Source organism: Dendropsophus ebraccatus, chromosome 5, assembly GCF_027789765.1.
Source record: "Dendropsophus ebraccatus isolate aDenEbr1 chromosome 5, aDenEbr1.pat, whole genome shotgun sequence".
Lineage (NCBI taxonomy): Eukaryota > Metazoa > Chordata > Amphibia > Anura > Hylidae > Dendropsophus > Dendropsophus ebraccatus.
In genome coordinates, this window is record NC_091458.1 from 48,149,777 (window position 1) to 48,436,877 (window position 287,101).

At 43.1% G+C, this 287,101-nt stretch overlaps 5 protein-coding genes across 10 annotated transcripts; all 5 read left to right on the forward strand.

Annotated features, from left to right (window-relative positions):
* The first annotated feature begins 36,651 nt into the window (after positions 1-36,651).
* RHEBL1 (RHEB like 1) lies at positions 36,652-42,360 on the forward strand. Its single transcript, XM_069972139.1, has 8 exons — positions 36,652-36,886; positions 38,763-38,834; positions 39,469-39,536; positions 39,684-39,766; positions 39,968-40,024; positions 40,525-40,572; positions 40,659-40,743; positions 41,427-42,360. The coding sequence occupies exons 1-8, from the start codon at positions 36,835-36,837 to the stop codon at positions 41,514-41,516; spliced, it is 555 nt and encodes a 184-aa protein (XP_069828240.1). The 5' UTR covers positions 36,652-36,834; the 3' UTR covers positions 41,517-42,360.
* A 45,531-nt stretch (positions 42,361-87,891) lies between these two features.
* Positions 87,892-181,303, forward strand: KMT2D (lysine methyltransferase 2D). Of its 5 annotated transcripts, XM_069970095.1 has the most exons (54): positions 87,892-88,387; positions 112,006-112,092; positions 112,406-112,520; positions 113,657-113,853; positions 117,237-117,346; positions 117,427-117,589; positions 117,829-117,994; positions 119,516-119,630; positions 120,243-120,424; positions 122,673-122,836; positions 123,710-124,584; positions 134,262-134,378; positions 135,118-135,228; positions 135,319-135,423; positions 135,513-135,694; positions 137,390-137,554; positions 137,641-137,750; positions 137,859-137,903; positions 138,004-138,213; positions 138,334-138,480; positions 138,567-138,683; positions 139,031-139,152; positions 140,424-140,574; positions 140,972-141,037; positions 142,297-142,419; positions 145,022-145,186; positions 146,589-146,652; positions 146,894-147,120; positions 147,873-147,946; positions 148,352-148,402; positions 148,764-150,530; positions 150,619-150,792; positions 151,686-151,834; positions 151,995-153,901; positions 155,727-155,850; positions 156,104-156,191; positions 157,215-157,281; positions 158,030-158,262; positions 158,614-164,232; positions 166,076-166,213; positions 166,773-166,940; positions 167,035-167,191; positions 167,285-167,357; positions 167,441-167,616; positions 170,282-170,424; positions 170,514-170,649; positions 171,111-171,244; positions 172,389-173,577; positions 174,040-174,176; positions 174,944-175,074; positions 175,556-175,841; positions 175,939-176,012; positions 176,209-176,317; positions 178,487-181,303. In XM_069970095.1, the coding sequence occupies exons 2-54, from the start codon at positions 112,044-112,046 to the stop codon at positions 178,577-178,579; spliced, it is 17,760 nt and encodes a 5,919-aa protein (XP_069826196.1). In that variant the 5' UTR covers positions 87,892-88,387; positions 112,006-112,043; the 3' UTR covers positions 178,580-181,303. The 5 variants fall into 5 exon arrangements, with proteins under 5 accessions (XP_069826196.1, XP_069826192.1, XP_069826195.1 ...); XM_069970091.1 differs by having other exon boundaries at positions 167,035-167,357; XM_069970094.1 differs by having other exon boundaries at positions 148,352-148,393; positions 167,035-167,357.
* A 163-nt stretch (positions 181,304-181,466) lies between these two features.
* On the forward strand, positions 181,467-194,666 carry PRKAG1 (protein kinase AMP-activated non-catalytic subunit gamma 1). 2 transcript variants are annotated; one of them, XM_069970098.1, is made up of 13 exons: positions 181,467-181,539; positions 185,314-185,368; positions 185,456-185,556; positions 185,635-185,716; positions 185,794-185,852; positions 186,789-186,834; positions 186,961-187,015; positions 188,354-188,480; positions 188,561-188,726; positions 190,857-190,894; positions 190,976-191,122; positions 192,940-193,033; positions 193,920-194,666. In XM_069970098.1, exons 1-13 carry the CDS (start codon positions 181,531-181,533, stop codon positions 193,934-193,936), a joined length of 996 nt encoding a protein of 331 aa, XP_069826199.1. In that variant the 5' UTR covers positions 181,467-181,530; the 3' UTR covers positions 193,937-194,666. The 2 variants fall into 2 exon arrangements, with proteins under 2 accessions (XP_069826199.1, XP_069826198.1); XM_069970097.1 differs by lacking the exon at positions 181,467-181,539 and adding an exon at positions 181,575-181,651.
* Positions 194,667-197,958: 3,292 nt separating this feature from the next.
* DDN (dendrin) lies at positions 197,959-213,797 on the forward strand. The gene is made up of 4 exons (XM_069972140.1): positions 197,959-197,993; positions 201,228-201,416; positions 206,326-209,861; positions 211,678-213,797. Exons 2-4 carry the CDS (start codon positions 201,229-201,231, stop codon positions 211,716-211,718), a joined length of 3,765 nt encoding a protein of 1,254 aa, XP_069828241.1. The 5' UTR covers positions 197,959-197,993; position 201,228; the 3' UTR covers positions 211,719-213,797.
* Positions 213,798-255,686: 41,889 nt separating this feature from the next.
* ARF3 (ARF GTPase 3) lies at positions 255,687-268,894 on the forward strand. Its single transcript, XM_069970099.1, has 5 exons — positions 255,687-255,793; positions 262,344-262,553; positions 264,215-264,325; positions 267,253-267,377; positions 267,478-268,894. The coding sequence occupies exons 2-5, from the start codon at positions 262,406-262,408 to the stop codon at positions 267,637-267,639; spliced, it is 546 nt and encodes a 181-aa protein (XP_069826200.1). The 5' UTR covers positions 255,687-255,793; positions 262,344-262,405; the 3' UTR covers positions 267,640-268,894.
* Positions 268,895-287,101: the final 18,207 nt, after the last annotated feature.

Sequence of the window (287,101 nt, forward strand, 5' to 3'; positions counted from 1 at the left end):
AATAGTGGTGCGCGGCGGGTTTTTCTTCCCCGGGTTGCGCGCACTCTAGCTTCAGAATGGCCTGTCAGCTGACGGAGTGCTCAGCCAATCACAGGCCGGGACAGCTGACAGGCCATTCTGAAGCTAGAGCGCGCAGGACCCGGCGAGGAAGACAGATCGGAGGAGAAGACCTGACAGGTAATGTATGATGCTGCAAGGGCTGCAAGGACATCGGTAACGATGTCCCTGCAGCCCTCGCTCAACGATCATTGGGCCGTGGAATAGGCCCAGTAAACGAGTGGCGATCTAGCAGATCGGCGCTCATTTACATCGTTGATCGGGCCCTGCTTGGCCCGTGGAATAGGACCCTAAGCTGAGACTTCCTGTCTGTGGTGATAAGAGGAGGCTACTGTAAAGTGATCAAAATTACAGCATCAGGTGACACCAGTAGGTAGATACAGTGTTTCCCCGAAAATAAGACAGTGCCTTATATTAATTTTCGTTCCCAAAGAGGCACTCTTTCTTATTTTCAAGGGATGTTTTATTTCTCGGGAGTGGCACTACACAAGCATATTGAGGGAGAGGGGTGAGTGGCACAGGAGGGAGAGGGGTGAGTGGCACAGGAGGGAGAGGACTGAGCAGCATGCAAGGGAGACTGGTGAGCAGCACGGGACAGTTACGGGGAGGGAGTGGCAGCGAGTGGTGGATGGCCTTACTTTCAGGGGGGAGCCTTACTTTCGGGGTGGGGTACCTTATTTTTGGGGTTTGTCTTACTTTGGGCTACTTGGTAGATTAGTTGGGGTGTCTTATTTAAGGAGGATGCCTTATTTTCGGGGAAACACAGTAGCATTAGTATAAAACAATAGCAGCTCCCTGTGGAATGACCTCTTCAAAGGTCACAGAGCACACTCAGAAATGTTTCACATTCATCTCAAGGGGACAGACTGTCTATTGTTGTCTATGTCCATGAGTCTTGCTGTAAAGCATGTCACTAAATGCTGTTAAAAACAGCTTCGGTAAGATGGCCGCCCCCATAACAATGTTCAAAAAGTGAAATAAAAGAAATTACATAAAAAAAAATAGAAACAGATTCAAATAAAAGAACGTTTTAGAAAGTTTTAGTATCTGACTCTAGGCGACACATTCCCTTTAGGATCCCCATACACCTTATACTTTCATTGGCCTTACCTGCCGTTTGTCGGTATAAGGTGTATAGAGCTCTACTGAATGCCTAGAGATGATGTTGGAGAAAATAGGGGTTGGGCGTTGGGGGGAAATCACCGGCCGACCCCTTTGTTCTGGGAGAGATAAGCCACAGCCAGAGCTGTCTTACCAACTGTATACAGTGGCACTTATTGAAAGTAGGTAGCTAGAATTGTAAATTGTAAAGTAAGGGATTTGTAGCTTTATAATAAGATGTTCTATTATATTAAATACTGTAGTACCGGCATATTATGTTTTATGGGAATCTCTTTCACTAACAGGAGCTCACTCCATAAAGATTACAGGGTCACAATTGTAGGATTAGTGAGGGTCTTCCAGCAGTATGCCCACACTTTATGACTTTATTAGCTGTATAAATGTGTATCATCAAGCAGACATCAGCAGTACATCACATACATCTCCATAACACTATGCTGGGTATCAAGTTTCTGGACCCTAATGCAAAAGTTGTAACAGGGCCTTCCCTTAGACATCAGGGTTGATTTATGATACATCTACCACTTCACCCTGGCCGGTCAAAGCTTCTGAACAAATGTAAAAGGAAAAGAGATGCGTCATTTTTACTCTGTCAAAGTTTCAGTTGTGGCATTTTTTTTAAATAAATGACCTTTAATTTTATTGTTACTTTTTATTGCTGGACGTTATTGTATTGCTAGGTAATGTCTTTGCACCACCTACTGGTCACTAACACAAATGTCACTCGCAGACAGGCTACATTAGTTTGTGTTCATACTGTACATCCCCAGCTCTATCCACCTTTTTTTCTTGAGGAAGTTAGAAACCAAAAGCGGCATCCTGCCTCAGTAACTGATTGGCCAAAGCCAAGACGTGTCTTTAGAAGAAAGAAGAAGAATGACAAGCGGGGGGACCAGAAGATGTCAGAGGGGGAGCTGCGAGGGGACCAGAAGATGTCACAGGAGGAGCTGTGGGGGACCAGAAGATGTCACAGGGGGAGCTGTGGGGGGACCAGAAGATGTCACAGGGGGAGCTGTGGGGGACCAGAAGATGTCACAGGAGGAGCTGTGGGGGACCAGAAGATGTCACAGGAGGAGCTGTGGGGGACCAGAAGATGTCACAGGGGAGCGGCGGGGGGACCAGAAGATGTCACAGGAGGAGCTGTGGGGGGACCAGAAGATGTCACAGGAGGAGCTGTGGGGGACCAGAAGATGTCACAGGGGAGCGGCGGGGGGACCAGAAGATGTCACAGGAGGAGCTGTGGGGGACCAGAAGATGTCACAGGGGGAGCGGCGGGGGGACCAGAAGATGTCACAGGAGGAGCTGTGGGGGACCAGAAGATGTCACAGGGGGAGCTGTGGGGGGCCAGAAGATGTCACAGGGGGAGCTGTAGGGGACCAGAAGATGTCACAGGGGGAGCGGCGGGGGGACCAGAAGATGTCACAGGAGGAGCTGTGGGGGACCAGAAGATGTCACAGGGGGAGCAGCGGGGGGACCAGAAGATGTCACAGGAGGAGCTGTGGGGGACCAGAAGATGTCACAGGGGGAGCTGTGGGGGACCAGAAGATGTCACAGGGGGAGCTGTGGGGGACCAGAAGATGTCACAGGGGGAATAATAAATAATAATAATTTATTTATTTTTTCTATGCATACAGTACAGAGGTACATAATACACAGTTAAATTAGAATAAATAAAAACATCATAATAGATAAAAATAACATAAAATACAAAGTATAAACGAGACCTACTCGGAGCTTACAGACTATAATTTGGGTTGGCACCAGGCATAAGTGCTTTGTTTGTCCATGGTCCAGCCATTGTACATAGTTAGAAATACAGGATGAGCCAGTAACAACGCCAAAATCTGATTGCAAGTGAACATATAAAGTGCAGGAACCGTCAGATATAGAGCAAGGGAAACAACAGAAGGAGGAAACAAGTTTAGGGAACATTATAGGCGAGCCTGAAGAGATGAGTCTTCAGGGCACGCTTGAAACTGTGAGTATTGGATATGAGTCTGATGTGTTTGGGTAGGGAGATCCAGAGAACTGGTGCAGCACGAGAGAAGTCTTGGAGGCAAAAATGAGAGGTTCTGATAATGGAAGATGTTAAGGTTAGATCATTTGCAGAGCGCAGAGCACGGGAAGGATGATAGGTGGAGATGAGGGAGGAGATGTATGGAGGGGCAGAGTTGTGGAGAGCTTTATGGGTGAGGGTGAGGAGCTTGAAGTGGATTCTGGATTTAATGGGTAACCAGTGCAGTGACTGGCACAGAGGGGAGACGTCAGTATAGCGGCTGGAGAGGAAGATGAGTCTGGCTGCTGCGTTCAGGATAGACTGGAGAGGGGAGAGCTTAGAGAAGGGAAGACTGATTAGTAGGGAGTTACAGTAGTCAAGACGGGAATGGATCAGGGTGACAGTCAGAGTCTGAGTGGTGTCAGTGGTGAGAAATGGGCGGATTCTGGAGATGTTTTTGAGATGAAAATGACAGGAGCGTGTAAGAGCTTGGATATAGGGAGTGAAGGATAGGTCAGAGTCTAGCATAACCCCCAGACATCGAGCCCGATGCACAGGAGTTATGCTAGTACCACAGACTGAGAGGGAGATGTCGGGTTTGGGTTTGTTAGAGGGAGGAAATACCAGAAGTTTAGTTTTAGAGAGATTGAGTTTGAGAAACAGAGAGGTCATAGTGTTAGAGAGAGCGGATAGGCAGTCACTAGTATTTTGCAGGAAGGCAGGGGAGATGTTTTAGTTTATTTTATTTTTTGTTTAGATTATTTTAGTTGCCCGTCTTTGTACCCTCTCCAGCTCTAGAACATCCTTTTTATGAATCGGGTTCCAAAACTGGGGCTGGGAGGTGATATCGGAGCAGAGAGTGTCTATTTTTTTATTTTGAAGAAGGGGGCCAGGTGTTCAGCGCAGAGGTCAGTGATGGGTGTCTGAACTTTGGGCTTAAGAAGAAAGTTAAAGGTGTTGAAGAGGCGTTTTGGATTGTTTGACAGTGAAGAGATGAGGGAGGTGAAATAATATTGTTTGACAAGGTGAAGGGCAGAGTAATAAGATTTGAGAGAGAATTTGTAGTGAATGAAATCTGCTGAGGTTCTAGATTTCCTCCACAGACGTTCAGCCATCCTAGAGCACCGCCGAAGAAAGTGAGTTTCCGGGGTGTGCCAGGGCTGCTGGCATCTGTGGTGGGGACGTGCGGAGAGTAGGGGGGGGGGGGCTACAGAGTCTAGGGTAGTTTTCAGGGTGTTGTGGTAGTGTTATGTGGCCATGTTTGGGCAGGTGAGGGATGAGATTGGGGACAGTGAGGATTGTAGGGAGTCTATGAGTTGAGGAGTGTTAATATCACACAGATTTCTGTATATGTATGGGGTAGGAGTGTCAGGAGGGGGGGCAGATGTTAGTAATTGGGGAATGCGGGGGACATGAAGATGTCACAGGGGGAATGCGGGGGACCAGAAGATGTCACAGGGGGAGCTGTGGGGGAACCAGAAGATGTCACAGGGGGAGCTGTGGGGGACCAGAAGATGTCACAGGGGGAGCTGTGGGGGACCAGAAGATGTCACAGGGGGAATGCGGGGGACCAGAAGATGTCACAGGGGGAATGCGGGGGACCAGAAGATGTCACAGGGGGAATGCGGGGGACCAGAAGATGTCACAGGAAGAGCTGTGGGGGAACCAGAAGATGTCACAGGGGGAGCTGTGGGGGACCAGAAGATGTCACAGGGGGAGCTGTGGGGGACCAGAAGATGTCACAGGGGGAGCTGTGGGGGGACCAGAAGATGTCACAGGGGGAGCTGTGGGGGGACCAGAAGATGTCACAGGGGGAGCTGTAGGGGACCAGAAGATGTCACAGGGGGAGCTGTGGGGGGACCAGAAGATGTCACAGGGGGAGCTGTGGGGGGACCAGAAGATGTCACAGGGGGAGCTGCGGGGGACCTCAAGATGTCACAAGGGGAGCTGCGGGGGGGGGGCAGAAGATGTCACAGGGGGAGCTGTGGGGGGGACCAGAAGATGTCACAGAGGGAGCTGCGGGGGACCAGAGGATGTCACAGGGGGAGCTGCGGGGGGACTCCAGCAGGTGAGTATTTCTCTGTATGTAAAAGCTTTAGGCCACTACCTTCCAATAAACCGCATCTTTTTTAAAAACTTTTGGCACACGGGTTCTGACAAAAACTGCCAGAAATACATTGATAAATTCTTTCTTGAATTACCTCAGACAGATGTACTCAAGGTTCCATATTACTTTTAGGATGCATCACTGTCTTACAAGGACTGTGCGCTTGAATCTACCCCCATACTAGTAACCTCAGTACATGATGGAGCTGTACACTGATGTATCATCACTTACTGGTAATTGTCCATAAATCCATTCAACAACTTGAATAAACTCAATAAAGAAGTCGTCTCAGAATATCGGTGAAAGGTGATGTCCTACTTTACTGTGAATTTCCACTTGTACCATGGTTAAATCACCAGCGAATGCAATACAATACATTAGTATAGCCAAGCTTTTGTATTACCGAGCTCAATAAAATATCTGAAATAACTAAAGAGATTATACTTAACTAAATCAGTCCTGTCCAGCTTGTTGTGTGCTGCAGGACGCCTGGTGTGATGAGTGCAATGTTACGTGCAGCCATTCTGAAGAATGTGAACAGTTCCAGTGACAGAGATGGCGTTCTGCTAAGAGCCTAACCAGAGATGCAATAAACAGGACTGAAATGATGGCGTATGGGCCAGGTGAAAGTAGATGAATCAGCCAGTAGGCTTATGAGCTAGAGCGCCCCCTCTTGTGTCTAGTTATAACGGAGTACTCTGAGACTTCTTATCAACTGGTTTCAGAAAGTTATATAGATTTGTAATTTACTTCTATTTAAAAATCTCAAGGCCTCCCATACTTATTCGCTGCTGTATGCCCTGTAGAAAATGGTGTTTTCTTTCCAGTCTGACATGGTGCTCTCCGCTGCCACCTCTGTCCATATCAGGAACTGTAGCAAATCCCCATAGAAAACCTTTCCTGCTCTGGACAGTTCCCGACATGGACAGAGGTGGCAGCAGAAAGCACTGTATCAGACTGGAAAGAAGACACCACTTCCTGCAGGACATACGGCAGCTAATAAGTTCTGGAAGAATTGAGACTGTTAAATAAAAGTAAATTACAAATCTATATAACTTTCTGAAACCAGTTCATGTGAAAGAAGAAGATTCTCGCTGGAGTACCCATTTAAGTCATTGTATCCTTGAGGCTGACCGGCTGTGCAAATGGCAAGATGATAAGATGTCAAGTCACCTTGTCAGCCCCACTCCTGAATTCATAGTGATAAGAGACCTACTCTCCTTACCTATATAGCCCGCCGCTAAATGCATTTGGGTGCATTTCTTATTGAGACCCAAGGGCGGTGTTAGCCGGTTTTGAAACACGCTGTCTGTATTTAATGCTGTTTAATCCCATTGGTTGAGGCTACGATCCTCTATGTATTCTGCATCCAGGTGACTACTAGGTTGGATTTTATCTCCTTTGAATTGTTGGGCAAAAACCAAGCCCCCTCTTTTTTTCTGTCACTGAATCAAGAAACCCTACAGTCGACCTTTTCCAATCTAAGTTGTCAGACATTCCATTCAGCTGTACAATGAAGGTAGGATACACTGCAGACAACATATGGGTGCTGCCACATCGGAGAATTAGATGATTTCATAATCAGGATTACCTGTTCCCACACCGTAGACGTTTAGGATGTTTGACTGATGTTTTTTAGGACGGCTGTCATTTTGAGTCCAAATGGCAGCCATATTTTATACAAATAACTACTGTCCTAAAAGACGGCCATTAAACAGCCAACAAAAGACGGTTTGAACATAGCCTGCATGATAAAACTGGTGCTAGAAAATCTAAAATCTATTTTTTTTTTTAATGAGAAGCCACATCACTCACCACTATCTGTCTAGTATTTCACAGATTCAGCTACATATAACATACTCTTATTCACTGCTGCCACCTAGTGGAAAAAGAAGGGAAATACACTGCTCTGAAAGAAAAAAAAAAACACAGAAAATGAACATCTATTTGCATTCAAGACAGACTCTGCCTCAAGATATTGAGCCCTATTTTAACGTAATGCAACCCCTATATATTTATTTTATTTTTAAGACAATTTCATTTGTTTGTAATCTATTTTCTATAATCTTAAAGGGATACTCTGGAGAGAAAAAATGTCATGTCAACTAGTGGCACAACATTATACAGATTTGTAAATGATATATAAAACTCAAGCCTTCCTGTACTTTTCAGCTGCTGTATTCCCTGCAATGCTCTCTGCTGCCACCTCTGTTTATGTCAGGAACTGTCCATAGCATGAGAGGTTTTCTATGGGGATTGGCTACTGCTCTGGACAGTTCCTGTCATGGGCAGAGGTGGCAGCAGAGAGCACTGTGTCATATTGAAAAAACACAAAACTTCCTGCAGGACATACATCAGCTGATAAGTACTGGTAAACTCGAGTTGTTTTAAAAAATAGAAGTAGATTAAAGACCTGTGTACATTTCTGACACCAGGTGATTTATTTTAGTTTATCCATAGTTCCCCTTTAGGGGCAGTTGTCTGTATACGAAGAGATGCAATCTGTTTTCTTGTTGTTTTATAATGTAAATAAAGTGTCGTGTGCACATAGCAAAACCAAACTGCTGCACCACATCTGTATGTTATATATCACTCACCCTAAATACCCCCCACAACAACAGAATCAATGGTGTTTTTCTCCTGTAGACATTCTTTTATGGGGGGTGAAATCAAGAAAAAACATCATGTCTATATTGCTTTGTTCTTAAAGGAGTGCTCCAGCATGGGGGCACTTTTTGGGGGGGTCACTCATTGTGGCGCTCCGGTACCCGGGTCCCGGACGCTTCCTGGTGTCTGACGCTCAGCCACTCAGTGAAGGAGGCGGGATCCGAGCAGATTTCAAACTTTTTAATATTAGCACTTTTTTATTTGCTTAAAAATGTTGTGGTCAGATGTAAGCTGAGAGTCCACAGGATGTTTTTTTTTTTTTACCAGGGCATTTTGCCGTTTTTCTACTTTTAGGCAGTTTTGAAAAAATCGCAGCACGCTCAGCATTTGACTTTATTTCTTTTAAGAAATAGTGGTGTTTCTTCTCCCATAGACTACTATAGGGTAGAGAAACTTTTTCTTTTTTTAAATTAATTTTAAACTTAACAAAAAAATCTCACCCTAATAAATGTATAAAATTCATTTCCGCATTATTGGGTCAAGTCTTAAGTAGTCTGAGGGTCTGTCATTGCTGCTAATTTTGTTTCCTCGAAGGAATGGACATAACTAATGCAGCCAGCAGGTGGCAGCACCACTAGCAGACAGTTCAGCTAATGTTGAGCTGTCTCCAGCTGCAAAAGAAAAAAGTCTCCAGACTCAAATGTCCTACCCTTACAGGAACCATATGTGGTGGGGTGACAATATAGCAAATTAAAAAATACATAGACTTTCATATTATTGGTCACATCAGGCCAGAAAAAATTAACTTAAAAGTGATTAAGAAGTCATATGTACCCAAACTAGTGCAGATAAAAACTGCAGATCATGGTGCTAATATTGCAATATTTGATTTTAATGTATTTATTGTATAATTTAATATAAATATAACCTGTATTGTACTTATATATTTGCAAAAAAGCGCTGCAGAATCTGTTGGCACTATACAAATAAATATTATTGGTATTATTAGCTCCATAGGCATAAAAATCAAATAGTTATAGGGGTCAGAATAGGGCAAATCATTGCATGTTTTATATTAAAAAAAAAAAGTAAAAACACTAAAGCATAATAAAAACTCTATAACTTTGATATCGTAATTGACCTGAATAATCAATATAACATGTTAGTTTTAACACACAGTGAATGGCCTATGAACAAGCGCTCCCTCCCCAAATAGAAAAAGAGCAATTTTTTTTTAATTTCACTAATTATTTTCATGGTTTTGCCCCCATATTGTCCCCTAAAAATAGGTCACTAGTGGATTAAAGCAGCTTGGTCACCTTAAATTCACCCTCTAAACGTTTTTGGCAGTACTCTGAAACAATTTGTAAATGCTTAAAATAATTTGTGTGACTTGCTGTTATTCAACTTTATTATAGTTGCAACTTTTCTGTTTACAATGCAGCCGAAACTCAGGGAAGTCGCAAGCAAGTCGCAGATGCATATTGTGATGATAAAGTCATGTGACGATAAAATCACATCACTGTCGCACCACAGTCGCATTATGTGGCATGTCACAATGCGACACTTTTACTAGCATTACATATAAGGCTGGGTTTACACTACATTTTTGCAATCTGCCTTTTGCAAAAACGGATGGAAAAAGGGATGCATTTGTGTGCATCCGTTTTGATTCATTTTTCCATTGACATCCATTATAAGGCTATGTTAACACAGCGTAAAAGTATGGCCGTTGTTGCAATCGGCAACAACAGACGTACTTTGTACGCATAGCTACGCTGCATGTTCTTCTATGGGATCTCAGCCGGAGCGTATACACATAGGGGGACATTTAGCAATGAAAAAAAGCGCATTTTTCGGCGGAAAATGACCAGATGCAAATAAATTTATTTGTGAATGACTGTTCCGTAAATAAATATTCGCATCTGCCCATTTTCCGTCCGGTACGCCAGGGGGGCGGGGAGGGTGTGCGGATTCTACATTTTTTCCGCCAGAAAATAGACAGCAAACCTACTCGAGCTCTGAGCGGCCGTAGGAAACCATGTCAATGCACATTGTGGAGCGAGCAGCTGCGGGCCGCTTGCTTCACTGTGGGCTATGGGAAGTTCTGATGCGGGCGGGCGCGCGATGCGCCCGCATCAGGACTCTGTGGCCATAAAGATCATCTTTAAAAATGATCTTTGCAGAGATCGGCCGTTTCGTGACCCGTGGTACGACCGATACAATACGCCATGTAAACATGGCCTAAAATAAACAGATCAAAACGCTCCTGTTTCTTTTTTAACATACACAAAAATGAGGTTGGGTACGTTATGTGTGTGCATTAAAAAAACAGAGGCGTTTTGAGCTGCTTTTTTTTTTTTATGGAAGGCAATGGAAAAACTGAGCAAAACGGATGAACACAAATGCATCCATTTTTGCAAAAACAGATAAAATAAATTGGTTGCAAAAACATAGTGTGAACCCAGCCTAACAGGGGTAGGGAACCTTCGTTCTCCAGCTGTTGCAAAACTACAACTTCTATCATGCCTGGACAGCCAAAGCTTTAGCTGTAGTTTTGCAATATCTGGAGAGCCAAGGTTCCCTACCCCTGACATATAACATCACGTGATCTTCGTGTTGTGTCGTCTCGTGTCATGTGTAGCCCTAATCTTTGTCAGCATGCCATGAAATCTGCACTTTATTTCCTGCAGTGTTTTAGAGGGTCGAGAATGAAAATGTAGTCTTTTGTTACGTCTACCTGTCCACCTTTGGGTCAGTTAAACTGGTAGAACTGCATTTCTATGAAATTAACCCCTGGGCTGGTCAAATGTTGTGGCTATCACTAAGGACAAAGCTAACAGGTAATTTGACATATACAGTATATCTTATTTCATTCCACAAATTACCAATACATGCAAACCATTTTTCTACTACATGATCAATAGACTAATGCCAAATATCATTCTAACTATCTGGTGTCATGGCGGGGCTGTAGTGACCCGCTGGGGGGGAGTTACATAACTATGGCTAAAACATCATTGTGTGGCCTACAGCCATTGATGACATTGTAATAGTACAGTATGTTGCTATGGACAAAAGGTGACTGCAACCTACGGCCATTTAGTAACGTGTCACTTGGCTTTGTTGACACGTACCTGGGTCAGCTCATTAGTAGAAAACTAAACCACTAATTTTAGGGGAAAAATGCATCACAAATACCAAAACTATCCAAAAAGGGAAAAGGCTGCACACGAATGGTAAAACCACACAATTCTGTTAAATGGACACCAAGGGACAGATTTTTTATGACTGCCCTAAAATTAGGCAATAAAACTAAACTGGAGAGGCAGGAAGTTCAGCACGAGTGACACACTAGAAAATAGGAAAAAACTTACCCACAGAGGCAGAGATGGCGAATCTTAGGCACCCCAGCTGTTCCAAAACTACGATTCCCATCATACCTATATCATAATTGTAGTTTTGCAAAAGCTGAAGTGCCAAAGCTTTACCATCACATATAGGGTATAGTGTAACCAAAACTCACAAAGGCCTTATAAGGGACCGAAAATACCCTTGTTAGTACCTCACTAAAACATACTTGAGTGTACTAACAAGGGTAGTTTGGAGCCCTTAGGGGCCTTTGTGTGAGTTTTTATTTATTACAATGGAGCTCGAATGAAACATTGATTAAATTTACAACACCAGGTCACAACGACAAGGACTGCATAGGTACCTTACTCTTCAGTAGATCTTCAAATGGGAGACCTGTCAGCTCAGCCCATGACCAGTGCCTTTTCATGTATTGCCTTTATTCTTAAACCCCGCTGTCCACTTCCTAGAACTGAATAGGTGTCTACTACAGATGAGCGAATCTCAAGTGTGAGTGAATCTCGAGTTGATTACCGATGGCTGAAGAAGTTGGATACAGCCCTAGGAAGTCCTGGAAAATATGTACAGTTTTGCTCAAAAGTTTACATACCCCGGCAGAATTTTTGCTTTCTTGTCCTTTTTTCAGAGAATATGAACAATAACACAAAACATTTTTTCCACTCTTGGTTATTGGTTGGGTGAAGCCATTTATTGTCAAACTACTGTGTTTTCTCTTTTCTTTATTTTCTCAAATGGTGAAGCTGTCAATTCTTCTACGCAAAAAGCCTCCAGTTCCTATATATTCTTGGGCTGTCTTGCATAAAGTGCTCGCTCAATGATATTGAGGTGAGGAGATGGCCACTCCAGAACCTTCACTTTGTTCTGCTGTAGCCAATGACGTTTTTTGTTTGGTTTTTTTTTTTTATCATTGTCATGTTGGAACATCCAAGTACGTCCTGTGTGCAGCCTCCAGGCTGATGAGTGCAAATTTGCCTTCAGCTTTTGCTGATAACCTGCTGCATTGATCTTTCCTTCAACTTTGACCAAGTTTCCTGTGCCTTTATAGTTCACACATCCCCAAAACTTTAGCGATCCACCTCCATGCTTTACTGTAGGAATGGTGTTGCTTTTATCATAGGCCCTGTTGACACCTCTCCAAATGTAACATTTATGGTTGTGGCCAAAAAGTTCGATTTTGGTCTCTTCACTCCAAATGACCTTGTTCCAGAAGTTTTGAGGCTTCTCTCTGTGCTGTTTGGCATATTGTTGTCAGATGCTTTGTCTCATTTGTGCAGTAATCGCTTTCTTCTGTGAACTCGACCATGCATTTTTCTTCAAGGACCTCCTTATTGTGCATCTTGAAACAGCCACACCACTATTTTTCAGAGAGTCCTGTTTTTCAGCTGATGTTATTTGTGGATTTTTCTTTGCATCCCGAAAATTTTTCCTGGCAGCTGCGGCTGAAAATTTTTGTCATTCTACCTGACTGTGGTTTGTTTTTTACAGAGCCCCTGATTTTCAGTTTGTCAATCACAGTGTGAACACTTCTGACTGGCATCCCTGGATATCAGAACAAACTGAAGGTTCTGGAGTGGCCATCTCAGTCTCCTGACCTCAATATCATTGAACCACCCTAGGGAGATCTCAAGCATGAAGTGCAAGACAGCCCAGGTATTTACAGGAAATTGAGGCTTTATGCCAAGAAGAGCTGGCAGCTTCACCATCTGAGAAAATAAAGAGCCTCATCCAAAACTACCACAAAAGACTTCAAGCTGTAATGGATGTTAGAGGGAGCAATACACGATATTAGGGTCAATTTGATGTTTTTAGTTGTCATTTCAATTTAGAAAGAAAAAAACACAGTAGTTTGACAAAAAATGGCTTCACCCAACCACTAACTATGAGTGGGAAAAAAAAATGTGTTATCATTCATATTCTCTGAAAAGGGGACAAGAAAGCAAAAATTCGGCCAGTGTATGTAAACTTTTGAGCACAACTGTATTCCGTTATAGGCCATAGATTGTATAAAGGTTTTCCAGGACTCCCTAAGGTAACATCCAACTTTTTCAGCCACCAGTAATCAAAGGCTGAAAGCTCGGGTTTGGACAGACCAGAGCATGCATGAGATTAGCTCATCTCTAGTTTCTTTGTTGGTGATATTCTTCTCTTTGTTCTTCATTTTCTGTTTAACTCCATTAAAATAAATAAAGAGAAAAAACAATCCGTATGACAAATTTGGCACACTATTCTAGATGCTCCCATCTTGTTCCATGTAAGTTCAAGGGTGCCCAACCACAGAGGCTTATAGTGTACTAACCAGCAGCCCACTAGGATCAAGAGAAATTATAGCTTCATTGTAGTATACTTTGCATAAAATGCAATTTCAATAATCCATATAACACTTTTTGCCCTTTCAAACGGTTAGCTAGGTTTTTATAGTAGATATATATGTTTTCAGGGAATTTTTGGTACTTTTTCAAATTTTCCATTTTACAATCTACATTATAAAATAATTCATTTTGAACACTAAACCTATTATTAAAGGGAATTTGTCCACTCCAGAGCAAGCCCAGAGCTGAAGTGTCAAAGAAGTAGTGCATGACTCCTTCCTGTACATCAATCGGTGATGTTAGAGAGGAATGGGGGAGTGGGGAGATATGCATGCTGCAGCTCGGTACTACCTTATTGATACAGCTCATGATAAAGAAATGACTGATTCCTTTTAAGCTGATACTTTCTGTTTTGCAGTTAAAACTTTTAAGAGGTCTCCTTACTTTCATGACACAGAGAAACAAAAAGGTGACACCAGCACGGTGGCTTAGTTGTTAGCTCTGTAGCCTTGCAGCGCTGGGTCCTGGGTTCAAATCCCACCAAGGGCAACAAATGCAAAGAGTTTGTATGTTCTCTCCGTGTTTACGTGGGTTTCCTCCCACACCCAAAACATACAGATAGGTGAATTTAGATTGTGAGCCCTAATGGGTACAGGGAGCAATAATTGGCAAGACTATGTAAAGTGCTGTGGAATCTGTGTGCGCTATACAAATAAAAGCATTATTATTATTATTATAATAAAAAGGGTATTCACAATAAGGTGATGGTCAGAGCTTAGCCTTCCCCTCTCCTTGCACAATTACCTCTGCACAGGTCATAAAGCCTGCCTAGAAAACTCTCCCACAGAATTTAATAGAATCTGCACCAGACTATTGTTCCTATGTCCATGGGGCCTACCGTAAAGCATATCCCTAAATACTGTTGGCTTCAAAATAATGTACAAAACAATAACATTACAGTAAAAAAATAGACACAGATTAGAACAGAGAGCTTTTCATTATATGGCTACAATCTAGATGATACGTTCACTTTAAATAAGCTTGACTTGACAACACCGGCCATAGACATCAGAGTCTTGTTGATAGATACCACTGATAATGATGTCTATAGCTACTAACAGACCATCCCTCTGACTGAATGGATTGGTTTTCAACCCATTGTATACCATTGTTTCCCCCAACAAAAGCATCAGTGCTCGGCTACCATACAGTCTACTCTCTCCGTAGTGCCCAGTACCGTTCGTGTTTGGCCAACCCAAATGGAGAAAGAATTGCTGTATAAGATAGCTGGTAGACAGTTGTTTAGGTCCATCTTCAGCTTAATTGTAGAGTTCATTCCATGGTTTCTGACATGAAAAAAAGAATCAGTTTTACATTTGGTCAAATGCTTTTAGAGCGAATTAAATAACCTTTTGCCTATAGTTTGCAGGGGGTCTTTTACTTGTCTCTGAAAGATAGCACTTATCACCCGATGGCACCCATAATAGGTGGGCAGTACTTGAGTTTACAGATATTCTCTGTTTAGTTTAGTTCAGTTCAACTGAGTTCGCATAGGGGGGATGGGGGGCAGGTGTAAACAAAAGGAATGTATAGGTCAGCTCCCTGCCAGTTAGCTCCCAAAGCAAAAGGTGCAGCCTGGTTATCTAAACAACAATAAGGTAAATAATTAAAAGGGGTTTTCTGATTACAATAAAAAATTGCCAGAGGTCAGGGATTGGGAATGGAGAAAAAAAACAAAAACTCCTGATGTGCCCAGTCCAGAGCTGCACTTCTATGGAGCAAGATGAAGTAGACCTAACCACTGAGGCCAGTGATTGGCTGCAGCATCCTGTGCAGAGTGTGCAGAGATGTCATTGGAACCCTCCCCCCAGTGACTCCAGAACAGCAACGCTGCGGGATCAGGAGCAACAGGCAGGGTGAGTATGGGTTTCTTTTTTTTTTTTTTTTTCATCACCCAATCCCTGCCCCTTGGCAATTTTTTGTAATTAATAAACCCCTTAAAGTAAATGATTATGGTTTCTTTATTTAGCATGTTGAGCATGTACTTAGCAGTTTCTGTATGCTATACAGGAAGTGGAGTTTTATTTCCACTCTGACACAGTGCCCTCTGCTGCCATCTCTGTCTGTGTCAGGAACTACCCAGGACAGAAGAGGTTTTCTATGGGAATTTACTACTGCTCTGGACAGTTCCTTACAAAGACTGAGGTGGCAGCAGAGAGCACTGTGTCACACCGAAAAATAACACATGATTTTCTGCAGGGCATACAGATTAGTACTTGAAGGCTAATTTAAAAATCTGTATAACTGTTTGGCACCAGTTGATTTAAAAAAACATTTTTTCTTCTCTGGAGTACCCTTTTAACCCCTAGGCTTTCCATGACTTATCTGGTACGTCATGGTCCCGCTAGAAGGGGTTCAGAGAGGGTTGCATTAGCCCCCACCCTGAAGGGAGCTTCTACCGGCTGCTATCAGCAGCCAGGGAAGAAAGCCTCTATTAGCCGACACTGTCCGATCGCTGTGGCGGCTAATTATAGTGCTTAAAAAGCACTATATTGTAATCTGTACTCTTCCTCTGCTTCTTCCTCCAGCTATTTTCCTGCGATTAATACAGCCCAAACCGCTTTGCGCACAGACTCCATTCAAACTGCGTTTTGTTGCCCTCAGTGGTGACATCTATCTTTTGTTTCGATCGGATTTGTCGTTTTAAAGAAATTTACGTTTAAAGACCCCTAATTTACCATAGGAAATAATGGCCCATAGGAAATAATGGCCACACTGTAAATGCTAACAGCCAATCACAGCACATATGCAAAAAGCTGAAATATAGCAGCCAATAGAAATTCTAAGGTCTTGTCAGTCAATGCCTGACAACATCCACATAGTCACATGTCCACTATTGGCCGATAGAAGATGTAGAAGAGGGAAGGTCCTTAAAGATTTTGTCTCACTGACATGAGAAAGATTGCTGCAAAAAAGAAAAGGAACAGCGCACGGTGCACATAGCGTGATACTGCAGAGCTGGATTTGTGCGTATCTATGAATAGGTGTTGCTCACCTTGGGGGGTCGCGCTACGAGCCCGACACCGCCTGATGCTTTGTAGAAGTTTTGTTCTTTCCGCTCGCTGCCCATCCGAGTATCCCAAGAAATCAGTCAGGAAAACAAAGAGAAGATTCACTCATCGGAGGCAGGATGTGTGGAGTACTCGGACGCCTGGCGCAGAGCGGCTTGTTCACAGAGTTCAAGATGAAGGATAGGAGTTATAGTACAAGATTCTCCCACTTCTTTATTGTAATGACGTAAAAAACAGTAATGTTATAAAGGGACAGTACCAAAGTCGCTCTTAAAGGGAAGGTACCAAAGTCACTTTTAAAAAGGCGGTACCAAAGTCGCTCTTAAAGGGACATTACATAACTCGCTCTTAAAAACACGGTACCAAAGTAGCTTTTAAAAGGCAGAACCAAAGTCACTCTTAAAGGGATGGTACATAAGTCACTCTTAAGGGGACAGTACTAAAGACACTTTTAAAGGGACAGTATTAAAGTTGTTCTTAAAAGGACAGCACTTCATTTGCTCTTCAAAGGGTGGCACCTAAGTCGCTTTTAAAAGGAACAGTACATAAGCTGGTCTTAAAGGGACGGTATATAGGTTACTCTTAAAGGGTTGGCACCAAAGTTGCTCCTTAAGGGACTTTAAATTTTTCTTAAAGGGAAGTCACTGTTAAAGGGGTGCTCTTTTTAAGCACTATGTATTTCCCTGGAAATGCAAATCTAGTTAAGCATTTAGATGCAGCTGTCAAACCTAACAGCTGCATTTAAATTCTCTAAAGAGCATGTACTTGGTGTCTAATGGGGGGATCTCCCCTCCGTGATCATATCTTCCCTTTATCTTATCTGGCCAGGCTTCAGCATCTCACTGTTGCTGATCCCGGCTCGGCAATGCATAGCTCTGGGCTTCAGTAGCCCAGTATATACAGCACTGATCTCTATGGGAGATCAATGCTGTGTAAATACAAGTCCCCCAGGGGGACTTCTAGTTAATGGGGAAAAAAAATGTTTTTAAAAATCCACTCCCCTAATAAAAGTTCAAATCACCCCCCTTTTCCCATTTTATAATTTTATGCCTGCATTTTATGCGTGCGTGATCACCCGATCTATTAAATTATCACATTCCTGATCTCGATTGCAGAATTATGCAATGCAATTATGCAATTTTCAAATCCAGAAAAAAATGTAATAAAAAGTGATCAAAAAGTCGCATATATGCAAGCAAGGTACCAATAGAAAGTACAGATCATGGTGCAACAAATGACACCTCACTCAGCCCCATAAACTAACAAATAAAAGAGTTATAAGGATGGTAATAGAGCAATCTTGAACATTTACTTTTTTTAAGAGGTTTTAATTTTTTAAAAGTTGTTAAATAAAATAAAAGTTAAGCAAGTTGCCTATCATAGTAATCGTTTACGACTTGAGGAACATATATAACATGTCAGTTTTACCATAAACACGGCATAAACACGAAACTCCCTGAAATGGAAACAAATTCCTTTTCAATTTGACAGAGCAAATAATTTTTTTTTCCACTTTTGCTGCACTTTTTATAGGAAAAGCTAGTCTATTGTTGCAAAGTACAAATAGTGGTGCAAACAATAAGGGCTCATGTGAGTCTGTAGGAGAACAAATGCTAGCACTATGGCCTCTTAAACATAAAGAGGAAAAAGCAAAACTGCTAAAACGAAAATTTGCTTTGTCCTTAAGGGGTTAAATAATCTCCATAATAAAAACGAAAATCACTTGTGCACTGCTCTGTTCAACCCACCATAGGTTTTTAATAGTTTTTTTTTTTAGCGGTTATGATACCAATGTAAGGGTATGACCTATGCATGCTCTGGTTTGAATGATACTACTGTATATTTATCTTTGTATTACTCGATACATGTCCAATAGAAAATTCATTCCCCTGGAGTTTTAATTTCATCCATAATGATGGAATTTGATGTGCTTAACCTAATATTTGTAAAAGAAATGTTTAGTGCCAACAATGGAATTCCTAGAGATAGAAGAATAATAAAAGAGAGACATTTCCTGAAGTGTCTTTGACTATATTTGAAGGGTACCTGTAAAGTGGAACTCCCACCCAATCTGAAGAACTGGCGTAACTTTACCTTTGCAAGTAAACTTTACAATATTCTATAGAGGGGGGCATAATGTAGACTCATATAAGTTCAAGCACTTTTTATTAAATAAAACAACACCCAGCTCCATCAGATGAGGTTTTCAAGGGCCCCTACATGTAATTGTATCTCAGGCATATGTAAATGAGTCCTTTTGTTACTGCACAAGGAAGATGACTTTCTAACAACAACAAAAAAAAACCTACTCCACTGGCATTTCCAATTAGGATTAGTTCATTGTCACTCATTTACTTTGAAATCAGCTATTTACCAACACCAAAGCTCCGGCCAGAATACAATTTACATGATAAACACACAAAGTTACTAACAACAGAAGGTACTATTCCAGCTATGCACACGGTGGGGTGGGGGGAGTGTTCAGGATACAGAGGAGCAAGGAACATTGCTTTCTTTAGTGCCCTATTACACGGGACGATTATTGTGCGAAAAATCATATCGAATTTAAACGATAATCGCTCTGTGTAATTGCAGGCAACGATTGGAAAATCGTTCATGTGTCGTTTATCGTTGATTTAGATCTGAACCTAAAATCATTGTTAATTGTTCGCTGTAATTCCACGTTCATTTGCTCAAGTTCTGCATTTTTTTTTACTAATTGTTCAGTGTAATTGCACATCGTTCATTGTTTTGCCGAAATCAGATGGAGTAAACGATCGTAGTAATGATCGCATTAACAATTGTTGTAACGATCGTAGCTAATGGCTATCGTTCTGTGTAATATGGTGAACGATTTCAGGTTAACGATAAACAATCTTGTTTGCGATCATTCGTCTTTAGTCGTTAATCGTTAAAAATCGCTTCGTCTAATAGGACCCTAAATGTAGTAGTCCTAATACCCTACACTGAGGGTCCATTTACACGGAAAGATTATCTGACAAAGATTTGAAGCCAAAGCCAGGAACAGACTATAAATAGAGATCAGGTCATAAAGGAAAGCCTGAGATTTTTCCTCTTTTCAAATCCATTTCTGGCGTTGGCTTCAAATCTTTAGCAGATAATCTGTCAGATAATCTTTCTGTGTAAATGGATCCTTAGAAATATGGATTTAGTTGGGTGTGATTAAAGGGGATATCTGGGCTTGAGGCCACCAATAAATTGCCATTACTCAGTAGTATTTTTTTAAAGCACCATTGGTTCTAGGGCACTGTACTGTACATGTGAGGGGTTGTCCAGGGTAAGAAAACACGGCTGTTTTCTACCAAAACAATGCCACACCTGTCTATGGGTTGTGTCTGCTATTACACTCAGTCTCCTTAAAGGGTTTATTCTGGGACCAAAAAAAAAAAGTTTATATGTTGATGGCATACTCACCTACCTTTTATTTGGAAAAGATCTATTGTCCACCAATGATCTTTCAGGAAAAAACGATCTCAGAATGTTCGCAGAAAGATTTTAAACTTCCATTAAAATTTGCAACTAATAAATTTCTGCGGACCCTTCATCTCAATGCAAGCGACAATTCTGTAGCCAAACAAGACCACCCACATCCAGTGCCGTCATCCAACGGCCATGTTGATTGCTACTAAACACCTGCCAGAAAATATTTGTTTTAGAACTTACTTAAAAGAGGGGTTTTTTTTTTTTTTTTGCAAGATGGAATCCTATCACCTATACACAGAAAAGAGGATATGTGTGTGATCACTGGGACCCCCACTGATGGCAAGAATAGATTTCCCATGTCCCCAGTTTGACTAGGGAGGTGGTTGAGCATGTACATCGCCACTTTCTTGAATCTCTCTGCAACAGATGGAGATATCTGAGTACAGCAGTCTGACCCCACTGATCCTGGGGATAGGTGATAAGTGTCTATGTTGGGAAGGTTCCCATACACATAAGACCACCATACATATAAGATAAAAGTCAACCAAACCATCCAATTTCAGTAGGACTGGCAAACAATCTTAGGTGTATGGGGACCTCTAGTTTATATCTCAGTGGCAGATGTGGGGGGAGAAGAGGATCAGGCAGCTGGATTTAAAGATGCACAATCCATTTAGGATCCTTTATGAGATAAAGGAATCTGGCAGCAGCTTACCACCCCCTCCCTCCAAAGACATTCATGCTCAGCCAAGCGAGCAAGTATATGGGGGAGTGGGGGAGAGGCAGCAGTCAGCTGACTGAACATTTAGAGAACAGCTATATAGTGTATATGGTCAGTCTTAAATAGGTTGTCCAGATTATTATTATTATTTTTTTTTTGTATTTAATATTGTTCAAGGCGGGGTAAAAATATTTTAAGGCTATGTTCTCACACAGTAGTTTTGCTTAGTATTTTGGTCAGTATTTTGCAACCAAACCCATTTAGTTGTTTGCAAGGGTATGTTCACATACTGTTGAAATTTAGTGGATGGACGTGGATAATTTAACAGCAAATAACAGCCATTATTTCAAAACAATGGCCTTTTTTAAAATAACGGTAATTGTAATTAAATGGCGGCCATCCACTACATTTCAACAGTGTTTGAACATAGCCTTTCTGTGTGCTCAATCCACTCCTGGTTTTGGTTGAAAAATACTGAAAAAAATACTGAGCAAAAATACTGTGTGTGAACCTAGCCTAAAAAAATACTCAACCACTGCCAATCCCCTGCTTCTGCCATTCAGGTTATGCTGTTTCTCACTGCTGTGAAGTGCCCGCTCAGTCAACGTAAGGCACCGTCAGCTTGACAGCAGCAAATGATGGGTAGCAGTTAGCGTAGAATTTTTTATGTTTTTATCCCACTTTGAGCACAATTTAATAAAAAAAAATATTCAAACAACCCCTTATGGAGCCCATACACATTAAGGTGACTGATTTCAACTAAATAAATTGTTTGCACCATTCACAATGGTTGCAGAATTTTTCAAATTTTTGTCCAATAGTCGCCAGTCCACAGAGGAAAGTCTTTTAGGGTGCGTTCACACCTACAGGATCTGCAGCAGATCTGCAGCAGATTTGATGCTGTGTTCAGTTATTTAAATGAAATCTGCTGCAGAAAATCAGCTGCAGATCCTGTAGGTGTGAACGCACCATTAAGGAGGAATGTCGTCAGAATGTTCCTGGAATGTTTCCAGAAGGTTCTCAGAAACATGTTTGTCCTTTGCCTGAGGTGGTCGATCATGTATGGCTAGTTCAGACGACTGTATAGAAAAATGTGGCTGCGTCTCTAAAAAGTATCTCACCAGATGACTGTTCATTCAACAGTTGTTCAACCACCAACCTTAATTTATCTAAAGTATCAAGCCACCCTTATGAAACATCTTATAGAGATATTATTACTAGTGAACCATTTAGACTGTATGAGGGAGATTAATCAAACATAGGGGGAGATTTATCAAACATGGTGTAAAGGGAAACTGGCTCAATTCCCCCTAGCAACCAATCAGATTCCACCTTTCATTTTCCAAAGAGTCTGTGAGGAATGAAAGGTGGAATCTGATTTGATAAATCTCCCCCATGGTGTAAAGTGAAACTGTCTCAGTTGCCCCTAGCAACCAATCAGATTCCTCACAGACTCTTTGAAAAATGAAAAGTGGAATCTGATTGGTTGCTAGGGGCAACTGAGACAGTTTCACTTTACACCATGTTTAATAAATCTCCTCCTATATACATACATATATATATATATATATATATATATATATATATATATATATAGGCTGTTATTAGCGGCTGCCTTCCACTGATATTACTTAGTGGCAACATAGCCTATATATATATATATACATATATATATATATATATATATATATATATATATATATATATATATATATATATATTATTTTAACACAAGACAAAACATTAATGATGCAGTCTGTCCTTCCCTATGTCAATATATTTTCTACCAGTAAAGAGCAATGTTTAAAAGATTAGCAATACAAATGGCATTCGTTGTCTGAACTCCTATCACCCTGACCACATGACCTAGGATCTCAAGGACCCATGAAGCAAGCAAGTGAAAGATTATTGATCATCTTATCAGTTGACTAGTGCTGAGTAAATGATGCTTCCTTATTTTGCAAGGCTCTTCCTCTGTCCTCAAATTCTTGGCATTACATCATAAATACTCTAAGTTCCTCTCAGATCGCCCTACCCCCCAGACCTCCAACAGACTCTTCTCTAGACACTTTGGCCATCTCTAAACCAATACAATGAGTCCACCCTCAGCTTGGACACAACATCCCCATCCCCCGAGGCATACACACCCATGGAGATCATTCCAGACAAAGACAACACTCTTGGGTCACACACTCCCAACCCCCATTAGCGAGGAAGTGATCTGACTCTATAGATGGAAGGAAGACAATTGTTTACTAACAGCTCATATACTGAGTTGTAGCACTGAAGTACCTTCTATATCTAAACCGTATCACCATAACATAAGGTAGTCCCATAATAAATGCATACTCAGGCCATGTATGTAAGTTTATTGCCATTGGGAAAGGGGGGGACAGATGTATCTGATACCATATACCTCCCTGGGAAAAAAATGATCGGGCATGTTGAAAACCAACATTCCTGATCATTGTTTGTCTCCATAGAAGACACCCAGCGACCATCTGCTTTTTCACATGTACATTTGATTTCTAACAAATCCTACTGGTAAATCCACATGCGTGTATAAGTAGTTAAAGCTAACCAATATCTGCCTTTTTTACAGAAAAAATAGTCAACTGCCTCGCTCTATAGGATATCCATGGGTGCCTTATTGCAGCTGGTCTCCATGCTTAGGTCTTGGAAAAGGTTGTTGTAACCTGAGATATATTTGTATAAAGATTAAAGGAGAAGTCCAACGAAAATTTCTATTAAAGTATTGTATTGCCCCCCAAAAGTTATACAAATCACCAATATATACTTATTACAGAAATGCTTATAAAGTGCTTTTTTCCCTGCACTTACTACTGCATCAAGACTTCACTTCCTGGATAACATGGTGATGTCACGACCCGACTCCCAGAGCTGTGCAGGCTGCGGCTGCTGGAGAGGATGATGGCTGAGGGATGCTCTGTGTCCCTCCCTGTCCCCCTGCATGGAAAAAAGCAGTTTATGTACATTTCCTGTAACATGTGTATATTGGTGATTTGTATAACTTTTGAGGAACAATACAATATTTTCATTTTACAAATTTGCCGGACTTCTCCTTTAACTCACTCCATATGCATAGTTAAAGGGGTATTCCCATGTCCAACACCTATGTAATATCAGCAAGCTATGACTAATATGTCTGACCGATGTCCAACCTCTGGGACCCGCTCCTATATGGAGAACAAAGCCCCCCTCCCCCAGCCCAGTGCAGTCAGGCTGCAGTGTTGGAGGTAGCTAGGTATCTATAAACAGAAAAGCAGGATGTTTTACTAGTTTTACGTAAGACCCATAGACATTAATTGAGGTTGCATAAATGGTCTAACACTGTGACCTACACTGTTTCCTTAAATCTAAAGTTAAGAAAATGATGATCCCCTCTTACCACAACTGATATTACTATGGGAATTGCCTAAACTGAATAAAACAGCCGGCTTGGTTGTTCTCAGAATCTGGATCACCTCCGGCCACCACAACCAAGCCAGAAAGGGCCTTAGAGGTGCAGGTCACAGAGGTGGATATGCTATAAATATTTGACATGAAAATACCCCTTTAACTATAAGTTTTACATTAGTTTTCTGTAGAGTCACAACAACTGGAGAAGTCTTGAGGCCCAGCTTACATGTCACTGATATAGTTGATGTCACCACTGCAGCCAGTATTGATGGACACTATACTATGTATAAAATATAGTATATATAACCATCCGCATAGAAGCTCTGAAAGATGTGTGAATGGTGATAGCGTATCTGAAAAAAAATTCCTTCAAGTGCTGCGGAACACTCTGTGCACTACAGGAATAAATATAACTTCTTATTCACCCAAGGTTCCGTTGTATCCTTAGCCACTCTCCCACAGAATCATACTGCACACATGGCAATTCTCTTCTCAGCATTGACAAACTTTGACCATTTCTGCCTAGTGGCACTTACTGACCCTTGACATAGGGTTAGCTGATTTCTAAAAATACTTTGCCACTCAGGACCCGTTATTTTTAGGAAACGACTCTAGTTTGCTTTAGCTTTTTCGTTTACTTGTTTTTTTCTTTATAACAATGTTAGGAATTTACGTTTACTCGGAGTGAAAATGCTCTGGCCTCCATTAGTATAGATTAAGTGGATTAGATACAAATTGCATATGTCACCAAGCCTAGATGCACAGATTAAGCCCTTATGTGTCTACAGTTGTGGGATAGTTTCACCACTCAGGCAATTTGTCTATGGCCGGAATGAGTTCTGCATCTTGTATACATTCTTGTATCACCAGAGTAACAAGATTATTAGCATTTAATAAAACCAACTAGACTGGTAAGTAACTTCTGGTAAGGATTGTAATGGGGCACTTGTTCACACCCCTCCCCCTAGACAACAAATGGAATAAACTGTGTGGCAAGTCCTTCTGTCCATAAAGGAATTACCTGGACTTTCTTGGCAATCCCAACCCCCTCAATTTACATTCCAAACCCTGAGAATTCCTGTCTTTCTGCCTTGCATAACGTAATTAGCATCCTGCCAATGCAACCAGGCAGCCTGGAGTCAACTGAGAGCTGACTGACACTTGTAAATAAATGTAGCCCCTTTCTTCTAGAATGTTCTTTTACTGTAACCTTTGTGAAGCCTATGTCTCCAGGCAGCACATGCCATCCATTCATGTGCAAATGAAATAGGGGGATCATATCTTGTCCAAAGTTTGCATTTTAATTAAGGTTGTCTCTCTGATCTCTACATTCATTCACTTCATGGAATGGCCACACTGGAGTTGTGTAAGGGTCCTATTACGTAAAGCTAATTTTTTTGTTTTCTCCGATAAATGATAGCAAACGAGCACTTTAGTGAACGATCTCAAATTGTTCACCATAATACATGGAGCGATAGTCGTTAATTCCTATTGTAAATACGATCGTTAGAATGATCATTGTGCACTCTATACTATAGAAACGAATGAACGATGTGTAGATACTCCGAACAATTAGCAAACGATTAACAGTGATTTTATGGTCAGCTTGAAAGGTGCGATCAATGACATACTAACAAGTTAGTCGTCTGTATACACACAGAAGATTATCGCTTAAATTCAAATGATATAGAAAAAATTTTTTGCGCGATAATCTTTCTATGTAATAGACTCTTATGCAGCCACACAGGGAGAGATTTGCTTAACTGGGCACTTCTCCCTGCTCAATCTTATGACTGTCTGAACACTCAGACCCTCGACCGGTCAAGACTTTTGACATGTTACAACTTTTTGTAACAGTGCTATTTTAAACCATGTTAACAGTAAAAGACATGGTAGAGTATAAATGTGTACATATATAAGAATATTACATGGATAGCTCACAAGCTGTAGAAAGCCGTAGGTTTAGGAGTTCAATAGCAAATAATAAAAGCCTTAATTTTTGCAGTCATTGCTTTAGAAGTATCAGACCAAGAGTAGGGCATGGACTATTATTGGCTGCGTGACAGCGTTTCTAGCAAAGTGGTTACTGATCTGTAAAGATTCCAATAAACTGCTAAAGAGGTTCTGCAGAGCTAGACGGTTTATCTGCCCATTTTTACAGAAAGGATACAGAACTTCCGTGTGTATGCAGGCAACGATCAAACAACTAACGAAAATTTGTTCGTATGTCATTGATCGCTAAGCTTGTTTACAGAGCATTTATAATGCCGGGCTGCACGTATGATCACTGGATCATTTGGATGGCCCATTCATTTCATCATAGTCAGACGCTCATTCCCGTTTAAACAGGAAGATGAGCGGCGGATGATTTTATTGGCTGCAGAAAAGATGTGGTCAGCAGACAAATGAGCATTTTCTCAGTCATTGCTTGATCGCTAGCCCTTTCACATGCACTGATTATCAGCAATGAGCGTTCCTGACAATCGATAAATGGCCCATGTTATGCTGCGTTTACACGGAACGATTATCGTGCGAATTTGCACGATAACAATAGAATTCAAACAATAGTCGTACGTGTAAACGCAGCGAACGATCGAACGACGAGCGAGAAATCGTTCATTTTTCCTATGTGCGAGATAGGCTTAAGAGATCGCAAATCGATTGGAAAAAGAATTTTCCATACGATATATCGTTCCGTCTAAACGCTGATCGTTATAAAAAAATCGTTACTTCGAAATTGTTCATCGTACAATCGGGCGGATTATCGTTCCGTGTAAATGCAGCATTAAGTCCTTCAATCAATCACAAATTGCTGAAAAAGTTACTGCTGACTATGATAGAAAGGTTTCAGGAAACACAGTGCATCTCAGCCTTCTGCGTATAGGGTGGCGTGCCCAGAAACAGGGCAAAGTAACTATGCTGATCTCTGTCTACAGGCCCATAATCGTTTTGTGTAATAAAAGGCAACAATCAGCTGACATGCACAATGTCAGCTGATCGTTGTCTTTTAACGTAGTTCAACATGTTAAACTTTTTGTAACAGTACTATTTTAAAGTATGTTAACAGTAATACCTTAAGTGAAGGTGCCGCCATGCTTGTTATCAGGTTCGTGTTAATGCCTTGCCTGCTGTTTTTTACTTTATTAATTTTGTTTTGTTTTACCTTATATCACTATGCCATTGCATGGACTCTATATATCATGGACTTCCACCGTCCCTTGCTACCTCCAATGCACATGCCACACCAGCACCCTGATGTGGTAGCCTCACATTGAACACCATATGAAGAGATGCTGTTAATAGCTATCTGTTTAATCCTACACTTCAGCAACCTTTGTATTGGTCGTATTCGTGCATTGGAACTGCTTCTTCATTTGACATTGTTTGTTGTCCTTGAAAAAAAAAATTCTGAATAAACTTTTCAATAAAACACTTTGAAACGTAAAAGACACAGTAAAGTATAAATTTGTACATATCTAAACATATTACATGGATAGCTCACAACCTGCAGAAAGCCCTGGATTTAGGAGTTCATTTAAAGACTAATGACTAGGAGAGCAATGATCTGCTGCCGTCGCACTGTGTAATAGGAGCAGTGGCAGTAGACTGCCCCTATGTCCTATGGGCTCCCCGGACGTTCTATGGGCTCCGATCTGAAGATCCGCGTGTAATAGCCCCGGCAGCGAGCGAGGAACGAGGAGCTAGCGAGCACTGACCTGAAAGGTGGACGCTCGCTTGCTCCTACTTGCCCCGTGTAATAGAGGCTTTATGCTGGAGGCGAGCATCAGAATTGTACCATAGAGAAATAAACAAAGGTGGTGTGGACTCTGTGTGTAGCTAACCTCGGGAAGAGATAGCACAAGGGTGCACCATGGGATGGAGGCAAGCTAATGGTTGGCCAGTTCTGTCAAAATTGGCAAACTGGCCAAACATTAAATCTGATGTTTATGGGCAATTTAAGATCACTTCAAAATATTCCAAGCTTATAAATAAAACTAAGTGTTTCTTGTATAGACTCCAATACACATACCATTGTTTGGCAGACCCTGCTGGACTTTACTATTGGCTGAACTAATATTCAAAATTGCTTGAACTTATCAAGAAATGAAATCATCTGCTGAAAAATGTTCTTATCTCAACGTAATGTCCTTCTGTTTATAGAACAAGTCGCAGTCCTCATGGTCTGTATTTACTCTCCCTCCCTCCGGTGATAGCTCCCTGTTGAGCTTGGTAGAAACACAACAAACCCATGCAGTAGGCACATTCTTCCAGCAAACTGCTCGCACCGGAAACAAGGACTCTCCACTAAACTGAGCATGTCACTAAACTTTATAAAATATTAATTCTATTCAGGTATGATTGTGTACATTCTATACAATATCTGTCCAATGTAAAAGAGCAAAACAATCAGAAGCGCTTTATGAAATTGTCAATCCATGGATATTTAAATGAACTTCCAGGCCTTTGACGGAAATTTACCTTTGACAATCTTTAGGAAAGACTTCCTGATTTTACAGGATGGGAACAGATCCTGTCGCTGGGGCTAAAAATACAACATGCAGCACATTGTGATTGGGCTGTGTGCAAGAGCCCTAAGTGCTGCACAGAAGTCTACCATTTCTTATCAATGATTGATGTGTTTTATTGATTTTTCCATAATGCATACTAAATAAAACAATACAGTAATACCTCGGTTTTCGAACGCTTTGGAACTCGAACTGCTTGGTATTCAAACCAAAATTTACCCAGAAGTAGTGTTTGGAATTCGAACTTTGCTCAGTTTTCGAACGTTTTTCGAACGTTTTTGCGAGCGTGGATGGTGGGTTGTACCTGGCGAGTTAAGCAGTGGTGAGGCTTCACATACAGTACAGTGCTGTATAAGACTGCTGGAGTGCATATACAGTGCAGTAGTAGTACAGGCAGTGCACCACCATCTCCCATACATTACAGTGCTTGGATGGGGGGGACACTATACAGTAAAGGATGGGTGAGGAGTTGGTGACTACTGTACTATAATTGCTGGTTCTGATGCTGATGAACATTTCTTATGTTTAATGTCCTGTACAATATAGTGCTGTTCTGTACTGTACTGTAGTGATTATACTGAGCACTTATCAGTGTAATAAATGAGTATTGTAGGTAATTATTGGTGGCTGCTGGAACCAATTAATCCCATTTACATTATTTCCTATGGGAAGACACTGCTCGGTTTTCAAACTGCCTTCCGGAACCAATTAAGTTCGAGAACCGAGGTACCACTGTATATCTAAAAGAAGAATAATATCCGTATCTCCTCATTATGCTCCAACTAATTCTGATATTTCTGGCCTGTTGTGCTTTTATTGTGCTATGATGAATGTGAACACAGGAGCACTTCCTAAGTCCCCATACACTTTATATCTTGCTGGCCATACTCGCCAGTATAGGATGTATGGGTCCCAGAAGATGTTAATGGAAATAAGGGTCGGGTATGATGCAAAATCCCTCCCTATAGTGAACGCAGGAAGGCTCGTGCGGCACGTGCTGAACGCTCTTGTGTACGGAGAGAACAGTTTATCTCCACTTTTATAGGATGGTAATAAAAGGAAAGAAACATGGCACAGAACAGGACACTGTTCTGGACTGATTTTTTTCTCCATATTATATTTCTTTCTCTTTATTCTCTTTGAGAAACAATGTGGCCATCTAAAATATACTATTATATTGTGTAGATTTTTTTTGAAAAACATAACACTGGCTTTTTTGGTTCTACCCATCTCATTTAGAAGAGGTAGATAATGAGGTAGATAATTTTTGGATTTTGTGCCCTATACTGCATTTAATCTAGCCATCTAAAGACTCCCCATTTTGGGTGAAAAGGTTCAAAGGCTCCAATGTTTTGTGTGTTTCTTTTCTGTGCACCATCATTTCGGAATCTGTTAAGATGGCCACAAAGAATGGTAAATGTAACCTTCTGGGAATAGGTCAAAGGGCTATTTGTAGAGATGAGCGCAACTCAAGCACGCACAAGTGCACCCAAGCCCAGAAGTCTCGGGATTTGATTAAGAAGTTGGGTGCAGCCCTAGGGAGTCCTGGAAAACACGGATACAGCCTATGGCCTATGGCTCTATCCATGTTTTCCATGTTATTATTTTGTTGTTAATCTTAAAATCTTAAAAATCGTACAATTTCTAAGCCAGCCATAGGATTTTGAGTCCTCCAGTAGTGAAATTAATACCGAAACACTTGTCAGATTGTGTCAAATAGACAAATGTCTGGGTGTGTTGTGCATGGTTGATATTTACACCTTCTTACATAACTGTTTGACCCCTGGGTTTTCACTGCCTGCCGTCTTCTGTTACAAAGAATGCTTCTCATCCACACGTCAGCCCTTACCTGCCAGCAGCATGGGAACTGATAGCCATCACATACAGTCCATTACAGGAGAAGGCTTCTTTCTACACACAGTCTTCCTCTTTATGTACACATCTGGTATTCCATTCCCTTCCATCAATCCTTTCCAGGAAACTCCTGTTGCAAATATCAGAGAAGCAACTTCCTTCTTTGAATGATCAGGAAGACAAGCACTCTGCAAGATGTATGCATGTCTTCAAGAAGGGAAATTAGGAAATTAGGAAAGTGCTTTTACCGATAGCTGCTCAGACAGTATGGACGTAGTCTCCTCCACAGCCAGAAGCTTAACGTAATATAACAATAAGCCTACAAGAGGTTAGATTGGGATACCATTATTATTTATAAAGGTAGCCATTAGAGTGGAGATAATTTTGAGCCTGCGAGGGTTAGTCTGAAAACGAGCGTGCGACTTTTGAATTGTGGTGGCTGCTGAAATTGGATACAACCCTGGGGAGTCCTGGTAAATATGAATATAGCCATAGGATCCTGTTTGTGCACCATTACTTCCTATTTAAACCATTAAAGGAGAAGTCCAGCAAAAAATTTTTAATTAAAGTTTTGTATTGCCCCGCAAATGTTATACAAATCACCAATATAGACTTATTACGGAAAATGCTTATAGGGTACAAACCCACTTGACGTATTTGCTGCGTGAATCAGTCTTAAAAATAAGCAGGCAAAACGCAGATTGGCTTTATACAATTGTTCTGCGTTAAAATACGCAATTGCGTATTTTTGAAGCGTGAAGCTACATGCGTTTTTCGCACAGGTTGTTAACAACTGATGCTTTGCTAACAACAAGCTTCACGCTTCAAAAATACGCAATTGCGTATTTTAACGCAGAACAATTGTATAAAGCCAACCTGCGTTTTGCCTGCTTATTTTTAAGACTGATTCACGCAGCAAATACGTCAAGTGGGTTTGTACCCATAAAGTGCTTCTTTCCCTGCACTTACTACTGCATCAAGGCTTCACTTCCTGGATAACATGGTGAGGTCACAACCCTACTCCAAGAGCTGTACGGGCTGCGGCTGCTGGAGAGGATGATGGTAGAGGGGACACTGAGGGACACAGGACACTATAGGGACACTGAGCATCCCCCTGCCATCATCATCTCCAGCAGCCACAGCCCGCACAGCTCTGGGAGTCGGGTCGTGACATCACCATTTTATCCAGGAAGTGAAGCCTTGATGCAGTAGTAAGTGCAGGGAAAAAAGCACTTTTGGGGAGATTTATTAAACCTGGTGTAAAGTGAAACTGGCTCAGTTGCCCCTAGCAACCAATCAGATTTTACATTTTATTCCTCACAGACTCTTTGGAAAATGAAAGGTGGAATCTGATTGGTTGCTAGGGGCAACTGAGCCAGTTTCATTTTACACCATGTTTGATAAATCTCCCCCTATATGTGCATTTCCTATAACAAGTGTATATTGGTGATTTGTATAACTTTTGGGGAGCAATACTATAATAACTTTAAGAAATTATAGAAAATGTTGTTTGAAAGCATATTTTCATATAGGATAAGTGGCTACTGGCTACCAGATACATATCCATGAGGGATTCAAAGATGAATTAAAATGTATCCTTTCCAATCTTTGTTTTCCTTGGTGGAAGACATCAGGGTATAGTTGCGCTGCTCCTATATAAAATACAACAGGTTGTCCACCTATATCTCATTGTAGGGCCAGGTTTAGGGACCATCAGAATATTTGGCATTTATAAGGAAGCACTATATCTAAAATTCCAATTTCTGCAAATGTACAACTACCAAACATTGTCACTAGGTTGGAGATCATGGGTGTCGACTTTTGTTATCTTCTCACACGCTTTAATGACGTGTCAAAATACAGGGGAAGACCTTTATAGAATGGGTTTCTGTGGGAAGAAATCCTGTTTACCCAGGAAATGGTGTAATTGTGTCGATCACTTACAGGAGATGTCCTGACCATTGTATGCAAGACCTTATCCAACTAAGAGCTGTATTACACGGCTCGACCCAGCACTGTAAGCGAGCGATGTTCTACTAGAGCGGCGCTAGCTTACTGAGCCTATTTCTGGGCTCGAGAACCATCCAGCATGACTACCCTTACTGTAATCAGCTGATATTTAAAGACAGCAATCAGCCGATAATCGTCTCCTTGCCTGTTTGCTGTCTCTATTACACAGGGCGATATCTGCCTGATTTAGCAGATAATCACTCCATGTAAATGTTACCATCAAAAATGCAAGGACCCTATTACACAGGCTGATTATCACTCTGCTTAATAGAGACAAAGATCAACTGACGAAATGATCATCGGCTGATAGTTTCTTTAGGTCCAGACCTAAAATCATCGGGCATCAAGTGCACATCGCTACATGTAATAGGCTGGTGACTGACGTCTGGTGACAAGCCATTCAGCCAATCACCGGGACAGCGCCTTGGTACTGTCCCAGTGATTGGCTGAGCGGCCTGTGGCTTCAGACAGTGCCAGGAAAGGGTCAAAGCTAGCAGGACGTGCAGAGGTATGTAGATGTTTTTTTTGTTTTTTTTTACAAGGGCTGCACGGACATCACTAAGAATGTCCATGAAGTCTTTGCTGCCTGATTATCAGACAGTGTGTGGGCTCAGTAAGGCCATGTAATAGGGCTCTAACTATGATTTGAAGGTGACAGGATACGCTGTTAAAATCTTGCCACTGCACTCCCTGTTCAGGCATGCGTTCGAGACAGGATCCTTCTGGTAGCACCATTGTATACAATGCAGTCAATGGCGCTGCCGGAGGAATTCCAAATGATTTTTACAATGTATCCTGCCACCCGTTAAGAATAATAGTTACACTTTTAAGAGTTAAAGGGGTCATGTTGAGATAAAATGCTACCTAAATCCACAGCATAAGGAAAAATTAGCTCATCTATTGGGGTCCAACAGTTGGGACCCTCACTAATTGAGAGATTATATTGACAAACTATGTAGTGCTGTGGAATCAGTTGGCGCTATACAAATAAAAGCATTAGAGCAATAGTCTGACCACCGTTCTCCTGATTTGTGGGATTCCCACACTTCAGACCCCTAGTTATCAGCAAATATCTCCTACCCTGAGGATAGGGAATACTTATAGTTGGCCATTTATGAAGCTTACAGCCGGGGCGTACACCAGGGAGAAGGCGCAAATTCATCCCTTCTCCCTGGCGTACGCCTACCATATCCTCCTGCGCCTCATCTATCATGATTTACGCCCGCTCACAGACATAAATCATGATTCAAATCCACATCTGCTGTAGTGTTGAGTGCAGGGTTGGGCACATGGCCGGCCGGATTCTCTAAGAGGCGTGCGCCTTTTCATGAATTCAGCTGGGGAAAGAGGACCCCCATAATAAATGTCCCCCATAATCTTGATGTGATACAAAAAAAGGAAAGGCGTGGCCACTGTCGGTCACAGCATGACCCTATTCACTTGTATGAGTAAAGAGGTTGCGTGACAAAGTAGAGTAATACAGTGATTCCTGATCACACAACCGGGAATCAGGCCTTATTTTCTTCACAGCGACTGTATGACGGTTTCAACACCCCCAAAGGACGTTTTGCATTGGCCAATGATTAGGCAAACCAACTTTCCAATGAGTGGTCTTTGTTAATCATTGTCCAGTTCTAGCTTCCCAGCAAGGTATTAAAGTTTTTTTTCGGGCAAATATGATCAATGGTGCTGAGGTTACAGCAAAGGCCTTTGATCGCTGATCAGCTGTTTGGATTGAAGAGTGCAGGGCATGTTACTGCACCTCAACTACCAATCAATTGAAAATATAAGCGATTGGGCCTCCAATATTTTCGACTGGTGCTTATTCTGTAGTTTTGTTTTTTTTTGTCATATGTTCACATAGCATGAGGTAGACATGAGCTTTCTAAATAAACCTCTATCTTCAAGAAAAAGTCGGGGGTTTCCCACCACAATGTTTCAAGACCTATTGATAAGATAGGAAGGTTAACTGCTGGAACCCCTGCTGATCCAGAGAAAGACAGGCTGCCCATGCACCTTTACATATGAATACATGGCTGAGACGGAGTAAGACCCCACCCAGCTCAGAAGTTTTACTTTTAAATTGCATTTATAGTACAGCCTGCAAACTGCGATATGACACCTGAACAATGATCTCTATTATAATGGATCCCCTTGACTTATTGAGATTGCATTATTAATTGTGTGAATTAGGAAAGTTCACAGTCCATTAAAATTTCTTGTATTTATCTCATATCCTTAAAAATGGTATAAAACTGAATAAAAAAAAAAAACACCAGCGCATTTCGGGACACAGTCATGGCAATAGTATCATACAACATCAATCATTAATATATACAAGAGATGTGACGCCCGCCATACAAGCACACCCCAGACAGGGCAGAACAATGTGAACACATGGGGGTAGAATGAAGGTCATGTGACCATGGGTACAGAAAATTGTAACAAAATCATTGTTAGTAAATAAAAAAAATTACTCCTGTCATTTACTAAGGTAATAATTTTGCTATAATGTTCTGTATTCATGATCACATGACCTTCATTCTACCCTTATGCTTATGGTGCGTTTACACAGAGAGATTTATCTGACAGATTTCTGAAGCCAAAGCCAGGAATGGGTTTGAGAGGAGGAGAAATCACAGTCTTTCCTTTATGACCTGTTCTCTGTTTATAGTCTGTTCCTGGCTTTGGCTTCAAAAATCTGTCAGATAAATCTGTCTGTGTAAACGCACCCTTACACATCTACACACAAGTTGTGAACCTTTCTTATTGTCTATATGCAGAGTGGCTGGAGCTCTTTAATATGCTGGGGGGCTGCTACCTCCTGGTACATTACCAGTCATTTGCCCGGTGCCCTGGCACTCATAATTATTATCTATGTCTCCATGTTTACCAGCGCCCTAAGGATAAACCCTGTCTTTGGACAAGGATTCCACGCTGATTTTCTCGTCTATCATGGCTGGGTTCACTCCTGCTTTTGTCTTGTTCCTCTGCTTTCCCTTTATGATTCCAATCAGTAGTGGATTATAACAGGTCCTTTTCGGGCGGTAGCCCGGGCCCTGAGCTCCTGGGGGGCCCATGGCCACCCAAAAAGACTTATACTTTTAGTGGTGTACTGTCTCTGGGCTACAGTTCTGCCATGATTTTCAACAAATTAATGTTTTTTAACAGCAATTTTTCACAAATCAGGGCACTATGACATTATCTATACTGTACTATGAACACCGCGCCTGGTGCTGCCATAGTTACAGTGGGGTTGGGGAGGCCCAGGCTTGGCGAACAGCCGGGGCCTATGGTAATGTTAATCCGCCCCTGATTCCAATTGGTCACTTTTTGGTTCAGATTATTTCAGTAACATAATTCACATTTTTTGAACACACAAAAACATTTTTTTAAAAGTCAAGCAGAAATGAAACACCCCTTTTAAATTTTTAACATTGATGTCTATGGTGAGAGAAACAGAAGTCCCTTTAAGCCCTGCATTTTATAGGATCCATTCAAACCGATGACACAAAGCAGATATGAACACAACCTAAATCTGCACATTTCTACCTGAAAATCTATCTCCTATTGACCTTAATTGGAATCGCCACAAAACAATAAGAAATTCACAAGGTTTATTAAAACAACTTGAAAAAAAAAGAACATTGCTTTTTTGTGTGTTTTCCATGGAATCTCTTATCATAGCAGCTTGGAATATCCTATATCATGGAATATCTTATCCTATATATATATATATATATATATATATATATATATATATATAACAATACAATACTGGAGCACATCGTAGCGCTATACGGAGGGATAAACAAATAAGCGTGGTCAGGACGTGATCAGTACACGCCCCGCCCACACCGCTCCGTCTCGTAGAAACACATGGGTTTGTTGCCATCCTTTTCCCGGCGGCCCCGCCCATCCACAAACACACAGCCAATCAGCGCGAGCGCTATGTTATTTCTTAACACGAGCCTAAACAATGAATAAATTGAGCGGGGGCTTCTACCAGCCAATCAGCGCTCGGTGCCACTTTTGGGCGATTCGTGATTGGGTAGCGCAAACAGGGTGGGCGGTGCCAGGTGATAGGACCCGTCTATTTGACCCGAAGACCGCGGGTCCTGGCTATAATTACGGATTGTTTGGGTCATTGGGCAGTAGTGTCCACTCGCCGCTTCGGTTTTTTACGTCTTCGCCTGTTCGGGTCGCGTCTAGTCCAATATGCCTCCAGTCAAGCACCGCAAAGTCGTGATGCTTGGATACCCATCTGTCGGTAAGTCCGTGCAGCCTGTGATAGCGTTATAGACTGCGGATCGTATACTAAGGGTTGTTACACGTGTATCTATAGGGTGAAGGTGAGAGCGCGTCCTGCTTGTGATGCGTTTATTGCGCAGCGTGCAACACTGTAATCCGCAGCCGCGGTTATTACAATGTACATCGCGGATCGCAACAGTGTTACCATCCTTCCCCCTAAACTACACACAGATTCTAGTGCGGATTTTCTAATATTTTTTTTTTTTTTACTATGGTGGAACTAAAGCTGTTACCCCGGGGACCTTATGTGGTGCCTCCCCGGGACTGCGGGCTATAGTCCGGTCATGGCTCACATAGGACATCTCACTGCCCATAAAGCTGCTTTTTAGGTTGTTCATTCATACTATATATATATATATATATATATATATATATATATATATATATATATATATATATATATATATATATATATATATATATATATATATATATATATATATATATATAATGTGTTTTTACTTATGGAAGGGAAATTTTGCCCAGAAAAATGTATACATTTCTATAGGAAGAGGTGTAAAAATCTAATTAAAAAATATATATAATGTAAATTTTCTACAAAGTTAGGGCAATTTTCTGCGAGCTTATTTGAGGTGGGGGACACGGGAAGGCGCTGAGTGGCCGCCAGTAGCGCTGCTTCCTGTGAGATAAGTGGCCGGCTTGGGTGTTGATGTAATTTATTAGGTGGGGTGCCATGATGTGCTGCTGTGTAAGCGGATGGGACAATGGTTGGTCACCTCTGTGGGGGAGGATTGCTCCTCTGTGTACTGCAGGGGGAGGGGTGGGCTTCTGGGTGAGCACTCTAGAAATAAACCAAGAATGCGGTGGGTTTGTGTTGTGGGAGGTGCGTCTTCATTTGTTACACACATGGTAAATGTAACGCACTGAGGATCTAAGGCCGGGTTCACACACTGCAGTGGAGGTTGAGGGTTTTTTTTTTAATTGCCTGAATTATAAACGGGCTGCAGCTGTGAACAATTATACTAATCTGTGTTCTGAAACCATCACCTTCCGATACTAGTAAGATACATCTAGATTTAATTTTTTTTTTTTCCTTTAAACTACACTTTTTTTTTTTTTTTTTTTTAAGCCACGAACTTTTCTTTTCTTTATACTCCATCCGTCTTTGTCTTCCAAAACCGCATCAATAGGCCTGAATGGGTGAATTTACCCTCTTAGCTTGGCCATGAAAGAAAACCAAAAATTGGCTTTAATCCCCACCCTGTAATTAACAATTACCCCTCCCCCCACACTCAGCTGCCCTGTTACACAACTCCCCTGCCTAGGGGCTAATGCATGTAGTGGCTGCAGAGCAGTAATCTGCATGCAGTCTTCTAGTGTGGATTTGGCTGTAGGATTTTGCACAGGTGAAGCTCATAGTAAATTTATACGCTTCACCTATACAAGCTGCTTGGCCAGAAACCGAGGCAGTGGCGCAGCAGTGCCTCACACTAATACCTTTTCCACATGCTCTATTGGAGACTGTAAATAGATCCATCCCTTTTATTGCCGAACTCCTACTATCTGCCTGACTTCCGCTACAAGGTCAGCTGGCATGTAGTACCGCCTACTGCCTGTAGTGGCCGCTGCAGGGAATATATCTATGGCCAGGAGCCTTAGTGCTGCAAGCTTACTATAGACACAGCTGGCAGCAAAATCAGTTTACCTGTGATTTAAGGGGGAGCTTTCTTTTTGAAGAAATTTCTCAAAAGCTTAGTAGTGCTTTCACTATATGCACAAACCTTATGCAACTGTAATATACATTGGTTGCCTGTGCTGCCTCCCCTACCTCTTAAATATTTTTTTTTTTTAACCTCTTATTTTGTATATTACAGGTAAATCCTCACTGGCACTACAATTTGTTAAAGGAGACTTCCCTAAAGAATATGAGCCCACTATTGAAAACAGTAAGTATCTCTAATACAATGATGTGAGCTGCTGAGTAAGCAGATGCTGATCTTGGGCTGTGTTCACACTCAATGCAGTACTGCATTGTGTTCACACTGCCCTAGGTGCTTATTTTCAGAACCTATTACTCTGCTTTGTAACTATGCAGCCTTCTGGGTATTAAATGGGTTATTCAGCAAAAAAAAAATCTTTCAAATCAACTGGGGTAAGAAAGTTATATAGATTGTCATTTATTTCTATATATAAAAAAAAAAAAAAAATCTCCTATTCTCATACTTATCAGCTACTGTATGTCCTGCAGGAAATGTTTTCTTTTCAGTCAGACACAGTGCTCTCTGGCCAAGACAGGAACTGTCCAGAGCAGGAGAGGTTTTCTATGTCAGCAGAGAGCACTGTGTCGGACTGAAAAGAAAACCTTTCATGCAGGGCATACAGCAGCTGATAAGTATGGAAAGACTCAAGATATATTTATTTTAATAGAAGTAAGTTACAAGTCCTATATAACTTTCTAACACCAGTTGATTTAAAAGATATTTGCTGGACAACCCCTTTAACATTACATGCTGGGGGTGGTGTACTAGTTTTGGATTCTCCTTCATAGTCTCTTTAAAAATCTCCTTTGTATCTTTATAGCTTGGAGTAAAACCTTTGTTTTGGGCAATGATGAATTTGAGTTGGATGTGGTGGACACAGCAGGACAAGTAAGTTGACCTCATAGTTTGCCTTTTCTTTGGTGGGTGTGTTTTTTTTTGTTTTTTTTTTTTTTTTTTTTTTTTTTTTTTTTTTTTTTTTTTTCCCTTCCCCCTTCCCCTGAGATGCATTTTGATATCTTGTTTCTTTCCTCCTAGGATGAATACTCTCTGATCCCTCAATCATTCTTTTTTGGAATACATGGATACATTGTAGTTTACTCTGTTGCTTGCTCAAGAAGGTGAGCGAATTTTCCCTGGGGAAAGCTGATGTATTGTGCAGCTAGTTCTTTAGTGCAGTTCCTCCCCCTGCTGATGGATTTGTTGAAGTGCCACTTAACAGATGTTAATGTGTTCTAAAATGACTTGTAGCAAATGTGTAATTTCATACTGGCTAAATACAATTGTATATTAAAAACTTACATTTTATTTCTTATTTACAGCTTCCAAATTGCAACTGGATTGCACAGAACCCTTGTGGACCGCAAAGGAAAATGCCTGTAGGTTTACCTCTTTATTCTGTGTGTGAAATGTATAGATATATAGGGGACACTTAACGCTCTGCCCGAGGCGTACACCAGGGAGAAGGTGCAAATTAACCCCTTCTCCCTGGCGTACACCCTGCTTGCTTGGGGTGGGGGGGGAAGTGATGCTCGCAGCCATAAATCATGATCCAAATCTACACCTGGAAGCAGGTGTAGATTTAGTACGTCATGCGCTTGCCCGGATTCACTAAGAGGGAGAAGCACTTTAAAGTCCAGGCCGCCCCCCTGTGTGCTGAGAAGCTGGATCTGGTCATGGGGAAACTTCTCCTAGCTTTCCAGGTCTGGATCCAGTTTTTCCTGGCCCCTGGGGAGGAGCGGCATGGACTTCAAAGCTCGCAGTTCTTGCTGTAAATTCGCTCATCCCTAGTCATGACCAGGGAAAATGCAAAATCTGAGTGATACAGTAGGCTGAATCATAACATTAAGCTTAACTGATCTTTAATCTTACCTTTCAGGATGCCAATTGTATTGGTGGGGAACAAGACTGACCTACCACCCCATAAGTATGTATTAATCCCTTACCTATTCACCCCCCCCCCTTTCCCTGCTAGAAGATTCCCAACTGCAACTTTCCTATTTATCTTTATAGTCGTCAAGTAAAAACAGAAGAAGGGAAAAAGCTGGCTGACTCTTGGGGTGCAGCATTTCTGGAGGTTTCTGCCAAAGATCCTGAGGTAAATGGTCTACCGTCTGCACACTGGTTAAGTATAGTGATGAGTGAACCTTGAGCATGCTCTGGTCCATCCAAACCTGAACTCTGCGTTTGATTACCAATGGATGGAGTCCTGAAAGATTAATTCGGACTGACTGTATCCATGTTTTCCAGGCAGCCTTAGGGCTGCATCTAACTTCATCCACTGGTAATCAAATGCTGAGAGTTCAGGTTTGGATGAACCAGAGCATGATCGAGTGTCGCTCCTCTCTAGTTAAAAATGATCCTTGGTAGGGGATGACCTCTGTCAGTTTAACAAAAATTCCAATAAAATCTAGGTGCATGTTAATCTATCCATACACTGTCTATAGGTCACAGCATACCCAGACGTCAGGATAATCAAAATGCTCCAATTGTTAGACAGTGGTAACAGTCAGAGAGTTCTGACAATCTGGGGCCTTTTAGACTGTCCCTCAGTTTAGTTACCATCTTAGTTTTGTGCCAAAAAGTAGCACTTCTCCACTGCAAGCATGCGACAGTATCCCGGAGAGCGTATGACGAGCCTTAAATACCTGGGAAGACCACTAAAACTTACTAAATTGCTGCCATCACTTGTTTGCTGGTTAATATGGGCCAATATGCTACCCCATTATGGTGGTGAGTTTCTTTGCTCTCTCATTAGACCTTTTTCTCTATTTCTTACAGAGAAGCAAACTGATTTTTACCAAAATAATTGAGGAAATTGACCGCGTGGAAAGATCTTTCTGTGAAGAGAAAAAATGCTCCATGATGTGAACTGGTGGCTTGGCCACCCATGCAGCCTCTGTCTCCAGGATGTGAGCAGCGGGCTGTATTCACTTCACTCTGTGCCATATATCGATTGCTGCAGTCCCACCAAGATGAAGGGCAGCTTCACAATATGGCTGCTTCCATACATCCAAACTTTCTTGTATTTTTGATTAAGACTTGTCACATGCCACTCTACGGGCCAATGATTCAGTCCTGGCTGTGTGTTTTGTCTTGTGGCTTTTTTTTCTTCTTTTTTTGAATACAGTGTATTTTGAAATTGTCAGTTTGCACATACCTGCAGCTCCACTGTTGCAGTTTTTTTTGTTTGGTGTGTGTGTTTTTTGTTTTTTTTTAACCTTGAATTGCATAATCTGTTACAAACCTATTTATGTTTACACTATACGGATTTTTTGGGGGGGCAAAGCTGAACACTATCTATGTACTTTTCAATATGACCCTTTCTATAATTGTAGAATAGGGGGCGAGGGTATAAGCTCCCCTCGCGTAGTAGTGTTTGCTGTATTGACCCCGAAGATGCTGCAGTTTCTCTAACACCTTCATAAAGAAGGGGACAGAGGATGGAATACCTTGTTTACACACTCAGCGCTGGGCTATAGGTTTGTTCAGATAGCCGAGTGCTGAACACACATTCATTTGTATTAATGAAGAGCCTTGGATAATACTTGACTACTTTATAAATGTGCCTTTATAACCAGTGATTGTATGGTCTCTGAGACCAACCCAAGCAGGGTAAAATGTATATGTATATAAAATTATATATTTTCCTGTGAGAAATGTAGACACAGCCATATACGGGTTTCTTTGTTTTTGTTTTTTTTTTATCTTGTGTTCTGCCTGTCTCTGGAAAATAAAATAAAACTTTGTTTTGTTGCATAGAAAAATCTAATTTCTTGTTGTGTTTGAAGACTACATTCACCATAATTACAAACCACTAAAAGCCACCAAAATACTTCAGTAGGTATTAAGTTAGATATAATTTATTACATGAGGTGGTGTGTGTTTCTTCCCTCCTCCCGCCCCCCCCCCCCCTTCATTTCCAGTGAATTCTGATAAGATCAGCATGTTAAAAGCGTTCAGCTAAGTCCCTTCCATTTGCCAGGAAAATGCATGACAGGGAACTTCTGAGGTGAGGCACTGGTAGTAGTGGATCAAGTTGGCGACCCTTTTGTATGTTTGCACCCCTAGACTTGGACTTTCTGCTATTTGCAGATTCCCCCCCCCCCCCCCCCCCAACTGCCAGGTTGGATGGAGACCATCGGACAGGCCCATTTTTAAAGTAAGGGCTCTGGCTAGGTTACTCAAGATGTTCAGTTGTCAGAGTCTGTATACCTTTAGTGTATACCTTTAGTGCCACTTCAATAGGCCTCTCAATAGCTTGCAGTTCATTGGTGAGGGGCAATAATCCTGGAAAGGCTCTTCCGCTGGGTAGTTTTACCTTGGCGTATATCACTTGTTAATCTTCTAAAACTCCTAGTTAAGAGTTGAAGGGAAAGCTGCCACCTTAAAGTGCTGTGGGTAACTTTGCATATCCTTTCTTCCCAGAATTTAGAAATGGCCTTTAAGTCTCCATACGTCTCTAATGATGGTTTCCTCAAATAGAATTAGGGTGGTATTACACGGACCGATGGGGGCCTGATAATGCCTGTAAACGAGCAGCGATCTGCTAGATCGTTGCTCGTTTACTTGGCCTATTACACGGCCCGATAATCATTAAACAAGGGCTGCAGGGACATTGTTACCGATGTCCTTGCAGCCTTTGTTTAAACTGTGTACATACCTAATCCATGGTCCAGGGTTCCTCTTAACTTCTCCCCAGGTCCGCGCACTTAAGCTTCACAGCGGCTTGTCTCTGCTGACAGGCCGCGCGGCCAATCACTGGCTGCGGCGGTTCCGGCCTGTGATTGGCCGAGGGGCCTGTCAGCTGACACAGGCCGCTGAGAAGCCGGAGCGCACGGGACTCGGTAAGAAGCTCTGAGGAAGAGGAACCCTGGACCATGGATTAGGTATGTATTCTTTGCTAATCGTCAGCGTCGGCCGCGCACAGCTATTAAACGTAGCTGTGCACGGTCGGCGCCCAACGATTATAGGTCTGAACTTGTATCAACGGCTGATCGTTGTCTTTAGTACACGGAACGATAAATCGGCCGATTATCGTTCCGTGTAATAGTACCCTTAGTATTCCCGTGGTCAAGTGTTCTTGTATGAAAGCGAAGAAAAATTAAACATGTTTAAGTTGAATAAAAATAATGGGTTTTATTTAAAAAAATATAGATATTTTGACTCCTTAAATTAGCCACTTCTAGCAGATCTAATTGCTTTACCCAACCAATGGCTTACCAATGTAGATGCAGAAGTTCCAAGGAAGGTGCATATGTTGGTCGCTTTGCTTTTACCCTTCTCTCCGGTTCATCCCAAACAATCTCAATAGGGTGTAAGTTTGGAGACTGCATGCTTCTCCATTCTTTGAATCCTGCCTACTTGTTTTTGTAGTTCTGACATTACCCAGATGTAGGTTTTGGATCTGGATCCTTGTCTTGCTATAATATTTAATCCTTGACTAGGTGTACACCAAAATGATGTGGTGGCTTTTTTTTTGGTCCTGTGTGCCAGTCACCCTGCAGGCTTTCTCCATGTTTCACAATTGTTTTCAAACACTGAGGAACCATCCCTTCACCTACTCAATCATGTACAAAAACACTAAATGATGTATAAAATTTTAATCCGTCTAAGACCCTCTTCAGTAGTCCACTGGAGGTTTTTTTTTAAAAAAAAATCTTAAAGGGAAACTGTCACCCCCCGTGCCGGGGTGCCGACAGGCTCCCGACCCAGTTAGAGCCCCCTATACTCACCTAATCCCGCCGGGTCCCGCTTCTGGAGGTGGTCGGGTGACGGAGATCTCAGCAGCTGCAGCCCGGTGCGCGCTGAGAGATGAGTCCAATGCTCATAGAGAATGACTGAGCGCTGGACTCTCCTGTCGTTCTCTATGGGTGTTGGACTCCTCTCTCAGCGTGCGCGCCGGGCTGCAGCGGCTGAGATCTTCATCACCCGACCACCTCCAGAAGCGGGACCCGGCGGGATTAGGTGAGTATAGGGGGCTCTAACGGGGGTCGGGAGCCTGTCACCCCGGCACGGGGGGTGACAGGTTCCCTTTAAGGCCCTGTTACACAGAGCGATCATCTGCCGAAGTGAGCAATTGTTTGTTTAAAAATCATTGGCTGACTGCCACACATCATTCGGTGTAATGGTGCGTTTACACAGATTCCTTACAGATCTTTGAAGCCAAAGCCAGGAACAGGCTTAAAACATAAAGGAAATACTGAGATCCATCCTCTTTACAAATTCATTCCTGGCTTTGGCTTCAAAAATCTGTCAGATAAATCTGTGTTAATGCAAACTAACGGTTGCTCGATCAATGACTGATGAAAGGAATACTCCAGAGCAGTGTATAGAATATAATAAAGAGAATGCTAACCTCTCCATGCTCCCCCAGTGTCCACCTACTGTGTCTCTACATGCCCTGCTGACTGCAGCTGATACTTCTGCAGACAAATCCATCTTTGCAGTGACAGCCCACTATGCCAACAACTGGGTGTGACCCTGTGCCATCTTGGTCAGTGATTGGCTTAGCAGGCAATCACTGCTAAGATTGGTGACAGCAGCGGCTGCATTCAGCAGAGATGCAGAGACATGGCTGGGGGATCGTGGAGAGGTGAGTATAATCTTTATTTTCAATATAGCCAAGCTGGAGTACCCTTTTTTTTTATTTATTTATCTTTTTATTTAAAGAAAAGGCTGCACAATTATGTAGCCATGCAACAAGCTATGGTATGATCAACAGATTGGTGCTTGCTTAGCTCATGGGTCGGGCCTTTAGCAGTGGCTTTCTTACTGATACTTTACAGCTGATAGAAGTCTTCTCTTCACAGCTAAAATTGAATTTTTTTTTTTGCAGCATTATTGTGCTATGAGGTGAGGATCACGCAAACTGATGACTTTTACTGGCCTTTGGTCTGCCAGACCTCTTCCTGTCAGAGTTTCCTCTAGTTGTTAAGTGACCTTTGGTATGGTATAGGAAGTTGAACTGACTTCCACATTGACTTTCTTCGCAGTTTCTCTGTAGGACAGACCTACATATCTAAGGGTTATAATTGTCTTCTTTCTTAAAGGAGGTCAGGCGAAATTTTTTTTTTAAAGTATTGTATTTCCCCCCAAAAGTTATACAAATCACCAATATACACTTATTAGGGGAAATGCACATAAAGTGCTTTTTTCCCTGCACTTACATCAAGGCTTTACTTCCTGGGTAACATGGTGATGTCACGACCAGACTCCCAGAGCTGTGTGAGCTGTGGCTGCTGGAGAGGATGATGGCAGAGGGATGCTCAGTGTCCCTCCAGTGCCCTGTGTCCCTCAGTGTCCCTCATCAGTGCCATCATCCTCTCCAGCAGCCACAGCCTGCACAGCTCTGGGAGTCGGGTTGTGACACCACCGTTTTATCCAGGAAGTGACATCACCATGTTATCTAGGAAGTAAAGCCTTGATGCAGTAGTAAGTGCAGGGAAAAAAGCACTTTATAAGCATTTCCCGTAATAGGTGTATATTGGTGATTTGTATAACTTTTGGGGGGCAATATTTTACTTTAATAAAATATTACCGGACTTCTCCTTTAATTGTCTTTTTTTGCCATTATGATAGCAATGTACTCTGCAGTGTCCTAATGCAGTCTGTTCCAACACTTGCTGGAATCAAAGGGTTAGAAAGTAATTTCCACATGACACATGTATGAATTGTTTGCATCCAAGTTCAACTCATAATTTGTTTTTTTTGTGCTGCAGAGCAGCTGTCCTTGATATCTTCTCTGACAAAAAGCCCTAGTTAAATTCAGACTATTGTTGCTCTGGAGGTTTTTAATTTACCTTTGAACCATTTTATGTTGTTTGCTGTACTAAAACTTGGTAAAAATTACCTGGAAACATGAAGGTGTTCAAAAACTACCAGCAGTATACTTTTTACATAGTATTTTTTGCGTTGGGAAAAAAAAAAAACACACACACACACACAAAAAACTGGACTTTTTTGTATTCTTCCACAATGCTGTTTACGTGGCAGATAACGTGACTGTGGTGTAAAAAAAAACAATAAAAAAACCAACTGCGTTACCCATGACACTTTGTACTATAACACATAAGAAATATCCCTCTGGGATTTTTATTTTATTGCTGATCAATGTATATTAATTGAGAAACTGACTCTGAATTCTCAAAAAAGGATTCGAATTTACTAGCACCCTGTAATTATGATTTATACACCAGTTCTTGGTGCAAAAAAAATAGCACTTTTTTTGTGCAGATGGCATTTGTTCAATAATTTGCAACTTTTTGTTGGGTATGGGAAAAGTGGGTAGGGCTTAAAATAAAAGGGGCTGAAGGGTAGTGGTGAGACGGCACTCTGCAGAGAGGTGGTGCTCATGGAAGAATTGAATCCAAGCAAATAATGAAGAAGTATCCTGGACTCACCAGCGCGCGTTCCGGGCTTCCCGCGGGGATATCTCCGTTCAGGGACCAGCCGAAGAAGCGGGACCCGACACAATCAAGTAAGTATGGGGGGGTTGGGAGCCTGTCACCCTGGCACCAGGGGTGACATGTCCTCTTTAAGAGCTGAAACGCGTCCTCCTTTAATGTATCTGCTTGATGTGACACTAAATAAATAAGCAAAAATTAACTTTGGTCAGTGCTAGGATACTTCTTCATACAAAGAAACGGGGACACCTGCAGATGTACACTGGTAACTGCAGTAAACTGTAGCGGAAATTATGCTAGCTCACAACTGATTTCTACACAGGGGGCTCGGGCACCAGCTAAAGTGCCAGATCCATTAAGAGATGTGTGCCTCTTAAAGGGGTTGTCAACACTTAGAAAAGCATAGATGTTTTGTTCCAGAAACAGCATCACTCTTGTCTCAGTTTGGGTGTGGTTTTGCAGCTCTGTTCCATCGAAGTGAATGGTGCTGAATTGTAACACCACACACAACCTGAGGGCAGGAGTAGTGCTGTGTTTGCAAGAAAGTAGCTGTGCTTTTTCTAATTCTGGATTACCCCATTTAAAGGAAATGTGTAATCAGAATGGTTTATTGGTTTATGTTAAATAGAGATGAGCGAATTTACAATATAAAAGAAGCAAATCGTTCAGTTAGCTTGGCCATCTGCTTATCAGCTGTCTGTCTTTGAAGTCCATGCTGCTCCGCCCTGGGTGGCTGGAAAATCTGGATCCAGTCCTGGCAGAAGTTTCCCCAAACTGGATTCCACTTTTCCAGCCACCCGGGGTGGAGTAACACGGAGCGGCATGGCTGCAGATAGATAATGAGATTGCCGAGCTTACAAAATGATCTGCTTTGTTTATACTGTACATTTGCTCATCTGTAATGTTATACATATTTTTTTTCTCAAATTTTCAGTTTTCCGATCTGTATTATAAAATAATCCTGAAATTTTGCAGCTTTTGTTCTCGCCACTGGGCCTAAAACTAAGCTGAGACTTCCCATTCTGTTTGGGATGATAAGAAGGTGGCTGCTGTAAAGTGATCTGTACAGCATTACAGCAACAGGTGACACCAGTAGATGAAGGAGATTCATGTGGCTCATTCTCCCCTTCCCTGTGAAATGTCCCTGTCCATGGGGCTTGCCGTAAAGCATGTCACCAAATGCTGTTAAAAAAAGGTTGGGCAAGATGGCTGCCCTCATAATAATGTAAATAATAATATAAAGAAAAAAACATGTTTTAGTACCTGGTTCTAATCAGTAAAAACTAATAACATAATATAGGTGTTAATATTACATTTCTGTTTCATTCACGTTAATGGAACTGAGCTGCAATACCACACACAAACTGAGGATAAAAGTAGCGCTGTTTCTGGAATAAAGCGGGTATGTTTTTTGAGACTTTGCATATCTGATGCAGACTTTCAGTGCGTCTGCAATAAAGATCATTGATTTCTTTGTTGAGATAACTCCTTTAAATCAGTTATAGGAACATCTGCTTTAAAAGCTTCACAAAAGAAGAAAAAAAAATATCAGGCATGTAAAAAGCCTAACCAATATTATGAAATGTGAACATGACTTTTATAATGATATTATACTATTATGCTGCTGCTATTATAATTATTATTATTATTATTCTATTATGCTGTTCCTATAATTTTGTTCCTTTGTGTGCCATGCTATTGTTATAGAGGTCAAAATCAATATAAAATTTGGTTTTGTCATTCCCTCCATAGACAATCCAAGTGTAACAGATGGTCCAGAAATAATCCCCTGTATTCCCATAATCCTCTGTTGGTGGGTTACAGTATACGCTATTACTCCAGGCTTTGCAGCACTCCTTTGTACAGCACATGACATCAGTTCTGTCTCTGGGCAAAACCATCCTCAGCAATGGTTACAGTCAGAGGTTTGTAGTAAAATGAATATGTCCATAATGCAACATTAACTGTGGATGCAGCAAATTCATTCTGTAAGTAAAACCAACGCCATCTTGGAATCTCTATAACACAAATTCAGCGGTGGATTCTGATCTTAAAAGAGTCAGTGTTATGAGGGTTGTACTTCTTCATAAATTTTTTTTTATATAATATAAAGAAGGCGTATTCTGTAGCTGTTTATTCTTAGTATAAGCAGAAACAATACATGTAAAACAAAACAACTACATGGCCATAAAAAGCTTAAAGGGGATGTATTACCTAGATTTTCTTATGCTGATTAGATTTCGATAAGGAAACATTCTTTTTTTTAATCTGTTTTTAATTTCTGATTGTAGTTGTTTGTACATTGTTATAGAGGCTTCCATCTTGCCTTAGCTGTTTTTAACAGCGTTTAGTTATATGCTTTACAGCAAGTCCCAGGACACCAGGATTGAGATGAAAACACAGTCCTATCTGCAGGCAGCATGTTATAATAAAGATTAGTTAATAATAATAATTATAATAATTTTTATTTATATAGCGCCAACAGATTCAGCAGCACTTTACAATTCTGGGGTTACATACATAGACAATAATCAGACATTACAGAGATATACATATAGTTATCCATACATGAGAAGTGAGGGCCCTGCTCGCATGCATGAGCTTACAGACTATCAGGAGGGGGTGCGAGACAAAATGGCAGAGCGGCAAAGTCCTTCCTTTTTAGCATGGTCAATTTAGTTTAAAGAATATATATATATATATATATATATATATATATATATATATACAAAACACAACAATCACTGAACTCAGGGAGATCAGTGAAAAATTCCAATGGAGTACTCTTTTACGAGTCTCCATTGATTGCCCCATACAAAATTTGAATATGCAAAAAAGGGAGAACAGAGTTCAGTGATTGTTGTGTTTTGTTGGTCTATTTAGCATTGCCCCAGTAGCCAGAATCCTGCTCCACACCGATGAGGGGCAAATACCCCAAAACTGCAGTCTGTGGATGGATGCCTAGCCTTGGTAACCCTTGTCTTATGTCGTTATACTCACCACAGAGTTAGACTTTGACTTACAGGGGCCACCCTGGTGTTTCCCTATTTAGGTCCCAAAGCTCACATCAGAGTGAGGACCTGAGGGACTACGTATCAGGGTGGTTTGGTGCTCTTCCCACTAGTAGGCAACCCTTGGCAATGGGCTTCCTTCTCTGGAGAGAGGGATATCTGGCTATTCCTGTGTTTTGAGACTCGTAACTGAGGCTCCACAGACCCCTTTTTTGCATATTCAAATATTGTATGGGACAATCAATGGAGACTCGTAAAAGAGTACTCCATTGGAATTTTTCACTGTTCTCCCTGAATTCAGTGATTGTTGTGTTTTGTTGGTCTATTTATCATTGCCCCCGGTAGCCATAATCCTGCTCAGGCTCGGACTGGGCCACCGGGGGGCCGGGGAAACCCCCGGTGGGCCCCGAGCTGGAGTGGGCCCCCCCGCTCCTAGGGGGGCCGGGGGCCGCACCTCCCTTTTTAACTGGAAGCGATCGCAACAATCGCTTCCAGTTAAATGTAAGGAAGTGTTCTGATTGACAAAGCGGGAAGCCGTAGGCTTCCCGCCCTGTCAATCACTCTTGTGACCGCAAGCAGAGATTTGCTTGTCACAAGAGTGTCGCAAGCTCTGTTGCGAAGTCCCGGCAGCGTCATCACTGACCTCAGTGTGCGCCGCGGCGGCTAGGACTTCCGGTTCATGGAGCGAATACCGGAAGTCCCAGCCACCGCGGCGCACACTGGGGTCAGTGATGGCGCTGGCGGCACTTCACAACGGAGCTGCTCACCTGTCAGGAGAAGAGAGAAGAGGAGTCCGGCGACTGACGGGGGATCGTGTGGTTAGGTGAGTAGTCTTGTGTTTTGTTTTGTTTTTTATCAGAGGGGGTAAGATAAGGGGGGGGGGCTGTATACAGGGGGAGGACAACATAGGGGGGGTATATACAGGGGGAGGACAACATAAGGGGGGCTATATACAGGGGGAGGACAACATAAGGGGGGCTGTATACAGGTTGGAGGACAACATTAGGGGGGCTGTATACAGGGGGGACAACATTAGGGGGGCTGTATACAGGGGGGACAACATAAGGGGCTATATACAGGGGGAGGACAACAGAAGGGGGGGCTGTATACAGGGTGGAGGACAACATAAGGGGGGCTGTATACAGGGTGGAGGATAACATAAGGGGGGCTGTATACAGGGGAGGACAACATAAGGGGGGCTGTATACAGGGGGAGGACAACATAGGGGGGCTATATACAGGGGGAGGACAACATAAGGGGGGCTGTATACAGGGGAGGACAACATAAGGGGGTATATACAGGGAAGGAAAACATAAGGGGGGCTGTATACAGGGGGAGGACAACATAAGGGGGGCTGTATACAGGGGGAGGACAACATAAGGGGGGCTGTATACAGGGGGGAGGACAACATAACGGGGGCTATATACAGGGGGAGGACAACATAAGGGGGCTGTATACAGGGGAGGACAACATAAGGGGGGCTGTATACAGGGGGGAGGACAACATAAGGGGGGCTATATACAGGGGGAGGACAACATAAGGGGGCTGTATACAGGGGAGGACAACATAAGGGGGGCTATATACAGGGGGAGGACAACATTAGGGGGGGCTGTATACAGGGGGAGGACAACATAAGGGGGGCTATATACAGGGGGAGGACAACAGAAGGGGGTCTGTATACAGGGGGAGGACAACAGAAGGGGGGCTATATACAGGGGGAGGACAACAGAAGGGGGGCTATATACAGGGGGAGGACAACATAAGGGGGTCTGTATACAGGGGGAGGACAACATAAGGGGGTCTGTATACAGGGGGAGGACAACATAAGGGGGGCTGTATACAGGGGGAGGACAACATAAGGGGGGCTATATACAGGGGGAGGACAACAGAAGGGGGGCTATATACAGGGGGAGGACAACATAAGGGGGGCTGTATACAGGAGAAGGACAACATAAGGGGGGTATATACAGGGGAAGGACAACATAAGGGGGCTATATACAGGGGAAGGAAAACATAAGGGGCTATATACAGGAAAGGACAATATAAGGGGGGCTGTATACAGGAAAGGACAACATAAGGGGGGCTATATGGGGCAAGGACAACCTAAGGGGGCTATACGGGGGAATAGACAACATAAGGGGCTATATGGGGGGGTAGGGATGGACAACATAAGGGGGCTATCTATATGGGGGGATGGATAACACAAGCGGGCCAGTTATAAGGGGGATAACACAGGGAGCCATCTATAAGGGACATTGGTTGGGGCAATTTATAAGGAGGACAACACTGAGGAGGCATCTATAAAGGGCACTACACAGAGGGGGACAACAATGTATAAGGGTACCTATACTGGGTGCGGTGTGTATACAATAGGGCATGCACAGAGAGGGGCATCTACTTTAGTGGACTACACAGAGGGGTCATCTATAAGGGGACTATACAGAGGGGGCTATATACTATAGGGCAGGAATAGGGAACCTTGGCTCTCCAGCTGTTGCAAAACTACAGCTTTAGCTGTGGCTGTCCAGGCATGATGGGAGTTGTAGTTTTGCAACAGCTGGAGAAGTTCCCTACCCCTGATATAGGGAATGCACAGAGGTTGTCATCTACTGTAAGGGGATTACACAGAGGCGGATCTCTACTATAGTAGAGGCACACAGGGCCATCTATATGGAGAACTGAACAAGGGGCCATCTACAAGGTGTGTACACTATATATATATATATATATATATATATATATATATATATATATATACACACACACACACACATACACACGCTACAAATAGTCAGGGCTAATCACTGAGAGAAGGTGTAAAGGGGCCAGTACAGATGTGCAGTGTGTAGAGAGATGAGGATGGTGACAGAGTGAGGAGCCTAATATATTTCTCTGGCAGATTCTGTGGATTCGTGGCTCGGAGAAGTTCTCATAAGGGCCCAGGGCAGATGGAGAAGAAGATGAAAAGGGAAGAACTCCGATCAGAGAAGACGTCCCCTGTGAGTCACTAAATCTATGTGCACTGTAACGTATATAGTGTAGAGCTGGGGCTACCTCTATATGACTGTATGAGGGGATATTGATCTTTTGTTCAGAGGATTTTATTCAGTAGCAGCGGTGGTGTTAGTCAGTATTTGGTGGTGTTAGTCAGTATGTGGGGGTATTATTTGTTACTTGTAATCTGGTGCGGTGTTCATTGGTCTTAGTATACCAGATTTGGTCAGTAACAATATGGTAGCAATGGTTGTGGTGTGGCGGTAATATTTCCCCCTTGTATACTGGTAATATTGGTCTCAGTATACAGGATTTGGTCAGTAACAGTATAGCGGTAATATGTATGGTGATACTATTTCCCTCCTGTATACTGGTTTATTGGTAATATCGGTCTTGATAGACAGGATTTGGTCAGTTACTATATAGCGGTAATATGTGGGGATATTTGCTCTTTGTATACTGGTGTTATTGGTAGCTGTATGACTTGTATCTAAGTATACAGTGCTATCATGCAAAAAAAATTGTCTTATAGCCCAATTACACCGGCCAATAATTGGTAACAAGTGCTCCTAGGAAGTCTATTCAGCCGATGATCGGCCCATGTAAAAGTGCCAGAGATCTGCTGACATGCAAGCAAATGTCCCATAGTCGACTGATTTGATCTTTTGTGCGGCTAAGATCATTGCTGTCGGCTGCACATTACCTGCCCTGCTGATTAGCAATCATTTGCAGCCCTATGCTGCCCCATATCACGCCGTGTTAATGGACCCTTATTAATGTTACCATAGATAAGTGCGGTGGCAGAAGGGTGGGCCCCAAGAATGATTTCCCCTGGTGGGCCAAGGCACTCCAGTCCGACACTGATCCTGCTCCACACTGACGAGGGGCAAATACCCTGAAACTGCAGTCTGTGGATGGATGCCTAGCCTTGGTAACCCTTGTCTTATGTCGTTATACTCGCCACAGAGTTAGACTTTGACTCACAGGGGCCACCCTGGTGTTTCCCTATTTAGGTCCCAAAGCTCGCAACAGAGTGAGGACCTGAGGGACTACGTATCAGGGTGGTTTGGTGCTCTCCCCACTAGGAGGCACCCCTTGGCAATGGGCTTCCTTCTCTGGAGAGAGGGATATCTGGCTATTCCCGTGTTTTGAGACTCGTAACTGAGGCTCCACGGACCCCTTTTTTGCATATATATATATATATATATATATATATATATATATATGCCTCAGCAGGTCCTGTGTTCGTTTGTAGTTTGTTGGATGACCTTATGACACCCTAAAGCGAATGTATTACTATGCCTAATGAAAATGTTTTTTTCCTATCACCAGAAGATGCCGGTGAAGCGGTTCATTTTTCAAACCACCGCCCAGTTCCTGCCATCTGCACTGGTTTATCGATCTTCAGTTAGGGTCGCTCGGTGCACTACAGGCAGGCTCAGCGCCCCCAGTTCAACAATATCCCCTTTCCTCAGTGACGTACCACCTGCCGAATAAAGTCTGGCCAGGGGGAGGAGATATTAGTGAACTGGGCACCAAGGGGCTCTAACTGCAGATTTAGAAACCTGTGCAGATGGAGGGAACAAGGCGGTAGGTTAAAAAATGGACCATGCCACCTGGATCTACACACTGGTGCCAGCACTGTACCAGAGTTTACAGTGTAATGTGGGTGGTATGAAACCAGCTTAGGAAGCAACATCTACTGCAACCCGATGGATTTGTTGTTTGCCAGGCATTATCCACAATGTACAGAACTGTCTGCCTCAAGCTCTGTATATGGAAGCTGCGGCTGTAATATAGAGGATTAGCAGGATTCCAGGTGACAACACCCCAGTATTCTAATATTGATGGTCTATCTTGATGATCATTTATCAATTAAAAAAAAAAGTACTAGTTAAAGGAGAAGTCCTGCGAAAATTTTTATTAAAGTATTGTATTGCCCCCCAAAAGTTATACAAATCACCAATATACACTTATTACGGGAAATGCTTATAATGTGCTTTTTTCCCTGCACTTACTACTGCATCAAGGCTTCACTTCCTAGATAACATGGTGATGTCACGACCTGACTCCCAGAACTGTGGGGGCTGTGGCTGCTGGAGAGGATGACTGCAGGGGGACAAAGAGCATCCCTCTGCCATCATCCTCTCCAGCAGCCCCAGCCCGCACAGCTCTGAAAGTTGGGTCGTGACATCACCATTTTATACAGGAAGTGAAGCCTTGATGCAGTAGTAAGTGCAGGGAAAAAAGCACTTTATAAGCATTTCCCGTAATAAGTGTATATTGGTGATTTGTATAACTTTTGGGGGGCAATAAAAACTTTAATAAAAATTTTCGCCGGACTTCTTCTTTAACCTCTTAACTAGTGATGAGCGAATACTATTCGATCAAATAGCTATTCAATTGATAAATACGCTATTCGAATATTTGAATAGACATGCATGGGGGGAGGGAAAGGCACTAGGAATAGACAGCTAGACTACGTCACCTCCTGAATATAAGAATAGTCATTTCAGATTCGTGTCACTTGCTGGTTGGTGCTAAAGAGGGACAGGCTGTTCAACAGGGAGAGAAAGCTTTTAGGTGAGTTAGGTAGGAAGGGACCCCCAAAAGCCCTTGTTAGAGCTAAAAATATAAAAACCATATATTTAGATGCTGTTGTGAGACAGGCTGTGTGTTCACACATCTACTGTATACGGCTGTATACTCTGTGTGTGGGATAATAGCTGTTATCTTGCTACTACTAATTTGCACAGTCTGTGTCCTGTAAAGGCGTTGAAGAGCCCTTTAATTTTATTGTTGTAAAAACAATTTTATATCCAGTATACGGCTGTATACTGTGAGTGTGGGATAATACCTGTTATCTTGCTACTACTTATTTGTAGTTATCGTTAATTTTCGTTATTACGTATTTTACACTGCACCTGACCTGATACATACGTAAGTGCGTACTGCTTGACCGAAATGTATGCTTCTACTTTATATTCATAATTTGTTAGTGAATCTTCGATGTACACTTGGAAAAATTGGGATGCTCGCTCATCACTAGCTTTAGATGCAGCCAGGCATGCTTCTCCTGGTGTCCCATATGCATTCCAGAGATGTTGGCATCATTTCCTGAGGTGTCATTGGGCACTTGGTCACCTCCTAGTGGTCAAATATTGATTTCCAGGTCCCAAGTATTTTTCTCCCATAGACTATAATGGCATTCGATATGCATTCGAATCAAATTTTGAATTATCAGATATTTCACTTTTTGCTCATCTCTACTCTTAACCTCTTTAAATGCAGTCTGTATTACTAGTATGGATGGCAGACATTTTCTGAAATCACTAATTGGTACTTGCCTAGGTTATCTTTTTCATTTGTAAATATGTGTAAATCGTACAATGTGCCATTTATTTTGTTGCCGAGATACCTTCAGGCTCCCCCTTGGCTGTGAAATAAGAATGTAGCTACCGTATGTTATATCAGTCAATGGATACCTTCACCTGGTTCTCTAGTCAATACATTTTAGCGAACCTGGTCTAACAGGAAATCCCAGCGATGATGCAGTTCTGTTTGCCCCAGGCATGATCAAAAAATAAAAGCAAAAAAATGCTGATTTATTTGTATTGATTGTTGATGTAACTGATACATTAATGGATACAACAAAACCTATGACATAACTATAATAGATGGTAAAACTGTTTGAGTTACATGCATTCTTTTAGTGGGCAGTATGCATTATAGCTATAGGCCAGTTTCACATATACCGAATTCCACAGTGAAAACCGCTGCAATGTTTTGTCCTCTCGTTTCTTATGAATTTACATTCTTGCAGTAGATTTCCATTCCGCTGCAAGTATGTAAATCCTCTTCCCACGTAACCCACCACTGCCGTGGTAATACATTACCTTTCAATGCTTGCTGATTGGCTGAGCGGGACGGCAGTGATGTGGGAGCTGGAGAAGCAAACCGGAAAATGCCTGCTCCTCAGCTGATTGGATCTTTTGACCATCGGTAAAATTTAGTGTTATCAGACACATGTATCTCTGTGTAAATAGGAAATGTGTGGCCGATAACAATGAAGGTTAATGGCAGCACAGACAGTAAGCAATCGATTGGGCGATTACATTTTGGGTAAAAGACACTTAGAAATATGTGATAAGTTTTGTTCGCTAGACCTAACAAGGAAAGAAGTGGGCAGCCACATGCTTCTCTCCCGCTTTGTGTCTATATGAGTGAGGCAGCCCTATAGATTTGTACAGGGAAGTCTGTCTTGGTCATGTGACACAGAGACAGACGCAAATGCCCTTGGTGCTCATTCTAGTGATCAGTTGGGGTGTGAACACTTAGGGTCCTATTACATGGGACAATTTTCGTGCAAAAAATCGTTATATCGTTCGAAATTATAATCGTTCTGTGTAATTACAGGCAACAATCGAAAAATCGTTCGTATGTCGTTGATCGCTGATTTAGATCTGAACCTAAAATTATCGTTAATCGTTCACAGTAATTCCTCAAGTTTCGCATTTTTTCACTAATGGTTTAGTGTAATAGCACATTGCCCATTGTTTTCCTCAGAAGGAATAAACCATCATAATAACGATCGCTGTAACGATCATAGTAACTAACGACCATTATTCTTTGTAATATGGTGAATGATTTCAGGTTAACGATAAACAATCTCATTTATCGTTAGTTGTTTATCGTTAAAAATTGCTCCGTGTAATAGGACCCTTGCGGCATGCTTTGTTTTTTGTAAACCAAATTTAGGAGGGGAAAAAAGTTAGAAAAACAGTTTATGTTGAATACGGATTTTTCTTTTCCTTTAACCCCTAGACGACCCAGGGCATATAGTTACGCCATGGAAGTCTGTCCCCAGACGACCTAGGGCGTAACTGTACGCCCTGGGTGTTTCTCCCGCTATGAAGCGTGCTCCGGAGCGGAGCGTGCTTCATAGCAGGTGGGGGCCGGCTGCAATCAGCAGCCGGGACCTCACCGGTAATGACACGCTGCAGCGATCGCGCTGCCGCGTGTCATTAACTCCTTAAACGCCGCGATCACGGCGCGACCGCGGCGTTTAAGTGTAAGTGACAGGGGGAGTCCCCTGTCACTTACCGATCGGGACCCCCGCAGTGTGACTGCGGGGGTCCCGATCGGTAAAACGGACTGCCGGAGGTCTCTTACCTGCCTCCGTGCGGTCCGATCGGCGATCTGCTACTCTAAGCCTGCACAGGCAGGCTCAATGAGCAGATCGCCGATAACACTGATCAATGCTATGCCTATGGCATAGCATTCATCAGTGTAGAAATCAAACTAATCTATGTAAAAGTCCCCCAAAGGGACTTCAAATGTGTAAAAAAAAAAAAGTTAAAAACACTAACACACTACCCCAAAACCCCTCCCCCAATAAAAGTTGAAATCACCCCCCTTTCCCATTATATAAATAAAACATATAAAAATAAATAAATAGATAAACATATAATATACCGTAGCGTGCGTAATTGTCCGATCTATTAAAATATAACAAGCGTCATGCCGGAAAAAATGACACCCCATACAGCCCCGTAGGTGAAAAAATAAAACCGTTATAAGCGTCACAATAGTCCCATTTTATTTATAATTAATTGCCAAAAAAAAGGATTTCATTTAAAAAAAATATATAACATTAGAGAATTTGCGTAAACCTGCATATGGTTGTGTTCGGACTGACCTATAGAATAATGGTATCATGTCGCTTTTACCATATAGTGCATTACGTAGACACAGGAACCCCCCAAACGTTACCATATTGCATTCTTTTTTGCGATTTCACCAATTTATATCTTCATAAATAATATATTTGGAATTCCATCAAACATGTTATGGTAAAATGAATGACGCCATTACAAAGTACAACTATTCCTGTAACAAATAAGCCCTTACATGGCCTTGTAGATAAAAAACTGAAAGTGCTGGAGCTCTTAGAAGGGGAGGAGGGAAAAACGGAAACACTAAGATCAAAATTTGCGCGGTCCACTGGGTCATTTTGGGCCTGGTCCTCAAAGGGTTAAAAGATTTGACAAAACGTGCTACAACCAAGATGAATATATCCAACTTGTACACTATAGCACAAGTCCATGCTGCTATTTAATCTAATTACATAATTTACTATACAGACACAGCTAGCTACGGTTATTGTGTAGCTGCAGCATTTTTCTTATGTGCTTCTTGAGGCAGTTGTTGAAAACAGGGTATAACTAACTAATCACATATATCCATGTTTGAACATGATAAATCTGATACATTAAACTTATTGCTTATGGCAACAGAAGGTAACAAGTGTGTAACCAATATAATACACACACTAAACTTTCTTTGTGCCTGTAATACCAGAACGTTGTCAAAAGAGGGAGCATAATGATGAAGAAATGTATAAGATCTGCTGCTTGCTGCTGAATACTCTCACTACCCAGTAAAGTACAGCCAGATCAGCACTATTTTGTCTATTTGGCATGGTGAGGCTCATGTATCAGTTACATCATAAGGAACATTCTGTTCACACTGTGCTTGGTAATACAATTGGCTACAATCGCACCACATTTACGTGTCAATTACATTTTTTTTCTAGATGTATCCGTTTCAATAGGTTTCACTGGGGGTTTTATTTCAACGTTACTTTCACTAAAAAAAATGGACATGTCACAGAGACATACACAATGGAGGAGTCCTGCAGCATCCCTGGTATAATCAATAAAGATTTATTCTCATGATCCAGTTCTCATGATTTATTCTCATGTTTAAACCTTAAAGGGAACCCGTCACCATGAAAATGTACCTAAGTTACCCACTGCCCACTGGACTCCTTATCACAGATCAGGGCCGGACTGGGACTTAAAAGCAGCCCTGGCACATAAACCCCTCCAGCCCACATAACATAATGTATAACAGGTGATGTTTTCTCTTGACCGAGTGATTCTCTTTCCTCACTTTTGCAGCACATCCCTTTCTCTCTATATAATACACACACTGTTTTAGAGGCACATACTGTACCCCATGTATATCATACTGCCACACACTGTATCACCAGGACAAAATACCATGACACTCTTTATCACCAGGACATAATACCACCATAATACCATAATACCACCACACTGTATCACCAGGCAGTGGCGTCGCTAGGCTTAATCATTCGGGGCCAAAGCCCCGAATGATTTTAGCCTAGCCCCGAAAGTCTTTTTGATCCCGCCAGCACAGAAATAACAGCAGCCGGGTCTGAGATAGATCACTATCAGAGGCCCCAGGCTGCTGTTACTTCAGTGCTGGCGGGCCGCGGGAGTGGGATCTCTCCTGCGCTCCCGGGACGTCAGCACAGGGCGCCGCCAGCTGTAGACCCCTCCTGCCCCAGAATCCGCGCGGACCCCGGTGCCGCAGCTACAGCCCCTTCACCCCCCGGAATCTGCGCTGACAGGGGGCGCCGTGCCGGGAGATACAGCCCACCCCCTGGAACCCGCACGGACCCCTGGCGCAGATACAGCCCCCCCACACCCCGAGTGGACCCCAGCTCCCCCACTTACAAGGACTCCCCCTCCTGAATCCTTGCCAACAGAGGGATCCAGCAGCCACAGACGCGCACCTCCAGGACCCGCGCCGCATACCCGCCACCCCCTCGGACCTCACTGCCAGGCTGACTGGCTGGAGAAGACAGGTGAGTAAAATGTTTTTTTTTGTTTGGCTAGGCTGGGGCAGTAGTAGTGTGTATGGGGGGCTCAGATGGGGGTAGTAGTGTGTGTATGGGGGGCTCAGATGGGGGTAGTAGTAGTGTGTGTATGGGGGGCTCAGATGGGGGTAGTAGTGTGTGTATGGGGGGCTCAGATGGGGGTAGTAGTGTGTGTGTATGGGGGGCTCAGATGGGGGTAGTAGTGTGTGTATGGGGGGCTCAGATGGGGGTAGTAGTGTGTGTATGGGGGGCTCAGATGGGGGTAGTAGTGTGTGTATGGGGGGCTCAGATGGGGGTAGTAGTAGTGTATGTATGGGGGGCTCAGATGGGGGTAGTAGTAGTGTGTGTATGGGGGGCTCAGATGGGGGTAGTAGTGTGTGTGTATGGGGGGCTCAGATGGGGGTAGTAGTGTGTGTATGGGGGGCTCAGATGGGGGTAGTAGTAGTAGTGTGTGTATGGGGGGCTCAGATGGGGGTAGTAGTATGTGTGTATGGGGGGCTGAGATGGGGGTAGTAGTAGTGTGTGTATGGGGGGCTCAGATGGGGGTAGTAGTGTGTGTGTATGGGGGGCTCAGATGGGGGTAGTAGTGTGTGTATGGGGGGCTCAGATGGGGGTAGTAGTGTGTGTATGGGGGGCTCAGATGGGGTAGTAGTGTGTGTGTATGGGGGGCTCAGATGGGGGTAGTAGTGTGTGTATGGGGGGCTCAGATGGGGGTAGTAGTGTGTGTATGGGGGGCTCAGATGGGGGTAATAGTGTGTGTATGGGGGGCTCAGATGGGGGTAATAGTGTGTGTATGGGGGGCTCAGATGGGGTAGTAGTGTGTGTATGGGGGGCTCAGATGGGGTAGTAGTGTGTGTATGGGGGCTCAGATGGGGTAGTAGTGTGTGTAGGGGGCAGGTTTACTGTAGGCAGAGGGGGGGACTTACTATGGTGGGTACAGTAGGTGCTATATTACTATATAGGGGGCACAGCAGTGGGGGCATTTTTACTATGGGGGACAAAGCAGGGGGCATTATTACTATATTTGGGTGCACAGCAGGGACATTATTACTATATGGGGACAGCATGGGTCATTATTACTGTATGGAGGCACAGCAGGAGACATTACTACTATATGTGGGCACAGCAGGAGACATTATTACTATATGGGAGCATAGCAGGGGACATTATTACTATATGGAGGCACAGTAGGGGCATTTAACAATGTGGGAGAGCACAGCAGGGAGCATTATTACTTTATTTGGGTGCACAGCAGGGGATACTCTATATGGGAATAATGCACAGCGGGGGTTTTTTATATGAGGATGCTGCACAGCAGGGGGGCTATTTTATATAAGGAAGGATGCTGAGCAGGGGGGCTATACTATTTCGAGGCACAGTTGAGGCCTATAATGTATGCAGACACAGAGGGAAGGGCGGGGGCTACAACTATATGGGGGTAGAGAGAAGGCCTATACTATGTGAGCACAGCTAGGGCATATAGGGCACAGAGGAGACCTAATCACTGTGTGTGCTGGAGCAAGGAGCCTAAAATGTTTTTCCTGGCAGATTCTGGAGAGAAGGGTTATGGCTGGGGCCGAATGGAAAAGAAAGAGAAAAGTGAGCGACTCTGATCAGAGAAGACGTCAACTGTGAGTCACAATTTCAAATACTAGCCTATGTGATCATCTGTTTTAAAAAAAAAAAAGTTATACACACACATGCGCGCGCGCGCACACACATACATATATATATATATATATATAGTGTGTGTGTAACGTCACTGGAGAAGTCAACTCAGGGGGCCTGTGCCCCGGATGTTTTAAGACCCTAGCAATGCCCCTGTCACCAGGACATAATACCATGACACACTATATCACCAGGACATAATACCACGACACACTGTATCACCAGGACATAATACCACGTCACACTGTATCATCAGGACATAATACCACCACACACTGTATCACCAGGACATAATACCACGACACACTGTATCACCAGGACATAATACCACCACACACTGTATCACCAGGACATAATACCACCACACACTATCACCAGGACATAATACCACCACAGACTGTATCACCAGGACATAATACCACGACACACTGTATCACCAGGACATAATACCACCACACACTGTATCACCAGGACATAATACCACCACACACTGTATAACCAGGACATAATACCACCACACACTGTATCACCAGGACATAATACCACCACACACTGTATAACCAGGACATAATACCACCACACACTGTATCACCAGGACATAATACCACCACACACTATCACCAGGACATAATACCACCACACACTGTATCACCAGGACATAATACCACCACACACTGTATCACCAGGACATAATACCACGTCACATTGTATCATCAGGACATAATACCACCACACACTGTATCACCAGGACATAATACCACCACACACTGTATCACCAGGACATAATACCACCACAGACTGTATCACCAGGACATAATACCACCACACATTGTATCACCAGGACATAATATTACCATGCAGTGAATAACCAGGACATAATACCACAACACTCTGTATCACCAGGACATAATACCACGACACACTGTATCACCAGGACATAATACCACAACGCACTGTGTCATCAGGACATAATACCACCACACTCTGTATCACCAGGACATAATACCACCACACACTGTATCACCAGGACATAATACCACCACACACTGTATCACCAGGACATAATACCACGACACACTGTATCACCAGGACATAATACCACAACGCACTGTGTCATCAGGACATAATACCACCACACTCTGTATCACCAGGACATAATACCACCACACAGTGAATAACCAGGACATAATACCACCACACAGTGAATAACCAGGACATAATACCACCACACAGTGTATCACCAGGACATAATACCACCACAGACTGTATCACCAGGACATAATACCACCACACACTGTATCATCAGGACATAATACCACCACACTCTGTATCACCAGGACATAATACCACCACACAGTGAATAACCAGGACATAATACCACCACACAGTGAATAACCAGGACATAATACCACCACACAGTGTATCACCAGGACATAATACCACCACACACTGTATCACCAGGACATAATAGTGCCACACACACTGTTCCCCCGAGCCTGCACTTTTGAGGATAGTGACCTATAGTGTGAATAAAGGTGCTCAGCATCAGAACAACCTAAAAGGGGGAGGCCATACAGATTCCACAATCACCTCTCTTCAGCTTCTCTACACTCTTATGAAGATAACATCCCTCCATTTATCAATCAGCTGTAAAGAACATCTCTCTCAATATACAATGCCAGGTATATAACCTCCCTCTGTTTAGCATACAGTCCCATGTAAATGTGTAGAAGCTAAATACTATCACTCACTCCATTCAGACCCAGATATACCCTGATATCTCTCCCTTCAGCATACAGTCCCATGTAAATACCTCCCTCCCCTCTCTTCAGCATACAGTCCCAACACCCCAGCCACACACACACCCTTCACCCTCCAGTACCCTGCTTGCACTTAGATGGTCACAGCCGAGGAATAATAAAGTTTATGCGGTTGGGAGGAGGAGGATGCAGCCAGGTCAGCCAGGAGAGACAGCAGCACTACAGCAGCTAACAGAACATGTGGGTGCGATGTGCTGCAGTGCTGTCTGCTCTCTGCAGACTGGTCCCGGGAGCTCCTGCTCACACTGTGGTGCTGTTAATATTAGGCTATGTTCACACTACGTATATGTCCGGCCGCATGTTTTTCGCGGCCGGACACATACGTGTAAAACTCCGGCCGGGATTTACGCAAGTAGCGATCTGACAGCGGTATTTTACTTGGATATCTTCGGCTAGCCCCGGACACCCCACAGAACCTTTTGGATTGGCAAATCAAAGTGTAAAAAAAAAAAGAAATCACCACTCCGTATGGGACCGCATGTTACGCTACGGGCGTAAGTTACAGCATTTCCGTCCCGAAACAATGGTCTGGTTAGCACACTGCACCCAGTCGGGTAAGTCATTGAACCCCTTCCTTGCTGGGCTGGGCACAGTGCACTCAACACAGCAGGACCTCAAAAGGGGTTAATTAGAGATGCACTGCATCCCAACTTAATCCCTTTCTAGTAACTTGCTTAGCTTGACTAAGGTCTCCCCTCCCCCATACCAGTTGGGCATGAGACGCTCCTCTTGTCTGGGTGGGCGTCCTTCCTCATCCCATTCTGGTGGGCGGAATAAAGAGATGTTCCCCTTCCTCATTGGAGGCTGCCTGCTCCACTCGTGGGGCTGGAAACTGTCAGCGTGAAGTCAGTGCAGCCTCTGAAGTCTCAGAGTGCAGGGGACCTCCGCACCTCAGCAGGGAAAGCTGCTCTGTGAGAGTGACGGATCACTGATAATCACACAGTGTCTGACAGCGGAAGGCCCCCTCAGTCCAGTGGCGGCCTTCAGCCTCTGATTATCAGCATGTCAGCGGGTGGCCGTGGCGCTGCCTGTTAGTTATTGTGTTGTGGCAGGCGGCCACTGCGCTGCCTGTTGCTTTTTATCAACACAACATTTCCTTTTGCAGCCTGGGCGGCCCCCCACGTCAGACAGTCAGGGCAGCCCACCGGGCATTTGCCAGGCCTGACAGATTGTCAGTCCGGGCCTGTCACAGATGATCCGAGATTTCAATCAACATGTTACAAGTTATACTATATATTTTCCAAAAAGATATATATATATATATATATATATATATATATATATATATATCAATCTGCTCAGCTCTTCCTGCTCTGTAACATGATGGATAGATTAGATTGCAGTGTTTTGGCGACGGGTTCCCTTTAATACAGGTCTTTATGAAGCCCAGTTCAGATCCCCACAATCGCAGGATATAGCTGGGAGAAACATGTTTCTGAGCGCATCTCTTCCTGGCTAAGGGTCCATTTACACAGACAGATTATCTGCCAAAGATTTGAAGCCGAAGCCAGGATTGGATTTGAAAAGAGGAGAAATCTCAGGCTTTCCTTTATGACCTGTTCTCAGTTTATAGTCTGTTTCTGGCTTCAGATATTTGGCAGACAATCTTTCTGTGTAAATGGACCCTTACTGCTGTACCTTTCTCATACAAGAAGTCTGACTCCATATACTACCTATAGAACAAGACAGAAAGACGGGGGTGAAGCACTGAGTAATGAGCTTCTTCCTGCTCTATCTAGCAATTGGTGCAGGTCTGAACACCCAGACCCCAAAAAACAACATTTTTGGCAGGCCAAAACTTTTTAAAGAGATAGTAATGCTCTATGGTTGAATGTGTCTATTACACTCTCTTGTTTGATGTCTGTTTGTCTTTTACATGATATACATATCATACAGGATAGTTTAGTTTATCATAAAACAGACACTACTACATGTATTTACCCTATAATACAAAACTCTGAGTTTAGGCTCTTTTAGGTATAGATCCAACACTGGCACCCAATGCCCCTTGCAATGCCCCTTAGATATAGATATGCAATAGATGTGACAGGAAAGGCAGAGTTGGCCATCTAAGGCATTTTTAATGCAGCATTGTGCATAGAAGAAAGAGGGTCCCATAGCAAAGAATGGGCCTCCTATTATGATTTCTACACTAATATGTAATCTGCATGGGTGTGATCTCATAGTTTTGTAAGGTCTTCCTTTAGGCAAAGGATGGATCAGCATGATGGGTTTTCATATTCAATATCCTTTGGTATCCTATAGTATAAGCTGTTCCCATAGGGGATCTGAAGGGCCTTTTACACAGGTCGATTATCAGCAACAAGCGTTACTAGAAGTGTTCTTTTACTCAATAATCATCCCATGTAAAAGTGTAAGCAGTCAGCCGAGGAGTGGGAAAGCGCCCGATCAGCTGATCACATTTTTTAGGCCGCTCTTTAAATTCTTGTATACCAGCTACACATGTGTAAACAGGAGAAGTGCGTCAAATAGCAATGTATTTAAAGGGGTTGGCCACTTTATAGTAAAATTGTTCCGTATACAGTATAAGTGTACTCACTGTATATACTGACAGCAGCTCCCTGTGTAACTCATAGAGCTAAAATTAGACTCCTCTCATCCAGGCTGCGCTGCCCTGCTCTGTGGTGATTCTGTCCACAAGATGGCTGACATGGAGGAGCATGTAACCATGCCCCCAGTGTCCTTTATAGAACATATACAGGCAGGGCCGGTTTTAGACAAATGTGGCCCTGGGCAAAACTAAAGTGGGGCTCCAAAAATACATATATACATCCAGCAGGTATTGTGCATAGTGTGCAGCAGCATATTGCACGTTAAATTAGGTTTGCCTGCCTTATGCAATTTTCACTCAAAAGGCGAAAGAAAAAACTAAATTTGCTCATTTCTGTGCAATTAAGTGAGTGCATGCAACTTATTAACACAATGACCCATTGCTCCCCCCCACCACCCACATGTGTATATGGATAGATAAGCCACAAGAAGACAGAGCAGGCATTACGGCTTCCTGGGCTCTGTTAACAAAGCGTGCCGTGTGCAAGGTACTCGCTCATGTGTTGCTCGTTGAGACAGCAGTAAGTCCAGCAATCATAATAATATCCAGTAGAAATACAACGGCACTCACCGGTGTCAGCGAAATCGATGCTTTATTACAGGAAGAGATATACAACAATAGCAGGTGCGTTCCACAGAAAGGAGGTGTGGAGCGCTATTGTTGTATATCTCTTCCTGTAATAAAGCATCGATTTCGCTGACACCGGTGAGTGCCATTGTATTTCTACTGGATATTATTACATATATATGGATGGACTGACAGATAGGAGATAGATAGATAGATAGATAGATAGATAGATAGATAGATAGATAGAAGATAGATATATAGGTAGATAGGAGATAGATAGATAGATAGATAGATAGATAGATAGATAGATAGATAGATAGATAATAGATAGATAGATAGATAGATAGATAGATAGATATAGATAGATAGGAGATAGATAGATAGATAAATAATAGATAGATAGATAGATAGATAATAGATAGGAGATAGATAAATAGATAGATAGATAGATAGATAGACAGATGATAAATAGATAGATAGATAGATAGATAGACAGATGATAGATAGATAGATAGATAGATAGATAGATAGGACATAGATAGATAGATAGATAGATAGATAGATAGATAGATAGGAGATAGATAGATAGATACATAGATAGATAGATAGATAGATACTGTCGATAGATAGGAGATAGATAGATACTGTAGATAGATAGATAGATAGATAGATAGGAGATAGATAGATAGATAGATAGGTAGATAGATAGATAAATAGATAAATAGATAGGAGATAGATAGATAGATAGATAGATAAATAGATAGGAGATAGATAGATAGATAGATAGATAGGAGATAGATAGATAGATAGGAGATAGATGGATAGATAGATAGATAGATAGGAGATAGATGGATAGATAGATAGATAGATAGATAGATAGATAGGAGATAGATAGATAGATAGATAGATAGGAGATAGATAGACAGATAGAATGGAGGAAACTCGGGGGGGGGGGGGGGGCATGGTCACATGTTTCTCCATGTCAGCCATCTTATGGACAGACTCGCCACAGAGCAGGACAGCATAGCCTGGAGGAGGGGAGTGTGATTTTAGTTCTATAAGGTACACAGGGAACTGCTGTGAGTAAGTACCATGAGTACACTTACTACTAATACCGTACACTGAACAATTTTACTATAAAGGGTCCAACCCCTTTAAATGGACGCATGAAGGATACAGGGATTGTTTGTGTGGTATGGATGCTCGATTGATTGTGCCAAAGATCTGCAGGTGTAAAAGGACCAGGCAGTCGGAAGAGAGGGATGTCCACTGACAGCTATGAAAAATGTTTGCATGTTTGAGATTCTTTTTAGGGCCATCTTTACACTAATATAAAATCTACAAACACATAAAAACACATTGATACACAAAGGTCTATTAAATGCATCTCTACATTGAGAGATATAGAGGAAGTGTTACATATGACCAGATTTATTATTAGGTTCATGTCTATAGAGAGGGGAGACTAAGGGCCGTAATACACATAATTATTAACATTATTATTTTCCTAACAGTGCCATCAGCCTCCAGTAGTGCATCACTATTACATGTAGCAATGAACGGTCTGTGGACCATAATTTTTGCCGACAGCTGTCTATCCTGATCTGAGCTCAGCTGAGTGGTCATGAGTTCTGAATAGGGGGAAGAGACAAAGCTTATCTCACAAAAGGGTTAGGGCCCTATTCCACCGGACGATTATCATTTGCATAATCGTTAACGATTAACGATCTCAAACGACCGCTATTGCGAAAGACCTGAAAACGTTCACTCATTTCCATGGAACGATAATCGTTACTTATGATCATAATTGCGATAGTTTTTTCTTCGCTATTGCGTTCGTATCTATTGCGAACGACCGAACGATGTTTTATACAATGCGAACGCTTTGCGAACGTTTTGCGAATGAGCAATGATAAAAATAGGTCCAGGTCTTATAAAGCGATCAACAATTTCTCGTTCGGTCGTTAATCGTTAACTGCATTTCAACCGAACGATTATCGTTTAGATTCGAACGATTTAACGATAATCTGAACGATAATCGCCTGGTGGAATAGGGCCCTAAGGCAAATGAAATCCCAAATTTCTGATCCTACTCTCCCCAGACAGCAGATGTTGCTGTATGCTGGTTGGGAGGCCACTATGTACATTAGATGGTCGGCTAGTCCCACCAAAATTGGAGGGTTTGTCCAACACCTAATGGCCATGTAATTTGTATGGCCAGCCTAAGGCAGCTCTTGTCTTTAGTATATTGCTGTTCAGTGATAGTAACAATTCTACTGACCATTCTTCATAATCAGCAGAGACTAGAGTGTGAACACGATGAACCTTACTGAAGCAATAGAGGAATGATATACGTTGGGTGGAGGTGCACAAGAAGAAAATGCACAAGAAGAACTACACTATGTTACTATGTTACACAGTGTACTAATGGAATTTCACAGGTTCATCTGCAGTGAATTTAGAACAACATTAACATGTAGGGATTTGGAACAAAGGGGTTGAAATACAGAACCGTGGTAAAATGTGTGCAACATCGGGGTTGCAAAGAAGGCAAAGTGGCTGATAAGAGTTATGGTGCTTTTAGACGGAGCGATAATTCGCACGATTAACGATTTTGAATGAACGATGTGTTTTTTATAACGATCAGCGTTTAGACGGAACGGTACATCATACGGAAAAATCGTTTTGCAATCGCAATCTCACACATAGGTTAAATCGGTGAACGACTGTTTCGACGGAACGATCTGCGAATTTTTTGTGAACGACAATTTGAGAACATGTTGAAAGATCAAAATGAACGATTTCTCGCTCGCTTGATCGTTCGCAGCGTTTACACATACAATTATCGTTCGAATCTGATTGTTATCGCGCAAATTTAAACGATAATCGTTCAAATTAAACACAGCTGTCCATCCCGCTCAGCTCATTTACTAGAGAAGGTCACAACAATTTCTAATGTAAGTCAGCCGAGTTTTATATTGGTAGTTCTGTGTTCTGTGGATGGTCTGAAGCATAAAACATAGGAGAAAAGACTGAAGGATCTAAATCTGTATAGTCTGGAGGAAATAAGAGAAAGGGAGGACGTAAGCAAAACCTTTACATTTGTAAATAACTAAATACGGTTCAGGAGAGAACATGAGAAAATATTGCTGTGTACCAAAACGTGTGGCGGAATGCATCCTGCTTGGTATTTAATTTCAGGGAGTTTTGTGAACAAAGAAATAAATTTTAGGACCTACATGCTGGAACGTTTTCTTTGTATATGAGAAAATTGTCATGGCGGTCCGCGCCGCCTCCGCTCCCGAGCGCCGCCCGGCCCCATCTCTTACACTCTGCAGGAGGTCCCCTGCATCTCCTGGGGCTCCCGTGTCCTCTCCTCCCCTGACTCCCGGCGTCTGCGCTGCACGCCGGGGAGTCTCAGTGTGTCAGAGCCGGCGCGCGCGTCCCCGCCTCCTGGGGCGCGCGCGCGCCGACTCTGCTATGTCTTAAAGGCACAGTGTCCCCACAATTGGTCTGCCCATTTTCTCTGCCCCTATTAAAGGCTGCCGCTTCCTGTTCCCTTTGCCGGATCTATAGTGCCCTTTGCCTATCAGAGAAAGCGTTCCCTACTTACTGTCATTTCTAGTGTACCAGTCCTTTGCTCACGTTTCCTGACTCCGTCCTTGTACGCCGCCTGCCCTGACCTCTCTGCCTGTCCCTGACTACGTCCTTGCCTTACGATTTTGTACTTCGTCTCTACTCGCCACCTACACAAGCAAGTCGCGCCAGGGGTAGCGACCTGGGGGTCGCCTGCCGCAGCAAGCCCATCCTGCCTTGCGGCGGGCTCTGGTGAAGACCAGCGGCCCCTTAGACTCCGCTCCCTGGTGCGGCTCAGTACCATCGCTTGTGTGGGCCACGTGGATCCACTGACCCCAGCTGTTACAAAAATATTACTTTACTGAAAAAGTAGTAGATGCTTGGAACAAACTTCCAGCTGTTGACCTGCCTGGGATAAACATATATCTCTCTTTTTTTTTTTTTTTTCTGCCAACAGTCTATACTGTTTCTTAGGGTAGCTTCATACGTACCGTATCGCTGCGTATTTATCGCTGCGTTTTTATCGCTGCGTGTTTGGTGCGATTTTTACATGCAAGTTTTGAATTTCACATGAAAATCATGTGAAAGTCAAAACTTGCATGTAAAAATCGCACCAAACATGCAGCGATAAAAACGCAGCGTTAAATACGCAGCGATACGGTACGTGTGAGGCTACCATAAAGGTCCCTATACACCATTGACTTTATACCACTGAACCCAACACAGGTTCCGCTGTCAATCTAAGGTGTATGGGGCATTCCTGAACAACCACCGCCAGATGATGTTAGTGGTAATAAGGGTCGGGTGTGATTGAAAATCAAGGCTGACCCCTTTGTTCGGAGACAGATAAGCTGCAGCAAGAAAACAGGAATGGTGTGCCGAACGTTCCTGTGTATAGTGAAGATAGGTGGCAAGCAAGAGACATAACTAACGGACAGAAAGTTGCTCATCTGCCAGCATCCTGCTCTACACTGATTAGGGGCAACACCCTGAAACAGCTGTGTGTGGATGGACACCTGGCCTTGGCTTTTTCCTTGTCATTACATTGACTTATAGGGCCACTTAATATGGTGGTTTTGGTGGTTTCCCTACTTGGCTGGGTCCTTATCTGGCTAGTCCTGTGTTTCGAGACTCTTCAATGAGGCTCCACGGGCTCTTCTTTTGCATATTCATGTTTCCCAGGGGGGCAATGCACCTAGGATTTCACTGCATTGAGCGCTTTTACTAGCAGCCGGCAGTGTTATCGTTTGGATGGTCTCCCTGAGATCAGCGATCTGTTTCATTTATTGGGTGTGTATGGCCACCTGAAAAGAGGTTACAGATTTTTGGATCCCTTACAATTCCAAGGTGCTAGGCCCAAGGTACTTGGTAAAGTACAGGAGGTTTTTTTTTTGGTCAAAACAAGACAATCTAGCACTGAGCCACAACAGCAGGGCAACCTCATTCACTTGAAGAGGGATATGTGGCAATTACTACCATAGCACCTGTGGTTAGGAATTCTTCTGTATTTTAAAACACCTAACAGCCTTTCATTATAGGTATTGTTGGAGGGGCCATTGGTCCAAGCAGTAATCATAATATTGAAGGTATAGCTACAGCGGGCCAGTGTGGAAGAGAGTAAGAGGGGATGGTGGATGATGGTGGTGGTAGTGGTTGTGGAAGTTTCGGGCCTCTCTCCAAGTGTGTAGCGATCCAGCTCCAAGATGAGGTGATGATGTTGTTGAGGCGTGGGTTAGTTAAAGAGTCACTGTCATTTCAGAAAACTTTTGACATGTCATAGAGGCATAAAAAAGGGAAAATTTGGCAGCACATATATGACTCTGTTCACACTGCAGGTTGCACGCTGCTGGTGGCTTAAGTACAGACAAAAAAAAAAAAAAAGTGCAGCAGCAACCCACAGGTGCAGGGGCCTACCGTATATAGTCCTCCCAGCGTACACACGATAAACACCTGCTATGTAGATATTAAAAAGTGAGGATCTTAGCAAACTATTTGATCAAACAGAGTGTACCATGTCGCCACGTTAAGGCGTCCTCGAGACATGGTCCCTACTCTAGTATTTTCACACTAGCAATGGCCTCTCCTGGGCTTTAATAAGCCTACAACTTATTAACGCCCAGGAGAGGCCATTACTAGTGTGAATATACTAGAGTAGGGATCATGTCTCGAGAACGCCTTAACGTGGCGACATGGTAGCCTCTGTTTGATCAAATAGTTTGCTAAGATCCTCACTTTTTAATATCTACAGAGCAGGTGTTTACCTTGTGTACGCTGGGAGGAGTATATACGGTAGGCCCCTGCGCCTGTAGGTTGTCATAGAGGCATGTCAAAAGTTTTTATCAGTCATATGTGTACCGATCTGATTGTTCAAACCCGTACCGGTCAGGAGATGGAGGCACGTCAATGGATGTTGTCAAAACACTGACATCAAATCAGAGTGTGCAGCCTGTACACCGATAGCTGCTCTGGATTGGGACTGGTACGTATACATCACTGTCATGTCCTCCATAGCCCTGGCAGCATGGCTAAGTAACATTTATCCCAGACAGCTCCTTTAACACTGAAGAGACAACTGCTCTTTAAAGGCGGATTCATGCTATCTTTGTATTACAAACCCTTAAAAAAAGTAATAAATAACTATGAACTGGTTCGCTCTCTTTTCCTGATTAACATTTAATACAATTATAATGATGCTGCTGTTATGACACATTTTACACGACCAGTACTATAATGTGCTTTTATTCAGCACACAGATAAGCTTTTACGATGGAATAGATGTTCTCAGGAAAAAAAAGGCCACAAAAAAGGCTAAAATTGTTGCATTACGTTTTTTGGATCAAAAGTGCTACGGACAGATGTTAGCTGAGAGTCAATAGGCAAAAATAAAAGGTAATACCCACAGGACTATTTTTCAATGTCCTTTTTAGGTGAGGTCTCCAGAACTGGACACAGTATTCCAGATGTGGCCTCACTAGAGCTCTATACAGTGGGATCACAATCTTCCTCTTTCTACTGGTTATACCTCTAGCTATACACCCCAGCATACAGTTAGCTTTTCCTACCACCTGGTTGCGCTGGTGACTCATTTTAAGGCGGAAATCACTACCCCTAAATCCTTCTCTTCTGAAGATAACACAGTGCTGCCGATATGATGCTTAGAGGATTCTTCCTCTCCAAGTGCATTATTTGGAAACACTGAACTGCAGTTTCCATTGTTTGCACCACTTATCACTTATCTAGTAAAGCTAAATCATTTTCGATATTACTGACACCTCCAGGAATATCAGCTCCATTGCAACATCATGTTTTAATGTATATTGGCATATTTCTCTGGTGTTTTACCCCAATTGTTAACTAGAAACCTTAGAAAAAAACTTACATGATTTTTTTTTGGGAAAAAAATGTGATAAAAAGAGATAAAAACGCATATAGTCATTTACACTAAAACGAGAAAGCACAAGAAAAACTGGGAAAAAAATGTAGTTTTTTTCCAGCCCAAACGCCATGGGATATTTGCATCTGAGGGAAGCCTCAGGCCAGCTTCACAGAGCTTGTGTTTATTGTAATTTTTTTGTGATTTTTTTAGTAATTTAAGAGCTGAAATGTGTGCCCAACTCCACGTATAATAATAATCGGAAACTTTGTTGTGAATTTTGTTTGATTTGTATTTTTATGCTGGTCCAACAATGTATTATTTATGCTTCATGTAACCCAAGCTGGGAGACCAAACTCTCTGGGCACCCCAAGCTGTGCACATGAAACCCTGACAGCATTCCCACATATGCCTCCTACAGCCGGCTTTGCTGTAACCACAAAACACATATGTAAGGGTCCTTATTGCATCAGACAGTGCTAATACCTGATATATCTTCTACACGTAAATGAAGATTATAGGTGTTACTCAACACTATGTGCAGAATACATTGAAGACTTTGAACCTCATGAACTGTCAAATAAAACCTGGTGTGCAGATATGAAGAGTTTTATTACAACTTATAAACACTGTTCCAAACAAATTCCAAGCTCAGCGGTGACACATAGAATTTATGTAGCTGTAAGGTAATATAAGGTAATCAGTCTTAAGACACCATACTATATCTTAATATTAATGACTGGTGTGACTCATGGTGAAGCTATAGGCTAAGCTATACTGGTAATATTAATAATCATCATCATCTTCATCATATAACACACCGCCAGTATATTTCATAGCACTTTATAACTGGGGAAGTGAAAAATAACTACAATTAATCATAGGAAATAAACATGGAGACAGAATGAGACAGGCCCCTGCCCATAAAAGCTTACAATCCAAATTATGCTGGCTTAAAGCAACTGTACCATTAGGTACATTGCTTTTTTCTTTTTTTTTTTACTATAGCTGCTTAGTTCCAGTATCCTGGCGGCACGGTCCCTTTTTTTTTTGAAAGGCCGATTGTAGTCCGTGCTCAGTGCTAGTCTGTTTCTGAGCCCCGGGCCAACTCGGAACACTGCGGGTGTGATGACCCCCCCCCCTCTGTGACACGGCTCCATTAGAATCACACTGGGGGGGCAGCATACCTACCACCAGTGCTCCGAACCAGGCCGGTGTTCAGGAAAATTCCGGTGCCAGGTGCAGGAATCCCGGAGGCATTTCAAAAAGAAGGACCACACCACCAGGATACCGGAGCCAAGTAAAAAAAAAAAAGACAATGTACATGATGACCTGATGGTCCATTCACGTTAAAATCCTGGACAAATAGTATAGCAGTACATATAGGGGATCATTTATACTAGACACTAGTGGTAAAATACTGTGCACTGTTATAGCTTTCACTAGAGAAACTAACTCCCCATAGTGCACAATGAAGCAAGCGGCCGGAGCCGTTTGCTTTATTATGTGAACTGACAGGGTTTCCTATGGCCGCAATTCACTGAATTGCGGCCGCATAAAACTGACATGTCAGTTCTTTGCGGCCCGGCATGGGATCCCGGCCGGATCGTATACGATGTATATACGCTCCGGCTGGGATCCCATAGAACAAGAGGCAATGTTCCACACTACATTAAGTACGGCCGTTGTTGCCGATGGAAACAACGGCCATACTTTTACGTAGTGTGAACATAGCCTTGTCCAAGACAGGAACTGTCCAAAGTATGAGAGGTATTCTACGGGGATTTGTTGCTGCTCTGGACCGTTCCAGTCTCAGCCAGAGATGTCAGCAGAGAGCACTGTGTCAGACTAAAAAAGAAAAAAAACATTTTCTGCAGGACATACAGCAGCTGAAAAGTCCCCGATCAGTTTGATCTGGACCCCTTGCTTTATACACATGGCAGTGCTGCTGTCAGTGCATTATTACCTTTAGCCTTTGTCACAAATCCCAGAAATGGGTGTAAGTACTACTTCTGTGCAGCCGCTGAGATGGTGAAAACCCAAGATATCGCTGCAGATCAAGGACATAAGTGCGCCATTGTTCCTACATCTATTGATCCCAGTGACAGTGGTCTCCTTTGTGTAAGGAAATACTCTGTTGAGCCTGCAGAGGGAGCAGTCTGCTATGCAAGTAGCAGGACAGTACCATGCTTACTATGGCAAAAGTTTTTTGAGCACTCACCTTACTGGATGGACTACTGGACCAACTGGTCTATCAAACATTAAGGCCCCTGGTAAGAAAGTTTGGGGTGCAGGCAGGATGCCTACATTTACATTAAGGTGCTCTTTATTTTTTTTTTGGCTAGCAACTAACTAAAGGAACTTTATATTTGCCATGGCAAAGAAAAGCATTAGCACTGCTTACAACATCCCACAGAGCATGACCACATTCATCCTTGTGTATATAACCTCGACTGGGTTGTTTTATAGCACCTTCCTTTTCTTACCTTAGTTTTCATTATTTGCATCATTTCTGCAGTTTCAGCTACTCGCATAACGCAGAGCCGTAACAACATCGCATTATAACCGTACTACAATAAAATATTATCTCACTCTGTTAGTTCAGGCAAAACATAAGAAGTTTACAATTGGAATCATTACAAAAAGAAAAGCTGCTGCGTGCAGCTATTGTTCTTCCATATTTGTTGTGGCACCCTGTAGCCTTTCTTTTATTTCTTCTTAGAAATTTCACCTAACGTGTTGAATATTAGTAAGGAAAAGCCGCTACTATTGTGCCAGAGCTTATTGGCTGATCAGCACAATAGCAAGATTCACTCTGCTGCCAATGTACAAGGTGGTGAGACGGAGCGACTGAGCATGTGTGACCACCAACACTGGACATGCTAGATAAAGGTTCTGAGAGAACACCAGGGGGCGCAATAACAAGTTTAATAATATCTAGACAAAGGGTTTTTTTTAATGATTACAAATAAAAACTTCAGAGAAATGTAATATTTATGTGTGAGACAACCCCCTATGACATACTGATGCATGTTAATGCTTTGTATAACTGGAACCATATTTATTGCAGTGACGTAGACAGTGACGCATCCACAGACTGAAGAAACAAAGAAAGTTTTATTTATTTTAGTATTTTATCTTTAGATTTGTTGTTTAAAATACATCATACATGGATGGGTGGCTGCATATGTATAATTTCTAAGACTGGCAACACACCGGACTGAGACCTTCTCAATTTTGGAATGCAAAATGACATATATTAAAGGGAAAAAAATTAATTTAAAGGGGTTGTCCAGCGAAAATCTTTTTCAAATCAACTGGTTTCAGAAATTATATGGATTTGTAATTTACTTCTACGTAAAAATGTCAAGTCTTCCCATACTTATCAGCTGCTGTATGTCCTGCAGGAAATTGTGTTTTCTTTTCAGTATGACACAGTGCTCTCTGCTGACATCTCTGTCCCAGACAGGAACTTTCCAGAGCAGGAGAGGTTTATTATAGGGATTTGCTGCTGCTCTGGACAGTTCCTGTCTTGGCCAGAGATGTCAGCAGAGAGCACTGTGTCAGACTGCAGGACATACAGCAGCTGACTTGAGATTTTTATATAAAAGTAAATTACAAATCTGTATAACTTTCTGAAACCAGTAGATTTGAAAGAAAAAGATTTTTGCTTGATAACCCCTTTAACGTATTCATTGTGCAGTGTCCCAGAACATGCAGACTACTACTCCTATTGTGCTAATTTCTATTGCTGTGTCAATGCCTGTTCTGGTAATTGTTTGCACTGCAACTCCTGCTAGTATTCCCCTGGTGTTCTCTGGTTATGTGTATTCTCATGCATATTCTTATATATTCCTGTGTATTATTACATTGTACAGTGGTATGCAAGGCTGCTGATCACGTGACCGCGTAACCATGGTTCCTCCAATGGCCGACTAGCTCTGGCCAGGGGCAACCATGTGACCTCCCACTTCTTTCTAACAAGTGAGTCTTCCCCCTGCTTCCAAGCAAGGAGGGTGTGTGTCGTCTCTCTCCTACCTCAGAGGAGTTGGACATGTCGCAGGTCCCACTTCACCACTAGAAGTGTGGATCAGGTGCTCTGCTGTATTCAAGTCTTCGGCTGTATCTTCCTGCTCAAGTGTCCGGAGTTCCTTCTCTCATCTGGATGTCATTCCGTTATTTCTCATCCTCGTTTCAAGTATTCACAGGAAGTATTATTCTCAAGCTAATCCACCCAGCAACGCTACTTTCTCTCATACTCCTACTCCCATCATCCGGCACGTATTCTCACAGCCTATGCAGCATCACTCCTGCCTTGTTTGTCAAAGCCTGCTATATACCCGGTTGCATCCGGACAGAACTGTTGCTACTAGTTACCTCATCTATAATAAAACCGCTGTTACTGAACCCTGGCATTGGTGTCCACTAACTGGTGCCCTGACTAGGTGCAGCAAGGAATCACATGCCCATCATCACCCGCAGATTCCACAGACCGGCCCTACAGCTGTGCCGCCCTCAGGCCTATACCGTGACAAGTATACACCCTGCAGCTGCCCCGGTTATTGCCCGCTCATAACAACAGCACTGCGGAAGTGGCCCCCAGGGGCCAGGGCATAGCATTTGCTGCACCATTTTTATGTTATTCTGTATAGTGTTCACTTATAGGGGTTTACTAGTATTTTTAAAATTTTTCCTATAGACAGGGACTGGGGTAAAAAAACTTAAAGCTCCTATTCTCACTCCTTAGTATACCGCCATTGCTCTGGTATCCTCTGCCGATAGTGCTGCAATGATGTGCTGCTGTAGACCTGTGCTTCTCAGTCTGTGAGGCGGGCCTCACCAGTGAGGCGCCCCCTAGTTGTTGGTGAGGCCCAGCTGGGGAGCCAGTTTTCACAAAAGTAACTATGATCTTCACAGTCCTTTTACTGTTTGCAAAAATCTGCATTTTAGCAACATTATTAATTTATTTTGTACTTGCTTTATTAGTATATAGAGCTTGGGAGATGGGTAAAAGGCAGCCCTAGCATTATTTTCAGCATGGACTTTCACCACAGATAGTGAGGCCCACGCACCCTCTTGGTCAGTCTGGTGAGGCCCAGGCATTGCCTTGGTCTGTTGGGTGAGGCTCCAGAAAAAGTTTGAGAATCTCTGCTGTAGACAATCACAGGCCTTATTATTATTTATTTATTTATAAAGCCCCCTTAATTCCAAAGCACTATACAATAGATAGGGGTACCAAACAGAAACAATACAAGATCAAAACACATTACATGAAGGCACATGGTAGACTAATACATGGGGGAAGAGGACCCTGCCCGCGAGGGCTTACAATCTATAAGGTACGGGGAGAGAAACAGGAGGTAAAGTGCAGCCATTCAAGTGTGATGCAGAATTATGGGTTGTAGCCTAGTTTGAAGAGATGGGTTTTCAGGTTACTTTTCAAGGACTTGATGGTGGATGAGAGGCGGATGTGTTGGGGTAGCGAGTTCCAGAGTATGGGGGAGGCTCAGGCAAAGTCTTGGAGGCGGTTGTGCGAGGTACGAACAAGGGGGGAGCGCAGACGGAGGTCACTGGAGGATCGAAGGTTGCGTGAGGGACGGTAGCGGGAAATCAGGTCAGAGATGTACGGAGGGGACAGGTTGTGGATGGCCTTGTATGTCATGGTCAGCAATTTACAGTGACTACATTGGGCAATGGAGAGCCAGTGGAGGGATTGGCAGAGGGGGGTGGCAGAGGCAAAGTGAGGGGAAAGGTGGATTAGTCTGGCGGCAGAGTTAAGGATAGACTGGAGGGGAGCAAGGGAGTTGGATGGAAGGCCAGAGAGGAGGATGTTACAGTAATCCAAGCGGGAAATAATTAGAGCATGTACCAGCAGTTTGGTGGAGTCAGGGGTGAGAGCGGATTTTGGAAATGTTTTTGAGGTGAAGGCGGCAGGAGGTGGTCAGGGCCTGAGTATGTGGTTTAAAAGGCAGTGCAGAATCAATGGTGACCCCAAGGCAGCGGACTGGAGGGACAGGGGACAAAGTGCAGCCATTGATTGACAGATTAGATGGCACGGTGGAGCGAGATGGGGGAAAGATGATTAGTTCTGTTTTGTCCATGTTGAGCTTTAGAAAGCGGAAGGAGAAAAAGGAAGATATGGCGGATAGACACTGTGGAATCCTAGAGAGCAAAGAGGTGACATCCGGACCAGAGAGGTAGATCTGTCATCTGCGTGATATGTCCCAGGCCAGAGGTATAGATGGAGAAGAGAAGAGGCCCGAGTACAGAGCCTTGGGGAACACCAACAGTGAGGGGACGAGGAGAGGTGGCGGTCTCTTCTTGCTTATATGATAAATGAAAGCCATGGTCTGGGATTGCAGCATCATGTGTGAAATTGTAGCAATTTATTCAGAAGACCCCTGAGTGTCAGCAGTGCTGGAATGACAGAGCTTTAATGGGTGAGTACACTTTTTTATTTTTTTACCCCAATCATTGCCTGAAACTAGAAAACCCCTTTATCTTTTGTTTCCATGTATATTTTTTGACTTCTTACTGACAGATGTGGCTTTTTGATGTGTGCGCAAACTGCATTTTTATGTTTTTAGGGGTAATTAGGGCAAATAAAATAAAAAAATGTCGCCTATAACTGTTACAAAAATTACCCTACAAACAGTATATGAAATTCTTTGTGGCAATTTGCAATTTGTATGGTAATAACAGATGAGCTTTATTAGTATAGTGGTTTTATTATGATTGATGGCCTATCCCATGGACAACCTGGCATCAGCAATGAATGGGGCCTAAAGCCCTGTGACGTTCATTGTGTGGCAGTGGTAACAAGCACCCTGTCAAACAGCAATTGATGTAGTATCAGTATAGGCCATCAATCATATAGTCCTAAAAAAAACCTTTAAGTATTTTGATGGATTTGGTAGAATAATAAAAATTTATGCAATTACACAGTGGGGTGTCTGTGTCTTTATTTCATCGTTTTTACTTCTGGGTTAATATTCATTTTTTGGTGCGGTGTTTAATCTTGGGTTTTTTTGCATTCTCTTGCTACAGTGTATAATGGAGCGCAATGGCAAAAAGAGGACTGTGTGTCAGGTCTGGAGATCTTCTTTTCAAATTTTACAACGGTAACACCATTCAGGATAAAATAACTCCTATATTGCAATCCCATAAAATCAAGGACAGCACCAAATACATGGAAAAATCCCCATGGCATCAAATGTGTCCTCACTGGCTCTAGGGCCAGGTTCACACTGTGTAAAAACAATGGCTGTATTTCATAACAACGTCCGTTTTTTCACAAATGACTGCCATTGTTTGCACAACTGCGGCCATTGTTATGAAATACAGCCGTTGTTTTTACATAGGGGAAGATTTATCAAACATGGTGTAAAGTGAAACTGGCTCAGTTGCCCCTAGTAACTAATCAGATTCCACCTTTCACTCCTTAATGGAAGGTGGAATCTGATTGGTTGCTAGGGGCAACTAAGCTAGTTTCACTTTACACCATGTTTGATAAATCCCCCCTACATAGTGTTAACCTGGCCTAAGACTGGTTTCACATGTGTGTAACATGGCCATGGTCATGCTCAGGTTGGGTCTTGCAGCCATGAGATGTATACAAAAATGCAACCTTATAACACCTGTGAAGACAGCGTAAATCATAGCTGAACACCAGGACAGCAAACAACTACTAAATAGCATCAAGGCCAGGGGGACTCCCATTCACAGAATGCAATACAAAGCAGTATAGTCACATAACTCATATATATATTTTTTCCCCATAAGAAATCATAGAAATGCAGACAATTGGTTCCACACCCCCAAATAATGATTTATTATTCTGAATAAAATGTAAAACTAATGAAACAAACATCAACAGCAGAATATGTGATAATATAAGTTACTGTACAGTAATAGAGAGGATGGGAAACTCAAGGGCTGACAGACTGCAGGAAGCATGAAGGAATGAGCAGGGCAGATGTGGGCACGTACATGCAGCACTCTCTGTCTGGGGAGAGAGGGGTTACAGCTATGGAGGCATTACATCCACAGTCCTGTCCCCTGATGTAAGCCCCAGCCTGAAGTGGATCTGCAATGATTTGGAAGGTGAGGGAGACTTCCTGGGTCAGAGTACAGTGCTGTAGACCCCACTATGCAGACCATGCTCCTCCCCCACTTGCCCTCCCACCCAGTAAAGGGAGCTCTTAAACCAAAGCAATGCTCTTAAACCAAGTCACAATTTTGAAAAACTGTTAGCTCTTAAACCAAAACGCTCTCAATCCAAGTTACTCTTAAACCAAGGTACCACTGTATATATATATATATATATATATATATATGTACACACACAAAATATCCCAGAGTTAAATCAATAATTCAGTGGTATCTATACTGTAGTTTAAACCTTTAGGATAAGATGTATCCAGTATTAAAATCCATTAACCCTCCCAATTAAGGAGGCTCGTCTTTGTACAGGAAATCTTACGGATGAGATCACAATAAAAAAGCAACACAAATCAGTAAAGAAACAAAGAAGAAAAATGTGTTATCTCCTTATTTTAATACACTGATACTTTGTGAATAAGGCCTAAATACATAACATAGGCTACACTATTTGAGATGATTATTACTGTCATCATAGCTTGGTAAATATTGATCACCATGGAAGCTTTATTATGTGTTTTCAATGTATTTATTTATATTACAGTTGTAGCAAAATATTTCTGCTTGAATTATAAAGATACGACCAAAGTCAGAGCACTTATATTTTGTGAATGACGTTGACAACAACAGCCACAGGAAACAATGTACCATAGCATCTCTCCCTTATTAACTTACTTGTGTCTGAAAAAATCATATATAATGGACAATAGCTGCCCCCCCCCTTTTAACTATTTCCAACCAGATACTGAAACGTGTCATTTTCCCCTAATCTGTTTCTATTTTTTATAATTTTTTTGTTGTTGAATTTTTGTACAATATTATGGGGGCAGCCTTTATGCCTGAGCTGTTTTTAACAGCATTTAAAAATATAGCCCATGGACACAGAAAGCAATAGACAGGAGCTGTCTCATTAACATAAATGGGAAAGGTTTCATGGACATGCTATGTGACCTTTATAGAGGTCATTCCACAGTAAGGGCCCTATTCCACCGAACGATTATCGTTCAGATTATCGTTAAATCGTTCGAATCTAAACGATAATCGTTCGGTTGAAATGCAGTTAACGATTAACGACCGAACGAGAAATCGTTGATCGCTTTATAAGACCTGGACCTATTTTTATCATTGCTCGTTCGCAAAACGTTCGCATTGTATAAGACATCGTTCGGTCGTTCGCAATAGATACGAACGCAATAGCGAAGAAAAAAAAGATCGCAATTATGATCATAAGTAACGATTATCGTTCCGTGGAAATGAGTGAACGTTTTCAGGTCTTTCGCAATAGCGGTCGTTTGAGATCGTTAATCGTTAACGATTATGCAAACGATAATCGTCCGGTGGAATAGGGCCCTAAGGAGAGGCTGAGCCGTTTTTAACAGCATTTAAAAATATAGCCCATGGACACAGAAAGCAATAGACAGGAGCTGTCTCATTAACATAAATGGGAAAGGTTTCATGGACATGCTATGTGACCTTTATAGAGGTCATTCCACAGTAAGGGCCCTATTCCACCGAACGATTATCGTTCAGATTATCGTTAAATCGTTCGAATCTAAACGATAATCGTTCGGTTGAAATGCAGTTAACGATTAACGACCGAACGAGAAATCGTTGATCGCTTTATAAGACCTGGACCTATTTTTATCATTGCTCGTTCGCAAAACGTTCGCATTGTATAAGACATCGTTCGGTCGTTCGCAATAGATACGAACGCAATAGCGAAGAAAAAAAGATCGCAATTATGATCATAAGTAACGATTATCGTTCCGTGGAAATGAGTGAACGTTTTCAGGTCTTTCGCAATAGCGGTCGTTTGAGATCGTTAATCGTTAACGATTATGCAAACGATAATCGTCCGGTGGAATAGGGCCCTAAGGAGAGGCTGAGCCGTAAGCATTGCCTATTGTCTGATCCAATTACTGGGGTCATCTTTCACTGTAATCCTGTCTGTGAATAGAGAGGTAGGTGATCTGGACAGAATAGGAAGTCACAGCCTAGTTTTAAGCCAAGTGGCTAGACTAAAAACTGCAAGATTTCAGCATTATTTTATAATATAATTAGTAATATGTAAAATTATAAATAAGATCACCAGAATTGCACTGAAAACTTGATCAGTTAATACACACCAGTCAACCATAAAATTAAATCCCACTACCTAATATTGTGTGGGTCATCATGCTGCCAAGACAGCTCTGACTCATTAGTATTCAGATAACATTCATGTAAAAGCTACATATGTGTCTGTAGCCTAAAACAGCAACTCATTTTTTTTGCAATTTCTAGCAAAGTTCATTGCCAATAAATGGACCCATGTAAAGGTGCCCTTACTTGCCATTTTCCCATTGCCGATCACATGAGCACTGCATACGTACCTTCCATGCTCTGTGATTCTGCATCTTCTTTAAAAAACGTTTTTTATCCTAAGGCTGACAGAGTCAAAGTGGCATGTCTGTGACAGTGTAAGCACCGGGCCTGCACAGCCTCTGCCCACCTAGCTGCCCAGCAGACGCAGTGCCCTCAAGCTGCCACCTGCCTTTTTCAGAATGATTAACAGCCAGAGGAGGCAAGTGCTGGCCAAAGGATACTACATCGCCTTGAGAGTGTGGAAGGCAGAGGCTGTGCGGGGTAGGAACTGTCAGCCCGGGGATATGCATATCCGTGCTGTCAGTTTCCCTTCACAGGCGTTGGCCACTTTATAGTAAAAATTGCTCAGTGTACAGTATTAGTAACTGTACTAACTGTATATATGGACAGCAGCCCTGTGTACCTCATAGCGCTAAAATCAGACTCCCCTCCTCCAGGCTGTACTGTCCTGCTCTGTGGTTAGTCTGTCCATAAGATGGCCGACATGGAGGAGCATGTGACCATGCCCCGCCCCCAGTGTCCTTCTCTGAGCTTGTATATGCGTATGGAGGACACAGAGGGCAGGTAATGTTCACATGCTCCTCAATGCTTGGCCATCTTAGGCCTCATTCACACGTATGTAGTGCAGCCTGTGACCACGGACTGCACTATGAATGAGCATCAGTAGAGCTCCATTCTTCTCAGAGCTCTACATTGGAATAGTAATCTGTGCCGCAAAGTCTGTCTGCACTAGGACCTGTGCTTTTTTTGTGGCACGGATCGCGGCCCTGTACACACATGCGGACGTGTGAACAGGGCATTGAAAACTATTTGCTCTATGTTCTGTCTGCAGTTGCAGGTCCACAACTACTGATAGAACCACGGTTGTGTGAATAGGGCCTTATGGACGGGAGGGCAATTCAGCATACATGGCATGGCAGCACAGCCTGGAGGAGGGGAGTCTGCTGTCAGTAAGTGTAAGTACACTTACTAATACTGTACACTGAACTATTTTACTATAAAGTGGCCAACCCCTATAACATCCTTCTTGGACTTTTACATAAGGTGTATGCTTGCACTGTGTCAGGGAATATGTGCCATCTTTGTATGTATGACTATATGTCCTACAGTTAGACAGAAAGATATACAGATATAAACCAGCCAAACATCTGTTAAAGTGTGCTCCTTTGGCTAAAGTCAGGCCAATAAACCCATAAGGACCTTTTTGGGTATGTGCACACTATGGAAATCACGTGAATAACTTGCTGCGAATTCGGTCACTCCTCCCCGTGCGCTCTTGCTTCACTCTCCATCTGCCCCATAGACTCCATTCTATGGTCAGGTGGATTCCACCGTCCAGCTGAAGAATTAACCTGTCTATTCTTTGGGCAGACGGCGGAATTCCACCGACCATAGAATGGAGTCTATGGGACTGGCGGAAATTCAAGTGGGAACGCGGGGGGTTCTCCGCGAGAATTCCGTAGTGTGGACATACCCTTTGACATCAGGAGTATTTTACAAAAACTGTGGTGTGAACCTAGCCCAAAGGGTGTGATAGAAAGAGATCCACAGTAATCCTGCAGGTATAGCCTCCATTCCTGAGATATGACATCACATTGTATGATGTCACACTATACACAGCAACCATTATTATGTGTCTTCTTGATATGTTATAACTTATGACATCATGGTGTGTATTATACCTCTGCACACCTACCATTCATCATGTGCCTAGTCTATACCAGTTCAGGCACATTTTTGGAAATTTACACCAGATTCTAGCTGATGTCCATTTTCATCTGTCTGCATGAACAGCCACAGATGCCACTAATACACCTCTATGTGCTTTGTAAGGACTTTTTTTTTTTTATCAAGAACTGCGTAAGAAATTTAAGCAATTATCTTTCCATGTGTATACAGGCAATGATCGAAGGAGCAGTCGTTCATGTGTCGGTGATCGCATCTTTCGGGCTGATCATTAATTGTTCACAATTCTTTCGGTGTATGTGCACATTGGCCGTTTGGCGTAATCACTCAGGAGCGAACGATAACCGAGTATAGGACGACCACAATAGCTAGTCATAACTAACCACTATTGTTCCATGTATTATGGGGAGCGATTTCAGGTCGTTCACAAAAGCTCTTGTTTACCGTTAATCGGAGAAAAAGAAAAATTGCTTTGTCTAATAGGCCCCTTAGGGTATGTCCACACTACGGAATTCTCACTCTGCGGATTCCGTCGCTCGCCCCCCATGCTCCCATTTGAATTTCCCCCGGTCCCATAGACTCCATTCTATGGCCGCGGGGATTCAGCAGACTACGGGATTTGCACGGAGAACATCCTGCGGATTCCACTGCTCGCCCCCGCAGAATCTGTGGGATGATCTCCGCGTAGATTCCATAGTCTGATCGCGTCCAAAGAATAGACATATTCATTCTTTGGGCCGACGGCAGAATCCACCTGACCATAGAATGGAGCCTATGGGACAGGCGGAGAGTGAAGCGGGAGCGCATGGGGCGGAATCTGCAGCAAGTTCTCCATGAGAATCCGGTAGTGTGGACATACCCTTACACTCTCCCCAGTTTTCACCTGACAGATGGGCAGGGACAGCTCTGTGTCTACAGTATGTCTGCCCTTGGTGACAACTACAACTCCAGTGACCCAGCTTTTCTAAGGTCCTGAACTGCTCCATGACTGACTACACTGCCTGTATATAGCGGCCATACATGTAGTCACTCAGCTAGTGAATGGAATAGACTACAGATAGAAGTTCCCTGAGAAGGACACTTGAAGGACTTGTCCTGGACAGGCTTCTCTGTGACAATAGCCAGCCCTCACCTGTACACAGGTACACCCCACCCTCAGAGTGCGGGCCTGCATCTCCCTCCATGTTGTTATTATTATTGTTATCCTCCCGCCCACCATTTTTGGAAGAACACCCGGCAACCCCCCTCCCTCCCTTTCTCTTTCCCACGTGCTTTCTCACACTCGAGCCCGGCAGCGAAGCAGTTAACCCCCCGGCGGAAGCATCCTGTGCGGAGCCGCGTCACTGCACAGTCACATCCCGAGCGGTCGCGCGTATCCCTCCTCCTCCTCCGCTGCCGCAGCTCTAATAAAGACCCGGTGCTGGAAAAGAGCAACGAAATCCGGCAACCGGATACACCGACAAAGGCATTGGCTCCGCCCTCGCTGCCGCCTTCCCCCTGCTTCCGGACTGTTTCCCCCCCTGTGTGTGTATGTGTGCCGGGAGGGGGGGGCCTGCTGCGGCCTGAGCGCTACGATCGGGGACATCCCGGCTCTCGACTGGACTATTTTATCTCCGGGAAAGGAAAAATGGCGACTGAATTTTGAGCTCGGCGACTGAGAATTGGGAGGCGGAGAACGACAGGGAAGCCAGCGAAGAGGAAGAGCGTGAGATCGGGACGCAGCGGGCCCGGGGCATGGAGTAAGGAAGGCCGGGGAGGCCGTAGCTGCACCCTGGGGTAACCATTGCTCCCCGCCGCCCCCCAACTCCCGGGCGTAGTATCGGGTGACGGGGTGAGATGCTGCCCCGGCCACTGTAGAGGTGAGGAGATGGGAGTGCTGGGAGGGGACCGGCCGTGTGTGTTGCGCCTCTTTGTGCGCCCCCTCCTCGGCCTGGGTGGAAATGTCGCTGCGGCCCGATCACTTCCCCACGTCAGTACAATGCCAGGAGGGCGCCGGGGCCTGCACGGGCAGCAGCAGGGGGGCACCGGGGCCTGCACGGGCAGCAGCAGGGGGGCACCGGGGCCTGCACGGGCAGCAGCAGGGGGGCACCGGGGCCTGGACGGGCAGCAGCAGGGGGGCACCGGGGCCTGCACGGGCAGCAGCAGGGGGGCACCGGGGTCTGCACGGGCAGCAGCAGGGGGGCACCGGGGCCTGCACGGGCAGCAGCAGGGGGGCACCGGGGCCTGCACGGGCAGCAGCAGGGGGGCACCGGGGCCTGCACGGGCAGCAGCAGGGGGGCACCGGGGCCTGCACGGGCAGCAGCAGGGGGGCACCGGGGGCCTGCACGGGCAGCAGCAGGGGGGCACCGGGGGCACGGGCTGCTCGGTGTGCTGCCACTCCAGACCAGGGCCGACAATGCACAGCTAAACCTACAAGACTATATATATATATATATATATATATATATATATATATATATATATATATATATATATATATACATACACACACTTTTATTTTAATTTAGCTTATTCTGAAAATTGTGAGGGATCAGGTGCAGGGAGAGCTTGTCACCGAGGATGGGTTCCTGTCACCCGCAGTGTATATATGTGTGACAATACCCTATGTGTGTATGGCCATGGCAGGTACACCTGGGCAGTGGGTGAGGGGTGGCAGCAGCCATGTGTGTGCCAGTCACCCGCTCTATTGTTGTGTGGAGGTGCCATGTGCTGAGCAGGTTCCTCTATCCCACTGTGACTCCCAACCTGCACCCTCCCAACTGTTGCAGAACTACTGCCGGACTGTCAGGGCATGATGGGAGTTGTAGTTTTGCGGAGAGGCAGGTTAGGGGTACTCTGCGTGTTGCGTATAAGAGGAAGTGCTACTTGTGATGATTAATAACTCAATAGTCTAAATCTCTGATTTGTTGTTTTCGGTTTACAACATTGTATCACGTTTGTTTACCCTTCCAGTCATCTCTGGTAGATTTAGAGGGAAGGATGAGGACTCATTCACATGTCTGCAAATGCTGTCACCGATCACGGACCCACGATGGTGGACAGCGGAGTAGTGGTCCGCAATTCATGGACCACTATGTTCTAGACAGTGACCCTTTCTGCAGCGGCTGATCCGCACTACAGCATATTCTGTTTTTTTTTTTTTTTTTTGCATAACGGATAAATGCGGATGTGTGAATGAGGCCTGAGGCTGGAGTCACAGCATTTGGGAGGTAGCCATCCGTTTTTGCTCTAAAATCGCACAGAAATGGATAATCCGGCGGGTTCCTAGGCGTCGATGCAGCCAGCTTTTGCAAAATTTGTATACTTTTACTTACTGTTTTGTTCTTATTTGGGGTGGAGGGGGGCACTTTATAAACTACAACGCTTTGTTATCCTGTTAAAACCATTTTTTATTTTCATTCTATGGAAATGTGCGTACCTAGATGTGTGCATTTTTTTTTTTAACGTTCCATTAGTGCAAAACATGGTGTGATCCTAATCGTGGAGGGGATTAGAGGCAGGCGCTATATTTGCAAGGCTTGGGCCACATGTACTAGTCACTGTTTTATTTTGGTCAGTTTTTTTCTCTTTTAGGGTGCGTTCACACGTACAGGATCCGCAGCAGATTTGACTAAATGAATGATTACAGCATTAAATCCGCGCTGTCGAATCTTCTACGGATGTGCAGCAGATTTGATGCGGTGTTCATTCGTTTAGTCAAATCTGCTGCGGTAGCTTCACACACACCGTATCGCAGCAGATTTGATCTAAGTAACTAAACACGCATCAAATCTGCTAAGGGTGCAGTCACACGTACAGGATCCACAGCAGATCTGCAGTAGATTTGATGGTGCAGATTTGTTGCTGTGTTCAGTTATTTAGATTAAATTTGCTGCAGATCCGCAGCAGAAAATCTGCTGCTATACTGTGTGTGAAGCTACCCTTAGCCAGTGCCAGGAGTGGAACGGACATAAAGAACCTAGAATGGAAAGTTTTTCACCCTTTTGTTGTTTAGTGGTAACGTATTGACTTCTAGACGTGAAAGTAGTGTTCTGTATTACAAGCACATGCTTTGTTAGGGTGTGTTCACACAGGTAGCGTATATGTTTTTAGGAAGATTTCTAACGATTTCTAAGTAATCTGTGAATCTGAATATTGCTGTATTATTTAAGGGAATGTTATCATAGGACTCATTGCAGATTTGTTGCAGATTTTTCCAATTAACCTCAAGATAAAAGTAAAAATCTGCCACATTTCAGTCCTTAAGTTGCTGGACATGGCATAAAACCCTCAGCATCATATCCACAGCATTGGGTGCAGAGAAACCAGCTGATGGCAAGCTGCAGCTTTCCTTGCATGAAATACACTGCATGTGAATCATAATACAGGGGTAGGGAACCTTGGCTCTCCAGCTGTTGCAAAACCACAACTACAATCATGCCTGGACAGCCAAAGCTTTGGCATAGCATGATGGGCATTGTAGTTTTGCAACAGCTGCAGAGCCAAGGTTCCCCATCCCTGCCCTAATATATCATTATGCGCCATTGGTGTCCATCTATGTGCCTGGGCATTATTACAGGTACGCTATATGTACACAGTTAGCTCTTACTGGGTGTACCATGTGGACCAAGCGCCACCACTGTGAACACATTTGTGCAAACTACATAGTAGGTGAAAGAAACAACTACACCTCCGGAAATGTGGTGTAGAAATCCTGACAATCTATAATGTCACGGAGAAGTCTGCTTTCGAGGAGAATCTGATTTGTGTAGTTGACATTAGGTAGTCTGGGCCTATAAAGTACTGTGACGTGTTGTTTTTTTTTTTTTTTTTTTTTTTTTAAATCAATGCAATTGTCAGTTTTCAGCCCCCACTTTGTGCTGACATTTGGGATTTGTCATTAAAAGGTGTGTGACTATAGTCTTATGCACAAGTTGTGTCACCTTTCTGCTCAGAGAAGTGACAGTGACAAACAATGTTATTGCATACATACAGCAGGTTGTGCACCTCGCTGTGGCTATAGTACATAGGTACCTAGGCAATGTCTGTGGGTGCACCCCGAACACCTTATCCAATTCTCGGGACAATTCTTGCATGGTAGTGGTGGTACCGATTAAGAAAAAAATACCAGAGCATCTTTGTGGTGTCCATATATTCTAGTGGATCCTATGTGTATTGTCTGTAGCATGGTGCATGCTCAATTGTCCTTTGCCATTGTTGCCAATAAATTTGCATACCCCATGCATGGCAGAGGGGGTGACATGAATAAGCATGCTGCCTATATAAAATCCTGATTAGACTTTTTCTGCAATATGTAGATAGTGGTTTGCATACACTTATTGGCTATGTTCACACAATGTAAACGTAATAACATTGGTAATGACGGACATAAATAATGATCATTATTGATAGATGGACGTAATTTAGCGCTAAAATCCTGTAGTGGTAACATGGCCTTAGTATGTATTGTACAGTCACTTATTGTGGATTGTACAATGTCCTGAAGTGACTCGTGGGATACCTTGCAGTCACTTTCCATTCTCCCTACCGAACATTTGTGCTTAGCTACATGTGTACTAACAGGTCAGTTTTTGATGAGTTTCTAAAGATACTATATATGTCTATTTATATCTATATTACATTTCTTTTTTTAAAGTTTTGTTGTATCAAAGGTTGCTCAAGTGTTTTAATAAGCAAAAACCACAACTAATATCCTAATAATAATAATAATGAGAGACTAAAATAATCCTAGAACCCTTCTCTTTGATTTGCTTTAGTCGCTGACAACTGATCTTAGTTGGCAGATTAGCGGTGATGCCGTACCAGCACTTGACCACTGCAGCGTTAACCATGCTTTAGAGGTCATTCCCAGTACTAAGGGCCCTTTTCCACTGGACGATTATCGTTTAGATTATTGTTAAATCATTCGAATCTAAACGATAATCGTTCGGTTGAAATGCAGTTATCGATTAACGACCGAACGAGAAATCGTTGATCGCTTTATTAGACCTGGACCTATTTTTATCGTTGCTCGTTCGCAAAACGTTCGCAAATCGTTCGCATTGAATAAGACATCGTTCGATTGTTCGCAATAGATACGAACGCAATAGCAAATAAATAGTGAAGAAAAAACGATCGCAATTACGATCATAAGTAACGATTATCGTTCCATGGAAATGAGTGAACGTTTTCAGGTCTTTCGCAATAGCGGTCGTTTGAGATCGTTAATCGTTAACAATTATGCAAACGATAATCGTCCGGTGGAATAGGGCCCTAAGGCTACATTCACGCCATGTTGTAAGCCCTGCATTGGGCTGTACGGCGTCATCCTGTCAAAAAGGGATGCTGGAATGTTGGCGACATGCTCATAGGTTTGTATTGACTAATTGTGACCAGGTTCAATCCATTTTTCTGAAACCTTCTACACTTTGGCCTAGATTTACCGATCTGTCCGAAACAAAAATTAGACATGTTTTTGTATTAGACAGATGGCAACCACTCAGTTTTTGGTTCTGAGAATGAGCTGTGATTGGTTGCTATGGTGAGTCTGATTATTGGGACTTTTCATAAATCTGGTCCTTTGTGTGCAGGACTCTGTAATATGGTTGACCGTGGTCTGGAGTCCTGCTCACAAAGGCCCAGATTTATGAAAAGTCCCAATAATCTGATGTCAGACATGCAGTCCATAAGCTGTTGCAAAACTACAATTCCCATCATGCTTTGATAGCTTTAACATCGTCTGTCCATGTTTGACATTGCACTGAGGGTCCTATTAGACAAGGCGAATTTTCGTTTTCTCCAATAACAATAGCAAACAAGCACTTTTTGCTCATCATAATACACAGAACCATAGCTGTTAGTAATTATGATCGTTCGTACACTCTAGTATACAATCAGATTTCTAAATAAGCGATGTGTACATACACCGAAAGATTTTTGAACGATTAACCCCTTCAAGACAAAGCCCTTTGATGCACAAAAGTCCGGGTCGAATTAATGCAATGTTCCTCCCCGCCTTATTTTTCTACCTACAGGGCTGGCTGGGGTGTTTTTTTTTGTGCCATGATCTCTAGTTTTTATTAATATCATATTGGTGTAAGAGAAAAATTTTGATTGCTTTTTATTTTTTTTCTGATTATATAGACTGGCAATTAGAATAAATCCCTGAATCAGCCTCCAAAAAACCCCCCATAGATATAGATATATACCTATACCTTTGTGATCTTGTCACCATGTCCTGTGTGGATTTCCAGTACCCTGCCAGTGGTGAGATTTCACAAATCTGCAGAAATTTATCAGCGCTAAAGATTTTTAAATCCATAGCATATCAATATCTGTTGATGTTTCCTTTAAAATTTTATGAGAAAGATGGAACATGTAGTTTGATCCTTGTGTTTTAGGGTTTGCTGGAAATTGCCTGTGCATCCCCAGCAATATATGCAGGTCTGTAGCATGACCCTCACTTAGTCATGTCCTTCCTAAGCATTGCTTATCAGTTTTCATGTTCCAGACACTCCTGTAATTGCTGCAGATTTTCTGTGTAGCTGTAGCATTAAGCCTCATTCACACATTTGTAATTGCGGACAGACTACGGACACTTTCAGACGCCATAGGTGTTATGAGGCAGTGATCCTAGTATGGACCATTCACCAAATAGGCATTGCTGACAATAACGGATACACATCTGTAGATCTGTCTGTAGCTGTGAGTCCATGAGATGTGTAAGTGTAGCGTCATGTGAAATGTTACTCTTTTGTGCAGTGAAAAATCAATTACCCCACTTTTGAAAGCCGCATAGACTTTTCATGATGAAGTGATATGAAATTTTCCATGTTAGTCCATCGTTGTGGATTGTTCAGCGCAAACACTACAGATCAGCAGCACAACCCACAGTTAGGGCCCTATTCCACAGTAACGATAATCGGCCGGATCGGGCCCATTTGGCCCGATTCGGACGATTATCGTTCAGTGAAATAGAGAGAACGATCAGCCGATGATCGTGTCATCGGCTGATCGTTCATTTAGGGCCAGACCTAAAATCATCGTTCCCCCACCGCGCATCGCTACGGTTGAATAGCGGTGCGCAGCGGGCGACCGACGATTTGACAAGCAGCAGCATCGTACATTACCTGTCCAGGCTTCTTCTCCGCGCTGTCTTCATCCCCAGGTCCCACGCACTCTATCTTCAGAATGGCCGGTCAGCTGACGGAGCGCTCAGCCAATCACAGGCCGGGAACGCTGCGGCCTGTGATTGGCTGAGTGTGCCCTGTCAGCTGACCGGCCATTCTGAAGATAGAGTGCGTGGGACCTGGGGATGAAGACAGCGCGGAGAAGAAGCCTGGACAGGTAATGTATGATGCTACAAGGGCTGCAAGGACATCGGTACCTCGCTCAACGATCACCGGGCCGTGGAATAGGCCCAGTAAACGAGCGGCGATCTAGCCGCTCATTTACATAGTTGATCGGGCCCTCCTCGGCCCGTGGAATAGGACCCTTAGGGTGGGTTCATACTGATGAATTCTCGCGGATAATATCCCCGGAACTCCGTCGGCTGACATTATCCGCGAGAATTACTCAGTATGAACCCACCCTAATGGAATGTTAGAATTTTTTTTTTTTGTGTGTGTAGTTTCTGTAGTAAAATCACACACTTCTCTTTATTTTTATTTTTTTATTTTTTGTCTGGATTTATTTGCAGAGTATTTTTTATTTAAAGCGTAACTATAAAATATTTTGACCTTTTCAGTTTTAGTTGGCTTAGGGCATGATAACAATTTTTGCAATATACATTAATAACCTAAAATGAACAGTTTTTTAAATACATACGGCTGATTATGCCCTTACAGCTCTGTCTGGCTCTGACTTATTTCTGCATTCCTGCTGGACACGCCCCCTCCCTGCAGATCCGTACATAAGGGCCTATTACACGGGTCGTTTAGAGGAGCAAACGAGCGCTCTCGGCGCTCGTTTGCTCCTCGTTCCCCGCTCGCTGCCGCCGCTATTCAACGCAGCTGCAGCGAGTGGGTGAGTGCGGGTGGGGAGCTGCGGGGGGGCTGCCCGGGTGATCGCTGATCGTTCGGGCAGCCCATAGGATATAACAGCGTCTGCTGCCGACGTTCCTATTCAACGGAGCGACGGCAGCAGATCGCTGCTATCAGTCGCTTGTTTTTCAAAATGTTGAAAAACAAGCGACTGCAACGATCAGCCGACATGAACGATGTCGGCTGATAGTTGCACTCTTTTCCACGGGACGATTATCGTCTGTAGCGGCCGATATCGGCCGAATACGGATGATAATCGTTCCGTGGAATAGGGCCTTTAGAGCACAGACTCTGACAGCAGCATCAGATAACAGCCCTGACACACACACAAACAAACCCCCCCCCCCCCCCCCTCCTAGCAGCACGTTCTCTCCCCTCACAGAGATCACATAGCAGAGCTGAGGGTGTTGTGTGTGAGGAGCAGCGCAGGGGAGGAGATGGATGGAGGGACAAGTACTCAGTGCTTCACCCAGGGAGGACATGCCACCATGACTCCAATGTACTGCATGAGGGTGAGTGACTGAGGGGAGGACTACTAGTCCCAGCACAACACAGCTGTAGTCCTTCCATAGTACATATAGCACTCACTGTCAGATGTCTGCAGCAGGTGCCCCCACCTCCATCGCTGAAATTGTCCTACAGGGTAATGAGAGCAGATGACTGTATTTAATCCCACTGTGTGTGATACCATCGGCTGGTGCTTTGTATCTAATCTTACATTGTGATACTGTATGTTGGGGCTGTATCTGATCCCACTGTGTGTGATACATCTGCTAAGGTGCTGCTCAGTGGATAGAGGGATGCAGCCAGGGAGATGAGGGATAGGCCACACCCACTTTCTCTCAGCCAGGAGAAAAATTCATTTATTCTTCTGAGCCAAACAACTGGTGACATCTCAGCAAACGTACACACTATCAACGCAGTTTAGGGCTCTTTTTAAAGGGTAACACATGGGGGGTTTTATTTGAGAAATTTCATTTTTTGGCTACTGAAATTATAGTTACGCTTTAAGCCAGGGGAAAACCTGCTGAGAGGAGATTGGAATACCTGTTTGGGTCTGTTTTTTTAATTGCAGAAGTAATTTAATTTAGGGACCTTTTGTGGCTGTCTGCACAAGGAAATGAGCGCCGATCAGTGAGATGCCTTTTACAGGGCGCAATTAATTGCATGAACAATCATTGAGGCCATTTAAATATATTGTAATTGGTTGCACAGCTCCATTTTCCACAGGGAGATGTGCGGCCAATAGCGATAAATTTTGATGCCGCACAAAAGATGAGACCAGCCGAGGAGCAAGCATTTTTCCGCTCCTTGGCTGATCGTTGACAATTTTACCCGGGTCTGTTGTCTAAATAGGAGTTTCTAGCATTGCTCATTGCCAGTAATCGGCTTGTGTAAAAACTGCTTTAGTGGCTTATAACCTTAAATGGAAAAATGAGGTTCTTCAGTACTTCAAGGTGTATGCAAAAATTCTCTGCAAGGAAGAAACCTAAAGTTCTATCACCTTTTTTGAGGTAAAGGCGATAAGGGCTTCTTCACATCATGTCTGTGGCATGGATACATTGGCAGAACATGTGTTGCCGACATACATTTGCACTGGTAGACGCACACACTGGTTTGATTTCAGTAGCCCAAATGTAGTCAGCTAGTTACTACATTGGGGTACATTTTTCTAAAAATGTATCAGTTTGGTTTTAGACATAAGGTGTAGTTGCTCATGGATCACTCCTCACATTTCAGGCATGAAAAGAATCCCACCTGCCTCAGTGTCTCAGTGTTATGTATAGGGGGCGCCGCTCAATTCTTTGAACAGAAAGCAGCAGAGAGCAGATGCACCCTATACATAACATTGAGACACTGAGGCAGACTTGGAATTTTCTGTTTTCTGTAGTGTGAACGACCCTTAGTCTGCTAACATGTCACGTGTGAATATAGCCTTATACTTCGCACTTGGTCTCCATTTTGTCATTTTTACACAGCTATGAGCCTGTAATGCTCTTCATACACAGCGCTTACTGGAAGTAGCTATGAGAACTGGACAGATGGGCCTTCTGAGCCATGTTGGTGATTAAAATCCTTCCATTATCGCCTCCCGTTTTATTGAGCAAAGATGACCGGGTTCTTTTTGCCTAATATCGCCATACTGCTGGTTCAGTATAGTTCACCAGCCTTTACATTGCACCAGATTTTAGCTTTAACAAATCTAAGAGGATCACAAGTGAGGAGTTTTCTCTGCTTGTGGTCTGTGAGGCTTTGGGCCAAGCAAAACTAACTATAATAAATATATAGAAGAAAAAAGCAAAGGACAGCATCTCCTCATCAAGGTGCTATTACTTTATTGTTCCATTTTGCATAGAAAAAAGTGCAACGTTTCAGCTCTATTTCATGAGCCTTTGTCATGCTTGATCCCCATAAAGAAATCAATGGGATCCGCAATTTTTTTAACTGATTGAAACCTGTTTGGCATCCATATTACCATAAAAAAAATACAGATGAGTTATAATTGACATGTTGGGGAAACAAAATAATTACAGAAATACGAATGCACTACAAATGCCCAATCGGTAAAAAATACTGAACATGTGGATAAGGCCAAAGTGGAATTGTTACATGTAGCAGCCACTTCACTGGAAAAGTGGTGTTTGGTTATTTTGGTTTGTGTGGTTTTATTTGGTATTAACCGTTGCTGTCGGACGTTGTAGTAATCAACATGATAAAAACCAAAAACAAAGAAAAGCCTTGTTTACACGCTGCATTATTCCATAATGTCTTGTCAATTTTGTGGTGGAGTTACGGCGCCTTCTCTTTTTACACATTATGCGCCCTTTTAAGTGAGCTCTTGATCTGTCTGCTTTTTAGCTTTTACTAGACCAGTTGTAGACATTCTTTAGATTTGCACAGAGGAAATCTGCAGCAGCTTATGGTAGCAGACAAGTAGATAGCATCTCATTTTCATGTTGCAGGCTTAAAGGGGTACTCCGGCCAGGACCCCTTTTTGTTTAGAATGCACAGTGAAGGGGTGTGTGATTAAAAAATCCACTTCCTGGTATTGAGATGTAACATGGCAGAGGCGATCAGGACTGCCACACACAAGTCCCATCTCAATTCCTGAAATTAGTCTGCTGCTGGAGCGGCAGAATGCGGGTGGGAGCCAGGGAGGTAAGTGGATGTTTTGGTGTGGTTTTTTTTTTTTTTTTCCCACCCATCCCCTTACCTGGGCATCCTAGGAAAAAAAAGGGTCCTGCCTCTTTTAAAACAATGCAGTTTATGTGGTTTCAGAAGCAGAAGATCAAGTCCTTCCCTTGTATTTCCTATTCCTGTAGAATCCACTTTTTGCTTGGCTCAAAAAAAAAAAAAAAAAACTGAGTAAAACTGCAGTGTTTTCCCCAAAAATGATGTGTGAAAGTGTCACATTTTCAGCAGTTTTCCATACACTAGGCCTTTGGTGACAGGTGCTTTGTGCACTGCTGTGGTTGGTATTTGTTTTGAATCTTGGGTGTTTTGCCTTTTAGTTTCTTTGTGTTCATATGTGTAGACATTTGTTTATTCACTCCAAATATGTGTTTTCAAGCTAGCTTTTATTTAAATATCATATTAAAAGTCCTATGTTTAATCTTTGGGGAATAATCCTTCATTGTTTTTATAGCTAAAAAAAATATTATTTATTCAAGTTCCATTGAACTCAACAGTAAAGTGGCCATTTGTACATACACATTTATTTTACAATAATATAATTTATGACCAAAAACCACCACAATTTTTAAACCATTTAAGACTGAGAACTGCAAAAAAAGGGTGAACGTGGCCAGACACTATATGACCTCCACCTGCAGTGTTTGTAAGCAAATAAATAATACTGAAGTAAATGACCATTCATCTCTCCACCTATCATGACTTCAGGTACTTCAACATTCATACCGTAATAACACATCTATGTAGCTGGTGTAACACATAGCATTTTCTACAGAACAACACTGTGGCCATATGTTAAAAATCCCTCCATCAGTAATGTGTCCCCCCCCTTTTGTCATGTTCTTGGGGACAGTAGAAACTTTTTTTAAAATACAGCCTGCTCAAAGTGTATTATCTTCTCCGAAAGCTTGCTTTTTCTTCCATGTACCTCATTTGTTTTTGTTTTTTTGTGTTTTTTTTTTCTACTTTAAGTAAGTGCATGTTTAGACGGGTATATAGTTTTTGGTGCAGTCTTAAATTCTTTAAGAGAAATCTTTGTCACATAATTTGTCATAGGAAAAATACCACAAGAAAACAAACGAAAAATTCTGTTGCTAATGTCTAAACTCTGATGCAAATTGTGTCAAATTTTTAGTTTTTTTTTTTGGTCACTTTTTTGCACTCTGACGAAAGGGCCATGGTCTTGGTAAAAGGAGGCATAGTCAAAATGATAAAAAATGTGCAAAAATCTTGGCATATGATTCTGGTTTTAATTAAGCCAACTAATAGCTGATCTAAACTTGTTCTGGACTGCATTCAGATACATCTGATTTATCAGTCAGCCTGAAAACTGAGATATATCTGGCACATTTGAAGACTGTCAAGGGAGAGCGTTGTGGGAACATAATAGCAAAGTGATACTTACCGGTCCCAGTCCACCACAGTGCCCCGATCCTGCAACGTCATTGCACCACTCAGAAATGCCTTTTCAGCCAGTCAGGGATTGAAACAGAACACCTCTGTAGTCCCTGTGGTGTTGTGACACCACAGGAACTCAGGAGATACAGCAGACTAGAGGGTAACAGTGAGCAGGGGTGCTGCTGCAGGGGCACCAGGATATTACTTTATTAGGTGCCCACCGCTCCCCATTTTTATTAACTCTGCTTGAAGTACCCATTTAACGCTTTTATTCGATTTTAAGTGATGATTTCGTGGTGTGAACATGGCGGCGGTCAAAGAATGAACGAGAAGTCGTCTGTTTGCTGTTGATATCATATTTTGTGCTGACATAATTTTTAATTGTTTGCAAATCTTACGTTGTAAACAAGCGTTCAGTCATTTGCAGGGATCAGTGAGAGTACACCACAATAATTCCTAATGAAAAGATAATAAAACTGTATTTACAAAGTTTTGTAGTGTTTTTAAACTTTTTGTATAAATGTTCAAAACTAAATCATGACCCTTTGGTACACTATCAACAACAATCTCTGTATAGTGCAGCCATTTAAGTACACTGGTATTATGGATGGTAGTCAGTATACAACAGCTGAGAACACTGGAAGTTTTGAAGATTAAAGTCCCCATACACTTTATACTAAAATCAGCCAAAGCCACTGCTGGTGGTGGTGGATTTGACTATCGGTATAAAGTGTATAGGGATATCCCGAGTCTCTAGCAGCAGATGTCGGTGGAGATAGAGCTCAGGCCTTTTTTTTTTTTAACTGCCCAAGCGCTTTATTCTTGGAGAAAGGGGCTGCCACCAGAGCAGTCTGGGTGGGAGATTACCTTTACCTGCAGGAAACGCTTGAACGCTTGGCTGTGCTGAACTTTCATGTGTATGGAGAGAATAGGAGAGGTAACTGCTGGCTGACCGGTATTGTCAACTTAAGTTTGCACTTAAAGGGGTAGTGCGGCGGTAAAGAATTATTCCCAGAATAACACACATTACAAAGTTATACAACTTTGTAATGTATGTTATGTCTGTGAATGGCCCCCTTCCCCGTGTCCCACCACCCCCGCACGTGTACCCCGAAGTGTGGTGCGCTATACATACCTGATCCGTGTCGCGCCCGTCCGCCATCTTGTGCCACAACGTCATCTTCGGGCAGCCGGCCGAACATCTCCGACTGTCCCGAGTGCCGGCTGCCCTCTTCAGCGTCATCAGATGCTCAGCCGCGATTGGCTGAGCACAGTTTGGCTCAGCCAATCTCGGCTGAGCAGCCGATGACGCGGCAGAGGGCGGCCGGCACCCAGGGCGGTCGGAGGGATTCGGCCCGGCCGTCCGAAGATGACATCACAGACTGAAGATCGGAGACTAGTCGGCACGTAACAGGTATGTATAGCGCACCACACTTCCGGGTACACGGGTGGGGGTGGTGGGACACGGGGAAGGGGGCCCTTCCCCGACATAACATACATTACCAAGTTGTTGAACTTTGTAATGTGTGTTATTCTGTGACTAATTCTTTACCTCCGCACTACCCCTTTAAGTTGACATGTAAAAATTAGATGTAGGGACAGTTTCACACCTACAGTATTGCAGCAGGTTTCATGCTGCAAGTTCTGCAGTGAGAGCTGCAATTCTGTGCCCTGTCATTTTATTATGGCGTTAAATACTTGTATTTTGTGATAAATACTTGGATTTATCACTCCGCTGCGAGTACATAAAGCCCCCTCCTAGTTAACCCGGCAGCCGCCAGGCTAATGCATTACCTGGCCTGATTCTCAGGCTTCCGGCTCCCTGGCCTCCTGCTCAGACAATCACTGCACTGCCCGGCCACAGCTACTGGTTGGCTGTGCGAGACGCCAGAAAGCTGGGACCCTGAGCAACAAGCAGGAGCACGGCCAGGTAAAGTAGGACGGGTCGGTAAAATATTCGCAGTGGAATAAATGATCCGCTGTAATGGTGCGTTTACACGTAACGATTATCGTGCGAATTTGCGCGATAACTATCAAATTCAAACGATAATCGTACATGTAAACGCAGCGAACAATCATACATGTAAACGCAGCGAACAATCAAACAACGAACGAGAAATCGTTCATTTCGATCTTACATCATGTTCTCGAATTGTTGTTCGCAAAAAATTCGCAAGTCGTTCGCCAATTTAACCAATATGTGAGATAGGCTTAAGCGATCGTAAAACGATTTTCCGTACGATATAATGTACCGTCTAAACGCTGATTGTTATGAAAAAAAAAGTTACTGACATCGTTAATCGTACGATTGTACGTTCCGTGTAAACGCACCATAAGTATGTAAAGTCATAGAAAATGACAGGGCACAGGATTGCAGCGGATTTCGCTGTGGAACTCTCAGCACAAGGTAGGGTTGTCCTATGTCCCCTGTGTTGGTGACAGTGCTTCTTGTTGAACGTTTGTATATGAAGATGGTTACCATGTGCTATGGGTAGGTTTTTACACGTGATTTCTGTGGAACACAAGACTGATAAAGCACCTAGTATTACACATTGAGGGTCTGGGTGTTTTACTTGCTTTTTAGTGATGCTTCTATTCTTTGTACTTGAGATAAGTATTAACACTCATCCATTTTAGAGGTAGTTTGTAGTTTTTAGACGTTAACTTGACGCAACAATGACAATTCCTAGAGCTATACAAGAAACACGGATTGTCTATACATAAAGCCCTCCTGGTCCATCTGCTCCTGTCCTTATATTTCCTGTAATATTATCTTAGGATTTGTGTGTGTGTGTGTGTGTGTGTGTGTATATAATATATGAATATGTGTGTCTATATCTATCTTTAGGTTTCCATTCACTTCCTGTGGATTTACCAATGACATCTGCTGGAAGTCTGTTCCAATCATCTACAACTCTTACAGTAAAATGTTTTCTTGCATTACTAGAATCAGGCAGGTTTTTGCTATAGTGAACAGTGTCTCAGGTTATCAATATTGGCCCAGACGTACTAATGTGCTTGTGCCACCTCACTCTATGACATCTCAAACTCTATTGTCAATGGTTTTGTTTTTATTTATTTTTGGGGGGATGTATAATCTTATGTGTGCCGTGCCATCAAGCTGCAGTAGTTGAGTGTGTGAACTTACTCTAAAGCAGTTTGCTGTCCAGCTGACAGACCTCTCTGACGTTAATGGGGTCTGTCAGGTTTCCATCATGGTTTCCCGGCATTTACCAGCCTAATTGCTTTACTTTAAATCTTTAGCGATCAGTTTCCTAACCTGGAATGTGTATGTGTTGTACTGTTGGTTCCTAACACAGTGGTATCCCTCTCAGTTGCCAGCCTGGAGAAGGAGGGGGCATTACATAGGGCAGTGGCCCCAGTTATGTTACATGCCATGGTATCAGATACTCATGTGGCGTGTTGCTTTATCACTGTGTTGGCTCCGGGTCCAGTGTATCTGGCCCCTAAAGTCTGCCATGTCCTGTACATTGTGACATGCTGTATTAAGGCTGTGGAAAAGTAGCTGTTCAAGCATTGACCTTTCCCTGGATTAATCTCTAAAGCACATGTACAGCTCTGAATGCCATTTTACATTTAACTATTGACTTAGTCAGCCCATTAACCCCTTTGTAACCACCAATAAATCTTTTGTACAGTGTTCTCCAAGGGGCATTAGTTTAGGCCTTAGGGCACTGTGTAAAGGCAGTGGTCTATGGCAGCTGGCATCCTTGGCGTGTAACATGGCCCCAAAGCAGTTGACAGAAGGCCAGAGCTCCCTTGGTAAACATGTTTATGAACCCTCAGTGGGATCTTGGGGGTACAGGTAGGTTACCATGGGGGTTTGGGGAGGAAGAGGAGGGTTAACTAAAGGAGATTTATCAAGTTGTCATATAGTAAGATTCTCCTTGTTGGCCATAGCAACCAATCACAGCTCAGCTTTCATTTTACCAGAGCAATATGAGATGTGAAAGCTGAGCTGTGATTGGTTGCATCTTACTATGACAGGAAGATAAATCTTCTACTATATGAAGTTCTAGAACTATCTGTTCCCTTTTTACCTCATATCCCTTCTACAGGGGCCATTGTCACCAGATAATTACCGTTATACGTTTCGCCTGTTGGTTAAACCTTCTCCATACAAACGCACTAGAAGCCCAAGTATATATTAATGGCGAGGAGAGGACAAGAGAACGGAATAGGTCATGTTCACACATAAAGGGAGCACTGGATCCTGCCTGTCCCTATAGGGTGCACCACACTATCCTTCCTCACTGAGGGAGTAACGAAGGGCGTCCCCTGCCCCATACTACCCCTAATGCCACTCACCCTACACTGTGTCTTCCTATACTCCCAACACTTGCGTTTTGTACAATACTTATCAGGGGAGTCTGCAATAGGTCAGGGTAGGGGAACAGTAGTACACAGTTTTATACAGTGTGGCAATGGTTAGGAATGCTAGACTCATGGGGCCCTGATAGCATCAGAAACACGAGTGTTGGGAGCATAAGAAGAGACCGTGTAGGACAAGCTTAGCTTTGGCTGTCCAGGCATGATGGGAATTGTAGTTTTGCAACAGCTGGAGGGCCAAAGGTTCACCATCCCTGGTGTAGGGTGAGTGACATTAGGGGTAGTAAAGTGCAGGGGACACCCTTCTTAGGGGGATCACTGCTACTTCCTGAGCGAGGAGGGATAGTGTGGTGCACCCTATAGGGACAGGCAGGATCCAGTGCTTCCTTTGTGTGAACATGACCTATTCTGTTCTCTTGTCCTCTCCTCGCTATTAATATATGCTCAGTGGATTATGACAAGTGTTCGGTACCTCATCACCTGTGCATGAGGTTGAGTAATTTGAGTTGAGAGAAAAATATTTGGGCTTGTAGTCCATTTTTATGGTGGAGGTTTAACGCCTAGGTGTATTTTTTAAGTTGGATATGACGATAAAAGTTACATTTTGTTACTTGGGACCCAACTGGGATTATGCGTGTTTTGGGGGTATTGCCGTTGCATGATCTGGCTTGTGTAGTTATTTTCTGTGATAATTTTAATAATCATACATCCAACAGTTATTGAAGGTGTATAGGTTCTCTTAAAAGGTCTGATAACCGGAAATGAGCGTTTTTGTCCGAAAATAAATAAATATATATATTTTCTCTCAAAAACAACCGGGGCTGTTGGAAGTGTCTCCCTTCATGCAATGTAAGACACCTATGTATAAGGAGAAGGGTTAAATTGTGACTTTAATACAAAGCATTTCATGGCCGCAACTGTGTGAACGGAGCCTTAACAGTACACAAATTGCATGAGTCTTTTAGGTGTGCCACACCGCTGTTTTGTTGGGGTATGTGGTTTCTCTGACCTCAATGGCTAGCCACTAGCTGGCATAGAGAGTCTTATAGGGATACAAGGGGATAGAGAGCGTCCCAATAACAAAGAGGCAAAACAAACCTATCCTAGTGAAAGTCATGTGAAAAAGACAGCAAAGTTGAATGATTCTGGAGAAGAATCTACCTGTATTGTGTTCATCCGTTCTAGAATAGCAGGAATTTCTTTAGATTTCTGATTATTGGGACCCTGAAGTCTTTGTACTGCTTCTTCACTAACTTCTGTTTACAGTGTTTTGTATATAAAGTATATTTTCTCCCTTATGGCTATGTTCACACTAGGTAAAACTACGGCCGTAGTTTTGCGGAGTTGAACATAGCCTTGTGTGCAATTGGATCCCGGCCGGAGCGTATACGCTCCGGCCGGGATCTGTGCAGCGCCGGAAAGACCGGCCGCAGAAAGACCTGTCAGTGCACACAGTGAAGCGAGCAGCTCCGGCCGCATGCTTCACTGTGTGCTATGGGAAGCTCTGATGCGGGCGCGCGCTGATACACCCGCATCAGAGCTCCGCTCCGCTCACGGAACGGCCGGTCTCATACATAGTGTGAACTTAGCCTATATCTGTGCGGTGGCAGTGATGCAGCAGGATACGGTGGTGGAGTCTGTAATAAAGCAGGCATGTGTCTGTAATCACTGCCGGGGCCAGGGAGCAGTGTTCAGTTTCACTTCACCTCCCCAGATATGCAGAACAGGAAGTGCTGCTCCGAAGCCTTTGTGTTCTTAGGCCATGTGGCTCCCGGAGCAGCTTAGATTGGGAAGAAACTGTGTCAAGCAAGGAGAACTAAATCTGCATCTTTTGTTACTTATAGTTGTAGCACATGGTAAAACTTAGATACAGTTGCTTCAAGAATTTAGGAAAAGTAAAAATGCAGCTCTGAAGTACGATACATCATCACCGTGTCAGATTACATATGCTGTAAAAATGCACAAACACACACATACTCATTCCTATGAACTCCTAACCTCTTTCCAGTGGGACCCTGGTATATAGACAGTAATCTATAATATATACCTGTACACATCTGCTGTTATGTTTACAGGGTTTGTATATTATTCAGTGACTGACCTCTAAAACAAGGCTGCCTGCATCAGATCTGTTCACACTGTATATCCTATATCTGGAGCTTTTCTGTCAAATGACCCTGTGCATTGAACAGTGTTGTGTGGTTTTCTTTTTTTTATTTTTATCTTTTTTTTTCCGTACTGAATTACCCCACCATAAAAAGGCTGGTTTGTTCTATGGTTTTATAGGCAGCATATGAAGCTGTATAGCGTACAGTTGTGTATATCCAGGCTCTGCATTTTTAGGAAGATTTTTAATCTGAAAAATCTTGATGTGAACATAAAGTAATAGGAAAAAAATAAAGCCTTTTGGTAGGGCTGGGCGATAATGGCCTAAATCAATATCGTGGTTTATCGCACATGTAGCCGCGGTAACGATAATTGAACGATAATTATGACACGCCCCTTTTGCAAACCACACCCACTTGCCATGCAAAACTGGCAATATTTTGATTCAAAAAAGTAAAAGAACTCACTGAGCAGCAACTCGTGGTTAGTTTATAATCATTATTATTTGTCATTATTATGGGCGCTCAGCAGAGACCTGGACATGTGCATACACAGGGGGTCACATAGGGATAGGTGTGTATGACTATAAGGGGGGGGGGGTGTTTGGATCAGGGTGTATTACTATACAGGCGGTACATAGAGATAGAAGTGTATGACTATACGGGAGGTGGATAGGGGTGTATGACTATACAGGGGTGTGTGAGTATACTGAGGGGGGGGGGGAGAGGGGTGTATGACTACAGGGGGGGCTGACAGGGGTGTATGAGTATCCAGGGGGGCGGACAGGGGTGTAGGAGTATATGGGGAGGGGGGGGGGGGGGGCGGACTGAAGTGTATGACTTAGGGGGGGGGGGGGGCGGACAGGGGTGTATGACTACAGGGGGGCGGACAGGGGTGTATTGCTATATAGGGGGGTGGGCAGGGGTGTATTACTATACAGGGAGCTGCATGCTGGGACCTGTAGTTCCCTCTGTAACAGTACAGGGCTGTAACATAGGAGGAATGGATGGGCTACAGCAGGCAGGATACCACACACAGCAATAACTTATCCTGCTTGCTGCAGCCCATTTTTCCTCCTATGTTAGGCCCCATTCACACGTCCGTGTCAGTTTTTACTGTCAGGAAATCCTGATCAGGACACCTCAAATGTCATCAGGAAAGTATCGGGATTTCCTGACAGTAATCCGTTTTTACCTTCAGGAAACCATCAGGAAAAACCTTCAGGATTTCCTGATCAGAAGAAAAGAATAGGACATGATGGGAGATGTAGTTCTGCAAACTGGATGGTCACAGCTTGCAGAACTACAACTCCCATCATGCCCGGCTGACATGTCATGATGGGAGTTGTACTTCTGCAGTCTGTGGCCACCCAGGTTGCAGGGCATGATGGGAGTTGTACTTCTGCAACCTGGATGGCCACAGGCTGCAGAAGTACAACTCCCATTATGACCTGTAGGAAGGGCATGATGGGAGTTGTACTTCTGCAACCTGGATGGCCTCAGTGCAGAAGTACAACTCCCATCATGACCTGTCAGCAGGACATGGTGGGAGTTTTAGTCCTGGGGGGGGGGGGTTGTGATCTCACCTGTCCTGGTTCCCGGCAGTAGCATGAGGTGAGTTCCTGAAGGTCCGGATGGGGGGTGGTGGTGGGGTGGTTTGCACGGTCCGGGGGGGGGCTGCAGGGGGTGTTTCGGCCGGCGCTGCTGGGCGGACATGCAGGGGTGCTGGCGGCAGAAGATTGATGAGGTCCGGGGGGATGGCGGCACGGCGGGGTGATCGCATCGTGGTGCAGTGATTGCGTCGGGCAGCGGTGCTGGGCTGAGGTCCGGGGGGGGGGCGGGGGGGGGTTTCGGCCGGCGCTACGGAGCGGACGTGCAGGGGTGCTGGCGGCAGAGGAATGATGAGTTCCAGGGAGGGGGGATGGCGGCACGGCGGGGTGATCGGCGGGGAAGAACAGTGGAACAGTGGTGAGGTCCGCCAGCGGGGGTGCGGGGTGCGCGGTGCAGTGATCAGCGGGCAGCGAGGGCAGAGGTGCTGGGCTGAGGTTCGGGGGGGCGACGGTGGCTGTCAAACAATCCGGAATCCCGGGCACTTTCCTGATGTACATCAGGAAAGTGCCCGTGATTCCGGCGCTCCCACAGACCTCTATGGGGGCGTCCGGGCCGGAATTCCGGACAAAAATAGGACATGGTCCTATTTTTTTCCGGATCTATTTTCCGGAACGGACACCCTTCCGGAAAAATCCGGAAGGGTGTCCGTGACCAATTAAAGTCTATGGGTCCGGAAATCCGTCCGGAAATCCGGATGGTTTTTCCGGACGTGTGAAAGGGGCCTTACAGCCCTGTAATGTTACTTAGAGAAGTACAGGTCAGCCGCCCCCCAAATGCTGCTCATCCACCTTCAGCTCTCACATGCCGCCGTCCCTGCACACACAAGACATTAACGTGCAGTGCTCGGTGGCCGGGTGTGGGGGGTCGCTCGGACTGGACTGGTACCGGTGGGGGGGATACCGACACCAGTCCCGTCCGAGCGCCCCTCCCCCAGCCATCGAGCGCTGCACGTTAATGTCCTGTGTATGCAGCGACGCCGGGCGGGACGGGCCTCGGACCAGACTGGGAGGGTGGGCGCTCAGACGGGATTGGTGCGGGGGGAGGGCTGTGCACTCAGGCATATTCTCCCCTGCACTCAGCTGCAGCGATCACGCCGGGCCGAGAGTTTTTGTGCAGGAGCACTCTGAGGAGACAGGAGAGGGCACTCTGGGAGATAAAAATACAAAATTACCGCAGATACCGCCCTGGCTAGGTTGAGGTCGGTTAACCGACGCCAGTGACTGTATCGGTATTTTTGCGGTATACCGCCCAGCCCTACCTTTTGGTAATTCTATGAAATGGATCTTGTGGCTATGTTCAAGTGTTTATTATTGCAGTGGATTTCACGCAGCAAGTTTCTCTGTGAAATCTGCGATTCTGATTTGGCATTAACGTCTCTGAGACTCTATTCTTGTGCAGAGTTTTATTATATTATGCGAATAAAGTTCAGAGTGTTGTAATAGTTATAAAAAAAAAATAATTTATATATATATATTATACATATTGCTGTTAGGTTAAAAATAAAAAAGAAGCCATTCTTATCTGTCCGCACTCCACCCGCAGCCCTCTGGGTCCCCCACTCAACCTGGAGAAGCAAGCAGGAAGGGCAGGGGGAGAGCGACAAGTAAGAATAGCTTCTAAATTATTTTTAACATAACAGCAGAAAAAAAAAATTTTTTTTAATAAATAAATATTTCTGCAAGAAAAGTGTCCATAATGTTGTAAGAGTGAAATCCAAAAAAATAAATTTAATCCACAATGCATGCTAAAGGCCCTATTCCACCGGCCGGCTAGAAGAGCAAACAAGCGCACTCAGCGCTCGTTTGCTCCTCGTTCCCCGCTCGCTGCCGCCGCTATTCATCGCGGCTGCAGCGAGCGAGCGGGTGAGTGCGGGCTGCCCATTGGATACAGCAGCGTCTGCTGCCGACGCTCCTATTCAATGGAGCGACGGCAGCAGATCGCTGCTATATCAGTCGCTAGTTTTTCAACGATGTCGGCTGATCGTTGCACTCTATTCCACGGAGCGATTATCGGCCGAATACGGATGATAATCGTTTTGTGGAATAGGGCCTTAAGCTGTGTCCTGCGAGCATAAGGCTTTTAGACATTCTGACTTTTTTGAGGTCTGTGTTATGCTGTCCTGTGGGGTGTTTATGGCTAGGATGCCATCCTGTGGGCTGCTAATGGCTTGCAATCCTTTGAAGTGCTCATGTTTGGCTGTAAAAAAAACCAAAAACTTATGACATGGAAGAGCAAGTGTTTATACTTATGATTGTGAAAACGAGTGGAGAGAGGGCTGCAGTCAAGAGTCTGGCCCATAGACTTTCACTTTGACTCCCACCCATCACGTGACAAAGAGCTGGGAGAGAATCGCGTTGAGCGAGGACATCTCTCTGCTCGTTGTCATGATCAGTCAGGGTCAGAACCCATCAAAACTTTTGAGAAGTCTCTGACACATCAAAAGTTTTTTGTAACGACAGCGACACTTTAAATATGGAGCGCAATCTTAAAGAGGACCTGTCACTCCCCGTGCCGGGGTGACAGGCTCTCGACCCCCCGTTGGATCCCCCCTATACTTACGTGATCCCGCCGGGTCCCGCTTCCTGAGCCGGCCGGGTCCCTGAGATATCAGCTCACAAAGCCCGACGCGCGCGCTGAGAGATGAGTTCGATGCCCATAGAGAATGACTGAGCATCGGACTCCCCATTCATTCTCTATGGGCGTCTGACTCTGCTGTCAGTGTGCACGCCGGGCTTCGGGAGCTGATATGTCCGGGACCCGGCGGGATCACGTAAGTATAGGGGGCTGTAACGGGGGGTCGGGAGCCTGTCACCCCGGCACGGGGGGTGACGGGTGTCCTTTTAAGGACACAATCCACTCTGTTGGGAGCAGAATGGGTGCAGAATTTTTTGCCTATCTAATGCATCACAATCAGCAGTCTTGCATTAAAATCTATCTCCCATTAAGTCAGTAAAACATTCCAAAGCATGCTGAAAGGTTCCCACACAGTTTTTTTTTTCTCAGTATTTTGCAACCAAAACCAGGAGGATTGAAAACACAAAGTCTATGCTCACACACTGTTGAAATTGAGAGAATGGCCGCCATTTAATGGTAAATAATGGCGGTTGTTTTAATATAGCGGCCACTATTTGCCATTTAAATTGTGGTCCTCCACTAAATTTCCTCAATGTGTGAACATACCCTTTGTGTTTTCAATCCACTTTTGGTTTTGGTTGCAGGAACATAGCCTAAAAATGTAACTGTTCTGTGTTTCCACATGAATTCTGGCTCTTAAATCTGCGTCAGCAACACTCATATGAACAGCACTGTACTTCAGAAATACCTTTTTTAGAATCAGTTTCATAGTAAAACATATTTTACCATTCAGTATTTGTTTTTATTTTTTTAAATTTTATTTATGAAATTGTGGGTGGTCCTACTCAGACAGCCATCTGTGTATAGGTGTGCATATAAGGATGTCAGTCACTAAGTAGCCTGCCCACCAGGCTATTTATCCCAGAAAGAGGTTTTTAATAAATACATTAGTTTATATCCGCTCAATCTTCTCCCCTCCCCCTGCTCTGTAACATGCTGCCTGCAGGAGATTGTATTGAGACACAGATGCTTTTATACAGTGCAGTGTTGTGGTTGTCATATATACATGGCACCAACATGTTCTGCAGCTCTGTACAAGGATTGTCACTATTCATATCACAAGCAATAATGTATACACAGTGAGAACATAAACTCTAGTGAGTTCAGCATAATGTTTGTATTGTCAGACACAGGAGTGTTTCACACTTGTTTCTTCTGTATCTGTAGGTCGCCCTAAAAGGCATAGTCAGAGTTTTTGCCCAGGGATGGATGAACAGAAACCATCCAGCGAGGACAAAGAATCTGAAGCGTCAGGTAACGTAATCAGTGGTTATTTGTTATGTTATAGACTGTATGTATGCTATGGCGGTACACAGGTCATACTGATCCCCCGCACCTACCAGCAGATCAGTATGTGGTATGTATTTGATAGGCAGCGTCTACCACTCTCCATCACTTTTGCACTCTCTGGCAGAGTAGAGATCCTTAGTATGTAGTGTAAGCTATTAAGAATGGTCCATACCACACAGTGCATTCGCCCTTTAGAATGCTTCTATTTGACATTAATTTAAATAAAGTGAAAATATCTTAGTTTTTGCACTGTGTAAATGTTATTCGTTCCTCTTAGCTGATGAAAATGCCTCTGATGTGGCCTGTGAAGCAGAAGCAGATGAGCTCAGCAATCCATCACCAACTGCATGTTCTGTAGGGGATGGCGCTGTCCCAGACTCGCCATGTAGCAGGTATGTTATGTGTTTGAGGAGTTTTTCCCATGTCATAGAAAATAGCTGATACTTAGCATACACCATCATTTTATGACCAGTGGGAGTCAGACTGCTGGGACCCCACCGGTCTTGAGAACAGCAAGGGCACAATGCTGGTATAGTGCTGTGTCTCCTACTGAGTTTTATCTACACAGCAGCCCCCAGCCTTTCAGCTGTGCAGGGGACTTTTGTTGGCCTCATTCACTTAAAGGGCATGTGTCTCTTGTTCCAATTCGTATCTATTTTCTACTATAACTTTATTTCACTTTTTGTACATTATGGGGACATCCATATTGCCTAGGCTGTTTTTAATCAGCATTTAGAGATATGCAAGACTCGTGAACATAGAAGACAATAGATAGACTCTGTTCCCTTGAGATGAATGAAAAACATAATCTGTGACCTTGAAGACGTCATTCCACAGGTAGCCGCTATTGTCTCCTCCGTCTGCTTGTGGCACATGTCGCTGCAAGGCTGTGCAGATCACTTTACAGCAGCCTCCTCTTATCACTACAGACAAAACAGGAAGGTTCAGCTTAGTTTTAGCCTCAGTGGTGAGAATGAAAACTTTATGATATGAGGATTATTTTATAACGTGGATAAAAAAATGGAAAATTAGAAAGAATGTCACCAAAAATTCTTAAACTAAAAACATATTTAAAAAAGTAATTTTCTGATGACACATTCCCTTTAAATAAAGTATGGCTGCAGTGGGCAGCTGGGTACTGCTGTACAGGGAAAAAGTGGAAACAGAAGGCGGCACTTTGTCCCCTTCATTCCCATGATTCGTGGGACCCCAAGAAACTGGGATGGTAATGATAAAAAAATACAGCAAAATATATTACACCATTTTACTACCACCTAGTGACCACCATACTGCTACATGACCGCACATTAGTACCACATTGGCCTCAATTATAAAGTGATGTTATATTGCCTTTATAGTTGAAGACACTTATTAATTATATGTACACATGTCGTTTTTTTTTTTTGTTTTTTTTTTTTTACCTCTGTCCTTTTCCTCTTCACCTTTTGATAATTGTAGATTTTTTTTATTTTTTTTTAAATATTGTTACTTGTCTCTTTTTGATTTTCCCTTTTGGTTTCCATTGTAGGCGCTGTGCTCTCTGCAACTGTGGAGAAAGGAGTCAACAGGGACAGCGGGAGCTCCTGCGGTTTGATCCCTCTCCAGGCTGCCCACAACTGGATCCTGCGCTCTGTAGGGTACAAGGGAGAGGCACAGAGAATTTAGAGCCTTTTGTTATTGGGTTTGCCGAGTCTGTGTTACCAGAAGAGCTCTTTGAACCTTCAGGTTAGGATGTAATATTTATGTCAATGGAAGATATTAGATTTGGGTTCTGGAATGTTACTAAGTTGTATGGTGAATATATTAAAGTGTACCTGTCGTTACAACTTTCAAATTCTAAATCAACAGCAGATGTAATATAAAGCAAGTTTGCAATACACATTCATTTTTTTTTTTTTTTTTTTTTTTTTGTTATCATGCTGCAAAACAAAGTGGAACTTACCAGAAATCTAGGTCCAGTCTCCAGAAGGCAGATTTTCTGACTTTTGCTGGTTAGGCTAGGTTCACACTGCGTTTTCAGCATCCGTTTAACGGATCCGTTTTTTTTAACGTCCAGAAAAATAGGGTCAGCAACGTTTTTTGGTCCGTTTTGGTCCGCCAAAAAAAACGGATCCGTTTTTTTTTATAATGGAAGTCAATGGAAAAATGGATGCACACAAATGAATCCGTTTTTTGCAATCCGTTTTTCATGCGTTTTTTTCAAAAAACGGATGCGTTAAACGGATGCTGAAAACGCAGTGTGAACCTAGCCTTAAAAAGCAGAGGCTAAACACAGGAATTCCGGCCAGTATAGAGAGTCACTGCTCAATGTGTCAATCAGTCACATGACTGCCATCTCTCTGTGAGCGCTCAGATGGCCTGGGATACACAGGACTTCCTGTTTTCTGACTGTTTCCTGTGTTTTGAGGGGAAAAAAAGTCAGACAACAGGAAGTGTTGTGTTTTTTCATAAAAAAAAAAAAAAATGTATATTGCAAACTTGCTTTATATCACATCTAATGTTGATTTAGATTTTAAAGTTAAAATGACAGGTACCCTTTAAAAGGGTACTCCGGCCCGTGGTATTTTTGAGATATGGCCGGGGAGGGGGTGGCTCTAGACGGCGGCGATCACTTTACCTCACTGCTTCCAGGGCCGGGTCCCGGATCGCGCCGTCCCGCGGCCGCTACCTGGTGTGAGCTGCGGCACGAGACGTGACATCTCTCAAGGCAGCTCAGTGGCCGTAGCGGAGTCCCGCCTCTGCTGCTGAATAGCCAAGCGGCTTTGAGACGTCTCATGCCTCAGCTCACACCATGAAGCGGCTGTGGGACGGGTGTACGGGGCGGTGCGATCCTGTAACCGACGCTGGAACCGGGGAGGTAAGTGACCGCTGCCGTCTATAACCACCCCCTCCCCGGCTATAGCTAAAAAAAAAAAAATGTACCGGAGTACCCCTTTAAGGTCAGCGACATTTAACCACATTATTTTCTTGGATAATGGAGATGAGCGAACTTGCCGACAGTTTTAAGTTCGCACAAACCCGAACTATTTGCATTTGAACCCCGCTGCCTGTAGGAGATGGATACAGCCTGGGGACTGCCTGGAAAACATTGATACAGCCTATGGCAGAATACAGCCATTGCCTTAGAACCCTTTCTGTGTGGGTCTATGCTGCACCTTAAGCTGTATCATTTGTCTGGCCTGTTAATTTCATTGTAGTCTGCTGCAAAAAGTCATTTACATGGGATAATGTGCGTCCGACTAGTGATGATTTGGTTGCCCTTGCAAAAAATTCAGTCAGCCAACGAACAAGACATTTCTCATTTGCTGGCTGATTGCTGTTACTTTAACACATGCCATTTACTGGCAGTAGGGATCCCTGCCCGCTGGTTTGAGGGTGTTCACACAGTCAGGTTTTTAATTGTAGTTCTTGTAGCCAAAGTCAGGAACAGATTATAAATGGAGAACAAGTCATTAAGGAAAGACTGAGATCTCTTCTTTGAAGATCTGTTCCTGGCATTGTTTTTATTAATTGCAAATGGAGAACAGCAAATTTGTAGTTTGTAGCAAGTTGTAACGTAATGGAGTATCAGTCTGAGACTTCTCCCAGGACTGCATCCAGCTTTTCCAGGCACCCAGAGTCCGTGGCAGCAGATTTTATGAGCAACACCCTGACAGGCCGACGGCTGAACCTAACCGATGGCTTTGTTTTGTTACTACTGTAAATTGGCTCATGTCTTGCAATAAAAACCCTGAATTTGTGAACATACCATAAACTGCCTGTGTTAAAGGACCCTTAATTTATACACCAAAAACATCTGCTTTAAATCCCCAGGCATGTATTTTTTAAAGTGACACTGTCACCCCCTTTGTGCATTCTGACAGGTGTAAAGGGTAAATTTAGCGGTTTTTATACCTTATTTTATATCATACGTCATGGGGCTTGTTCAAGTAAAGAGTCATCTTTTATCAACTGCAGATTGTGATAAGTGGGCAGGGCCTCGTGGCATTAGCGCCACTTAGCTACGCCCACAACGCCCCAGTTGGGCCCGCCCCCCCTCGACGGCCATTTGAACAGGCTGGCCGAAAGGTCTAGACTCCATCCCCTTTTCGTCGGCCAACTAATAGGCGTCAAGGGGGCGGGGCCAACGGTGATGTTGTGGACGGGGCTAAGTGGCGCTGAGGCCACGCCCACTTAATACAATCTGCAGTTGATAAAAGGACCCTTTTTACTTGAACAAACACCATGACGTATGATATGACATAAGGTATGAAAAACCGCTAAATTTACCCTTTACACCTGTGTAGAGATGTCAGAATGCACAAAGGGGGTGATAGTGTCACTTTAAGTCTTTTAATTAAAGCAAAATGCTGACTTGAAAAGAAATCCACCTTGAAACTGGTGTTAGACACCCATACACAGTGGAAAAAAGGTGGCCAATGGTGCTGATTTTCATGGAATTGGCTGCCTATCAAATACGGACCTCTCAACTCTCCCCCAGCAGATGGTGTCAGGAGGGTGGGTCAGCCACCCAATCCTTTTGTTCTTAAATAAGCTGTCGGCAGCGGCTTACCTTTCCATTTGCAGTGGATGAATGTTTGGCCTAGATGAATGCTCATGTGGATGGAAAGATCATAAAGGCCCTATTCCACTGAACTTTTTCGAACGATTATTGTTCATAAAATCGTTCAAACGACCGCTCGTTGACGATATTCGTGGAATAGCTGTAAACGAGCGAACGACAACAGCGAAATCGTCATTGAGTCGTTGACTATTTTTTTTCATCATGTCGAAAAAAAATTGTTCTTTCAACAATAATTCGCTAATCTTTTCGTTGAATAAAAAATCTTTCAGTCGCTCTTGAAATGTCTACCTACATTTCCCCACGTTTTAAACGACCATGTAACGACCGCAAAAAAAATCGTTACACTACAGATATCGTTCACGTTCCCACACGTATTGTGTTATCGTTCGCTTAAAAAAATCGTTAAGTGCTCGTTAACGAGCGGTCGTTGGAGCGAGTCTATGAACGATAATTGTTCCGTGAAATAGGGCTATTAGAGATGTATATCAATAGTGTGTGGGTGGCTACCCTTTTACCTCATGTCTTACTTTTTTGCCATACACAGGACACTGTTGGGTTCACCACTGGTGTGCGTCTTGGTCATATGGAGTCCAGCATGTGGAAGGAACTGGACTGACTAATGTGGATAAAGCTGTATTCTCAGGGATATCACAGGTTCGTAAATCTCTGAGCTTTGCTGCCTTCAGCAGGTTGTTTGCAGCAGAAACTCTAACCAGTTTATTGTCTTCTTCTAGAAATGTGAATACTGTAAACGGATGGGTGCTACCATTCAGTGCCACTCGACAGGGTGTCTGCGCCGATATCATTTTCCATGCGCTGCTGCGAGTGGATCCTTCCAGTCAATGAAGACCCTAAAAATGCTGTGCACAGAACATGTGGCAGAGGCAGCTGCAATGGGTTAGTTCAGAGGCTTCCTTCATTTACAAGTTATTATGACAATTTTTTGGACAAGTTTTTGTTTTTAGGCTGAGGGCTACGTTGCAGGTATGCTGAGGGCTACGTTGCAGCTTTTTTTTTTTCTTTTTTTTTTTTCTTCTGGTTACGTTTTTAAAAGAAAATTTAAAGTAAGAAATGTGTGTATGTGTATATATATATTAATATAAAAATATTTCTTTTTACTTTTCCTCCTATTTTAGATGACTCTTGTTGCGTGCAATGTGACAAGCCCGGTGACCTCACAGATCTCCTCTTCTGCACCAGTTGTGGACTGCACTATCATGGTTCTTGTCTGGAGATTACCGTAACACCATTGAAGCGCTCTGGCTGGCAGTGTCCTGAGTGTAAAGTGTGCCAAAGTTGCAGGTAGAAACTAAACACCTCATAGCAACATAGGTTAAAAAAAATGGACCTAAAACAAGCCCACCCTTTAAAGGGGTTGTCCGGCGATAAAAAATTTTTCACAGAATAACACACATTACAAAGTTATACAACTTTGTAATGTATGTTATGTCTGTGAATGGCCCCCTTCCCCGTGTTTCCCCCCACCCACGCTAGACCCGGAAGTGTGGTGCATTATACTCACCGCATCTCGTGTCGTCCGTGATTGGCTGAGCACAGTTATGCTCAGCCAATCGCGGCTGAGCTTCGGATGACGCTGCAGAGGGCGGTCTGCACTCGGGAAGATCCGCTGGCCTCCCGAAGAAGACGTCACTGCTGAGGATCGGAGACCGTGGTCGGCACGTGACAGGTAATGTATAGCGCACCACACTTCCGGGTACACGGGTGGGGGTGGTGGGACACGGGGAAGGGGGCCATTCACAGACATAACATACATTACAAAGTTGTATAACTTTGTAATGTGTGTTATTCTGTGAATAATTTTTTTATCGCCGGACAACCCCTTTAAGAATGGTAGAGGGTCAATGGGGTTATGTGGAGCTAACAGTCCAATACTCTTGCTGCAATTTTATGTGATACCTTACCGCTTTACCATTAAATTAAAAAAGTTTTTATGCTTTTATTATTTTTTTTACCCAGAGAAGATGGATTAAAAAGAGTATGTAGTACAGTACATGGCTTTTGGATTGCAAAGTATGTGACGTTTTTCTTTGATTAAATCTTGTCAGGCGGATTTAGTCCAGATTTAGAATGTATGGTCTGTTCACAAAGACTAATGTGCTTGTCTTGTCCCAGGCATTACTTTATTGGCAGCCTTTTCTTCAACGCTGCTCAGAGAATTCCTTTCCTTTTAACATTTAAATTTTTAGATTTTTGAAAAGTTGGCAAAATGCAGAATGACTACAGTTGGGCACAGCAAAAGTTGGTAATAGTGATCATGGAGAACAAATTAAATAAATTATATATATTTTTTTCACACAACAATCTTGCACTCACATGCACACATTCACACAGTGTGTGAGAAATTATTACTAGCAAAGCATAGCAAGGAGATATTTTTATGGGGAGCTATTGGAGCAATGTATAGACTTTTTTTTAAATAGCGTTTCTGTACATTGTATATGGCTCTAGTTGACAGGGGCATTGATGACATTAGCTGCTTTAAGGGTTGTGGTCAGCACCTTCTGGTGCATGTGCATGTGAGAACAGGAAGTGAGCATTTTAGTTATGTACTTGGTTTAAAGTGTTTAATGTCATTTAAAAAAATGTCAAAGGTTTTGATCGGTCAGTCACTCTGCTGAGACAAGCTACAAAAAGTTGTTAAACCAATCATATTTTATGATTATGATGTATGCTTATCCCTGCAAACAACTGAACAACTAGTGTTTACACTTTAAGAAAACGTGCTACAGTGTATTATTGTAGCTCTCCTGATACTGTATAAAATGGTAATCTTAATGTGCATTGTCTCTTTATCCTAATCAGAAAACCTGGCAAGGATTCGACGATGTTGGTGTGTGATGCTTGTGACAAGGTATACCACACTTCCTGTCTGAAACCAGCCATTGAGGATCTGCCTGCAGGCTCATGGAAATGCAAGGTATTTCAGTTCTTGCTGTTCCCTGCTTGTTTTCAGAAATTCTGAGATCCACCCAATTTATTTTTTTTTTGCAGTGTTAATATGTAATGCAGCCCTAACCTTTCCTAAATGGGTTGTTGCTCGACTGTTCTGGAGGACCGAGTGGAAAATTGCCTTTGTGCTATGTTCTCACAGTGTTCTTACATAGAAAAATCTAAAATAGAGCCGCTTTTAATTATCTTGCTATCTCACTTACACGCCACTACTAGAATAAAAGGGGTTATCCCAGCTTACAGAAACATCGCTCTTGTCCTCAGTTTGAGTGTGTATTTACCACTCCATTGCAATGAATGAAACTAAAGTGTAATACCACCCATGACGGGGATGGTGCTGTTTTTGCAAGAAAGTAGATTCCCCCCCCCCATAAATCTCAGGTTTGCTGTTTAGTATTCTGGAAAGGTTGTGTGACAGCCCCTGTGGGAGGTTTAGCAAATTGTCAAGTCTTTATTTTTACCGGTGTATTTCTTTACACACTGAGGTGGTGGTGAATGCTGTTGAAATGATAAACCCCAGCAGTTATAATATTCCATGTTGTTTCTGATGGATAATTGCTTTAATTATGTTTGTACACAGAGTTGCCGTGTCTGTCGACTATGTGGTTCTCGCACAGCACAGTTGGAGCCTGGAAGTCCCTGGTATGAGAACTTCTCTGTGTGCAAGAAATGCCAAGAGCAAAGATGCCGGGCAGAGAGCTGCGTTCAGTGTCATCAACCTGGCAACCTCGAGAGCATGAACCAGTGTTCCAATTGCTTCAAGTAGGTCTTCTTTTAACTTCCTTCATGTATGAGAATGTAGAATACATGCTATGAATCCCTTTAAAAGGGTAATCCAGGAAAAATTAACTTTTCCCCTATCCACAGGATGGGGGAACTGTAGGAGATTGCAGGGGTCCAACCCCTGAACCCCCCGCCAATCTCCGTATCAGACCCCGTCGGCTATGTTATGAATGTTATTTATTCCTATAGATTGCCGGAAAGAGCAGAGTATGCCGCAAGAGCGATGTACTCCGCTCTTTCTGTCGCTCCATAGGAATGAATAGAGCCGCCGGTTGTGTACCAACCCAGGGCTCTATTCGTAACATAGCCGGTGGGTTCGATAAAGAGATCGCTGGGGGGTTCAGGGGTCGGACTCCCCGCGATCTCTTACTTTTCCCCTATCCTCTGGATAGGGAAATTGTTAATGTGAGGCTTTGGTTATTAGTTAAAAGGGTTATCCAGAATTAAAAAAAAAAAAAAACTTTTAGAAATGTTTTCAGTTTGTGTAGGGTATTGCAGCTTTTACATTGAAGTCAATAGAGAAGTTGTTATGCCGCACAGAACCTGAGGACATGTGTGGCACTGTTTTTAGAAGACCAACCATGTTTTTCTAATCCTGAATAATCCCTTTAAGACAGGGATTGGGAACCTTTCACACTCCTCCAGCTGTTGAAAAACTACAATTCTCATCATGCCTGGACAGCTAAAGCTTTGGATTTGGCTGTCCAGGCATGATGGGAAATGTAGTATTGCAACAGTTGAAGACCCATTATCTAAACCATCCCCCTTCTCCATTAGCACTGTTTCTGCCAGACATGTTGGCACAGCTGTGGAGGTGCTAGGACTTTGAAGCAGGTTTTGAAGCTGGAACATCATTGCAGTATTCAGAATGGAAAAACATTAGAAAGTTTATTAGTTGACATTTGGGCAACAGCTAAATAACGTACAGTATGTCCCCAGTCAACCCCTTCTAACTGGCTGACACAGGAATAAAAGATGGCATGCAGCAATAGAACAAGGCGTTCAGAGTTGACATAGCTTGTATTCTTGCACACTGCTTTACAGCGTTCATTTGGTATACCTTGGCGTGTCGTTTGACCTTTTTGAAACTTTAGTGATGCTCAATTTTATTGACATAGTTTAAAAGTGCTGATTGTGTTGAGCTTCCTGTACTGCTATCTCCTAGTATTGTGCACATTACAATAAAACGGAAGGCCTGTGCGCAGGTACAATGGCAGCCGGTTTTCAGATGGGGAGCCAGCCTAGCAGATTGTAACACGTGTGTATAAACTCTGATGTGGCGTCCTAGGACTTCTTGGAGGCTTCTTTTCTCTGTAATTCAATGAGTAGTGTATTTACAGTTATGGTGTAGAGCCATTACCAACAAATGGAGTGACTTTTATTCCTAGATTAGAAGGGTTGGCCAGGAAACATCAGTTAGCGTCTGAGACAATTATGGCCGCTGCTGGAGGGGAAACAGTTTCTTGTATAGCTCTACATTTGATTATGTAGTGTTGCTGTTTTATGTTCTGTTTGTATTAAGAGACTCTGGACATCATTCGTCATTTCATTCTGCTTAGGTCACTTATGCATATTGCTGCTGAATCTTTATTCCTTGACGATATGTTGACCATATGTGGACCTCTATTGTATAGCTTTGTAACTAATGCTTTAGTACATTTCCTTGTAAGCGATGTCAACTTCACTTTTAATAAAACTGTTAAAAAAAAAAAAAAAAAAAGGGTTTGGCCAACTCATAGTAAAAATGTTCAGTGTACAGTGTAAGTAACTATACTCACAGCAGCTCCCTGTGTATCCCATATAGACTCCCCTCCTCCAGGCTGCAATGTCCTGCTCTGTGGTGAGTCTGTCCATAAGATGGCTAAGCATGGAGAGGCATGTGACCTTGCCTCTCCCCCTGTGTTCTTTTTAGGCATGTACAGGCTGAGTGGTAGACACTGAGGGCGGAGTATGGTCACATGTTCCTCTGTGTTGGCCATCTTATGGACAGAATTAGTACAGAGCAGGAGGAGGGGAGTCTGATTCTAGTTCTGTGAGGTACACAGGGAGCTGCTGTCAGTAAGGGCAGTGAGTACACTTATACTGTACACAATTTTACCATAAATTTGCCAACCCATTTAGGAGGGGAGATAGTTCTGACCCTCTTCACATTGTAAACACTGCTGAGAGTCTAACGGCAGTTTATTTTTTTATATTAAGTAACTAGTTCCTTTGTGTTTTACTCCAGGTTCCATCACTCGGCATGTGCACAGAAGTGTGACTCTCTAGCAAGCAGCATGAGCTGTCCATCGTGTAGCACACAGCAGGCTGCCTTACAGAAGAAAGATGAACAGGACAAGAGTGTTGAGATCCCAAATACAGCCCTCTCAGAATGTGAAGCCAAACCACTAGGTTGGTATTAGCACAGAAAACTTTTTGTCCCGTGAAAGTAAAAAAAACTTAATGGGGGTGAGGCAGGAACATAATAAACAGTTCATACTTACCAGTGGCCATGCCTCCCAGGTCCCATTGACAGCCGCCAGATGTCTTTTTCGGCTGGAATCCCGGCTCTTCCAGCTGCAATATTGTGACCCGGCTGAGCGATTGCCCACTCAGGCAGTCAGTGACTGCGGCTGTGTCCTCTCCTAGTCACTGATCAGCCGAGTGGGCAGTGGCTCAGCCCGGTATGAGACGTTGCAGATGGATTAGCTGCAGGAGGCCGGTAGCTTTCAGCTGGACCCGGAAGCAGCGCCAAGGGGCACGAGGATAGGTAAGTATACTTTTGTTTATTATTTTTCTGCACCCCTCTTCCACTCGGCTTTTATTTACTTTCATTGGACATCTCCTTTAGTAGTAAACCAATTACAGTCAGTGATTGCATACATTGCATTAAGAATGCTGTTTTCCCCTGTTGTCCATTGGAGTAAGTGATAATTTAACGGAGTGGAGGTACAGACCTCATTGATGTCTATGCAGGGTCACGCAAAACAAGCATGTTTGTGCCCGGTATTTTTTTTTTGTAACGTGTAGTGGATCTCCAGTTGGGGAGCTAAATAATTACTTAGGTTCTCTCCTGGTTTGGAGGTACAGAGGCAGTTTCTTCACTGTGGTGGGCTGCAGTATTTGTACAGCTCTGTATAAAGGTTACGCTGTGTAAGTAATGTAAGGTTTTTTTATGCTGTGTAAGTAATGGGAAATAAGATTGAAATGTATGTTGCTGTTTTTGTTCTTGTGTGCGTAAAAATGACAGTGATATTGCACCATTTTTATTTTTTTAACATCTAGAAGTTTTAACAGCAGATGAAGATGGGCTTGGTGCCTCGGACAATGAAGCTGCTGAGGCTCCAGAGATGCTTCCTAACACCCCCCCGCTGCCAATTGAGACCAGAAGTCCTCCTCCTTTGGAAGCAGAACCATCACATCAGGAGAGGACATTTGACCCGTGTGCATCTCCTGATGAGGCTCCTGTACTTGTCACCGTGGAAGATGAAGATATGGAGGTTGAGGAAGAAGGCACAGGGAACATCCAGGAACAGAAACAAACTGTGTCTTCACTTTCACAAAGTCCTCCTCACCAGAAGTCATCATTAATACCTTCAACTCCTGATAGGACTCGGGCAAGTGCCTCTATAGACGAGGACACGCAACCTATGGACTCTCTGAGCATAGAGGATGGAACCTGCCAGAGTCCTGCTAGGACAAAAGAGGACCTTTCCAATAGTTTTTTTCAGCAACCGTCTGTTTTAGACTCTGAAATGGTTGTGGACTCTGAAGAGCCTCCCTGTAAGTCTACAACAGAAATGTTAAGCAATGACAGCGCAATAGGTCAAGAAGTCACAGGGGATTTCTCTATGGAAAAAGTTCGAATGCCCATTAGATGCACTATCGTCAAGTCGGACATTGTAAATGAGATCTCCAATCTGAGCCAGGGTGATACAACCGGTAGCTTTCATGGCTCTGATGCTTTATGCTCACCTGACCACGAGGGCGGGTCCCTCTCTATGGAGATGTGCTTGCACAAGGAGGATGGGTCTTTGAGGCTGTGCACAGACTCTATGCCAGAAACGGATGACTCCTTGTTATATGACCCCTCTATTGGAAAGTCAGATGGGGAGAAGTCAAGGCGGAAATGCTCTCCAGGTCGATCAAGAGTCAAACACGTAAGTGGAAATTGTGTTTATAATAGTGTTGAGCCTACTTGCCGAACTGTTTGGGTTTGGCAAAGTTCTGTGAACCCGAACTCTCAGCATTTGACTCCTGGTGGCTGGAGAATTTGGATGCTGCCCTAGGGCTGCCAGGAAAACATGAATGCAGTCTATGGCATGAACTATAGCAAAAATCTACATTGGCATGGGCTGATTTGTTAAAGCGAATGTACCACTAGATACACTGTTTTTTGTTTTTGTTTTTTTTAAATACATGAACAGATATACAGGGGGATGCCGGTGCCGCAGTTTTTTTTTTTTTTTATAATAACCGCTGCCTGGTTTCTGTGCACGGCTCCAGTCAATTACCGAGCATTGGCCAGGCATGAGGCACTGGGGGTTTGCCCCCAATTTGATGTACCAAGTGGTACATTCCCTTTTAGAGGTGCATGCCTTCAATGAATGTTCTGATTCCAGCAGCAACGGAAGTTTACTGAAGTCCGGTCTCCTCCTTAGTATTTGATAAGTGCAAGCCCTTTCTAAGTGCTGGTTTCATCTGAACAATGGCAGATGAATAATTATATACATATACAGTGGTTCTTGGATTATGAGCATAATTCGTTCCGGGACCTTGCTTGTAATCCAAATCCACTTCGAAAGCAAAATTTTCCTATAAGAAATAATAGAAATTGACAATTGGTTCCACGCCCCAAAAATGATTTTACATTCTGAATAACATGTAAAACTAATAAAACAAACATTTAGAAACAGCTGAATATGTAATATTATAAGTTACTGTACAGTATAGGAATCAGCATGTGGAGTATAATGTAAAGTAACTGCATAAACCTGATAACACAGCAGAAGTGTGTAGATACAGGATGGGGCTGCAGATCCCCATAATGCAGTAGCGTAGTACAACAGGCTAGAATAGAGAAGCAGGGCTGCTGTCAGAGGTCTGTGTGGTCACATAAAAGCGATGGGGAAAGGGTGTGTGTATTCAGCATGGACCAATCAGGAAGTGAGAATCACATTGCTGTGCAGGAGGACAGTGACAGAAACCTTTCTATACAGCAGTGTGATTGGCTAAGTGTGAATGCAGGCACATTATAGCAGGAATGGAGAGGATGGGAAACGCAAGGGCCGACAGAGACTGCAGGGAACATGAAGGAATGAGCAGGGCAGATGTGGGCATATGCATGCGGCACACTGTCAGGGGAAAGAGGGTCTACAGCTATGAAGAAATTACCTCCACAGTCCTGTCCTGTGATGCAAGCCACAGCCTGAAGGGGATCTGCCATGATTTGGAAGGTGAGGGAGACTCCCTGGATCAGAGTACAGTGCTGTAGACCCCGCTATGCAGAAGATGCCCCTCCCCCACTCCCATCTAGTACAGAGAGCTGTTAAACCAAAGCATTGCTCTTAAACCAAGTCACAATTTTGAAAAACTGAGCTTTTCTTGCAAAACGCTCTTAATCTAAATTACTCTTAACCCATAGCTGCACCAGGACGTTACTGAACGTCCTCGTGCCGCTATGGGAGTTCAGAGGGGGATCGCGCGGCTCTGAACTGCCGCGATCCCGGGTGCCGCATGTAGCCCGGGATCGCGGCTATTAGCGAGCACGGTCCGATCGCCGTGCCCGCTAATTAAGTACTTAGAAACAGCTGACAAAGTTGATAGCTGCTTCTAAATACTTGCTCATCTCAATACCTGGTGGTCTAGTGGGGGGCCCATCCCGGGCCGGGGTCTGCGCCATAATGCAGCAGCCAAAAGCAATAGAACACTGATCTCATGGATTCATGCAGTATAACTATACTGCATGGATCTCTATGAGAGATCAGAGTGCATATACTAGAAGTCCCCCAGGGGGGCTTCTAGTATATGTGTAAAGTAAAAGAAAAATGTATTTTTAATAACACAAAATCCCCTCCCCTAATAAGTGTGAATCACCCCCCTTTCCCTATTTTATAAATAAAAATAAATAAATAAATAAACATGTTTGCTATCACCGCGTGCGTAATCGCCCGAACTATTAATCACATTCCTGATCTCACACGGTAAACGGCGTAAGTGCAAAAAAATCCCAAAGTGCAAAATTGCGCACTTTTGGTTGCATCAAATCCAGAATAATTGTAATAAAAAGTGATCAAAAAGTCGTATATGCGCACTCAAGGTACCAATAGAAAGATCACATCATGGTGCAAAAAATGACACCTTACACAGCCCCATAGACCAAAGGATAAAAGCGCTATAAGCCTGGGAATGGAGCGATTTTAAGGAACATATATTTTCTTTAAAAGGTTTTAATTTTTTACAAGCCATCAAATCAAATAAACATTTTTTTTTTTTTTCAATTTCACCACACATATAATTTTTTTTTCTGGTTTCCCGGCACATTTTAAGCAAAATTTACATCTGCCATAGCAAAGTACAATTAGTTGCGCAAAAAATAAGGGCTCATTTGGGTCTCTAGGTGGAAAAATGCAGGCGCTATGGCCTTTATATACACGAGGAGGAAAAAAACAAAAATGAAAACTGTGTCCCCTAAGGGTTAAACCAAGGTACCACTTTATATGTATTACATCTTTCTTTTCTATATAGTGTACATATTTCTGAAAAAAATAGAAAGATGTTTGTATTTAAAAAAAAAACAACTAAAAAAAATATAATTTTATTTTTTAGATACAAACATCTTTCTTTCTATATAGTGGCCATATTTATAAAAATAAAAGGTTTATCTATTTTTTTTTTATAAATATGTTTTATAAATATCTTTTTATAAAAGATGTTCGTAACAAAATGTAATATATATACAGTGGTACCTTGGTTTAACAGTAACTTGGATGAAGAGCATTTTGCAAGAAGAGCGTACAGTTATTCAAAATTGTGACTTTAAGAGCTCCCTGCACTGGGTGGGAGGGAGAGTGGGAAGGGGCATGGTCTACATAGCGTGGTCTACAGCCCTGTACTCTGACCTACCAAATCATAGCAGATCCACTTCAGGTTGGGGCTTGCATCAAGGGAAAGGACTGTGGGGGTAATCTCTTCATAACTGTTACCCCTCTCTCCCCGGACAGAGTCCTTAATGTATGTGCTTACATCTGCCCTGCTCATTCCTTCATGCTCCCTGCAGTTCTGTCAGCCCTTGTGTTTCCCATCCTCTCCATTCCTTCTATAATGTGCCTGCACTCACACTTGGCTAAACACACTTCTGATATATAGTGCCTGCACTTACTCACTTATACACACTGCTGTATAGAAAAGTTTCTGTCACTGTCCTCCTGCACAGCTCTGTGATTCTCACTTCCTGATTGGTCCATGCTGAATACACGCCCCCTTCCCCCACTGCAGTCATGTCACCACAGACCTCGGACAGCAGTGCTGCTTCTCTCTTCTAGCCTGTTGTATTACACTACTGCATTATGGGGATCTGCAGCTCCATCCTGTATCTACAAACTTCTGCTGTGTTATCAGGTTTATGCAGTTAGTATACAGTATATTCTCCATGCTGATTACTATACTGTACGGTAACTTATACTATGACATATTCAGCTGAGTTTTTTTTTTTTTTAATATATTTTGTAACATGTACATACAAATTATATCTCTATTCATGTACATTATATTTATCAGTCTGACCACTGCTTTTAAAGCAGTGTGGTAGTCTGTACCTGACAGGTTCCCTGTCATTGCCTTCATGTTGCCTGAGCCACAAGTCTTTGGTGATGTCCTTAGGCATATGCCTGCCATGCCAGCTTTGATATATCTTTCCCTGTTTAGAGATATGGGGAGACCCATGAGTCAAGGCTGATAAGGCAGGGAGAAGCCTGCAGGAACAATCCTAATCACTAATGGTTCAGGCAGCTTTAAAGTGATTGCATGTTTCCTCTATTGTAAATGTAGCATCTTGTAAAAGGAGGTGAGAAAGTGACATCACCATGGGTGATCACTGCAGATGCAATCCATGTTGAGAATACAAAGCTTGTAGCACCTCTGGTGACGGACACAGCTAACACTATTAGGTCACTATTAGGTCAGTGTGGTAAGATAGTGATTGAGATAAGCTTTTGTGTGCAAGAACGATCAGGAGAGGCTATGTATATTAATGTAGAGAACACTATAAAATAAAGAGACTTTGAAACAGGAACGTAAAAAAAAAAAAATTAGAAGTTGTTTGTTCATTTATGCAGCATTAGGTTTTAAAGTGGTACTGCCACCCCTCTTACTGACTAAATTTCATTGGTGGACAGTACAGTTTGGCCCCATCTCCTGGCTGGGGAGTGGGTCTGACTGTCATGAAGCCCTGCCTAGGTGTCTGTCCACCGATTAAAATTAAGCGATTTTTAGAGCTGAAAAAAGGCACCAAGCTTTATACAATCTTATGTATGAAATGTGCAGCATCTAAGCTTTTGGGTGGTGCAAAGAACAGCACGTAGAGTAAGAGGGGGGACATTATCACTTTAAAGGTGCTTTAACCCCCTAGCGTCCCATGACTTATCTGATGTGTCATGGTGACACGGGGGGAGTTCAGAGAGGGGTCCCGCCGGGTACAGCCGAGAGTGCCTCTAATAGCCGGCACGGGTCCCGTTGCCGCGCCGGCTAAATAAGCATCTAAGTGCAGCTGTCAAACCTGACAGCTGCATTTAGATGCTTTGCTCCCGGTGTCCCTGGTGTCTAGTGGGACAGATCTCCATCCCACACACCCGCGATGCGATCGCAGGGGGGAGATCCATTCTTCTGGCTGGGCCGGAATTCGGCATCGCAATGACGCTGATCCTGGCTTGGCAATACTTTGCACTGGCCTGCAACAGGCCAGTGCAATGTATGACCGATCTAATGCATCTTTGCTGTGTATATACTATTAAAGCGACTCTGTACCCGCAATCTGACCCCCCCCAAACCACTTGTACCTTCGCATAGCTGCTTTTAATCCAACTAAATGCCACTCTACATGCTGAACATTGCACAGGTCCTTAACGATCCAGCCCGTGTGCCCATGGGCTGCCACAGGTGGGGAATAGGAGGCAATCTGCATGGAGCATTCCTAATGATGAAGAGGGTGGGGAGGAGGGACAGAGGGGTTGTGCCAGCCTAATGCATACACAATCGAGGCCACTCCAGTAAGGCACAGAGCTGCCAGTTTAAAAGTATAAAATTTTAGCACAATAAGTGCATCACCTGCCAAACGGACCGCAGGACAGATCTTGGATTAAAAGCAGGTATTCAAAGGTGTTTTGGGGGAGTCATATTGTGGCTACAGAGTCTCTTTAAATTATCACATTCCTGATCTCGCACGGTAAACGGGGTCAATGGCAAAAAAATTCCAAAGTGCTAAATTGCGCATTTTTGGTTGCATCAAATCTAGAAAAAATGTAATAAAAAGCGATCAGAAAGTCGCATATGTGCAATTAAGGTACTGATAGATGTACACATCATGGCGCAAAAAATGACACCTAAAACACCCTCATAGACCAAAGGATAAAAGCGCTATAAGCCTGGGAATAGAGCGATTTTAAGGAACATATATTTGTTAACAATGGTTTGAATTTTTTAAAAGCCATCAAATTAAATAAAAGTTATACATGTTATGGTGCGTTTACACGTAACGATTATCGTACAAATTTGCGTGATAACTATCGAATTCGAACAATAATCGTACGTGTAAATGCAGCGAACGATCATACGACGAAGGATACATCGCGCATTTTGATCTTTCAACATGTTATCAAATCGTCGTTCGCAAAAAATTCGCAAATCGCTCAGTGTGAACAGTCGTTCGCCGATTTAACCAATATGTGAGATAGGCTTAAGCGTTCGCAAAACGATCGCACAATGTTTTTTCCATACGATATATCATACCGTCTAAACGCTGCTCGTTATAAAAAAAAAAAGTTACTCCGACATCGTGAATCGTACAATCGGGCCGGCCAATTATTGTTACGTGTAAGCGCAGCATTACATATCTGTGTAATTGTAACGACTTGAGGAACATACATAACAAGTCAGTTTTACCCCAGGGTGAACTGCGTAAACACTAACTCCCTGAAATGAAAACAAATTCCTTTTTTTTTTTTTTTTTTTTTCAATTGGACAGCGCAAATGATTTTTTTTCCCAGTTTCGCAGCATATTTTATGGGAAAATAAAGTCTGTGATTGCAAAATACAATTGGTGTCGCAAAAAATAAGGACTCATATGGGTCTTTAGGTGAATAAATGCAGGCGCTATGGCCTTTTAAACATAAAGTGGAAAAAGCAAAAGCGAAAATTGGCTTTGACCTTAAGGGGTTAAAGTAGTCTTATGATGATTATAATTATGCAGCCTCAATTCCCCCCCACATCTAGGAACTTACCACCAGGTTTTAGTATGAACAACTAGTGGGACCCCCACCAAAAAGACTGCATCACGCAGTGGGAATACCCAGAGAGACTGTCACTTATTTTATGTTGCGGTTATTGAGGGCAGCATAAACTAGTGACAGACACATCAGAATGATGCATTGTATACACCATGCTATGTAAGAATACAGACATGTTTTTCTAAGTCTGGACTAGTGATGCACGATGCACCGAAATTTCGATACTACTATCGATATTCGGGGCAAAAAAAACTGTTCGTACCAGGATTTCCTGGTATCGATACTTTCTATTAACGTATTAACATAACGTATAGTGCAAAGAACATGGCCGGCGGCTAGCTGAGCGCCGGCCATGTTGTGTGTGCTGCCCGCCCGACTCACCAGCTCTTGCTCTTTGCTGCCCGGTCCCCTGTGTCGACGTCCCCCCGGCTCACCAGTTTCTGCTGCCCGGTCTGTGAACAGGAGCGGGGCGCTGCAAAGTAGGTCAGAGTGGGTCAGCATGCCACAATCCATGTGACACTGTCGGGGTTAACTCACTACCCACTGGCCGACCTCTCCTTTGCAACCCGCCGGGTCTGCCCGGGTAGGGCTGCATGCCTCTGTCACCATGGGGCGGTATTCATACTGAGCTGTGCTCCGCTGTGACTCCCGACCCCCGCACACAAGCCGCAGCCTCCTTACTACTTGCTTCTTGTCACTGTACATCGCCTTCTGTGAACGGAGCGGCTCGGATGCTGCTGACACTTAACAGCGGTATCTACACAGTTAAATAGCGCTGTCAAGTGTCAGCAGCATCCGAGCCGCTCCGTACACAGCAGGCGATGTACAGTGAAAAGGAGCAAGTAGTGAGGAGGCTGCGGCCTGTGTGCGGGGGCCGGGAGTCACAGCGGAGGGGTAAGGGAGGGGGAGTGACGCCGGGACCGGGCAGCATGGAGCAGAAGAGGCTGAGCCAGGATGTGAAGGTTCTGCTTCAGTACAGCTATTACTATCCCCCAACATACTATACTAGTGCTATGGGTGAGCACTAGTATGGTATGTTGGGGGTAGTCGTTGTATGGCTGACACATAACACTAGTATAGTGTCAGCCATACAACCACTACCCCCAACATACTATACTGTGCATCTGCCATACGATTACTCCCAACATACTATACTAGTGCAATGTGTCAGCCATACAACTATTACCCCCAACATACTATACTGTGTCAGCCATACAACTACTACCCCCAACATACTATACTGTGTGTCAGCCATACAACTACTACCCCCAACCTACTATGCTGTGAGTCAGCCATACTACTACTACCCCCAACTACTATAATAAAAACAAAAAAGGGGTAAATATTGGCTTCATAGCCTGTGTAAATGCATGTTTAAATGATCACCTTCCCTAAAATGTTACATTTGTAAAGTGTAAGTTGTAAATAAAAAGAAACATATATTGTACCTTTGTAATAGTACCGACCTGAAGAATATAGATGACATGTCAGGTATATTACATGGTGAACATTGTATATGCAGTCGGGGGATGGGGGGGGGCACTTTATAAAATTATTATGGGGGGGTTATACGCTAAGTATCGAAATGGTATAGAGTATCAAAATAAAAATAGTTTGTATTGGTATCGAACTCAAAATTCTAGTATCGTGACATCCCTAGTCTGGACAACCCCTATAATCCATGCTCCCAAACTTGTTTGCTTGGCCGTCCTGACTGTATTCAGGGCAAAGAGGAGAGACTGATGGCTGTCTATGGTGTTTGGCCAACTTTTTAAACTGAATAAAAATTTGTTCAGGTTTTTTTTTTCTTTATCTTCCTAGTTAGCACCTCTTCTGTTACTTGTGCTACCTAACATGTCTGGTCAGTTCTGCTCATTTTTACAATGTGTGTGGTTTTTTGCTTCTAAATTAAAAAAAAATATAAGAAAAAGAAAATCCTAAAGCCAAGGTACACGTTCACATGTAGTTAAGTTGTGACTTTGTCATAACAATGCTGCATGTTTTGACAAATCTTGGCAAACCTGCAATAAAACTACACCTCAACAACGGCAGTATTTCAGTATACCCTTTATAGACCGTTCCCAACTAGCCATCGAAATGGCAAATTCCCTGTGAAAACGATTGTATTGAAGTCTCCTTAAGAAGCACAGGCCGTGAAGACCTAGTGAGTGCCATCTATTATAGACCACATAAATAGCAAAATGTTTAAAGAACACTATATGCAGAAAAAAAACATATTAAAATTCTGTCCTTATTGACTTAAAGGGAAAAATACCTTGGAAACCTGGCTTCTGAGAGCTGCTTTAGGTATTTTTATTCCGGGAGTTCCCAATGGAGTGTGAACGGCCTATGAGTCCTCACATACTTTTATGGTGCTCTCTTCAAGGGGAAACATTACCATTTTTGGTTTCAATCTCTTCCTTTTTAAAAGGGTTTTTATTTATTTATTTATTTATATATATATATATATATATATATATATATATATATATATATATATATATATATATATATATATATATATATATATATGTATGTATATATAATGTAAAAAATTTTAACAAATTATACTATAGTTATTTGTTTTCTGCTTTTGGAGTTTTGCAATGCCTCCCTACTCTACTCTCATACCTCTTTGCTTTCCCTGATGACACACTCCCCCCTATAATGTTCTTGTCCTGTAAGACAACTGGCTGCACCAGGAGCCTCACCCCTCTGCCCTGTCTAGAGAAGGACAAAAGGATAATTTACGCACCTATTACACGGGGCGATGAAGAGGAGCTGTCACTGCTTGCTTGCTCCTCATTCCCTGCTTGCTGCCAGCGCTATGACACGTGGTAGCAGCGAGAGGGTGAGTACAGGGGAGGCCGCTGGGAACGGCAGGGGGTCTGCCCAGGTGATCGGCAGCAGCGGTCTGCAGCTGCCGCGCCTATTCCACGGATCGACTGCAGCAGATCGCTGTTATCTAAGTCGTTTGCAGACAAACGACTGCAATGATCAGCTGACATTGTTCATGTTGGTTAATCGTTGTCTTCTATTACACAAGATTATTATCGGCCGTAACAGCCAATATCAGCTGAATATGGCCAATAATAGTTTCGGCCTTTAGTCACCTGTCAGCTGAAGCAGATCAGCTAGAGCTTAACACCTGTGTGGTTTGTAGAATTCTAAAAGACTTTTGCTTCATGCGGACAATTGGTATACTGTGAGGATGATTATAGGTCTTGCTTTACTGTTATCAGTCATTTCTAGGTTTACAGTTCTTTATGGAGACATGGTAGATGACATCAGGATGATCATCTAAGCTTGACGTCTGTGTACAATGTCATTTATAGGGCCGAAGCAGCAGCTTTCCTGGGAGACGGCGACCCCGAGGAGGTAGTGGAGCTGGTAGCAGAGGTAGAGGCCGATCGAGATTAAAGTCTACAACCTCTTCCATTGAGACTTTACCGGTGAGGTTTGCTGCACCCAAATTCTCATGCTTGTGGTTATTCTGTGACCCTCTTACCAGGCTGGTGGCACAGTTGAAAAGCTATCAGTGAAGGCATTTAGAACATACCTTTGGTTGCGTATGTCTGTGTTTTTTTATTTTTATAAAAACATACTTTTTATTTTTTTTATGTGGATAGTTTTAGAGGCGGGGCCTATTCTTTCCTGGGCCCTAGCACTTCTACGCCTCACTTGTATGTTGCTGATTATGCAAGTGATAGATATACAGCAGGTAAGACATACCAGTGCTAGAGCCCAGGAATTGATAGGCTCCACCTCTTTTACACTATTCAGAGTCAAAATAAAGGTGTAAATTTTTAATAAAAGTTTTGTTGCCATTGTCTGCGTTTTTGTTTTGAAATGCTTTCATTGATATCTGTCCAGCGGTTTCACCAGCCCAGTACAGTCAGGGGGTCACAGATTCACTTTAATGGGGACCAACAAATCTCATGTATGGAGGAACGAACCTCTCCATGTGTTGTTCATGCTTACCAGAAATTGTTAGCATATAAATGCCTTATGAAGTGTATTTATTTTTAATCAATTCCTAATATATCAATATATGATTTCGATAAATGTATCAATATGATTTCTGAAGACACGTTGCCGTATTTCTATGCAGTCTGCTTTGTGAGATCTTGGTCATGATCAGTGGATATTTTTTAGTGTTTCTAATTTTATATCGATTAACCTCTTTATCAGATGGTGGATATTGAAGGCTCTCCAGGAAAAGAGGAGGAAGAGGAGGAGGACGATACCATGCAAAACACAGTGGTGCTCTTTTCCAACACAGACAAATTTGTGCTTATGCAGGTGAGGTGGTTTTGCTCACTGGTTAGTTTGTAACTTCAGTCCCTATAAATTCCATTCTAATGTGTCTAATTCTTTTTCTTATTCACTTAGGATATGTGTGTTGTTTGTGGCAGCTTTGGACGGGGTTCGGAGGGACATCTTCTAGCATGCTCCCAATGTTCCCAGTGCTATCACCCCTACTGTGTAAACAGTAAGGTATAAGGCTTTTTTTATACTTATTCTTAGTTTTCCTGATCAAGTTTCAGAACAGTGTGTATATTAATGTAAATTTTCTTTACATACAGATTACCAAGGTGATGCTACTAAAGGGCTGGCGGTGTGTGGAGTGCATAGTCTGTGAAGTGTGTGGTAAGGCCACAGATCCTTCCCGATTGCTGCTCTGTGATGACTGTGACATCAGTTACCACACATACTGCCTCGACCCTCCTCTGCACACAGTACCTAAGGGTGGATGGAAATGCAAATGGTGAGTGACATCTTAAATAATATACTGCTGTGGTTGTCTGCTCATTTACAGCCAGTTTTACTTTTATTGCTTAAAGCGTTTAAAAAATTTTTTAGTACAGGCGATTTTAAGAAACTTTGTTATTGGGTTTATTAGCTAAAAATTGAATTTTTATCATGAAAAAGCAGTTTGAAGCTCTTCCCCCTGTCTTCATGGTTTTCCTATGGAGAGTGGGAAGAGAGGCACCAAAACAGGACAACAAAGAGTTAATTAACAGCTACATCACCGGCTATCTCCTCTGACAGTCACCACTGACCTCTCTAATCTCTGAATAGCACTCTGAATTGCTCCCCGCTGAGTAACCCATCCTCTGCTGCTGAGTAATCTCCCCTAGAGTCTGCTTTGTACCTCGACACTGCCTCTGTTTACTTTTCTAGAAGATTCACTGTTCCTGCTCTCCTTATGTTCCAAACACCCTGCAGCCAATCACTGGCCTCACTAATCTTGTGCGGACTACCACTGATGTCAGTGCTTGCCAGGGTGGCCTGTAGCTGATGATCTCATCGTCTTGAGAGCAGAGAGCACGTCATGCATGGAGTAGTAAAACCAGCACCTTTCAACATCTCAGATATGCAAGTTCTGCAGTGAAATCCACTGAGATACTATGGCCTATGGGCTCTACATTCTCACCGCGGATTTTCATTCCGGTGACAGAATGTAGCCACGGCCTACTTCGCTCAGCATCTGTCAAGCTATTAAGAAAATACATAACCTGTCCGCCCTCCAGCTTGATTCCCTGGCTCCCGTGTCACTGAGCCTTCTGCTCAGCCACTGTCCTGCTGCAACCACTGTTTGGCTGAGCAGGACGGCAGTGACCCGTAAGGTGGAGCGCTGATGGGTAATGTATTCACTTGTTAGCTCGGGAGATGCTGAGTTAAGTAAGTTGTGGCTACATTTTTGCACCAGAGTGAAATCCACTGCGATATGGTACATGTGAAGGCACCCTTAGTGCCCATTCGCACTGGGGAAATTCAGATTGGAACTCTGCTCTCTGCTCAAAGAATTGACGTGTCATTTCTTTGAGCGGAAGTGTGAGACATCACGTTCCTAGTAATGGTTGGCGATAATTGGCCCGGTTTAGAAGGACCTTGACACTCTACAGTCAGTCATGACAACGCCATGCTGGGTAGAGAGACTACCTTTTGACGGGAAATTGTCTACTTACCGTTTCCTGGGCCATTTCACACTTGTAAACTTTTACCTTGTGGTACTTGGAACATGGTACTTGGCCATGCTTTTAGGTCCTGCAATGTAAACATGCAGGTGCAAGAAATGGCCAGATTATGGTCACTAGTTGACTGTGTTTGGGCCATTAAAGTAAATGGGGGCCATAGCCAGTACACTTTAGTATACATGAGCATCTTTTTTTTTTTTTTTTTCCTCTTCACAGAATGACAATTTTTAACACAGAATATGTGGAAATCGCCCCTTAAAGGGGTCAAGCATTGACTTGCATGCTACCTTCAATTTGTCACATTAGATTCTTTCTTCCTTGCATTTTTATATTTGAGCTTCCCTCTGACAGACTCAAGACACAGTAGCAGAAAGAACTGACAGTTTTGTGCTGCAAATAAACACATATTACATCTTTTTCCTTGTGACCACAATAAAAGGGTAAATAGAGCTGGAAGTGTAATTATCTTGTTTCTCTTGCAGGTGTGTCTGCTGCATGCAGTGTGGATCGATCAGCCCAGGATTCCACTCAGAATGGCAGAACAACTATTCACATTGTGCACCTTGTGCTAGTTTGGTCTGCTGCCCTGTTTGCCACTTAAACTATATGGAGGGGGATCTTTTGATACAGTGTCAAAACTGTGAGAGGTAAATAATGGCCGATGGGCAGCAATCCTGCTTTTTTCCATCATCTAAACACTCCTAAGCTATTTTCTTTCTCTTATGGTGATCAGGTGGTTACATGCGGTTTGTGAGAATCTGTTTACTGAAGAGGAGGTAGAGGAAGCAGCAGATGAAGGCTTTCACTGCACAACTTGTCAGCCATTCATTGTAAAACCAATTGGTATGTAGAGATCCGAATCCAGTTTCCGTTATGTCATTGTTGTGGGTTTTTTTTTCCTCAGCAAATAAGCGTTAAATCCTCTTTCCCCCTTTACCTGTGTTCTACTAGTTCCGATAATCCTTCCACCAAGTCCAGTTAAGGTGAAAGAACCAGGTGAGTTTATCCATTTTGTCTGCCTCTAAGCACAAAACTTCCTTGTAAAAAAGGGCTGTTTTTGAGTTTGTGGATTATGGTCATACTTATGTATTTGCAGAGCCTCAGTATTTCCGCTTTGAAGGTGTCTGGTTGACTGAGGCGGGTATGGCCCTGCTGCGTAGCCTCACGTTATCGCCTCTCCAGAAAAAGAAACCAAGGCGGTCCCGACTGAGTACTGGCGGGGAAATTTTCCTAGATGGTCCTGAGCATGGTACATGTGATGACAGGAAGGAAGGGGATGCAGAGTGTGATGAACAGAAAACAGATGGTGAGCCCTGCTAGAGATTGGTAGTGCAGCTACTGCATATCTGTGCCATGAGCGCATTGCCTTTGGCTGATCTTGTAAACCTCTGATTTCTTATAAGACTTGTGTATCACTTTGTGATAGGTGGCACTAATGAACCCATGGAGTGTGAAATTAAGCTAGAACCTCCTGGTACCCCTGAGCGTGAAGCCGGAGGCGAAATAGAGGCAGTGAAAGGGGTTGAAGATGCAGATGATGTAAAGAAGAAGAAAAGAAAACCTTACAGGCCGGGTAAGGATAGAAAATTATTTGTGCTTTGAAAACAGATTTTCACTTGAATAGTTTTTTTTGAGTAACCTTACATTATTGTTCTTTAGGAATTGGTGGCTTTATGATTAGACAGAGGAAAACACATACGCGGTCAAAGAAAGGGCATGCTGCATTTTTGGAGGCTTTTCGTGAAAACCAGAACCAAGATGTTCACCCTGATGATGGTAATTTCCTTCAAGCTTGTATGTATAGTACTTAGCTTATGTCGTAGTGCATCATACGCCGTATTGGCAGCAGTAATACATTTTTCAGATGTTTCTTTTTGTTGCTAAGGCCTTGATCACATGATGGAGTTTTCTTGCATATTTCCCATTGATTCACCCTTAAAATCTGCATCATGGACAAAATAAGTGATTTGTCATATGTTAATGCTGTACTTAAATGGAAGCAGAATAGCACCGTTGTATAGTCCAAAACTGTGGTATAGAAAGTAAAAATCTGCAATGGAATTTATACCCTATGAATTTTAATCATGGGGTAGAAGTGTAACGTGACTCTTCATTATCCACAGCCCCTCCAGAGACTCCTGCTGAGGGTGGCCCTGAGCCAGGGACAACAGAGACAGATGAAAAGAAGAAACGAAGAGGCAGAAAAAAGAGCAAACTTGAGGATATGTTCCCAGCATATTTGCAGGTGAGTCACGGCACACTTGCATTGATCATTCAGGAGTCCATGATGTAGTTTGTCCCTGTGAGTATTAATGTGCTTCCACTTTGTAACATACATAAAGCTATACTGTCATTTGTAATAACTTTTGACATGTGTCAGACATGTAAAAAGTTACTGATCACAGCGCATCTCACTGTGATTATAGTTATAATGTTAAGGCAGCTCTCTACAGCACTCAGTATGGAATAACAAGACCTGGATTATAAAATATAACCATTATACCCATATATATATATATATATATATATATATATATATATATATATATATATATATATATATATATACACACTTACAGGAGACACCAAGACCTTCCACTCATGGGCATCTTCATGCCTTTTAGCATCAAAATGTATATGCACCCATCTTAGACTGCAGCTTCCAATGGGTCCAAACAGCAAGTCTTTTCTAGGTCTCCAATGCTGACCACAGAGCGTTTTTTCCAGTGTCCACTTAGTTTAATTATTGACCAATGGGCAGTGGGGAGTCCCCTAAGAACTGGAGTTGTGACAGCTCTAGTTTTTAGAGCAGCAGGAGTGGCCAGGGAGGTGCAAACCCCCCTCAACTGCAGCAACACCAAAACATGCCCCTGAGGACCTGTACCTTTTGCCATCTGAACAGTAAACGATCCTTAAAGGGGTAGTCCACCAAAAAATTTTTTCTTTCAAATCAACTGGTGCCATAAAGTGCCAGAGATTTGTAATTCACTTCTATTAAAAAATTTTAAGTCTTCCAGTACTTATCAGCTGCTGTGTGTCCAGCAGGAAGTGGTGTTTTCTTTCCTGTCTGACCCAGTGCTCTCTGTTGCCTCCTCTGTCCATGTCAGGAACTGTCCAAAGCAGGAGCAAATCCCCATAGAAAACCTCTCCTGCTCTCCAGACTGGAAATAATACAACTTCCTGTTGGGCATACAGCAGCTGATAAGTACTGGAAGGCTTGAGATTTTTTAATAGAAGTAAATTACAAATCTCTGGCACTTCATGGCAGCAGTTGATTTGAAAGAAATTTTTTTTTGGTGGACTACCCCTTTAAGGTGTTAAGGAGCTATTTTTTTTATTTGCACATTTATCTTGGGCTCAGTGCGGTCATACCTTTTTTATTTGTAAGATCCAATGCTTTTATTTCTCTGATTTCTTTAAAAAAAATAAATAAATAAAAATTTCTCTCATCATTTTAGCTACTTATTTGCATATGAAACAAATATCCCACTAACAGATCTGGTCCTCTCTCCACAGGAAGCATTTTTTGGCAAGGAATTGATGGAGCTCAGCAGGCAAGCGCTTCTTGCTGCTCGTCCTGTACAGCAAAAGGCAAAAAATGTGCAGGGTATACCATGTCCGACATCTGGAGCTGCTCCAACTACTCAGTTGCCCCAACAAAACACAGGTAGCGACTAACTTTCAGAAAACATTATAAACCATTTTACTGTAATGGGTTATTGTCTCTTGTAAAATTTTCTGCTGATCTGCAATTTAAATGCAAACCGAACATATCCTTGTCACTTAAGTAAAACCAAAACCATATGCGATATAAAATGATTCAAATGTGGAGTGAACCTGAACTTACTTATCTGAACACCCACACCACAATCGATCAAACCCTTTGACTAGTCTGTGTGATAAGAAATGTTTTATTGTTACACACTCAAAGTTGTTACCAAAATGAGGATGATTGTATACGACACGTCCTGTGTCAATGAGGATGGATAATGTCAATTATCTGATTTGTTTAAAGTTTGGACAATTTTTTTTTTTTTTTTTTTTTTTTTTTTTTCCCCCTGCAGCTGCCCCTAGTTGTACGTTGCCTCATGAAGATTCTGACAGCAGTGAAACAAAGCAAGAAAATTCAGGTTAGAACTACAATATAGTGATAACTTTTTTTTTTTTTTTTTCTCCTTAGTTTATGCATGCTTAATAAACTGATTATTTCAAGCATGCTTTTTACAAAGTGCTCCATTGTTTCCTCCTTAAACATTCAGGTGACTGTTATTGCTCTAATTATTTATTATTATTATTATTTATTTTTATTTATTATTATTTATTATTTGGAGACTTTTGCCTGAGACCCTTGCAATTTCTAAAGGTGTTTTTTGGAAATGTTTTATTGATGGCCTTTATTTGGCAGAGGTTATCATTATCTGATCTATAGAGGATCTGATACTTGGCACTTTGGCCGTTTTGCTGTTTTACACAGCACTGTGTGCCCCCCTACACAGTGAATGGAGCTGGAAGTAGACAGCACTGACCATTTTGTAGGAGTTCTGTATGGTTACTGCAGCTCCCATTCACTTTAATGGGAGCAGAGCTGCATTAACTCTGCACAGCCGCTATACAATTTATGGAGTTGTCTGCCTGATACTTGATGTTGGACCCTCATTGATCTGTTATTGATTGCCATTCCTGAAGGTAGGCCATCTATAAAAGTCCCAAAAAAATCTTTTAATTCCTAGCTAGTACCTGCTCTACTAATGAAGCAGAAAGGTCTCAGGCTTCTCTGTGGCACCCACCCAGTGGTTATACCAGATGACCTCTTATGTAGGAACATTTGGAGGTGCGAGTCTGTGGCCTTGTTCACACGTCCCGTAATCTACGGATCTGTGTTTCTGCACATGATCAGTAGACACAAACCAATCCTGAAATAAAAAGGGACATGTCCTAGTGGGGACCCACATTTTATGGGTGGATGGCGGGAGGAATCTAAGGACATGAAAAGAAATACTGAAATACTGAACGTGTGCATAAGGCCTGTGTCTATATGTAATTGGCCGCTGTTCCTAATGGGCAATATTAGATTACCAGTATACAGAGCCATTGGTATTCGCCAAATTGAATGTTTAAGGTGGAAATGTATAATAAATGTTACGTCTGGGGATTCATTGTCAAAGACCAGATTTGGAGTACTGACGTGTTTTGTAAGCATGAGCAAAACGTGTTCGATAAGAAAGGAATAGAAGGGTAATCTATAACCTATTCCTATGGAGATCTACACTTAAAGAACTAACCTGATTCTTTGATTGCGGATTTTGGCTAGAGTCTCTCTCTCCTTTCCTTCTGCCTGTTTTCTTGAGACATGGGCATAGTTATTTACCTGCCCTCCCCCTCCCCGCAGAGGATACGCCAGAGACTGGGGCCCCGAATGTTGCTGTTGCTGCTTCTCACACTGGAGAGAGAATTCTGATGCCTCTGCCAGAGGGAGCCCTCGGCTCGGATCTGGATAAAATCTCCACGGAGGGTTGGTCTCTCACACTTGCCCTAAGTTTCCTTTATTTTGTGATGTGTTCAGTATGCAGCGGTAGAGAACGCCTCTGCATCAGGTCTTTCTGGACCTTTTCCTTGCTGCACATCAGCTGTCACCTTCCCTATGTTGTAATGTGACTCTGTATTAGTCATTGCTGTACAGCAATGTGTCCTTGTTACTGTCCTTGTTCTAGTCAAATGAAATGGCTCTAGAGTGTCTCTACCATATTTCTTGGTTGTGTATTAGATACAGCAAGCATGTATTATGTGCCTTATTTTACATGCCTAACTACAGGACTAACCCTGTTCTTGTAACTTTTTTTTTTTTTTTTTTTACAACATTTTCTCAGCCCCAACTTTTGTTTTCCTGGGATGTTTTTATTGATGGCCTATGCTGAGTACAGGCTACTTTCAGTCTGGTTTAACACCAGACACCCCTGACAATGAGCAGTAGGCCAGAGCCACTGCAGTGGTATATGCAGTTGAAATACAGAAGCAGACTGCACCGTACAATTGGTAGTGGTCATTCTAGGTTATTGCTACTCTGCTTCTGCTATTAATAAAAAGTTAGGAAAAAACCCTGAAGTTTAATAGCAATTACCAGCATAGTTACTATATGCTATGTTGTAATGTTTGTAAATTCCTCAGTAACGCCTGGTAAGGCTTATGCTTAAAGCATACTGGTATACTACTATAGATGGCATGTGGGGAGAATGGGTTACTGATGCACTGGCTTTGCAGCAGTATCACAGGGACGCAGAGGTATAGCGTCAAAGAAGCACTGGTTTAAGCAGTGAAACTACTGGTTTAAGCAAACTACTGATGCTGACAAGCTAAAGAGAATTGGGATCACAACAAATAATAGGTTACATCACAAAACACGCCAGCTACAGCTGTCCACAACTTAATGTGGTTGGCGTAAGGACCCCTCCTACAGTCCTAGCTTGCATATTGACAGAGGCTCTTGTTCGCATAGCACTATCTAAGCACCAACCCCACCTGTCTGGTTCAGTGATGATCTCTGCTAGAGACAGAATCCCCCTAACAGACTGTTAAAGATGAGCAAACTTGCAGTACGTTTACTTTCTGCATTTGTCTTCTGGTGACTGGAGAAGATGGATGCAGCCCGAGGTCTGCCAGGAGAACATGGATACAGTCATGGGCCCTATCTATGTTTTTCAGGCAGTCCAGCTACGGGAGTAATTTTCTTTAAATTAAGTTCACATAGGTTTTCATTTTTAGTGTGTATTTTGCTGCAAGATTTGTAAAACACCTAAAGTATATTAGATACCTATGCAGAATTTTTTTTTTTTTTTAATGCTTATTTTTTTTATATGGGCATTGTAGCAGACATGTGGATTGTTTCAAATTTTAAAATTTTTGTTCAGTACCTAAAAATGTATAGCAATTCCTGTAAATGTCAGCAGCTGTACCAATGTACACTTCAAGTACCTTTTTGCTTTCTATAACAAAGATTGGGCTCCTTTTGAGTTCTGACTAGAGATGAGCGAACCTCGAACATGCTTGAGTCCATCCGAACCCGATGGTTCGGCATTTGATTAGCGGTGGCTGCTGAACTTGGATAAAGCTCTTAGGTTGTCTGGAAAACATGGATACAGCCAATGACTATATCCATGTTTTCTACATAGCCTTAGGGCTTTATCCTAAAGGGGTTGTCCGGCGCTAAAAAATTATTCACAGAATAACACACATTACAAAGTTATACAACTTTGTAATGTATGTTATGTCTGTGAATGGCCCCCTTCCCCGTGTCCCACCACCCCCACCCGTGTACCCGGAAGTGTGGTGCGCTATACTCACATGTCACGTGCCGACCACGGCCTCCGATCCTTAGCAGTGACGTCTTCTTCGGGCGGACGGCGGATCTTCCCGAGTGCCGGCCGCCCTCTGCAGCGTCATCCGAAGCTCAGCCGCGATTGGCTGAGCATAACTGTGCTCAGCCAATCGCAGCTGATGACGTGGCCGCGTCATCAGCCGCGATTGGCTGAGCACAGTTATGCTCAGCCAATCGCGGCTGAGCTTCGGATGACGCTGCAGAGGGCGGCCGGCACTCGGGAAGATCCGCCGTCCGCCCGAAGAAGACGTCACTGCTGAGGATCGGAGACCGTGGTCGGCACGTGACATGTGAGTATAGCGCACCACACTTCCGGGTACACGGGTGGGGTGGTGGGACACGGGGAAGGGGGCCATTCACAGACATAACATACATTACAAAGTTGTATAACTTTGTAATGTTTGTTATTCTGTGAATATTTTTTTAGCGCCGGACAACCCCTTTAACTTCAGCAGCCCTCGCTAATCAAACGCCGAATGATTGGGTTCGGATGGACTCGAGCATGCTCAAGGTTCGCTCATCTCTAGTTCTGACTTTCCATTACGTAAATAAGAAATGGTCTTCAGCCATTGTGTCCCCCCTTCCCATTTCCTTCTTTGTGGTCAGTACATTTGTGTAAAACTATGATCCCTTATTTTCACTGGTTTGTTTGTTCTGATTGTAAGGCACTTCTTTTCCACCTCCCTTATTTACACTTGGACTCGTAAATCAGGACAATTCTAACTCTGCTTTGTGACCACAGAGATACCCAAGATGGAGAATACAGACATCCAGCAGCTGTTAAAGGATGTGCTCGGTACCCCTGAGAGTGATCAATCTATTAATAGGCCGGCTGGTAGAATCGAAGGGCACATGTCAACAGGATCTGTAACCCAGGGTCCAAGACCCTTTGTTCAAGGTTTAACAGGTCAGTTACAGATTCAAATGAAAAGGTGTATAATATCTTAAAGAGGACCTGTCACCCCATGCGCCGGGGTGACAGGCTCTCGACCCCCAGCTAGATCCCCTTATAGTTACCGCATGTCGCAGAGTCCCGCTGCCGGAGCCGGTCCCGGGACGGAGATATCCCGGTGAGAAGCCGGCGCACGCGCTGTGGAGATGGGTCCTGCGTCCATAGAGAATGAATGGAGCCGGACTCATCTCTGCTGCGCGCGCACGGCTCCATTCATTCTCTATGGATGCCGGGCCCATCTCCACAGCGTTAGCGCCGGCTTCTCACTGGGATATCTCTGTCCCGGGACCGGCTCCGACAGCAGGACTCGGCGACATGCGGTAACTATAAGGGGATCTAGCTGGGGGTCGGGAGCCTGTCACCCTGACGCGGGGGGTGACAGGTCTCCTTTAAAATATATATTTTCTAATATTGTCTGTGCCACAAGGGCTTTTTTCCGGGAACAGAATCTGCAATATATTCAGAAATTGTGAAAAGATGTTCTAAAATAGCACCCTCTACCACAGTACCTAATTGAAGGCTATATACACATGCATTTTTAAAGCCCCTTCAATATATTATATCAAAAAGGATGAACACAGAGGATTATCTGGGGCATGTAAAAATGTAATGTTCTTTTAGTGCAAACTGTCAGCTTCAATAGGCTAGAGCAGGACCACCTTGTTGTACTCCTTATAGGTTTGTTTACACAGACAGATTTATCTGACAGATTGTTAAAGCCAAAGCCAGGAACAGACTATAAACCAAGAACAGGTCATAAAGGAAAGATTGAGATCTCTCCTTTTTTAAATCCATTCCTGGCTTTGGCTTCAGTAATCTGTCTGTGTAAACATGCCTTTAGCTGCAGCCACTGACAGCAATACTTCCTGCACCTAATGGCAGCCTGCTGGAACCCAAGTGTGATTTCAAAAACGGTGTTGAGTCTCCTGTCTGAGACTAGGTGGTTGCATTTGTGCACTGAAGCTCCATTGATCATCTGTGGGAGCCACTGAAGGTAGCCAGATGCTGTAATGGACCATCTCTGGTGGCTCTCGTAGAGATTAAATAGAAAGGCACCTGCTTAACTACCACGATATCTGGAGACTCTGGACCCCATTCTCAAGATCATGGTGGGGGCCCTAGCATGATAACATGTTCTCATACACTTTCCTGTCCTATGGACACATTGTAAAGCTGGGACAGTCTCTTAAAAAGGATTTTTGTCGTATGTTACAGCAAAAACTAACATTGTACTGTTCCAGAGTATCTCCAAGTTGGCACACTTGTACTACTGTCAGATGAGAATCTCTAGTTTTATGTCCATGGTGGCTGATTTGTGTAGTCTGTTTTAGTGATTGAAAGACTTGTATTTTTTCAGGTGTGACCCTTTCTTCTAATGTTCAACTGGATCCTTTTTCTCCATCTGGCTTCTTGGACTCCAGGTAAGTGCAACTAATAGAATTGATTCCCTCATCTCTACACATTATTAGTCATTTCATTCTAGTCTCCAGAGTAAAACTGGATATAGTGAAGTTAGGGTGCTTCAGGCCTGATATTTAGGCACATTAATAACAGTACACCCCTCTTAATTTCTCATCTTGAATCTACAGTGTTCAACTAATGGAAATGTAAAGTTATATAAGGGTTATTTTAATCCGGTCACCTTTGTTTTTCCCTTCCTAGGGACAGGAGTGGTCTGTTCAGTCCCGAGCACTGTGACACTGATGGCTCTATGACTACAGCCTCTACCCCCACGACACCCACCACTGAGGGAGAAAATGATGGCCTCTCCTACAACCAGCGCAGCTTGCAACGATGGGAAAAAGATGAGGAGTTGGGAGAACTCTCTACCATATCTCCTGTTCTGTACGCAAATAAAAATTTCCCTAACCTAAAGAAGGACTATCCAGGTGAGTTGAGGGTCTTGTATGTGCAAAATGGTAACTGTAGAAATAGCAAAAAGTTTATGGTTTAGTCAGTTGACTCACTATTGAAAGGGCAAGTTTTTATAAAAAAAACAAGCTCTGGGCTTCATGTTCTAAGGCTTAGGTGGTGGTTAAATCATTCTCCGCAGCTGCATTATTTGTTTCTCATGTACTTTCCCCCCATTTTGTGCTGTTCAGCTCTTTACATTTCTTTAGGGGGGTCTTATATGGTGACTGACAGTACTGTAGATCTATAGGCTACCAGCCAACAACTGAATACCTGTTAGTGTATTCTTGCATATTTTTAGTACTGTGTTTTATTTTTTATTTTTTTTAGTGGAAAGTTATGATACCAAAATAAATCCACAGTGATGCTAAATGAGCAAACCTAATAAGATTCCCTGAGAAGTCTCTAGTGCAGAGAACTAGGCAGATAGTAATAGAACAGATTTACCAAGGCACACACTGCCTAACAGACAAAAAACAACCGCTCTATAAACCTACAGAGGCAGCTTGTGGACCCATAAGATATGAGAAGTTAGGTTGCTTTACTGGAGCAATGGCAGCTAGTAGCTTAAACTACAAACATTTTTTCAGTGTAAAAACAGCAACATTTTTAATGGAAGTAAAATATACTTTGGATACTGCTCACATATACTTCACAATGACCAGAAGTTGTATGAATAGTTGGTTACCATTAAAATGTTTAATGCTGAGCTACTGTCTTAACATGTTAGACTGGTCGAGTCGATGCAAGCAGATCATGAAACTGTGGAGGAAAGTACCAGCCCAAGACAAAGCTCCTTACTTGGTGAGTTTTCAATTATAATTTTAAGTGAATCGTCTATTCTTGATTTTATTTGTTATGTTTGTCTTAGGGTATGTTTGCACACAGCGCATGCACTGCGGATTTCATATAAAAGAATCCCTAGGTAAAATCCGAAGCATGTAACCTACTAGTTTTAATATTCAGCTTATTCTTCAATCATTGAACACAATATAAAATCAACATTAAAATCATAAACATTAGATCCAGAGTGCTGGGTGCAGATTTCAGGCAGAGACACTGATTACATGCTTTGGATTCCATGCAAAAAATGTGCAGCTCATATGCTGTGTGAACATATCCTTATTAAGTCAGAGATCACCAGTTGTCTATCCGTGCTAAGATTTAGCAGTAGTTTAGTTTTTTCTTTTTCTATTTTGTTTCCTACAGCAAAAGGCCAAAGACAATCGTGCAGCACATCGTATTAATAAGGTACAGAAGGTAAGGGACTACTTTTTACATAGTAATTTGTGGTCCCAGTCTTATTTGCTGCTTGGTATTCCTAGTAAATATATTTAATCTAGTCTTGTATGGCCACTAAATTTTAGTTCTAGGGAGTTCTATACAAATCCCTTGCCAACTAAACTTTCTCTCAACTCAATTGCAACACAATACATTAGCATTAACTATTAAACTGTTTTTGACTATCTTTCAAAAATTTTTGCAGATTTATTTTTAGTTTGGCATATCATATAAATATATATATAGTAATAAGACCACACTGCATAATACTATAGTTGTCTATACATTACATTCTACCTTGTTATTATATACATATATTTTTTGCTTTTGGTCTTTATAGCAGGCAGAGAGTCAAATTAACAAACAGTCCAAAGTGGAAGGAGTACAAAAAGCAGAGCGTCCAGTTCTCCAGCTTCAGATCCCCATGCATCCTGGTTCACAGTCTGGGGCAAGCCATGACTATCGAGGTGCAGCTTCAGCAGGACAGAATATGTACATGTCTAGTGGCTCTGCAATGTCTACCTCCTCAGACTTGTTTCTGAAACCTTCTTCAGCAGGCACTCCTGGAGCAGAGTCATCTGCTGACATGTTCTTCAAATTGCCTCCTCAGTCTCCATCTCAGGAGCACTTTCCTAGTTCTCCTGCATATTCATTGGACTCCCGTTATCCGTCTTCCTTGACACAGTCACCAGTCTCTGCTGGGGGGTTTCAGACTCTTTCTGGGGCAGAGCACCAACCTGCACTGAATACACAGAATGCTGCTCCGTGTGTGGATTATCCTTCCCGTGCAACCACTCCTCATCAACCAGAGCCATTTGTTAAGCCGCGATATCCAACTGGATCTCTCGACAACCTTTCGTTGATAGGAAGCCCTAGCTCAAGGCCTTATCAACAAAACGAGTCCTCCGGCAAACCTGAAATCATGATGTCCCCTACACGATACAGTGATCCTAAAAGACAGACTGATGGAATTCTCCTTCATATAAAAAAGGAAGACGTTGGCCTTGGATCTCCTGGCTTTCCACACAGCGCTGGTTCTGATGGAACACCTGAGATGAAATGTGATGTGTTTAAAGCGCCCCTGACCCCTCGAATGTCTCAGTTAGAGCCTCACAGTCCTGCTCCATCACATAGGGAAGTTCATATGCAAGCACAAATGACGTCACCTCAACATCATTCAGAAATGTACAGACAGACTTCAGCAGCCTCATACAGTGACCCTTATTCGCAGCCTCCATTAACTCCTCGACCTCAGCCTTTAGAAGGTAACATGTCGAGTAGACCTCTGCCTTCTGACCCTTTTACTCGTGTCCCAACAAGCCCCCAATCCCAGGGAAGTTCCCATTCTCCTCTGACTCCTAGACCATTGTCAACTGAAGCATTTTGTCCATCACCTGTTACTCCACGATTTCAGTCTCCAGACCCATATTCCCGTCCACCTTCTCGGCCCCAGTCACGAGATCCATTTGCCCCACCTCATAAACCTCCCCGTCCTCAGATGATAGAAACTGGCTTTAAACCAACCGGACAACTTTCTCACTCCACTCCTGGCAGTGCAAACTACCAACAATCTCTAGATGTTCACCAAAAAGCTCAAGTAAGCCAACAGCAAAGTTTATTTGCTCGTTCTCCTGGGGCAAGTGTCTATCAAAGTTCTCAGAACCAACTATGCTTCACTTTTCCTCATTCTCCTGGAGATGGTGTCAAAAGCTCTCCCTCCCACCAGCCTCATGCAACTCCCACCCATTCAATAAACAGCCATTTTACCCCAAACAAGCCACAAATCTACACTTCTCCAAGCAACAGTGCCCCTTCCTCTTTCCACCCCGCAGGCAGCCCACACTCCTCTGGAAACAGTAGCACTTCAGAAGCTTATGTTCAGTCCCCACTGCGACCCCCTTCAGTTTTACCCCAAGAACCATCCTATCAGTCTCCAGTCACTAACCAGCGTGCAGGTCTCAATTCTCCAGCAGAAAAACCCAGAGAAGATATTGCTGCTATCCCAAATGCTCTTGGCAGTACTGGGCGGGATGTACCAGAACTACAAGGAACAGCTGATTCTTCTCTAAGCAACCTAAGTCAGTCCGAGCAAGAGAAACAAAGACAGGTGTGTGTCTTTCTATTGAGTTTGATGATAGAATACAGAAATATATAGAATAAATGTTACTAATGTTAACTTATTCCTATTCATTTAGCGTCAAAGATTACGAGAACTCCTCATTAGGCAGCAGATCCAGAGAAATACCTTAAGACAGGAAAAGGAGGCTGCTGCGGCAGCTATGAATTCTTCACAAACTGGGTGGAGTGGAGAACAGAGTGGACAAGGCTATGATCAGCCGGGTCGGGTAGCGATGTATACTCCAACACAGGTAAGATGACTTTTCCATTGTCTTTGTTCTTCAAATAATGGAAAAGATTATTCTAATCTTTTAAAGGCTTAGCATATTACTTGGGTAACCCCTAACTTCACGACCTTAGTGCTGTGTCCTCTTCGATAGTTATTCCTGACTAGTGGGACTAAACCATTCATTGTCTTGTGAACTGCAGCACGGCCCCGTTCAAGTGTAGGAATAAATGCAACACAATACACCAGTCCCTTCACTCTTTATGGTCAATGGAAGTCTGATTTGTGGAACAGTGGTTTCAAAATGATGATCTATCCTAGCAAAGAGGGCATACATCTTTAGGGTCCATTTACACAGAAAGATTATCTGCCAAAGGTTTGAAGCCAGAAACAGACTATAAACAGAGATCAGGTCATAAAGGAAAGCCTAAGATTTCTCCCCTTTTAAATCCATTCCTGGCTTTGGCTTCAAATCTTTGGTAGATAATCTGTCAAATAATATTTATGTGTAAATGGACCCTTAAGAGTAACAATGACATAGAGATGAGCGTGACTCTGATGGTGCGTTTACACAGGCAGATTTATCTGACAGATTTTGGAAGCCAAAACCTAGAATGGATTTGAAAAGAGAAGAAATCTCAGTATTTCCTTTATGACCCGTTCCCAGTTTAAGGTCTGTTTATGGCTTTGGCTTAAAAAATCTGTCAGATAAATGTGCCTGTGTAAACGCACCATTACATGCTGGAGTCTGCTCTTGAATCACCATTTAAGTATCTGCGGCTGTCTAACTTGAATGCTGCCCTAGGGAGTCTTGGAAAACCTGGATACAGCCTATGTAATAGCGTTAATCTCTACAAATGTATTAGAATTCATGCTGATTTGTGTGAACAAAATTATTTTTATTTTTATGCAATGCAGGAAAAGGGTGGTCTTGGAGTGATCACTGCTTCCTCAGGGCCAACAAAACTTCCTGGACAGGTAGTTGCTTCAACATCCTTTCCACAGGAGGAACGTATGAATACGCCTTTGCCTTCTGCATCCCCTGTGTCTGTTGATGGGTCTGCCAGGTAGGCTTAAAATCCTATTTACATATTGTACTGACACTGTGCCTCACAGATGTGTACACTTAGAGGACTTCCTTATGAGGTTGTCTGCTAGACTGTCCTGTTTAGTATGAGTGATCCAGGTTTTATATTATAAATAATAATCCATTTCTCTGTGTTTCAGACATTCGGCTGAAGGAACTCAAGCACTGTTTTCAAGAGGCTCTTACTCTGATCAACAGCATGTATGGCAATCACAAGTCACAGGACAAAGGACGTTGGCACCAGTTCGGTTTCCAGAAGGGAATAGGCCACCTTCAAGCCCAACAGTGAATAGTGCAGGTGTAGTTCGTCTGCCATTTCCTGGGGATCAGGTCACTGTTGGCGGAGCACCTTATATTGAACTGCGCCATCATGGGCAAAAAATGCCTATTGGAGTTCCCTTTTCACCACCTGGCCCTCAGAATAGGCCTCGTTTCTATGTGCCAGGTGACGGTGCCAACGCAAGTGTAATAACAGGAGTTATGAGAGGGGATGGAAATTCATTGCAAGTACCTGTAATGAGAAGTTCTTTGATGCAACCTCAAAAAACGTTGCCCTCAACACTTCCTCATGCAGGAAACGTAGGTGTCTCGCAGGCTATACAAACTAAAATTGCATCGACAACAGATGTTACGCAGCAGCAGCAGCCACCTACTGTTCCTCCACAAACCAATCCACCTTCTGAAGGCTCTAAGGAAGGATCAGCTCCTGGCCTTGCAGGTGGGAGGGTCCAGTGTGACGATCCTCCAGAACTAGATGTCGATTTTGATACCCATAAAGACCTGGAAGATGACGATCTGGCTAATTTAAGTCTTGATGTAGCTAAAGCCGATGATGATTTGGACAATCTTGATAATCTTGAAACGAATGACCCTCACTTAGATGATCTATTAAATGGAGATGAGTTTGATCTCCTTGCATATACAGACCCAGAGTTAGACACTGGTGATAAAAAGGACATATTCAATGAGCATTTGCGCTTGGTAGAGTCTGCAAATGAGAAAGCTGAAGAGGAGGCATTGCTTAAGCTAGAGCCAGATGTAACGGAGGCAAAAAAGGAAAGCCTTCCGAATGAGTTACAAACTAGTAAAGACTTGGAAATGACCAAAGATCGACTACGAGGAACTATGGGGCTGGATTTGGGTTCACGTCTTTCTGGTGGTGGTAGTAACACTTCTCAAGTTCCTTCTATTGAGGAAATAAAACAGTCTGCATATACAGGGGATTTAAAGCCAAAGCTAGAAGACAGTGACCTGAAGACCAACACTTGTCAATTTTCCGGTAGCAATTCCATTAATGTTAAAAATGAAACTCCTCAAAATACTGGGAAAGCTTCACTTGGAGCAAGCTTGTTAAAGCCAGGAGCTAGCCTACATACAGGCAACACAAATTCTGTCCAAACAAACAGTGCGTCCCTCTTCCCTAACAAGGATTCCTCTGCTGCACCTAGTCAAAGTAGTCTGATGCTGGGGAAGTTTGAGTTGGATGAAGGAACATTGGGCTTGCCATGTGCGCGCCATTCTCCTTCAGATGATCTGGATAAGATGGAGAGTTCTCTCGTAGCTAGTGAACTTCCTCTTCTTATTGAAGACCTTCTTGAACATGAGAAAAAAGAACAGCAGAAAAAACAGCTGTTGTCTGCCCAACATCCAGAAAGTGCTCAGCCTCATGCGATGATCAATACTGCAATGTCTAACCAGCCAGGACCTCACCTTCCACAGGACAGTCATCAAGCAAACCTTGTAGGACTTGGAATTGTGCCTAGACATCAGGGGATAGGATCTACCCAACAACTGCTAACTCCTCAACAGCAGATGCAACAGAGACTTGTTGGTGTACAGGCCAACTCTACCCTAGAGACTCCCATGCATGTTTCAGCTAACCAGACCCATTTACTTAGTGGTCAGCACTTGTTACAAGCCAGTGGACCCCAGCAGCAAGCTCTCCCACCCAAGCAAATCATGGGGCAACAAATGGTCATAAAGCAACAACCAATGGTTATGCAGCAACAGCCGCAGCAACTGGCCAATAACTTTTTCCCTGACACAGGTATTCATTAAGAGAGTGAATCTAATGATGTAATTTTATTAATAATATTTTATTATTTTTTATTTATATAGTGCCAACAGATTCCGCAGCACTTTACAATTCTGGGGGGTACATACATAGACAAAAATAGACATTACATAGATCTTCATATAATTATTCATACATGAGGAGTGAGGGCCCTGCTCGCATGCATTACATAATATCAGGAGGGGGTGCGAGACAAAATGGCAGAGGGGCAAAATGCATCATTGATACAATGGTATGGCCATCTTTATAAATAAGGCAGTGCAGGTAAAGGTGAGTGAAACAGTCACTAACCAATGCCTGCATGTGTAGGTCTAAGTGCTTAAATGTGTGTGTGTGGACCAATTTAGGGAACCTGGTAAGCCTGCTTGAACATATGTGTTTTGAGGGCACGTTTGAAGCTTTGTGTATTGGAGGTGAGTCTGACAGTCTTGGATAGTGCATTCCATAGAACTGGTGCAGCTCGGGTGTACTGGAGATGGAAGTGAGGTGCGGATCAAAGTGGTGTTAGTCTTAAAGTGGTGTTAGTCTTAAGTCGTTAGTGGGGCGTAAGGCACGGGTAGGACGGTAGACAGAGATGAGGGAGGAGATATAGGGAGGTGCAGCACTGTGGAGAGCTTTATGGGTGAGCAGGAGGAGTTTGTATTGGATCTTGTTTCATAGGGAGCCAGTGTACTTTTGTACTTTTATTAGCTGGTCGCTGGCCCTTCCCTACTTATGAACATTAATTCGGCAGATAATCAATCCATGTAAAGGGCCCTTTAGGCTTTGTTCACACAGGGTTCACTTTTGGTGTATGCGCCTTCAACAGGGTGGTATGTGACATCATACCTCTCTTCTAACTGTACAGAAAAGTGCAGCAGACTGCACTACTATTATCTAGTGGGGCATTAAAAAAAAAACCACAATGTATGGTATACATGAGAGTATTCTGCACTGTGGCAAATGTTGCCCACAGTATGGCTATAGAGAGAGAGAGATATGTCTGTCACCACTCTTGCTGTATACCTCTGACATATAGCATGAATGTGGTGTGAACATAGCCTAAGGTATGTGGCAAAACCACCAGTTTATTTTAAAGGCTAGTGTGGGGTTCCTCTCATAGAAAAATACATCACTAGGTATTATAGAAATCTGTTTTAGCAAATATCTGACACTGACAATCTGTTTATAATGGGTTTTGCTGTCCGTGTTTAGCTGTATCACAAGAAAAAGGGATACTAATGATTAATAATAAAATTGATACAGATATAAATATACAATTTCTGGGTCGCAAGATGCTAACCAATTAAACAAAAAAACAAGACACTTGCCTAGGGTAGATGCAGAATAGGACTGTCTTATCTTAAGTAGGGTAAACAACAATGCAACAACTACATTATCTCACCTTTAAAGCTTTAGGCTGGGGTTACATTTTTTTCCCCATTCTAGGCAAAAAAAAAAACTGTAGTTTTGTTCATCTGTTTTGATCATTTATAAAAAAAAAAGGATCAAAATGCATAGTTTTATTTTTTTAGCGTACACAAAAATATGGTCGACCACGTTTTTGTGTACGCTAAAAACGAAAGCTTTTTGATCTATTTGCTTTTATAAGGGGAGTCAATGGCAAAAAACGATGTACATAAATGCATCTATTTTTTTTTTTTTTTTTTTGTTTCTACATAAAACGCATGAAAGAACAGATTGCCAAAACTCATTGTGAACCCAGCCAAAGTTATAATTTAAAAACTACCGTAATTCATTTACACTCTAGATATTGGGTCACTTTTAATTAACTTGTTTTCTATAAAAAAAATTGCAGATCTTGATAAGTTTGCTACGGAGGACATTATAGATCCAATCGCCAAGGCCAAAATGGTTGCTTTGAAGGGAATAAAAAAGGTGATGGCACAAGGTAGCATTGCAGTCACTCCTGGCATTAACAGGTAACTTTTTTATATTTCTGGTTCTCTTTTTGATTTAGTCAATAGGATATGTACCCTGTGACCTAGGAGCCTTTGGGCTAGGGCAGCAATAAAATAAAGTGTGTTTTTTGTTTACGACTTGCTGTAGCACAACTGTCAACTCAAGAGATCGGTGTACTCGGGGTGTCATGCATTCATGTTTGTTTTCTGTATGGGGCTATTGTGTGCCATAAGTTGCCCGAAACCTTTGTTTAAACAATGTCTCTTTATTCAGGCAACAGGTATCTCTCCTTGCTCAAAGGCTTGGTGTTCCAGGAGCCACTGATTCTACCACCCAAGGTCCTGGAACAGGAACTGCTCAAGTAAGTATTAGGATGGAATTACCAATATGTTATAGGTGAGCTCCGGCCACTCCAGATTGTTCTTAGTAATAGCTTGTTTTCACCATGAAATAAGAATGCTGAAACCTCTTTTCGTTTAGCAGTGATGTGCCATTCCTTTGTCGCTCTTACTAAAAATGTATAACTCCATAACCAACTGGGTATTACTAGTTATCTGTCACTATCCAATCAGCTGACAGTGCCAGACAGTGTAGGGACATGTAGGCTTATGGCGAGGTAATGTGCATGGGAGTAGAAATATCACAGGTTTGGAATCTGTTTTACATAGTAACATAGTAAACAAGGTTGAAAGAAGACAAGAGTCCATCAGGTTCAACCTAGGGACATCCTACTGTGTTGATCCAGGAAGGCAAAAACCCCCATGAGGCAGACGACAACCGCCCCACCACAGGGAGAAAACTTGCAGCCCCGTGCCCAGCGGGCGTGGCTTAGAATATCGGTGCCCTAACTTTGCACCACCCCCTCCGTCCCTCCTTCCCACCCTCTTCATCATTAGGAATGCCACTGGAACATCTTCTCCATGCTGAACTTTGCACAGGTGCCTTAACGATCCAGCCCATGTGCTGGGCTGACACAGGTGGGGAATAGGAGACAATCTGCCTGGGGCATTCCTAATGATAAAGAGGGTGGGGAGGAGGGACAGAGAGGTTGGGCCAGTCTAATGCATACACAATCTAAGCCCCAGCCGTTGGGCACGGGGCTGCAAGTTTGAAAGTTGTTTTTTAGGACAATAGCTAAATCACCTGCTAAACGGACCCCAGGACAGATCTTATATTAAAAGCAGCTATCCGAAGTTACAAGTGGTTTGGGGGGTCAGGTTGTGAATACAGAGTCGCTTTAATGACAAGAGTGAAATATTTGACATTTTCTGATGACACATTATAATTATTGTCCTTTTGGATAGATAAGATTAGATATATCATTGCACTTGTATAATAACTTTAATTTTATGTCCTTTTTTTTTCTTTTTTTTTTTCTTTTTAGGAAAGACTCCCAATTGACCCCACCCAGCCTCGGCCCAATCCTCCTGCATTTGTTCAGGGAGTGATCAGTATGTATTGCACTTGTTTTTATTTATTTTCCTTGTACCTTCCTGACATGTATATGTGCTTTGTCTTTTTTTGCAGGTAAATTATCCTTTTGTATGAAGTCTGTACAAGCTGCAGATATTTCTGTTTTTGTGGGAGGGCTCATCCCACCAATATTAAAATATGTTACATGAAAATGATGTTGTGGTCCTTATTTAAATTTGAACCTGCCATTCGTTCCATGCCGCCCAAGGATTAAACACTGACAGATTCTTTCTTTACAATGATAAGCTTCACTTTGAAATGCTGCTGTACTTCGTAGTAATCGTAGAATTGGCCAGTAACATGGCTGCAAATCACTTGGGTGGTCTCTGGCAGTTTCTCCCCACCCTACTGGCCTTGCGTAATCATTCACACGTTCCGTGTTCCGCACGGAACACTGATGTGGAATTCCTGTAACGGACTTCTCCCCCACCTGGGCAGCATCTGTCATAAGATGCTGGGAGCGGGGGAACTGTACAGATATGCGCCGCATTGTAATGGCAGAGCCACGCGGCTGATTCATTACAGCGTGGCGCATATCTGTACAGTTCCTTAGTTCCTAGCATCTTATTACACTGGGCAGGGGAGAGTCCGTTACAGGCATTCCACGTCCGCGTTCCGTACGGAACGTGTGAATGTAGCCTAAAGGCTTTTTTGCATTGTTGCATTGCTCTAGTCCTGAAATCATTGAGCTGCAGACTTATTAACACTTTCCCTGCAATTCTGCAGATGAAGCAGACCATCGTCAATATGAAGAGTGGCTTTTCCACACTCAACAACTCTTACAAATGCAACTCAAAGTCTTGGAAGAGCAGATTGGTGTGCATCGGAAGTCCCGCAAAGCTTTATGTGCAAAGCAAAGGACTGCCAAGAAAGCTGGCAGAGAGTTCCCGGAGGCAGATGCCGAGAAGTTAAAACTGGTCACCGAACAGCAAAGCAAGATCCAGAAGCAGTTGGACCAGGTTTGTAAATTGCGAATACAAAAACTCTTTACTCAAAAATAAAAATGACCCGTCCCCCCGTAGTAAAGGCATGAAAGAAAGCTACTTTGTGTTTTATATATAGTCAGGTAGATGTTTTTTTACTGGTACCTGTTCAATAAGCAGCTTAGCCATGATAATTCTTAATGCGAACTAACAGCAGATTCAGAATGGTAGAACTTTGCAGAGAGATGTCTGAATCCATCCTAGCTTATATAGTGGTATAGTTGTGTAAGTGAATGATCCCACTGTTTTATGCATTTATGTTCTTACCTTTGCAGAGGATTTGTTGTTTGTTCCTCCTTTTAACTGTATTCCTCATTTTATATTTAGGTTCGTAAGCAGCAGAAGGAACATACCAACCTGATGACTGAGTATAGAAACAAGCAACAGCAACAGCAACAAAACTGTGGTGTCCTTCCTGTCAGCCCAAACCAAAACTCTAGGGTGTTGACCAAAGCTCCTGGTCAAATTGTTGGAGGACACGGTATACAACAGCCACACAACCAGCTTGTCACACAAGCTGCAAATCTACATGGTCTGCAACCAGGTTTAACCATGCAAACACAGCATGGTGCTGCTTATGTCAAGTCAATACCCCAGCAGCATCAAGCTCAGGGAAATAATGCAGTCCTTCCTGGAACCTCTGGTGGTTTTTATTCAACACCTCAGGCTCTGCAGGGGCTAACAGCCGAGCAAAGGATGATTCAAGAGCGTCAACTTCAGCAACAGAGACTGCAACTGGTACAGAAACAACAGCAGCACCAGAACTTTCCACTGTCCCCTCAGGGCAACTTATCTCAAGCAATGTTGGCCAAGCAGCATGGTTTGATTGGAAACTCACATGGATTGGTGGTACAGCAGTCTGCCTCCCAAGTTCCTCAGACAGTTATGGGTCATCCTCAATCATCAGTTTTACAGCATCACACAGCCCAACAAAGGCATATTTTAATCAATCAGCAACAGCAAAGAGTTTTGGGTCCTTCGCCAATGGGGCAGCAGAACGTTGTAGGGCCTCACCTTGTGTTGTCACAACCTCAGCAAAATTTGGTTGGGATGTCACATCTCCAACAGCAGCCAGTGTTAAATCAAGGAGGAAATACATTAGGCCAGCAAACACTAACAGGGCAAACCCAGTCTTCAACGTTAAGCTTACCTGGTCATCCTCAAAATATTCACCCACAGCAAAGCATGAATACGAAGGATGCAAACTTAAGTGAGAGCTCACTACTTCATGAAAGTACAGAAACTCAAGGACAGCAACTAGGTGTTCAGCAGACAAACAGCAGCCCAGGAACCCAAGAAGCTAGTGAGCAGCAGTCTCGGGAACAGATGAGCCATAATTCTCTTGGCCAACTGAATCAAGAAACAGATTTGAAACCTTCATTAATGGCAGAGGACGGACAAAAGTTAAACCAGTCTTCTGATCAAGAACATGCGCTGTATGATTCGAGCAGTCCGCTGCAGCCACCTGCTCGACAGCAGCACCACGGTATTTTGTCACCCCAACAACCAAGTGTGCAGAGCCTAGGGACACAGCTGAGGCCAGATCAAGTGCAAAACACTACTCAAAATCAAAATCCTCTCAGTCAGGACAACCCACATATTTCTGCCGCAGCATCACAGCAATCAAATCTGGTCCAGGTAAACAGAATTGTAGGCCAAAGTCCAGTACAGATCCAGGGAAATGAACAGGCCAAAGATAATATGGGGCAGCACCTACCCAATACATTAGTGCAACAAAGACCAACACTAAGCGGACAGCAGACACCGTATGCTTCTAACCTAATGACATTACAAAACACCCAGCTCATGGCTCATATAAGAGCTCAGCTTCAGGGAATTATCGCTAAGAATCCACAATTACGTCATTTAACGCCACAACAGCAGCAGCAGTTGCAGGCAATTCTAATTCAGAGACACCAACAGGCTCAGAGCCAAGCGCTTAGACAAGCTGCAGGTCAGGATCCATCGCAATCTGCCCATCCAAACTCTACAGTTCCAAATGGTACTTCTGGAAGTCAGACACCATTAGGTGTGTTCCAGGTTCGACAGGTAGTAACTGAACAAGTGCAGTCAAATTTTGTTGAAGAAAATTCTTCTGGAACTACCCAGAAAGTTACACCAGAACCCACAACAGAAGCGCCACAATCTTCTGAACTTGATCAAAACTCCTTGTTAAAATCTCCAGTGGGAAGGTATAATACAAGTCAACATCAGGAGACTACTTCAAGTCAGCACTCTCAGACTACTTCAGGCTTAAGACTTATGACCCATCAACCACCACCTCAGTATAGATTGCCTCAGCAGGTATCTGCAACTCATCCACAGACACAGCAGTATCAAATGCAGCAGCAAGCACAACATCATCAGATGCAGCAACCTCAACAAAGTCAGCAGTTGCAGCAGACACAACAGGGTCAGACTGTTCAACAAGCTCAGCAAATGCAACCACAACAGATATCACAAGTGCAGCAAATTCAACATTCATTACAACAGCCCCTCCAAACTCAACAACAGCTACAGCAAATGCAACAGTCTAAGCAGCAGGTGCATCAGTTGTCACAGCCTCAGCTTGTTCAGCATCAAATACAACAGGTACCACAGCAGCTCCAGCAAGCACGGCAGCAACAACTGCATGTGGCTCAGCAACAATTACATCAGAACCAAATGACCCAAGTGCAACAACATCAGTTACAAGCACAGCCTTTGCAGCAAACTCCTATGCAGCAGCAGGTCCAGGCTATACAACAAACGCCACAACAACAATTAAATTTGGCTCAACAGCAGCAATTGACTCAGCAGCTACAGCATGTGCAGCAACAGCTTCAGCAGTTACAGCAGACCCGACAGCAGCTTCAACAATTGCAGCAGTCACCTCAGCAGCTTCAGCAGCTGCAACAGGTACAGCAGCAAATGCAGCAAGCACAGCAACAACTACAACAATTGCAGCAACAGCTCCAGCAAACACAACAGCAGCTGCAGCCTGTGCAACAGTTGCAGCAAATACAACAGTTGCAGCAGATACAAGTGCCGCAATCTCAACCGCAACAAATCAATCAGTTGACACAGCAGCAGCTCCAGCAATTGCAACAGGCGCAACAGGCTCAACAGAAACAGCAACTCCAACAGTTACAGCAGACGCAACAGCAGCTCCAACAATTACAGCAGTCTCAGCATCAACTCCAACAGCAGCAGCAGCTCCAGCAGTTGCAGCAGACTCAGCAACAGCAACTCCAGAAGTTGCAGCAGACTCAGCAACAGCTCCAGCAGTTGCAGCAGACTCAGCAACTCCAGCAATTGCAACAGGCTCCTCAGCAGTTGCACCAAACTCAACAACAGCAACAGCTTCAGCAATTACAACAAACTCAGCAACAGCTCCAACAGTTGTCACAGACTCCACAGCAGCTTCAGCAGTTGCAGCAATTGCACCAAACTCAACAGCAGCAGCAAACCCAACAACAGCAGCTCCAGCAATTGCAGCAAACTCAACAGCAGCAACAGCTTCAACAGTTGCAGCAAACCCAACAGCAGCAACAGCTCCAGCAGCTGCCGCAAACCCAACAACAGCAGCAGCTCCAACAGTTGCAGCAAACACAGCAACAACTTCAGCTGCAGCAAACCCAGCAGCAACAGGTTCAGCAGATGCAGCAAACCCAACAGCAGCAGCAACAGCTTCAGCAGATGCAACAAACCCAACAGCAGCAACAGCTTCAGCATTTGCAGCAAACCCAACAGCAACAGCTTCAACAACTACAGCCAACTCAACAGCTTCAGCAGCTGCAGCAAACTCAACAGCAGCAACAGCTTCAGCAAACACAACAACAGCAGTTGCAACAGTCTCAACAGCAGCAGTTTACACAACTGCAGCAGACTCAGCAACAGCAGTTACAACAGAGTAAGCCACAGACACAACAACTTCAACAGTTGCAAAATGTCCAACAGGTTCAGCAACTGCCACAAACACAAAAGCTACAACTTTTACAGCAGCAACAGCTACAACTGTTACAAGTGCAGCAACAACAGCTTCAGCAGCATTTACAACAAAAACAGCAGCAACTACAGGCAGCTCAGCAAACCCAGTCAACACTAGAGACCCAGAAAATACAGCAACAGGTGCAGCAAATACAACAGCAGCTGCAGCAAACACAGCAGCAGATGCAACAGTTATTACAGACGCAACATCAGATTTTGCAGCAAACTCAGTTAACACAACAGCAGGTTAAACAATCGCAGGGGCCGCAATTGCAGCAAACAATGTCTCAAGTACAGCCTCATTTACAGATTAGTCAAGCAAGAGTCCAACAGTCCCCAAAAACGGAAAATGTTAATCAACAAAATGAACCACGCCAGAGCCAGGGTGAGTCCCCGAAACAGGAGAAGTCAGAATCTCCACGTTCTGAGAACCCAGAAACAAACCCACACATTGACCAGTCACAGGATTCAAAGGAGACTGAACAAAAGGAACATGGTCTGCAACAGCAGCAGACACAGCAACCAGGACAGCAATCATTACCCTTATTACAAGCGATGCCTGCTCAGCAAAATTTACAGCAAGTGCAACAGTCGCAACAGGTCCTCCAGCACACACAACAGGCGTCTCACTTGCAACAGAGCTCACCGTCGCAATCTGTGCAGAAAGGTCATCAGCCACCAACCTTGCCGAACCAAACATCTCAAGTGCTGCAGCAATGTCAGCAAGTGCAGCCCACAAATCTGCAACAAATGCAGCCTTCAGACAAAAATAAAGCACAGATGCAGCAACAACAGCTGCAAAATATGCAAGTAGCTCAACAGATCCTAAACCAACAAATGCCCACGCAAAATGTGCAACTGATTCAGCCGATGGCCCATCAACAAAACCAGATACAGCAGATACAATTGAAACAGATGCAGCAGAAACAAGCTCAGATACAGCTTCACCAAGCTCAGCTGCAGACTACCACACTGCAACCCTTTGAAGCAAAGACTCAGCTGCAGCAAAATCTAGTTCAGATGCCACAAGTGCAGCAGAAAATCCAGCAGCAGTCGCCTCTGGTGCAGCCACAGCACATGCAGCAATTAAAACAGCTGCAGCATCACAAGCAGCTTCAACCTCATCAGATTCAGCAAGTGCAGCACATTCTGCAGCTGAAGCAACAAATGCTAAACCAACCACCCCAGAAACAGCTTCAGTTACAACAACAGCTTCAGATGCATATACAGCAGTTACGCCAGCAACAAGCACAGCTGCAACAAGAGTCTTCACAAGAACCAAAGAAAGAGCCTCCTGAGTCCTTGCCTGCATGCTCTGGAGCTGCACCGCCATCACAGACAGAAGGCGAGAATGGGTCCCAAAGTGAGCGAGGAAATGCTGTGGATCCTCCAGTGGTGGTTCAAGCTGCCCAACACAGCGTGATACAAAAGCCAGCAGAGAATGCAGACTTGTCAACCACTACTGCAGTAGAAGTTACCCAGGGTGAGAAAACAGCTGAAGTTACCAAATCCTCTGATAATGCATCAGGGGAACCAATAAACCCCACAAAAAATTCAACAGAGACCGAATCGCATGCTGAGGTTGATGGCAAGTCTGGCGCCAATGACTCTGAAGAACCTTCCTCCCAGGTGGAGGGAATGGAAGTAGATCAGACTGGACAAGAAAGCAAAACTGGTCCTGCTGATCCCCTTGAGAATGGGGAAGGGGTTCAGGTAACCACGCTTCCTGAAGGGTCTTTGGAAGAGAATGTTCCTGGCATTGAGGACCTAAAACGTGAAGCAAATAGTGAGACACTAAATATTGCAGCTAAAGGAGAGGCTGGGCACCTCCTCCTGCAGAAATTACTGCGTGCGAAGACTGTACAGCTTGCATCCCAGCGCTCTTCGGACGGCATTCATGCAGATATTAATGGACATATTGACAATAAGCTGACTGTCCTGGAGCAGAAATTGCAGACTGCACCTTGTATTAAAGAGGTAAGTTAGTAATTTAATTCATGTCTCAAATTCAAGTTTATTTAGGTGATGTGTACATAGATAAAGCTAAACTGAGACAGATTAAGTTTTTATGGTCACTGGGCATTGGAAACGACATGTAACAGGGGTTTTCTCATTTAAAAGTTTTCATGGTGTTGAAACACTGGTAGTCACCTGTGCCTGATCACCCTGACTGTGCTCCCTGCTTGTGGCACAAAGCAAATATATTGCAAAAAATATTGCCCAATAAAGTACTAAGAAAAAAACATACAAACTATTCACACATTCTGTGATTATGTTCACATTATGCATCATAATGAATGATCATGGTGGGAAATTCAAACTCCATTCGTAGCACATTGTCTGTATTTATTGACTTTGGAGGCATTCACATGTTCCATGCATACTTTTTTGTGGGCCAAGGGATGAACAAAATAATTCAAACAGATTTTTCAGTGTTTTTAGTTTTATTGTTCAGCTTGTCGAGGGTGTACCCCCTTTAACAGGTTAAATGCCATAGTCCTTATTTATAGGGTTAGTCAGCCAAGACCAAAGGCCGTGCCACGATATTAAAGAGGAAGCGAGTGCACACCTGTCATGTCAGTGCTCGCTTCCTCTTCGTTCTTCACTTGTGGTCTGTACTATTACACGCACAGACAGGGAGCTGTGGAAGGGGCTGCCTGGAGATCCTTAGAACTACACGGGGGGGGGGGGGGGGGCCATTGAAGTCAGTGGTAGAGCAGCGGACCGTTGCTGTCATGATCTGTCCATTTCAAATTGTTGAAAGACCACAATTAGCCAACATTGTGCATATCTGCTGATTGTGGTCTTTTAACACGCGCTATCAGACCAAACCATTATGGGCTGGAATGGACTATAATCGTTTGGTATAATAGGGCCTTAATACTTTGTTCTAACCCAAGGTTTACTTATTTACGCTTCTATGGTTATTGTTTGGTTCTTTATACCATGATCAGTCTCTGTCTACAGATTAGCATTTTCGCAGCTGGCTTATTTTGGAGGGGAATTAAAAGTAGATGGTGGTTTTAGCACATTGCTATTGGTTCTTCCTAGATAGTTAATCACTTATGCTATTTGGCAAAGCTCGCTCCACCTATCTATGAAGGTTTTAAATATTTTAAAAAGATAAAAGTGTTAGGGCCGATTCAGCCAATTATCGTTCCGTGTAATAGTACCCTATCTGCCCGATTATCGTTCTGTGTAATAAACAAAACGATCATCGGTTCATATATGTTTGGACCTATAATTGTCGGGCACCGACCACACATCACTGTATAATAACTGTGCGCAGACGGCAGCTGACGATTTGCAAAGTGCATGCATTACCTATCCATGGTCCAGGGCTGCTCCTGCGCTCTGCTTCTCCCCAAGTCCCACGCGCTGCACCTTCAGAGCGGCCTGTCTTAGCTGACAGGACACTCAGCCAATCACTGGCCGCTCTGAAGCTGCAGAGCGCGGGACTCGGGGAGAAGCAGAGCGCGGGAGGAGCCCTGGACCATGGATAGGTAATGCATGCAGTTTAAGCAAGGGCTGCAAGGACATCGGTAACTATGTCCATGCAGCCCTTGTTAACTGATTATCGGGCTGTGTAATCCGCCTAGTAAACGATCAGCGCTCGTTTACCGTTATTATCGGTCCCCCATCGGGCCATGTAATAGTACCCTTACTGTCATTCAAAATTAACTTTGGCCAATAACCATATAAAAGTAATCAGGGCTGCAAATAAGCCACATCTACAGGCAGAACATGAGCTTTTATACAGCTTTGATATAGCAAATCCTATTTGGGTCTATTGAATGTTTTTTTGTTAATTTTTCTTCAGGATGTTGGTGCAAAGAAGACTGTACCTAAACCAAAAAGGACCCAGAAAACCAATGACAGGGTACCAAACTCACGCAAAAAGATTCGTAGAGAGGACAGCCTGAAATCCCCAGAAGCAATTGTGAAACAACTGAAGCAGGTATTTTTACTTTAATTCAGGATGCAACTTGCTTTATATCAGGACGAACTTCTTAGTTTTTTCTTAAAAAGAAGGTTTGCATATTTGAATTTGCTGGTAATGTGGTACAGTTGGCATTCCCCAGCCCCCAACTGCACCAGTCTGCCCGTCAGCCTAGGTAGCCTTGCCTTCTAATAAATATTAATTTGCCTCCCCTTTTTGAGATCTTCTGAACGGGGATACCTGACCCTTAGGGTGCCTTTACACGGAGAGATTTATCTGACAGATAACTCCCTGAGAAGTAAAAGAGCTGATGCTGCTCAGAGGTGGGACCTGCCTCTATTAGACATTTACAGCACATTCCGTGGATATTCTAGGGGAATAATTAATAATTTTTCACTCATTTTTTTTTTTAGTTAAAATAAGCCCACATACTGCTGCATGGTCTCTTTAGAAAGTGCTATAGGGAAGTGTGTGTCTGTCACCAGGAAAGATGCTAAATCAAAAGATTAAAAATCATTGCAAAAAGCATAAATATACATTTCATGTGAAAATAAAGTAATTTTCATGGTCTTTACAGGAGCTTTCTCTGTTGCCTCTGATGGAGCCTTCTATCACAGCCAACTTCAGCCTGTTTGCTCCCTTTGGCAGCGGTACGCCAGTTAATGGGAAAAGCCCGCTGAAAGGATCATTTGGCAGCGGTGCTCTGGAAAGTATCCCAGACTACTACACTCAGCTGCTCAGCAAGGTACTTAGATTAATAAATGTGTTACCTAGATGGGAAAAAGCTGTAGCCAGCCTGCTTAACAAATGTTTACCCCTGTCTTTATTTATTTTTAAAGAACAACCTCAGTAATCCCCCAACACCCCCATCATCCTTGCCTCCAACTCCACCTCCATCCGTGCAGCAAAAAATGGTAAACGGCGTCACGGCAAATGAAGATCTGAACGAAACGAAAAAGGAATCTGAGAGCAGTGCCGAGGCAGAAGTTAAAAAAGGTGCGCTGAGTCAGATACGCTACATATACTCTACAGATTCTATGTTATATTATATTATATCTAAGCAAAATCTTCAAACAATTTGTTCTATAGTTACCGATGAACGGAGCTTGGACCTTTTGGCCGCACTTCCTACTCCTCCACACAATCAAAGTGAGGATGTCAGGTGAGAACACTGAACATGTCTTAGTAGAATGCATAAAGCCAGTTGGTTTTACGTAGAATAATAAATGTCTTAATTTCTTCTAGAATGGAGAGCGATGAGGAAAGTGATTCTCCCGATAGCATTGTTCCAGCCTCTTCCCCAGAAAGTATTCTTGGAGAGGATACACCGCGCTTTCCTTCACTGTGTGATGTGAAAGAGGAGGAAGAAGAGAGAGCCCTGTCTCCGGTCATACCACTTATTCCACGTTGTCCTATACCAGGTTGGTTGAATAGTTAAAAACTCTTTTTGGGACCCAATTCGTAGAAAGGGTGCCCCAGAGCTGGAAAAAATGTAAGGAAATATATATATTTCGATATAAGGATAGATAGATATGCAAACAAGGGGTCCGTGGAGCCTCAGTTGCGGGTCTCAAAAAACGGGATAGATAGAGATAGATATATATCTCTATCTAATAGAAAAAAAATTAAATCTATCGAAATAAGGAAAGATTAAAAGAATTACATGTGTTTAGTCTTGAGAAGAGATTTTGAAGTGGAGGTATGATTCATTTATTTAATTATATAAATGGCCCCTACAAAACATATGGGGAAAAGATAATCCAGGTAAAAACTCCTCAATAGACAAGGGAGGACACTGCCACAAGGCTTCTTTATCATGAGACCAGTGAATCTGTGGGACAGTCGCCTCAGCAAAAACAGTGGAGACTTCAAGACAGGCTTAGACAAGATCTTGGAGCAAAAGAACATAAATGCATATGTGTAGCAACGCATAGAATTTACCCCCACCTAGGGCTGGGCGATATTGGCCTAAATCAATATTGAGGTTTATCGCTTATGTAGCTGCAGTAACAATAATTGGATGATAACTATGACACGCCCCTTTGTAAGCCACACCTCTTCTACAAGCCACACCCACTTGGCCGTGCCAAACTGGGGATAGTTTGTTTCAATAAAGTAAAAAAAAGTACAGTAACTCAATGAGCAGCAACCCAAACTATGAACACACTACAGGACGTGTATATACAGGTATACAGCATACAGCTATGTGCACACTACAGGACATGCATATACAGGTATACAGCATACAGCTATGTGCACACTACAGGATGTGTATATACAAGCATACAGCTATGTGCACACTACAGGACGTGTATATACAGGCATACAGTTATGTGCACACTACAGGACGTGTATATACAGGTATATAGCTATGTACTATAGGTACCCAGAGTATATATGATGGGTGTATAGTATATACAGGTGACAATACAGGGACGTACAGTATATATGATGGGTATATAGCATGTTATGTATAGGTGACAGTACAAAGGCACTGTTATGGGGACATTATGAGTGGCACATTATAGGGGGCTGTAGATGGCACTGCACTGACATCTACTCTACTATACAGGGAGGCGGACAGGGGTGTATGGGTTTACGGGGAGGTGGGCAGGAGTGTATGGGTTTACGGGGAGGCGGGCAGGGGTGTATGGGTTTACGGGGAGGCGGGCAGGGGTGTATGGGTATACGGGGAGGCGGGCAGCAGTGTATGGGTATACAGGGGGGAGGGCAGGGGTCTATGGGTATACAGGGAGCTGCATGCTGGGACCTGTAGTTCCCTCAGTAACAGTACAGGGCTGTAACATAGGAGGAATGGATGGGCTGCAGCAGCCAATTATTCCTTCTATATTACAGTCCTGTACTGTTACTGAAGGGACTACAGGACAGCCGCCCCCATGTGCTGCTCCACCTTAAGCTGTGACCTGCCGGCGTCCCTGCCCACACAGGACATTAACATGTGCAGCGCTCACCGGGGAGGGGGGAACCGGCACCAGTCCCGTCCGAGCGCCCTTCTCCCCCGGCCAGCGAGCGCTGCATGTTAATGTCCTGTGTGTGCAGGGACGCCGGATGGGACAGGTGCGGCGGGACGGGGGAAGGGCGGGCGCTCGGACGGGATGGGTGCGGGAGGAGGGCTTTGCACTTAGGAATATTCTCCCCTGGACCCTGCTGCTCCTCCACTTCGGCGTCCCTGCACACACAGGACGTTAACGTGAAGCGCTCGCCGGCCGGGGGGTTGGTGCTTGGACGGGACAGGTGCCGGTCCCCTCTTCACCCCCTCACCCCCGGCCGCTGCACGTTAATGTCCTGTGTGTGCAGGGACGCCGGATGGAACAAGTACAGCGGGACGGGGGAGGGCGAGCGCTTGGACTGGCCGGGTGCGGGGGGAGGGCTGTGCACTCGGGCATTCTCACCTGGACCCTGCTGCTCCTCATCTCCCGCTCTGATTCCGGCATCCCTGCATATAATGTGCAGCGATCACCCTGGGCTGCGAGTTTGTGTGCGGGAGCTCTCTGGGAGATAAAAATACAAAATTACCGCAGATAGTGTCCTGGCTAGGTTGGGGTCTGTTAACCGACGCCAGTGATGGTATCAGTATTTTTGCGGTATACCGCCCAGCCCTACCCCCACCCCCTTCATCCATTCTTTCCTTGGTTAAACTTGATGGACATTGTGGCCATATGCCAATACAGGATGCCAGTTTACCTTTCATTATGGCTAAAAACATTGACCAAAATACTAAGTGTGAACCCAGCCATGCATAGTGTCCATTCAATTGAAGGGCCATCCGCTGATGCTGCATTTTGCCAGGTCTTCCAGAGCGGAAGCCACTTTTACATTCCAGCACCTGGGGCTGGAGGACCCCTCTGACATCTATATACTTTTGGAATGTACATAGGAAGGCGTTGGCTGCATGAAACAGCCCTATTGACCTACTGAAAGTATAATATGGTTATTGTATAATCTGGTGCATCCTATTTAGAAGGCTAATTGTGACTATTCAGTATTGATTGATCTGTTCATGACATACTGGTGCCCAATAGGATACATTTTCTTTTCTCTGCTAATTCTAATAACTTGTTGCAGTATTCCCAGATGTAAAGCCTACAGATTCCTCCGAGTCAGCTGAGAAAACGGTTCTAAATGTTTCCGGGGGAACAGTTACGTGGGATAAAGCGAAGGGCAGTGAAGTGTCTGTCATGTTAACAGTATCTGCTGCTGCAGCAAAGGTTTGTCAAGTAATGCTGAGAAAGTTAATGTGAGTCCATGTTGTGTGTATTGTGAATTATTCACCTTCTGCATCTGCATTCATCTCTAGAATCTGAATGGAGTAGTTGCTGCAGTAGCTGGTTTACTGAGCATCAAGTTACCGAATTCATATGAAGTGCTTTTCCCAGAGAGTGGTCTAAAAAATAGTGTGGACATAAAGAAACCTTTGGACCCCTCTGCTGAAGGTGAGCAGACTATTATGTTGGATGGTTGTCTAGTCCATACCTAAAGGTTTTCATTTTCTGTTACAATAAAATTGGAATATTCTATAATTATATTTATATATCCTCTCTCTTCCTAACTGTTCAATGTATCTGAAGTCTGAGGGTTCTATTAATACGAATGCTGCCTTCCTTATCAACAAGGTAATCCCATCATGTAAAGTTAAGACATATTGCTGAGATATGCTGGGAGTCTGACCTCTCTGTTCTGTATCATTCTAAGAATTAGCAGGCCACAGCACTCAATTAGTGTTTTTCATACGAAGTTTTCTCTACACAGTGACGTTGGTGGCTCCATTCTCTTGAATAGGGCCATCATGTAGGATACTGAAGGGGATGCAGAGCTTCACCAGCACTGCATTTCCTTCCTTCCTTTGGTTATCAATTTACTTACATCTTTTTAATGTTAAATGCCATGTTTGCAGGTGATGCCAGTGACAAGGACAAATCTCAGCCAGGAAAACTGGAGAGTGGCACTGACTGGCTCAAGCAGCTTGATGCTGTTCTTCCTGGGTACACACTAAAGAATGAGCTGGACATTATTACCCTACTAACACAGGTTAGTATATTTGTTTTTCTTTTTTGCACCTATTTAGGCTATGTGTGCACTCAGTATTTTGAGCCTCATTTTGGTCAGTATTTTTACAAAAGCCAAGAATGGTCCCAAAACACACAAGGTACATTAGGGTGGTTCCACACAAGCATATTACTTTAGATATTACTATAGCATTTTTGGGCCTGATCATGATTATGACTACCCAGACTGACTACTGTTGCTTCATGTCTATAGACCCATGGTCAGGCCAGGGCTTAATATTGATGTAGAATATGTGCATGTAATATAATTGGCCCTTTTTTGCTAAGTCTGTGCCAGTCCAGGTTTTGGTGAAAATAGTGACCACAATAATTAGTGTAACTATATATCCTTATCCCATAAACATATCCCACTGTTTTTGAGCTTTGAGCTTGAACTGTAAACTGCTGGACAAAAGCAACTAAAAAAAAACGGCTGACAACTTTTTTCCTTTTGGTCCATTTTTCAGCTTTTGTAACAAAAACCAGGAGTGTATTGAAAATACAGAGACGCTGTATTCTCACACGGTTAAAATTTAATGGATGGCTGCCATTATATGGCGAATAATGGCAGTTGTGTTAAAATAACAGCAATTACTTGCCATCAAATGGTGGCCATCCTCTTAATTTTAACAGTGTTTGAAATATAGCCTTTCTGTGTTTTCAATCCACTCCTGGTTTTGGTTGCAAAACACAGAGCAAAAATGCTGTGTGGGAACATAGCCCAAGGTTGTGTTCCCACATAGTGGCTTGCGCGGGCAGACAAAGCTATGCCCATGTGTAGTGGCCATTGATAGCATGATTTTGCTGCGGACACTAGCAAAGTCATGCGGCCACGGACAGCTGTCATTTTGGGTCAGGTCGGGGCATGCAGGCATAATGAGGATGTAAAAATATGTATGTATTAGGCTAGTGTGAATTATTAAATTATTAAAATGCATACAGTCTGCAAAGGTATTCATAGCCAATAATAAAGGCCGCGTAGGATTGCCTAGATTATACAGTAGAAGTGCTCACTTACAAAGAGTCAGTTGTAATATTCAAGTGTATTGTATCTACCATTATGAGTGAGGTTATCATGATTGTTACTACGTTTTGTGCATTTACTGTAACATATATTATTTTTCTAGGAGGAGGCTGCTGTAGAGAAGACTGTAAATCATAGTTATGTTAATAATGTGTCCAATCTGGATGTTCGCCAACTTCCTGTGCTACCTGAAGAAACTTCGCCTCCTCCGTCTCCATTTTCTCCTTCACCTGCTAGTCCCGTTGAACCTCCAGCTCCAGAACCAGTTCCCTCTCCGGTAGTTCTATGTCCTGTGCCGCCACCACCGACGTCTCCTCCTCCTCCTCCTCCTCCTCCTCCTCCTCCTCCTCAGTCACCTAGCAATGATGATGATTCTATGGATGCAGCCAAAATTAAGCAAAGGGCAAGGCCTTCTGAGGAAAATGTGGAAGAGTCACGGCCAAAAATGAAAAAGTGGAAAGGTGTTCGCTGGAAGAGACTGCATATCCTCATCACCTTCCAAAAAATCGGCTCGCGGAACTGTGAGAAGGAAGTGTGCGAGGTGATAGAAAGACTTGGCACTACTCTAAAACCCGACACCTTGCCTCCAGATCTCCGAAAGTGTTGTTTCTGTCATGAGGAAGGTGATGGCGCTACTGATGGACCTGCACGGCTTCTGAACCTGGATCTTGATCTCTGGGTTCACCTCAACTGTGCTTTGTGGTCGACAGAGGTATATGAAACCCAAGGGGGAGCACTGATTAATGTGGAAGTGGCACTGCATCGTGGCTTGCTTACAAAATGCACCCTGTGCCAGAAAACGGGTGCCACGAATAGCTGCAACCGTATACGCTGCCCAAACGTCTATCACTTTGCCTGTGCCATCCGTGCCAAGTGCATGTTCTTCAAGGACAAGACTATGCTTTGTCCAATGCACAAGTTAAAGGGGCCTTGTGAGCAAGAACTGAGCTGCTTTACAGTCTTCCGGCGAGTATACATTGAACGTGATGAAGTCAGTCAAATTGCCAGTATCATTCAGCGTGGGGATCGTATACACATGTTCAGAGTCGGGGGGCTTGTCTTTCATGCCATTGGGCAGCTTCTGCCTCATCAGATGCAGGACTTCCACAGTGTCACAGCATTATATCCCGTGGGGTTTGAGGCCACACGGATTTACTGGAGCATGAGACATAGTCACCGGCGGTGTTCTTATCGCTGCAGAGTGTGTGATAACAATGGTCGTCCAGAATTCACTGTCCAAGTCATTGAGTATGGTTATGAGGATGTGGTGCTGAGAGATTCCTCTCCCCAAGGTAAGGTTTTGTTTTTTCCCCCCCCCACATGGTTAACAAGTGTGATTTCCTTTTTTTTTTATTTGCTAAATAGAAGGCCGATCAGAATAAAAGGACACCTTCAACTTTTATACTGTGACCTTAAGGGAGCACATACATCTTTTAATGGTTGTCAACCTTTCTTCTGGATTCCCTTGACAAAGAGCGAGTGTGTTCCGTGGAGAATGAGGAACGGAATAGACCGAAAATGAATACTGTTATGCTTTTGTTGTTGTTCCAGTTTGTGGCAAGAATAGTTGTAGCCCAATAGGTCTCAGTACAGGTTCTCAATTTGTTGTTTCCCAGAAACTAACCAAGAAGTTCTGGCCATGTGAAAAAAAAAGCTTTTTCAAGCAGTTTGCTGAAGACTGTTGGAGCCATATTCTTTATATTTTTATATGGCTGCATTTTCATTGTAATTATTTTGTTTTCCATCCCTCTCAGCTCTCTGGAATCGCATTGCAGAACCTGTTGCACGCATGAGGAGAGAAACTGGAATGCTTCGCCTTTTCCCAGAATATCTGAAAGGGGAAGAGATGTTTGGACTGACACTGCATGCGGTGCTGCGCATTGCTGAATCTGTAAGTTATACCTGGAATGGTTTTACTTTGTGTTAGAGAGGTATTTCTACAGTTTAATATATAGCATTTGTGCAATTGTAAAATACTTTTAATGTCACTTGCTTTTGATCCATTGGCAGTCAGACCCTCACTGATCGCTAGATTAGTCTCTCTGCAATCCTGTTTAGTGAAATGAATATTGCAGGGAAACCTGAGGAGTGAAGCACACCAGTTGTGGGCTTCTCCTGGCTATATCTAAAGATTGGTTGGGTTTTGGAACAGCTGGTCTTTATCTATAACCCGCTTCGATTAGCTATTATTGCTATGAGAAGCGGAAAGCATCTGCCTATTTTTTTTTTTTTACATAATTATGCCTAGGCTGTGTGATAAAAAACTAAAAAAAATATGTATTCCCCTCCTTCGCTTCCTGGCACTTTATTCCAAAACCTGGTCTCCATGTTGTTCTACTTCCATTCATCAAATCACTGGCCACAGTGCTGTCCTGTCTCATCCAGTGATTGCCTGGGTGGCAGTGTCTTGTGCCAACACTAGGAGGTGAAATGCAGAGAAAACCAAGTGGTTGGTGGGGATAGCAGAGGCTGCGGGGGGAGCCTCTTATCACAAAGCCCGGGTATATTCCTGTTTTATATGTATTAAAAAAAAAATAAAAAATTTACGCAACAACCCCTATTTAATGATGGATTTGACATAGGAAAATCTGGAACAAATTGAGTGTGTGTATAGATACAGATATATAATATATTTTTTTATTCTTGTGTTATTTCTAGTTACCTGGAGTAGAGAACTGTCAGAACTATCTCTTCCGGTACGGTCGACATCCTTTAATGGAGCTGCCGCTCATGATCAACCCGACTGGCTGTGCCAGGTCTGAGCCCAAGATCATATCCCACTATAAGCGGTAAGCTTTCTTTAAATAAATGGTTAAGATTGTAGCTTTGTTTGCTTTTCTGGGATATTTGTATTGATGGCCTATCCTGCGGTATCATCAGTTTTCAATCTTGTGTCTTCAATGAGAAGAACTGCAGTACCAGGTACAATCACCACCGACTACTGCCAGATGTACAGAGCTGAGTATGGTAAGAAATAGAGGCTGCAGCAATGGCATGAACAACGCAGCACTTTCAGTCCGCTGATCAGTGGGGGTAACTGATAATAGACCCACTGACACCAATTGAATATTAATGTCCTATTCTATGGATACAAAGGTTAGATCATTTAGTATAAAAGTTTTAGGAAACCCTATTAAATTTCTGCACCTTCCCCTGCATATACTACAGGTTTTCCAGTTCCTGTTTATTAGTCTGATTTTGTCTCCATTTTAAGCGTGTTTCATCTAAGAAATGTATACTTACATTTGACTATTTTTTTTCCCCTTACAGGCCACACACTCTTAATAGCACTAGTATGTCCAAAGCCTATCAGAGCACCTTCACAGGGGAGACAAATACACCCTATAGCAAGCAGTTTGTGCACTCAAAGTCATCCCAGTACCGCAGGCTGAAGACAGAATGGAAGAGCAATGTATATTTGGCTCGTTCTAGAATTCAAGGACTAGGGCTATATGCTGCCAAAGATCTGGAGAAGCACACCATGGTGATAGAATACATTGGCACGATCATAAGAAATGAAGTTGCAAACCGTCGAGAGAAAATCTATGAAGAGCAGGTGTGTAAGAGCAGATAATGTCCTAACTGGGACTGATTTTAACTTTTGTTTTTCTCTTAAATGACAGATTTTTAAAAACTCCTTTTTATTTTCACAGAATCGGGGAATATACATGTTCCGAATTAATAATGAGCATGTGATTGATGCCACATTGACTGGTGGCCCTGCTAGGTAGGTGTATAGGTTGTAGACAAGAGAACCAAAGGAAAAAACATTATCTCAAAGTTTTGTCTAAATGTTCAGAATTTCCTGTCACCGTCTTTGTGGAATTGAAGCTGTCAAAAGAAGTGTTAAATTCTTTCGAAGTTTATATGTCCGTAGGGCAGACTACATTGTAAAAGATTGTATTTTACACTTTGCTCATCAGGTACATCAACCATTCCTGTGCCCCTAACTGTGTTGCTGAGGTAGTCACGTTTGACAAAGAAGACAAAATCATCATCATCTCTAGTCGTAGGATACCAAAAGGAGAAGAGGTAGGTGTTTCCATCATTTAAGGGAGTTTTCCTGTGGTCTAGTCTACACAATACTTTGTGAGTCAAACAATCTAGAATAGGTAAAAAGAAACATTAATAAAGTTGTAAAAACCTCTGAGACGTGAGGAGTTGTTTACATGGGTTTTTAGCCTCCAGATATAAATGTTTCCAGTTCAGGGAGCACAAATCATAATCACCGATTGGCTCCTCGGCTGGTTACTGTGTCTATTAAACAAGGCAATATCTGGCTGACTCTGCAGATAATGGCTCAGTGTAATAGCGCCCTTAGACGTACATTCTATAAATGGTAGGCAAGGAGTCAAACAGCATCCAAGTGTGGTATTTCTTCAAGACTTTATTGCAGACTTTATCAAGGATACAATACGGCCCTTGTCAAGTATAACTTGACAAAGGCTCAATGTGAGCTGAAACGTTGTATTGTGTCCTTGATCCTGCAATAAATTTTTAAAGGAATACTACACTTGGATACTGTTGGACTCCTCGCCTACAAGTTATCTAGTCCACTTGGGATTGTGGACCAACCAACATGCATCTGCTATCTGCCACATTGGAACTTTTGGTGCTATTGGACTTGCTACTTTTCTGGACACTCCTTAAATGTCACATTAAGGCTGGGTTCACACTACGTATATTTCAGTCAGTATTGTGGTCCTCATATTGCAACCAAAACCAGGAGTGGATTGAAAACACAGAAAGGATCTGTTCACACAATGTTGAAATTGAATGGATGGCCACCATTTATTGGCAAATATTTGCTGTTATTTTAAAACAACGGCTGTTATATTGAAATAATGGCCGTTATTTAATGTTATATGGCAGCCATCCACTCAATTTCAACATTGTGTGGACAGAGGCTTTCTGTGTTTTTAATCCACTCCTGGTTTTGGTTGCAATATGAGGACCACAATACTGACTGAAATATACTTAGTGTGAACCCAGCCTAATAGAGATGAGCGAACCTCGAGCATGCTCGAGTCGATCCAAAACCGAACTTTCGGCATTTGATTAGCGGTGGCTGCTGAAGTCTGATAAAGCCCTAAGGCTATGTGGAAAACATGGATATAGTCATTGGCTGTATCCATGTTTTCCAGACAACCTTAGAGCTTTATCCAAGTTCAGCAGCCACCGCTAATCAAATGCCAATCGTTCGGGTTCGGATCGACTCGAACCCGAACCCGGTTCGCTCATCTCTACACATTAATGATGGTTGCACAGACTGTTTTGATAAAGCTGTAGACTGTAAAGCTGTAGACTGCCTAGTTGAAGTTTAGACCAACTATTAATTAGCTTACTTTTAGGCAAATATGTTCCAAAATGTTGTAATGTTGCCCCCGGAAGGCATTTTTCCCCCCGAACATGACTTGGGGGATGGGGGGAGTTTTTGCCTCACTCTGCGCTCATGGCTAGGAGACTGCAATAGTGTAAAGCCCCTATTCCACGAGTCGTTTGGAGGAGCACACGAGCGCTATTAGCGCTCGTTTGCTCCTCGTTCCCCGCTCGCTGCCGCCGCTATTCGACGCGGCTGCAGCGAGCGGGTGAGTGCGGGAGGGGGCGGCGGGGAGCTGCGGGGGGGCTGCCCGGGGGATCGCTGATCGTCCGGGCAGCCCATAGGATATAGCAGCGTCTGCTGCCGATGCTCCTATTCAATGGAGCGACGGCAGCAGATCGTTGCTATATCAGTCGCTTGTTTTTCAACATGTTGAAAAACAAGCAACTGCAACGATCAGCCGACATGAACGATGTCGGCTGATCGTTGCACTCTATTCCACGGGACGAATATCGTTCGTAGCGGCCGATATCGGCCGAATACGAACGATATTGCTCCTCTAAACGACCCGTGGAATAGGGCCTTAAGGGACAGTCTTCTGCAACGACAGGTGGTGGAGGGAACTCTGCTGCACCATTCTCCCAATTTGTTCTAATTATTGGTGAGGGTTTGAACGCCCAGACCCGCAACCAATGAAAACATTTATTTGTGTCTGTAGGAAAGTCAATGGGCCCAGTGGGTTTAAGCAGAAATATACATCAGCATACTGTTTTGCAGATAATTTGACATATAACCTGAATAGGATCCTAACATTGTAACCATGAACACATAGAAATGAATTGGGAAAGCTGTTCTCATACCTATATCTTGCTTGCTTCTAGCTCACCTATGACTACCAGTTTGACTTTGAAGATGATCAGCACAAGATTCCATGTCACTGTGGGGCATGGAATTGCCGCAAATGGATGAATTGAACAAGGTGAACTACTGCCTCCAGTCATTCTCCATAATGTGCCCTTTCTACGGAAAGCCTAGGAGCATAGCATCGAGAAACATGCGTCTACCACCACTTTATCATGTTATCTTCAGGAGCCTTCCAGGCAACAGTTAACCGAGCTTACTGCATCACCATAATGGAAGGTGGGGTGATGTCACTGTCTGAAGGCGCTTACTGAAGTGGATGGAAGAAACTGCAAGAGAAAGCTCTTCTGCGGAGAATATTCCCTAAACACTCGAGCTGGGCATATGTTTTGTGTAGCACCGCTTTCTTCCTCCAAGTAACAAATGCTCTAACTAGGAAGGAAGTTTTAAATTTTCTTTTTCCTTTTTTTTTTTTTTGTTTTTACCTAAAGAAATATTTTGTGCTATCTTCTCAAAGTAAATGAGAATGCATAAAAAGAGAAAAAAAATAGTCCTTAGTTAACAAAGCAGTTTGACAATCCTAAATCTACAGGACCCTCCGAGCGCAAAAGAGAGCACATAAGACTGCAGAAAAAAAAGAGCACAGGAGATGCTTTCGTTGAGCGCTAGAGACAGTCCCTTGACTGTTACCTGTCACAGCTACCCAATCCCAGAGGCACCTGGCCAGCACCTACCTCATCTGCCTGTTGGATACTAATGTGTATATGTGACACTCCCACGGCAATCTAAAATAGATAGCACCTCATAAACTTGGACACAGCTCTTCTGATGGGACTACAACAGAAACATAAATCACCCATCACAGATGGTCACGAATAAGTTTTTATTTTATTTTTTTTATTTTTTTGCTTTTATGACCTCCACCTGAAGCTTTGTGACCTGCATCTCAGCCATGGAGTTTGGCTCTGAGCGGGTAGGAGTGCACTAAGGATCGTGTTTTCTGCAAACTGCCTGCTTGTGGTCTGTCCTGAGCAAAAAAAAAACAAAAAAAAAAAACAAACCCTTCTCCCCTATTCTGTGCCTGAAACCTCACCCTTCTCCATATACAGTACTTGGAATATGAAGTGTAGTAGAAACACCTGATTTGTGACTGGGTAGAGTCTACTGCTGTTCATGGCAGATGACGTATGTGTGTGTGTGTGACCGTACCTTTTACCTTGGTTTGTGTTCTTTCAACAATCTGTGCGCTTCACTATACTTCGGTATACGCAGTATTTCCGTAAAGACCCTCCGAAAAAGAAAAAAAATAGGGTATTAGTAACTTTAGTAACTTTTAATGCAATGGGCTTTCTTTCAAGTTTAGAACTGCACTGCTGTGTCTTTTCCGTACATGCATTTTTATTATGTTTTCCTCACCTGCATTATTCTGAAGCTGCTGTTCTTCTCTCCAATATGTAATTCATATCCTGATTTATTATTTTTTTTAGCACAGTACATGGGGTTGGGAGTAGGTGAAGGGGGTGTTATTTATTTGTACATGTAATTATATTTATGTATTACAGCCTTGTGAGGGAAGTACAGGGTCATTTTCTATGACTGGCATAGTGTCCTTGATCTTGGCATATGCTACATGCTTTGTGATCAATAATCATATTTTAGAGAGAGGTTCTGTCAAGCTTCTACGGCACTGTTTTAGCAAGCTGTGGCCCACCAGCTGGGGTAAAACTACAATTCCCATCATGCCCGGACAGAGGTGGTTTTGCAACAGCTGGAAAGAGCCACAGGTTGTAGAACACAACTGTATGGAGTAGGTCACAATCCTCTGGCTTCCATACATTATGGCTTCCTGCCCCCTGCAGAGAGTAACTTTTTTTCTTTTAAACCCACCTCTACCGTGGCTGTATTGTTTAGCCCCTTCATGCAGTTATGGCGATTTCTGTTGAGAGTGCACAGTTTAAAAAATAATAATAAAAAAAAAAATAAAAAAGGAATCAATGGCGATCGGCATCCAAGGGCATTTAAAATCAAAGCTAGTGTGAATATGATAGAAAATAAGTGCTGTTGCTTTTTAACACAAAGCTGCTTCCACAACTGTTTAAAAGCTGCAAAACCTGTACAAAATAAAGAGAAATGTAAATAAACCATAGAAGAAAAATACATAAAAAAAATTAAATGTTGTGCATAGTCGGACACCGTATTATTGAGAAACCACTGGACACTATGAAAGCCTGAAATTTAAATGTACCCTTTTTTTTTTTTTTTTTTTTTTAAACCAATGAATTTGGAAAGAGCATCGACCTTATCATTGGAGGCCGGCGGCGCATCCCCCATCGGCCTCCAGTGCTATATTAGATTCTTATAGATATGACATTGTAATGTAGCTTTTAGGTAAACCCTATACAGTTTTTATTTTTTTTTATATAAATATAAATATATATATATCTAAACTATAATCCAAACCCATGCTTGAAATACTTGATCCCCCCCCCCCCTTTTTCTTTCTTGCTTGTATAAACACATGAATTAATTTGCTGTGTTTTTTGTTTTCCATCAATTTTATTTTATTTTTCCACTATATATTTTTTTTTTTGTGACGAGATTCCATAGGGAGCTGTAATTTGTGCGGTGAGGATTCTGTACAGAAAAAAAACAAATGTCCTTCGTAGAAAACATAAAATTCCTCTTTTTTTTTTTTTTTTTTTTAAAGAAGAAAAAAAAAGAAAATAAAAACTTGTACGTGGCATGTTTTTGTATTGAATATAATTTTGAAATGTATATAATTTATGTGAAAGAGGCAAGTAAGGAGAGCTTAATTGCTTCTTTTTGGTTTGTTTTTAAAGGACAAATAAAAATGCATTTTAAATACTTGGAGGTTGTTGTTGGAGTTATTTGTGACCATTGTGCTGTACTCACTGGTAGTGAAGTGGTGTAGGTGTGCCCCATCAAACATGGCGGCGGCGCGCTTTCTGACGCAATGCGGAAGTGACGTATACTACGGGCGGAAGTTTGCTTAGACCAGGGCGGAAGTTGACTGCAGAGCGTTGTAGCTGATGAAGAGGCCGCAATGGATTCGGTGAGAGCTGATGTCCGGGGAGTTGGTGTCTGGGCTGAGGACGGAGCTCGGTCTATGTTGTCCGGCTTCTAATACAGCGAGCTCCGTTCAGCTTCTTCCCGGTCACTATGCGGTTTGTACAGCTGTCAATGGGCGGCTACCGCTCGCGCGCAGCGTCCGGCTTTGTAGCTGGGGATCGCACTAATGTGCACTGGGGTGAATCATTGTACGACTCCTCAGCGTGGAGCGTGTGTTATGGACTGAGCCTGCCGTGATCTTGTACTGAAAGCCGTCCCCTGCAGTCCCTGATAGTCATGGTGGCGCTATAGAGCACCCGATCCCAAACCTTGCCTCTTCAGCACGCAGGCGGAAGTTTTGTAACAGATAGACAGCCTGGGGTTGAGGAACACTACTCTCGGTGGGGGACACGCTATTGGGGGGTCCCAGAAGTTTTTGCCACTCTTTCTTCCATTATTTCTTCATTATCCATTCATTTAGACCAGTGGTAGGGAACCTTGGCTCTCCAGCTGTTGCAGAACTACAACTCCCATCATGCCTGGACAGCTAAAGCTTTAGCTGTCCAGGCTTGATGGGAGTTGTAGTTCTGCAACAGCTGTAGAGCCAAGGTTCCCTGCCCCTGGCATAGACTGTACAGATGTCTGTTACAGGGGCCATCCCCTCCATAGACTGCTGCTCCCTCCATACAGATCACTTCTTCAGACCATGTCTCAGGTGGTTATTCCTATAAAGGTGGCGGATTGTTCTGGTTAGCAGGGTCACAGTCCTACAGCCCTCCTGAGGGAATTGGCACAAGGGCAGAGTTTGGCTTTCCCTGTTGACTTTAATAGGGAAGTCACAATCCACAGCTAGTGTGAATGTAGCCTAAAACACCACAGGGAGTAGCCTAGAGCACAAATCTTTGGGAGAACAACAGTTTGAAGGAGCCAAGGAGTGGCGGGCAATTCCAGTGATCATCTCGTGTATTAGTGGGAAAATCCCTTTAAAGGGAAACTCAATGAAATTTTATTTTTCAAATCAACAGGTGTCAGTTTTTTTTTTTTTTTTTTTTTTAATAAAGATTTGTCATTTTACCTTTTTATTTAAAAATATCAATCTTCCAGTACTTATCAGCTGCTGTATGTCCTGCAGTAAGTGGTGTATTCTTTCTAGTCTGACATGGTGCTCTCTGCTGCCACCTCTGTCTGTAAAAGGAACTGTCCAGAGCAGGAGAGGTTTTCTAGAAGGATTTGCTTCTGCACTGGACAGAGGTGGCGGCAGAGAGCACTGTCTCTGACAGGAGAAAATACACCACTTCCTGCAGGACATACAGCAGCTAATAAGTACATGGACTTGGTGTTTTTAAATAGAAGTAAGGCTGGGTCCACACAGTTTAACATATCCGTTTTTACTTTTAACGTACACAAAAATGTGGTCAACCACGTTTGTGCATGCAAAATAAAAGCAGAATGCATCCGTTTTGATCCTTCTCTTTTTTTTTTTTTTTTTTTTTTAATAATGCAAGTCAATAAACAGACCCAAACAGTTTGCACACAATTGCATCCTTTTTTTCCCCGTAAAATGTACACATTAAATGGGCTGCAAAAATGCAGTGTGAACCCAACCTAAATTAGAAATCTACAGCTTTCTGACACCAGTGTATTTTAAAGGGAAAAAAAAAATTCTCCCGAGTACCCCTTTAACTGGAACAGAACTGACCAGACACTTTATATAGCATGTGTTCTGTTACAATGTGTAATGTTTTTATGCGTTAAGATTAGCATATGATATGCCGGTCTTGATTCACTCAATCAGTAGGAATTTTGTTCTAAAGCTACTAGCAGCGGCTGATCGGTTAATCGCTGGCTTACCGCATGTTCTATGCCGTCTGTGGTACATTTATCTGCAAATATTCTGTATTTTATTGCGGAGGTATGGGGAGAGCCGGGAACTAAGCATCGGGGATGCGACTTGTCACGTCTCTCTGTCTGTATGCACTGTAGTGTGATTGACAGGAAAGGAGGCTTCCAATGGCCCAGATGACTAGATCCCGGCCCTCCTCCTGAATAAAAGACAGAATTTAAGCAGATAAAGGTACCACAGACCGCATACAACAACACGGTAAGATTTTGTAATTTACTTCTGTTTAAAAAGCTTAAGTATTCCAGTACTTATCAGCTGCTGTATGTCCTGCAAGAAGCGGTGCATACTTTCCAGTCTGACAGTGCTCTCTGCTGCCACCTCTGCCCATGTCAGGAACTGTCCAGAACAGCAGCAAATTCCCATAAACAAACCTCTCCTGCTCTCCAGACTAGAAAGAATACACCACTTCCTGCAGGTCATACAACCACTGATAAGTACTGGAAGTCTTGAGATTGATTTAAAAGAATTTTTTTTTTTTGTGAACTACCCCTTTTAAATATGAAGCTTGTTACCTATCCTATAGGCATATTTGCTGAAAAAAAATTAGCATTGAGTCTCTTGAGACAAGAAAAGTGATCATATTTCTTTTATCTTGACACAAGTGATGGTTACAACTAGTTTTATATGCTTTTATATTTGCACCCTCCTTTTTGGACTATTTACTTTTTTACTATTTACCCCTCCGATGACGACTTGTCCCAGAACAAAATGGGGAGCTGAAATCCAGCGTGTCCAATCCTTCTCAACTGTCAGCATCTTCCAGTGGGAGAGATCCAGGAAGACCCCTTACACATTATGGCTGGGTTCACACACAGTATATTTCAGGCAGTATTTGGTCCTCATGTCAGGTCATCATAGCAACCAAAACCCAGGAGTGGATTGAATACACAGGAAGGATCTGTTCACACAGTGGTGAAATTGAGTAGATGGCCGTCATATAACAGTAAATAGCTGCCATTATTTCAATACAACAGCCGTTGTTCTAAAATAACAGCAAATATTTGCCATTAAATGGCGGCCATCCACTCAATTTCATCATTCTGTGAACAGAGCCTTTCTGTGTTTTAAATCCACTCCTGGTTTTGGTTGCTATGATGACCTGACACGAGGACCAAATACTGCCTGAAATATGCTGTGTGAGAACCCAGCCTAAGGCTCCGTGCACACAGAGCAAAAGTGGCGGAATGCAGCCAGCCTCCCTGTCCTAATGACAGTCTACGGGAGGTTCGCGCGCCTCCTCTCCCTGTGCGTTGAGTGTGGAGATGCGCAAGCCTCCCATAGACTGTCATTATGACAGGGAGGCTGGCTGCATTCAAATTGCACCACTTGGTCTGTGTGCACGTAGCCTAAAGGAAAGCATCTAACCTGCTTATATGTAACCTGCATAGATTTGGGGCGGGGGGGGGGGGGGTTATGATCCTGCCTAGCTGGACCAACCCTCCTAATTGATATGGGGGGGTGGCAACCTGGGCAGAAAACACATTATTTGCATAAATTTAAAATTTTCATGAAGCAATGCTGAGGATCTAGGTAAGAAACTTGCCTTCATCCTCAGCACCTCAAACACTGTTGGGACATATCAGCAGGCTAGATGCTTGTAACCTGCTCATAGTTTCCCTTTAAAGGTGTTGGCCAGCTTCTGTTTGATTTTAGAAAAGCACTATCTCTTACTTAGGTCTTATTCATACTGTTGTGAATATAATTGCGGACATAATATACAGTCCTGAAAAAGTACTAGATGTGAATAAGGCCTCAGGGGGCCAGATTTGGCTTTTAAAACCAAAGCCATAGGAGAAGAAGAGGGGTGCCCAGTAGAGGTAACAAACCTTTTTGGGGGTAACATTCCTAATGATCATATCAATCTTTCTCTTTCAGGGATCGGTTGTGATTCAGAACAGTGATGAAGGAAAATGTGCGTCTCCTTCAGAAGGTAAGACCGTTTGGTAGCTTGTGCAGTCGGTGATATTTGAGGAAGAATTACCATGGGGGGGTTAAACATCTTTCTATCAATCCTCAGAGTCCGACAGTGAAGTTTACACAAGGTTTATGAAGAACCATAAATGCTACGATCTTATCCCCATCAGCTCCAAGCTTGTGGTGTTTGATACCTCTCTGCAGGTGAGCTGATCTGCCAGCGTCTTGCCGCCTTCTGGATCTTTAGATCCTTTGTGCTATGAGTCTGGTTGTGTCTTGCAGGTGAAGAAGGCGTTCTTTGCACTGGTCAGTAATGGTGTAAGAGCCGCACCCCTGTGGGATAGCAAGAAGCAGGGTTTTGTGGGTAGGTCACCAGACTAATGCAGCAATCCTATACATTTCTGAAATCACGTCTTGATTGCATTTTATTTTCCAATAAAGGTATGCTTACCATCACAGACTTTATTAATATTCTCCACCGATACTACAAATCTTCCATGGTAAGTCGTCCACTCCTGGAAAGCTCTGGTAACTCCCTCCTTCCACTTGTTGTTTGTGCATAAGTAATAATGGTCCTGAAATCTATGGAGTTTCATCTCAAGCCATCTGTTTAGTGTTTCCATGCTGTCAATCATACAACGTCCTGGTGAAAATGATGGATTCCTCACAGTTCAGGATGTTCAACCAGCTGTTCAGTCACAGGTATGACATTAAGCAATGTTTAAAGGGTTTAGAAAATTAGCATTAGAAAATCTTGCAAAAACAGCACCATTCCTGTCCTCAGGTTGTGTGCAGTATTACAGGTCAGCTCCATTCACTTCAATAGAAGTGAGCTGCAAAACCTACTCAGACTGAGGACATGAGTGGTTCTGTTTATGGAGAAGAGGCCATGAATTTCTATGGTAACATTCTGGCTTCATGAAACATGTCGCACACAGACCATATTCATCAATCCCAGCGTGTAAGGGTTGTCATTTCTGGAGAGTCTCACTGGTATAAGGTATGTTTTATGAAGCCGGAATGTTCATTTATTACAAAAACAATGCTTTTTGTCATATGTGTAATTTTTTATCATAGCTGGGTGACCACCCTCTAATTGTGAAGAGTCCTTAGTCTTTGCTGGGGCCTGTATGAATGTGTCTCATTTTACTAAGGTGCATCTATGGCGTAGTCCTCTTCCTCACATTCTCAATGCTGATGCTACACACATTTACTGTCTTCTTTTTGTCTTTGACTCATTAAACTTCCCTCAATAATTTTTCTTCTCCATTTCCTTCCAAGTCTTCTTTGTACACATGTGCATTGTGCTCTGTGGTAATATGGTGGTTGTCGTTCAGAGTGGTTACAGCTCATAGTCTGTAGTGGGAGTGACCCACTATGGATTTCCCAGTATTGATGAGTAGTTAAATTTGTTACTTTGTTCTCTGTGTTATCAGGTTCAGATTTATGAGCTGGAGGAGCATAAGATAGAGACGTGGAGAGGTGAGTGTTTGTACATAGTTAATATTTGGCAAAACACCAATACAGTGGAGAGACTGTTTTAGATGTTCAGATAGAAGAATCCTATAACCGAGTTCTTAGAATAGTTTTATGGTTTGTTTTCTCCAGAGGTTTATTTGCAAGACTCATTCAAGCCTTTGGTCAGCATATCACCCAGTGCCAGGTAAGGAGGAGTTTAGTGACTATATATGTATATATATATATATATATATATATATATATATATATATATATATATATATATATATTTATATATTTATACATTCAGTGGGGAAAATAAGTTTTTGATACACTGCAAATTGTACACGTTTGGAATGGAGTGGTCTGTAATTTTTATCGTAGGTATACTTAACCACTATGTGAGACAGAATCTATAAAACAAAAATTCCAGAAAATCACATTGTATGATTTAAAAGAAAAAAAATTCAACATTTTATTGCATGAAAAAGGTAGTTGATGCAAAAGACAAACTTAAAGGGGTACTCCGTGCTGGGGGGCTTTTTTGTCTATGGCTGGGGAGGAGGTGGATGAGGGCAATGATGCCCCCTTACCTCCCCGGTACCAGTGCCGTGTCCTGGACCGCGCAGCTCCGGTGCGCGCTGCCCGGCCGCTTCCTGGTCTCTGACGCAGGCTTGAGTCATGATGTTTCAAGCCCCTGACTGGCTGAGCGGACTTGAAATGCCATATCTCAAGCCCCTGCAGAGACCAGGAAGCAGCCGGGCAGCGCGGACCGGAGCGCTGCGATCTGGGACACGGCGCTGGAACCTGGGAGGTAAGGGGACGTCATTGCCCTCATCCTCCACCTCCCCGGCCATAGGCAAAAAAGCCCCCCAGCACGGAGTACACCTTTAATATTTGTTATACACACTTATGTCTTAATGCAATATCCTATATCCTATCATATACCTTGTGGTCAACTATTTGCATGCAGCCTTTCTGCTGCTACTACAGCTTTACTTACAATTTACACCAAAAAGAAAAAAATGCTGAACTTGCGTAGCAAGAAAATTCAATCTTTATTAAATACATGTATATTAAAACAATTCATAAAAGAGAAAAAACCTAACATTAAAAAATAACATTAATATTTGTTGCAGAAACCTTTGTTTGCAATCACAGACATCAGATGTTTCCTGTAGGTCTTGACCAAGTTTGCAGACACTGCAGCAGGGATAGTGTCCCACTCCTCCATACAGATCTCCAGATCTTGAAGACTGGCTAGGCCACCCGAGGACCTTGAAATGCTTATGGAGGCACTCCTTATTGCTCTGGCTGTGTGTTTCAGGTCATTGTATTGCTGTAGGACCCAGCCACGACCCCTTTTAATGGTGAAGGAGGTTGTTGGCCAAAATCATGTGATGGCCCCACTCCAGACCTCTCCATCCTTTGTAGGTGACAAAATAGTTTATCAAATACTTACTTCCCTCTCTGTATATAAGTAATTATAGCAGTTGCATCGCTCCAGCACACACTCATATGTATTATTTCTTTTGCCCATCAGCTTGTTTGACGCCGTCTCCTCCCTCATAAAGAACCGTATTCATCGCCTTCCAGTCATTTCTCCAGACTCTGGAAATACCCTGTATATATTAACACACAAACGCATTCTTAAATTCCTCAAGCTATTTGTGAGTCTGGTTCATTCTTAATCTGTTATAGCTTCTCTTTCTTCATTACCTTCTTATTCACCTTCTTATTTTACTGACAGATGTCTGAAATGGAGAAGCCAAGTTTTGTGACTCAAACGTTAGGGGAGTTGAAGATCGGCACTTACGATAACATTGCTATGGTTCATCCCAACACTCCTGTATACGTTGCTTTGGGTATTTTTGTGCAACGTCGTGTCTCTGCTTTGCCTATTGTGGATGATTCCGGTAAGTGTAGTAATAAAAGTCTTACACAATAGTGAAATGCACATTAAAACAGACATCAATCATTCCCGTTGCTGTAGATTTGCAGTAGGTATAATTCAGCTACAAATTATGCTTGGGTTCTTTCCTTCCTTTCCTTGGGGTCTGTCCTTCCTCTGTAGCTTTCTGCAAATGGGTGAATTTACAACGTTACAAATCTCAAGCATTCACCTTCTGAGTGCTGTGATCCATGAGAAAGTCTGTTATGCTGAAGCTTCATACTGTAAATTCACCTGTCTTTAATTCTTAGTATATAACAGCACTGAACATAATAAAATAATAAAAGGTTACTCAATGCTTTTCTCACAGTCATTCATTCACAACAACACATAATGTTGGATGGTATCGGGTGGAGTTGTTCTTATAATTATATATTCAGTCACATGCTAGAACGTGCTGTACGTGGAGTATGTGTAATAACAGATGTGCAGCTCCAAGGCATCTGATTTATGTTCATTATACTACTTTTTTTTTTCTTCTACAGCCTCTGCAGCTTGCTGTATTAGCTGTAATATCTCTATACCTATATGATTCTCGCCCTGCAGACTGCCTTGTACCTGTTCTCTCCTGTTTCTAATTTGTGAGAGCTGTCCTCCAGGTTTCTATCCCCCCTGCCTACTATCTTTGTAACTCCCTCTCCAATTCAGGAAGCATAATAATAATAAAACGGTGCAGAGTTGTCTATAGTCCATAAAGCCTCCTCAGAGACAACCTACATCAAAGTGCAGCTGTTAGAATGAATGGCTATATACCCCGGGTCCCACTCTCAGCACTCCTGGCAAACAGCTGTTATAGTATCAGAAGCAGCAGCCACTGCAGGAGAATTGTAGTGTTACATGGTGGCCATTCAGATGAATGATCAATGTAATACAAAATGATCCTGAAACTAGAGATGAGCGAACCTCCAGCACACTCAGGTTTGTGTGAATTTGTACATTTGACTACTAGTGGCTGAAGAGGTTGGATGCAGTCCTAAGGCTATCTATGGCTGTATCTATGTTTTCCAGGACTCCCAAGAGCTGCATCCAACTACTTCACCCACCGGTAATTGAATGCCACACGCTCTGGTTCACTTATCCCTACTTGAAACCTCTAGAATGGGATCCCCCCTCTACTGATGTCTATAGGATCTAATAGAGCATATAGACAGGGATTGTCTTTAAGAGAGAGCTCCATTAGGCTATGTTTCCACAACATACTTTTTCAGAAAACAGTGGCCGTTCTTTTCATTTAAAAGGCAGGTTGCGATCCATTAAAGTAAATGCAAACTATGGGGTTATTCACCAGCAGCCAAATAATGTTTGTCATTTTTTTTGTGGCTGGTGCTGCACGAACAACGGACTCTATTTTAACTTGTTCACACAGAGTACTTTTTTTGGGACCGTCCTTTGCATTAAAGTCAATGGAATTTTATGACAGGACACAGACCCGCATTCAATTTTGAGCTAAAATAAAGTTCCTACTGCTGACATTGTAAAGTCAGCCGTAGGAACCTGCTAAACGACAACTGTTCTTTTCTACCTGCGCTTTTTTTTCATTGAAGTTAATTGCAATGTTAGCCATAGGAACCTGCTAAACAGCTGTTGTAAGTACGTCATGTGAACATAACCTTTAGCGGTGATCGTTGTCCTGCGGCGCGGCTTAGTTCTGGCCCCGCGATGCCGTTCAAATTCAGCGTGCGCTCATATAACCTGCTCCTGTCACCCCTCTTCTGTCTCCTGTGATTGAAGGCGGAAAGTCACACTTTCCCATGCATTCTCTATGGGAGGGCGTGACTTACGGCCTTCAATCACAGGACACAGAAGAGGGGTCACAGGAGCGGGTGATGTGAGCGTGCTCTGGATTTGAATGGCATCGCGGGACCGAACGAAGCCGCGCCAAGGGACACTGATCACCGCTTCTTTAAGTATAAATATTAATCTAGAAAATCTCATGTAAAGGATGTTGTGGTGTAAAACATGAATAAATTGCTACTTCAGAATCTTCCCGTAGCCTCCTTTTATTGTTTGTTCTGCCCCATATATTGTCTTTTGGCTGTGTTTTTTTTTTTTTAAATTGTGGATGTGATTGCACTTCTTGGTTATGTCTCTGCAGGGCGGGTAGTGGATATCTATTCGAAGTTTGATGTCATTGTGAGTACTGTTTACTTCTTGCCTCTGCTAAGTGTTTATACATACACAAATACAATGACACTTACTTTTATTGCGTCCTAGAATTTAGCAGCTGAGAAAACATACAACAATCTGGACATCACAGTGACGAAAGCTCTTGGCCATCGATCTCACTATTTTGAGGGTGTTCTTAAGTGTTACCAGCATGAAACTCTTGAAACCATCATCAACCGTCTTGTAGAAGCTGAGGTAATGTGTCAGCCATTATAGTCTATGGGAGGTAATTTAAGAAGCTACAAGGTGTTAAAGCCTCCAGCCAATAAATATCCTAAGGAAGTAAAAGTGTGCTGTCACATGGTATAGTCGATGTGTATTGGATATTCTGCATTTAGCGATAATCGGTTAGATTCATATTTACATCAACTATGTCATTTGATTTTGCGTTTGTTGTTTATGGAAATCTCTGAAAAGAATCTGGGACAATCCAATTAATCATATGGGTCATGTCCCAACATAATGCCTTTGTACCATAAGTATTACATGTGACTCTGTTCATCAGATCGCCACCCAGATATATTTAGGCCCAAGGCTCTCAAATTATTGCCAATGTGAGAATAAATCCAGATGTAAGAGCCTGAAATTAAAGGGAACCTGTCGTCACTTTCATGCTGTCTAATCCATTACTTTGATGCTTATTTGAGAAACTGTAGATAAGAAAAAAAAAATGCTGTATTAGAGTTGAGCATGAGGGTTAATACAAAGAAAGACACCATACTCCAAGCCAGTATATTTGCCGGCACATTTCAATATTTGATTGCCCATGTAGATTGCCTGGATTTAGGCCTTATTCACACATCCGCAAAATTGGTTCGTAATTGTGGAAAAACTTAGATCCCATTGTGTGGCTATTCATATGTCCACAGTTTTTGTAGATCCACAAAAAAAGGATATGTCCTAGTGCAGCACAGAACACCAATAGAAGTCTATGGGAACTGTATTTTTTGCGGATGTTACAGACATTACCTCCGTATCGTCCAAGCTTATTTTTGGGATATGTCCTTACATTGTAGCCCCACTCTATATGGTAGTTAGCAGCCATACTGTATGTGCGTATGACTGCTTTTAGGCTCTAAGGCTGTAAGCTCCACTGTAGTTAGGCCTCCATACTGTATACCTCCCTGTCCCCTCTGTAGTTGCCCCCCCTACTGTATACATCCCCCCCCCCCTCTGCAGTAAGACCCCCATACTGTATACCACCCTCCCCCTTCTGCAGCACCCAATGTCAGGGATCTGGTCAGCTGACTATAACAAGGCCTTTTTTTTTTGAGTAGGGCTTATATTTCAAGCCTACACTAAAAAGTCTGCAAAATTAAGCTAGGTCTTATTTTCGGTGAAACTGTTGGTTGTGTGATCAGCTTTTAGTTTTGGTGTTAAAGTGACTGTCCAGTTACCAGATCAGTAATATGTAAGTCAGGACCTGTAGAGGATGTTTTTTTGGTTTTTTTTTTTAATACATTTTCCTGAGATATTGTTCCTGTGCTGCTTTTCCCCTCAACTCTATTAGACCAGAGCTGTGATCTGTGACTACTACTTCACTTTAGAGCCTACAGGGAGTTTCAGGTAGTCCTAGACACGCGTCCTGTCTCATCATTGGATCAGGCTACTGATCCTCCTGCAGTTCTGCCTCTTCAGATTGGCTCCTATAAGCCTAGGTCTGTCACAGGCTCCCCAGGAAGTCAGTGCATGCAAATCTGGTGAGACTAGAATGATGATTAAAGGTTTTATGCAGGATTAGAAAATGCACAGCTACTTTCTTGCAGAAAACAGTGCCACCCCTGTCCTCTGGTTGTGTGCATCATTGCAGTCCAGTTCCTTTCACTTCCATGTAACTGAGCTGCATGCCCACACTGAATTGAGAACAAGTGCAGCTTTGTAAGCAGAAGCCAATACTGTTTTTCAAGGTTTTTTTATCTATATTCAGAAGTTTTGCAGACTTTGTAAAGGCTTGGGCAAAAATTGGCACCACATGGCAGCATTTTATCTATGATCTTTTTGTATCTTCTTAGGTGCATCGGCTGGTGGTCGTGAATGACAACGATGTAGCCAAAGGAATAGTGTCTCTCTCTGATATTCTGCAGTGTCTGGTTTTGACAACTGGAGGTGAGAAGACAGCAGCAAAATACATGTACAGTGGTACCTTGGATTATGAGCATAATTTGTTCCGGGACCGTGCTTGTAATCCAAATTACTCTTAAACCAAAAGAAATTATTAGAATGTAGAAAATTAGTTCAACCCCCCAAAATAATAATTTTTATTCTGAATAACATGTAAAACAAATGAAACAAACTATGAGAAACATCTGAATGTGTCATAATATAATTAACTGTACAGTATAGCAACCAGCATGTGGAGTATAATGTATAGTAAGGGCATAAAACTGAAAATCAGCAGCACTTTGTAGATACGGGATAGAACTGCAGATCCCCATAATGCAGTAGCGTAGTACAACAGGATACAGGAACAAAGAAGCAGGTCTGCTGTCAGAGGTCTGTGTGGTCACATGACAGCAATAGGGAAGGGGTGTGTTCAGCATGGACCAATCGGGAAGTAAGTATCACAGAGCTGTGCAGGAGGACAGTGACAGAAACTTTTCTATATGGCAGTGTAAAAGGCTGAGTGTAAGTGCAGGCACATACCGAGAATGGGGAGGGTGGGAAACACAAAGGCTGACAGAGACTGCAGGGAGCATGAAGGAATGGGCAGAAGTGGATCTTTTATGATTTGGAAGGTGAGGAAAGACCTCTTGTGTCTGAGTACAGTGCTGTAGACCCCACCATGCAGACCATGCCCCTCCCCCACTCCCCCTCCCACCCAGTAAGGGAGCTCTTAAACAAAAAAAACCCTCTTAATCTAAGTTACAATTTTGAAAAACTGTGAGCTCTTCTTGCGAAACGCTCTCAATCCATGTTACTCTTAAACCAAGGTACCACTGTAGTACAGTTTGCTTTATCTTGTTTCCTGACATTTTCTTGGTTATTACTGCAGGTGCGAAGACTCCGTGACTGACGTAAACTTTTTCCATCACCTCAGTGCTGCAGTATTGTGACGCACCTAAAATCCTTGTACCTCTTCAGATCTTGTCTCCGCTTAGCAATAATAGGAATATTCCTCGATTCATCTGGCTGTGAACTGAGGAGACCTAGCATCCTGTACCTGCAGAACTGATCAATAGCAATACTATATGGGGCATTATTACAGATGGACTGATTATATGAGATGTGAAAGAGCCTCTTGGACCAGTCATGGGGGAGTTCACAGTATTGAAGGCTTAACCAGAGCCACTCTGGATGTTATTTATGTACATGGCACCTTTCTTTATACTGTTTATATAGCCTTTTTTCACATCACCCTTGGTGTATAGAATGGACATGACCAAATGGTTTGGGAAGTTTGATCCATATGGAATAAAATCCCATGATAAGGTTGCTGCAAGTGAAACGTGACGTTAGGGTGATATCACAATTTTTTTTACAGAAGGTTGTATATACTTTGCACTTGACTGACTGTAGTGTAACATTCCACTCTTTTTTTTCTGTGTGGATTTTCCAATATTATTTTTCCAACCGCCCCTCTGGGGCTATGTAGATCCAGTTGTTTGTATTCATATATATATTCCCTATTTCTAAAGTGTGACCAGGAGATTTATTGTGTTTCTTGTTCTTCATTTTTTTCAATGTGGACACGTTATGTCCTTAAATTGTATACAATTAATAAAATTCACTTTTTTCCTAATTCTTTTATATCATTATAAAGTTATGTTATCTTTTGTATTGTGTGCCTACACAGAGTATTTCAAGTTTGTCCATAAGAACCTGTTCACAATGTTTTAAGTGAATAAGAAAAAAAAATTGTTTTTGTTTTGGTTCAGAGCATTATTTGCCTGTGTGAACATACCCTACAGATTTGTCGTTAGAAATTTAAGAAAACAAGTAGAAAAAAAACCTTAAAGGATTACATGCACTGGGTTCAAGTAACTCCTATAGATATTTTACATATGTTGTAGTAGTCTAAAATTTTAGTTTTATTGCCAGAGACATATATAATCTTGCCTAGGCAGAGTGCATTGTTTTATACTGTATGCTGTTGGGGTTGCTATACTTATGTGGTCCGGCCCCCTGCCTGCTGCTGGATTCCCAAGCATCCGGTCTCTGCTGCCATCCTCTTCTTTGCTGGTTCCATGGAGGTTCTATGCAGAATTGACAGCATAGAGATCAATCGCTAAGTGGCTGTGTCCTGACGAGAAGACATTAGAAAAACTAGTGAGAAAAAAAAAAAAAAATTTGAGATCTGGGAACCCAGCAGCTGCAGGGGAGTGGACCAGGTAAGTATACCTTTTTGTTATGTTCTCTTCATACCTAGCAACAAGGAAAAGCTCTGTAAAACAGTTCCCAGGAGACATACCTATCCCCTAATAGCTGATATTTGCACACATTTAGTTTTGCATTGCTTGGCCATGCTAGTAATAGTGGTCTATAGTCTCTGTGCATGATACCTAGGACTAGATTGTTGCCACATCCCCCAGTATTGTTCTGGACTCCTTCACATGTTCCTCCACTGTTCTCACCCATTGCAGTAGGAGATCCTGAATCAGCATAGTGGGACCTGTACTCTCTATTTGCCTCTCACATAATGTGTTCAATTTGCCTGGGGGGGGGGGGGGGTTGCTTTCAGAAACTGTCCCAGATTTATCTGTCACAGCTCAGCCTTGATAAATCTGGGCCACTGTTTTTTAAAAGCTACCACTGCAGTTTTAAAACCAGAAGTGGGATCCATGGAAATGACTGGTTATGCCTTCAGCTCCTCCCCTTTGCCTACTTGGGGCTAATTTACATACACAATAAAAGTATGATTGCACAATGGGCATACAATGCAGCAAGATTATAAAGGCATGCATCATTGCTGTTACTTCTATATGCAAAAAAAAACACCTGGTAGTTTTCCTTTTAAGACATCCTGCTCATATATGGCCATCTTGATATTTTGTATCCGTAGGGAACCACATCAGATATGACAAAGGAGTGTCCTTTTGACATAGACTGTGTGACAGTCATCTATTGTATCTCATCTGGAGACTGAATGCTGTAGTATAGAACCCGCTGAAAAGCTTGCACATTGTGCCAGTTATATAGAGCTTACACAGGGTTTGCATAAATGGATGTGTACTTGTCAAATGCTAGAAATGGAAATGTTTTCCGGGTATTTGACTATGAAAGAATTATCACCCATAAACAAATCATTTTCTGTTTTCCTATTGTGCAGAGCAGGTAAAACAAATGTGCATGCACTTAGTATACTGTTACTCCTCTCAATCCACAGCAGGAACATAGATTTACAAAGCATTTTATGGGAAATTGTTGGATTACAGTTGGGGTGCAGGTAGGTTTCTTTTTTTATTGGCTATTAAGCAATTGTTAACATAAGAAGCATCAGATATTTAGGAGTTCGTGCAGTCTCGTATGCAGGCCGCATAGATTATAACACTAATTCCATACTGACCGCATCAGAGACATGCGTGATCCTTATGTCCCTTGCAGCTAATGCAATTCATTTCCAGACTTTACAAGTATCACTGCTCCATCATTATACGGACATATTTTCCCTCATCACTTTCAATAGGGACAAATATTTTCTATGCAAATGGCCATAGAAAGTAGATCTCTAAAGAGAATGAATGTTGTTTATGCTTCAACAGATTTACATTGTATATTTTAACATATATAGTGGTTGCCAACTTTTCAACAAACTTTTCAGGATAAGCTGTCATGTATGTACATGAGGAATAGCACCATTATTTAACATGTGTATGTCATTCTCCACCAGATGTCTGCTCTGTGATAGAGCCAGCAATCAGCAGACCAGTGAACACACACTTGTTGGCTGATCGCTCACATTAAAATTGTTAAAGTGTGCGTGTAGTAATAGGCTCTGTAAAGGTCCCACGTAGGGTTCGACAATTAGTAATGGGCATGATGAAAAATCACTGCTGACCCCTTTGTTTCAGGAGAGATAAGCCAGAGACAAGATCTCTCTCACTGCGGCTCCCCTGCCCGTAGAGAATACAGGAACGCTGAGCCGGTCTTCATTTTTATCGCCCACACATGCCCTGTTTACATAAACATGTGCGCCGGATAAAAAGTGATTTTTAGGGCGGACTAGAAGAGGCGATCAGCCAATGAGCAAGTGTTTTCCTGCTCCTCAGCTGATCTGTATCACTTTTACAGATTTAGGCCATGTTCACACAACGTAAGGTTCATATTAATCACGGCCGTTGTTTCTGATTTAAACAACGGCCGTGATTTATACGAACCTTACATTGTGCTGCCTTCTGAGGGATCCTGGCCAAAGTGTATACGCTCCGGCAGGGATCCCTGGCGACACAGCAGGAAACTGACATGTCACTTTTCTGCGTCCGCTATTTATTGAACAGATGCGCTCACAGCAGAACTCAGCATGCTCCGGGACCGGCCGGTGTTATACAGCGTCTGAACATAGCCTCACAGACTATCTGCCCAAATGAGTGTTTCTACCTATGCTCATTGCTGATAAATGTGTAAAAGGAATCTAACTCCTAAAAATATGATTGACGTGATTGAAACCTTTACGTATGTTACTAAAAGGGCAGACTAGATGGACCCAGTGGTGGTCTTCTGCCGACAATCTTTTATGTTTCTAATATGCCTCAAGATGTCTGTGGTGGGGGGTATCCCTTTAAACCCAATCCCTGATACTACCATTAAGCAACTGTAAAATATAACCATTTATAGCAATATAAGCCAATGTTGTGAGCTAAAAATATTGACATGTCATTATCCAGAGGTGCCATGAATGCCGGCACTAAGCCTACTGTCCCTTTCCTTTTCTGTTACATGGGCTGGGGAGTTGTTTTCTCTGTTGTGTTAGAGAACAGGCTAGCTGAATTCTGCTGAGTACGAGTACCTCTTGTGCTGCTAAATCCCTGTTTGTTCAGATCAGTGCATTCTGTAACAAAGCAGAGCCGTTTGCTGAGTAGCAGCAGAGTTGGATGGACACTGGCACAGTGAGGTTTTGAAGCTGCGGCAGGTGAGTGTATACATGTTAGGTGGTGCATGCTATAAAAGCACAGTAAAAAGTTGGGAGGTAGAGTTAGCCAGTATATTTTATTAGAATGTTTTCCTCTATTCTCTTTTTTTTTTTTTTTTTACAAATTATCCTTTACATCTTTTTTGCCATTGCAATAACTTTCAGTTTTGATCATTAAATGGATTGGAAACAGATTACACATAGCAAATATCATTATCACATTCCTATGATATGTATTGTATTGTTAATGTATACATAAGTGTGGATACATTCATTATACTTTCATTATTATTATTTTTTTGTTCAGGGGATATATTTTTAATTTGGAAAAGAGGGGTGATTTAAATACAAGAGATTTTTTAAAAGCACAATCTATTGTCATTAATTACCTGGTTGCTTATATATGCCTTACATTGCTCTATTACATAAGCGATCTGCTGGTACAGTGTGCCACAAGCAGACTAGACCAGAAGAGCAGTCATGGCAGGCACCAAGGCCATCACAGGCTTCTGATTGGGTCACTGCACCACCACTGGTAGAACTGTTTAGAAGCCACATTACCTAATAATTGCGGCATCTAAACAAATGACTGCATCAGAGTGATCTTGTTATAGGAGCCTGGCTCCCGAACTGTGTCGTACCCCTACACATGACCTATGCCGTTATTGTACGTCATGAGTTAAGATAGGATTAAATAGATACTTTAAAGACAAAACTTTTCAAATCAACTGGTGACATAAAGTTATACAGATGTGTAAATTACTTGTATTTAAAAAAAACAAAACTCATTCTAGTTCTTATCAGCTGCTGTATGTCCTGCAGGAATTCCTGTAGTTCTTTCGAGTAAGACACAGCATCTATTTCAGGAACTGTTTACAGCAGGAGAGGTTTCCCATAAGAAACTGCCCTGCTCTGTTCCTGACACAGACAGAGGTGGCAGCAGGGAGCACTGCACTGAAAAGGCTACACAACTTCCTGTAGGGCATACAGCAGCTGATAAGTACAGGAAGACTTGAGTTGTTTTTTAAATAAAACTAATCTCAAATCTGTATAACTTTCTGACATCGGTTGATTCGAAAACATTTCTTTTTCCTCTGGAGTGCCCCTTTAATGTACAGCTGTAGGCAGCTACTTATCAGATTATGGTTACAATCTAAACAGTTTCAAACTGGCAGTGGGAGATCTAGTGTTTTAAGTGACATCATCTGGAGGTAGTCTCAAGTATGTGTACAATATATGTATGAACTAGACAATGTTGACAGATGCCAGTACATATAACTTTCAAATATCAGTTACAAACCTGTCACTTCACAGCCTGACAATGCGCTTTAAATGCTATGTCACTAGGGTGGTCCCTGCCATCTTCTTTCATCCAACCAGCCTTGACTTACAATCCCTACTTACATCCAAACACGAATAGATCTATCAATCAGGTTTGGTGGGGCAGTGATGCATGGTTCAGGCAGCATGAAAGTGATTACAGGTTCCCTTTAAAGTGGTGTTCCCATCTCATAAAGTGACTGCTTATCACTAGGACAGTGACGACAAACCTCAGCCCTCCAACTGTTGCAATAGAACAATTCCCATCATACCTGTAGAGCCAAAGCCATATCTTTGGTTTTCCAGGCATGATGGGAATTGGGGGCAATGTGCAGTTTCCTGCCAGGCTGGGGTCTACTTTGCAGGGGACAGAAAAGTAAAGAGTACTGTATGCAGCATTGAACCAGTGTGGTGTCCACTTTACTCTGATGATCATAGAAGTCTTACAGGTCAGACCCCTACAACTGTAAAGTGATGGCATATCCTAGTGCTATGTACTTGGAATATGTGTTTGAATCCCAAATACCGTATTTTCCGGCGTATAAGACAACTTTTTAACCCGAAAAAATCTTCTTGGAAGACGGTGGTTGACTTATACGCTGGGAATGATCACCCCATACGGTGGGGGAGCTCAAAAATGGCCGCATCCCCACTGTATGGGGCGACCACTATAAAAAAAATAAATTAAAAAAAAGATAACTTACCTGGGGCTCGTTCCCGACATCTGCGTGTCTCCTGTCCCGTTCCCGGCGAAGGCAGTGTGATGTACACTGCCTGTGCCGGAGATCCCTGATGCTCTCCCGGGCAGGCGAGTGTCTCATTGGAGACGCTTGGCTGCCGGGAGAGCTTCGGGAGAATGACAGAGGTGTGGATTGATACCTTGCTGAGGTGGTTTCCTTGAGTGGAGAACGAGAGAAGGTCTGGCTAGTTCACTGATGTCGAGACATGTGATGGTGTCTCTGCAGTGTTCTTTTGCATAGAGGTTTCAGGAACTTCTGGCGCCTCTGGTGACCAAGCCGTTAAAATCCTAATAGTGGTGAGATTTACTGAATTGTCTGTGTTAAACTAATAGTTATTGGACAAAGTCTGTTAAATACTCTATACTAAAAGAACAAATACTCCCTGCGATATTGTCTAAAAGTATATAAAGAATCAAAGCAAACCCATAAATACCAGTATAATCTGAGATCGGTTACTCCAACATGTGCCAGACCCCTTCTTCACTGTTAATAAACATAAAATAATAGCAAAATAAATGTATGTTTTGGCCTTGAAATGTTCCCTGCTCTATTCTGCTCTTTTTAATATGAATCATTCTGCTTCACCGTGAATATAGAACTTGGCAAATCACTTCTGTCTATTACAATAATGATAGAAAACCTTCAAGATAAGGCAACGTCTCGGTGTTTGAGCATGTCTTCACATCATCTGTTATGGGAGCCCTCTTATTAGTGTATACAGAGGAGTTCTGTATCTTGTTGACCTCAGTAATGAAGACTTCATTAGTTTGTTTGCCTTCAACATATTAAGGACAGTAATTGGGATTCCTTAGCTTGGAGGAGGCTACGACAATAGTAATATAATGAGAGCAAGCGTGCAAATAGAGATGCTAGTGTGTACGGAGGTCTGCACTGAGGTGGGTGCTGAGCCATTATAGTTTGGTAATAATAGGAATTATTCTGTTATATTCTTATTACTATACCCAGCAGTAAGTACCCTCTGCTTTCTGTATTTAACCCATATGGGCGTTTGTTTTTGCTTATTTTTGGGTGTTTTACAAAGGCTTTACATAAGTCAGGTACATGATTGTAATTGTCAACTCTCTTGAAATGTTTTCATGTAAAAAAAAAAACCAAAACCTCTTTTGTTGTAAAAATAAATAAATAATTAACTGCGATTGTTTTAAATTTATAGGATGGAGAGTCACAGATGGATGGACTTGGACGACTCCTGGGTGTACAGTACAAACCCCAGACGGCAGCCAGACAATCTCCTGAAATACAGTACTTTACCAGGCAGAAACCATGATCATTATAGAACAGCGGCTGAAATGTCCAGAAGATCAGCAGATGACAGAGGGAAATATGGCACTATACCTGGCAGGTAACTAGAAGCCCTAGGCTTACACAGGGCTCAGATTAGACGATCCCTTTTTAAAAGTACTGTATGTTACATTTTATAATTTTGGTTGCTATTAATGTGGGCTCTTTGTTCTATTATTATTATTATTATTATTATTATTATTATTCTGCTACCTCAGGCTGATAAAATGTACAAGAGGCAACACAAGAATATGATGGTTAATTTTAAAATAATGCAGCCACGAGCACATTTATTTTACTTGTAGTATTTTATACTTTAATTTCTTGTTGTCTCTTGAATATGATACACCAAGCCTTTGTGGGATTTTATGCTGTGTAGTCTGGACATATAGGTTGTCTTTTCTTTCTTTCATTACATTATGAAGCCAGAGAACATATATTATTCAACATTTGTGTCACATGATATCACATACTAGGCTAACAGGGCTTTGGGGATCTATAGGGGATCAAACCTAAACCTTAAATCGTTCATTGTGATCTTTCAACATGTTCGTAAAATCGCCATTGCTCGTTCGCTGAAAATTCGCATATCGCTTTGTCTAAACAGTCTTTTAACGATTCACCCTATGTGTGAGATGGGCTTCTTAAAACGACTGTAATAAATTTTTCAAAAAATTTATTGATCCATCTAAACACTGATGATTATAAAAAACACATTGTTACTTTGAAATCGTTAATCATTTGATTGCGCAAATTATCGCTCTGTGTAAAGGGACCATAACAATCATTCTGTTCAGACTGAGTCCAATCTTTTGAGTCCAGGCTGTTCAGCTCATGGGGCATTGCCTAAAGTGGGAATAGTGATGTCATTCACAAACAATGGTGACAAAGTAAAACACAGAGAGAGAGACCCCCAAATTATTGATCTCTATAAAAATCATGTACTAATCATGAACCATAACTATATATTATTGGATAATAACATGTTTTCATAGCCCAATATAAACAGAAAAATCTGTGATACACCTGTAGAGTCAAGATTCTGAATACACTCCTACTCCTCCAACTGTAGGGCCTCTAAAAACCTAAATGGTGGCTGAAAAGCCCCCAAATTTCACAAGGTGATACCTGTGCTTGAGTAAAGTGGCCACAATATTTCTACAGAGTCTAACAGCTATAGAGTTGGGTTCTTGTTAAGACCTGCTCAGCTACAACAAAAGTGATTAAATTTGGATATCTGCTTTAAAATAAATACATTTAAAAAAAAATTTGTGAAAGATGTAAAGGGTTTACACATTTCCTAAATATGGAAAAGAAGAGCCCTTGGAGCCTCATTGAAGAGTCTCAAAACACAGGACTAGCCAGATGTCCCTCCGGGAAGGACCCAGCCAAGGAGCAGCTCCTGTTACGAAACCACCAAATCCACCATATTAAGTGGCCCTATAAGTCAATGTAATGACAAGGGATAAACCAAGGCTAGGTAACCATCCACATACAGCTGTTTTGGGGTGTTGCCCCTCATCAGTGTGGAGCAGGATTCTGGCTAGGTGGGAGCAATGCCTAGTAAAGCCATAAGAGAAACAGATTGCTGAACCCAGGGAGACTAGCCAAACGACAACACTGCCGGCTGCTAGTGAAAGCGCTCAATGCAGTGAAGTCCTAGGTGCATTGCCCCCTGGGAAACATGAATATGCAAAAGAGGAGCCCGTGGAGCCTCATTGAAGAGTCTCAAAACACAGGACTAGCCAGATATCCCTCCGGGAAGGACTTAGCCGGCTAGTCCTGTATTTTGAGACTCTTCAATGAGGCTCCACAGGTTCCTCTTTTGCATATTCATGTTTCCCAGGGGGCAATGCACCTAGGACTTCACTGCATTGAGCGCTTTCACTATCAGCCGGCAGTGTTGTCGTTTGGCTGGTCTCCCTGAGTTCAGCAATCTGTTTCTCTTATGACATTTCCTAAATGCTCTTTTGAATACTTTGAACGGTGTTGTTTCATAACAGGGTGATTTATTGGGGGTCTCTGACATATAGGCCCCTCGAATCCACCTCCGAACTGAGTTAGTCACTAAAAAAATATGTTTTGACGTTGTCTTGAAAATTTGTAAAAGTAATGGCTAAAAAAAACTTTCAAAGGCAAAGTATAACATAAGGAAATAAGGAGCAATACCCAGCCTCTACAGTGCAGCTACAGTATATATTGATTGCTTTTCTGTATAGTGTGTTGTCTTTTCTATAGCAAACAAGTTCATGGGCATCAACACAATTTTATACTAAGAAAAACAGGCAGTGTTTTATTGCATAGGAAGTTGTAAGATTTCATTTGCTTGTGCCCTTTGAAGTTGAGATCAAAACTAAAAACCTTCCACCTGGGTGGAGGTGATATGCAGGTAAGCCTGACAGAGCCGCAGCTATGCCACTGTCCCTCAGGATGTCACACACCTTCCACTCAGGTGAGAATAGTCTGTGTTACAAACTTACTATATGAAAATGTCACTGTATTAGAATCCCCTTAAACTACAAAGATGCTGATTCTGATAGTATCTTATAGTATTATTTTACAGTGAAGCAAAGCATATACAAGACCCTATATATGTTTTATGTAGTTTGACTAATTCTTGCTGAGCAGAAGTTTTAGAATATTAGCTGTGTTGAAGTATTATATAATAATGTTTACGGTACACACGTATATAGTGATCGTATATGTAAAATGTAAAAAATGTTGTTGACAACCAGGTCTCATAAGCTAAAGTAAAAGGGACCATGAGATTAGTTTGTAATCTGTGGAGGAAGGGTAGGGGGTTGACAAATTTGTGGACAAATTTACATTATATCACATGTATATTTGGCTGTCTCTGTTCACTTTTGAAGGTGTTTTCTCATACTTAAAGAGAATCTGTCAGCTGCAATTTAGGTTTCAAACTGCCGAAACAGATATTTGTTAGGACAAGTAGACACATGGTACCTTTCATATATTTGTCAATGCTTCCAGTGTGCATACAGATACTCTGGTCTTTAAAAAATCCCCCCCGCCAAATGATCACCTAGCATTTCAAATTTTTTAAAAGGGTTTTCTGGCCCCTGTGACCATATAGCCCATGGACAGGCAATGGGAGAAATAATTTAAAAAGAGCATACTCACTCGTCCGCCTGCACCGGGCCAGTGCTGCTGCTCTGCACTATTCACAAAAGTGTCCCAATAATGTCTCCATACACTTCAAGATTTTCATACTGCTGCGTATTGTGACTGAGGTAACCTTTTTTTTTTCAGTGCAACTTTTCTACAAGCTAATGTTAAAGGGGTAGTGCGGCGCTAAGAAATTATTCACAAAATAACACACATTACAAAGTTATACAACTTTGTAATGTATGTTATGTCTGTGAATCGCCTCCTTCCCCGTGTCCCACCCCCGCACGTGTACCCGGAAGTGTGGTGCATTATACATACCTGTCACGTGCCGACACCAGTCTCTGATCTTCTGCCAAGGACCTCATCTTCGGGAGGCCGGCCAAATCGCTGCAGCCGTCCCTCATGCCGGCCCCCTCTGCCGCGCCATCGGCTGCTCAGCCGCGATTGGCTGAGCATAACTGCTCAGCCAATCGCGGCTGAGCAGCTGATGTATGCCTCTATGCAGCTGAATCCGTGTCTTCTCCCTCTGTCCCATCACACTGCCTGTCTGTCTCTCTCCCAGCCCCTATTATACCTTCTGCTTGGTTCCAAGCAGCGGGGTGAGCGCTACTTATCTAAAACTCACCCCGCTGCGGAGCCCCCCCGCCCGTTCCCAGCTGGATCAGCATACCCCTAAACAGTCCTGTGCAGGAGCGCTCACCCTCCCCGCTCCTTCCCGGCAGGGTGAGCGCTCCTGCACCTCCCTATGCCCGGTCCCTTGCAGGAGCGCTCACCCGCTGCTTGCTCCTGGCGGGAGCTCACCCGGTGAGCGCTCCTGCACCTCCTCCATGTGCACCAGTCCTCACTCACTGGACCAGGCGCCGTGGAGCTGATCACTGAGGCGCGGTGAGTACAGCCTCCGTGCCCCACTGCGCCTCAGTGAGGACTGGTGCACATGGAGAAGGTGCAGGAGCGCTCACCGGGTGAGAGCTCCTCCAAGGGACCGGGCGACCAGATGAGGAGGGGCAGTAGCGCTCACCCCACCAGGAACAGCGAGGGTGAGCGCTCCTGCACAGGACTGTTTACGGGTATGCTGATCCAGCTGGGACCGGGCGGGGGGGGGGGGGGGGGGGGAATGGCTCCGCAGCGGGGTGAGTTTTAGTTAAGTAGCGCTCAAGAGGGGGGCCGGCATGAGGGACGGCTGCAGCGATTCGGCCGGCCTCCCGAAGATGACGTCCTTGGCAGAAGATCGGAGACTGGTGTCGGCACGTGACAGGTATGTATAATGCACCACACTTCCGGGTACACGTGCAGGGGGGGGGGATGGCACACGGGGAAGGAGGCGATTCACAGACATAACATACATTACAAAGTTGTATAACTTTGTAATGTGTGTTATTTTGTGAATAATTTCTTAGCGCCGCACTACCCCTTTAATGTAGTATGGGAAGGCAAATGACTGATAATAATTTTATTTAGGTCTTGTCTGAAAACAATTTTGTGACTTATATTATATTGTTTAAAGTATGAAAGAAAAAAAAGAAGGCTAACAATTGGATAAACTACACAATACTCTTCAGCTTTCATAAAATGCTAAATTTTTATTCATATTCGTCATAAAAACTATGACACGTTTCGGACTCAAAAGGTCCTTAGTCATGGCTCTTATAGCAGTGAAGCAGTCCTGCCAGGACGCTAAGAGCAGCACCATGCGTTAATCACGCCACATTGAGGACTCTGTTGATTTATAAAAACATTTACCAGGTGTCGTCCTCTTAAAATGTATTGACTCACTGCTATGACTAAGTACCTTATAGTCATTGTAAGCCTACATATAATATATTTTCTGATTTATTTCTAAGGTATCTTAACAGGACACCAATGAGAGGGCAGACTCCATACAGATTATGGTCTAGCACCAGACTGCCACAGGGTGCAGTTTTGCAAGACTCAACAAACTGGGGTTCCAATGTGCCACCATTTCATAGAACTTCCACGCTAGGGAGAATGGATGAAAATAGTAGAAAAAGTGATGCCAGGATGAGAGAACGGTTGCATTATAAGTGGGACAATGATCTATCCAGCGTGCATGGTGAATATGAAAGGAAAAGACAAAAGTTTCCTGGAGATCCATATGGAGAAATGATATACCATTCCCCCTCTGGTAGACAGAGACAAAAAGGGAAGCTTATACAGATGGACTCTATTTATGGAAAATGGGAAGCAGATTATATATTGGAAAAAAAGATGAAAGAGCTAAAATATGATGAGTGGGAACCTTTACATAACCTGCCCAAAGCTTTACAAAATCAACTCTTATCACAAACAAGCAAGGTGGAGTATCCAGAGACTGAAAACATCAAATCGGCTACAACCAATTCTCGAGATGCAAGTCAGGAAAAAAAGAGTTGGTGGTCTAAGCTTGTGAAATCAGCTAAATCTGGAGTAACTAATTCAGCTATTTCAGAGACCCCTCAGGACAAAGCAAATAAAATATACATGGACCAAAGCTCCTCAATAAATCACAGACCGGAAGTCCTAAAAGAGAATAGGCCACAATTAAGAAAACGAAAAGTCCCCCCACCTTATGTTCCTCCTCCATCTTATGACTTTCCCCATCGTATCCTTCCTATTAAAAAAGAAAAAGGTAAACACACTACAGCGGTAGGTCAGAAGCCAACTGCTCAGATTCTACCTCTACATGACATTGAGGACTATCACGAAAGTAGGGAAAAGGTGCCAAGGTATAGTTTGGATAGCACCAGAGCTGCCAAGACAAATCTAACATCAAGTACAAATATACAGGAGAACAAAGTGGACGCAGATGAAAAGAAAAAGTCTGACCCAAGTCTGAGCATGATACAAGGCAGAAAACTTCCCCGAGCCCATAGTACATGGACAGGACCTAACTCTGATGAGTTTCTTGATCATATATATGAGAGCGTAGAAGGAAGAAGTTCTCCTCTTACTCACAATATACCTAACTTTTCTAAAACCAAGTCTGATCTTGACTTACAGACTGATAAAATGATATATGGAACTGTTTCATTCCCCTTTCAAAGAGACACACCACGACCGTACACAATGTACATAACTAACAAAGCAATACATGATGAAAATGAAGCAACTAGAAGGAAAAACAAGACCAAGGAGAATAGCCAACATCAAATGCCACCCTTTGACGCTCGCCCACCAATTCCTCTGCACGGAGTAAAACTGCCACGAGAGTTAGGTTTCAGCTATGCGAATGGGGATTTCCAAAATGCTGATAAAAAAAACAGAGGAGACTATATAAACATTAATATACAAGATAGTGAACAAGGACACGAACAGAGAAGACCATTAAGGGTTATATCAAGCAAAGAATCAAAGACAAGAGGTCCTTCAAAGTCTTCTACAAGTAGGGTTGAGTATGGGCAATACAGTCATACTCTTCCCTTGAAAAAGCAACACATGAAACCACATATGCAGGAAGAGATGAAACATAGTGATTCTAGAAAGCAAAGAATACCTTATCAGGATAGAGAATTTCCCAGGTGGAGAGAGATTGGAAATGTCAACACTTTACCAGGGAGAAGCCGTGATCACAACCGCTGGAGATATCCCGATGGACAAAAAATTTGTAAAAAATCAAATGTATCTGAGCATTCGAATATGCGACACCATGATCTAGGAAGAAGTTACACTAAGGAGGTTGTAACAGAGAAAGGTCAGCCTCCATTATCCGATGAGAGTGAGGGACTCTTTGTCATTGATGCAACTTGTGTAGTTGTAAGGGCAGAATATATTTTTCCACCAGTGATGGAGCAAGTAAAATTTGTACCTAACAAGAAATCTAAAGGGGAAACCTTGGCCATTCGAGATTACTCGGAGAGTCGTGCCAAGAAAGAGAGAACACGTCACTCAACTTCTCATTCAAAGCCTAGTCCAAGTTTACCACAACAACCATTGTCTCAGAAGAGCCAGTCTAAAGCCCAGTATTGTAGTCAGATGCCCCCAGAGAGAGACGCCTCAACCCTCAAAGAAAGAGCAGTCCGCATATTAGGGCTTTCCATAGGTGAATTAGATTATCTCTGTGAAGCCAGAGATCAGCACAAACCCAATGGGTCTCATATAGAAGCTGTTAATACTAATCAGGCCAACACAATAAAAAAGCAAGAACCTGAGGTACCGACCAACAATGGGTGTAATAGAAAAGAGTATAAGGTCCGAAATTATAAAGAAATGCCATGTATTTTAGAGGATGTTGATTCTCTTTCAGCTACGTCAGTGACTAGTAGTGATAGCGAGTTCATTTCTTGTAGCCCAATGTGTGATAATGGTAGTGAGGAGAATAAAGTACTGGGATCAGAAGAAAGTGTACATATCCCCGATATACAGAACACAAGTAGCAACTACTCAGGACCATCTGACATAAGGGTCCAAGATGATGAAATTCTAGTAACACCAAATCCACCCGAATGTCATCTACCTGTGGTAACCTGCGATGGAACAAACGCATATTCAAGTTTAAGTCCTGAAGGTATGGAACTTGGTCCAACCATAAAGGAAGTGGAAACCATTGTGACTGAACAGAACTGTGAACCATCAGCTGGACCATTGGATCTAAAGCCCCCAGGACAATCAGAACAAGGTGACGGCACAGAAGTTGAATTAGTGGAAGAAAAGAATCTTGTTAAGCAGAAACCAATATCCATGGCCATGGAAAAAATCAAGAATATAGAGGAAGGTCACCCTACAGAAAATCAATGGAAAGAAAAGAAATGCAAACTTATAAAACATGTACCAGGATTTACAAATCATCATGTATGTGGCGAGCCAGACATACAACGTAGGCAAAGTGGTGATACCTGTGTGGATTCTAGGACAGATCGGACATCCTCATCTAGGGGGCTAATAAAGGCATATTCAAGGAGGCCAAATTACTATGCCAAAGATCTCAGGGAGGCTGTCTCCCGTATCAGGCGCCACACAGCCCCAGATTCCGACACTGATGAAGACCTAGAAAAGCCACCTTCTGACCCGGTGGAGCAGGCTTCAGATGAATGTGTGACTTCATGCAGCTCAGATACCTCAGACTCTGAAGTGACAGTGATACTGTGTGAAGCCGAAACGAATGAAGACCCACTAGCCATCACAGAAGATACAGGTAGTGAAGGTGTACTCACAGAGGACAGTACTGCAGCGGAAACGTCATCACCCACATTACATGGAGATGAATTTGTAGAACAGTTTAAAATATTCCTGGTGCCGGATGAAGAAGCTGCATATGATCTGAACAGCTGTATAAAAGAAATACTTCAGGACCTTGATAAGACCGAACAGGAATTCTTCTCAAGCAGTGAAGAACAGAGTAAAGACTCAGCAGGATCTGATGTGGCAGACCCATTAACTACAGGTAACTTGCACTGTTCATTTGTTGTTGTTTTATAGAGAACCTCCTAACATGTCCTAATATATACTTGTATATCATATGGAATAACTATTCTCAAGTTTCTCTTCTTAGAACTCCTAGAAATATGTGACCACATTGACAACTGGGTCCCCATGTCAGTGGCGTATATCCTACACACTTGCAATTATTGCTGGATGTCAGACTATATAGGGACAAAGGAGGAATATATATTGCAAGGAGGAATTTTAGAGGAATGGCACAATGCAGAGAGATCTAAGAAGAGGAGCTCCAGGATTGTTACTTCATGTAAAATGTTTATGGGTGGAGTACAGAATTCTTAGATGGACTTAGATGAGCAATACACTGATTGATCATAGGTATCAATGTAGTACCTATGTACTGCATTAATTCATCAATCATCAAATCAGCATTAAATTACCTCAGCCTGGGAGGCCCCACAGAGGCCTTGGGCTGCAATGATATCAGATCAGCTCCCTGCAATCTCGCTGCAGAAGGCAGACCACCAGACCACTAATGCAGGTATGCTAAGCAATTTTAATGCTTTCAAATTTAAATGGTTAAATAGCTGGCACAGAGCTGCCGGGTAGCAGCACATGTGTTTTCTATATACACTGTATTTTTTGGATTGTAAGCTGCACCACAAACTGCAATGGGGTATATAGTTGCAGGCCAATTCCACATACAGGTAATATGAGTGCATTTTTACACTCACAAGAAACTGGCCTTAACCTCCTCCTGACTGCCCTCAGTATGTTGGGGGTCAAGAAGAGGTGTATGGTCTAGGCTCAGGAGTTGGGCTGACTCAACAGCAGGTGTTTGCTCTGAAAGCAGTGGCTTGCACATAGTAGCAGAGTGGTGGTCGGTAACCTAGAAAATGAGATATCAACAATGGTAGGGAAAGAGCGGCATATCAGGAGGAGACAAGTTTGCTCAAGAAATGAATTTCCAAAATGATTTAACTACATTAGTTGCGCTGGGCATGACCCTTTAAATGATTTATGTCACTGCTCCCACAAGCCTTCCAGCTTACATTGCACTTTCCTTCCTTTGCACATGGTCTTAATATCCTGTTTAGTGTATACTGCTGTTTGTGTCTCTGTGGTTACATAGGGACGTGGTTACATAGGGACTGTGTGTGTGCAGCTTTGCTGTATAGCTACAACCTAACACATAACTTTTCATTGTGTAAATCTATATTACTATCATTACTGTGGTCTATGTGATCCTGAAGGATATATACCATGTAATGTGACCAGTTTAAACATCAGAAAATCATGAGTAGGAATAAACACTGTATAACAATCCTTCACTGGTGTATTTGTGAATCCGACTTATATACAAATTTACATACTCAATACAGAATGCGGGTACACAGTGTGTGTCCTCCCTATTATGCCATGCCTCGTCACTAGGATGAGACCCCCTGGTATACGCGGCCCTAAATACAACAGGCAGGGGGCTGTCCCTAATCTCATTTGTGAGTTGTTCTTATCTAATTGTTGAGATTAGACACAGCCACCTGCCTGTTGGATTTGGGGACGCCCATACCAGGGGGTCTCATCCTAGTGACTAGGGAGGACACACACTGTGTACCCACATTTTGTATTGAGTATGTAAATCTGATTCACATAATAAATGCTTCAAAACACCAATGCAGGATTGTTATACAGTGGTTATTCCTAGTCATGTTTTTTTTATTGTGTAAATCTAAAGCTATAGCCACTTGTTATGGAGCATATGGTTGTGAGTTATTACAGTGCTATCTCCTCATGTTCTGTTTAATTTTTTTTTTCTATAGGAAATAATCACATTGGCAGAAGCATGGATATAGCAGAATGAAGCGGATGAGGGTAATCTGAGGAGAAGACATAACGTGGACACTGGCTTCTCCCCTCTTGGAACCACTTCCCATGTGGTATAGAGTTTTATATTGCCGTGGGCTTGGCAGAGGTATACACAGAATGTAGAAGGTTTGATCAGCATCTATAAACCATTAGGGAGAATGCTGCCTGTATGGCTGTTTTTTTTAGGGTCAGTGTGTCATGTATACAAGGTGACATTACTTGCAGTGATATTCATATACAGAAGCTTGATAGGAATGATCCCTTCATGGATCTGGAGCAGTTTTTGGTGCTGACTTCCCCTTTATATGAAAGAAAGAGAGAACGTCTTTAAGTGCCATAGTTTTCATTTGTGTTATACTTGTTGTAGGAGCAATATATGGCCATATGTATGAACCACAATGGGACAGAGTTACTACCACCATCTAATACATAGTGTAAACTTAGGTGATGTTATATACATTTGGTTCATATTTATACACTGTTGTCTGACTTTATACCACCTGTTGTATTCATTTATGCCAATATTTTATGCCAAGTCTTGGTGCGCAGTGTTGTATATCTAGCCATGCCCCTTGTCAAACAGGATGCAAATGTCCGAAAATGCATAATGTGGTGCATGGTAAGTACACCAGTTTTTGGTGCATTTGGAATAACAAGTCTGACCTATTATAACCACCTTAACCCATCCAATTTTAGTTACTTCAATCTACAAGGAGAAAAGCTATAGTCTACTTTTTGGGGTGCCAATGTTATTCCCTCTGATAAATGTTAATTTATAAATTATACAACGTATTCTTCTTCAGCTATACACAGTGCATACTGTGCAGTATATATCCAATATGTTGCAGACTTTCATGGGAGGTATACATCTGAAGATCCTACTGATGTATACCTGCCACATATACTGAAAAGGCAGAATTTATAATACATGGGCCTGGCTTACGTAGGTAAAAAAGGTGCAGATTATGTGCACACCAAATGTTTTTTTGACGTAACGTATGCCCTAATAACAGGTACTCTTTAAGTCCACTATAGTTTTCCCATGCATCAGCTTTTCAGGTGCAGAAACTGTAGTGTTCATCAATAAGATGACAGGACACTTTAAGGAGCCAATTATTAAGTTATCTGTAATAGAGCTCCAAGCTATAATGCTTCATTTATAGTACTGGCCTCCTGGTGTAGGAAGAAGAGAGCTTATGGGGCTGCTTATGCTCCAGGTGCAACTGCCCCTCAATAATAATGCAATTCCCAAAATTGAGCTCCCTTTTAAAATAATATTTTCTAACGATTATTGTAAGTTTTGAATAGAATTTGTTCAGAACATTAGCATTACTAGACTATACAAAACAATAAATGAACAATAAAAGCTATGAAGATATAATTCAGCCTGCACTTTTACGAGAATACAAAAACAATGTGAACCCAATTTATACTTATTTACATCTAACATAATTTAATCAAATGATGTACTTAAAAATATGACTGAAAGGGAACTGTGAGATTATATTTATTGAGAAGTCTACATGCATAAGCAGTGAGCCAGGGTGTAGTTCCAGGTATTCACCATTAGATGGCACTAAACTATAACAATAACTACTGGGGAAACATATCCCATCCGTGAGATAGCGGATACAGCACAGAGCACTATGGCTTCTGATGAACAGAAAACCTTCACCTACTGCAAGTGGGATGTATAACGTCAGACAACGGATCTAGCCCAGTCAAGCACCTGATCACAAGTCAGGAATATGAATTGAACTATTATATCAATGATAAAAGTGCAGATAAATAAACATGTGGTGCTCTTCAGTTATGATAATTCTTCTCAGCATAATTAAACAATACATCTAAATCAGGTTTGTGCTGACATTGGTAAAGCTGACATGAATCCTCATAACCCAGTCGCTGGCAGTCAGACATTAATCTGTTACTATTTCTTTTTTTTGTTTGCTGTATTCCTCTCCCTTGTATCATCATCCCTATGTGTTATTCATGTACTTACCCAATCTATACCTGTAAATAATCCAAATAACTAATGTTTAATAACTTTGGATGAAACTCATTGTTCTCCATCTTATGCCAAATGTTTTTTTTTGCTTAGTTAATAATAAATAATAATAAAAAAAATCAACTGCACAAAAGTAGTTACTGTCAGTGTTATTTTTAATAAAATACTTCAAACTAGTTTTGCCAGAAACTCAGGCGTCCTACTCACTTAGAAAATTATACCTACCAGGTTTGGTGGTAGTGTGTTTCTCTGGCCCCTATTATATTTCTGTCCCATCAATGAGATGGAGCCAAGAGAAGGTATGCAGGCACAGCGGATCTAGTATACAGCTGATCAGTGGGGTGCTGGGTGTCAGACCCCCACCGATATAGATATAGATATAGATGGCCTATCCTAAGTACTGCCCTTTAATTTAAAAAAAAAAAAAAAGTCTTGGGAAGCCCATTTAAAGGGATTATCCAGGGTTTTATAAAACATAGTTACTTTCTTGAACTAAAACTGTGCCACTCCTATTCTCAGATTGTCTGTGGTATTACATTGCAGCTCCATTCACTTCAATGGACCTGAACTGCAAAACTGCACACAAAATGAGGAAAAGAGTGGCACTGTTTGTGGCATAAAGTGGCCATGTTTTATGAAGCTTATATAACCTTTTCATCTCTAAAGTTGTGTGAAGAACACTGGGTGATTTGGGCCCTGTAATGGAAACGAGGACTTCATCCTCTTTAAAGATACTTTATACAGTTAGGAAGGACAAAACTTTGGATGTTATAAAGTGGACATTAATGTGTTAAAAAGGAAGCAAGTGGTTTGGATATTCGGGCGGAGTTCTTGTTTGTGTAATTATGTTAGTGAAAACCACAGTGCGAAGTGTGCCAGAAGCAGTAGCGTCAACAGAAGACACAAAAACCATAGGGAACATAATACTCCCACAGAACTGAATGCCATTGTTAGTATACTCTGTAATAAGACAATACAAAGATTCATGGATTCAGCTTGTGGGGTTGTACAATTGCTGGTAGTTCTAAGATGGAGCAGGTGCAAACTATGGCATCCTATCACAGATTTGTCCTTAATATGTAATCATAGGCCTATCACAGGTTTGGGCTCTTGTCCTTTATATGTAATACAACATTTTAAAATAGAATGGGATGGAATACTAGGGGGAGGCACATTACAGGGCTCGCTACACCAAGTTTCCAGTATTGACTGTGAGCCTCTATGGTGGGGACAATTTAATGTACCTTGTAAACAATGTTGCTATTGTCTGCCCCGCTTTGTGGTTTTTACAGTGTGATTGCCCAGTATTAGGCTATGTTCACACAACATTGTAAAGGTTGTATTCCACGGGGCGACTGGAGGAGCAAATGAGCGCTGTCAGCACATATAGCATATTGCAGCGGTCTGCTGCCACCGCTCCTATTCCACTGAGCGACGGCAGCAGATCGCTGCTATATGAGTGGTTTGTCTTTCAACATGTTGTAAGACAGACGACTGCAACGATCAGCCGACATTGTTCATGTCAGCTGATCGTTGCCTTCTATTACACTGGACAATCATCGGCCTATAATCGTTCGCTGTAATAGGGCCTTAAGTTCCATAGTAATCACAACTGTTGCATCCTGTCCATATAAACACAAGAAGGAGGAAACACTAGATGTCTTTGTCAGGCAGGGGAGGGAGGGACAAGACACAACAGTGAGCCCTGATACTGAGCCCACCCACTGTCCCTACCTAGTTGCCTCAAACAGCCTGAGGTAGCCGTGGACAACCACAAACCCTGCACTAGTATAGCTGTCAACACGGAACAATACAGACGAACAAACACAAAGGGAAAGACGACAAGCCCAAGTCTAAACCAAACGGGCAACGCGGTACAAAGTCAGGTAACAATTGGATAGTTAGAGGTCAGACGGAAGGTCAGATAACCGGTCAAAACGAGCAGAGGGATTAGGTACGGGGATCGCAGGAATAGACAGGGGGAGCTGGGATCAGGGAATAAACCTTAATAGCCAGCACTGAGAGATTGACTCAGCTTTCTTTTATGAGGATCAAGAGCCTGGTCCGGATGCCCATTGGATCGGCGCTCTGATCCAACAGGTAACAGACAGGCAGAGAAGAACGTCAATCAAACAGGCTTGCTCAGGTGCGGCAATCAAGGCTAGCAGAGTTCAGTGTAACTCTTGCATTGCCGGAAGCTGAGAAATAATCGGGTGTGTCACACAAAAGCAAAAAAACAGACCCAGTTCACACCAGGCTACTGCACATTCCTGACAGTCTTGTAACACATAGGTTGGACCTCCTACTCCTACGATCTCCTACTTTTTCCCTATCCTGTAGATGGGAAAATAGTTAATTTTTCTTGGAATAATGTTAAGTTGTTTTTTTTAAATAAAGTATGCCCATTAGGACATTAGGATATCTATGCATCTAACCTCTGTATATAGTAAAGAAGAACGCTGGAGTCATAATCATCTGTACCATAAAAGAAGAAGATCTGGATGAATGACATGTGGAGTGGGTCTTTCTGGGAGAAAAGACCCACAAATCATTGGTATCTGTATCACTCGTTGGTCACTTTATACTGTAAATGATCATCACTACTTATCAGAAGACACATCTATAACTATTAATAACACTTATAGTCCAGAGTCTTGATGCAATGCATTGGCCATGGACCAAACCAGGATGAGATGTGATGCAAGCGTGTTCCATCCTGCATCTAGTGACTCCTCTGCAGATGTGTAGATGATAGAATACAAATTAGACATACAGTAAATGGAAGGTACCAGGGGCGGGTGAGTCCTGTAATCAGGAGCCGGTGTATTACTATATTGGTATGCACATTGTTTTCTTTATTCCTCATCTTGCAGACTCATTTAGTCATAAGGAAGCCCTGCAATGAGTCACCCAGGAGCTTAATGTGCTCTTCTTCTGAAGTGTTACTCAAACATTTTACTGGATTCGATAAAATCACAAACAATACCAGCTTCCCCATGACCATAATGATGGAGTGCTGTCTGTGACATAACAGGGGCACAGGAGCTGAAGGAAAACTCTCAATTATGGCTGGCCTAAGAAGTTCATTGTGATTCACTGACACCCCCGGCTGACTTGTGTCTGCTTGCTATTGTAAAATGGCTTTGGGGGAATTAAACTAAGCCGGGAAATTAGATTTGCTCTTAAGTTGCTTCACATTTTGCATGTTTTGGTAAAAATGAGTAATATAAGCATAGCCAGCCTTAGCTATGTGTGTCCTGTATGGTTGTAAAAGGTGCCAGCTAAACAGGTTGCGTACAACTATGTTAACTGCAATCTGCTCAGTGGCCACCACTCACTGCAGATAAAAGGGGTATTCTGGATCAGTTTCTCAACCTGCCCTTCGGGTACGCGGTACAGGTTGAGGGGGTACGCAGGAGCCGAGCTGGGAGAAGTGCGGGATCTGGTGCGGAGGGCAGCAGTGAAGACGCTGAAGGCGCACATGTCTGTGCACTGTGCCTGAGCTCATGTGTCTGCTGCAGCAGTGCAGGACTGGTGATGGTCAGGAAAAAGGAGGAGGAAGCTGTGTGCTGCGGTGCCTGGTAGCTTCCTGTGGGCCCCAGTCACTGTGCAGTACATGTACTGTTGGCTCTGTCTGTGGGGGAGCCGAGGAGGCACTGTGGCTGCAAAAGGATCCAGCCGACAAGTGTCGGGACATACCCGGTTGAGGGGGGTTGCTCAAAGGCTGGGGGCCCATTGACAGAGGATTTTCTGGTCCCAGGTATGTCCCAACAAGCTCCATCCCAGAAGACAAGCCCCGCACCCGAGGTCGACATCTGGTGGTATGTAAACTCTCTCTGCCAGTCAGAGGTCACCCATCTATCCAGTATATTGTATACCTGAGGTCACCCAGCTATCTAGTAAATTGTATTACTGAGGTCACCCAGCTATCCAGTGTATTGTATAACTAAGGTCACCCAGCCTTCCAGCATATTGTATCACTGGTTGCAAGGGGCATACTTAGCTACTGGCATATCTGGCTACAGGAGGCATTGCATCTAGCTACAGGGTGGGCATTAATACTGGCCACGGGGAGCATAATTATTGGGGAAGAGGGCATTATTATTTCTACAGGGGGCATTATTATTGGGGAAGAGGGCATTATTATTTCTACAGGGGGCATTATTATTGGGGAAGAGGGCATTATTATTTCTACAGGGGGCATTATTATTGGGGAAGAGGGCATTATTATTTCTACAGGGGGGCATTATTATTTCTACAGGGGGCTTTATTATTTCTACAGGGGGCTTTATTATTTCTACAGGGGGCATTATTATTGGGGAAGAGGGCATTATTATTTCTACAGGGGGCATTATTTTTTCTACAGGGGGCATTATTATTTCTACAGGGGGCATTATTATTGGGGAAGAGGGCATTATTATTTCTACAGGGGGCATTATAATTTGGGAAGAGGGCATTATTATTTCTACAGGGGGCATTATTATAGGGGAAAAGGGCATTATTATTTATACAGGAGACATTATTATAAGGGAAGAGGGCATTATTATTTATACAGGGGGCATTATTATAAGGGAAGAGGGCATTATTATTGGGGAAGAGGGCATTATTATTTCTACAGGGGGCAATATTATTGGGGAAGAGGGCATTATTATTTCTGTAGTGAGCATTATTATTTCTACAGGGGGAATTATAGGGGAAAAGGGCATTATTATTTACACAGGAGACATTATTATAAGGGAAGAGGGCATTATTATTTATACAGGGGGCATTATTTGACACTACTTAAGCATTAGTACTGGGTCCCACAGATCAGACGATGCTGAAGTTGGTTTCTTATTTAGTAGCTTCTTAATCACAGATTTTCTTTTTGCATTTTTTAGCCATTTTTCTGACAGAAATTTTGTATTAATCATAAATTACCCTTTAGGGAAGTGCCCTTGAAAGTGCAGCTGAAAATGGCCCAAAGTGCGGAGTGTGCTGGCAGTGTGACATCATTAGCCCAAAGTCTAATTTTTTTTTAAATGACAATTTTCTATTTTCACATTAATGACCATTTTTATGCCAACCACTGAGTAGTTTAAACTATTTTCTACTGCATTCTCTTCAGGGCATCTCACTTAGGGGTCAATTATGATTAATATAAATTTTCTCTAGAAAAAAAAGGGGGCTACGAAATCTTGTGAATATGAAACCTTCAGCATTGTACAGATCAGTCACATTGTTATGGGGGGGATCTGATTTGGGAATCAATTGCTGACAGAGACTTTATCCAGAACCCATAGCTGCAGTGTGATCTTGGCCTTATTAAGGCAACGTTTGAAAAGGTTGAGAAACACTGCTCTAGCTTGTAGGATACTGTGTTTAATTTGTTCACGGCGTGGGTTGGGGTGATCCGTGACTTCCGTTGGTGTTTAGCACTGCATTAGAGGTGGAAGTGTTGCTTTAAAGAGGGAAAGTCTCTGTGTCTTCCATACGTCTGTCCACTACCACACTCCAGACTAGGCTACACTGGACCAACAAGTTGTCCTTGACAGGGGACCTGGCAAAGCCAGGGCCCAGCTCAGCTACTGCAGGGACCGTCCTGTCTCGCATCCTCTCTCTACAAAAACAAACAAACATAAACAAAAATATAACCCTAAGTTCACTACAGCTATGTATGTATGTAATATGTATACATAAATACACATACTACTGACATCTAGTGGCAAAACTTATACATGACTTCATTACCACTTCACTTTGAGTGGCGGGAGACCACACCTAGCAAGGGTTAGGACTAAGATAAAAAGGTAAATAAACCAATTGCAAAGTTTCTTAACTTTTAATGACCTACTGTTTTACATATACAGTAGTTATTGTGATTAAAATATCCCTTTAACTGTAGAGGAGGAGACCTAGATCCCAGTCTTGCCTTTTCCCCATTAAAGGTAGCCATACATTTTCAAAAGCTCTAGCAAAGAGTTATTACTGCGGACTTCCCTTTACATATGAATGTTTGGCACAGTCGAATGTCCTTATGTTCTCTATAGGGAGGGGAAGCTGTTATAGACCTTGTACAATAGGATGTCCCTGCTGAAGGTGGTTGATAGAGTTCAGTCAACTTTTGTCTATGGTGCATGACTACCTTAACAGCTTAATATATATTCCAGTGGCTCACAATTAAAGATAGGTTGTGGGCATCAAAGGGCACTTTTGCACAAGACACCATGCAGCCTTACACTGGGTTCACATTACATTTTGGCATTTTTTTCTGTCCCGATAAGAATAGAATTTTGATTAATCCTGCCTTTTTGTTGTCAGGAGCCACCAGCAACAGGAAAGGCATCTTGTTGCATCTTGTTGGGCTCCCATCACATTTTTGAATGCTGTTAAAAGGTTTTTACAGGTCCCTTTAAACATGGTTGAAGCCCAAGTGAAAAGCAATAGATCAGTTAATAGATCAATAAACCTTCATTTCTTTATTTATCAGCTATTTTTATTTTCAGGGGTTGTAATTACAAGTTTTTCAATATACTCACTTTATTTTTATTTTTTTAAATTTTTTTTTATGTTTAAATCAATGTAACACATTGATTTAACATACAGTACAACTGTGGTCCATGGTCGTTATGTGCTGATATTTGGTCTTTTCTCTGTCCAAAAAAAGAGACCAAACACAGAAAGCCTCAGTCCTCTGTGCACTCACACAAGGAAAGACACCTGTTCATCGTGCATGTTGTATATCAACTGAGGGCAATGAACTTAGGCTAATCATATTATTAACTTTTGCTAATCATATTATTGTCTATGCAGCTTACCAGGAGACCATGCTCTTTGTTATGCAGGAGAGCTTACCATACAGTGCAAGCACCCCCAGAATTCTCTGTTACTGAATGTGGATGCGCAGCAGCTTCATTGAAGGGAGACACCTAGTGGCCATATGTATAACATTGAATTAAACATAGAAAACGTAAAAAATAAAGACAGGGTATTGTAAAACTGCTTCCGATCAAAACCGTTGTTTTTTTTTTTTTATTCACAACAGTGCCTCTTTAATAGTATGTATAAAGGGGTGTCCTAGACAAAATAGATCAATTTCCTATCCTCAGGATTGGCTATCAATAGTCAATCGTCAGCTTGGTACCCACACAGGTCAGCTATTTTGGCAAGTCACAGTGCCCGGATGGAAATACAGCGCACAGGGAAGTAAGCCTAGGTGCCATTGTGTACATTGTGTAGTGGCTGTGCCAGGTTACTGTAGCCCTCCAGCTCTGTACATCATGTATATTTGGGCGCCATTGCTTTGCTGACTAGCTGATCTACATTGGTGGCATTAATTAGTTTTGCATGGAAAAATAACTTTAGCGTTATTCTGGCAAGTATTAATTGAGGAAAAAGAGGGATCAATAGCTAAGTCCTATGGCCTATAGACTCTCTCAGGAGTTTTACAAAAAAAATAGATCAGTACCTTCCAGAACTGATTGCTGTATTCTTATTTACGTCTCTTGTCCTCATTGTTAACTCATGATATAATCACTTTCTTCTTTCTGCACATAAGTGTCATGGTGAGACCATGTGATGTCTCCTGACCACTCAGGCATAGAGGTGCAACAATAAAAATGTTATGAAAGGCTGTAATATGGCAATATCAGCATCACTTTACACAGACCATATTATAAATGGATCTTAATGATGGCACAATCAGTTTTATCTAGAATTAAAAAATAGTTGTACTAGTGCTAAATAAACAATGTAATTCCACTTTGCTCCAGCAGATGGTGCCATAATACGAGCCTGGAAACCATTACTTTTCATTGTTGTCTAAGAAAACCACAACTTTAGTGAAATCAATGCTCACAATTATGCAGCTTTCACGGAATATTCACTTATGTTATTCATATTATAATTACCAGGAAATAACTGCATATTATATTTTTAATACCACAATGCAGATGAAAAAGAGAACAGTAGCAATATAGGCCAACCAATGTCCCCCATATGACCTGGGTCATAGCCCGAGACATAACATTTTTTAAGGAAATATGAGGCAAGAGTTGTGCAGCTCCAAAATCTTAAGATTACAAACAGTAGCAGAATCCCAACAATAATGCTTTTCATAAAATGTTTAGATTTTTTTTAAAAAAAGGAAACTTGAAAGAAAAAAAATATTTTTATTGTCATATTTTGTCAATGGAGCTGTGTGAGAGCTAATTTCCTGTGCTGTAATCTGTAGTTTTATTTGTACAATTTTGGAGTAGATTGGATTTTTTGATCACTTTTTATTCCACTTTTTTATTGGATTTGATCTTATTCGTGAAGAGACATCAGGTGACCAAGGAACATATATGTTACCATTGGGTGATGTAAAGACCCAGCAGAAATGTAAACCCTTGCACTGGAAATATATTTCAGTGCCTGCTGTAGTTTACCTTGGTTTACTTTTATGCACATGCACTTTACCCTATTTACTGTTACCCTTGTCCCAGTAGTGGGGTCTCCCACCCCCTAGGTCTTGATATTATTGTTTTTTCTTTGTGATGGAATAAATAAAGTTTTGTCAATTTGATATGAATTTGCAGTCAGTTATGATTATTATGTGGGATACACAGTACAATATAGGTGTTTCTTATTAAGTTGGGTGCTGAGTACCAATTGCTTCATTTTTTCTTAGGACATCTTGTTACATTCTCCTAGAACTATAGGTGTTTTGACAGTGACACTTTAATCTAAGTGGCTTGTTAGAAATATATATGGGTGCTCTGTTGTGTACAACTGGAGACCAAGGGGCTATAGAGTGTTCCTGCACTGGGAGTCTCTGCTTTCTGGGTCTGCCTCAGCTGTGTATCATTCTGGTGGAAAACCAAGGGCACGTGAACTTTGTGAAGGACAACTTGCTATAATTCTGCGTTTACATGGAACGATTATCGTGCGAATTCGCACGATAACCATCGAATTTGAACGATAATCGTACGTGTAAAAGCTGCAAACGATCAAGCGACGAGCGATAAATCGTTCATTTTGATCTTTCAACAAGTTCTCAAATGGTCGTTGAACGTTCGCAGATCGTTCCATGTAAACAGTCGTTCACCAATTTACCCTATGTGTGAGATGGGCTTAAGCGATTGAAAAACGATCGCGAAACGAAGTTTCCGTACGATATATCGTACCGTCTAAACGCTGATCGTTATGAAAAACACATTGTTACTTCGACATCGTTAATCGTACGATCGGGCGAATTATCGTTCCGTGTAAACGTAGCATAAGAGTGAGTCATTAGGAATCAACAATCAGATGGTAGATTTTTTACCAGGACTGTTAAGGCCCTATTACACAAAGCAATTACCGGCCATTAGAGGTGATAATCGATTTGTGTAATAAAAGGCAACGGTCAGCTGTTGTCTTTCAATGTCTTTCAACGTGTTAATAGACTAACGATCCAAATAGCAATGATCTGCTGCCATCGCACCGAGCAACAGGAGTTGGGGCAGCAGACGGCCGTTATCTTCTATGGGTTGCCTGGACAATTTAACGACTGCCTGGGCAGCCCCCTTCGACCACCCCGCACTAACCTGTTCGCTGTCAGCGCATGTGATCGCTCTGGCAGCAATGGGGAACGAGGAGCAAGCAAGTGCTGACCTGACAGGTCGGAGCTCGTTTGCTCCACTGAATCGCCCCGTGAGATAGGGTCTTTAGGCCATAATAGAAGCAGAAGAAAGATTCTGGGGACTGGGACCACCATAGGAAAAGACTGGTTGTATTGTCTCAGGACTCTTGTTTGTTAGAAGCTTTAGGCTATGTCCACACTACGTAAAACTACGGCCGCAGTTCTCGCCGCAGAACTACGTCCGTAGTTTTGCGGTGTGTGACATAGCTTTATGTTGAATGGGATCCCTGCCGGAGCGTACACACATCGTACACGCTTCGGCTGGGAGCCCATGCGGCGCCGGAACAAAACTGAAAGGTCAGTTTTCTGCGGCCGGAATTCAGTGAATTCCGTCCGCAGAAAGACCTGTCAGTTCACACAGTGAAGCAAGCGGCTCCGGCCACTCGCTTCACTGTGGGCTATGGGAAGCTCTGATGCTAGCACACGCTGGAGATTTAAGTATTGTATGAGTATTTAAGTACCGGCCACGATGATCCAGGCACAGACCAGCCGTTCCGTGATCCGGCCGGGGTCACGGAACGACCGGTCTGATACGCCGTGTGAACATAGCCTTAAAGTGTCACTGTCGGGTTTTTTTTTGTTTTTTTTAAAGAAATCAATCGTACGGGCGATTTTAAGAATTTTTGTAATTGGGTTTATTAGGCAAATATGCCATTATCTGCATTCAAAAAGACTTTCCCCAGGCTCCCCCCTCTCATCCACCACTCAGTATCAGGAAATCTCAACTCTTTTACATCAGTCAGGCCCTGTGTAACCTATGGACAGGGGAGAGGAAGGAGGGAGATTAGTCGCCAGCAGAGAACAAAGGATTACACAGCGGGACCTGTGTAAAAGCTGGTATGCAGAGGCCAGTGCTGACTTCAGAGGAGATAGTTCGGTGATGTAGCTGTAAATTAACTCTTTGTTGTCCTGTTTTGGTGCCCCATCTCCCTTAACCCCTCCCCTCTCCATAAGAGAACCATGAATACAGGGGGGAGAGCTTCAAACTGCTTTTTCATGATAAAATGCATTTTTCGGCTAATAAACCCAATCATAAAGTTTCTTAAAACCGCCTGTACTAAAAAAAAAAAATTAAACGACAGTGACAGTTTAGAAAGTCAAGGAAAATGTTACATGCATTGCATTGCAGGCCATTGTCCCACATAAACATTTTAGAGACCAGAGGTATTAAAATAATTAACATTAATTCAACTATTATGTAAATGAAAAACTAATAATGGACTAGAAGGTGAACAGAAGACATAGTTATGTAGCCGCAGCAGAAATAGCTTTTCACTATGGCTCTTGGCTGTATTCCCGTTAGACCCTCATAGAGTCATGTGCACCACACCCAGTAAAAAGAAAACACATACACATATACATAAGTACAACAACAACGTTACGTAACCATAGCGATTTCCAAAAATAATACAAGATGCATTTTCCCAATACAGTATACATTTATTCTTGTTTAATGACTCCCACACCCACACCAAACAATAGATGATTAAAATATTTCCTAATGTCAATATGAACCTTTAAAATAAATCACACCTAGAAAATCATTTCCTCAATGTATGTATTTATCATGGGAACCGGCTAATGGTGTCGCAATAGATTAGTTATTAGCAAGATTACCCAAGATTCCGAACATGAACACGGCAGAGAAATATCCCTATCTAAATCTTTGTTATTTAATTCTGACTCACAGATGGGTGGGCTATTAATAAGAGAAAAAAGTTTCATCTAGATTTTTATCTAAAGTTTTATATATTATCTGGATTGTGTTACTGATTAGAGACATATAATGACACTGTCCTTTGTTTCTGATGAATTTACTTTCTGATATAAAATTTCTATGGAAACTTTTCTAGGCATGCTCTGTGACCTGAACAGTGGTCAGGGGATAGGGAAAGGTGAGGACTATAAGCATTACTTATTGTGAATATTCTTATTTTACCTTATCTGTATACTAATATACACCTTTCATTGTCATCCTTCTTGTGATGATGATGATGATGATGAGGTGACTGGTGAAAAGCCTTATTTTATGAAACAGGAAGCATCAGCTTATTGTTAGGTTTAGTGGCCAGATTGGAAACTGCAAGAATTCAGGATTATTGGGGAAGAAAATACATGTAACATAAAGCTTTAAACAATACATTGAGACACTAACCAGTGCCGATCTCCTCTAAATGAAAGGGACATTTCCTAAATCCTTCCTGCCTCAACTACTGCACCCACTGGCACCTCTGCGATATATCTTCCATCTGCAATCCTATATATTTTTACCATTCCTCTCACACTTCTATATCTGCTATTTTACCTATGTGTCAATGGCATCTCTGTCTGCCAGGCACCTTTACCATACCATTCTCTTTACACTGGAGCCTCCAGGACTTCTTATGTACCCCTAAATTTTCCAGCACAAGCCACTGGAGCCAATGAATACTCTTACATTACCTTGTCATAACCTGTACTTTAACCTGAATGCTTTCACCCTCCAAACTGGCACCAATACCTGACAATGGTGCTCTAGTTATAGCCAAAAGTGTCTTCAGGTGAGAGGCGCCTCATTATGATAAAAAATAGTTGTGTTTCCTGCTCATGTTGTATGGTTATTGGGATAGAGAGTCTGCTGACAGAAGTCAGAATGCCTGCACCCTAATCCCTTTGACTTAACACACCCAACCAATATCTCTGCTTTGCACCCCATAACGTCATCAGGTCAGACAATACACAGGATCTGCTTTAGGAGAACATCAGTATTACCACTAGAGATAAGCGCAACTCGAGCATGCTCGTGTCTGATCGTTCAGAATTTGAATACCAATGGCTGAGAAAGTTAGATGCAGCCTTAGGGAGTCCGCAAAACATTGATACAGCCATAGGCCATAGTCTAACTTGCCACAGGGTCCCCCTCGCTATGGGCCTTAATGCGACCGCTGCGACCACTGTAGCTACATCACTTGCCCTTACCTAGGCCCATGTTTGGAACTTTGTAGCAGAAAACACAATTTATAAAGATATATTAAAGAATTAATAAGCCAATTTTAAATCAAAGACACTAAATAGTATTCACTAATGGGTATTTACTTTAATGCGGTACTCCAGTGAAAAGCTTTTTCCCAGTAATTGAAACACATTACAAAGTTATAGAACTGTGTAATATGCTTCAATCACCTATCTGCCCCCCTTCCCTATCTTTCCCCCCTCAATCCCCCACCAGGAAGTGAAGTAAACTCATTCTTACCTAATGACTGTTGACCCCAGGCTTTTCTGTGGCAGCCATTTTGTGACAATGACATCATCAAGAGGGAGGCTAGTCTAAGCCCTGTTAGGCCAGCCTCCCTTTGTCAGATGACTTAGGTTGCTCAGCTCTGATTGGCTGAACAAGATGTAAGCCATCTAACAGTTCTACAGAGTCAGTTAGACATCACAGGAGACAAAGTGCGTCATGGGAAAGCCCAAGCCAGGAAGCTAAGAAAAAATGAAGACACCAACTGGAGCTTCAAGAGGACCTGTCCCCCCCCGTGCCGGGGTGACAGGCTCCTGACCCCCTGCTAGATCCCCCTATACTCACCTAATCGCGCCGGGTCCCGCTTCCTGAGTTGGTCGGGTCACGGAGATCTCAGCTCCCGAAGCCCGGCGCGCGCGCACACAGCAGAGTCCGACGCTCATAGAGAATGAATGGGGAGTCCGATGCTCCTTCATTCTCTATGGGTATCGGACTCTCCTGTGAGCGCGCGTGCCGGGCTTCGGGAGCTGAATTCTCCGTGACCCGACCGACTCAGGAAGCGGGACCCCGCGCGATTAGGTAAGTATAGGGCGCTCTAACGGGGGGGGGGGGGGGGGGGGTTTGGGAGCCTGTCACCCCGGCACGGGGGGGTGACGGGTATCCTTTCAGGGACCTGCAAACAGCGGGAAATTCAAACAGACTGTAACGCCTGGAGTAGTGGATCCACTGGACCGGCACCAGCGATGGCACAAACCTCACCAGGGAGCGGAGTCTAAGGGGCCGCTGGTTTTCACCAGAGCCCGCCGCAAGGCGGGATGGACTTGCTGCGGCAGGCGACCCCCAGGTCGCTACCCCTGGCTTGGTTGCTGGTGTCGGCAGGCGAGGCGTGGCAGGAGATGGCACAGGCAATGGTCTGCAGGTGAGAGCGCACGTGACAGGCTGGACACGGGAACAGGTGGAGTGACAGGGAAACAGGAACCAGGAACAGGGACTTGGGACCAGGTAACGGACAGGACTCAGGAACAGGGACTTGGGACCAGGTAACGGACAGGACTCAGGAACAGGGACTTGGGACCAGGTAACGGACAGGACACAGGAACAACAGGGAGCTGGGCCAAACGCTATGGGAAGCATGTAGAGGCTCCAACCCAGGGGACAGGGCATGCTGGGATTTATAGGGGAGTGATTAGGTGCAACTACCAATTAGGAGCGCACTGCCCCTTTAAATCTGAGACAGCCGGCGCGCGCGCGCCCTAGGAGGCGGGGACGCGCGCGCCGGCCGGCACAGCGGGAGACAGGAGCGTGGAGAGGTGAGGCGCCCCCCGGGGCCGAGGTGATAGCAGCGCCGGGTCCCCGACTATGGACACCGGCTGCTGCATGGGGCAGGAAGCGGTCGCGGCGGCGGCCCGGAACGCGGGACGCCGCCGCGGCCGTGACAGTACCCCCCCCCTTTGGCCTCCCCCTCTTTCTTGCCTGCAGATGGCACAGGAAGCCACAAAGTCTTTGACATCTTGAAACAGACTAGGCCACCAGTAGTGGCGAGAGATCCGTTGGCCGGTCTTACGGACTCCAGGGTGCCCGGCCTCCAACGAGGAATGACCCCACTTCAAAATACCTCTTCGAAGCGCAAGGTGAACATGAGTCTTTCCGGGGGGTACTCTCTGAGGCGAGGAGGTGACGACTGGTGCTAGGCGATCAGGCGGTAAAACATGGCAAGGGACTGTGGGTCTGTGGACCAATGTTGCCGCAATAAAACTGCCTGCTGACCCAGAATCGAGGAAGGCAGTAGTCTGATGATTTCGTCCTGAGAGAGTCCGGATGGAAACTGGCATAGACAGACTTGGAATGGTGGCATTCACACCTAGGGACACCTGTCCCACCGGACCTAGGTGCGAGCATTTTCCGGATGTTTGGGGACGTAGGGGACATCCCAGCCGGAAGTGATCGGAACCACCGCAATAGAGACAGAGATTCTGCTCCAGGCGCCGGATTCTTTCATCAGGCGTCAGGTGAGCCCGTTCCACCTGCATAGGAATCTCAGGAGAGGGTTGGAGCCTACTGTAACGCCTGGAGTAGTGGATCCACTGGACCGGCACCAGCGATGGCACAAACCTCACCAGGGAGCGGAGTCTAAGGGGCCGCTGGTTTTCACCAGAGCCCGCCGCAAGGCGGGATGGACTTGCTGCGGCAGGCGACCCCCAGGTCGCTACCCCTGGCTTGGTTGCTGGTGTCGGCAGGCGAGGCGTGGCAGGAGATGGCACAGGCAATGGTCTGCAGGTGAGAGCGCACGTGACAGGCTGGACACGGGAACAGGTGGAGTGACAGGGAAACAGGAACCAGGAACAGGGACTTGGGACCAGGTAACGGACAGGACTCAGGAACAGGGACTTGGGACCAGGTAACGGACAGGACTCAGGAACAGGGACTTGGGACCAGGTAACGGACAGGACACAGGAACAACAGGGAGCTGGGCCAAACGCTATGGGAAGCATGTAGAGGCTCCAACCCAGGGGACAGGGCATGCTGGGATTTATAGGGGAGTGATTAGGTGCAACTACCAATTAGGAGCGCACTGCCCCTTTAAATCTGAGACAGCCGGCGCGCGCGCGCCCGAGGAGGCGGGGACGCGCGCGCCGGCCGGCACAGCGGGAGACAGGAGCGTGGAGAGGTGAGGCGCCCCCCGGGGCCGAGGTGATAGCAGCGCCGGGTCCCCGACTATGGACACCGGCTGCTGCATGGGGCAGGAAGCGGTCGCGGCGGCGGCCCGGAACGCGGGACGCCGCCGCGGCCGTGACACAGACTCAGGAGGGATGTTAAGTGGGAAAACTATGTTTTTATAATTGATTCATTGTTTTGTTTTTTTTATCAGTGCCGGAGTTGTCCTTTAAGGCTAAGAATCAGATCACATGGTAAAACCAAGGCCACAGCGGGGAATAAAAAAAGAAACATTAACCATGGGTCTCAGAGTAGGACATAACAAGGGCCGGATCTTCAAATAGGCATCTCTTATACCCATGTTCCATCCACTTTCACATGTTGTCAGGGGGATAAAAGCAATAGAAAGGTGTCATCAGAACTAGTGCTAACATTGCTGACACTATAACTTTCTAAAAGTAAGACTAAAACAGACAAATAAGAGTGGCTTTGTACAGAAAGTATCATGACATTCTAACCCACTTTCTATAAATACACGTGTTATATTTATCCCAGCTCTATTCCTGAATACACTGGAGTGATGGAGCCGAATGTGTCACATGTCTTCACAGCCTTGTCCCATTTCTTCTTTTTTTGCCCTTGTCTGCTGCTGTCAGGACACTGTCTTACCGGGAACATAAGTAATAGCAACTCAATGGCAGGGTGGAAGAATTAGCTGTCAGTGTCATACTCGCTGAGTGTCTGACACATCTTTTCAGCGTTAAAAGGCTATAATATTGGATTTTCCATTGTTCGTTACACCACCCTAATATGCTTGGTGACCATTTAAATGTTGAACAGCAAAAAATAAATCAATAGTATATGTTCCGTTGACTCTACAATAACAATACATTACGACTATGGAATAGGGAAATGTGCAAAAGCAGATCAACAATATAACAAATTGTCACACAGGTTCTTCACATATGTTTAATTCTAATGCATCATAGCTGGCACTAAATACTGAAAGAAAGAACGCATAGACACCATGATGGGTGCAGTCCTTACTGGGGGTTAACCTAAGCTCCCCCAGGAGGCGTGACCCTAACCTAAGGTCATATCTCCCCCCTCCCCCCCCCGCCATGCTGCGCCCCCCTGTCCGCCCCACTATTCTATGCACAACAGTTATATCCAATTACTGTTTTTATTGAAATACATGTGATATCATATATTTTGACACAGTGACACATTAAACCTTACCTGTAAATAATGCCCTAGGAGTGCAGGAACTGTAGGAAATGTTATCTCTGCTCCTGCAGGAAAAAAAATGTGACAGCATGAGAGGAAGGTATAACACATTTCTTTCATTCTTTTTCTTAAATACTAATGGGGATATTGTAAACCTGGTTATAGACACCCTCTAAGATACTTAGTCTCCTCCCAGGCCCTGCTTTTAGCGGGTGGGCCGGCATAGTCCCAGAAATTCAGGGGGTAGACACGCTGATAGCACTTCAATGCAGACAACCATCATTTCTGTAGTTACCACGGCATCCCTGTTTAAAGGTAAATGCAAATGTGGTTTTCTGCTGTTGATCTTCATTATTCGGCAGGGAAAATAACATGTGCCTCATCTCTATATACTGCATGAGCTTCACCTCTATATACTGGGTGTGCTTCTCCTGTATATACTACATGTGCTTCACCTCTATATGGTGAAGTAGTAAATCTGCATTGAAGATCTGTGACGTCAACAACACAATGAGCATGCTGCGGATGTGCACATCTGTTTCCTGCAACTTCCATTACATTGTGGATTGCAGTTTCCATAGCTCATCCACAAGTAGTGTAGTTGTACTTTGCTGTGCATTTGCAGACTGAAACTCACACAGCAAACCCACAGCAAATCTGTTGGACTTACAGTCCTTTTTTTAAAATTCTTTCCCTTGCTGCAGGCTGCCACATATACTTACCAATGACGATCTGTGTCCCGCGACACAGCTCTGTTCCTATGGCGCCACTTGGATCCCGCTAGCGTCCATGTGACTTCTTCAGCTTCAGCTCTGCAGCTTAGGAGCCCGAAGTATAGAGTCTCCAATGCCATAGGACCAAAATGAAGCTGCGCTGTGGTCATTATTAAAAAAATAGGCATTTTTTTCACCTAAAAATAAGTTCTGTGAACATAGCCTAACACACACTTATAGGCGATGTTTACACACGGCCCTTTTTACTGGACGTCCATTGTTTAATGACAGAAAACAGCCACCATTTTATAACAAAGACAGTGTGTGAACATAGCCTCAGATTTAACTGCTTTATATATTCCCTCCATAGAAGATCCAACTACTGAAATGTTTTTGTAATGGACTTAACCTGAGCTACAACCTTATTTCTGCCACTTCCCTTGTGACGGTATCATTGTGAGAAGCGCACTTACCTGGTCCTGGCAAGATCAAAAGGTCCATCAAGGGTAATAATGGGGAAACCCAAAAGAAATTAAAAAAAAAATTATAATTAAATGTGCAAATCTCCAAATCCATACAGCTATCTACTCTGGTACTCAGCTATAGGGAGTTATCCTATGGTCATGATAGTAAAGGTTAAATCACACAGTTGCATTGTGGTCCTGTTGTGGCTGACCATATGCAGTATATACCTAAAAACACTTACCGTTGTTGTGTTGCAGTTGGTCATAAGTACTTCTCAAATGCTGCTTTTGACCTGAATTTTTAAAAATCTTTTCCAGTTTTAGTAATTACATTCCAAGTACTTATGTCCAATCTCAACACAACAATGTGTGTTTTTACCCTACACTAAAGCTTTACCCTAGAAGAGCAAACAGATACCAATTTCCAAACCTGTCTGCACAGGTGCATACTATGTATGTTCTGGACTCACCTTGGTCTGGAAGCTGCAGTATGGATGGGCCAGGAATGGACAAATGAAAATTGTTTCCCAAAGTCCAGTGGGAAGAAGCTAGTCCTGCCCTTAGCATTCTATTCTCAATGCTTTTGTTGTAGACAGAGGCCATAATAGTCATAAACTATAGAGAAGATCTAGAAGTTTTCAGAAACTGTACCATGAAGCAATACCTGTGATCTTCTAGTACAAGTACACAACCTTCAAAATTTACCACAAAAGAAAGATGAATGAAGTGTAGGACATGTTTGTTCTATGTAACAAACACATAAAGCACTGCTTGTCTTCTCTAGCCACACACGAATCCTGGCTGGTTCACATCATAAAAGAACAAACTGTATGAGAAGTCATTGTATAACAAAAGATGATGAGTGTAATACATTTCTATCACAAGTACATTTTCCATACTGTCATTGCTTAAAGAGTTTATTCAAGCTTAGAAAAACATGGCTGCTTTCTTCCAGAAAAACAGCACACACCTGTCCTTAGTTTGGATGAGCAGCTGAATTGTAATATCACACAAAATCTGGAGACGTGTGGTGCGGCTTTTGCAAGAAAACTGCTGTTTTTTTCCAATCCTGGATAACCCCTCTAAGGGCATAAGTAACAGAAAAACATTAGGGGGAAATTTATATTTACATTTGTAATGACTTTTACCTATTTAGTCTTTTGATATTCAATAAGGCTAACCTAGTTGCTGTACTATAGTGTTTTATATCCTGGATATTATTGGTATTATATGGCTTTTATATACCTATTACCCAGGGTGACAGAACAGGAATCTGTTCCATGTTCCCTACTGGGAGTATGTGCCATTGTTTTGTATAGTGTGAATTTAAGGCTTGCAGTCTGCTGGTTCCCACTGTTGTGAACAACATACCAGCATTGGTTGCTGTGATGTGATGAGGACCGGCTGGCGGGCAGCAGGGCAAAAGATTTAATGGGATTATGGCAGGCAGATCAACATCAGTCTCTCTCCTGTCTGGCCACCAATCTCTTACATAGAACAATTCCAAAAAGATGAATGGAGCCCATGAGCAGCTGGTGAATGACACAGGAGTGAGGAGGAAGGCAGTGATGAAGCTGTCCTATAACCAAAAAGTGATTCTTGCCTACTTCAAAACTGCTGTTAAAAGTCTAAAATCTGTGGTGGAAAATAAATCATAAAAACCAATCACTGATAAAATTATATGAAAAAGAGGGGGAAATAAAGTATGAATACCTTATATTTCAATATGAATTTAGAAAGTGGCATTGTATCATAGAGTCAGTCTATTAGAAAAGTTGGATAAGCTATCAAGACACCCCTGGAGGAGCAGAATTGAAAGCTGTTACTGTCACTTTAAAAAACTTTTTACCTGTCACCCAGACAGGTCAAAATGTTTCATAGACTGAACATCCAGAGATGACAGATCAAAAGTTTCTTCATGTTACATTAAAACAACAATGTAAAAGTACTATATAGTATTATTTTTTATTTGGGGGAGTTTTGAGATTGGTTTAAACTGATAAATGTAAATGTTATTGAACTAATATATATAGATGTAATGTATATTGTTTGGGGGGATGCATAATCTGTCTCCCTGTTCTCCTTTACCAGCTGGCCTGCAAACCTTTGGCCTGTCCAGGAAAAAAAGACTCAGCATTCCCAACCAGCAAACACATTACCATTATAGGCTGGGCTCACATCAAGTTTGTGCTGTATCTCACCAGTATACATTGTGATAATGGTAAAAAGGTATGGCATTATATAGCAAAATGCCTATTGACTTTAATGGGCTCAAAGAGGTCGACTAGTCCCATAAAAGCGAAAGAATACGTTGAGGAGATAGACTGGAGGTAGTTCTACTGGCCTTCTGCAGGTACGCAGCAGTATACATCACCACACCAAATGTATACCGGTAATCTGCAGGCCAAACATGATGTCTAAACTTAGGGGGACATTTATTAAGTCCGGTGTTTTCGTCGCTGGACTTAAAAATGTCCCCGCAGCTCAGACGGTATGGAGATTTATGTAGAGGCGGACTGCCTCTACATAAATCCTGTGCGCGCACTGGAATCCTATGCCAGCTCAGAGCTGGAGTAGGTTTCCTGCTTATTTCTACGCCAAAAGATTGATGAATGAAGTGGACCTTGAGTCCATCAGGTACATTCGCTTTAAGTTTTGCATATCAATAGAACGGTACCAGCACAGGGAAGCTGGTGCTGCAGTCCTTTTCGAACCATGGCCCGATTCCCATGCACGCTGCCAATCTCTTAACAGGCACCGGCTGGGACTGAAGTACTGGAGGAGGGCCAGCCTGTCCCCAGTGGGAGGAAACCCTTGACCCTCTATGACGCGGCACCATTAGAGCGTTTTTCTCTCGTCTCTGGTGTTTTTTTGGCTCTGTGGCAGTTTTTACAAAACGCAGCATGGTGAGGCTTTGGCATTTTTTTTCTGCAGATTGTGGCGTTTCTCCCCCATAAAGTTGAATGGAATTTTTCTGTTCGTCTGAAAAAACGCTAAAGGTAAATAAGCCATTCACAACTTAAGTCTAAAATGCCATAAAAACACCAAGAATTTCTGTCTTTTTTAGGGGGCCAGAATTAACATGACTTAGAAGTCAGGGGTCGTCTTATATGCCGGGTATGGTCGCCCCATATGGTGGGGGAGTGTAACACCTGGAGTAGTGGATCCACTGGACCGTCACCAGCGATGGCACTAACCTCACCAGGGAGCGGAGTCTAAGGGGCCGCTGGTTTTCACCAGAGCCCGCCGCAAGGCGGGATGGACTTGCTGCGGCAGGCGACCCCCAGGTCGCTACCCCTGGCTTGGTTGCTAGTGACGGCAGGCGAGGCGTGGCAGGAGCAGTAGGCAGGAGATAGTGCAGGCTGAGGATAGTATACGTGCTTGCAGGTGGCTGACAGGACTCAGGAACAATGGGAAGGCAGCGGGCAAGGACTAGGGACCAGGACTGAAGACAGGAACAAGGGACAAGGACTAAGGTCAAGGACAACAGGGAGCTGGGCCAAACGCTATGGGAAGCATATAGAGGCTCCAACACGAGGGGCAGGGCACGCTGGGATTTATAGGGAGTGATTGGGTGCAACTACCAATTAGGGACGGACTGGCCCTTTAAATTTAAGACAGCCGGCGCGCGCACGCCCTAGGAGGAGGGGACGTGCGCGCCGGACGGCACAGACGGAGACCGGAGCGGGACGAGGTGAGGCGCCCCCGGGGGCCGAACAGACCGCAGCGTCGGGTCCCTGCACAAGGACCCCGGCAGCTGCATGGGACAGAGGGAGGTCGCGGCGGCGGCCCGGAGCACGGGACGCCGCCGCGGCCATGACAGGGAGCTAAATAATGGCCGCATTGCCACCGCATGGGGCGACCACTATAAAAAATAAATAAATAAATATGGCAACATGACAAATGATTTTCTGTTAATTGTTTTTCTGTGTCTTTTGCAAATGTAAAAAAGCATTTAAAAGGTATATACTGTAAATATGGTACCATCATAATCCTAAAGACTCACAGAATACTAGGCAATGCAGTACGTATGCCTTATGAAAAACTGTGCCTTAAAATGTAAAAAAAGAATGTTGATGGTGCGTTTGGTCTCGTTATCTGCCCCCCGCCTGCCTCCTCTCGTCTTTCCTGGCCTTCCTTTTCTCTTTCTCAGCTCCTTTTATCTTTTTTCCTTCTCTTGCTCTTTTCTGAAACTTGCATGACTTTTCTCATGATTATTGTTTGAACTTTAAGGTACTACCGCATTGGTGGTGTATACAGTATGTTTAGTATTGTTAGCACTACACTGCTCTTTCTCCTGTTTCTTGTATAAAAATATGTGACGCCACACGACTTGCAGGTACTAATATTTTATTGGTTTTGTATTTACTGTGCTTTGTGTGGCTGTCAATAAAATCAGATTACACATAAAAAGAATGTTGAAATTGTTGAAATTGCTGTCATCTGCCCAGCTGTCCTGCTCCTGTAGCTATAGACTGCACTGTCACTACTGCCCCGGGCTGCTCCTACATCTTTAAAGCATCCCCGGGCAGTGGTGGCATCATGGTCTATAGCTGCAGGAGTGGGATGGATGGGCAGATGACAGCAGGTACATTCTGTATACATATTGAGCCTGCTGTTATCTGCCTGGGGTCACTCCTATTTATTCATAAAGCAGCAGGGAGTGCCTACCTGCTGCACTAAGACATGCACTATATACAGAATGTCATTGGTTTATGGTATACAAGCCATACGCTGGGTCGGTGACCAAACTTCATCCTGTGACCTACCTGGGGAACCTCAAAGCTAGAATGGCAATAGAAACCAATTAGACTGTAGAAAGGCTAGGCAGGGCGAGTTTAGTAAAGGAATGAAAGACTAACTGGAAAACCCCTTTCCTAATGATTAAATCCACAGTGTGTAATCCAAGGAAATTAAAGCAAATGTTCCATCAGGTACATTTGCTTTAACATGACCCACAGATAGATCGATGCTGGTGCAGGGAAGCCAGTGCCGAGGTCCATTTTTTGAACGGCGGCCCGGTTCCTGTGTACGGCGCCGTTCTATTCACGGGTAGCGGGCTGGGGCTGAAGCACTGGAGGTGGGCTGGGCCACCCACAGTGGGAGGAATCCCCCGCCCCTCTATGACGCAGCCCTCTTAGAATCAATAGAGCTGCATCTTTGAGGGGCGGGGGATTCCTCCCACTGGGGCCACCCCCAGTGCTTCAGCCCCGGCCCCTCAAAGACGCGGCTCTCTTGATTCTAAGAGGGTCGCGTCATAAAGGGGCTGGGGATTCCTCCCACTGGGGGCGGCCCAGCTCGCCTCCAGTGCTTCAGCCCCGGCCTGGTACCCGTGGATAGAACGATGCCATACACGGGAACCGGGCCACGGTGCAAAAAATGGACCGTGGCACCGGCTTCCCTGCAGCGGCGCCGATCTATCCGTGGGTCATGTTGAAGCAAATGTACCTGATGGTACATTCGCTTTAAGTACATGTGAATGTACCCTAATAGGGGGATAAAACTGGCTGCAGCACAATGAGGTTAAAAGGAAAATGACATTATGGTTTATCTATAAATTTTATAGTTTATAAATTTAAAGGAAACCTGTCATCCCCCGTGCCGGGGTGACAGGCTCCCGACGCCCTGTTAGATCCCCCTATACTTACCTCATCGCGCCAGGTCCCGCTTCCTGAGCCGGTCGGGTGACTGAGATTTCAGCGCCCGAAGCCCGGCGCACGCGCTCACAGGAGAGTCCGATGCCCATAGAGAATGGCGGAGCATCGGACTCCCCATTCATTCTCTATGAGCATCTGACTCTCCTGTAAGCGTGCGCCGGGCTTCAGGCGCTGAAATCTCAGTCACCTGACTGGCTCAGGAAGCGGGACCCGGCGATGAGGTATGTATAGGGGGATCTAACAGGGGGTCGGGAGCCTGTCACCCCGGCACGGGGGGTGACAGGTCCTCTTTAAAGGGGTTTTCAACTCTATCAAGAGTTTTTAATATGTTGCTCCTCTTGGGTAGAACATAACAGACATGCTATTCTTACATTTCCGTGCTCCCACGGTGTTCTCCTATGTCCTCTTTGGCTGCTGGCTGAACAATCCCACCTAAACTTCTGAGACAGAGTCATTTCAGCAGTGACAGCCTGCTCAGCCAATCAGTGAGTGAGATGGGACAGTGCCATGGTCAGTGATTGGCTGAGCAGGCTGTCACTGCTGAGATGAGACCATCTTGGAAGTAGAGACGAGATTGTTCAGCCAGGGGCCTGATTATGACATAGAAGGACACTTGGAGAGCATGGAGAGGTAAGTATAGCATGTTTATTATATTCTCCCCACTGGCAGCATATTAAAAGTTTGTTTGAGCTAAAAAACCCTTTAAAGTAACCAATAACCCTTCAAACCTGTTGGATGCTGTTACCTTCTTTACTTCTTTTACTTTAGAATTTATGGTTCTACAAAGTGCAGTATTCTGTCCTGGAAATTATGTTTCCACAGTAAAATATCTGCATAGTACATCATAGTACATCTTTCAATGCCAGATGCCATGATTATTTGTCCTACGTATTGGAGGAACAGAATAGGCCCCTAGTATACTATAGGTGACAATTTGGGCCCTTCTGGACAGTGGATATTACAGCACTTCATGCTGGTTTGTAGGAGTTACATCCTTTTTGTTGTTTAAGGAGCACCTCATGACAGGTATCATTTAGTAGCCACGTCAGAGGGCTGGCTTATGGACCCTAATGTTTTGTGACTCCAAGATATTTAATATTATACCTATTTTAAACTTCTGAATGTACTAACAGCTATATGCAGGACTGTGGTATTAGATGTTCATTTTAAGGGACTCTTTCCTGGGTCAGTGCTCCCACCCAATGTAAAAGTTTTCCAAGCATAGTATGGTCCCCATTATTCAAGGCTGGAGGACTCACTGCTTCTCATTCTTCCCAACAAAGCCCCAAAGATAAATTAATAAGGATGGTTCTGGAGCCTGGGCACATCTCATTCCCCAAATAAGTAAAACAGACACTGACTTCTATTAAGAGGATGATCCCTGTCCTCCTCCTTTATTCCTTCAACGTATAGCAGATTACTGTAACAGGATTGTGCAGTCATCCAAACATGCACTGAAATAAAGAATGGGTGGGAGTCTTAAAAACATCTTTCCGGCTCAGGTTTAACTTTACCCCCCTCCAATGCTTGTCACTGAAAAGAGCCACTCTGAATCTGTTAATCTGTTTCTAATTAAAGCTGAGGGGGAAGGAGTTTTTGTGTATATTAGCTGATGTTCCAGTCCATTCAGGGTGATCTCTGGGAAAACTCGTCTTCTATTCTACATCTGAGAAGGGACATCTTAGTAATACATTGCAGTAAACACACTTACTTTATTAAACAAATTGCTTTCATGGCTCACATCATACATAATATATTGCAAAAGTCCTACCAGCAATGCTAATTGGGAAAATTGTGCAAATTAACGCTCCGCCAGAAGGAAGAAAACTCTCTAAAGTAAGCTACTCTGTAAGTCAATGTCTGGCTCAATGTCAGACTCACTCGAAACATGACTAGGGATATCAGCCAAACCAGAGACACCCATCTGTAGACAACACAGTTATTGCTCCTCATTAGTACACAGTAGGGTTCTGGTTGGCTGGGTGAGGTGCATTAGACTCAACTGTGTATAAAGTGCCTTCCAAGAGCTGTGTCTAAGGAATCCCACCGAGCCAACCAGAAGCCTACTCTGTAACAAACAGCAGAAAAAATAGAGTTGTCTACAGAAAGTGTTTCTAGTTTGGCTGATATCCTTCGAAGTACGTAAGTAGATCCACCTATCCACGGGAGAAAACTCCCGGCTGAATGTATCCAAAATGCTAGAGTATGTGTAAATATCAGAAATTCTAATATTCATAACATAACAAAAAGCTAAGATAGTGCTCACTATAAGGGAGATAAGCATGTACCTGATGTATTTGTAATTGTCTTGCCATTTAGCACTGATTTCCAGTTTCTTTTTGAAGTATCCAAGAAGGATGATGAGAGGAAACCATCTTGTTCACAGCGGCACGTTACATTACTGATTCTACAGTGACATGTGGAATTAGCATCTGTGGTCTCTGCATTTTTTTTTTTAATAATTTGTGATATTAGACACTGATGTTGGATGAGAGGACTGGCCTTACAATCTCCATTTTAGTACATTTCAATGGCAGTGGGTGGGGTTGAGGTCAGGGATGTCTACCAGCCAGTCAAGATCTTCCATACCAATTTATTTATTACAGTTTATTATTTTGCCCACTCCTGGTTCCTTGTCTTGACACAGGTAAGGGACTGCTCAGTCACTTGGTGGGTGAGTGGCACCATGGAATGGCTGTGGCAGGGAATTGGACAGGTGAGTATTGCTGGTGTTTAGGGGACCTTGTCACGGTGGCCAGGAGTGGCAATACCCACCCCCGGACACACGGGCACTGCGCTTAAAAAATAGGACAGTTGTGTTGTGTGAGGGTTCAGGTGCGGCGCAAGGTGAAAGAGTCCAGCACCTAACCAGTGCTTGATACGTTTCAGTGTAATACAACAGAAATACAGTAGGGAACTGCTCACAGGTGCTAGTGCAAAAAGAACACAACTCCTGAGGTAGACTGTAGTGTAGATACTTGAAAGAAGAACTATATACAGTGTATATATATATATATATATATATATATATATATATATATATATATATATACAGGGCTCCAGACTAAAAAATTTACCTGGGAGCCATTGGCTCCTAACCTGAAAAATTTAGGCGCCAAATAGAATATTTGGTTGCCAACATTTTAAACCATGTAAAATTAATGTTATGTTAAATGGGACTTACTGTGTGCAGAGGCCACGGCAGCCTCCTCCTCCTCCTCCTCCTCCTCCTTTAGATTCTTTCTTTTCTTAGTTTGAAAACGTTCAACATGGAAACTTGCAACTTGACAACCATATAGAGTCTGACTCAGTACTTCAGCTTCACTTGGCTAGCCTTTTAATGAGGCTTACTCTTCTGAACTTGAACTTAAAGGGAACCTGTCGACCCCCGTGCCGGGGTGACAGGCTCCCAACCCCCCGTTAGAACCCCCTATACTCACCTCATCTTCACCCCGCTTCTGAAGATGGTCGGGTCACGGAGATCTCAGCCGCTGCAGCCCGGCGCGCGCTGAGAGATGAGTCCAACGCTCATAGAGAATGATGGGAGAGTCCAGCGCTCCGTCATTCTCTATGAGCGTTGGACTCATCTCTCAGTGTGCGCGTCAGGCTGCAGCGGCTGAGATATCCGTGACCCGACCATCTTCAGAAGCGGGGTAAAGATGAGGTGAGTATAGGGGGCTCTAACGGGGGGTTGGGAGCCTGTCACCCCGGCACCGGGGGTGACAGGTTCCCTTTAAAAGCTTGCAACAGTCTATACAAACTGAGCTTGACTGCAGCCATAGTGACCCCCCACAAGATGTGTATATAGATAGATATATCTCTCACCTAGTGACTAATGCAAGTGACCCCCTACAATACAGACACCTGAGGGGCCCTGATAATAATAATTGTGCATATATCTCCCAGTGTCTGCAGCCAGTTTGCCCTACACTTATAGATGGCCCCCTCCCCTTATAGATGACCCTCTCTACCCCCATTATAGATGCCCCCTCCTCCCCCCCATTATAGATGCCCCCTCTTCTCCCCCCCTTATAGATACCCCCTCCCCTTATAGATGCCCCCTCTCCCCCCCCATTATAGATGCCCCCTCTTCTCCCCCCCTTATAGATACCCCCTCCCCTTATAGATGGCCCCCTCTCCCCCCCTTGAAGATGGCCCCTCTTCTCCCCCCATTATAGATGCCCCCCTTCTCTTCCCCCCATTATAAAGCCCCCCCTTTCCTCTATGCTAAGCAATATTTAAAAAAAACAAACACACAAACTCACCTGACAACCCGCTCCCCCGGCGATCCTCTTCTTCTTCGGACGCTGTCCCCGGCTGATGCGCGGCTGCCGGGTGTGTCCCATCCTATCCCCGGCAGCGCGGCGCATCAGTGAGCTCCCTGTACGCCGGGGCTGTGACTTCTGACACAGGAAGCGTCTCTGACGTGCGCTTCCTGTGCCGGAAGTCAGGGCCCCAGGCAGCTCACTGATGCGCCGCACTGCCGGGGATAGGACGGGACACCCCCGGCAGCCGCGCATCAGCCGCGCATCTTAAAGAGACAGCGCGCCGCCGCCGGGGCCAGTCGCAAATGGCGCCCAGATTAATAAATCTGGGCGCCATTTGCAAAATGTCAGTCGCATTGGCGACCATTTTGGTCGCCATCTGGAGCCCTGATATATATATATATATAGGCTTTGCATATATGACTGCATTCTGCCCCACCAACTCAGAGACCCCCAGGTAAGCTAGTTCAAGTCCTAGGTCTCTGTCTCTAGGTTGAGCTCCCACAGAACATTCCTCCAAGTGGATGAGTGTTGTCAGTAAGATACATCGGCACTTTGCAGCTTTGTCTTACTGAGGATCAGCCCCTCTTCCTTTCCTTTATGGGGTGACGTTTAAGAAGAATCCCAGGCATAGACAAGGGTTGTCCCAGCTCACTTTTACCCCACCTCTAAAGCTTAGTGCTGCATACTATTAGTCTTTCTCTCAAAGGAAACAGGTCCTGACTCTCTCCTGACTAGAACTGTACTTCCCCCAAACAGGAAACCCCTATCCTCCCCTATGTCTGTGCAACAGGAAGAAAAAAGAGTAAAGAAAGAGGGTGTCTTGCACCTGTGATTGGCTAAACATAGGGGAGAGTGAGACACTTAGTGGCTGGAGCTGAAAATCCCAGCTCCCAGCTCTTGGTGTGACACCTGATAGAGTTACTTTCTGATGGGCGGGGACACTACACGAGGGACACTACACTAGCAGGTGTAAATTGTAGTACATTAGATTCAAGGGGAGGCTGCGCCCTCTTTGTTTGAACACATGCCCAGGGCTGTATTTACTAGGCACCCGAGGTCCGGTGTGTAGGGCAGCACCTTACAGGGGGGCAGGGGGAGGGAAACAACTTTTTTTTAAATTAGTCTCCCACCTCCCCTTCAGACTTGCCAGTAAATCTGTGTGTGTGTGTGTGGGGGGGGGGGGCAGTAGTGGATTATAATAGGGGCGTTTCGAGCGGCAGCCCGGGGCCCTGAGCTCCTGGGGGGCCCATGACCACCCAAAAAGACTTATACTTTCAGTGATGTACTGTCTCCTGGCTACACTTCCGCCATGATTTGCAAAAAAATCACTGTTTTTTATGGCAATTTTGCACAAATCAGGACATTATGACATTATCTGTCCTGTACTATGAACGCCAGGCTAGTGCTGCCATAGTTACAGTGGGGTGGGGGGGCCCAGGCTTGGTGAACAGCCCGGGGCCTATGGTAAAGTTAATCAGATATCAATATGATGTTCAGAAACTATAAAATCATGATGCTAATTGGTGAGTGAAGATGGGGCGTCTTCTGGTTTAGTGTCTAGGGCAGCAGTGGCTGTTAATATGGCCCTGCACATGCCCCCTCAGTGCTAAGCTCTGCCCACTTGGTGAGCATGGAGAAGAGAAGCAAAAAGTCAGTCCCAGACTGACTTTCATGAATTCCCCCCTATGGACAAAAGTATTGAGTCCCAGCTCTTAATCAGTGAATTCAGGTGTTTAATTCAGTCTCATTGCCACAGGGGTATACAATCCAGCCCCTACCAATGCAGTCTGCCTTAACAAACATTTGTGAAAGACTGGGATTTCCAAATTAGCTCACTAAATACAGCATGGTAATGTAATAAGATGTCACTGCTGCAACAATCAATTCATTACATTTCTCCTCCCTAGATCTTCCATCATCAGCTGTGAATGAAATTATTGAGAAGCGGAAGTGGTTAGGAACCACAGTAACTCAGCCATGAAAAAGAGACCACATATTGTTACAGAGCTGGGTAGAGTGTAGAGGTACATAATGCATAAAAGCGACCAGTGCTTTGCTGATTTGGCACAGATTTAACAGTCAATTTTGCCCTGTCGGGAGCTTTGAGGTTTTCCATGGCTGAGCAGCTGTATTAAAGCCTTACATCCTCAAGCAGAATGCCAAGTGTTGGATGCAATGGTGTAGAGCTCAGCGCCACTGGATTTTGGGGCAGTGGAAACATTCTGTTGAGTGATGTCTGATGAATGAGTCTGAGTGCCAGGAGAACATTAACTGCCTGACTGTCAACTGTAAAGTTAAAGGGGTACTCCAGCGGGGGGGTACTCCAGCTGGTACCGGGGAGGTCCACTCACCTCCCCGATACCAGCGGTGTGTCCCGCATCGCGGCGCTCCGGTGCCCGGCCGCTTCCGGGTGTCTGACGCGGGCCCGAGACATGTCATCTCAGGTCCGCTCAGACACTCAGTAAAGGTGGCGGGATCTGAGCAGACTTGAAACGGATCCCGCCTCCTTCACTGAGTGGCTGAGCGGACCTGAGACGTCCCGTCTCGGGCCCGCGTCAGACACACGGAAGCGGCTGGGAACCGGGCACCGGAGCGCCACGATGCGGGACCCGCCGCTGGGACCGGGGAGGTGAGTGGACGTCTTTTCCCTAGGCTACTTCCTCCCTGGTCCCAGCACAAAAGTGCCCCCTGCTGGAGTACCCCTCTAACCCTTTGAGGAGCAGGCCCAAAATGACCCAGTGGACCGCGCAAATTTTGATTTTTAGTGTTTTCGTTTTTTCCTCCTCCCCTTCTAAGAGCTCTAGCACTTTCAGTTTTCTATCTAGAGGCCATGTAAGGGCTTGTTTTTTACAGGAATAGTTGTACTTTGTAAGGGCGTCTTTCATTTTACCATAACATGTATGATGGAACCCCAAATATATTATTTATGAAGATATAAATAGGTGAAATCGTAAAAAAGAATGCAATATGGTAAAGTTTGGGGGGTTCCTGTGTCTACGTAATGCACTATATGGTAAAAGCGACATGATACTATTATTCTATAGGTCAGCCCGAACACAACCATATGCAGGTTACACAGATTCTCTAATGTTATATATATATATATATATTTTTTTTATGAAATCCTTTTTTTTTTGGCAATTAATTATTAATAAAATGGGCCTATTGTGAAGCTTATAACTGTTTTATTTTTTCACCTATGGGGCTGTATGGGGTGTCATTTTTTCAGCCATGATCTCTAGTTTTTATTAATATCATCTTTGTGAAGATCGAACATTTTGATCACTTTCTATTATTTTTTTAAATATATAATGTAACATTAAATCGGTAATCCGCGCACTTTTTTCCCTCTTTTCGTGTACGCCGTTCGCAATGACGCTTGTTATATTTTAATAGATCGGACAATTACTCACGCTACAGTGTATTATATGTTTATTTATTTATTTATTTTTACATGTTTTATTTATATAATGGGATAGCGGGGTGATTTAAGCTTTTATTGGGGGAGGGGCTTTGGGGTAGTGTAATAGTGTTTTTAACTTTTTTTTTTTTTACACATTTGAAGTCCCTTTGGGGGACTTTTACATACACTAGTGTGATTTCTACACTGACCATTGGTCAGTGTTAATGGCGATCTGCTCATTGAACCTGCCTGTGCAGGCTTAGTGAAGCAGATCGCCGATTGGACCGCATGGAGGCAGGTGAGAGACCTCCGGCGGTCCGTTTCAACGATTGAAACTCCCGCAGTCACACTGCGGGGGTCCCGATCGGTGACAGGGGCCTCCCCCTGTCACTTACATTTAAACGCTGCGGCCACGCGGAGTTTAAGGAGTTAATGACACGCTGCAGCGCGATCGCTGCAGCGTGTCATGAACGGTGAGGTCCCGGCTGCTGATTGCAGCCGGCCCCCACCTGCTATGAAGCGTGCTCCGCTCCGGAGCGCGCTTCATACCGGGTGAAACACCCAGGATGTACAGTTACGTCCAGGGTCGTCTGGTGAGAGACTTCCATGACGTAACTGTACGTCCTGGGTCGTCTAGGGGTTAAAGGGGTTGTCCAACGAAAAATATTTTCTTTCAAATCAACTGGTGTCAGAAAGTTATATAGATTTGTAATTTAGGGCCCTATTACACCAACAGATGATCTGACAGATTTTTTTGAGCCAAAGCCAGGAATGGACTACAAACAGAGAACAGGTATCAAAGGAAAGACTGAGATTTCTCCTCTTTTCAAATCCATTCCTGGTTTTGGCTTAAAAAAAAAATCTGTCAGATAATCTGTTGGTGTAATAGAGCCCTTACTTCTATTTAAAAGTCTTCCCGTACTTATAAGCTACTATGTGTCCTGCAGCAAGGGTTGTTTATTTACATTCAGAAACAGTGCTCTCTGCTGACATCTTCGGCCAAGACAGGAACTGTCCAAAGAAGTAAAAAATCCCCATAGAAAACCTCTTCTGCTCAGGACAGTTCCTGACTCGGCCAGAGATGGTAGCAGAGAGCACTGTTTCTGAATGTAAATAAACAACATTTCCTGCAGGACATACAGCAACTAATGAGTATGGGAAGTAAATTACAAATCTATATAACTTTCTGACACTAGTTGATTTGAAAGAAAAAAAAAATCACTGGACAACCCCTTTAAGCAGAGGAGGGATAATGCTATAAAGTTTTGTTTCAGGTGTTGGCCAAGACCCCTTTGTTTCAGTGAAGGGGAATTGTAAAGAGTATCTGTCGTTTGAAAAAACATTTGACAAGTCACAGAGACATGTCAACAGTTTTGATCAGTCAGGGTGAGAGTGTTGACCCATAAGTTTTGATCAGTCAGGGTGAGAGTGTTGACCCATAAGAAGAATGAGTGACTAGAGATGAGCGAGTAGTGAAATATTCGGAAATTCAATTCAAGTACACAGTGATACTTGACTATTCGATCGAATACCATTAAAGTCAATGGGATAAAAATGCTTGATTATGAGAACCCAAAATTCGACCATTTGGAGGTCACCAAGTCCACAATTACACCTCTGGAAATAATGCCAACACTTCTGGTATGCAACTGGGACAGCAGGGGAAGCATGCCTTGATGTATCTAACATGCCAAAGTCGCAGCATTATGCCACTATCACAGATGATCAGCAATACACTCCAAACACAATATAACCTCTATGTACAGTTGAAAAAACACCAGGAAACCTTCTTTCCTCTACATTGGCATGGACAGAAAGGCAATTTTTAAGCAAAAGAAACATTTTCATGCACCCCTTTTAATTATGTTGCCAATGACAACTACAGATGGCATAGGCAAGGGGGAAATCAAACAGCACCCACTGCTAACTGTCATTGTTTGTGTGTGATGTGGTTAGACAAGTTCTACACATGAAGGGGTGGGGTTCTCATGGAAACAATGTAAAAACTAAGATTGAGGCCCGTCAGTGAGGCAAGCCCTCCAAAAATCCAGGGGAGAACTGATAACAATACAGTCTTCTTAAGAGACTCTGGAATTTGAATGTTCTCCCTTGAAATCCTTTATCTAAGAGAAGGCAAATTTAAATTGAATTTGATAGAACAACCACCCACTACTACTGCCTCTACAGACCTGATTAATTCTGCCAGATAAACAGTGACTTCTTCCACCTAAAAGCATATACTGAAGGTGAGGTGAGGTGAGGCCTCCAACATTTGATTTGATTTAATAAAAAAAAGGAAAAAAGTTACAAATGAAAGATTAAATAGAATTTTAATGCAATCGAAGATTTAAAAAACAGCGGCTAAAGTGGCCTTTATCGACCTGCCAGCTTCTGCCTTTGAAACAGCTACAAAATGAAAGGAACGCAGAGGACACCCCCAGCAAGTTTGTATCCAGATATAAAATGGTTAGAATTGGACAATACAAGGATACTACTAAAATAGCAAGATTCTGGTTGAAAGTAGAATGGCAAGTTTTTGGCCGACAACCTGATGCAAATGTGCATGAGAGCCTAATTATTGGAAGTAGGGAAGCCAGAAGGCACTAAAATTATCAATACCAATTGGGATGAGCATTGACAAAAAATAGGTTGAGCCCTCCAAAATGGAGTCTAGGCCCTTGAGTAAGCCCTCTAAAAAATGGAGTTAGACAAGTTATATTTAAAACTTGCCATAGAGGTGAGCCTTTTAAAAAGTTATTTTGATGCCCTTGAGGTGAGCTTTCCAAAAATGGAGTTAGACAAGTTAGAGTTGAGAACTTCCAAAAATTCATTATGATGCCTTAAAAAATTATCTGGATGCCCTTGAGGTGAGCCCTCCAAAAATGTAGTTTGACAACGTAGCGGTGAGCCCAACAAACATTAGTTTTTAGGCCCTTGAGCTGGACCAAACAAACTAAATTTTAAGGACCATGTGGTGAGCCCAAAAAACATTATTTTAGGCCCTTGAGCTGAGCCCTACAAACGCTGATTTTAAGGCCCTACAGGAGATCCCTTGAAAAAATTATTTTGAGGCTCTTGAGGTGAGCACTCGAAATAATTATATGCATGGCCTTGATTAACTTGGCATGGCAAGTGGAGTGTGCAAACTGTGCTGAGTTTGTCATCTGCGCACACATTACAAAATCTCCACACCAAGGAGGAACAAGCCCTTAACCCCTTAACGACATCGGGCGTAAACTTACGCCCTCGCGCCCTGGTACTTGGCGCATCAGGGCGTAAATTTACGCCCGATGTTTCCCCGATCGCTGCGTGTTCGCACACAGCGATCGGGGAAGATGGCCTGCTATAAATCATAGCAGGCCATCATAGCTTCTCGGCACGGGGGGTGGTTAACACCCCCCGTGCTTACGATCGCCGCTATAGGCTGATCAATTCAGATCAGCCAATAGCGGCGATCGGAACCTTTCCGGGTCATTGGTGACTCGATGACCCGGAAAAAAATGGCGGTCGGTGCTGTCCGAGGACGGCGCCGACCGCCATTACTGTAAAAAGTAATGGTGATCGCCGTGCCACCGGCCCGATCGCCGTGAACGGCCGGCCGGCCGTTCACAGCGATCGGGCCGGTGGCACGGCGATCAGAGTCCCACAAAATAATAAATACCTGCCCTGGACCCCTCAGCTAGGTAGCGGAGGGGTCCAGAGCAGGTATTTGTACATTACTCACCTGTCCTGGGGTCCTGATCGGCGTCTTCCGGGTTCGCGGCGTCCTCCGTCATTCCGTTCGGTCTTCGGGTCTTTCCGGCGGTCTCTGTCGTCTTCTTTCGGCTATTTTCGGCTCCAGCCTCTTCATTTTCCGGATTTTGCGCTCTGCTGCCCTCTAGCGGCTGATATGTGTAATACACTTATCAGCAGCTACAGGGATGTTCAGAATGTAAAAAAAGTTTGTTTTTTTTTCCAAATTTTTTTTTTCTCTACTTTCCGCACCCTATCGCCGCTGAGTGTTGATCAGCATCGCACGAAAGTGCGCTGCTAATCAGCAACTCCTCCTTTTTGGCGTAGGGTGTTTTTTTTCTATATTCTACTGCCACGGTCTGCTGATAAGTGCCGCACATAAGTGCGGCATTTATCAGCAACTCCTTTGTTGGCGTAGGTTTTTTTTTTATACTTACTGTAAAAAAAAAACATGTAAAAAACACTACATTACACCACACTACATTGAATAAAGTTTGAGACTACACCACTACATACCCCATATACCAATCCCCATATAAAGATGGCCCCCAGGGTGTTTTCGGCGTCAGAGGGATACGTTATTATTGCCTCCGACACCGAAACAGCCAGTGAGGATGAATGGGGGGGATCCTTCTTTCCTCCATTCATCCTCATCATCCTCATCATCCAGTGACGTGTCTGGGGGTAGCGTAGCGTACGCTGCCCCCCAGACACGTCTTTTCCGCCAGTACCGTCCCAATAAGAGATGACGGTATGGCGTAAAATTCTACAAACTCTGTGAGCGTACCTCAGGGTACTCTTACAGATTTAGGGTACGTGCACACTGCGGAATGGCGAAGAATAACCCTTTGTGCAGGCGCATGTCTCTACCCGTGTCATAGACTCCATTCTATGCACGGGCGGATTCCGTCGTCCATACAAAGAATGAATACGTTGGACAGAGAGCGGAATCCGCCCGTGCATAGAATGGAGTCTATGACACGGACGGAGACGTGCGCCTGCATCAGTCCGCTGGTGGGTGCCAGCTGTGGAATGCACGAAGGGTTATCTGTCGCGATTCCGCAGTGTGCACGTACCCTTAGAGTGTATGTAGGAAGGGACACCCGAATCCAGCCCCAGATGCCCCCTCCCCCCCCCCCCATCCTCGGAACAAGTGGAAAGATTGTCCGGGAACTGATCTTCCCACTGCTGGATAAAGGTTACCACCACCTGTACGGGGATAACTTTTATACCAGCACCCCCTCTTCCGGTCCCTCGCTGCCCGAGCTACTGTAGCTTGCGGCACGATACGAAAATATCAGAAGCAGTAATAAAGCCATAATATTTAGCAGCCATGGAGCGGACCCAGCGCTTCTGGATATGAAGGACCCCGTATCTCACCAGGACAACATTTTCCAGGTGACGTCCCCCACACTGGAGAACGGGAGACCCCAGAAGAAGAGTGTGGGGTAACAGGGGGATCAGGAAGGACACCATTTACCAGTGTGACACCTGTCCTGATCACCCCGGCCTCTGCATACTGGATTGCTTCAAGGCGCACCACACGTCACTGGGGTTCTACATTATCTAAATTCAGTCCCTTATTCCTATTTCAGGGGTCACGTTGATCCGGGGATTATTCTGATCGCCATTATGGAGTCGGGAAGGAATTTTCCCCTGTGATGAGGCTACTGTCGTCTGCCTTATGAGGGTTTTTTGCCTTCCTCTGGATCAACACAGATTGAGTTTGATGGACACCTGTCATTTTCAACCTTATAAACCAATAATTGGCCTAATACCCCCAAATAAATTAGAATGGTCCCTTTTCCCCAGCTAAGTAGGTATGGCCGCCATTCCCATTAGAGGATGCCATGATGCAATTACAAAGACTCTGTGCGGCCAGGACAGTAGAAACCCCCCACAAGTGACCCCATTCTGGAAACTACACCCCATAAGGAATCTAACAAGGGGGGCAGCGGGGATATGGCCCCCTGGTGACGGCCACATTTGGGACGTGAAAATGAAAAATACATGTTCTACGTAAGTGACTGTCACCAGTGGGGTCCATATGCTCACTGCACCCCTTGTTAGATTCCTTATGGGGTGTAGTTTCCAGAATGGGGTCACTTGTCGGGGGTTTCTACTGACCTGGCAGCACAGGAGCTTTGTAATTGCGACATGGCCTCCATCCTCCATTCCAGCCTCTAAATGGCGCTCTGTCCCTTTGGTGGCTTGCCCTGTGCCCATATGGCACATTATGTCCACATGTGGGGTATTTTCTTACTCAGGGGAAACTACCCTACACGTTTTGTGTTCATTTTCTTTTTTAACCCCTTGTGGAAATGGAAAAAATCAAGGCTAGACCAACATTTAGTGTAATTTTTGTAAACTTTTTACTCTAAATCATTAATCTTGTCATGATATTTTTATTTTCACAAGGGGCTAAAAGATAAAAAAAACAATAAATGTGTAGAGCAATTTCCCCTGAGTACGGAAATACCCCACATGTGGACATAAAGCGCCATGCGGGTGCAGGGTAAGCCTCCGAAGGGAAGGAGCGCCATTTCGTTTTTGAAGGCTGGATTTGGATGGAATGGATTTCGAGGGGCCATGTTGCATTCAAAAGGCCTCTGTGTTGCCAAGACAGTTGAAACCCCCCACAAGTGACCCCATTATGGAAACTACACCCCTCAAGGAATGTAACAAGGGGTGTATTGAGCATATGGACCCCACTGGTGACGGGCACAAATGTGGAACAATGTGGCGTGAAAATGAAATATTACATTTTTTACACTATAATGTTGGTTTAGCCTTGAATTTATCATTTTCACAAGGGGTTAAAAGAGAAAAAAACACACAATATGTGTAGAGCAATTTCCCCCGAGTCCGTAAATACCCCACATGTGGACATAAAGCGCCATGTTGGCGCAGGGCAAGCCTCCAAAGGGAAGGAGCGCCATTTGGATTTTGGAGGTTGGATTTGGCTAGAATGGATGATGAACGCCATGTCGCATTTACAGAGCCCTCGTGCTGCCAAAACACTGGAAACCCCCCACAAGTGACCCCATTCTGGAAACTGCACCCCTCAGGGAATCTAACAAGGGGTGCAGTGAGGATATGGACCCCTTGATGACGGGCACATTTGTGCCATGAAAGTGAAAAAATGAAATTTTTTACTTTTACGTCACATTGTTCCACATTTGTGCCCGTCACCAGTGGGGTCCATATGCTCACTGCACCCCTTGTTAGATTCCTTGAGGGGTGTAGTTTCCAGAATGGGGTCACTTGTGGGGGGTTTCCAGTGTCTTGGCAGCAAGAGGGCTCTGTAAATGCGACATGGCCCTTAAAATCCTTTCCAGTGAAATTCAGCTTCCAAAAGCCAATTGGCGCTCCTTCCCTTTGGAGGCTCGTCCTGCGCCCCCTTGGCACTTTATCGCCACATGTGGGGTATTTCCGTACTCGGGAGAAACTGTGCTACACATTTTGTGTCTTTTTTTTTTCCTCTTATCCCTTTAAGAAAATGAAAAATTGAAGGCTAGAACGTTTTAGTGTAAAAAATAAATTTTTCTTTTTTCACGCCATATTGTTCGGAAAATCTGTGAAGCACCTGTGGGGTCCAAATGCTCACCGCACCCCTTGTTACATTCCTTGAGGGGTGTAGTTTTCTAAATGGTGTCCCTTTAGGGGTGTTTTTTAGGTTTTGGCACCCCAGAGCCTCTGCCAACCTGAAGTGGTACAGTCAGAAATGACCAAATATAACGGAGGTGTTGAAATTCACTAGGCGCTCCTTTGTATCTGAGGCTTGTGGTTGCGTCAAATAGCGCAATAGGGCCACATATGGGGTATTTCTATAAACTGCAGAAACGGGGCAATAATTATTGAGGTGCATTTCTCTGGTAATAGGTTTATAATTATGAAAAATATTGGATTACAATAAAATCTCTGCACAGAAAATTAAAATTTTCAAATTTCTTACACACTTAGCTTTTATTTCTGTGACTCCCCTAAAGGGTTAAAACACTTTCTGGATATGCTTTTGCAGAGTGTGGGGGGTGCAGTTTCTGAAATGGGGTGCTTTGTGGGGCTTTCTAACATACAGGCCCCTCAAATACACTTTAAACCTGAACAGGTCCCTAAAAATATCTGATTTAGAAATTTTACTGAAAATTTGGAAATTTGCTGCTAATGTTTTAAGCTTCCTATTGTCTAAAAAAAATGAAAGATCGTTTAATAAATGCCGCCAAAATAAAGTAGACATGTTGCTAATGCTATTTAATATATAATTTATGTGGTATAACCACTTTCTGTATACGCAAAAAAGTTTCAAAGTTGGAAAAATGCATTTTTTCACATTATTTGGGGTTTTTTCATAAAGATTCGTTATGAGTATCGACTCCAATTTACCAGAAATGTAAAGTACAATATGTCACGAGAAAACAATCTCAGAATCAGCCGGATAGGTAAAAGCATTCCGAAGTTATTAATGAATAAAGTGACACTGGTCATATTCATAAAATTTGTCTCTGTCATTAAGGCCATTTCAGGCTCTGTCCTTAAGGGGTTAAGGGGGAGATTTGTGTGAGTGGCTGCTGAGGGGAACAGCTAGGGCTGTGATGACTCTGGTCTGCCTTCTCTCAATGACCGTCCTATTGCACTGCCTCTTACGGTCTTTTGGGGTGCTGGTCAGCCTTTCCCATCTCCACTGCTTTCCCTGCTGGACATCACCCCTGGTCAGGTTGGGTCAGTGACTTCATTGTCCAGCTCCTACTCTTTCACTTACTCACTTTGCTCTTCCTGCCCACTGAACATAACGACAGCCTCCCTTGATGGCAACTTCATCACTCATTTCACGTGCAGGTTGCTAGTCCACACCATCAAAATAACCAGAAGATGACGGATGCTCCAGTGTTTGGGCATCACTACACAGAAAATCCTTTAGGTAGCTCCTGGGATTCTTAAAGTACTTTAATGGAGTCCAATTTGGGAAAAGGACCCGAAAATAGCTCCTGGAAGTGAGCAAGGATGGGATGACTCTGTTGTTAAGATTGGGCAGGTTGGGAGGAAGGAGTGTCAGAGTGAGGTTCGTGGATTCCAGACTTTTGACTTCCCACAAGACTGGACTGTGTAGATGACTGTGTGGTGAACAAGTGAGTGGAAGCATTATCGGCTATCTACTTTATCACCTGTTCCTACTGCTCGGGCCTCAACAGTGGTGTACGCCAGCCCCTACTTAACTGTCCCATGAAGCCAAGGATGCTAGATAAGCATAATGCTGGCTGCCCCTCACCAGCACACATTGTACCTCCACTCTCTCGACCATTTCCGCACCCTTGTCCCTTTGCGCTAGCCTTTCGCATTGGAGCTGTTGAACTGTTTTCAATTGTGCACAAAACAGCAGTACCAAATTATTATTTTTATTGGAACACTCTCAGTATGCAGCCATATACCCTATATAAGATTTTTGAGCAATGCCTTCAGGCAACAGGCGTTCCAATGGTTAATATTACGTACAAAATGCAAAACAGTAGTACCAAATTATTGTATTTCTTTTGGCACACTCTCAGTTTACAGCTGTATACCCTTTATCTGAGGTTTTCACCAAGTAGATACACTGCAGTCTATTCCTCACAGTGCACTCCAACTGTCTGGCTATCTGAACACACTGATTTGCTGCTAACCAGTTTAATAGCTGTATATATGTGTGATCAATCTCTGCTATCTATAATTTTAGCCCTAACAAGCATTTTTTCACTTCCTTTGTGCTTTTAGTGCCTGTCCCACACCCCCTGCATAGTTATTGGTTAAAAAAAAAAAACACCAGGCAAGGTTGGAGGGGAATCAAATTTTTACTGCGTTTTTTTAACGAATACTCAATTAAAAATGAGTATTTCGAATAGTGTACTACTCGATCAAGCAGTACTTGCTCATCACTATGAGTGACTAATCTCCTGATGAGACCAGTTTCCAGTAGGGAGAAGTCTGCGCACAGTAAGATCTCTCCAGGCCCTAAGTTATTATGTAACTTCGAGACCTTGACGGATGCAAAATGTCTGTCTAAAGTCTATAGGGCCAAATAGGTTTGGCGGTCATGGGGGGGAGGGCATGAAGGATCAGCAAGGACTTCTTCCAGCTCATTCTCCTGATCGGTCACGGTCTGAACACTCAGATGCCGACCAATCAAAACTTATAACATGTCTCTGTGAAATACAAGAACAAGAGAGTCCAATAGCATCATACTCATACAATAACTTCTGCCATCTTCTCATACAATGGTATCTATCTCCTTATACACTACCACTATGGCCCCGTTCCCACTGAGCAAAGCTAGCAGAATTCCGCGACGGAATTGTCCGCCGCGGAATGCCGTTACCCTCCCGCTCATAAGGGGAGTCTATGGGAGGCGCGCGCTGCTGCTCTGTACGCGCTGAAGAATGAACATGTTCATTCTTCAGCGCGTACAGGGCAGGAGCGCGCGCCTCCCATAGACTCCCATTATGAGCGGGAGGCTAACGGCATTCCGCGCCGGACAATTCCGTTGCGGAATTCCGCTAGCTTTGCTCAGTGGGAACAGGGCCTATCTCCTCACACAATGGCTTCTGCTATCTCCTCATACAATGGCATCTGCTATATCCTCTTACAATACACCACTTCTATCTCCTCATACAATGGCTTCTGCTATCTCCTCATACAGTTCTATATTAGCACATGTAAGATGTGAAGCCTACAGCTCTATGTCTTATGGATGCCTGTAGGTAACACCTTCATGGCTGCTGTGTTAATGCACACAATAGCAGCGCTCTGTATTACAGTTCTGTCGCTAATGGATGTGTGGGTGATTTTTTTCAGACATCAGGGCTTCATGTGAGGACCAGGCCTCCTGCCCACTCATTCCTGCAGCAGAATGGAAGAGAAGCGCTGCTGCTGCATCTGTTACTGTGGAAACCGCCTAAAGTCTCGCGAGCGTTCCCCCAGTAGCGCCCGTAGACAAGCCTGGAGAGGCTCCGGGGAGAAGTCTCGCGAGACTTGGCCCGGGTGCTTCCGGTTGGAGAGGACAGAAGAGTCGCTGCGGTAGGCGAGGGAGAAGAAGAAGAAGAAGAGGTGAAGGTAGGTGCGAGAATGGACGGACATTGAGAGGCGGAACGTCCATATCCCTGAGCTTCAGTATCTATTGTGCCGTGCTCGTTATGGATGGGAGTGTATGTGTCGCCCACGCATGGAGAACAAGCATCAACCTCCATCTTGCTGTAATGAGAAGCTGGCAGTATTCTTCTGGGGGGACACCACCACCATGACAGGAGCCCGTGTCCCGCACACGTAATCTATCCGTATACTGTGTGAAGCTCTGCCAGTCCTATGGCTGCCTGTGGCTCCCCTGCTCTTGCTGTACTACTACAACCACCATCATGCACTGAGACCTTTTGGCTGCCAGGACATGATGGGGATTGCAGTTTTGCAACAGAAGGGGAGCCACAGGTTGGGGGGATACTGATTTACCATATCATCATTGAATGTATCTAAACCATATACTAGGTCCCTGGCACCATCATTCATCCGTGGGTAGGCGTTCAGCACAGAATGGCATGTAGTATACTGTTTGATTGGCATTGGCACTCTTGAGATGTAGTCTAGTTTTCGTGACCTCTTACTTCCATTATTTTTATAGTGTTCATTCAAGAGTATATATTGTTCAAGCAGGTACAGTGTAGATATCACATGGACATGTTATAGCAGGGATGGGAAACCTTCGGCCCTCCAGCTGTTTCAAAACTACAATTCCCACCATGCCTGGACAGCCAAAGTGAAGCTTTGGCTGTCCAGGCATGATGGGAATTGTAGTTTTGCAACAGATGGAGGGCTGAAGGTTTCCCATCCCTGTGTTATAGCATGATGTCCCATATGACAGAGGTACACGCCTCCTTTATCATGACAGAGGTACACGCCTCCTTTATCATGACAGAGGTACACGCCTCCTTTATCATGACAGAGGTACACACCTCCTTTATCATGACAGAGGTACACGCCTCCTTTATCATGACAGAGGTACACGCCTCCTTTATCATGACAGAGGTACACGCCCCCTTTATCAAAAACATGCATAAAAAGGTCCAAAAAAAGAGACTTGTAAAGCTTGCATTTAAGCTTTAAAATACACTGTGTGAACATATCCTAAGTCCACTAGCTTTAGTTGGCTGTCCTGGTATGATGGGAAGTGTAGTTTTGCAACAGCTGGAGGACTAAAGGTTTCCCATCCCTGTGCCCGATGCACTGAAGGAAACTGAACTCTTCTAATACTTCTATGAGAGCATACATTCAAGGTGTGACCAGCTGGCTTCTATCTAGATTTGAATGATTGTCCTCTCCTTGGATACCCCTACCCCTGGACATATGGCATATACCAGTCTGTTAGGACCCTACTGAAAGAATCCCTATAACAGTTATGGCAACCATTGGTACTCCAGCTGTTGCAAAACCACAATTGTCATCATACCTGGGCAGCCAAAGTCATATATTTGGCTGTCCAGGCATGATTTGTAGTTTTGCAATGGCTGGAGTCGCCATTAATGACTTATAACATACAAAAATGTAGACATCTGATCTGACTACATAGTCATGATGTCCAAGCCTGGAGAGTAAGAAGATGTCTGCTTATCTCGCCCATATTTGATACCAAAGCTTATTCAGCTACATTAAAAAACAACGTCAGAAGTTAGTATATACAGTGGTACATTGGTTTAAAAGAAACATGGATCAAGAGCGAAAATTTGCTTTGGTAAGAGTGGATTTGGATTGCAAGCATGGTCCTGGAATGAATTATGCTCGTAATCCAAGGCACCACAGTAATTTGATCAAACCTTATTGCCTCATGTACCACGTGCAGGTCTCCTGATACACACGAGTTCCCACTCTTGCACTGGTGCAGTGTTGGTCTGCCACCACCACTGCAAAGCCAGAGGCAATGGCTGTCAGCCAGCACCTAGTGTGAACAGATCTAAAAGCCCATTCCATGGTGGTATTTACCATGCACATCTTGCACATAACTTCCTGCTAATTGGTCACATAGGGCTCTTACTGGGAGGAGTACAAGACCACAAAGAATGGCTTTGCGGTGGTTGTGGTCGCCGACTGACACTGCGCCAGTGCTAGGAACTTGTGTATCAGAGACCTGCACGTGGTACGTGAGGCAATATGGTTTGATCAGATTATATACTAAGTTCTGATGTTGGATTTTAATGTAGCTGAACAAGCTTTGGTATCAAACATGGGTGACATGTGCAGCCGTTTTTTCATTCTGTAGGCTTGTACAAGTCATCCTATTAGAATTTCCCTGGTGGAAAAATGAGAAGTTATTTGAAAAAGTGGACTTTTCTTATATTCAGTAAAACACAGCTTATGGATATTAGCCATGTTTGTTGTATAACACTCTTTGGGCAGTACCTTTTGGTTTAGTACAGTATTTTTGTGATTGAAGTGAGATTAAAACTTGTTTAGAACCATTAGTTAGTCAGAAAGGATGTCCAGGAGAACAACAATTGAAATATACTGTCCTTACTGGATGTGCTAATAATGAATAACTACTGCTATATACAGTATATAGGCAGCATGGACGCACCAGTAAGCCAGTGTCTAATGTCACATGACTTATAGCTGTGATAACATGTCATATAGCTGCAGCTTTTCACCATCTGGGTCCCATGACATGATGCGATCAATAATCAGCACTTTTCCTTTATTGGTTATATATGGTCATATACCTTAATCTCTACCGAAATGGTTCATCTATCTATAACTGAGCAGTCCAAACATGACGTAAACCAGTTAGACTGGAATAGCAGGTTCTTAGGTAAACTTCCAAGTTAATATAATAGAAGAGATGTGGAAAAGGAAGGCTGGGTCACCTGACTGTAAGGTGTGGATTCCATGTTAGAAGACGTGTACATATACTTTGTAAGATGTATGTTATTTGTACATCTGTAGAAACCTAGTTTTAAACAGGACAGCTTTGTATACTTTATATTTGATCGTCCTCAATGCCTAAAGAGACTCTGTCAGTGGGTTTATGCTGCCCTGTCTAATGGTGTGTTCTCACAGGGAGATTTATCTGACAGATTTCTGAAGCTAAAGCCAGGAATGGATTTGAGAAGAGGAGAGATCTGTCTTTCTGACCTGTTCCCTGTTTATACTCTGTTCCTGGCTTTGGCTTAAAAAAATCAGTCCGATAAATCTCTGTGTAAATGCACCCTTTGAGTAGCATAAACTAGTGAAGCTAGAGAAGCTTAACAGAATGCTTACATTGTTTAAAGAGTCACTGTCGTATTTTTTTTTTTTTTTGCAGAAATCAATAGTCCAGGCGATTTTAAGAAACTTTGTAATTGGGTTTATTAGCCAAATATGTAATTATCTGCATTTAAAAAGCCTTTTCCCAGGTCCCCCCCTCCTCTCCTCTTTTCCATCCACTGCAAAAAATCTGAAAATTGTGACTTGTTGCATCAGACATACTCTGTCTGTTCCTATAGAGGGGGGAGGGGGAGGAGGGAGTTAGCCGACAACAGAAAGCAGATAACAGAGGATTACAGGCACAGAGCTGGGTGAACGCTGTAATCAGAGCTCAGAGAGGTCAGTGGTGACTGTCAGAGGAGTTAAAGGGTGAGGTATTTAGATTAACTCTTTGTTGTCCTATTTTGGTCTTTTATTTATCTGTCTCCATAGGAGAACAATGAAGACAGGGGGGAGAGCTTCAAACTGCTTTTTCATGACAAAAATGCATTTTTCGGCTAATAAACCCAATTACAAAGTTTCTTAAAATCGCCTGGACTATTAATTTCTGCAAAAAAAAATTTCAAGACAGTGACACTTTAAGGACTCTGAGCACCACACACCAGTCCTCTCCATTATGTATGTGTACTAGTGCTCCTCTGCCCAACAGGCCGCTGATTTTTGGTTGCTTGCCTGTACTGAGTGTATATATACGGTGTATAGGCAAACAGCTGACAATCACCAACCGGAGGAGATTGGTTTAGCTGACTTTAGTAATAAATGTATGGGATTTGTTAGTCCATAAAGTCCTGCATCAAAAATGTATAGCCGTATCCTTTTGGTGCCCGCACGTGATTGGGTAGAATGCCATGAAGAAAACAGTATATACAACATACAGCCACAAAAGGGCTCTTATTGCATTAAATGAAGGATTACTCAGATGAATACCTTACCCAGTGGATTCTGTACATTAGTACACGCCACCAGTTTTACCAATTAACCTCAAAAAGGAGATAAAAAGAAAAACATTTTGTTGGATTGAGTATAAAAAAAAAACTGATTAGTATTTATAAGTAAGGGTAGTCTGCCCTGTTTCATTCATGCTGCAACATTTTACTCAATTAAGATTTCCATATGACCTGATTGGCGCTGCTGCAAACATTGTACCTGTGCCATCTCTTCCTCTCATATAGGACTTATATAGATGTCTGGTGTGGTGCACTGGAGGTGGGCTCCTAGGGCACCCGTATCTCCATATCTCCTCCTCTTAGTGACGCGCCAGGCTGGGGTCAGACTTGATTCTGAAGGCAGCACGTCATTGAGGGGAGGAGATATCCGTGTACTGGGTGCCCACCTCCAGTGCACCAAACCAGATATTTGCATAAGTTCAAACAAGAAGACATCTCAGGATCAAGGTGGCAATGGGAGGAACAGATGCAACTGTTGCAGTGTGCAGCTCTGATCGGGTGATCTGGAAATCTTAACTTAATGGGGGTAGTGTCCTTTAGGTGGTCTTCCTGTAACTAATAAAGTTGTGCGACCACAGAGAAGTCAATTTAATTTGCTGTCATATGACTCATAGTCACGCATCCCTAGCCTAAACTGACTTTGACATTGGTGTATAGAAATTCATGGGACCCGTCATCTGATTTGTAAAAAAAAAAAAAAAGAAAAAAAAAAAAAAAAACTATTGTGAACAGCTGTCATTTAATTCTCCTGCTATTTTGCATACATACATATTTTCAGTGACTGTACCGGATTCTGCCAGATGCAGGTGGCATTCATAACAACACCTCCAACGTTGTTAAATGAATTCAGAAATTGAAAATAATGCTCCCTCTCTGTCCAAGTCTATAAATAATTGACAACCTGCCTGGATCTTTCTGGATCAGGGCACAATTCACACCATCTGTGCCAGATCTTGAGATGCATAATTTAGATCCTGACCCGGATATATGTTTTACAGCCGAATGTGGAGAAAGAGAATTTAAATATTCTCTGACTGCTAATGTGACACCTCACTGTATGGCTCCTGTTCCTTCCAGTGACAAGTAAAGTTATAATGTATTACCTATTCTTAACTGAAGGGGTATTTCACCAAATATTTTTTTTTCTTTCAAATCAACTGGTGCCAAAAAGTGCCAGAGATTTGTAATTTACTTCTATTATATTATTATATTTCTGACAGAGGTGGCAGCAGAGAGCACTGTGTCAGACTGTAGAGAATACACCACTTCCTGCAGGACATATAGTGGCTGATAAGTACTGGAAGGCTTGAGATTTTTAATAGAATTAAATTACAAATTTGGCACCAGTTGATTTAGGATCATCTTAGGCTACGTTCACATCAGCGTTTGACCATCCGGCACCATTCCGTCTACCTTTTCCGTTTTGGAGTAAGCAAAACGGAAACTGTTGGATCCGTTAAAATCCCCATAGATTCCCATGCTATTTTAGTGTGCTCCGTTTGCCCTAATTATGCTCCGTTTGCATGCAATCCGTTCAAGATCCGTTTTTTTGAACGGAAGAAAAAATAGTGTTTGCAGTATTTTTCTTTCCGTTTAAAAAAACGGATCACGAACGGAAAGTGCACTTCCGTTTTTTTTTTACATTGTAGTCAATGAGGACGATCTAAAACGGAAGGTATTTCCGTTCACATCGGTTTTTTCATCCGTTTTTGCACTTAGCATGCGCAGAAGCAGCAAGAAACCAAAGAAGAAAAATAAACGGATAGAAAAACGGATGCTGACTGATGCAAACGGATGCAAACTGATGTAAAAAAGTCAGTTTTTTTAAGCCAAAATACAAACGGACCAATAAAAAAAGATGAACATTTTGCAATCCGTTTGCATCAGTCTGCTCATCAGTTTATGCTCATCCGTTTAATTAATATAGACGGATCCGTTAGAAATAAAGAAAAACGCTAGTGTGGCTGAGCCCTTAGGGTTCTGTTTTGATCCTTACAACTATGTTTGATGCAGCTGTGTGGACGGCTTCATTTACCAAAAATGTCATGTCACCCCCAAAAAACCGCTTTAATGTCTAATCTACTAGGTGTCTCAATTCCCTGCAGTTTGCTGTTCATCATCTGTTAGGGCCTTTCTGTCTCTGATAACAGCGAGATAAAGACAGGACACAGGAAGTGGGGGTGGGGCTTAGCTACTTTTGTGTGCAGAAGAGAGAGATTAAGCCTGAGCTGTGTAACCGCAATCTCTGATACTGTCTGCCTCGAGAAGCTCCTTACTAATTCTGAAAGGTAAATCAATGCTTTCCTTTCAGCAGCAAGAGTTCAGAAAGGTGATTCAGCTGCACCATCTTTGGAGGAGCAATGATAAGTCTAAGCTATTCTGATATTATTGTTGTACTTTCCGTATTAATTTAGCTTTGTGTGTTATTTCAGGGAAGAGCACAAGCCCCTGATTTACTTTACACGATAATACCGATCATCCTGAGAACAGAGCCATGGGAAACATCTTTGGAAATCTGCTTAAAAGTCTTATTGGAAAGAAGGAAATGCGAATACTCATGGTGGGGCTTGATGCTGCAGGAAAGACCACTATATTATACAAACTGAAACTTGGAGAGATTGTGACCACAATCCCAACTATAGGTATAATACATGAAAATCTGTATCTTTTTGTTTATTTTTTTAAACTTTTCATTGTCAACACATTAGAATATAAACATCCAAACAGAGCTGCTCAGGCTTCGAGTAAGGCCCCCTTCACATTCATCTGGCGGTAAGGCTCAGATCCCCTTCGGCTTACCGTCTTTCCCCGAAAATAAGACAAACAAATAAGTGTCTTATATTCATTATTGCTCCCAAAGATGTGATATGTCTTGCTTTCAGGGGATATCTTATTTTTTCCATGGAGAATTCACACTTATTGTTGATCAAAAAATGTGTATATATTTATTATATACTGTACAATAGTTGTCATCACAAAGCAAAATAACCAAACATAACCCTGGTGGTAACTGGGGGGTCTTAGATTTGGGGGATGCCTTATTTAACGCTATCCTGTAAATCCTTTACTATGCCTTAATTTTGGAGGATGTCTTATTTTTGGGGAAACAGGGTAGTAGCAAAGGACTAGAGGGAAACTGATATTTGAACTGTTCCCATTTGTTTGAAATAAGACAGTTCAAACTATCCAGTGCTTGAATCTGGACGCCGGACACAAAGAATGAATCTGGTAACGCTCTTTTGTCCGTCGCCTCCAACAACTGATCATTGAATATAAGGATAAAACGCCTGATGACAACTGATACATTTTCGTAGCATCAGCTATCATCAGCTTCTGTTAAAGGGGTATTCCAGGGAAAATTGATAAATTGGTAATGGAAAGGGTTAACCAAGGTTACCCTTTCCTAATATACTTACCTGTCCTTTATTGCCCCCCCAAGGAGATCTCCGGTCCGGCTACGTGATCTTCCAGCTTGCGACTCGTGGATCCTCTTCTTCTTCCGGTTCGGTGACGTCACCATACCCGGCCGGCGTGTGGCTCTCTGTCTTATTAGCGGCAGAGCACTGAACCCTGACTGGCTTGGTAGCGTGTAGCCAATCAGGGTTTAGTGTTCTGCGTCTCCACACACACCAGTTACATCTGCAGGGCTGGCGTCAGCATGTCATTGTGAGGGGTCCCTGCGGGGTGCCATCCGACATCACTCTGCAGGACCCCCCCGGTGTTAGCGATGCCGACCTGAGTCCTACGGCGGGCGGTATTACTTCTTTCATAGCCACCAGACATCTGGAGCGGAGCAATGTCGCCCGCCGTATCCCTTCCCCTCCTGGCACTCAGAGTCGGCATCGCTGACACCCGGGGGAGGGGGGAGGTCCTGCAGAGTGATGTCGGATGTCACACAACAGCACCCTGCAGGGACCCCTCACAGTGACCTGCTGTACAGTTAGCTGATTCCCCCCGACCCCCCTCCCTGTGTAAAGCAATAAAAAAAATTCAAATATACCACCAAAAAACATTCCAAATAGCCTTGTAAGAAATAAAGTTTAGCTTCCATTAAGCAGAACCAATACTTTATTCTGCTCCTTTTTTTTTCACTGTGCTTGGTCCAAACAGCCATAAGACACTGGTGACCTGTACTTGTCTTAATGCAGACACGGGAATAATTTATCTAATAATCATGCAGTCCAGGACCTTGGGATACAGATACTTAGGATTTTAGATCCGAATAAATGCTAGTCGTTTTTTTTGTTGTTTTTTTAAGATGTAACACTTTAATTTACTCTCGTTTTGTTCTTCTCCTTTATAGGTTTCAATGTAGAAACAGTAGAATACAAGAACATTAGCTTTACAGTGTGGGATGTTGGTGGCCAAGACAAGATCCGGCCACTGTGGAGACATTACTTCCAGAATACTCAGGGTGAGCTGCTATATATATTCTGTATATACACAACAATAGCGACAATGAATTATTTTAGGTGACACAGTATATAGGGAATATATTCTAAAAATGTTTTACACAATGTCGTCACACAGACCATAAACATGACATACATTGTAGATAGAAAAAAATTGTCTCAAAATGTTTTGCCTAATGGTATCTATAGACCTACTAATTCTCTGCCCCTTCACCTTTACATTTCTTACGATTGATTGGTATTTCCATAATCTTTATGTTGGCCTGATGTATAATTTACCGCTTTTGCCAATGCATCTTAGGTTTTCAGGACCAGCAATTTAGAATAAGAGATTGTTCACGTATGATTGTACCCTGTCTCTAGTCATCACACTTTTGAGATATCTGCCACTGTAAATTTAAATAACAAGCAGTTGTTCAGTGCGCAATAATTTCCTTTATTTTTTAAAACAAATGTACCACTGGGTACATTGCTTGGTGTTTTTTACATGAGCAGACTGGCGCAGGGATGCCGGTGCAGCAGTCTCTTTTGTTGAACTGCCGCCCAGTTCCTGCGCACAGTACTAATCTATTACTAAGCACCGGCCGGGCATTAAACACTGGGGGTGGGCCCACCAGCCTACAGTGTGGCGATCTCTACTTCCCTCTGTGACGAGGCTCTATTAATTCTAATGGAGCCGTGTCACAGAGGGGAGGGGCTTTCGCCATGCGCAGATCTGTTCATGTAAAATACACCAAACAATGTACCTAGTGGTACGTTCGCTTTAAGCTTATTTGCGTTACCCAATCACCTTTTTTTGTAATCCCTCCTCCCTTCTATTAAGTATGGCATATGTTCCTAGTCATGTTTTGAGACCTCTAGTTAAACACTGACTGACTGACACTGACTTACTAAGTAAAGGGTTCTTGAGGTAGTGTGAGAGGTGCTTTGCATATTCTTTCTTCTCAGCTGCTACATCGTTGACCTCATGCTTTGCTGATGTCAATGATGATGGTGAGTGCAGGCAGGGCATGACCTCTGACAGCACCTTGGGTCAGGTCTGGATGCTGACAGATTCTCTTTAAAGGGGAACTCCGGGTAGAGGTTAAATAAATGACATTTCTGCAGAAGCATAAAGCATTACTTACCTATCTCTTCCATTTTTGAAACTATCAAAAATAAATGTATTTATTTTTTTTTTTTTTGGGGGGGGGGGGGTGTTCTGTTTTGTGTTTCTGCACTTCCTGGTTTATCAGTTGTACACAGAACTAAAGGTTCTAGAATGCAATGCTTTCCCTCAGCTGTTCATCACTGTCCTGCACCCTACCCATTCCCCACCCAAAGCTGTTGCAGGACACCTAGGCTGTGTTCACACATTGCAGTTTTATTTTGTTACTGAATTATTTGCAGTAATTTATGATTTCAGTGTGGCCCCACCCACACAGCACACTGTATTCTCTACCTGTAACACCACACAGCTCGCTGTATTCTCTACCTGTAACACCACACAGCACACTGTATTCTCTACCTGTAACACCACACAGCACTGTATTCTCTACCTGTAACACTACACAGCACACTGTATTCTCTACCTGTAACACCACACAGCACGCTGTATTCTCTACCTGTAACACCACACAGCACACTGTATTCTCTACCTGTAACACCACACAGCACTGTATTCTCTACCTGTAACACTACACAGCACACTGTATTCTCTACCTGTAACACCACACAGCACACTGTATTCTCTACCTGTAACACCACACAGCTCACTGTATTCTCTACCTGTAACACCACACAGCACGCTGTATTCTCTACCTGTAACACCACACAGCACGCTGTATTCTCTACCTGTAACGCTAATATTGGAATAAAGTAAAGAACTTTTTTTTAAAAAAAATTCTTTTCATTTCCACGCACATATTATGATCAAGCATCTGTTATCTTTGAAGTTGAGCCCCACAATAAGGCTCTGATCCTCTCTGCCGTTTAGCATCATTTACGTGTGTTACTGCATCATTTTTGTGAATACGCTGCAGTACTGCAATGACACTCCAACATGTGTGAACACAGCCCTAATTTCACTGCACACGTCTGCACAATTAGAGAAATCAGTGCAACACCTGTTTCTGGCCGGTCAGAGATGGTGAATCACTCACGGGTTTGGGGGAACCAGCCAAGCCTCCTGGCAGATCACGCCCTGCCCCCTGTCTGCATCATTAGCCTGATCTCAGCAAACACACACAATGTGAGACAGAGGCATGGAAGATTTGTCTCCTAAGGGGGGAGAGCATAAGGAGCAGGAGACAATGTGGATTTGCACAGGGGCCATTTTTTTCACTTCCTGGATTTCTATCAGCTACCAGTGTGGCAGAACCGTACAGATACAGTAATACATTGTATAGGCACATATATTTAACTTTTAACGTACTTTTAATAAAAATCAAGTTTTTCTTATCCGGAGTTCCCCTTTAAGAGTAGCTAAGCTGCAGTAACCCAGCATGACCACAATGGACAGAGCTATTAGCTTTCAGCCCTGTTCACTGTGTATGCAGGTGCCACCGCACTGAATATCTGGTGGGCTGTCGAATTTCCACTGATTAGATATTGACAGGATTATCTTGAGGATAAACCACCAGTGAAAAGTCCTGGAAAACCCATTTAAACATGACAGAGGCAGAGAGCTGTAGTCAGATAATATACTCAAAAAGACTACCCTAAACTCCTATTAGACAGTGCAGGTAAGCTTTAGTCAGTGAATCCTAGCTAAAGCCATGTTACATAAAGCAAACAAGCAGCCATGTTGTCAACACTTACACTACCAGGTCAGCCAGTACTGACTTACATACTTGAATGTATTTTTCAGCACCACACCTGTGTTTTTCCTAGAATTTCTGATTTCCATTAGAACCAGTAAAATCATCTGTTTTCCATCCTATTTTTGCAGGGTTAATATTTGTGGTTGACAGTAATGACCGAGAACGGGTTAATGAGGCACGTGAGGAGTTAATGAGGATGCTGGCAGAAGATGAGCTGCGGGATGCCGTACTGCTTGTTTTTGCAAATAAACAGGTTGGTTTAATATGTAGCAATTCTCTGTGTGATGTCTCTCATATTCATTCTAAGTATATTGGTTCCTAATGAGATCTCTTTCTTTATCATATCTCTTCAGGACCTTCCTAACGCTATGAATGCTGCAGAAATCACAGACAAACTGGGCCTTCATTCTCTCCGTCATCGCAACTGGTACATCCAGTCCACTTGTGCCACCAGTGGCGATGGTCTCTATGAGGGCCTGGACTGGCTAGCCAACCAACTAAAGAACAAGAAGTAATGATTCATGGCCCTACCTCAGCCTCCCCAGCGTGCGCCTGACTCTTCCTCCCCAATCCCCTCCATCCAAAATTCCCTCTTCAGCCAGGGCAGGTTGGGGTTGGCTACCGACACAGACCACCCTATCCCACCTGCTTCTCCTGGTTCCACACTCGCTTACTTTGCCGTTTTGGTTTGGGGTGTTTTTATCGGGTGCCGTGTTTCTTCTGACTCATCCAGCTGCTGTTACTTGCTCTTTATTTGTCCTTTTGGAGATTTTGGGTGGGGGAGGACTTGTGAGATTTGGCAGTACATGCCATAGCAATCTACCCCCTGTAGACAGGGATGGTACAGAAAGGATTTGGGAGCTGTGCTGTTTTGTGTCTGTATGTTCTGTGGAAGCTCCCTATGCTGAAGATTGAGAGATGTATTTGGCTTATCGTGTTTGTTTTTAAGGCAGGTTGTCTTCAGTGCTTCATACAAGAATATTTAGTACACCTACCAAGTGAGTTTTGTTTTGTTTTTTATTTTCCATTCAAGGAAAGGGTACATCATATTTGGGTCCGTTAAATGACTGGAACGGTAATTTATTAACATTACATCTAATCCAAGGCTGTATACTTAATAAGGATCTCATTTTGTCTGGTATTCCCTGGTATAGATCAACCTAGATCTTTCAGGGTGGTGCTGAAATCGCACTCCGCTGCTCTTGTGCTTCATTTATATCCGATACACACAAGAGCTGGCTTCTTTACTGTGTTTGAAGTGAAGTGTAGTGCTATGAAGATTTCATGGTTGTTAGCGAAATGAATCCCACGTACTCCGGTGGTAAAAACTAACTGCAAAAGCCATAGTATTTATTTCCTTTACAACTGTATTAAGCCAGTGGGAAAGTTTAATGTATATGAGCTGTGCATGTGGGTTGTCCTTTTAGTTTCTAAACACCTGCTGTAATGAAATAAGAGGTTATTTGAGCACATTGTGCTCTAGTCTCACCACCCTTATTTATAATGACTGGAGCAGCTCCCGATGAAGTCATTGTGGCGATCTCCACTCCTCCTGTCAGTTACATCACTGGGAGTCCATCCAGCTGATGACCTTCCAATAGCATCATATTTGCATTGAAACCTTTAAGTGAAATTAAGATTTTTTTTTTCTTCGTAGAATCGGCACAGGCACTTCTATTTGAAACTCTATATATATCTATATTTTTTAATTTAGTTTTAATCTGTTTTGTCCTGGTAATTCTGCTAAATGAAAGTAAACAGACCATCGCACTCATGGTTTTCAGCTGAATACTTTTGCGACTCTGTGAATCAAACAGCATGACAGGGATTTAGTGTTAAGGTGATTCATCTTTACATCATAGATATGAAACAGATTTTCCAAGTGACCTTTTTCTGTCTGCAAAATGTTTTCAGATGGAATAATAAGGATTATTGAAATGACAAGAGTGTCAGATACCAAAATCACTCCTCATATCATTTTTTTTTTTTTTTTTTGTCTTCTCCCCCCCCCCCCCCCCCCCCCCCCCAAAGAAATCTGAGCGTCAGCGAGATTGCGTTTTCTGTGGACCCAGGAAGGGTAACATTTGGCCCTTGGCAGTTAGCACAGCATCATGGGAGATATTATTCAAAAACAGCACACCAACAGTAATCTTTACTTACTGCTGCTGTTCTTTTCTTTCTGTGTTTCTATCTCCCATTTTCTCCGAGAGAACCTCCGCTACTGTAGGACATCAAACAGGAGGCTATCATATTGTAGTAAAAATCGATTTGTTAATCTCTGCATTAGCATTAATGAATTATAGACTTGTTATATGACAAACTCAATGATTTCATTTAACCCTACAAACCCAACTTCAGTGTAAGATATTGTTCCTGTATCTTAACTGAGATTGGCAGCTGACCAGTCAGCGCTTCTATGTGAATGAGCTAGTGAGAAGACTGATGCTACCTTAACCGCAGGCAGTATAAAATAGCGTCAGGAACCCTTGTTACATTTCGCTATGGTTGAGGAGAAAACATAGTTTGAAAACAAGTCTAGAATGGGGAGGATAGTCACGGGGACGGCTCCCTATGTGTGCATATATGTCACTATTCATGCTGACAATGGTTTGGGCAGCATCAATCTCTTGATAGCCCTTTTAAGGTAAGATTTTCTTCATGTGAAAATTTTTTGGATGGGATGGAACTGGTAGTGCCAGACTTCAATAGTAATCCATCTGCATTTTGTTGATAGCACAGTTCTGCAGTGAATGATTCATAGAAACTACAGTATTCATTACTCCAGAAAAGTTAAAATTGACCGTAAAGCTGTGTACAGCTGTCAGTTCGAGTCATCAAACCCGTAGTTAGGCCAGGGCTTATGTCTATGAAGCAGATGAAAAATGTGTCCGTATAACGCTTCTGAAGACCCAGCCTAACTGGTTGCTGTAAACATGACGGCACAATGCTTCAGTATTCAGGAAGGGGATGACAAACTTGCAGGAAGGCGTTCCACATGAAAGGCGCAAAGGACCACTGCAGTCAGGTTATTTAGTTTTATCCTGACATTTTGCAATAAAAAAAGTATAAAAAATGCTGTAGAGGCAAAACATGGCACATGGATGGCTAGTAAAAAAAATAACTGCGCTGCGCTCTTTGTTTTTTTTATGTTATTGCAATGGGCATTGCAACTTTTTTTTTTATATACTTTTTAAATAGAAAAAGTCTTTATTTCAACTTTATCTATTCCGATGCCAAATACTAGTAGAGGTACTTTCAGGCATTTTACACTTACACCACAGAAGGGCCCATGCTATTGCTTGGCCTATTTACCGTGATGTATTCCTTAAAGGCAAACAACCTCTACCCTCAAGATTTGGCTGAGACAGCAGATACAAAGACAGATGTGATGAGGAGACGCTAAAATAAATAAAAAGATGTATAAGTTTCTCTTTATTGTACAAGTGCTGTTTACTTTAACCCTTAAGTGCTACAATGTAAAATAAAATCCAGACGAATTTAGGAAGTACCGTCCATGACCGTATCTGAAGATGAATCTGTTTACTGCTGCTACTTGAGACTCTCGGGTGCTGCTGGTACTTGAGACTCTCGGGTGCTTTTGACTATATCTCCGTGTTGGGAAGAAGTGGGATTTCTAAACCTGAGCTGCCGTTGTCCTCTTTCAGACCATGTAGTGCACTTTTTACATAAGGGACCATTTTGTTTTCTCCAGTGATGGTTGATTTGATATTTATTGATATTGTTTGGTTGTAACCCGGTTACTTTTCTGGTGTTTCTTTTCTTCTCATAACTTAGTTGATGCTGTTGCCTCAGTAGACTTTTTCAACTTGTACTCTATCTCTACTCTTTTACCTCTGGTCTGTGTGGTGTATAGTGGAACGTATGGTTTCAGCTGGTTATTCTCTTTTTGTTTGTATATTTTGGAATGTAAGCTGTATGTGTTCAAAAGAAAAGAATTAAACCACTGGAAGCAAGACAAAGCCTTGTTTCTTTTCTTTTATTTATCGGTGACTACTTTAACGTGTGAATATGGAGCCAAGGTTTGGGTAACTCCATTCTTCTTCATCATCTAATGTGAGCAAACACTATTGCCGCTATGGTGAAATTCCAGCCCGGGTTCTGCTGTTAAAATACTCCTGGTGCACGGTCCCTCGAGTGTGATCTCCTCATTTCTTCTGAAGTATTGCAATATTATCACTTTGAACTGTGTATGGTGCTGTCAGACCTTGAAGGTGACGCTCTAAAGAATGAAAGAGAGATGAACTTAAACACAATGGCCTTTATAATCTACTTACAAGGCAGAGAAATAATGGCTGTTTTCTTCATTAAGTAACTTTTTTTTTTTTTTCTTTTGATCTCTGCTAAAATGTTTTAATGACCGCCAAGTAGACGGAGACATTTTCAGTTTTTCATGTTACCATTTATTATAGCTCACAGCCTAGTACTTTTGCTCTATGCACCCTGTGCTATGCTGCGCATTGAGTATTGCCAGGACGGACAGATCAGAGCTTTCTGCCTAACTGCTCTCTTACCCCACACCTCAAACAGCAATTTTTATTAAGGAAAAGCTATCCGTTGTTGAGGTCTGTGTCTGCACCCTCCTGGTACTAAATGGGTAGAAAGGTAACTAAAGGATTTTTTTCAAAGAAGTAGATCTCACACTGGTGTAATAGCTCCTGTTTTGTAGGAACCATGACAAACACGATGGATCCTTTTTGCCACAGATCCCATTAAAGCTAGGTTTACATTAAGTTTTTTTCTTTCTGCTTAACGGGAAAAAAAAAGATGCTGTTGTATGTCATACTGAAGAATCCATTTCCCATCGACTTGCATAAAAAAAAAAAAAATCTAAATTGAATGCAATGGACTGCATATAACAGGCTCAGTAACCGAGTGCCAGTCAACAAGATCAGTGCTTCTTTACAAAGTGGATTGGGCCATCTAATAGACTACGTTTACACACAGTGGCCCAGAGTTATTAATCTGTCTGAGGAGTAAAAAACTGGTTTTCACATAACTATTCTGAACAGTTTTACTTTACCAGAACAATTTGAGAAATTAAAGCTAAGCTGTAATTGGATGCGTTTAACAAAGTTTTTGGTCTCAGTTGCTCTTTTCTTAGCCCTTTTACATATCACAAATGTTTGTTTTTAATTATTCTACTGAAATCAGGGGAAAATGGTAACATTCAGTAAAATGCTATGGCTCAAATTTTACCTCCTTAGGGTGGGTTCACACTACGGAATTCTCACTGATAAACTCAGCGGAATTCCGCCGCCTGCACACGCTCATGGATGTGCGCCTTTCCGCCGGCTCCATAGACACAATTCTATGGGCCGGCTGATTCCGCATTCCGCCGAAAGAACTGAAATGTTAATTCTTTCGGCGGAATGCGGAATCAGCCGGCCCATAGAATGGTGTCTATGGAGCCGACGGAAAGACGCGCGTCCATGAGCGTGTGCAGCCAGCGGAATTCCGCTGAGTTTATCAGCGAGAATTCCGTAGTGTGAACCCACCCTTAAAGGGGAACTATCAGCAGGTTAGGCGAACCTAACCTGCTAATAATATCTCCCTATTGTACTCAGGGTGCTTACGAGGAAGGTATGTCGCTTACCTTCCTCCTAGGATCCGGTCCTGGGCTGTTAATCTGGGTAAACTCCGCTTAGGAGCACTGCTGTGTCATAGGTGGGATGACGCGGCAGTGCTCCTAAGGGTACATTCACACTGTGGGAAACATGAGGAGGCTAAGTGGATTCCACCGGTCGGCCTCCTCTTGAAGTTTTACCCGTCACATAGACTCAATGATATTTGCCGGCGTATTCCGCTGTCCGCCCAAAGAATTGACATGTCCAGGATTAGAGGCTGACTTTTTTGCCCTACAGCAAGGGATTACTACCCTGGTTTCTTCTGTATTGGGAAGACTTGAGGGCACCTTAGTGAGCCTGCCCTACCACCTCCATACTGTAAATGACCATCCATATGTTTACAAAAAGGACAGAGTACAGGAGAACACAAACTAAAGGGTGAGAAAGGGACAGAAAACACGGCTCATCAGTTCATCTAAAGGGAGATACCCTGGCTGTTGAAAGCATGCCCACTCTCACTGGGCCTAACAAAAGCAGAGGACAGAAGGACTACCAAGAGAATAGCTCCATTACGCTTCCCAGGCGGGAGACTCGATGAAAAAGGCCTGAGAATCTTGCAGAATCAGTAAAGGAAATCCAAGGGAACAAAATCTTCAGAAACTTCTCTGAGCAGACCTATGCCTCAGCCACCAGTTCCTCCACTCTCTGAATATTAAGTTCACTATACCACTCAGATAGCGTTGGGAGTAACCATAGTTCGCCGGTGCCTTGGCATCACTGTCCTTGCAGCAGCTAACCGTTACCTCAGAATTCCCTCCTTTTGAGCTGCCAAAGTTCCAAATAGCGGCGAAAGCAGGACAACCTAAGGCTTATGAAATAACTTTTTCCCTGCATATGCTTTATACACCTTTAGCGATGACTATACATTTTTAAGCCCGCTCTAAACAGATAAGCTGAGGCTCCCGGTTTTGCCCATCCTCAGCTGATCACTGTCACTTTTAGGCTGGCTGATTATCGGCCGAAGGAATGTTTCTTGCAACACTCTTGGCTCATAATTGGCCAGTGTAAAAGGCCTTAAAGCTCGGACGTCCTGAGAAGAGAAGACCACCTTAAAGTGATCTGTACAGCATTTCAGCGAAAAGTGACATCAGTAGATGGCAAAGACGATAGCAGCTCAGCCCCATCTTTCCTATATGAATGACTTTGCCTAGGTCACATAGATTACATAGCATGCTTAGTGATCCAAATAATAGGGTCTGGAGATGTTCATTGTGTCTATGTCCATGAGACTTGCTGTAAATCATATCACTAAATGTTAAAACAGCTCAGGCACAATGGCATAGTAATGTACTAAAAATAACATTACCATCAGAAAAAAAGAACATGTTTTACTATCTGGTGATACATTTCTTTTAAGGTACAGAGGTGGAACAGAACAGACCCCGGGCATCCATATGAGTAATCACTTGTATCAGACAAGATAAACGTAACTTAATAGTAAATCTAGGTACATATGAATGCTATTTTTAAACAGGATATGAGCTTTTCTATTCTCTTCTCCCTATCCCAATTCAGAGACCTACAAACTGGTATTTTAAACACTTCCACATGACAAATACTGTATGAACAATGTGGTTAAACTATATGACGAAAGAACCTTTTTAATCTTGTGGATCATAAGAAAGAAGGTTGAATCGCTGTAACAGTCCATAATCTTTTCTGCACCCTGACTCGGTCCCAAAAGACTTGAGACTTAGGGGAAAAAGAAACACGGGATGGTTTCTCCATCTTAAAGTGTCACTATAGTTTGTGTTTTTTTGCAGAAGTCAATAGTACATGCGATTTTAAGAAACGTTGTAGTTGGGTTTATAAGGCAAATATGCCATTATCTGCATTCAAAATGACTTTCCCCGGGCCCCCCTCCCTCCTCTCTCTCTCTCTCTCTCTCATTCACTGCTCATTATCAGGAAATCTTGACTCTTTTACATCAGTCGGACCCTGTCTGTTCTATGGAGAGGGGAGGAGGGAGATTAGTCGCCAGCAGAGAGCAGAGAACAAAGGATTACACAGTGGGAGCTGTGTGAAGCTGGTATTCAGAGGTCAGAGAGGTCAGTGCTCCCCCCCTCCCTCCCCCCCACCTCCCTCTAGGGCATATCCAGCGCCCATTATCTCTCATCATTATCACCCCAACCTCACCCCCCCTCCTCTCTCCCCCCCTCCCCTCCCATATATATACAGTACGTACGTTATATGACTCCTGTAAGAAACCTTGCAGTAAAAGCCTACGAGTTATGATGGTTATGCTTTAAACCCATGTATCGGTTCATTGTGTTTTATGTATTTTATGTAAAACTGCACTGACTATGCCTTCTATTGTACTACTGCTAAAAAAATTTAATAAATCTTGATTTGAAAAAAAAAAAAAAAAAAAAAGAGGTCAGTGCTGATGTCAGAGGAGATAGCCCTGTGATGTAGCTGTAAATTAACTCTTTGTTGTCCTGTTTTGGTGCCTCATCTCCCTCAACCCCTCCCCTCTCCATAGACAATCATGAAGACAGGAGGAGCTTCAAACTGCTTTTTCATGATAAAAATGCATTTTTCGGCTAATAAACCCAAATACAAAGTTTCTTAATCGCCTGGACTATTGAATTCTGCAAAAAAAAAAAAAAAAAAAAAAAAAAATCAACACGACCGTGACACTTTAACCCCTAGACGACCCAGGGCGTATAGTTACGCAATGGAAGTCTGTCCCCAGACGACCTAGGGCGTAACTGTACGCCCTGGGTGTTTCTCCCGCTATGAAGCGCGCTGCAGCGTGTCATTACCGGTGAGGTCCCGGCTGCTGATTGCACCCGGGACCTCACCGGTAATGACACGCTGCAGCGATCGCGCTGCCGCGTGTCATTAACTCCTTAAACGCCGCGATCGTGGCGCGACCGTGGCGTTTAAGTGTAAGTCACAGGGGGAGTCCCCTGTCACTTACCGATCGGGACCCCCGCAGTGTGACTGCTGGGGTCCCGATCGGTAAAACGGACCGCCGGACGTCTCTCACCTGCCTCCGTGCGGTCCGATCGGCGATCTGCTACACTAAGCCTGCACAGGCAGGCTCAATGAGCAGATCGCCGATAACACTGATCAATGCTATGCCTATGGCATAGCATTCATCAGTGTAGAAATCAAACTAATGTATGTATAAGTCCCCCAAAGGGACTTCAAATGTGTAAAAAAAAAAAAAGTTAAAAACACCAATACACTACCCCAAAACCCCTCCCCCAATAAAAGTTGAAATCACCCCCCTTTCCCATTATATAAATAAAACATAAAAATAAATAAACAAATAAACATATAATACACTGTAGCGTGCGTAATTGTCCGATCTATTAAAATATAACAAGCGTCATTGCGAACGGTAAACGGCGTGCACGAAAAGAGGGAAAAAAGTGCGCGGATTACCGATTTTATGTTACATTATATATAAAAAAAATTAAAAAGTGATCAAAACGTCCGATCTTCACAAATATGGTATTAATAAAAACTAGAGATCATGGCGGAAAAAATTACACCCCATACAGCCCCGTAGGTGAAAAAATAAAACCGTTATAAGCGTCACAATAGGCCCATTTTATTTATAATTAATTGCCAAAAAAAAGGATTTCATTTAAAAAAAATTATAAAATTAAAGAATCTGTGTAAACCTGCATATGGTTGTGTTCGGACTGACCTATAGAGTAATAGTATCATGTCGCTGTTACCATATAGTGCATTACGTAGACACAGGAACCCCCCAAACGTTACCATATTGCATTCTTTCTTACGATTTCACCTATTTATATCTTCATAAATAATATATTTGGAATTCCATCATACATGTTATGGTAAAATGAATGACGCCATTACACAGTACAACTATTCCTGTAACAAATAAGCCCTTACATGGCCTTGTAGATAGAAAACTGAGAGTGCTGGAGCTCTTAGAAGGGGAGGAGGGAAAAACGGAAACACTAAGATCAAACCACTGACCACTGGGTCATTTTGGGCCTGGTCCTCAAAGGGTTAAGGTTCAGAAAGTTGAAAATAATTTGTACTGGTGTAAATTCTAGAAAGCGAGTACTTGTTTTAAAGTAATTTTTTTTCCTACATAACATTTTGTAGCCTCTGGTGCCCTGTTTTTAAACAGTTTAACCCCTCTTTCAGAGATATAGGGATTTTATTGTTTCAAAATAATCCAAAATGGAATCACACTCTGAACTCTATAATGGGCCAAAAAAAAATGTGTTAATGCTCACTGAGGTGTGTGGGAACCCCAGGGGAGTATGAATGTGAGGCTCTGTGGGTGTAAATAAGACCTGCGCTATGTGATTGTGAGTATGAGGGGGTATGGATTACATAGGGGGCATTGGAGGCACGTGGGACATGAATTAGGCTCAACAGTCTGTGCATATGAGGCAGAGGGGTGTGCGAATTGGTCTCACACCCCCTTAGGCCTTGGGCTCTAACCAAGATAGCATTTAGAGTAAGGGCCCTATTCCACAGTAACAAGAATTGGCCTGATTCGGCCAATTATCACTCTGTGAAATAGAGAGAACGATCAGCCTATGATCGTGTCATCGGCTGATCGTTCATTTAGGGCCAGACCTAAAATCATCGTTCCCCCACCGCGCATCGCTACGGTTGAATAGTGGTGCATGGCGGGCGACCGATGATTTGAGAAGCAGCAGCAGCAGCATACATTACCTATCAGGTCTTCTGCTCAGCTCCGTCTTCCTCCCCGGGTCCCGCGCGCTCTGGCTTAGTCTGTTTAAGTCTAATCATTGAAGTCCGGTTTCCAATTATCCACTGATTAAGTCTCCTTATGAATACCTATAAAGGCTCCATAGCTTTGAAACGCGTCCAGCCTTTTATTATACCATTTTTATAATTTTTATCATCTTTTTTGCACCATCTTTTATGATCATTTTTATCATCAATTTTTTCCACAATAAGAACAACATCTGATGCATGCACATTCCCATTGATTCATCTAAAAAAGACTGTACAATCAAGAGACAGCAGTTATTCATCCAAACACAGGATATTAGCGATCATACAGATGAATGAATGAGATTAACCTCCATATAAGAGACTAATATATGAACTCATTTTCTATTACAAGAGACTATCATAAGAATTTATGCATTTACATTTGCCAATATTGGATTTTTTCCTTTTTCTTTTGTCGACTTTTTGATTTTTATTTTTTATGTTTTGCTTTTAATTAGAGATCTCTAAGCTATGTTTTTTTGTACCCTTTAACCCACATCAATTTTTAACTGATATATTTGCTATAATAAATCCAAGTGAATAAGTAATTACTGTATGTGTATATCTAACTATCACTGGTTTACAACTTCACTTTACATCACTAGCTACTTGAGGACCTCACTATACACTCTTGTCTGTTTTCTTAATAATGAAGTAGGCAGTGGCTGCAAATAAACTGATAAAATATGTCTTCACTTGTCATATATGTCATCACTTTCATGCTGTCCGAACCCGAATCATTGGGCGCGATTCTTAATGGCTTCTCCACATCCTACTGGTTCACCTCAAGCACTTTCAGGTTAGTCCGAACCCGAGCGTGCAGCATTTGATCACCAGTGAATAAAGAAGTTGGATGCAGCCCTAGAGTTTCCAACTTCTTTAGCCACCAGTAATGAAATGCCATACCCTTGGGTTCGGATGAAACGGACAGTGCTTGAGGTTCACACAACCACGAGCAGCTGATTCATTGTCAGGACAGCCCAAGGCTTCTGCTAGGCCTTTCCTGGCCGTCTGGCTTGGCAATTGATAAAGCCTGCCTACATCAGGTGGTACCAGTGAAGCACTATCTAGGTACTGCATTAAAGCGGCTCTGTACCCACAATCTGACCCCCCCCCCCCCAAACCAATTGTACCTTCAGATAGCTGCCTTTAATCCAAGATCTGTCCTGGGGTCCGTTCGGCAGGTGATGCAGTCATTGTCCTAAAAAGCAACTTTTAAACTTGCAGCCCCATGCCCAACAGATGTAGCCTAGATTGTGTATGCATTAGGCTGGCACAACCTCTCTGTCCCTCCTCCCCACCCTCCTCATCATTAGAAATTCTCCAGGCAGATTGTCTCCTATTCCCCACCTGTGTCAGCATGGCACATGGGCTGGATCGTTAAAGCACCTGTGCAATGTTCAGACAGGAAAAAATGTTTCAATGGCATTCCTAATGATGAAGAGGGTGGGGAGGAGGGACGGAGGGGTAGTGCAAAGTTAGGGCACAGATACTTCTGTAGGGCACAGGGCTGCATGTTTAAAAGTTGTTTTTTAGGACAATAACTGCATCACCTGCCGAACGGACTGCAGGACAGATCTTGGAGTAAAAGCAGCTATCCGAAGGTACAAGTGATTTTGGGGGGTCAGATTGTGGATAAAGAGTCACTTTAACCTGTATATGGAATGGAGTTACTGCTGCCCTAAGGTAAAATCATATCCTGTTAGACATTTAATAAAATGTCTTCAAAAGGTCTGATCTACTCAAACATAGTGGTAATAATAATAATAATAGTAGTAGTAATAATAATAATAAAAAAATACAGATTATAGTGTCAATAGAAAAACAGAAAACATGAAAGATTGTTGGCAGAAAAGTCGCTCCTGGTCCATCTAAAATGCCCAATTAGTATTTTCGTTCTTATTATCTTAGGATAGATATATGTATCTCCCAGGCATGTTTACACTCAGTTAATGTAGATTTACCAACCACAACATAATGGAATCTATAGAAATTGGGTATCATTGTAATCATTATAAGCTGAGGAATACAGATATTTTGTCAACTTTATCACACGATGAACAATGTAAAAACTAAATCCCCCTTAAATTTATAAAAAGTTTTTTTTTCACTTCCACCAACCAAACACATTTTATTCCTGTTTTGCAGAATAATTTGTGAATAAAAAAGTTAGTTGTTACAAAGTACGCTTGGTCCTCCAAAACACCTGCCATTATGTGGAAAAGAGGAGAAAAGGCAAATACAAAAACTTTTATTTTCATTGCTCTTATGGCAAAATAAACATGTAATACCAACCAGAACATATGCACAAGAGTTTTTGGGAAAGGTTTCCCCACTTTCCTATATAGCATTATGGTACAAAGCTTATCTTTTTCCTGATTTATTTTATTTTGCATCCTGGGAGTAGCAGTATAATGCACAGTAAGGTGTGTGTGTTTTTTCTAATTGGCAGTAAAATGGATGAATAAAAGAGATGAGAGCCGTAAGGAAGTAGGTGCCTAATTTCACAGACAAGATAAAGGCCTGGTTTCCATTACAGGAAGCTTGTTGTAAGTGATGATGATGGATGCCTTCAGAAGTTTTGCTGCATCCAGAAAAATGCACAATGCAATGTTTGCTTTAGTGGTTGTGACTAGCGGTCAAGTTAATAAAAAGGCCATAAAATTTTCATTGATTTCCTTTTATAATTAATTGGGTTGCGCCACCTTTTCCTGTACATTTACTATACAAAGAACATAAATACGTTTTTATGATCAGATCAGTTTAAGCATTACTTTTATTTGCAGTAACTTTTACATGTCCTCAGACACGGTTAGGTCAGGTGAAGCCGTCCAACCAACCTCTCCCCCCCCCCCCCTACAAACCCTACAAACTTAAAGGGATATTCTGAAGAACACAATTTGCGTAATTCTTTCCAATCCAACCCAATCCTCCCTGCTGCCACCTCTGTCCAAGTCTGGAACTATCCGGAGCAAATCTGTTTATTATCCTGCCCTGGACAGTTCCTGACATGGACAGAGGTGGCAGCAGAGAGCACTGTGTCAGATTGGAAAGAATACACTACTGCAGGGCATACATCGGTTGATAAGTACTAGAAGGATAGATTTTATTTTTACATATTGGTAATTTACCAATTTGAACTTTTTGTCACCAGCTAATTTATTTATTTTTTTCCTAGTAAGTTTCTTCCTACTATTTTCTTTTACTAAAATTCATTCTGGTGAAGAAACAGGTAGCTGGACACCATGAAATAGCCAGCAGAACTGACCTGTTTTGACCACATTGAACTCTTGTGTGCTGAGCTTTACCATAAGGTTGAGGAGAAATACCTTGCAGTGCAATCATACTTCTACAAAGCCTTGGGTTACAACATTTTCCCCAAATATCTTCATAACCTGACAGCGTGAGTGGAAAATGTCTGCATTTGTCTGAGTTGTAACTGCTGTGAGTGGAGGATTATTTAAGGAATGTAAAATTTGATAAGTAGAATATTCATGTTAAAGCGGGCCTGTCAGGTGTGTGCTACCTGTCAGGTGTGGGCGGCATGGGGTAGAGGGGGGACGCTGAGCTCAGGAATATTTAGCTATTTGGCTATGATTCAGTATTTTCATGCAGGAAGCTGTTTAAAGGGGTATTCACCAAAAATATTATTTTTTTTCTCAAATCAACTGGTGCCAGAGATTTGTAATTTACTTCTATTAAAAAATCTCAACTATTCCAGTACTTTTGAACTGCTGTATGTCCTACAGGAAGTGATGTATTCTTTCCAGTCTGACACAGTGCTCTCTGCTGCTACCTCTGTTCATGACAGGAACTAGACAAGAGCAGCAGCAAATCCACATAGAAACTGCTCTCCAGACTGGAAAGAATACCCCTTCATACAGGACATACTGTACAGCAGCTGATAAGTATTGGACATTAGATTTTTTTTTTTTTAATAGAAGTAAATTACAAATCTCTGGAACTTGCTAGTATTAGTTGATTAGATTGGTGGGGTTACAACCTTTGGCACTTAAATTGATCATGAAAACAGAGATTAAGGTGGAGATTTATCAAACTGGTGTAAAGTGAAACTGGATCAGTTTCCAACAGCAACCAATCAGATTCCACTTTTCATTCCTCACAGACTCTTTGGAAAATGAAAGGTGAAATGTGATTGGTTGCTAGGGGCAACTAAGACAATTCTACTTTACACCACTTTGATAAATCTCCCCCTATGTGTCCTTGGAGTGAATGGATTGGCAGCATGCATGCTTGGAAAATGCTCCATTTACTATCTATGGAGCTTTTTAATATAAGTTCAGTGCTTAGCAATGTTCAGAAGTCCCATATGGACAATTGAATTCAATATAGGGTGTAATGGGCTCTCTGACTGTCCACCAACAGATTATGATGATGAGGGGTCGGGCGTAATGGAAAACCACTGCCAACCCCTTTGTTCTCTGAGAGAGCCCTCCCATTCCCATACAGAACACAGGAACGCTCGGCCATACTGAATATTCCTGTATATAGGGAGGACGGGAGCGATTGTTTGGCCGACAGTTACTGAAGATGTACGGCCACCTTAAGACTCAGTATGGAGATACCCTATCAAATAGTTTTAACCTTTAAACAGCAAAAGTGCAATTGTACGCATGCTAGAACTGGCAGATAGTGCGGTCACAAGAGTGTCAGTCAGTTTATGGGCAGCTGTCACAGCTTGACTTTTAATTTATACTTTCTGACCTCACATAAACTGTCTGGCTAAGGCGAATGACTTACGTTTCCTCTTTATTTTTGCCTGCCACGCTTGGTGGAGACGAGGGAAGATTTGCCGTCAGTACATGCCATTCAAATGTAACTTTGCAGGGTGTAGAAGTCCCCGAGGTGCTGTGTTTTCATGCACTGACCTGCCTGACGTATTATTAAAGGGGGAAAACGACTGAACTTCTTTCTCGTAACTAATGTTGTTAATCAAGGTTCTCATCTCCAGATGTCTGGGTCCCTAATCTTCATGGCAGATGTGTTCTGAGTTCAGTGACCACACTATTTCGGGTTACTGCAGACAGTGTGGTTTAGCCGCAGGGAGGGGTATTATAATAAGGCAGATTAGACAGGACAGGCTAGTCCTGTAGTTTATAATTTGGGGATATAGACTTTAACCTTATTTAACCTTACATATTACATTCAGCTTTACGTTAACTCATTCCATAAAGTAATACTTTCTCTTATTGACAAATATATCCTTCCTAGATAAATGAATTGATATGGATAACAACAGGTGCACAAAAGTATGCTAAGGCAAGATTCGATGGGGAAAATGCACATGGCCTAGGTCTTATATTTTATATACTCCAGAGGAAAAAAAAAATCAACTGGTGTCAGAAAGTGATACAGATTTGTAAATTACTTCCATTTAAAAATCTCAAGTCTTCCAGTATCAGCTGCTGTATTTCCTGCAGGAAATGGTGTATTCTTTCCAGTCTGACACAGTGCTCTCTGCTGCCACTTCTGTCTGTGTCAGGAACTGTCCAGAGCAAGAGAGGTTTTCTATCTGGATTTGCTCTGGACAGTTCTTGACAGGTGGCAGCAGAGAGCACTGTATCAGACTGGAGAGAATACACCACTTCCTGCAGGACATACAGCAGCTGATAAGTACTGGAAGACTTGAGATTTTTAAACAGAAGTACAGCAGCTGGCAACCAGAAAAATGGATGAGATTTTTGGGGTCCTAAGGTTTATTAATGTTCATTGGGAGTGAAGGCTAACACGCCTGGTCCGATCCCACAGAAGAGCTGTAGCTATTACCAAGTGGATAACAAGTTAAAGGGTTATCCAGGGCTACAAAAACATGGCCACTTTCTTTCAGAGACAACACGACTCTCGTCTCCAGTTCAGGTGCGGTTTGCAATTAAGCTCCATTCACTTCAATGGAACTGGAGACAAGAGTGGGGCTGTCTCTGGAAGAAAGTGGCCATGTTTTTGTAGCACTGGATAGCACTTTTGTACCCCCTTTAATGCTGGCTATAATAGAATGCTGCCAGAACCTTTAGTGCAAAAATGAAGGGGGAGATTTATCAAACATGGTGTAAAGTGAAACAAGCTCAGTTTCCCCTAGCAACCAATCAGATTCCACTTTTCATTTTCCAAAGAGTCTGTGAGGAATGAAAGGTGGAATCTGATTGGTTGCTAGGGGCAACTGAGCTAGTTTCACTTTTGACCATATTTGATAAATCTCCCCCGAAGTCTTTAAAAAGTCTTTCTCGAGTAATGAAGTGGTACGCACTCAAGTCTAGGGTGTAGGTCACAAATACAATTCATTATCTTCTCAGTGAATCAATCATAACTAGAGATGAGCGAACCAGGTTCGGGTTCGAGTCGATCCGAACCCGAACATTCGGCGTTTGATTAGCGGTGGCTGCTGAAGTTGGATAAAGCTCTAAGGTTGTCTGGAAAACATGGATACAGCCAATGACTATATCCATGTTTTCCACAGAGCCTTAGGGCTTTATCCAAGTTCAGCAGCCACCGCTAATCAAATGCCGAAAGTTCGGGTTCGGATCAACTCGAGCATGCTCCAGGTTCGCTCACCTCTAATCATAACCCTTTTTCCATTTTTCCATTCCCATTCCATCTTCAGAACCAGGTTGGAGAGACACATTTCCATGTTGAGTGGTCGGGGTTGCCCAGCGGGTTTCCTGGACAAAGCATGTAAAATGTGTAGATATAGGAAATCCTTACTGAAGCAACAAAGTAACACTCTGTCCCGTTAGTAATGGATAGGTTGTTGTCAACAAAGCATGCGTTATGTGCTGAGATCAGTTTATTTGCAAATGTTAAAGGGAATTAGTCAGAGGGAATCAGAAAATGACCTATTGTTTAAATTATTTTTTTATGTTCTAAACATATTTTTTAAAGAATTTTTGGTGTTTATTTTATTTTCCATTTTATATTATAAAAAAAACCCTGAATTCTTGCAGTTTCCATTCTGTCCATTAAGCTTAAAACTAAGCTGAGATGTCCTGTTCTTTACAGATAATACCCCAGTGCCCTTCTTATGAAGACAGACAGGAGACACATGTGACACCAATGTATAGATGACAGAGGTGCACACAATAGCTGCTGCTTACAAATCAACCCCCCTCTTCTGTGAAATGAGCCCTTGCTCGCAAGTGTGTCCCATACAAAGAATAGGGTATGGAGGTGTTCATGGTGTCTATGTCTATGAGGCTTGCCATAAAGCATGTCACTAAATGCTGTTAAAGGGGGTATCCAGCATTGTAAAAACACTGCCACTTTCTTCCAAAGACAACACAACTCTTGTCTACAGTAGAGATGATTGAACAGCGCTGATGTTCAGGTTCGTATGAACTCGAACCATCGGTATTTGACGCCCGCAGCCTTCCCGTTTTGTGGGGAAGGTGGAGACAGCCCGAGTCCCATCTGGAAAACAGGGATACAGCCTGGGCCATAGGTTGTATTCCTGTTTTCCAGGCAGGATCCGGGCGGTCTCCACCTTCGCCATGGAACAGGAAGGCTGCGGGAGTCAAATATCGATGGTTCAAGTTTGTGCGAACCTGAACATCAGCGCTGTTCGATCATCTCTAGTCTACAGTTCAGGGGTGGTTTGCAATAAAGCTCCATTCACTTTGCAAAACCCCACCCAAACTGGAGACAAGAGTCGTGTTGTCTTAGGCAAGATGGCCTGCCCCATAATAATTCCCTACAGCTAAAATATTTTTTTTTTTTAGAAAAAAAGTGAGGTATTAGTGGTACATTCACTTAACGTCACAGTGTACACACCTACACCATATCAAAAGAATGTAAAACAAGGGAAAACAATGCAAACATAACCATATGATATAAACATGATTTGTGTAAACAGTATATCCAATAAACATATCTAGTAAATTGTATTTTTTAAGTAAAATCTTACTTTCTGTGTAGTAACAAATCAATGTATGCTTGTAGATATAACTTTTTTATTTTTGTTTTCTATCACATTGGAATTCTCCGTTGGTGTACAGCAGCAGCGCTGGATTTACATTACCCAATATTTCTTTATATCACTTTTTATTTTGTTGCATCTTTATACGGGCCCCTTGGTGGGAGTATTCCGTCTGTTGGTACATCCAACCACCTACTCCAGTCGGACATCCAGTACCCCTTCTGGGGTGATATGCATCAAGCCCAAGTGGCTACAAGGTGAGTGCAATATCACCCTTCCTATCTTTTACAGCACCCTCTGGTATCACCAAGGTGCCGGTGCCCTGTTTTTTGCTCTCTTTCTCATTTATATAGAAATAAAGAACATCTCCAATAATATAGGCGATAACAGGGGCATTCACATGAAACCACAAGCATTCTATAAGTCTATGCTCACACACCATCTTTTAGGACAGTCGTCATTTTGAGGCCAAATAACAGCCATTGTTTCAAAATGGCGGCCATGATGAAATAACGGCAGTTGTCTGGCCTCAAAATAACGACCTTCTTAAAAGCTGCTAAACATCCAAAAAGGATGGTGTGTGAACACAGCCTAAAGAATGTAGACAATACGTTATGTGACATCTTTAATAGAAAAATGCACCACCATTATCAGAGATCCCTCTATACCATGTTTTATGTAATAGGAGTACCTTTGATTCTATATTGAAGGTAAGATCCTCAATAGTCCCTCAATACCCCCCTTCCCCAAATCACAGTAGATGCACAGGGAATTGCAGTTTGTATGGGGCTACTACACAGACCTATGTGCAGTGGAATATTAGCATACCTTCCATTTTCATACCATTACAGGTGTTAAGAGTAAGATAAAGCCAATTTTACAGTTATTTTTGGCTGTGACAAGAATCTTTAGGTCAATATAAAGACTGAACCCTTGAAATGTTGCTCCATTTAATTCACTTTATATATAATTCACTGTTTAATCTGTTGCATAAGGTTCAGACAGTAGGTTCCAATAAATAAAATCACATTTTGGGAGGATTAGTTATGAGATGATTGTGAAATATTCTTATACTTCCAGCAGACGATAGCTGATACATCCGACCCTGTCTTATGGTTCTAATGCGAAGGAAGCCATATAGTGATACCAGGTTCCTGTTATTCTCCAGTCAGACTAACAGTCAGTGACCGGGGCATTTCCTGAATGTCTGTCCAACATGCCAGCGGTGAACTCATACCAGCTATTACTGTTAAGGACAGTCACTGGATCCATATGGAGGATTTGTCTTCTATCCATAAAATAGATGTAGAAATTCATAATGGTTAAAGTATGCTATGGGACTACTGACTCACCTAGACTTGGAAAAGATGAAGCTGCAAATAATAAGAAAATGTCCTAAGATGATTCTACTAAAGATGAGTGAACTTTTGATAAGTTCAGTTCGACAGGTTCCCTGAACACTAAAGTTTGGGTTCGTCCTAACTGAACCTTAAATGAACTGCATTAAAAGAGCTAAACGATTGCAGGCATTTAGCTACTTTAGTGCTGTTAAAAAAAAATTGCTCATCTATACTTACCTGTCCACACTCCCCCAGTGTAATTCTTTTCTGGTGTTTTGTGTCCCCCGCAGTCACCAGAATCATGTACAGTCAATCACTGACTGAG

What these genes read in the sequence shown, in the direction of transcription:
- RHEBL1 (XM_069972139.1), top strand. Translation starts at nt 36,835, where the DNA reads ATGCCTCCAGTCAAGCACCGCAAAGTCGTGATGCTTGGATACCCATCT. An exon ending in TGGTGGACACAGCAGGACAA is followed by an intron (nt 39,537 to 39,683) that starts GTAAGTTGACCT and finishes CTTTCCTCCTAG; the next exon opens with GATGAATACTCTCTGATCCC. An exon ending in TCTGTTGCTTGCTCAAGAAG is followed by an intron (nt 39,767 to 39,967) that starts GTGAGCGAATTT and finishes TCTTATTTACAG; the next exon opens with CTTCCAAATTGCAACTGGAT.
- DDN (XM_069972140.1), top strand. Translation starts at nt 201,229, where the DNA reads ATGGAGAGTCACAGATGGATGGACTTGGACGACTCCTGGGTGTACAGT. An exon ending in TATGGCACTATACCTGGCAG is followed by an intron (nt 201,417 to 206,325) that starts GTAACTAGAAGC and finishes TTTATTTCTAAG; the next exon opens with GTATCTTAACAGGACACCAA. An exon ending in GGCAGACCCATTAACTACAG is followed by an intron (nt 209,862 to 211,677) that starts GTAACTTGCACT and finishes TTTTTTCTATAG; the next exon opens with GAAATAATCACATTGGCAGA.
- ARF3 (XM_069970099.1), top strand. Translation starts at nt 262,406, where the DNA reads ATGGGAAACATCTTTGGAAATCTGCTTAAAAGTCTTATTGGAAAGAAG. An exon ending in GACCACAATCCCAACTATAG is followed by an intron (nt 262,554 to 264,214) that starts GTATAATACATG and finishes TCTCCTTTATAG; the next exon opens with GTTTCAATGTAGAAACAGTA. An exon ending in TTGTTTTTGCAAATAAACAG is followed by an intron (nt 267,378 to 267,477) that starts GTTGGTTTAATA and finishes ATATCTCTTCAG; the next exon opens with GACCTTCCTAACGCTATGAA.
- KMT2D (XM_069970091.1), top strand. Translation starts at nt 112,044, where the DNA reads ATGGATGAACAGAAACCATCCAGCGAGGACAAAGAATCTGAAGCGTCA. An exon ending in AGAGCTCTTTGAACCTTCAG is followed by an intron (nt 113,854 to 117,236) that starts GTTAGGATGTAA and finishes TGCCATACACAG; the next exon opens with GACACTGTTGGGTTCACCAC. An exon ending in CCTAAAGAAGGACTATCCAG is followed by an intron (nt 147,121 to 147,872) that starts GTGAGTTGAGGG and finishes TTAACATGTTAG; the next exon opens with ACTGGTCGAGTCGATGCAAG.
- PRKAG1 (XM_069970098.1), top strand. An exon ending in GATACTACAAATCTTCCATG is followed by an intron (nt 185,853 to 186,788) that starts GTAAGTCGTCCA and finishes CTGTGTTATCAG; the next exon opens with GTTCAGATTTATGAGCTGGA. An exon ending in ATTCGAAGTTTGATGTCATT is followed by an intron (nt 190,895 to 190,975) that starts GTGAGTACTGTT and finishes ATTGCGTCCTAG; the next exon opens with AATTTAGCAGCTGAGAAAAC.